This window comes from Balearica regulorum, chromosome 1, assembly GCF_011004875.1.
Source record: "Balearica regulorum gibbericeps isolate bBalReg1 chromosome 1, bBalReg1.pri, whole genome shotgun sequence".
Classification (NCBI taxonomy): domain Eukaryota; kingdom Metazoa; phylum Chordata; class Aves; order Gruiformes; family Gruidae; genus Balearica; species Balearica regulorum.
Genome location: NC_046184.1, coordinates 67551784 through 67780150, shown reverse-complemented (window position 1 = coordinate 67780150; position 228367 = coordinate 67551784). Strand labels below are relative to the sequence as shown.

Here is a 228367-nt window from a genome sequence, read left to right as displayed (position 1 = left end):
TCATCTCACCATCAAGAAGCTGGGATTTGGCCCAGAGCTGATGATGTAGTATAGTACTGTTCTTTACTTAGAAGTAAGAGAAGCATTATTATCAAGCTTCTGTCATCACTGTCTCACCTGGGGCCCCTTTAATGCGTCATACTCCTGCACAGTTAGATTAATGGTGTAGTTCCTTCAAGACAGACAGAGGGGGTTTCTCTAAAATGCAGCTCCTCTGTCTGTTTCTGCTGAGATATGGGTTTGAAAAGCACGTTACTAAGTAAAACCCTGTTTATTTTGCCCTATCTTATACATATTTTCATCTCTGTGCAATCAGTGTCAAGACAATAAGTCTGGTGATAATGAATAGCCACATACTGTGTGCTGTAATTTCAGCTCTTTTTAGGGAGTTTTAATCTCTTCCCGATTTCCATCTGCCTCCTATTCTAACAAAGGCCGTATTGCTCTTCAGAGCTACCTATGCACTGGTTATGTGGGATGCGAGTGTTTGAAGTAGCACCATTCTGAGGAAATTTCCGTTTCAGGCATAGGCTGAGGATGGGGTTACCGACTGGCTGTGGACCCTTCTAGGACACATGAACTTAAAGGGCAAAAGGGATCATCTTCTTTCACTCCCATGTGATAAGCCCAACTGGTTGAACCGCATTGGAATTGTAGAGGTGTTCAGTATCTAAACAAAGTCCCGAGGGTGCCCTTCTGCAATTTGTCTCCAGCCCTCCACGGGTGTTGTCGAGTCAGCTAGCACGGGCAGCAAGCTAATTTATCCCAGGTGAAGTGCTCAGCCTCCATTTTCTCCCCCTTTCTCTTACATTCCTCTCCTTAACTAGTACTGGTCTACTGTTTTCAGTAGATGCAAATTGCTTGTAAAAATGTATATATCAAATTTGTTATCTTAGAAAGAAGTTGTCCCTGATGGTCTAGCAGCCTCTCAGTGGCAGCATTATTTGGCAGATGTCCAGGAAAGAACTTCATGTCGCTAGCTACGCTTTCACACTTGACTGTAACGTACTGTCACCTTTATACGGAAACTTAAGCGCTGATCATGAGACCCCTACCCGTAAATCTATCAGTTACAACAACCATCTCTAGACCACAGCAATTCATCGGGTGTGCTCTGGGTATCTGCAGCGACTTCAAGGTAACAATTTCATGAATGTTCATAGGATCATTGGTTAAGCAAGGAGAAGAATAATGTTTTTAGAAGAATGAAATAATAAAATCTAGTGCAGGGAATCCAGCACTAGTCCACCTCTCCTGCTACAGAAGTCCTCCTTCTCTTACTTAACTTCCTCCTGTGTGAACTCCAGGTTTCCTCAACTAATTCCTGACAAACAGCCTTGCTCTGGATTTGCATCCTATGCCCTACATTCTTTGGATTTTTCTTATCGATGTTATGGTTGAGATTTTTCACCTTTTTGCTTCTTTTTATCACATTCCTTTGCTCTTGCACCCAGCTCCTCCTGGTTAACTGGTTCTCCGCCTCTGTCTGCCTTTCCATCCTGCCATCCCACCTTAGGTGTCATCACCACCTGCCCTCTCCTCTGCAAAGCCTCCGTCAGTGGAGACCTTTAAGAACAGGTTAGACACACACTTACCAGAAATAGCATAAGTACAGTTCATCTTGCCTTCAGGCAGGAAACCAATTACAGGACTTACTGAGGCCCCTTCCAGACCTGCATCTTTCTGATTCTATTATCCTTTGCATTAGTGGGAGAGCAGTAATGGAGCCACACTTCTTGGCACAAATGTTTCCAAGCAATTGTTACCTTGGACTCTTGGTCTTGCAGCTGGAGCTCCCCTTTTGGCTGCCTGCTGGGTAGCACGGGCTGCCGCTAGTGCCAGGGCTCAGGCTTGCCATTTCAGCTTTAGTGATGACTTAAACATCTGAGCTTCTTCTCTCCATAAAGTTATCAAATTACTTTCATTTTCAGTCATTCTACGTTTTCCAAGTACAACAACTGTAGATACTTATTATAATAGGGGTCTTTCACTTGAACTTCTCTGTTAGTCATCAGCTATACCCTTCCACTTTATTTTAGATCTTTTGAGGCAAACATCACCCTTGTGCACTAAAACCATGCAACCCCCGCAGAGATCAATTGGACTGCGGATATGTAACTGAGAATAGTTTCATTCTTTTTATCGTGTTGCGTGGGGGTTTTTTTCCTCATTGTCGTGCCATTCTGATTGCATTTGTCTTTTCTGGTAATTCTGCAGGTAACGTAGGCAGCATACAATGCTCCACAGTACATCCTGCAACCATTTTGAGTATAACTACTCTTCCAATCAGCAGATGAATTTGCTGTCAGGTGTGCAGGTAGGATATCCCAGTTAAGGAATCCAGTCCTTCCAAAATTATTAATTTTCACTTGTATTAAATTCCTTGGTAAATAGGTTTATAAAGAGTAAAAAAAAAAAAAAATTGCTTTACTGCATGTAAAAACATTCAAGAGTGAATACCCCATTATACCCATCCAGCTGCAAATTGCTGTTATCTGTTCAGAATAATTAGCCCATTATACATCCTCTTAAAACCTGATCCCAGCCCATCCTCTTGGAGCCTGAAGTATAAAGCCATCCATTAACTTCCTTAGGCTTTGGATCAGCCCACAAAAACAGCTTAGTGTTCCAGCATCCTTCGCAATAGGGTTGCTCATTATCAGCTATCAGCTTTTGTGCTAAGAGTTCCACACCGAGTACAAAAAAAGAAGCCAAAGGGTTTGCCTGTGGTTTTCTATTATTTTAAGCGCTCTGGACTGAACTTACATCAATATTGTTATTGGTGTACTTAAAATAATAGTCAAAAGAATAGACGACTGGAAAAAGGTGAGGTGGTTTGGGAAGGAGGAGGAAATGCTGATGCTGCTGGAAAAACATTTTTTTTAAAGAAAAACAACAGTGTTTCAGTGAGGCAGGTTTTACAACAAGCATCACTGACTTTTATGGAGTTGGTCCTAAATTGTACTAAAAGAACTGAGAGTAGAAATTTTATAGAGGTAGTAAACAGTTAAAGTCTATAAAATATTTCAAACAACATGTATCCTTGAAACAATCAGGAGAAGTTTTCAGAACTCTGGTACAGACAGTCCAAAGCTCAAGAGGCTTTCAGGCTTGCGTAACCCTCTGAAGTAAGTCCGCGCAACTCACTGGGCAGAGGACTCACAAAAGGCATTTTCAACATGAAAAGTCTGACTGCTGTACATTTCCTTAGAAAATTAGGTTGTCTCTGTGCTGTTGGCCGGTCTTTATTCACCTTTAAAGTGGCAACTTGATATGTTCTTGTGGGTCATAGCAATTAAATTATTTTCTTTTTGCCTATTCCTTGAAAGCACTTCTGGCTAGCCTTTAGTCTGAGAGGGAATTTGTAAGTGTAAAATATGATTTGGTTTTTTGGTTGTACTCTATTTTGTTTCCTTATGTACCTTTTCTGTGGTTCAGTTTTCTAATTGTTTTTATTATCCATTGGATCTCTGTTATGCTAGAATACAGGAGCACCTCAGATAGACAGATACATTTAGGCAGGGACAAAAAAAGTGAGAATAAAATCTTGTGATGTGAATGGAATTTCTCTTTTTCTCCCCATCACTTCCAAAGAAAAGCTAATTGTTGTAACACCCTGCCTCCACACATGAGACAGCACACAGCAGGCTGCCCATATCAGCGAAGATGCTCCTCCATCTCCCAGTGCTGCTGGTAGCACCGTCCCTCTCTGGGTAAGAAGTTCCCCTTCATGTCTACTTTAGGGCTACTGAAAGATAAATTGCAACTTTCTTCTTTAGGCAGGGGCTGGCAGAAGGACACACTGTCCTTCTCCCTTGCTGCTGCTCATAGGAGGGCATGCTGGCCCTCTAAGAAGCCGGCAGAAGCAGCTGGTCCAGCTCTGTAATGAGACATGTGCAGGTGCTGGGAATTTGCCTGAGGGCATGGCTCCCAGATGAGACATGCAAACAGGGAGGTGTAGATGCGATGTTTGGGTAGGGGATGGACGCAGAGACCCGTCCAACAGTTCAACACAAAGGCAGCCCTTCCCTTGGTCTGAAGCACGACAGGGATTTTTCCTATTCGACGGGTTGAATTGTTCCTTTCCTTTGATTCATTATGGGGAAAAAAGCTTAAATTGAGATGCTTTCAGGCGAGTGCCCGTGGTGTTCATTATCATAAGCCGGCAGGAGGCAAGGCTATCCTGTGATGGTAAAGAGCAGGAACTTTCCTCCATCAGCATCTCTCCAACCAAGCTGCTTGTAAAGCTATTCTGCTTTCTTCCCTCCCTTCTCTCCTCCCTGACTGAGGGATGCACGCTGCCAGCAGCCCTCAGTGATGAGGGAAAACATCTGCCTGGGATGTTTCAAATCAGGGAACAGGTAGTGAAGGCTCAGAGCCTCTGTCTGCAGGTGATCAGGATAAAATACCTGTTTCTAAGGATTCTGTTTTCATTCAGATGGCTGGTGTTATCTGACAGGAAAAAATTCTAAACTAGTTTTCAAGGAAGAAGAACTGCTCCTGAAACAGTAATTCTACTATAAAGAGAGGGGGAAAAAAGTAAGTCAAGATGAAGTTTGAGAGTTATAAATAGTGGATTTTGGAAGTCCTGCTTCAGGCACCCATAAGCACGAAGGTTACCTTATCACACTAACTCATAATCCCAAATACGGTTTGCGTTTGCTATGGATTATAATCTAGGAAAAAACTATGATTCTCCTTTGCCTATTTAGGTCATGGTGACCTTGTAACTCCTACACGATGGGCAGTCACAGATGCCTGATATAATCAGGTATCATGTTCAGCATTTCCACAAGACTGGTGATGTTTGTGAGAAATACTTTTGTTATCATATTTCTTGGCTTCCACAGTCCAGGCTTTTTTGTAAAAACAAAACAAAACAAACCGCCCTTCGTATTAGTTAATGGGCATGTAAAAAAATAAAACTATTTTCCTTTGGGAGCAATTTTTTATAGCATAATGATAGATTTCGCTAGGAAAAAATTCTGTTTATTTCAAAACAAACTGTTAGCATTCTAAGTAATTTCCATGGGTTTCTATCTATTATAATCTAATCAGAACTATTTTTAGAACACCGGTGAATAATAATATTAAACAGCACTGATCTCTGAGACAATTTGAGACTCCCAGTTGAGTTTCTGCTAGAGAAGCGTATCATAAGAAGCACCGTCACAAATTTGCCTCTTTGTTACAGAGGCTGCCAGACAGATCAAGGACTTAGAGGGCCTGCCATTTGAAGTCTCTTCAGTTTGAAGATGTACTGTCAGGGATCAGTATGGAGAAGGCTTTTGTTCTGCTGCTGCAGTAAGTGTTTGTAGATGAAAGGAGAACGCCTGTGCCTGGGCCATCAACCTGACACTTTTCAAGACATGAAATGCACTTAGAACTGGGCATGGGATGGTGGACTGAAAAATAACATATATTTATTTTCCCTTTGCTTACTAGCTTGAGGAGCATCCCAGTCACGTTGTAAAGGAATACCGATACATAATTAATCTACTGGAATGGAGGATTTACAGCATAAAGAGCAAACATTTGAAGTTGCACAAGCATGGCAGCAGAATGAAAAGTTCTGGGGCTACATTACAGTCACTGGGGATGTTTCTGTTACTTTCAGTGTGTTCCAATCAAGTCCTTAAAATTTCTGGAGCACAGGTATTTGGTCACTTGTCACTAAGATCCATGTCAAAGAACCATCACCCTAGTAGACTTTTTAAAACATGAACATAGGTATGATGTTGTCTCTTACTCTTTGAGCAACCCCTTCTGATCCCAGATGAAATACACTGGGTAAGACAGCGGAAAGGGGAAGTATTTTTAAAGGCACAGAGATTATTTTCGGTTTTTAATGTCTTTGACGCCTTTTACTTATGCAATAGAAAATGCTTTTTAAATGCAGGTTTTTTTGTAACACTGAAAAATTGAGTATGAAAAGAGGAGAAAGAATGGCTTACTGTAAGCCTTCAGCTTACGTTGTTAGATTCTCAACACTCCTGGCCTTTACCCATCATCCATAGCCCACATATATTCCTGCCAAGGAGTGAATGAGTTGGTCCTATATCCTCTGTCCGAAGATCTCCAAGCACCTAATGACATCCACCACCTGATTATTTGCTGTATACACAAAGAGCTTTTTGCTCACCATTACAGTTCAGCCACCTCAGGATGAAAGACAGCGTTTTAGGCAGAAAGCATATATTACCTGAGGGATCTAAGCATAAAGTACTGAATATCATGTTCTTAATAAAACTAAGAGGGAATTTTAGACAGAAATTAATTAATTACCCATCAAGGATGTTATGTGGATAAGAGAGATTTACATAGAAAGTGATACAGGATTTTAACTGACACAATTAGTTAAGTCCTTGGTTTTACTTCTGAGCCAAAAACCACCACCATATAAAACACTCTGCCTGCTAAACAACATGTTGGAGATTGGCTCAGAGGAAAGTACTGCCAACACTGTTTTCTAATATTTTTGGGGAGAAGAGGGACTAACACCCTGTGCATTTTGAGTACCTCGTAAGAAGAATTTGTGCCTGGAGAAACAGACATAATAAATGACCATCCTGATGTAATCCCACTGGTAGGTGTCTGCCGCAACATCTCTGCGTTCTGCCAGGGTATCTGAGTTGGTTACGGAAGCAAGGCTGGTATCAAAAGTAGCACCTTTCTCCCCTCTCTTCTGTCTTGGCAGACCCCTGCTTCATGGCTCAACCAGGATGGACACACTGTCACTTGGAAATACCTATAGTTTTATTCATGCACACGCAGGGAAGGGTTGGATCTTGCACCTGTTGCTTCATTTCAATGTGATTTAGTGGGTGCAGCAGAAGAATCACTGGAGTAGATTCTGGCATCATTTGTACCAGCGTTAATTTGAGGTAAGTTTCTGACATCAAGATCGACTTCAAATATACTGCGGTATAAAGGAGAACAAAACATAACTCTACAGTACTAAATTTACTGTTGCTGCCTGCATGACTATCAATGCTTTAAGAAGTGTTTCAAAACATTTATAATCCCAAAAGATTAATTTAGCAATGGTGCGCCCTTACAAATTGCACGTTGATTTCTGATGGGATACACAGTAGAATGCTGCTGATGCTCTCTGGTTGTTTTACTTCCATTCATTCGCTTCCCTTACCTGCAGCCTGGTCTTCAGTGGCGATAGTGAATGAATGACTTCAAGATGGGAGAAAACAATTCCCTGCAACCTCCATAATCCATGAAGATACCTCGGGCCTTTTAAACAGATGACTTTGTGAGTAGCTTGCTATAGCTTGGCTGTAGTAGCGAGGTCTCAGGTTCAAGCCCAAAATAATGCAGGTGATTACACAAAGCCTTGGCTTCCCTGTTCACGCAGGGCTTGGCTGTGCAGGTTGAAGAGCAGATGGGCCGTTTGGTCACATTACTCATTCAACTAAAGCTCAGCACTTTGTTTAATGCTTTGCTGTTTAAGATCGGAGTGGCCAGCACTCTGCAGATTTGAACCTGTTCTTCCTACCATATCAAAGGAATCTGGATACTGGGGCAGATTTGGATCTCCCACCAGTTTTAACTGGTATAAACTATGTGATAACTGGTATGAACTATCTGTAATAACTATGTTACTTAAGATCTCCAAGCTCCTAATATGAGCACTGAGTTAGCCTGTAGTGAAAGAGCATCACAGCCCATAATACTGTGAAACCAGTAAGTAATACAGTGATGGGAATATTATAAAAGTGATTGGAAACCCAGAATTTGTACAAAATCTGTGGCCAATGTTGTATCAGTCATTATACAAGCTAATACTGAGCATAGCGCAATGATCCTGTTAAGAAGGAACTGTAAGAAAAGTACTTATCCGAGGAAGGATTTATAACTTGATTTCCCAATGGTAATCAGAAACAGTCCTGTAGAAATAAAAGCAGTTATACTGGTGTAAAAGCCCAGAATTCAGACTACGGGGCAAAAGAAGATCATGTGTTGTTTAGTGAATCCCTGCAATCTAATTTTTTTTTTTTTTGCCATATTCCCTCATCTCACAAGCACATCTGGTGTTTTAGGAACATTGTATTCAATAGTGGTAAAAGGACACTGCGGCCAAGAATAACAAATGAAAAATGAAAACACTGGGGCCTAATGCTGATCTCATATGGGTGTAAATCAGAGGGATTCCAGCAAAGCCTTTGGAACCACACCAGTGAAATACTTGTGTCTGATTCAGAATAAAAACTGTAGAGAGCAGTGATTTTCATCAAGTAAGACTCATTGTCAGGCCTGAAGTTCTCCCATTCCACTGGGAAATTTTTGCTGCAAAAAATCTTTGAAAGGACTTCTCACAAGTATCACAAATGCTGAGGAAGTGACAAAGCTAAAGCAAAAATGCTTTAGTAGCTCTTGTGTCTGTACCACATAATGTAAAATACCCGTCAAACCAGATTAAGCACAGATTTTTGATTTGCAATTTGCAGCACGAAAAGGGAGTTTGACAGCATATAAATATATATTTTGCACGTAGTTACTGGATTAGGACATGGTTGCTCCTAAGCCCTTTAAAGACAGACAAAGTCTTTCCACTGACTGCAGGGTGGGTTGTCCTCAGTAACATGACCTTTTGAATAATATACATTAATGCACTTTGTATTTCTCCTCTTGTCCTGAGGCATTGCCATAACCACAGTACTTGTAACACTTGGCAATTTAACTAAATAGACTGTCTTTAAAATGTAAACAGATCTCAGCTGCTTGTTGACAAAATTGTTTGAAGACACCGGACATTAAAACCTCTTAGTCCCCATTTGTTGCAGGGAGATCCTAGCAGGGAGGATCAACGTATCTGTAAATGTCTGTACAGAAACCATTTTTGAGCCTGAAAATTCTGTTTTCCCTTAGAACCCTGCAGCAAGAAAGCAAAAGGACATTCAAGACACAGATCCAATAACTGCATTACATTTCCTAATCCCACCTTCCACCATAAAAATCAATTATTTTGTCTTGTTGCTGTGCAGTTCTCAGAGGTAAATCACATTGAACTAGAACCGTCATAAAAACATGGGTCGTCTTCTTCCCGGAGACATGATGCCAAAACATCAGTAAATTTTGTATGATTGCCAGGTGCTGCTGTTTTAATTTCATCCCACTGTACTTGTATTTTTACCTCCTTAAATAACTTCCCTCCTGCCTCCCGTTTTAAGTATTGGTGGAATCTCCCCCTCCCCTGCTGTCTCCCTTCAGGGCTGCTGTAAAGCTAACTGTAGACAAGAGGACTTTCTGTGGATTTAAAGGGGCTTTGTAGGAGGTACTGACTAGCTATCCTCCAGAGGCTTTGCTTTTAAAACATTTCTTTGCAAATTATGCCTTTCACTGTCTTGCAGCCACTGCTGCTTGAGCTGTCTGCAGTTCATCAATACTCGGGGACAAAGCAGCCGACTGAGAATGATGCTCCAGGTCCTGCCATACAAAATCTCTCCCTATTTTTTCTCCACTGTCGTTTAGGTGAAGATGCCCTTTTAATGTCCACTTTGCCAAAAGTCAGTATGCTGCTTGCTTTGTAAACAGAGGAATAACCTACTCAGGCTTGCCCCTTGTTTGACTTTGTATTCAATGAACATCAAGCCAAACAGCGGCTAGAATGCCTGACCTTAAAGACTGAAGTTCAGTAAGAAACATTAAGATCTTGAGGCAAAGGGTTTCATATTACTGGCTCCCCTGTCTTTCATTGATTAGAGGTTTTACAACTGATAGCGGGTTTCAAGGTTTATTTGGAAACTTTGTCAGGAGGGCAAAGATGGAGGAAGGGAGAGAGTAAGCAAGCCGGAGGGTTTCTTTTATATTTAGTGTGTGGCATTAAGATGAGAATAAACAAAGGTGGCAGAAGGGAATGCCATTAACACACCAGTTCCAGATCTACCCCTTGGCTTACCAGTGGGTCAGTTCTCTGCAGTGGTAGGTGGGGAGATGGGGGTGGACACTGGCAGGAGGGAGGGTACAAAAGAGGGAATTTGGGAGTTGTTCATTGTAGAAGATTTGTTCGCTTTCTGCAAAATGTATTCAACTCCAGCCGAAGCAAATGGGAGCGATCCAAATATTCTGAATTAGTCTGTATGAGTAATCCATGACTGTGTTTGAGCTTCAAATTCAAGGTCCTTGGGAAAATGTCGTACAGGTGAAATGCCAGGTAGGGAACTTTGCAACATTTGTTCACAGCATGCAAAATGTGCCCATGACAAGATCTGCTGCCAGGGTCAGGCTCAGGAAAGCCTCGTGCAAGCAGAGAGGGACACCAGGAAAAGTACCAATACAGAAAGGGGCAAGAAGGGGAGATCTTATTTTGCCCGGTTCCCACGGGCCAGATTCAGAGACTTCCAGAAGAAAAGCAAAGGAGCATGTAAGAGGGAGTCTTAATGAGATGAGCTTTCCCAGCTTTACCCTGGAAAACGGCTTTCAAAGCTGCCAGGCACAGCAAGGCTGGGAAACACAGCTGAGGCCAAAGTCAGATATGGACCAAGGCCGTAAACGCTGAAGTCAGTAGAAATATCCACAAGGAAATTTAGATAGCACCAAGTTTCACGTTGAGAAGTATCACGGAAGAATGATACTGGAGGACTCAGGAAAAAAGTATGTATTGTGACTCTCTAAAAGACCATGCAACGTTAACAAGAATCATGTAATGGGGGGGTGTGCCTATGTGTGCGTGTGAGCACGCACGTGTGTGCCTCCTGACCCACTGGTGTTGGAAAAGCTTTTAAGTATCAGTCTGTCTTGAACTAATGAGACGAAAAGAGAGCATGAAGCAACCTGTAATTTCTGTAGGCTGTGGCTGAGGTGTTAAAGAGAGGGGGTGTATACTGGAATGCACATAACCCTTTTCTAACCTCTCACGCCTTCCCCTGTAGAAGATAAGGATTGACACAGGAGTTATTTGTCCACTCGAGCTGTCAAAGAGCTCAAGGAACTGCCAGTCAGGCTGCTGTCTGACTGAGCTCCCTGTTTCTTAAGCAATATCTTCTCCTGCCAGGCCTGTGGTTAATTAATGTTCTTAATCTACCTTTCCAGTGTAAGTTTTTGACTAAGGAAGACAAAATCCAACAGTCTAGCACCCAGGAAAGAGTGTTTAGGCTCTGAGACAAAGCAAGTCTGGGCTGGGAACATGAGCCAGTTACATGAGCTTCAGGAGGTGACCTTGAACTCCTTACAGCCTGATCCACCTTTACTCTATTCTCACTCTGACTGTGGCTTACCACAACATTTTAAAAAGTTGAAGAGTGCTAAAAGAATCTCTCTCGTCTAGCATCCATCCTGGCCTTCTAGTGGGAAGTAGTGATTTTTTTTCTCAAGGACAGACAGAAAACTTGCACTTAGTCAGACCCCACAAAAATTACAGTCTGTACTCCAGACTCCCATTATCAATCCAAATATGCAGAAGATTATTCCTCTATTATTTCTCTCACTTGCACCCCTATGACCATTTTCACCTGTGCTAATACAGACTGCCAACAGTTCAAAACTCTCCAATAATTCAACAGGGAGGAGTTCAGAGAGCAACAAGAGCACTCAGAGATCCATGAAATATAACCTATGAGGAAACCACAAAGGAATTTTTGTTTTCTTAAATATAGAGAAGACTGAACAGAGACATGATAACAGTCCTCAAAAATGTAAACGACTGCAGCAAAAAGGAAGGAAATAATCTCTTCTCTCCCACGTGGAGAGGATAAGATAACAGGCTAAAGTTGCAGCAGGGACATTTTTTTATTAGATATTAGCAAAACCATTTCTAGCTGTTAGGATGGTGTTACTGAAGCACTGGGATAGACTGCCTTTGAAATCTCCACATCTAGAACAGTTTTGAAGCAGGCTGGAGCAACATCTGTGCTAACGGGACAGGTACCACTGATCCGCTGTGCTCTTGGAGCAGGAGAAGGAATTGGTGACTCCTTAAAATCCCTTCTAGCCTTGCTTTCATATAATTGAATGAATCATTGGATAAATACATGTTCATTTATCAGCCTCTGGGAGAATTTTAGAAGTGTTACTTGCATCTTTGTGTTCTTTGTCTCCAGAGCCTTCCTTAAGATTATGACTCTTTCAAACACTAGGCTATGCTCTGTGGTTATCTCCTATAAAAGCTGAAGCTACTCCTGCCAACCAGGAGCTATAACCCTACCATTAATTGCAAGACAACAGGATTAATGCTCCTAAAGAAATTAAAACAAATGGGCCTTTGGCTACCTTGTCACTTGCCTTCACTTTTGCAGCAGCATGCACTACAGCATTGCTGAGATTTGCTCTTCAAAGACAACCACCAGTGAAACACAGAAAATAGGACAAGAATGGTTAGCAGGGTCAGTCTCTGGCTGTCACAGGCAGCCATATCAGGTAATCAGGTAAACTCAGCAAACCTGCATCTCCCATCCGCTTCGGTTGCTTGTCCTTGCTTCTTTCACTGGCTGGCTTCTCCAGGACATCAGCACTTAGGCAGCCAAGAACCTTCCTCTAATTTCTAACCTAGCATTTTTTCTTGGCTAGTTTATTAATTAGTTCCTGTGCTAATGCTGCATTTCCATCTCCCTAGAGTTTTCCATTTTGGTGGATTTGTAGTTGGCATCAGTATCCCTCTTGGTTTTCATTCTGTAAGGCTAGACAAACCAAGTTCTTTTCATATCCTCTCAGAGAGTCAGGTGAATGCACCCATAATAGAGCAGTAGCACACTTCTTTCATGATGTAGTGACAAGGTGGCCCAAAATTACAGGGTGGAGAAAGGGTGTCTCAAAATTAAAACCAAACCACTTTTGCAACACAAAATCAAGGCCTGGGAAGGGTTAAGAAGAGAAGTTGCCTTGTTATTTGCTCTGTTAGAAGTGCTGTCGTCCTACAGAAACTCTTGTGGTCTTGGTTATGGTTGTCCCTTGAGTATCACAACAAATCTGAGAGTGGTGGGGAAAAGCAATTCTTGCATCAGTCTTCACACAGCATGGCCTACTTTCTGCTGCCAGCAGCCTCTACCGGCTAGTGCTGAAGCCCAGGAATTGCAGCTTTTCGTCCCATGTCCCCTTTGCAGAGGCCGGCCCCACTGGTGGCACCAGCACTGCGACGCTGTGGTTACGCATTCAGCAGCAATGCTGCTTGAACTGGCTTGTCCCCACCCTTCTCCACTCCCAGCTGCTTTTTCCATTTCCCACCGGGCGCCCTCCTTACTGCCAGCGTGAGTGTTTGTGCAGTTATGTGCGGAACCAGGTCAGGGATCTAATCCCAGCCAAAAAAATAGCCTGCAAATGTATTTTTTTTTTTTCCCAGCTGGAAGACGTTCTTCTGTCTGGTTTCTTGGGTGGCTGCACAAGCACTTTGGCTGGCATAAGAGAGGGAAGAGGATGGGGGTGGAAATAAGTAACTTCGCCATGCCTGCTCCTCCCAAGTGAATGTTGCTGATCCATGGAGCCGCCCTCCACTCAGCTAGCGTGGGCTGATCTTGCAAGGAAAATCACGTACTTGTTCCTTGTCATGCCCCAGATGCTTCCCACCCTCCTTTCAAGGAACACTGCTCTTTCCCCATCCGTCTCTAGTATGCGTTACCAGAAAGACTCTCTAAATCAATCAACATCCATTAGAACAGCCAGGTTTGGGGCTCTCACACTTGTGTTATAAAAAAAGACTGGAAGAGAGTTCGGGAGCCGTTGAGCCTAAAACTGGTGAACGCTGCCACTCATGTCATACAATGCCTTTTAGAAGTTGGGCTGCACTTTCTATGCCTTAATCTTTGGACCATTACAATGGTGCATTCTTGCATCATAATTAACAGTTACTAGAAAGTTTGAAAAATGTAGTTCTTTGTCATTGCATTTAGTAACAAGTAAATCTTAGTTCTGTGTTCACTGAAGCATTCCTTTCTTGGGCAGCTATTACAATGCAAGTTAAAATAAACCCGCTCCCCTTTCTTCTCATGTTTTTTGGCTCTGCGCTTTGCTTATTAATGACATAGACAAATAATGTACAAGAGAAATTTTATTATTTGAAGTTTTCTCATTCTAATGTGTTTGGCTTCAGACACTTCAAGAGAGGCTGATGCAGCCATTACTACTAATACGCTTTGCAGAAAGACTCTTCATGTTATCCTGGGAGAGGGCATTGGGAACCTGGTTTGATTGAAGTGTCTACAAGGACACAAGGGTTACTGTAAGTTTTAACTGATTTCTGTAGGTATTTTGAGGACATAGTGCAAGATTATTACTCTTTGCAATACCTCTCTGGACAGTGCGTAAAAAAAAAAAGCCTCTAGCATAGCAGTTAGATATACTAAGAAAAAATAGTTTTAAAAAGGCACATTGCTATATATCACACAGTCTTGTCTGAAATTTGTACGCTGGTGATATTTGTTTATCTACAAAATAAAATGATAGATATTTCATTCCTGTCTGACCACTAGAAGATATTTTGGACTTGTTTTTATGCTTATAGCACATATAGGAACTCAAAAAACTTTGGCCAGGTTTCATGGGTTGTTTGCTGGAAGCATGTTCACAAAGGACCTGCACAACATGAAGTCCTTTTAACTCCCAGGAGTGCCTCAACAAACACAGCGAACACCTACCCAGTGTAAATTATGTATTAATAAACAATGTTTATTTATAAACTGATCAACCATAACATCTTTTTATAGACTATGCTAAGAAAAGTAAATTAAAACAGGTAATTATCTATATTAATGTCTGTACATTAGTATACTTAGAGGGAGTTTTTAGTTAACATACAGATTCCCATCAGGAGAGCAAGTCAATAGCAGCAGCAGATGGCCACATTTTGGCTTAAATGTGCCTTACCTTTTAAAAAAAAAAAAAAAAAAAAAGGGGGAAAAAAGCAAAAGCCAACAGGTGCTGAAGAGCAGCAATGAGTAGCCTCTTTCCACTCACCTCCGTTTCACTGTAGGATTCAAACAGTGATTCAAACAGGATTCAAACAGTGATTCAAACAGGATTCAATCACTTCAGTGATAACAAGATACAGGGATCTTAATTTTCATTCAAAAGTAGGAACCATGAGGGTGGCTTACTTGTAGAAGCAGCCTCATGGTTCCTGATGGGCTTTCAGCCTCAGGCCAAACCCTAAAGATGAAATGAGCTGTATCCTAACCTTGCTTTCATGTGTGACATTAGGCTGGTCCCTAAACACATCTCGCTGCTTCAGCTCATACATCTGTAAGTTAAAAAAAAAAAAAAAAAAAGCTGTTTGAGAGGAATGCATTGAGAGATCGCGAGGTCCAGTAACAATATTTACAGTTATGCAAGCTAAATTCATCAGCACTTTGAAATGAACTTGCAGTACTAAGCTCTTGTATTTTCAATGCAAAATGAGGCCTTTTGCTGGGAAGCATCAATACAACAAACTGTCTACTGACAGACTTGTCAGCACTTTTAGTCAGGCTAGAGTACTGGGGCATGCATTTGGCTAAACTGTTCAAACAGAATATATTACTTACCATAAATTTTCTATGCTACTGTAACTACAGAAATTGTCCTTCAAAAGCCAAAGATGCCTACCTGATCGGCAGGTAGTACAGAGTAGCAGAGTTTCTCTAAAATCTAGAGAATTACACTGATATTTCTGCCTGAGGATTCCTCCTAATAACAACAACATATTTTTCTGCACTGTGACTTGATTCTGGCTGCATATGTTTCCATTCCAGTGTCATTCATAGTTGCTTTTAACTCAAGTAAAAAGCAAGATTTGATTTCAGCTATGACCAGACGTATCAAATTCAACTAAAAAAAAGTGTGGGGGAGGGGAAAGGAAGGGCATTTTGACTAGGGAGAAAAATGAGAAGAGACTATAAAGAGAGGAAAGCGCAAATTTAATCTGAGATGTAACAATATCTTTGCAGCAGTACCAGCAGCAGCAGCAGCTAGCAGGCACAACTTTCTGGACTTAGTGTCTTCAACCATTAGCTTTTCATCCGTACGCTCTGCTGTGCGCTGATGAGAGAGGGAGAGATGGGGATCGCTGCTGCGGCTGCACAGCCCATGCCAGGAACCTCTTGGTACACTGGCTGCATCACCGCGTCCCAGCCCAAGTGAGCTCATGAGGCTCAGCTGGCCTCGGAGAGGTAGCACAGACACGTAATGAACACAACTGTCATGGAAAGTCTAAGAGGGATGCTTGTTCCACGGACTGCCCAGACAATGAAGAATTGGCGTGCCACCCCCTCTCTCGCCCCCCAGCTGATGCCAAGGCAGGCGGCCGGCCGCCGGTAGATGAATAGCAGGTCTGTTCCAGCAGCTGTGCGTCCTGGTCCAGCGAAGAGAGAGTCTCCGGGAGCACAGAGTGCCCCGCTCTGTGCGCAGTCTGCAGAAGAAGAGACCTGGGGGCAAAAGGATGGCCTCGGAAGGGGAGAACATCAATCTTCAAGTGAGTCCATCTCAGGGAAGTACCCGTGGGAGGGAGAAGCGGGAGGAAAGATCCCTGGTTTGGGGGAAATAGCCGCTGCTCCTGTCGTTCGCTCCTCAGCTTTGGCAGCCAATTTCCCTTGAAAACTCGGTGCTGCTTTTTTTCCTCTGTTCTTCCTTGAAGAAAAGCTAGTGGCAGGATTTCTGCCCTGTTCTGCCAGGAGACTTTTTCCAAAAGAGTGAGGGTAAGAAGAGGGGTATTAGTAAAAAGAGCTGCTTTTTGGGGGAAGGAGGGGCAGCAGGGGCAGAAGGTAGCCGTCAGCTCTCAGAAGGAGGCAGCACATACTTTACAAGCTGCAAAAATCGGAGCCGTTCCTCATCTCACAAAGCCTTTCTCTGTTTGGCAGAAAATGCTCCCAATCTGGAGACGAGGAAAAGAAATAAATACAGCAAATGCTGAGGGAGCACAGAGGCCAGGGTTTCCTACATAGGGTTTATAGAGAAACAAAACTTCGTCGTGAAGCTCTTTCAGTTCTCTGTGTTCCTCTTCTGAGTGTTTGTGTTTTTTAAGAAGGGTGTTTCTTGTGCTCAGCATGTGTTCTAGGAAAGGGCAACTACCCAAGGGTTTGGAAAAAGAAACTATTAGAGATGAAATGGAATCAAAACCCCAGATCACAAACACCCAGCAAACTTCAGAAGTTCAAGTCCAGATCCACACTTCAGACAGCTCTGGAGAAGGGGAGAATCCGAAGCATTGCTCCGGGGTGCAGCTTCCAGCCCTGGCAAGGGCGGCAACAGGGTCCAAATTTTGCAGCTGATTTTTCTGTCTGTACTGGTCTTGACCATCCTCAGACCTGAAAATGGGGAAGTCCATCTGAGGTCTCAATTTTTATTTCTTTGGCCTATGTCAAAGAAACGAAAATGGAAAGGGGTTGGCTCTTGGAAATAATCAGGACAATTATCCTTAACTGGAAAGAAGGACTGAGACTCTTTGATCCTGCAGAACATAACTCCACTGAGATATGAGGTGCAGAGCAGTTTTTTAAGACCTGGGAGCAGTTATGCTCAGACAAGAGACACAATAACTGAGGAAGATACACAGGTAGCTGTGACAGTTGGTGGAAATGCACTTTATTTAGGACTGATGAAGAGAGAGGTTAGGCTTTCCTACAACTAGATAATAAGGGGGAAAATATAGAAATCAGTAAGCCAGGAATTAAGGGCAAAGGGCAAAGAGGACAAGAAAATTATGTTAAATAAAAGGTCAAATTAATCCATGTATATTAAGTCATTCCACCCATTGGAAAGTTGCAGGTCTATCGTGGATTTGAAGCCTAGGTTTCATAGATGAAAAAATCAGCTTCACCAATTAAAATGCTCATAAACTTCTGAAAAATCTGGGGTTTAGGTTTTTCACTTTCAACCCATCTTGAGGTTGAGTGAAGAGCCAAAAGGGATACTCAGCATCTTCAGTCTTTACAATACACAAATAAATAAGCCCAGAAGGTCGAAAGTTCCTTGAGTTACAAAATTGAAAAGAGCGTACCTATGTGTTTCTAGAGCAGGAAGGTGTGGAGTGTTTCCATCCACTTCCACTCAGGTTGCCACAAGAAAAATCATGCTACTGAGATTTTTCTTTGTGACACCTTACAGGGATTTCATTAAGGCACCAGACAGGACAAAATATGGGTGAATGCACACAGACCCCTGCTTGCTTCTGACCAGGAAATACACAGTGCTAGCAGGGGAGGGAAAGAGCATTACATACGATCACATAGCTGAGACAAGCAGTGGGTCCTGGCAATGATGTGACTTGACAAGTGGGAGATGAGGGAAGGGGTGATCAGTGGTGGAGAAAAAAAAAAAAGAAGTCTTTCAGTTGAAAGTACATTTAAAAGCCTCTTTTGAGTCCTTGCTCTGCGTTCGATGTGCAGAGCAGGTGTCGTCTTGGAAGTTTCCAGCTGTGGGTTTATGAAGAGCTTGTGGGAATGTGCACTGCAGGCTGTGGGGTGGTAACGCATGACTCACTTCTCCTCAAAGAGCTCCTGGATGGAGTAGCAGGAACAGTCATAAAAGTTAGCTATGATACAAGACAGAAATAGGAAGTTTTATTTGTAGAGAGAAGGTCCTGTACCTGAAGCAGCTGCACAGTACCTACCTACATTTCTTATACAACATTTACATAGCCAGGCTTGACAGATAACATGAGAATGCAATCAATATGAGCCTCTGGCCTAGCATAGGAGAGAGCTAGAAGACGCAATTGAGATTTAAGAAGGCTCTAAGGGGAACCAATCAGCCCCCAACGTTTTTGCTCATCCTAAACCATGAGAACAGGAGCTTACTCAGAAAAATTAAAAGTCTCCATAACAGGAGACACTGCCTCACCCAGTGTGTCATCAGCTTGTGGAATTTGCCGTCTCCTGGAGCGGGTCAGAAGGTCAAATATTGGAGCAAGCATTGAGAGATCGCGAGGTCCAGTAACAATATTTACAGTTATGCAAGCTAAAAAAGGTAATTTCAAATCCCATAAGCCAATAGCAGGATAAAAATAAATACCCCTTTCAGTTCCCTACAGGCAATGGAACAATTGCTGACCAGCCTGCAAGTGGTAACTTGCGTTAGAGAAGTTATACACCAACTGTCCATAAGTGAGACCTAGGACTGCTTTTTAGCAGCAAGAAGTATCTCCCATTAATCCACTTTCTCCCTCACAAAAATTCTCTTGTTCTGTGTGTTTCAAAGGAGTCTTTTTTCCAGTTCCGACTTCTAGGAAGACTAACAAAACCTCAAACTGTGTACAGAGAGATGCTAAAAGGAAATGGTGCTGAAATGGGAAAAAAAAGCCACAAGGCTGTAGAGCAGCCTCACCAGATCTATGCCAGCCAGCCAAGTGCTAAGACAAAAGATAAAACTTGAATTAAAATCTTCTAATTAAAAAGCTTAATTTGAATGATGCATTTTTCTTCCCAGACATCTCCATCCGTGGCTTCCAAGTGAAACTTTCACCTTCCCCTACTAAGCATCTGCTATTGACAAGAGACCAGGAAGGCAGAGCAGTAACCTGATGAGATATAACAGAGTATATCCTGAGGTAGCTGGGATCAGAAAAACACATGGGGGATAGAAACAAGTAAAACAACCCAACAAGATCCCATCGCCAATTTCTTTTTACTTCAGGAAACAAAGGTTTATAAATTAGAAGTATGGCTTTGATAGTCACACTCTGGCTGATTTATCTGCACTTCTTTATGCTATTATTCCCCCTGGCTGTCGCCTCCAACCCTTCCATAGAGATTTGCAGGGGAGAAAGAGGGGGAGGGAGACATACAGGATGGTTCTTTTCAGCAGCAAAAGACCCATTAAATCTGTTTAGTTGTGTACCTCGGCTGCTGCAGTTCCCGATCTGGCATCTTAACACAACCCTGTTTCATCAGTGATTTAAGCTAATGTACCAGACTTTGAATGGGAGTGACTGAGACGACATCCGCTCCACCACTCCCACCACAGCAGCAGTAACCAGGGGAAAGTCTGTGGACAGCTGAAATCAGTAACACTCACACATTATTGCCACGGCTAACTCTGTCAGAGCCCCAGATGAATATTGCCGAACAGAGCAAAGATTGGGGGCTGATACTAAATGGCTCCAGAGTTTTATTAGGTTTGTATTTTTATATTTTCTTATTCATGATGGGTGTTATGTTCTACATAAATGGGTGTTTAAGGGATGTGCTCCGGATGAACGTCATCCATATTCATGTTTCAAAAGAGGCTATATTATTGTATGTTGTGTCTTTCTTTTTATAGTTTCTTACTCTTTGGTTCAAAAAATTTACAATCCTCTGGGACGAGAAGCAGAAATAATACCTCACCATTTAGGGAATCATTCATACATCAAAAGTTTAAAGAGTAAACAGATAAAATATCATTCTAGAAAACAGACCCTACGCTGAAATTTTTTGGCAGAAGCTGTTTGGTGAATACTTTGAATGTAAAACACATCTGTGGAAACAAAGACAGGCTTACAAGCAACTTGTGAGGAAAAAAGATTTTAAATAATTGGATAATTTACTTCTAGTGCTCAGTTTTTGACCAGATCTCCAGCAGGAAGATTTTAGGCAGATAAACAGAGTTAGCTGTAGGCATGACCACGCAGACTTTTCCAAAATGCCCACGAAACAAATGGAAAGTCCCACTTACCACTGTAAATCCCGTCTCCCACACACCACTTTCAGTCTAGGCCTGATGAGGAGATGCAAGGAGCATGTTCACAACTGGGTTAGACTTTTGGGTTTGTGTTTTTCTGTGGCTCTAACGTGTATCATGAGGCTGCAATGTGCTTACAAGTTCTTGGCTTGGGCACGTATTTGCAGGCTTCTGCACCAACAGCCAGCTTATGCTTTCTAGTGCCACAGGACCTTTACTCTCCTTCAGTGATTTCCTAGAATGGTGGCAATGTAACGTCACCATCCGGGCAGTGTCCCTGTCCCAGTGGACTTCAGTAGCATTAGCTGGGTTCTGTAATTCAGGCTCGGATAATGACAGTCTGCATTGAGAGAGAGAGAAAATCACAAGTGCTTCAGAAAGAGCCATTCCTGTGACGTCCCTGTGCATCTCAGCCATCAAGAGTTTGAGGAACTTATCTCACCGTGTTTTTAACTAAACCAACCCAATTACTACAACCCCTCAAACAGGATCCCACTCCCCACTTCCAGGGGTGCACTCCACCACCTGTGCCATTCATTTGATCCTGGGAAAGCTGGTTCAGAGAGCTAAACTCGGAGAAAACGAACCACTTTTTGGCAGGGTGAGTGTTCTGGTTTGCTGTCCTGTGCAGGGCAGGATCCCAGGAGGATCAGACAAGTGCCAAAACCTGGGAGGCATAGGACTGCGTGGCTAGGAGAGTGGCAGCCACCCCTCGCTTCAGATCAAGGTCCAAGTCTGAGTGTAGCCAGCAGTAGAAGCAGGGAAGGCCCCAATGGTAGCGATGATTGCTCACTGGTGGATGTCACTCAGTCAGACTGCAAGATTTCAGACTGCTACTTGAGAGTAAAGCCTTTCTAGGGCTAGGTAGAGGGTTAGGCAGAGATTCACCGTGCTTTAGTCAGTCAAAAGACAGGTGTGAAATAGCATACCACGCAGACCTGTAAGTCTGTGTAGCATTAACCATGCTGGTCCCAGAAACCAGTAACACTCATGCTAGAAGACAGACAGCACAATGCCAACACACGGAGACTTTTTCTTACAGCCAGTACTAATCAGTGCTTTGTTCTATAGTAGGATGTGGCATTTCTCCTCTCCCCTATACATTCCTCCCACCTGCTCTACCTGGACATGGCCACCCTTCCCACTTAGGGCGAACGTTCATTCATACCCTTCCCAAACATGGGGATGGTATTTTCTCATCTTGAGAAACTGGACCCCGGGTTTTAGGGTATCTGGGAGAAATGAGGCACATGTGGAGTGAAATATATCCTTGGAGTTATGCCATGGAAATCAGTGGCAGTATACCAGAGGCTGATCTGGTCCCTTGCACTGCACTTTGTTGAGGGGTAGTGAAAGAGGAGTAGCAACCTCTTTCTGAGAGAGGGAGCCTGGTCCCATGCCGTGCACTGGGCAGGCCATGTCCATCATGAAACCCTGCATGTGAAGGCAGAGACGGGAAAGGGGGCAAAGGGGCTGTTGATAGAGAGCATATCAAATAGTGAATTGGCCTGGCTGACCCATCTGTCAGTAAATCTGCTCTCACTGAAACAATAGGTGTGTAGAGCCCTCCCACAGAAGAGTACAAGGGACTGTCATTAAATAGGATTCTTCTGCTGGATTTAGGGTTAGGGTAGGATTACAATAACCCTCCAGCAGAAAGAAAAAGGCAATGGTGTGCTGTTAGAACAGTCATTTCCTCTGATGTAACTAAAAAGTTGTCCACCAGTGCTATAAACTACAGAAAGGAGGCTGTGCTGCCAGAGGACACTGACTGCAGAGTGCTCAGAGCCCAGGCCCACAGTGGCAGAGGGCGAAGCTGCCACATGAGCGGTGCCACCTCTTTATCCTCACAGGAATGAGGGATGCCCAGAGCTCCCTGGGCTCCATGAGAGGCTCTGCCTGCAGTTGCACATAGGTCCACAGCGATAATGCATGCCTGTCTACAACATGTGGCCCTAGTCATAAGAGTTTCACTCAGAGCTGGAGCTGCCATAACAGTAAATTATGGGACATTTTCTCCCACTGCCTTATAGGGTTGGTTCATCGCAGACTGGAGTGCACAGCACCTTGCCTCCATGTCTGATAACCACAGCAGAGCTGCAGCTCAGGTCACAGCTAGAAACGGTCAAAGTTGTGAGGGAGGGGAAATGGGGTGTGTAAAAGTAATCTGAGGAAGCCCAGACATTTCTGAAGAGGAGACTGGAGGGAGAGAAGGAGGGAGTCACTTGTGTCAGGGGGTGCTGCCACCTCTCCTGAAGTAAGGGGAGAGGACTCCAGAGGTTGGCAGCTCCAATAGCTTATTAACAGATTTATGTGCCTACTTTATAAAACTCGTACAACTGAAGCAGGGGGAGCAGAAAGGCACCAAGGCCCAGGAGGCATGGGGTCTCCCTGCAGGAGGTGGGAGGGGGGTGAAGCAGCACAGCACCTGGGGTGCCAAGATGGTGCCTGTGCAGCACCTGGGGCCAAGGGGACACTCAGGGCTTCACATGGTAGGGGCCTTGTGCCCCACTGACAGCGGTAGCAAGTCGGTGTGGCTGCACCCCATCTGGAGGACAATCCTGCCACCCCCCCCCCCCATGCTGCATTGCCAGCCTGGCCTGGCCTGCTCGCAGCACCCACACATCAGCTGCCAGCAAGACCCCTTTCCTCTCATTCCACCGTCTTTCCCTCAGCCACAGCCTTTAGGGGCACCATCTCTTGCCACATACCTGTTTCACACATTGAGATACAGATAGATCTCGCCCACGCTTGCACCTTGTCTATTTGAGCACCCAAAGAGTGGGTTTTATTTAGTGAGTAATCATAAACCTGGTTATGGTGGTGGTAACATACGGTTCTCCTAGCCTGTCAATGGCAAAACCTCCCACTGAGACATCTCTGTGAGTGCGAGTCCTCTGCAACGAGAAGTACCTGTGAAACTACAGCTAAATTGATTTTCATGTCTTTTGTCAAAAGTTGCCTCCCTCAGCTCTCAGCTTCATCCAGCCCATGTCTGAGAGCTGAACCATGCACTTACTTCTCTGTTCACCCTCAGCTGACAAACAAGTACAGCACCTCTGCTCTTTTAGGCACTAAAAATGGAAGCCTTCAGCCCAAGTTACCATTTCTCAGCCCTTCCTGAAAAATATGTATTTAGTTGTTATGTTTCTCTTCTGAGAACCAAAAATGGGCAATGCCACATGCATACAATAACCACACAGAGAATTGTGAGCTTCTCCAAGCACAAAAGAGCACACAGGCATTTTCACTGCTGTTTCCCCATCCCTAGCTTGTGAGTCAAATGTTTATAAAACTCTCACTGAGAAAAAGCAATACAAGAATACTGTAATCTAGACTGCCCCAGGTATGTAAACACGTAACAGAAACATTGGAATTGGACACCAGAACGATGGAAGAGCCCATGTGCAGATGCTGCAAGATTCACATCACTAGTTATCATACACCTTGACACACTCCTTTGAACCAGGCAGGTTATAATTCCTTGTCAAATTACATGAATCAGATGTGTAACTCTATAATTACAGCTGTGAAAACCATTATACCCAAGATCTTAGAACTTTCTATCCAAAATAACCCTTGGGGAAGAAATTTCTCATGAAGCTGCTTGGGTCAAGGTTCAGAGAGTGCTGGAAATTCTGGGGGAATCCTGTAAGCAGGTTTAGAGAAATGAGAACAAGAAAATGAGATGATGTACTGGTTTGTGGATTTTTCAAGCTCTTTTTTTTTCCTTTAGGTTTTACATTTTTGCAAATATTCATGTAAATTAGCAGGAGTTTTCTCTTTGCACTCACACAACTCCAAATAATATTTGGGGGATTAAAAAAAATTCACCACAGACCTTAGTTGCGTGAGAAAAATAACTGCTCCTACCAATCCTACCTTACAAGAGCCAAGGGGCAACCAACCATTCTTCTGTGACCTATGTTTTACCAAGTGAATGTTTCTGCAGAAAATAACAACAATACTCCATACTCTCACAGGACTTGTGTGAGAACCAACTTCTCTTGTCCCTAGTTCTCCAAGCATTTTGTAAATGTCAATGAATTTAATTTCACAATCCCCACATGGAGCAAGAGGTGTTTTCCTGCCTATTTTACAGATATTAAGTCAAGGCAGAGATGGTTAAGTGACCACTGATGTGCCCAAGGACACACAAGTAGAAAGTGACAGAAGGAGGAAGGAAAGACTCAGCATCTCTGTTTGAATGGGTGGATTGCCATGCTCTACTTCTCACTAGCTGAATTCTTAATCTTCATTATTTTTTGAAGAAATTGCTAAAGTTCGTTTTACTTAGTTATCAGAGACCACTTTGCTACTTCATACAATGTAAAGTAAAACATTAATAGAAGCTGTCAATAAGAGACCAAACACAATTCCCTGCTGAATGGAACTTCAACATCAGTTGGCAGCACATTTTGTTGACGCGCTTTCAAAAGTCCAGGCACACAGCTGTGTTTGCGCCTCTTACTTGGTGGAGTCATGCTCAACCATGTTGGTGTAGGAAGCAAACCCCAAAGCCAAAGTGAAGCAAGCTAAATTATATTAAACATAAATTCTGACTCAGAATGACCATACAGGTTCTTGATGCAACTATTCTGCTTTAAATTTGCACCTGTTTTTAGCTGATTCAAGACGAAATGTTCCTGCATGTCCCTGTGTGACTCCAGGCTGTGGCCACACATTTTTTGCTGACTAGAGCTGAAGTGCTGAAGGGGAAAGGTTCATCCTCGCCACCACCATCAATTATTATTGCTCTTTCGATGCAACTGCTCCAAGTAATCACTCTATCAAGACTGTCTGGGCTAGGAAGCCTCCATTAATTTAACCCAGATCATTGTGAAATAACTTGTTTAGGGAATATGCAATTATGTCTTCTAAGGCAGAATTAAGTCCCCTGTCTTCACAAGTCTGGACAGAGACAGAAATAGCAGGTCCCTTAGGTCGTCATCCATCTTATTGCAATATGAAAATTGATTGCATTCTTGGATATTTCTTGGCTGGTCATGTTATCTGGGATGATCAGAAGATCATGAGATACACATTCCGGGCTCTTCTTAAGTTAGAAGTAAAGAATAAGGAAAGCAGATACAAACACAAATACAACAAAATATACTCCTGCATAACATGAGCACCTGTTTTTTTCATCTTTTTCCCGTGGTGGTACCTTGACTGGCAATCCACACTGATCAGAGAGGCATCCAGCAAAGGATTAATATGCTACAAGAAAATGTAGTATGCTGCTGTTTTCCTGCCTTTTAACAGAAAGAGATTTGAACTCCATCTTCATCTTCATGTGCTAGATTCTTGGGAGCCAATTCTGGACCAATTCCTTAGTCAGCCCCCATTTTTTGGCATGTGGCTGTGAAAAAGTTGCTGAAGGGAGTTGTGTCAAAGGGCTTTTACTTTGCTCTTAATGGCTCCACGTACAGTCTGAAGGAATCTGAAGCGCTCACAAAATGTGGTTTCCCCTCTGGTGTTTGCTGTTCAGCTGGCTCAGCAGCTCAACCATTTAAAACCATTGTGAGTGGATTTAGCACTTGTGAAATAATGCTGGCCTATTCAGATCTGGAGAGGGATGGGCAAAGTCCACCAGCACAATACAAGCCCCTCTTCCCTCCTCCTCATACAAGGTACCAGGGTGCAACAGAGTTCGAGAGAGAAAAACTACTCATATCCAGGTGCAGCTACATAGTTCTTGGGAGAAAGAGATATGGGCCTACCTAAACATAAAACCTAACACACAGTCAGAAGAGGCAGCATCTTCAGCATCTCAGAAAAAGAAAAAAAACAACAAAAACCCCCCAAAACACCCACCCCCAACCATACCAAAAAACCTACTAAAGTGCAGAAAGCAAATCGTGAAGGAGCAGAGAGGAAGGGGAAAAAAAAAAAAGAGGAGTGAAGCCCCAGAAGGGAGCTCCAGCGGGGGGTGGTCCACAAAATGATAGATTATGAATGCTAGTAAACCAAATGGGGGGAACAGATACAGAGAACTGGGAGTCCTGGAGGTGTCTCTCCCCAGACACCAGAGAAGAAGGGGTTCCCCACTTCATCCTAGCCTGAGCTACTAAGTATAGCAAGAGGTGTGTTTCATCTCTGAGCTGATCTAATGCTCAATTACTCTGCTGAGACCATGAAAAAAAGGAGATAACTGAAGCCACCTCTGATGTGGACAGTGTTGCAGCCACGCTGCAGATCTGTATCTTTATGCAGAGATTTGAACTCGGGATCAGGCTCAGACAGGCAACTGAAGAGCAGATGGCAACAGGTCTTGGTGGCTACTAATTAGGTTAGCTTTTGGTTAGCCACATTCAGCTGAGTAGCCCTCTGATTCATTTCCACCCCCTTCCGCGCTACCTTCAGCCGCAAGCCTCCAGGCATCACCCTGAGTTACTGAACTAGGGCACTCTTATGGTGTTCGCTTTTTTGGACCATGACAAAATGGCAGTTCTCTTATGAATCCCCAGGTGGGGGAACGGGCTCAGGGTTCGGATGCGGGCCGGCACGGTAGTGAACTCAGGTGTTTACTGCCAGGGTGGGGCAGGGTTGTTTTAAAGCTCTTCCTGTTGCTTCACTCGCACAACGTACAAACAGGGACGTTATCTCTCCTGTGGGAGCAACTGACTCAGATGCTTGGCCAGCTGCAGGGAAAGGTGTCCCTGTAGCTGCCAAGAGCAAAGAATAGCTAAAAAATAAAAAGATGCATCGCTCTGTGGCTGCAAAAGATAACAATACATTCCTCTCTATTCTGATCCAAAAGCAATTCTTTTTCTTCCTTTGTTCCCCTCCCTGTTTTTTCCTATCTGATGAGAAATTTTTTCTCAGCTAGGAGCCCAATCTGTTATTGGTGTGCCTAATGTAATTTTTCATATCACTCCCATTTTTTTTACTTTACATATTATCAAATGACTTATGAAAAGTAAAGTTCAGCCAACTAAACCTCAAAGGAGTTATGCAAGAGCAAGTTGCACTGAGCTTTACCGTGAGCCCTGTACAATTAACCATGCACGTCCAAGGACTTGATAAATCTGTTTATGAAGTACATTGTGGGTATACACTGTTGCAGGTCTGGCTGGAGCAGTCTGAAAGGATACCGTTCCCAGTAGCTATCCTTTGATCAGAAGACATTGTCTCTGGCAGTATCCTTGACCTCTCTGAGAAATAAGGGACAGTATCTGGCTGAGTAACTCCTCTAGCTGTATCAGGCATTTCCATACATATGGTACATCTGTACCCTGCACACGACAAAGTACTTCTTCATTTGTTATCATCTGCTCAGTGGGCATAATCGTAAGGCTGATTCAGCAGAAAGGAGAGCAATACTTGTGGGGAGTTTCTCTTAGGACCAGCAAAATACACAGGCTATGCAAAGGCTGTGATTTAGTGATCACAATCTCTGTATGGAAAGATCTATGTCCTTTGCAGGCCCTCATCTCCTCCTGGTGCATTGTGAAGGGCAGGTCGGACTCTGTGACTCCTCTTGCTTGTGCTATAGATAATATTCTGTGGGCCCAAAACTGTGGGAATATTGTATGTTACCAAGCAGAATTCAGTTTGCCTTTTGCCCAAGGCACCTGTATTACATACACAATCAACGCTAACATGTTGATACCTGTGAGCAGAGGGAAATTCACATTCTGTACTCAGATGCTGCAGGAGCTGAGGTTTGAGGAGGATATATGAAATTAAGGGAGGGAGGGCAGGGAAGGGGAGGAAAGACTTCGCAGCTACATTCAAAAGTAATACTTGTAGCTGACTGAAGGCCTTCAAGATGGAAGATCGAAGAGATATATTTCGAGGCAGTATTTCTTCAGAAGGTAGATTATGAAGTAAAACATCTTCAAAAGATGTTCAAAAACCAAAAGCAAGACTGTTTGGTGCCAGGGTCAAGAACTGAGGTGAACAATTGTAATGATTTCATTAAATATTTATCTTCCTGTCAGGTAGGGTTAAATGTAGATTAAGAGTCACTGGTCATGATAATCATATTAATAGGTAGAAAGAAGTTTCTTTTGCCCATCTTCTCCGGTCATGTCAGCAGCAGCATCAAACAGAGTATCAGGGTGCCCAAATAGGATATGAAAAACTGTGAATAAGAAAAAAGGGGCAGACTGGCATTTGGTTTTGGGTTGGGTTTTTGTTTTGTTTTGTTCTGTTTGGTTGGGGTTTTTTTATTTCAGAAAAAAAGACTGTAGTGAATCCACAGAAAGGCACCACAAAACCCCTTCATAGGTCTACTACACAACACACTGACAATAAAGCTGAGCTGCTCCAATGACAGTGAGCTCTGCTGGGGGAGGCAGAAACCAGTAAAGGAAAAGTGTGATCAAAAGGGAGTAAACTATAGGGATAAACTCCTCCATCACTTTGTGCTAGGTATGTGTGAATGTTTTAACGCACAACTAAAATGAAGCTAATATGAGCTACTTCTCTGAACCCATGCCATCTAACGACCATTACAACCACCATGGCCTCCAAATACACATTCATCCAGTGCCTACTCTGCCCCACATGGTCCTTCCCCCCGCCCCCCCTTTCCCTAACTCTTCCATCCCTCCTCAAACATTCAGGAGTTCATATGGACACAGGTTTTTGGCTACCCCCTTATAAGAATCCAGCTCTGGTGCAAAACGCATACTGAGTGAACCCCACTTGAAATCCAGGGTGTTTGTTCTGCATCAGTGGTTCCCACTTCTTTTGTCCCTCGGCCATCTTCAAGTGAGAAACTACAGGATAAACACCAGATACAGTGACAAAGGAATCATAAGAAACTTCAGTCCCTCCAAAATTTTTTTTCCCCACTCCAGAAACTTACATGTTTGGTGGCTGAATGTTTCAGAAGACAACGATATTTGCAGAATTGGGGCATTCAATTGTCAGAGAAATGGTTATTCTGCTTTAATCTCCTCCCATTCCTATTCTGGCCCAGAGGCATTTGCTTCCCCAATACAGTCTCCTAGCAAGGCCTCATTTGCTATACCCCTTCCCAAAGGTCTCTCAAAGCAATATCTACCCAGGAGATCTCTGAAAAACACAATTGTCACTAAGGGGATTTGGGCCTCCCTTTAATTTCTGCCACGCTGTACTAGAGCTCCTCATTATAAAGTTAGCTCTTAAAGGTTCTTTGTCTCTGCAGGGTTGAAAGTTGCTGACTGAATGTCTGGGTCCAATTTTCCACCAGTCTTCCTTTAACTGGCCATTCTCAGCTATGCAAAGTGTTTGCATAATGCTACAAGATCGTTCACATCAATTTTATTTAACATTTTGAACCTGTTTTGCAAAGGAGTTAATGAGAAAACAAAACACAACCTGAATAATAAGTCACCAGAAAAAAAGTACTAGCCTAATCTTTTAATAGAGAGCCTGAATAGCAGTTCTTTTCACAGAGGGAAGAGGACTGACATTTTTTCTAATCTGAGAATGTAATTCCCAGGGACAGTGTATGAGAAAACAGCAGTAATCTACAGAACACCCAGGAACAGTTGTTGAAAGATTCCCAGGGTGTTAATTTTGGCAGGACATCAGGTTCCAGTAAAACCCACTGAAAACACTAGACTAACAACAACAACAATAATATTTTACACAGATGAACTGTCTTTCATCTAAGCGTCACAAAAGGCTTCTGCAAATGGGGAACGAGCTCCTTGAGGAGGGGTAAATGAAACTGATGCTCTGCAGATGTTGCCACTGATTCAGAAGATAGGTTATTGTGTACAGAGTGTTAGAGGGTACAGAAAGAAAAGAGTTAACATGTATAGGCACGCTTAGGAGCATTCTTTGTAGTGAACTTGCATAGACATAGTAACCTATTTTTTAATGTTTTCAGTAAATCAACTGCTGACATTCCACATGCACAATTTGAGCACCCGTACACAAATCGGGTAACCAAAGATCACATTGTGCAAATACACAAAGTACTAGGTGAGTTCATGCACAGCTACTTGATTCTAATGTGAAATTCTATATACTATGCTTGCAATTCCTGCTTGGCACGCTCTTCTAAGCTTTCTGAGACCAGTCTGGGACTTGAAAAATATATATACCTGTATACAACTATATGAAAAGTTAATGATGTAAATAAGAGATCAGTGTAGGCCATTTGTGAACTGCTAGAAATTTTGGATCCAAACCCACACTTTGCACTGTTGGCCTGTCTCTGCGGGGAAACAATTCTACAATGGGGCTACCTTTCACAAAGTCCAACGTGCTGCATCGCTCTGGGCCATGTATGAATCTCAGCCTATACTTTGTATACCATACTATGAAGATGTTGCTAGCGGTGTTACAGTGGCAAAATTTCCAGTGGAAATACAGCTTCTACTGCATTATTAACAGTTTTTATGGCTTAATTGGATCGCTTACGACTTTTTGGCACAAGTATACCATCAACTGTTGCTGCATGGACCTTAGATAAGTGACCTTAAGAGGACAACGTATATTGAGATAAATGGTTCCTTTCCTCGGGGTCTCTCAGCATATTTCACGTGAGGATTACATCTTGCTCTTTGTAGCCATTTAGAGTCAACATCACCCTTATTTCCCAGCCCAGCACTCTCATCAGACAGCAAAAGCTGTAGAGAAGTCATTGTCTGCCTCTAACACAGACACACACAAAATTCCTACTCACTGTTTACATGAAGGAAATTATGCGAAACAAGTCATGTTTCCTCTGTGTCATAAGGGTTACAACAATAGCAACGAAGGTTTTGTCATGACATCTCCAGTCTAAGGTAATGACTAACAAACAGAAAGATTAGATATCAGGATGATCTAATAGCCTGCTGCTCCCAAAAGGGGGAGGTCCTGCTCCTCTTCAGCCCACCACCCTTTGCTCCCTCCTTATCTCCTGCTCTCAGAGACACATCCCATCTTGCCCTTGTGCTGGCATTTCACAAATCCTTCTCACAAACAATTCAGTTCATTAAAGTTGGAGAAAATAGTCTATTTTTTTATTATTATTTTTTATTTTGCTTGGCTTAATAAGCTAAATTGGCTCAGAACAGGGTTTTATGAAAGCAAGAGTGCAAGATAGCACAAGACTCATAGCAGGATTGCTCTGGACTCTTAGATCACCATAGCTACAAGGTGTAACCCCCAGATTTATGCAGAAGATACTCTCTTGCTGATAGTTTCACTTATTCATATAGATAACCGTAGCTGCTTTCTGAGATAATTCGGTCAAGTCAGAAAGAGGATTAGCAGAATAATTGGTGTAATTCAGAAGTTGTATTCGGCTACAAATGCAGAAGAGAGAATAATTCCGGCCTCTTAGAGCTGTACCATACAATACCACAAAAGAATGAAGAGAGGCAATTAGAACTGATGACACACAACTGGAATAGCTTTTATGGGCTGAACATACCATGATGGCAAGGCATCACAGCCACTAAGAGCTGCGTAATGCTTTACTCACTATCAGATATACCCACACGTCTTCCCTGTGGCTTGAAACAGCATCTATCGCTAGGCTAAAACATACAGAAACACACCAAGTGCCATGAGTCACTGCAGACTTCGAGTCCATTTCTCTGTCCGGTTTTGCTTGCCCTGGAGGGCACCTTGTCAGAATCCTTAAAGCAGCTTCAACGCCACCCTCACTGGTGTGTCTTCACCCCCCCACAAATGCATGTGCATTTGTTCCTTTCAACACTCGGTTTCTGCACAGAGATGACAGATGTCTATGTCTAACTGCTATCATCTGGACACAGGTTAAAAGTTTACAAATTGGTCTGAGCAGTTGTATTTGGCAGCTAAGTTCTGAGAAAGTGAACTGTTCTCATCTTTCCAGATTTTGGTTTTGAACAACCCCATAGTTATGGTCAGAGATTAGAGAGATTTTTGCGGTGTCAAAAGAATGGTTTGGAATTTCTGATCCAGCCATCTGCCCTCAAAACTTAGCAGATGACTCAGTAGCACTCACCTCCATTTGTTACTGAGCTAAAACTTTTATCTCCTCAGCTTCTTGTAAAGTTCCAATCTATCTTTTCAGAAGCAGAGCCTGTTCTAATATGAAAGAACAAACAATGTGGGAAGTGCAACTCAGAATTCAAGTTTTCAAAAGCGCTCATGTTAAATTCCGGCTGAGCTAATATGCACGTATGCACAGAGGCATTTGCACGCATAAATCACAGCTTGCTTACATCTGGCACACGCAAAGAGCACGCTGCTTGGCACACTGTTTAAATGTGCTTCAACTACTGGACTGCATTCAGGTCTGCAGACAATTTTGAAAAAGTTTCTTTATAGTCAGGAGATGCAAAACCTTACAGAGCATTTTGCAGATATTCTGACATATCTAAAGTGCTTACTGTTGCCTGCTGTTTCCTAATGAAGTTTCTGTAGCCTTGCATCCACAGGATTATCCAGATAGGTGCTTTTTCATTCTTGGGAAGTTGAAAAGCTATCTCCATATCCCAGATGTTATTTTTTTTTTACCCTGCACAAATTAGAAGCAGTACTTATGAGCAATCACCGTTCCTAAACTCACTGCATAGCTTGACCAAGCCCCAGTTTCAAGTAAAGCAGCTATCTAAAGCAGCAAGTAGTTATACCGTCTCACCCAGATTGAATAGTTTATTGCAGTCTCACAGAAGCTGCTCACCGTTTTGCTTGCATATTCAGCCCCAACTATAGAAGATATGGCCAGAGAAGTCCAAGTTAAAAATATCAAACCAGTGCCACACCTAGATCGCTCTTACCACCTTGTACCAGATTAAGCGCACATCAAGTCAATTTTCCAGAGTGGTTTGTGAAAACCCATTAGTCAGTACAGCATCGATCACAGTTCCTTAAACTCTACCTGTTTTCCCATGCAAGTGGGTCAGATTCCTTCTAGGTCCTAAATTATAGCTTTTGCAAAGGGAATATTTCTTTTAACCTGGAAAGTTACAATCTGCTCTGAACTGCTTTTGAGTTATGCAAGTCCAGATCTGTACTTCTTTCATAATTGTCTACCATGGTAACAAATAGGACAGCACCATGTCTGGTCCCTCAAGCTCTGTACTTGTGCCAAAGATAACCAGTTATACTGGCATAATTAATTTTGATGCATTAATAACACAACAGTTTTTGTCTTTACCAGCCAGCATATTTGCCAGTAAGATTTGGCAAACATAATTTAGCAAAGTTCTTTCTTCTGCTAAGAGGGAGAACAATCTCCCAGTTTAAAGAACAGGGGAGGGATCCTCATTTAGGGATTAATCATCACTTTATAACTCCTGCGAAATTCACACTCCAGGCTCCGATTTAGTTATACACAATAACTGTGGCTTGCTAATTAAGAACAACATGGGTATTAGCCTTTCTTCTTTTAGTTTCTTAAATTGCTGATTTAAAACTTCTCTCAGTGTGAGAGGTATTTCTAAATATCTGAAGTGTGAAATAGCAAGGACATTTGTATCTCCAGCCAAACCCACAGAGGTTGGAAAGGCATGATTTACATCCAATACCTCAACCTATAACCTGGAGGACATCTGGAACTCTGCAACACCAACCTCTGCTCTACAAAAGGGGGACTCCTCTCCCGTGGCTACAAAGCAGATTCACCTTCTGACTCTTTGTTGTCACTGCCTCCTATGACTTATAGGAGACAAAGCTAGAAATACTCCAAAGACATGTGAAGTTGACATGTATAAAGTCTTTCTGTATTCATTTGAAATCTTGTCTTGGTCCGTCACTGGAGTACCTCACATGCAGGTTTTCCCAAAGATCCTGAGACACTCTATTTATTGTGAACTGAGATGAAAAGAAAATAGTTTATCCATCTTATTTAAGAAAGAAAAAAAATACTTCAGTTTTGAATTCCAAGGTAGATTTCAATGAGTCCTACTTATTTATCAGTCCAAATAAAGCTACGCTTATGGTAGAAGATAATCTACAAGGTTAAGTCCACCATATCTGCTGGATATTGGTCTGGTCCCTTACAAGTGGGGTTTGATAGTGCTTCTGAATGGCTGGGGTCACGGAATGATAGCTCATCTTAGCTTAAGACAACGTTTCTTATGATCACATATTATTAAGAAAGATGCAATTAAGTTTGACTTCAGTATTCTGTAGAAAATTTTTGTTTTCCTGATTCCTTTAACTCTGAACTGGATTTGTTAGCAGTTCTGAATTAAGAAATTTGATGCCAACTTTGATTCAGTTGCGTCAATAGCCTTGACTTTTTGTTGGCTTCACTTTGTTCACTCCTTTAAGCTACCAAGACTTGATAATCCCTTTGTAGCTGCAGAATTTCTTTCTTTTAAAAAAAAAAAAAAAAAAGGATTAAAAGCACACAAGATCACTTGCTGTACCAAATCAAAGCTTTCAAGAATATATGGCAGCATGGAAAAGGTGCAGAGATGTGAGAAGAGATGAATGAGAACCCTGGAGGTAGTGGCAGAATGCAGCATGGGCACAGGAGGACAGCAGCAGTAGGGGCAGGCCTGGAGGCAGACATTAGGCAAATTAGGCACATCAACCATGTCCCCATCATAAGGGGTTCCACAGTGAACCACGTGACCCTTTTCCTATTGACTTTGATGAGGGGATTCTGAAGGTAGATAGTTAAATCATTTCAGCTAGGGCACCTTCAATAGGCAGTAAATCTTCACACTAGAACAGTCTGCTCTTTCTGTTTCCTCGATGTCAAGACGCAGTAGAACGTTGACTGAAAACTCGTTCTAAAGATGATTGTGGTACGTAGGGGTGATGGGGGAAAATGGTGGTGGGGCAGCATCTATACTATATTACTCTGACCTTTCAACACATCTTCAAGGCAAGCACACTGCATAACCTCATGCTGCAAACGGGGCAGCAGAAGCAGTTGGGGTGGCGGGGTGGTGCTTTGGAATGGAAAGAAGTGAATAGAATGAAAAATCATTTGTACTGGATGCTATTAGATTTCATTATGGTCTGCTTTTCTATGAGATTCTGGATTCCCAAAGGAAAAGAATTGCCAGGAAGGTCCTTTCTGTGCATTTTCCAGGTAGCTGCAATAATTTCTTTCACATGGAGATGTCATTTCCACAATGCAATGATTTCTCAGTCAGTTCAAGGATGTATTCCAGAGAGTACAGACTTGCAAGCTGTCCAGAAACACTAGGTAGTCCAAATGGGGCTGCTTGTTCATTTAACTGTCAAATATATAGCTGATGTAAGAAGTGCTTTCTCTGTTTTCCTCTCCATTTCTAGATGTACTCCAAGGGATTAAATGCAGTCTTAAAAGCACTTATGATCTGTTTGCAGTAGTAGCCATCTCTTACCCTAGCTGTAACTGGAAAATCTCAGACCCACTGCAGTGATTTTGCTAACATTCCAGGGACCTGACTGTTCACATGGACAGGGTATTTTTGATAGCAAGTCCTTCATTCTTCATCCTGTAGACCCAGTTTGTCCACAGAGGCTGACATCATTTGACCACAAAATACAAGATACTAACCACTTGAGCTTTTGCCAGAGTAGAATTTGATAGCTGAGCACCAATTAAAATTTCTTTTGGAATCAGTGTCCACTGTATATGCTATTATTCACCAGTGGCACGCATTCAATGTCTCAATGCAATCAGCCAGTAGGTTTGTTTTTTTTTTTCCTATGGATATATTTGCCAAGATGAAAAACCAGAAAAAAATTAAACCATTTCCAGTGTGTTTCCAACTGCTGAACTATGTTTTCTGAACCACATTGTTGAGTCATGATCTAAACTTAATGAATATTCTCCTGGGCAGCTGCTATTCAAACAGTGATTCTCCATTTTCTTTTTCGATTATGATCTATAAATCATTGAACATTAACATTATCAAGTGGGGCTACACATAAACACAATCTGGGTTCAGTACTAAGCATGTTACAATTGGAAGTTATCTCTTCCTCTCTCCAGGTTTAAAAATCTAGTCTGGAATGATTTTATAGTCTTCTTTGGAATGAAAAATACTCTTGAGACAAAAAATGTCCATCCTTTCCAAGTCTTGCTGGTCTTGCTCTTGCTGGTTTGACAACTGTGACATCTGCCTATTTCACATGAAAGTTTTGATTTGGGTTCCCCCTACCCTCCCTGTCCTAGGCAGCTAAGTATTCTGAAAGAGCTGCTGATGAAATATTGAACAAGCGTTGTTAACATTTACTTGGAGCAATACAACGGCTTAGCCATAAGTTTTAGTCAGAAAAAAAATCTTGATAGGTAATTATTTTCCACTGGAAAAAAAGACAGTTCTAATAAATCTTTTCAAAACTGTGTTGATTAAATGAAAAATTTGTGAAAGTTTTCCACCTAAATATTTCAGATGAAACATTTCATTTTTTCATTTTGAAATAGCTCTTGATTTTGGATTTGATTGTCCCGGTATTTTATGTTACAAAACACTTAAAATATCATTGGATTAGTTAAAACATTTTCTCTCAACATAATATAGATTTTCTTTTTCCCTTTGACTTTTCTTTCCCAGACAATTTTGAAACAGTTAGCACCATCCTTCCAGATCAAAACAAAATAAACTGAATGTAACCAAGTAATCAGTGCATATTACGCACTCTCCTCTGGATCCAAGCCACACAAGATCTGGATCAGTTACAGCTTTCTGCTGAAAAGCTTGGCTCTTCACCTCAGGCTGCAGGGACTCACATGCTCAGCTTTGGATGTTCTTTAGTTAAGACTTCAGTGTCAAAGCATTGGCTATCACAACAGTATCTATACTCACTGGATTCTGTAATCCTAGTGCTGTAAAACCCACTGAGTGTGTGGTCTTAGCAAACACAGAGCAAATTCCAAACTCTGTAGCAAGATATCTTGAACAAACACTTTGTGCTTATAATACACTGATTAATAAAATGGGAGATTTCAGGTTTTATGAGACTGTTGCGTGGAGAACCGAGATTTTCTGCATAAAATGTTTCCTTGATCTTGGAAACAGAGGAAGAACAGAAAGCAGTCAGTTATCTGCTATGTATTTATTGGTTATATATAACTCTTGGTTGAGATGCAAGTTTTCTCCAGCTGAATACAACAATCTGAGCTGTGCTACAAGAAATTCAATGATGGTTGCTAGTGCACGTAATTGAGGTTGTTACAGGTAAACCCTGAGAAGAGTTGGAAATCTACTAGCCAAAACCAGCTAGTACTTACACTGTTCCAGCATATACCAAGAATCAACTCCTTTCTAATCTGTTCTGAAAAGGTTGACCTATTCATGCATTACTTCAGGTGGCTTTGGGGTAGAAGAGCGAAGCAGAGGATTGTTTTGCTCATTATATAAATTATTATGCTCATGGAGCCACACACATGACATCTCCTTGGTACTCTTGGTTATTCACATACTTGAAAGATCCTGCAGAAGGTCATGCAATGCTGAGGCCAAGGGCTGGACATAACAACACCTTCAGGTGCTGTTCCATAGCTGTCTTCTGTCAAAGTAACTATGACAGGGAAAGACAAAGCAGGAAGATCCTTCAGATAGTCCGGTACCCATCCAGCTTGTCATGCAACTGCAATAGTATTAGTACAGTTCTATAGCCTTTTCAAGGGACATAAATCTATTTAAGCCTTGCATAAACCTACTGAGCAACCATTTACATCTTTGGGATTTCATTAAAGCTAGGTGAATCAAGTCAATAAAAAAAAAAAAAACTTTTGATGTCAGGACATAACCAGATCCAAATGATACACAGCCTTCACTGTCTATTTAACTCTACAATCTATTGTCTTTTCAAGTCATGCTAGATTATTTATAGAGAGGAAAATAATAAAAGATACAGATATATGTGAGAGATTTTAGAACGTGTGCTATTCTCTGGCAGGAAGCTAAGCAAAAGCAGAGAAGTGACTTCAAGGAAAATGCAGCTTCCTTAAAAAAATAAAATTCAGTACTAAGAGAAATGTACTTTATCATCATCACATGGCAAGGTCCTTATGAGCACCCTTGGTTTTGGAATCTCTTAAACTTACATTCTTTTGGCATCAATATCCTGATCCCACAGAGCTGTTTGAACAAAGTTGTTACACAGGATACTTGATTAAGTTAAAAAATTGACTAAGTCTAACTTTACCCCCAGTGTAATAGATTGATAGAATAACAGCTATATCAGCACCAAACCTGACTCAAGTTCACCAGTGTACAGCTATACTTTTCAAAAGTTTAGGAAGAGTAATAGATACTCATGAGTCCTTGGGGATCACTGAATTATTCAGTGTCACCTTCTGTGCAAGGCTGATGTTGTATCACTTTGCTGCTTCTGTACAGAGTCCAGTAACTGCTATGTGACAAGAGCATATAAGGTGTCACATCTTGATTTGAAGGTTTCAAGAGCTAGAGAATTTACTCCCTCTCTTGGCAAGATATCTCACTGTCTTCATTTCTAATTTAAACTTAGCTCAATTCAGCTTCCTGTTATAGGGTTTTTTGTATGCTTTCTCCAGTAATAATACAAAGTTGGTTTAGTACCAGCTAGTCTCTGTGCTACTTATTAAGTCTGAATCAAGTCTTCTTTCAAGCAGGACAGCTGGATCTCTTTCAGTTTCCCTTTGGAAGGCATTTTTTAATATTTTCATAACTTGTATGACTCTTTTCCTGTGCACTTTCCAGATTTTATGGGTTTCTCAGCTGTGAGAGTTTCTCATGTTATTCTGATATTAAACTAATGAATCTTATGAACACAGCCCTGCTCCTGTCATCACTGTAGAACTACCATGTCCCGCAGTAAGCTCGTGTTCAGCTCTATTTCCATTAGGACCCTTAAATCCATTTCCGAATCGCTGCCTTCCAGTTGTATCGTTCTTAATGCTCATAAGCTGTACCTCACTTGTAGTGTATCTAGCTATTAATAAAAAAAAATAGATATGAAACTGATTACAGTTACTTTTATCTATTATTTCATGCCAAATCAATGCAAATTGGCCTGAAAAAACTACCTGGCATGTGACCATGTTGATTAGAATCAAGTTACCCATACCGGTTCAGCAGAGGCGGGTTTCACTTTGTGACACACAAAGTTAAATGATCTTTTCTTGCCTTCCGTATCCCCACAAATAAAAATGAATAGATTTTTGTTAAAAAAATATTAGTCTTACATGCTCCCTTAGCCATATTTGTAGCCTCATTGCCCACATGCCTTCTATCACAGGCTACCTCTCACATAGTCTATTCTACAGGCTTTTATAGCAATTATTTTAAGCCAGCTTTGGGCTCAAGAAATGACACAGATAAAAAACACTGAACTGTCTCAGCAACAGTCAATATGTTGATGCCTGTTTGGATGGTTCCAGCTCTAGCACTCAACATCTGTGCCAAATCCAGCTACAGCACCAACTAATTCTGGCCACCAGAGCACATCACTGGGGCCGATAAAGGGCTGTAAAGGGCAATAAATCTGGCAGGGTATCACATAACACAATGGATATTTTCAAATAATATTTTCTGAAATAAAAAATAATGCAAAAAAATTCCAAACCTCACTTTATACTGGGCACAATACGTTATATTCCCTTTCTACCTCTACTAGCTGAATCCTGTCTTAAGCTTTCTCAATATTCGCCCTCTACTATTAAACAAGCTGGGCCAGAATTATCTAGGTCATCTTGCTTTGTCTTTCTTTAACTCTCCTCTAGACTCAAAAGTTTCCTTTTTGCTCAAAGACTTATTATAAATTAGCATGAGAAAGCTACGCATCTCACACAACTCTCTGGCTTATCTGGTGCTACCTAGGCATGCTGAGTTTTATTTTATGGTTGCTATTTATCATCTTTCATAGTTACTCGGGAGGGTTGGAAGGTACTGCTGCATTCCCAGGATGCACAATTACATCATCCTACTTCCTTCGAAACACAAAAGAGAACTATTGAGTATTACTGCCTTTCCTGGATCATTAAGACTTTCACCATCTTCTGCTAGTGAGCTGCACTATTGTTAGGAATTATTTTATTGCTATTATCCCTTAAAATGCCTTACTGTCCTTAGGCTGCAAGGTAGAGGTTTCCTTTGCTCATTCTCAAGTCTTCTCCCTCGTTATATTTCCACAGTTTCTAATTTACATAATTGCTACCTCTTTCCTCTCCTCTTCCTCATTTATTTGATATATTTTTAATAGCTGCCTTTACTTCCTCACTTAATAAGGAGGTACCACTAACCAAAGATATCCTTATTCACAATTATGAAATTGTGGGGTTTAGACATCTAGTAAGTTTTCCTAGAATAATTTCCAGTTTTCATTCACATTTTTCTGTCTAAGTGTCACTACTTCTGTCCAAATTTCTCTTCCCAACCACTTACTTTCATCATTTTCCTGGTTGCTTTGGGAAGTAAGCTGTTTGGGAACACCAAATGCAGGACTAAACAGAGATATAGTAAACAGAACAGAAAGTAAATCTTGTATCTTTGCTTGGGCAGGTTAGAAGCATGATAGAAAGCTCTTGTTTTAACATCCTAACAAGAAAAGAGGAGATTATTTTCAATGTTGCTTCAGAATATGCTGGGACTAGGGTTCAGTTCCTGTTCTAATTACTTAGTCATTACTAGGAGTTACTAGCCTTGCCCTGGCAGTCTCTTTTCTAGGAATTAACTAGCTCCACTCAGCTTGAAAATTATTGGAAATCTGTTAGGCACTACTACCAAAGAAATGAGAGGCTACTGGGAAAATTACATTAGAAAGACTAGAAGTTCAAAGAAGCACTAAAATACTGAGTACTTACTCCTTTTAGAAGCTTGTGCTATATTAACAGTAATGATGATTAGATGTGCTGCTAGTGAGCTCTGTTGGATTGGGGAGTCCTAGGGGAAAACACTAAGGCATAGCATTAGCTTGCCAGATGTTTTTTTTTGGAGTACCTTGATGAAGGATCCAAAATGTGTAGGGTATACCCAAAAAACTAAGAACAGATGGATGAAGTTGTCTAGTTGATACTTTTTCTTCCTATTAGATGCTGCTGTTTGAGAATTATAGGGAAGCAAAGAGCAAGTGTTCACGATGTTTCAGAGGTTTACTGGGACTGAAAGGGCTAATGATTATGAGATTAGAGTCTTGATAATAATCAAGTGTTGATTTAGCAAAGATGTGGTATGAATATAAAGCTAATTCTTGGTAGACTTTTTGTTGTCTGTTATCATACTTACCTCAAACAAAAAAAAGGAGCATGTAACCATGTATAAACACAACTACCAAACAGCTTTTTTTGGTTTTGTTTGTTTGTTTGTTTTTTCTTAAGTCAGATCTACTGCAATAGCTGGGGGGGGGGGAAGGAGAAAAAAGTAAAAATTTTTGGGAAAATAGCCTTCCTAATAAACATTATACAATCTTTTCTACAACATTATAGCTACATACTTGATTTTAGTACTGCTATTTGTGAAGAAAATAAAATCGTTATAGCAGAAACAGGTAAAAATGGCTGGCAGCAGGAAAAAAATAAATATATAGTAGGGAGAAACCAGGGCTTTGAGGTACACAGAAGTCAGGGGTCTGTCAGAAGGAAAATAACAGTTGTTGACCTTAAGAAAAAGACTGATTCATCCCAGGCATGTCTGCAGTTATACTGTTATTTCAGGCAATATAACTGATGCAAGGGCCGAGTTTTGTGTTTTATATATACTATTACAGGGGAAGTAATTCCAGTAGAGGAATAAAAAACAGTGGATTTTTTCCCCACCAAATCAGCCTCCTCATATTAGCTCATTTTTAAGTTTAAAATCTTGACTATGAAGACGGTCAGAAATTTCTGATTTTACTGCCTTCCTTAGCTGGCAAAAATTAACATAAAGGATTAGTCTCAACTTTCCAGGTTAAAATAAAACCTATAGTGTACTATCTCCACTGGAGTTCAATTTAGTTATCTTGAAAAAGTGGTGATGAAATAATACTGCAACTATTTCTCAATTACAGTGAAACCAAGAAAGTTTTATGAAAAAAAAAAGCTTAACTGGGGCAGAGAATAGAACTAGCTACTAAATATTTTACTACACAAAAAGATCTGGAACATACACAATTTGGTGCAGCAGATTTAGTTTTCTGTGCTATTGGCAATTCTTTTTTAAAAGTAGGGGGTTTTTTGTTTGTTTTTAAGAAACATTAGTAAGTGGCATATGTGGAGATTATACACTGAAGCTTGAAAAGCACTGTGCTTTCTAGTGGTAGTGTTTCACATCCTACGTACATTGTTTTTCAACATATAACAGAAGATTTGTCAAATTGGAATGGCCGTCTTTAGTCTTATGTTTACATTTCTCTATAGTTGAATGCTAAATTAGAGCTATCATGTCATCATTTTCTAAGACACTGTTGCTTCACTTCCCTCCCTCCCTGTTGCTTTACACATTCCTTCTAATCATGGGAAATTTACTTTGAAAATAAGTATTTGATTTTTACGTTGCTGGGAAAGGCTCTCTTCTACTTCAGAAATATAGTTCTTATATACCAAAAAACCCAAGAACAGGTACTGTAGATGACTACACAACACTTGTTCTCTACCTAGACTAATATAGATTTATCCTTACCTAACCTTTGACATCCTTTTTTAAAAACACACTTTTGAAACCTCTGAGAAAGAAAAAGTCTCTGTGATGGTGGTCTAACATTGCAATAGGTTGCTCAGAGAGGTTTTGGACACTCCATCCATTTAACACTTTAGTGATACAACCCCGAGCAACCTCATGTATCTTAACAATTGGCCTAGCTTTGAGCAGAGAGTTGGACCTCTTTGCACTCTTGTGCTAGGATCCAGCACTCCGGATCAACTGGTGGTGATGCCCCGAGTGGCTGAAGCTCAGCAAGGTCAGGACTAACAGCAGAGTGCAATGAGAGCTCATGTGGAAGGCAGTGCTGATGGGCGCTGATGCTGAAAGCGTCAAATATGTATGCTGGTGCTTTGAGTGGAGGCTTGTTCTTCCATAAGACTGGCCACAAAGGCATCTTTCCCTTGATAGAAATGCTGTTTTTCAGTATGTGAAATAATTATGAGATGAATATGAATTGAAAGTGCACTTCCTCTTGACCTACTTCCCAGGCAGGGAAGCACAGCTTGATGCCCTCCTGTTTGGAAAGGTAAAATTATCTCTCCACATTCCCTAGGCTCTGCATAAGCCTCCATTGTTTGGTACCAACCACATGGCTAATTATCATACCTACTATGCAGTCTCTTTTAATGATTTCCTTCCATCTCTTGTCAACACCCAGGCTGACTAACCAAACTGGTTTCTTTGGAGAAAAGTGTACCTGTTTACCCTGTCAATAAATACAGCTCTTTTTTTTTGTTGTTTGTACTGGGAAGGTAAACATTCGGAATGATAGTGTAAGCTGTCTTTGGGAAAGTGGCTGATCGTTCTGAGGTGCTCCAGGACCATGTGCATCTGAATCGTGCCTCATTAATCGAGTAGACCTTTCTTTATTCACAAGGTTGCAGGATGCATCTTTTTTCTTCACTACAAAATCAATTACATGTTCCATTAATGCTGGTGGAGTCTGTCTGGGGCCCTAAGCCTTCACATATAAGTCCCACAGCAGCTCAAGGCTTAGAACAGGACAGTAATGCCACTTCTGTGACAATCTCCTTGCATGAAGAACATAAGCTCCAGAACTAGTGCTTTTGATACTTGGACCTTCCTGTTCCTTCAGAGAGGTCTGTGGCTCTCATTCTGTAAGAAATGTCTGTAAGAAACTAGAGAGGATGCCCCAGCACAGCTCTGACTGGCATTTCAAAACCACCAATTGTGCTGGCACTCTGAGAACTGCTGAGAGGCTTTGTTGGGTTTGGTCTTGGGAGTCCTTGGATTGACAGGCAATGATTATTGCAGGCCATTTCCTCCTCCTGCTGAGTCAAAAGTAACTACTTGAAAAGGGAGAAGCTGCTGGGATTTTCTGGCCTGGATAGGCTTCCCATAAGAAAAACAAAACAAAACACCACATATAAAAAATAAATCTGTTTGATGATACATTGAGGTCATGATTTTCTAGGTAATTATTATAACTGATGTTTTGCTGTAGTAGAGTATTACTGTGTCCAGGGTGTGAGAGCAAGCACCAAAGGTATAAAGGAGAAAAAGCTCAGCAATACCGCAGGCAGCAGGCTGTGGAGATTCCTAAATTAGCACTGAGCCAAGTCAGTAAGTCTGTGCAGCCCCACACAGCATCACGCAGCTGTACCGAGTTGGACCGGGAGCAGTAGAGAGCAGGGTGTTGCTAGATGATTGCTCAGTTAATCCATCATCTGAATAAACTACCCATAGGTAAGCAAGAGATGGTGTGTAAATTGCCAGAACAAAATCTCGATTCCAACTGCACAGGCAGAAGTTCGTAGATCAGTGTGAAGAAAATTTACGCTAGTGAAGAATCTGATCACGGATTCTGGTTTTTTCCCCACATATACGACACAAAGGTATGCCTTTTGTTGCAAGCTTCACCCAGGATGAATTGTGAATCAGTGTACATGAATCACCTGCCAAACCCTCCAGTGCGTCAGTGATAAGAGACTACAAATTCAAAACTGCAGGTGCCACATGAGCAGCTAGAGACAATGACCATTCCTGAATTTCTTCCTGGCTGTGGTTTGCATTTTTCATCTCACTTTCCATATTAAGATATGGTGCATCTGAGTGATGCAACCTTTATGACAGATCTGGGTGTCCATCTGAGTTGTCTTGGCTCGTCAGCAATGCTAATTTCATTCTGTTTGAGCACCCATAGTTGCTGCTATAATCTTAGACATCACTAACTAAACTTCCTGTAACCACCAGGTGTGTCCAGTCACCAAGTTACAGTTCTAGATTTGTCTAATGTCATGGGATTTGGGGGTTTTGGTTTTTTTGTTTGAGTTGTGTGGGGTTTTTTTAATGTACTGATGTAACACTCTTCCCCCAGATGACAGTTCTGTTGTCAGCAAGCATACTTAACAGAGAAACTCTGATTAGATTAATTCACAGGAATCTGTTTCAAAGGCAGTGTTTTGGTTGTCAAAGCAAGCACAGCTTCCATTGAATTGGGCTCTGATTTTCTTAATTTATTTCTGCCAGCCTAGTTAAATGCATTTTTCTGAATTAATTAATTACACTAGGAAGACTGCCTCAAATGCACCTTAACACAGCTAGACTTGCAGAAATGCTGAGAGTTTGCCAAATCCAAAGTCTATAGGAGTTATTAATCAGTGCCCTTGGACGGAAACCCACACCCCGGCACTGCCCACTGAATGCCTGCTCCTGTTTCCCCCGGGAGGTCAGTGGAAGCTTGCGTCCCCGCAGCTTTCAGTAGGAACATAGCTGGCCATCGAGTCAGGTACATGTCAAACAGGTGCCTGGCTGAAGCTGGTTGCTGTCAAAAGGCCATTCCACAGCCATTTGCTTAAATGTTGCTTTGGCTTCCCTGATGCAAAACACTTCCTGTGACACTTTAGATACATCAGCATAATGAAGCTCAGAGTTTATTTCCATCTACCTCCTTTCAAGTGACTAGAAAGACCTCAGACAGTGTAATTTTCGGAGAGCAGTATTTTGCTGTACTGTTGCCTTGAACAGCTGCCTAAGCAAAGTATTGTGGCTGAGAAGTTCCCACTGGTTATACTAGAAGTTCCAGCCCTGTTAGGCTCGTTAAAAGGAACAGCACTTAGCTTAAAAGTTAGGAGAGACCACTATTACTTTTGAAGTGGAGGATTTATAAATCAGTTATTGCTTCCATGAGTCTGAGACAGAATGCTGGACTGGATAGGTAACAACAAGAAGGTCTGATGTGCCCTACCGCTGTGATCGGAGACAAACCCATTCAGGACACCTCGTCTCCACTAGCTAGGCAGGGATCAGCAATCTGATCTTCCTCCCTACACACGCGTGTTGTTCGCAGAGCCCTCTCACAAGCACGGCCTTAGCCACATGAGCTTTCTTGGTAGCCCATGAATGCTTACTAACTCATTTTATTCAATCATCTAGAAAGCCCTCAATGCTTTTGGAAGCACCGAACCCCATTCTCTGGGATGCTTAAACAGTCTATTTTAGAGATACTGTTCCCTAAATTTTGTTGTCTATGTCTTGGGGTAGGAAAGTGATGGTGTATGTTCCTTCTCCTGCCAGATTTGAGACAGGTAGACCTTCACCATTCAAGGATATACTGGAACACTCCCTTCAGAGCATGACTGCTCTAAATCATTGTTTTAAAAACTGAAACAGGAAAATGAAGTCTATGCTTCCTTGCATTCTGCGCTCTATCAGCAAGTGGGGTTGGACGGGATTTAGGTCAAGGCCAATTTTATTTATGAAACGCTATCGAATCTGACCTTTAGTATCACTTTTACATAAAACTGAACAGCCACAGCAACAGCTGTATGAGGAACCAAGCCCCAAACTTAATACTTCTCCAAGCTCTACTGCAGTGTCCTTCCTGTGGTGCAAGGAAATTTAAGACTTCAGGAGGGTACTATTGACATTCAGGGTACATAGTGTTAAAGCAGAAAATATAGTTTTAACTGAAGAGAATTTTTATTGGAAGAATGTGTGTCAGGTGGTTGGTATTCAGTATTCAAAAGAATACAATCTAGGGCTACAGTGACCATTAAAAATATATATATCAAATTTAATAAGAGCCAGTTTTACATGCATGACCAACTTCTGAAGTAGCTCTTTTTACAGAGCTCCCCTCCTGAGCTTTGTTGTAAACATTAGTCACTATAATCTTCCAGTCACAACTTAATCCAGGGTCTGTCTTGTGTATTATTTTAACACAACATAAAAGCACAAAAAAAAGAACTCTAAACCAGATGATTAATAGAGGGAAAAGGAGGGAGAGCGCACTCTGCAGTTGCTGCATATTTCTTTTACTGTGTGGATTCCTACAGCACTGTATTTTGAATAAGTTGTATCAGGCATCTTTAAAACCCAAATAATTATATTTTCTGAACTCTTTGACCTTAGACTTCAATCCCTATTTTGCAGCTGGTCAGAGATTTTTTCCAAATTATACAACGCACTTTTGCGACACTTCGTAACCTAGGACCCTATCTAGGTAGCATATAACCCCTTTCAGTCATCATTATATCTAAATTCATAATCTACTGGGAAAAAATTGCTGGCATATTAGCAGAGACCTAGGACAAGCAATTGCACTGCAAAAATTCTTGCTATCATCTTAGTAGTGGAGGAACCCTTTGCATTTACAACTGAGCACCACCTGCTGGTTCTCTCACCTAATTTGGCTATTTCTCCTGCCGCCCTCCTCCCAGTAAATCCTGAAAGCAGATCCTAGATTTTAGGAAGACATACTGATGTTGATGTTACAGCTGGGTGCTGTAACATGGGACCTGAGATTTCAAAGCTGAGCTGCTGAACTCCCTGAGACAGGCAGGTGGAGGCAGCTGTGATGCCACAGCTGGAGCACCCACCAGAGGGAGACAAAGCTCTGCGGCCCCCTAACATGGAGGGCAGTGGGGCCACAGCCCTCCCCACTGCGTCCACTTCCCACTCGGTCTCAGAGACCGACACAAAGCAAGCAACTCCCAAATAAAAAGCAAAACCAGCAGAGGTCCTTTCCTTTTCTGTTGAATTCTTGCGTGCCTCACCCTCCTCATTTTAATTGACTTCTGAAACTTATGATTTCACCTTAATCTCTCCAGCATCCCCTAGTAATGAAGTGCAAGTTGCTGATTTTCTCACCTAGTTCCTCTGTTGTGCCAGTGACCTGGTGATCTCAGTTTAACATTAACTACTTAACCCAGTTTGCCAAGAGGAATAGGCCTGTACCTACTATTATGAAAAAAAATTAAAATCTGATCCTGGCACTTCAATTCTGCTACTTTGGTCTTATAAGGTATCTTAATAAGGATGTTTTTAGAGCCACACTTTTGGAGTATAATTTAACATTATGAACTTAAGGTGAGACAGCCAAAGAGAAATGTTTTAATTGTTTAACTTTCATTGAACTCATTGGAAGTTGGACAGGGAAATTCCAGTACCATTTTTCAGAAATGGGAGATATTACTGACCACCAGCTGTTTCACTTCTGATCAACAGTAATTCACAATTTACGTTTAACATACTGATATACCAACGGCCATTTCTGTAGTACACTATCACTGCCCTGAATTTAGTATGGCTAGCTGTTACAGCACCATCAAGCTGCACAGAAAGATGGAAAGAAAAAGGAAAAACAACCTCATCCTATGAATCCTTCTGTCAACATAGCAAGCTATAAACCCAAACAACAGGATCACCCCACCCTTGAAATTCCTCCAGGAAGACAAGGGAAAGCCAAACCTAATATTTCTAATTACCAAGGAAAACCTTCCGCTCCATAACCACCTTAAACCTCCTCCCTGAGCTTTACTGTACATCCTAAGGCAGGGCCTTGGCCCAGCTTTCAATTAAATTATTAATAGGAACAATAGAGTCAAAGTTTCCCAACTCAGATGCCTCAAGTTGTTAAACCCATCCAAAGCAACACAGCATTAGATTCGCTGATTTCAGATTTTCCTCCCATACCCAGGGTTTTGCAAGGATGTTCTGTTGGATCTTTCCTTTGCTCTGAATGTAGGAAGGGCTGCCTTGGTGACCCAGTTATCCGTGTCCCTGGGCCCCAGCGCTCTCTAGTGACAGCACCTTGGCTGGAAGTGCTGGGTCCCCTGCAAAAGCTGAGCCTCTGCAGGGGCTTAATTACAGAGCTTGGACCCTCTGCATGACATTGTTTGAAGTCTCATTAGGTCTGTGGGGTTTGGAAAAATATGCACCAGGTAAAAACAAGAGGAAAAAAAATTGCTCCTTGCAATCTTTTTGCTGCTCCCAACTTCTTCATTCTCTCCCACTGTCAGGGTCAGCCTGCTGAAGCAGCTGCCCCCAGGGACTTTCATGAGACATGAGAGACAGAGCCTGGTGCTGCTGCCTTTCTGCAAGGGGACTCATCACATGTGCTGGTACACGAGCTTGGCTGGGGAAGCTGCATCTTGCAGAGGGCTGGTTTCTTCCAGAAGAAAGTTCCACAAACACTAGCTGCAGCAGCTGGCATAATTGCTTAGCTTGGTTGCTTCCAATTTACTGCATAGGGACTGTAAATTGCATACTCCAGTAAAAAGGGCATGGCTGGGACATGCTTCCCCACTTGGGGATGGTGTGGGAAGACAGCTGCCCATTTGCCCTGTGCCAGCAGTTGGTCCCTTGACCATCAGAAGGCTCTAGAAGAGGGGGAAGAGCACCCAGAGCACACACCACAGGGCTATGCAGGTGAAAGAGGGTGAGTAACTTGGCAAGGATCAGGGAGAAGGGTGTCTGGGGGCCTTTAAGGAGGCCAGCAGGTTTATACACAACAGGTAGTCAGTGGAAGTTGCTGGGAGGGAAACCAAGACTGAAGAAATAGATTCACTGTGCAAAGACACTTTGTTTTAAAAGCTAATATGTCTCACCCAATGATTTCTCTAATTAAAGAATTACCTTTTTTTTAGCTTAATAGACTGTTCCCCTAACTCCAGTTTTACAGACTTGAGGCTTTTTTTTTTTTTTTTTTGGCCTTTTGATGTGAGGCGATTCTACTTCAAGGTTCTGGCTGCTTCAGGTTTCTGTCACATACGGCCAAAAAAACAGGTTCTGGCACAAAACTCACCCTGACCCCATGTGGATTTTCCTGTTGGTTCAGATTCATGTAACTTCAGCTAACAGCAGCAAGACTGCAGAGAAGCCCAAGCATTTTCTTTGCAATATCATCCCCAAAACAATGTCTGCATCTCCCCAAAAGACACTAGATGTGCCAATGAAAGAGGAAAATTGGAGAGGAAGAGCCAAAAGGTGGGATTATTTGGTTCCAACAGCAGGCAAGGACTCAGCAAGCTGCAGTATGAAGAAAGGGAGGTAATGCTGACATCTGTCAGAAAACTAGATCAAATTCTGGGTTCCTTCTGTTGCAGGCTGCCTGCGTGCTCCTAGGCAAGTTTATCTGTGTCTGTCATAACAGGACACCAACATGTGATGAGGTGTCTGGGTGCCACCGAATCAGAAAATAATAGCATCCCCTTCTTGTGGGACATTTTCCCTGCTTCTGCAGTTGAAGTATTTCCTTCAAAACACCTCTCGAACATATGAGCTCACTTTTCTTAGCTACCTTTTGAGGACGCCTAAACAGCAGACATCTCCAATGGTCCATAGGATACAGGTGAAAAACAGCTGTCTTCCCTAGTGGGAATTCATTTCAAGTACCTTCTTGATTCAGTCTTGCTTCATACTGGCCCTTTTTGAAGCAATGCATGCCTAAACAACTGCTTAATGTTTTGCCACTGAAAGGAGAAATTAATTGAGTATGGATTCACTGGCTTAAATTTAAGTAGCTTGAATATACACCTTAAAGGGCTGCTGTAGCAAGTGTAAGAGAAAGAAATACCCTATATTAAGTACTTTAGAAGTCAGTTATGTTCATATCTTGTCATGAAAACATAGTGCTTCTAGTTAGTAGTAGCCATCCCTAACTGCTGTCCTATAGGTGAAGCTCTGTAGTGAAAGCAAGAGACTCAAAGGCAGGACACCAGTCTCATTCTGTACTCTGCCACCCTTCACTGATCTGTGATCATGCCTTTTGGCTCCTCAGCTGGTTCACTTATTAAAACTGAGTAATAGTTACATGTGTAAGCGCTCTGCACAAGCTAACAATCAATCCTATTAAAATTCAGTTAAAAAGGTAGAAGGTTCCTCGAAGTTTATCTCTAATACAGTTTGGATAAGATGCTCTGACTGAGATCAGAGCTCCATTGTGCTAGTTAGCGTACACACACACACACACACAAGGAGGCATTTTCTTGTGCTGGAAAGCTCTTAACATACGAGAATTGAAATAGTTTTATCCTCATTTTTACCAAGAATCCAAAAACAGAAATCATGCAACAGCTTAGAGCCAAGCTCAGACCTCTCCAACTCCTAGAAGTGCCTTTATCCACACAGTCCCATTTTTGTCCATTTTGGCCACAGCAGCAGCGAAACCCTCTAAAACATAGCTAAATGACTTGCCATAATCAATCCAAGCACAGCAGCAATAGCCTCAGTCAGACAATAACTAAACCACAAGCAGCAACGCTTAGTGTATTCGCCCCACACAAAGCAATACTAAACCCACAGCAAACAAACACGACAGCTCTCCAGTCAGGCTCAGAGAGATGCCGTGGCTGTGCTCAGCGGTACTGGGAGGTCCTCCCATGCACGCTGCTGAGAACACAGCCATGCTCCTTTCAAGCACGGCATCTCGTGTCCTCTCCAGATGACCCATCGCCCCAACCCTGGCGAGGCAGCAGCAGCCTTCCTTGGCACAGCAGGCTCCCAAGCCAGAGGCAGCCCTGCAAGCTGGAGCTTAATGGAAGGGCGTTAACGCTAATTGAATCTGAACAGCCATAGCCATGCATCACTTTGCATTTTCTCATGTTAAAATGCAACAGCCATTTGTTAGAGCACTCTAATGTGTTTAAAAAATCTTTCCAGCGACAGCTGATGTTGTTTCTAAGCTGACATTCCCAAGCAGGTTAGCACAGACCAGCTCTGCAGGCTACCCTGAAGTCCTTTGCTAGCCACAAGTATCTGCCCTTGTAACCCCAGTTACTGCCTCACTAGTTTCTGTATTCAATACCTAGTTTGGCCAGCCTTGGAAAAGAAAACAAAAAAACCCCAACCCAAACCAAACCAAACTCATACAAATAATTGGGATTAAGGGTTTACAAAAGTTTAGATCAGCAACAGCACCTTTTTTTTTTTTTTTTAAACATCTGATGGCATGAGGCCAGATGCTCAGCTGCAAACTGACACAACTCAGAGCGTGCCAGTTCTGAACAAAATCTGTAGATTCAGCTTTTTTAGATCCAGAGATTGGCTCAATTTCCTGGGAGAGAAGGACACTAATCCTGGCAGTTTTTGGAGGAAGAGAGTACTATGCACCCAGGTGAGACTAAATCAGCAGGGTCTGTTTGGAGATGGTGGTGAGCACTGCAACAGGAGACAGACGCTGACCCGCAGGACAAAGACATTGTGAGTGTTAGTACACATGAAACCAGAAAGAATGCTTTGTGGATGAAAGACCTTATAAATAATAGAGGGACCAAAACCCCTGAGTTTTGCTGTTTATGGATGTGATTTCATCAGCTCTGTTGAAACCCTCAGTCGCGTTCTCCACTCTTTCCACCCAGATTCTCACAGCTTCCTTTCTGTGGAGAGCCCCAAGCACTCAGAAAGTGACCAAGGGCACATACGCGTCCAAATCTGCAGATGAACCTGAACTTCAGTGCCTTAGAGTGAAGTTTACCTGGGAAATACTGCAAGATGCAAAGCCCCCCTGGGAATAAGAAAATCATCTACCTAATTTCATCAGCTTCAGTGCATGATGAATTCAGTCCACGTGTATTACATGCACAACAGAGGCACGCACTGCACTTCTACAGGAGATCTTAGCCATCTCTCCCCTTACATATCACCTATGTGAGCATTCTCATTATTTTACGGACAGGGAAACTAAGATCCAGGGAGAGCAAGTAGGATGCCCTAATCCACACAACAAATGACAAATTAATCTTGGGTTTCCTCACATGAAAATCAACATCAGACCAGGGCTAGGATGGCTCTGGGTACAGAGTTGCAGGTCACTGGGTGAACAGAGCACAAGGGACAGTTGCTATATGCATGTCCCATTCTAATTTTATTTTTTTTTTTACCCTACACAACTGCTACAAACCACAGTTAGAGGGGAGTTGGACCTTTGGTCTGATCCAGTACAGCTGTTAATATGTTTTAGAAATCAACCTGACCCCTCGGCATTGGATGCAAACACCCTTAGACTTGGAAGAAGTTGAAATTTAGGACCTTGCTTTAGGAATGTTTTGTATTAAAATGATTTATATGAACACATTCACTCTTTGGATCTGGCAGCAGCCTGCAATCAGGCCCAGCTTTTCTTAATATTTTGGGCCATAAGCCATCCAGCTTAGGGATTTATTCATCTTAACGTGTTTAGCTTTGTAAGCACAATGCAGTAGTTACTGTTGTGCCTCCCGGCTGCTCTTCCATTTTTTATAAACTCATTTTCTCTGCTAACCTACTTTTAATTTTTTCTTGTAAAGCTGTTTTTTAGTCTTCCCTTGCTCCCCCATTCTCCCCCCAACGCTGGGATAAAACTGCTCTGGGTGCTAAACACTAGTGACTTGAATAGCCTCCAGCTTCTATATCCTGGCTTTGGAAATAATTGTTCCCACTAATCCTTTTGAGTGCACTCCCAATTCCATACATTCAAAGAGCTGCCCCCTCCACCGTACATACACACCCAATTGCTTCTGTTCAACAATCAGAGATCATGCATCAGCACATTGTAATTGCTGGTGCCAAGCAGTTCTTGAGCCCCCAAACCCACTAACTGCTTCTGAGCTATGGATGGAGGGTCCTCCATCAGTATCACTGCCCTTCCCACTTTGTCCTCATCCCAGCTACCTGGAAAAGAAAAATTATGTTCTATTCCAGCTCAGGCCTGCAGCCTGCCAGTCGATTCCTGGATCCCTTCAATTCAGTATCATAAATACACTTAACGAGGGAGTTTAATATAGATTTGGCAAGACAGTTATTTGAGCGATACATAATTTATGTTGCCCTGTAGCATAGGAAGCCGTGAGTGGCATCTGAGAGTGAACAGATTCAAGAAACTCACCATACAGCAGAGTGCCAAAGGGGAAAAAGAGTGGGGGAGAAAAAAGGAGACAGCAGCCCAAGGAAGGCGGTGAATTAAAGAGCAGAAGAGCTTGATAGCAGGAAAAAGCATGACAGAAAGACAAGGTGAAAAGCACAGGGTGAGAAAAGAATGGAGGAGAGAATAGAAGAGGAGGATGACAGGAGAGAGGAAGAGCTGAACAGAAAATGCAGAGAGGGTCTGCAGGATGAATAAGAGGCAAGAAGAAGCGTGGAAAGGGAGACACGGAGAGCAGAGCACACACACTTGCTGTGACAAGCAGGTCTCTGCAGGCTGCGAGTGCCGCAGCCAGCCGGGAAGCAGAACCGACTGCCGTGCCAGCCAGAGGGCAAGGGCGAGGAGAGACGCCCCGGCTCTCATGGGGCTCTGCTACCTCGTGACTCACCCCACCCCTCTGCTCCCCCCTGCCAGCCACAAACGGGGGACTGCCCGGCTTCCCTACCCGCTTCCGACACTTCAGCTCTACGTGGTGTTAGGTTTTGCTGTTAAGTCTCCTGCTCCTGCGCAGCCTCATCTCAGGGAGTTGCACTGAGAATATGAGGCCAGCCGTTCAGCTGGGTAAACAAGAGGCTCTGCTGGCAGTCTCACCCAGCTGCACTTTCATCCCTTTATCAGTAGCAGTGTCCTACTTAGGCACCCCTTAGCTCAAGGACGAGGGTCCCAAGTGCTGCACCACAGTGACATCTCTCCCCAAGAGCGCTCACCAAGTTTGCTCGTGGGTGTGAGATGAGACACAGAAGGTGGATAAAGCAAATGGAGAGTGGGAGTTTGGTGAGACTAGAGAACACAAACACTGCTTAGCAAGCACACGGGATCTGTGCCTGCCATTTGCCTAGGCTTCTACTTCTAAAGAGGTGCTGGCCCTCAGCTCCTGGAAGTTACTTTGTGGTTGGAGAGCTCCCATCCAAACAGTTGGTGTCAGCAAGTCCTCTGTTACTGAGCGGTGACCTGTCACAGAAGTGGAGGAACACCTCAGAGAAAGATCTCCATCAGGACCACTCCCATGCACAGGGAGAGCCCAAGATACCAGGAAAGCATCCCTGATTTGTTTTCTGGGATTTATCCAATATGAATTGAAGGCAACACAACCATTTGGCTCTGAACAGGACCCCTAGTGAGCAGAACAGATGGCTACATTAAAAAGAAAAAACCCTAAGCACAACAACTGGACTAGCTTCCACAGAGGCTGAAGAGGGGGACTGGCCCCGAACACTCAGTTTTCGTTTTGCCTGCAGCATCCATGACGAGGTTTACTATTACTTTTGTTTGTGGAACGCAGCCAAGATGCTTGCTGTTGTGCCAAATCAGAGAAAAACAGCCTTTGCCTTACAGAGTTTGTAATATAGTTGGTATTGACCAAAACGTTCCCTGCGCGTCCCTTCTCTTGCACACGTGTAGCTGTGCACAAACGTGCTTTCACACCTGCAAGCTAACATGTCCGGCTCTGCGAGGAAAGCCCGACCCACGGGGCGGGCAGGCGTCTGGTAATCGCGGCTGTTCCCGGTGCTGCCACTGACACCATCTGTGCATAGGCACGGCACGTAGGCCAAAAATACTAAAATGGGCTCCTTTCATCCCAAGTGAAATGGTCAGGAGCTGCAGGGAGCGAGCTTCTCTGGAAAAGCAGGGTAGCTAATAACTATGCACTTAAAGTAGGAGTATTGATGGAGAGCAGGGCCTTTAATCTCTCCCCTTTCTGCCCGTAGAAAGGGAACTGTGCTCCTCTCCTGCCCTGCAAGATGACAACTCTCTGCGTGCTTTAACCTTCATCAACTGATGTTTACAAAGTACTTCTAAAGCTGCCAACTGGCAAATACTGTGGAAAAATACACTGGATTTTCCCTGGTGCCTGACGCTCTGTGTGTGCGTGGCTGGCTATTTATCAGCCGGGATCCCCGCGGCGGGCATCTCCGCACCTACCCTCCGCGTGCGCGGCCTGCATTCATGTCTCTGTTTTCTTTGGCATCCTCCAGCATTTCCCTCAGAACTAATGGCCAATAATACAGTTTCTGCTCAGACATCCCCCTCTGCCAGAGCGCTCCCATGAAGAGGATTATCGTTCCCATACTTGTGAGCCTCATGCTGTCCCACTATCTCTTTCAGGCTGTTCTCCCCTGGGGATAGGGTCACAAAACCCACAAAGCACAGAGATTTGCAATTAGATCTGCTCCCTATTGGTTTTTTTCCTGCCCTGAAAAATATAAGAAGAGAAAGCTACAGGTTTTGTAGAAATCGTCTAAGTAGCTTTAAGAAAGTTCTGTGCTCCCCTCAGCCACAAAATCTGCAAGCTTTGGAAAGAAATATTTAAACAAATCTCCTCCAAAAGTTTTCAGAAGAAAGTAGCTATTTCTTGTAAAAATAAACACATAATAAAAAGCAAAGAATTTCCCTTGAAAACTAATTTCAGTGGAAACTTTTCAGGTAGCCCCAGTGAGCTGTGGAGCTCAGGATGCCCTCTGGTGCCAGAGCCAGGTTTCACAGGCCCTGGGACCTGCCAGCTCCCTACAGCAAAACCAGAGATCAAGTTTAAAAAGAGGGGGGGAAAAAAAAAAAATCCCATGCTGGTGCTGATATTAATGCATCCTTCCATAAGAACTCCTACAAAAATTAAAAAATATCAAAGAAATGAGAGTTAAATATTTATTTGTGTGAGAGCTTTGAGTAAGAATAAAGCCTCTGACTTATAAAATGTAGCTACTGAGCGAGGCACCCATCTATCTGTATTGCTGTGCCACGTTTACACAAAACGAAGCAGAAAGGGGATTTGCCTGAGATCACACTGAAGCCAGCAGAGCCTTTGCGGGGAAAGAGGCTGTCTCATATGGAAAGCCAAAACATCTGGAAATTGGAATCGGGAGCCAAACTTCAGCACCAGTTCAGCCAGTGTGATTGTGTGACGGACTGGACTTTTTCGAGTCCTAAATTCCCTACCCTTGAAAAGTGGGCTATAATGATACATCCCCATCTTGGGTAAGTGCTGCATACTGGTAAGTGCTGTTTTCCAGCAGACATTCTGGCTCTACAACAACGCTTGCACAATAAAGTTGGTATCTGACTGCCAGATCCAGGTTTCTTCTCCTTGATGGAAAACAAAAAAAGGCAGCGATCCCCACTCTCAGAAGGGGAACACTTTCAAAGTAACTAGTAAGACACCAGGTCTAGCCTGATGACATAAATCACTTGGATGACCTCTGATGTATGTCCTGTAACTTGACTTAGAGCTCTCTTTACCCAAAGAGAATAATTTAATCTCCCCAGTGATCCCACACAACCCCCCACAGCTGACTGGGCAATCCTGCTTGCAAAGAAACCTGAGCTGCTTGTGAATCAGCTCCTAAAACACAACAGTACGCAGGACTGAACTTGAAGACAAAAGAAAAGCAGAAAGGGTCCCATTTTGAAAAGCTGTAAATGCATTGTGACAGCTCAAAAAAAAAAAAAAAAAATCAGAAGGACTCCCACATCATAAGGACTCAAATGTGACATCATAATACTGGTCGATTGTTTAGCTCCATAAGTGAAAGCTTATTGTCCAGCTTTCATCATCCAGTAACCTTTTGGCTACCTTTGTGTATCTACTAAGCCTCAGCTGTCAGGTCTTTGAAACAGCAATTACAATTTTTCATTGCTCGCGTTTCCCAGATCCAGTGACTCTGCGTGAGCGAGCAGTGGCTTTCCCTGCCTGTGGTATCATGTCCCAGACAGGGGAACATGTCACTGCGCTCATCCAGACGAGAAACGCCCATGTGCAAGCACTCCATTTTCATGGCCTGATCATCTGGGACAGAGAGCTCAGCACATTGCAACTCTGCCCCCTTTCACGCTCCAGGTAGAGAAGCGTGGGAGCAGCTCAAAAGGAGGATGTATTTTCATTCAAGAAGAGCTCCTGACTTATTTTGTTTGTCTCCACACCAGGACTAGGAACAGATGTCTCAGCCTTCTTGTACCAGTCACTCATTTAACAAAAGCTCTGTCTTGTTTGTACAGTGCCCTTGTTCTCGCCCCCTTAACTCATCATTACACAGAGATAAACTATGAATGCCCAGCCTTGTGACTCTGCAGGGCAGAGGGCTGACTCTTCAGGAATAAAAAAGAAAAACACAAGAAAAGGGTCAAATATCAAACCTTGCACCACTTGGTATGGGTATACCTCTGTTGCAACAGGACCATGTGCTTTTAAGCCAGCTGAGAGGGGGCAGTACCTAAATCTAGGGTTTTTTAAGACATATTCCCCAGGATCAGACCTTTTGCTGGCCTCCTTTCCCTGAGACGCAAGATACCTCTGCTCTGCCCCAGACAGTCCTGTTCAAAAAGTCCTGAATCCCTACGCGCTGCCTTGAAGTCCTTACCAGCTTTCTAGACTTCTTCTATCTATCTTCCACTATCTTTTAATTTCTACCTTCTACAGCAAGAATTACAGGCTTTGCAAAGGAGCCTCTTAACAACAGTAACTTTACTCTTAGAAACCACAAAAATTACAAGCTTTAAGCTATCAGCATAATAATAAAAAAATCCCCCAAAGCACTTTCCTACCCCAGGCCAGCCCCTTCTTAGGGATCATGGTTCACCAACAGTTCAAACTGGACACGGTCATTCCTGGCAGTTTTTACTACATATCTTTCTCACATAATGGTGATTGCTGGCACAGGCCACAACCACCTTCCAAAATCCAGCCCCAATTTCAGTATCAGACACACAATCACATGCAGAGCCCTCCCAGGATCACTGGCTTAGCTCCCACCCCAGCACAGAAAAAGCCACTCTTACTCAGGGATGCAGAGAGACCAGAGACAGCAGCACAAAGCACTAACCATAACCTTTCTCTGGAAAGCATGGAGGAAACATCACATTTTGTACTTTAGCTGGTACAAAAAGACCAAAACAGGACTTACTATTTGGTGTAGGCACAGTCCTACTTCCAGCGTGCATCTGGAGAAATCTCTTCCACCACTCTGAGCAAAAGAGGTCACCTCAGGCTTGCACCTGGCCCTTACCTCCAGATTTAAAGGGTTATCCATCAGAGAGCGCTGAGGGCAAGGTTGCTGGTCTTTACTACAGCAGACAGGAGGCTGATTACCCAGAACTGAAGCCTGTCTGCTACATGGAAGTGTTTTTTTCTTTCTTTTTAAGTAATAAGATCATAGCCTGCTACAGATATATCCAAATCTTTTGTAATTCTTGCCTTTGCTGGTGGTTTATTACCAGCTGATGACACTCTGTGTGAATTGAAAACTATTGTCCCCTTTTCTATCTTTTTTTTTTCCATCACTTGGATCAAGACAGCTAACAGAGGAACTCGCATAACAAGACAGACAGTGAAAAGGTGGATGGCTAAAAGCAGCCAAATGACCCACAGCTTGTAATTAGGTTAAGGGCAACCAGGTGATTTACCCCTTGTAAATACCTGTTTCTTTCCACTGAAGAAAATGTGCCTGAATGATCAGTTAAAGTTAGGTGTGATGGATCCCACCCCTTGTCTCGGTGTGTTTCAGTGCCTGACATTTTGAAGAAATAGCGTCTGTTGTTTCAGAAACAAAAATGTGGATGTTCCCATCTGCTCCAGCCTCTTGTCTAAGACAGTAGCCAGGAAAAAGCATTCAGAGGAGATGTAAAGGCCAGCCACTGACAGTTCTTTGAACACTTGACCCAAAGAGATCTCTCTCAATCCCCTGTAAGTTCAAGGCTTGTCCGTGCCCTGAAGGAAGAGAATTTAATATTCCTTGCAAAATCCCTGGTTCTGGGTAATCTACATTATTGTAACTCTGGACAAGCTTGTTTTCCACAAAAATACCCAGTATTTTTCTAACCTTGCTGAGCTCTTGATCACTGCAAGTATCTTGTGCCTATTAATATCATGAGGTGACTGTGAGGGGAAACTGGGTGCTCTCAACATGTTTAAAACACGCAACTTTGACTCTTTTCAGGCCTTCTAGATACACCCCGTGGGGAGGCAGCAGCCCATTCGACTTGGACACATCTGTTGGCTTAGCAATTGTACCAGTTCATGCGGTTTCTCCTGTCTCCCCAGGGCGTGAATCCTCATCTCCGGATTAACGGGCCGATGAACATCAATCACTACGCGACAAAGAAGAGCGTGGCAGAGAGCATGCTGGACGTGGCGCTGTTCATGGCGAACGTCACGCAGCTCAAAGCGGTGCTGGAGCAAGGGTCATCCTTCCAGTACTACACCACCCTCATCGTGCTCATCAGCATCTCCCTCTTCTTCCAGGTGATCATCGGGATTCTCCTCATCATCACTGGTAAGGTGGCCACCGAGGCACATGCACCCTTGCAGGGTACTGCAGGAGCAGGACACCCCATGGCTTGGCAGTCATGGGGGTGGGAAGGGAGAAGCCTCCTTCCCCAAATTGTTCCCCCTGGCACCAACCAGGGCTGTGGAAGGGCTGGAGGCAGCTTGACACAGGCAGTGGGGAGGTCTGTGTTGCTGCTTTTCAAAGTCGGGATTGGGTTGGTTTTTTCTCTTGCGTAACGGCTCTGATCACTGCTTTTCCTTCATTTCCCCACTGCTGAATCGCTGTCGTAGGGAACGAGCTGGGTTTTGGGCCACTTGCTGCCCATTCTGTAACATGTCCCTTCATGCAGCTTCTGCAGATACCACATTTTAGCTCTTTCACCTCACTCAAGCTGGGGCCTAATGGAACAATTTAGGCAGAGGTTTTCCCTATGTTAACCTCGTATCTAACCAATTCCACAGTTGTCCTAGTGCCATACAGACAGTACAGTTAACACCAGCATTTCAGACAGGCTTGCCCAGTGCTCCGTCCAGTACAGGAGTTGCTATATTTCAGCCTCCAACACATGCCCAGTATTACAAGTCTGCAGAACGCTGCCTTTTCCTGTATATCCTACGTGGGTTTTTATGTGGGACACAGGATCAGAGGCTACGGGAAATCCTGTGGCGTGTTCCTTCCCCTGCCCCACATGCCACAGACTTTCCCGGTGGCAGCCGCGGTGGCTGGAGCCAGCTGTGAGGAGAAGGGGGACAGGGGACCACAACTGAGCCACAAGGCATGGCTTGTTGGCCAGACAGCCCCATTAACCAGGGTGTTCCCGTATCTGAACTGATCAATGCCCATCAGCTAGTGCTGATCCCATTCACATACCCAGATATCTCTTGGTCTGGAGGCGAAGAGGGGGTTGATAGCCATGTCAGCACATACGTGAGATCTGGGTGTCAAGGAGGAACTGGCCTCCCAATCCCCAGTACAACGTTGCTGACCTTGTCCCCCATGTCACCCAGGCTTCCTTTGCCATGTCCTATGGCCATGTAGTGGGGGGTCACATGGCACATGCCTGGCTAGCATGCAGCAGTAATTTGGCTATTTAGGATTGGCCCATTGGAGGGCCATGGCTTGCAGGGGCTGGGGGACAAAGCTACAAATCTCCCTTTCTTTTTGCATTGTATCGCACAGCTCGTTTGAACCTGAATGATGTCGCAAAGCAACCCCGCCTGAATATACTCAACAATGCTGCCACAGCTCTCATCTTCATCACTGTCATCCTCAACATCTTCATCACGGCCTTTGGGGTGCAGAAGACTGGCCTCTACCCTACCAGGAATTTTCGACCTTATTAAGTCATGGGACAATGGAGTCAGCTAAGAAAGGGGTGAGTTCCTATCACTGCCAGCCCCTGGAAGGGCTCTCCAGCTCAGAAAACATCATTGCATATGGAGAAGCAGAAATCAAAGCTGCACAGATTAACAAATTAACATGCCTTTCCAGAGGCATGTTGTTGTTCCACGGGCATCCAGGGCTGGATTTGTTCCAGGCAGGAACAAATTCCCTCAGAGGAGGAGGTTTTCCTTGCTTGGTCTTTTAAAGCAAGAACACCAAACATCCCAACTGCTGGGATTCAGCAGCAGCAAGTGGTTTTCAGAAAAGTGCAAACCTCACGCTAGATACAGATAGCAGTTGTGCATGGGAGCTAAATTTGGGGAAGAAAACTAGGTGCATTCTGGGAGGTATCCAAAGATGGCAGCGTTACCCAAGCAGAAGAAAAGGAAGGTGCTGGGGAGGTGGGGGGTGAAAGAGCTCTTCACAACAGCCAATGTGGTTTGGCAGGGGCTGTTTTAAGAATTTAACTCTCAAGAGAGAGTCTTGTGAATAAGAGTCCAACCAAATGCTGGCGTTCCCATGTCAGGTCAGATGAGGGAATGACATGTTCTTAGGTCAAAAGTGCTTTAGGTCAAGAAGCAGAGTTCACATCTCTTGTGTACATGACCTGCAACATGTAAACATAGTTTAAATGCAACATAACAGGGCAACAGCCAGCAAGAAAGCTTGACAGACACACAATACGATGAGGGAGGATGCAAAGGCCAAAAGCCTCTTTAAAAACACTGTCGGCTTGGAATCTAGAAGGGTGCAGGCGCTGAAGAGCGGCACCCCACACCCGCAGAGGTGGCCATGGTGCCCAGTGACCCCATACACCGTGACGGCTCCTCTCTGCCTGTGCAGCACAGAGGAGCCTGCTGTGACCTTACCGGCATTTCTTGTCTTCCCTGCAGGATCTTTTCCCAGCGGACTGGTGGGGAAAGCTCTCCTCTGCGTTTTTACTGACCTCAGCAGCAGCCCATTGATGAAACCAGAGAACTGGGTTAAACTTTCAAAACTGCGTGCGTTTCGTGCCATACCGGCCCCTTACCATAACGCTTTTGCAATTCTGAAGGGGTGAAATCTTCCGTTGCCTTTTGAAGCTACAGCAAACTCTGCTAGAGAAAGCTGCAGGACCAGCAGCAGGTACACAATTTCAAAGTGCGATTCTGTAAATCTCATCTCTTATTTTAGTTGCCTGCTTCACATATTCCAGATTGGGTCATTTTGTAGAGAAGACTGAACAATTTACTTTGTAAGCTAAATAAACAAAAAAAAAGTCCAGCTTTTTTGTCTTGAGCATAATTTGCTATACTTAAAGCAATGCTGTCTAGTAGTTTATCTCCCAAACATTGGAATGGATTTCTCAAAATAAAAAAGAAGATATTCTCATGGGAGGATATGAAAGTGTGTGTATGTCAATGTAGCTAAAACCAGTTCAAATGTTTTCCTAGTTGTTTAAAAATAAAATTAAATGTGAAACGGTTAAGAAAACAATCAGATATTTCCAGCATTAAGAAAATTAACAATGACAGAAAATAGATATTATGGTCTGATATCATTGCCAGGGGCCTATCCGTAATGGTACCAGAGTAGCCTGACAATATTCAGTAGAAAATGAAGAAACATTATACATAAAAAGACACTCTAGGCTTATTGCCACAATGAGAAATGACAGGTGCATAGTGTATTACTTTATTGAAAAGTCACCATTATAATTTAAGGTGTTATCATTAATATAAATGTTTTTAAATAATATAATTTTTATATTGACAATGCTGGGAATTCTCTTGTACTAGAACAATTTGTTTCCTTTAAAAAAAGTCTTTGAATTAATGATTTTTCAGATTTTTTTGGAAAGAGTGAAGATTTTTGAGACTAAACTTTGTAACCCTGTAGTCATACTAAAAATGCGTACCTTAATAACCTGGTATAAATAACCTATTTAAATAATGACATGCTTTTCTCATTATTAAATGATTTTTTCATTGTACAGCAGAATCAGAGTTCAATATGGATTTTTCTCTTTGCATATTCTTCCCACTGCTGGGAAAGAAATGTCACAAAAATGTCCACCTATTAGTCCTCAGGAGGTACTGGGGGTGACTGACACTTTAAAAATGAGATATGGGCAGATTTGATTTGTACTCTATATTTACCTTACAGAACTGAATTTCTGTTTAAGTCACAGGGGTGTTTTTCTGGAGAGCGCATGGATGATCTTGCCCATGATGGCTGGTGGGGTAGGGCTATGGGCCAGCACCAGCTGGTACCTGCAAATGACAGTGGCTTTTTTGCAGCTGAAGGAAGGTTGTATAGAAAGAGTAGGGTGGGAAATGACAGTTATGTATTTACCAGAATGTAAATTAGCAAAGCTGAACACAGTCCGGGATCTGTTTGGTGAAACAGGTAAAGACTCGTCTTCCACTTTGTCCAGGGGATGGCAGGTCTGGAGCGACACCGAGTGCTGCTTATCTCGGTCCTTGGTCTCTCCTAAGACCAACAGCAAAGAGGGGTGATTGTTTCGGGGAAGCCTCTGTTACCCCGGTCTCCTCTAGAAAAAGGCTTCACAGTAGGGGCAGAAAAACTAGTTTCAGCCAATGCAAAACCACCAGCTAAGGGCTTTCAGCCACTACTGGCCAGCTGGGTTCATGAAAAAGTAAAAAATTATGCATCCCATGTGCAGCTGTGAGTAACACACGGACAGAAACGAGTTCTTGTAGGAAGACGGTGTATTTATAAAACGTGGAGGAGAATCAGTATATCCCCCAGCTCTAACAGAGAGGTGGCCCAGGAGTTGTCTTGAAGGCACAGAGCCACTTTAAGGCAGATAATTCATAGGTACAGTTCAGATTTTTAACACAAGGCATCGGTATCTAAAAATAATCAACTTCAAACATTTGTAGGCAATAAGAAGAGGCGAGATGTTCATATCGGGCAAACATTAAAGACAATGACAAAACAAGTCACATTATAATTTTCACACAATACATTTCTCTCAGAATGAAAGCCAGCCCTTCTTCATTCCCTTGGCTGGTCTGCAAAACAAGCCCCAGCCCCACAATTCAGTCCTGAAGACGGAGTTGGCGTTTGTGGGCAGAGCCACCTTGCCGTGCACCCTGCGCCTGGGGGCCCGGGGTCCCCAGCCTGGCCACATCCTGCCACAGGGAAGGTCTCTTCTGCAGCATGGCCCATCACCTCCCCAGCTGTCCCCGGCTGGAGAGCTGCCGGCGCAGCTCCCTCCTGCCTGCCTGATGCACGGGAAATCCCGTGCAACCGATTTCCTCCTACCATCGAGGCAGGACGCAGCCAGGATGCACATGAAGGCCAGAAACACGGGGTAAACTTCACAGCAAACTCAGGCACAGCTTCCTAAAAACTTCCTTGTGACAGAAATGAGATCGACTGTCAGGGGACTCAGCTTCCCGGCTGTGGTGAAGCCAGGTTCCCTCTTGCTCTCTGGAAGTTGTGCTGGACCCAGAGACGAGCCCTCCTAGCAATGGCAGTGCACACCGTGCAACACTAGTCACGGGGCAAACCACCTGCTGATCAGGGACCGCGATGGCCTGGCCACCGCCCTGGATGACCACGTCCTTTCACTGCATGGCTGCGGGACCTCCTGCTCCTGCTGTGCTCCCTGCTCTCCCCCTCATCAGGACTCTGGGGAGAAAAACCGCAGGTTGTTTTGAAAGAGGGGCAGCAGCCTCAGAGCAAAGACTGGCACTGCTCCTGCAAAATTTGTTGCTGGCCAGCAGGCCAGGGATAGTGTGGCCTCTTCTCTCCCTACAACCCACAGCGGTCTCTGAGTGTGTGGGCTGGAAGACAGCTTTTGTCCCCATGGGCTGTCTCCAAGCTCCTCCATGGAGGCTGCCAATGAGTGCCAATTAGTATTAATCACATTTACTACCACAATGCTTATATACCAACTAAGAATCCCCACTGTGCTATAGCAAGGGAAGAACGTTTGTGACTGCAACTTTGACAGTGGGGATACTGGCCATCAGGAAACTGGGCTGAAACCCACTAACTCCTTACATCTCCACCACGGAGTCCTCATGAGGTAAAAAGTTCTGCTTGCCACTGGCCTAGGTTACAAGGTGTGAAAGAAGGAGCACAGTCACAGCTAAAGCATGGGAGCGAAATCCTCAAATTCTGCTGGCAGTGCTGGGGTGAGGGCTGCACCCTACTTTCCAGTCCACTCTTTGCTGACTGTCCTCTCTGGTGAGGAAGAGGGGTTACTCATATCATTTAAGCCAAGTGAGTTACCTTCTGGATGCACCTAACCCTTACCAGTGTCTGCAGATGAATGCCAGGGGCTAACTTTAGGTGCTGCAGACCACAGCTAAGCCAGATGCGAAAGCACCCTTCCTCCCTGTGCATGACATAAGGGCCGCCACCGAATCCATCAGCTCTCCATCTGCAAAACAGGCATGATGCCGTTCTCTGCTTGATGGGGCCAAACAGCTGGGTCCTGCTAACACCTCGCCACGTCCCGAGGCTCACCCTCCCCGCCAGCCTCTCCCCATTCCACAGGGATTGCGTGACAAAGCCAGCCCGGACAGGCTGCGGAGGTGCAGTCCTGGAGCCTGGAGAGCAGCTCACCTGCACACTCGCAGGGTTGTGCCTGTGTCTGAATGAAGCACAGGCTCTGACATGCACCGAGAGCACGACTGACACTGCACATTCCAGGCAGAAACAGAGCTTATTGCAACATTTCATCACAGGGCTCTGGCCTCCTAAACTCCTACAATACATTTTTAAAAAAATAATAGTGTTGACTGTTGACTGCCTCTTCCCTCTCACCCCAACTGCAGTGTTTCATTTCTTAGTCTCTACATGGGTAAAGTACTTCCCTCAATAAAAAGACTGCTCTGGCCTGGGCAGAAGGCTAAGGCTGCCTCTTTTGAGATATTCAGTGCCTGCATTCTGGCAAAGGCTCCGTGGACTCAGAGACACAGCCGTCTCTTGTCTACGTCTCACCTTAGCTGCACGCTGCGCAGGGAAACGTTCTGAAATCTGGCTGACTTTTTTTGACTCCATCAGTCACAAAACCTGGACTGAGGCAAGCAGATGATTTGACAAGATTTCTATCTCACCTTCCAGAACTTGCATGTTCAGTTTTCTACTGCAATAGTGGAACTTGACGGACTTGTCAAACACCACAGAATTAATAATAAATGAATGCCTATTCCAAATTGGCATCCACTCCATCAGCATAAAAAGCAAACAGCTCTAGTGCCATGTCAGCACTGCTTGCAGCCTGCATACCTCCATTACTCACTTCTCAACAACTCCCCACAGAGCTGGGTGCCACGAGCCGCATCCTATGTCACGCTCTTCCCTGAAGCTTGAGACCAGCAGCAGCCTTTTCAGCACGGCATGGGGACACCGAAGCTCCAGTGTAGAGCACTGAGTGTGCTGGGATTTCTGGGTTTCTACAGTCTTGTAAAATGGTTAGAGGGGTAAAAAGTCTTGCCTTACGCTAATGAGAGTTTCAGGGGATGAGAACTCCCTGTAGCATCAGGCCAGCTGTAGATGGGGGCTCTTTCCACAGTCCTTGGATCAATGCCAGCATGGGTCTGCCCATCCTTTCAGTTACTCAACCCTCTTCTGTCCTTGCTGTTCTTTGCACCCAGTGCGCATGCCAAGGCCTGAAGCCTCCTCCTCCGTACCAGGCCAGAGCTCCCAGGGCTGTTCCAGAGATGAAGCACCAATAGCTGTGCTGGTTCTTCAACCAAGAAGCTGGCTCTTTACATAAAAGTCAAACTATGACAAGACATAACTGTGAGGCCATAACTTATTAAATTAACCTTTAGATGCTGCATAAATGTACAGGATTTAGAGAGCAGAATACTCTGTCTTCTCTTTTTCTGACAAAATCACAATATCTCAACTAATAAAATATTGCCACTTCTTCCCTGCTAGGGTTTCCCTGATATCGTTAAGGACAAACACACATGTCTGTCAGATAAGGCTGCAAAGTTCCTCCTGAGATGCCCTCCTAGCCTCTTTGTATAACCCCTCCACCATCCTCAGGCAGTGGATCAATAACTTAGGTGGAGTTGTAACATCAGCCCCTGCCACCTTGCCCAGCTGCAGGCAAACATGGCTCTCATAAGGGCATTATACTTGCATCTCATCCATGGCCCATAATCTGCTGAATATGAGCAGTTTTTCATAACAACTAAAGTGAAAAGCACAGAGAAACATCTAAGCACCAGCAGCCTAAAGTGCCTATCAGCTCCTCTGCATCCAGATTTCCTTGGGTCAGCACATGGGCATGTGGACACAATAGGGTTGAGAGAACATACTTTGGTCCCCTATCCAAAAGCATGGATATTGAAGAGATGGGGAAGGAAGGGAAATAGGGAGGGTTGGGTTTTTTTTTCTTTTTTTCAGTCAAGTATTGAAAGAGAATCTGCATTACTCTAAATAAACCATTCTGGGCTTAGCTGGGATTTGTGTGTGTTTGGTTTGCACCATGCAAGACTCAATGGAAAATATGGCACCTCTCCCACTGTACCATCCGCCAGACAGCATGGCAGGATATAAGAGTCCTTCACTTGTTGACATCTCCCCCGCACGCCTTCCCAGCAAGACACGGATCCCACGTCTTGGATACGACGACTCACAAGAGAAGCTCCTGCTCCCCTAGTGTGACCGTCCCTTCCTCGGCTGTGCCATCCCATCGAAGGGCTCTGGAGGCAGAGGAAGAGTGTGTGTGCTCGGCTGTGTGCCTCAATAAAGTGCACGTCGAGATGAGACGGTGGACAGTGCTGCTGAGCAGCTTTGGGGTTGAAGGCTACCGTGTCTTCAGCTGGCGCCGGTTCCACATGCCCCTCTTTGAGTGAAACCAGTGGAAAAAGTTTCTCAGGGAGAGACGTTCCACTTCCAGCCCGGCCTGCAAGATCCTGGCAGAAAGGAGAAGGGTAGATTTAGGGAAACCTGGATCGCAGAGATACTGCGGGGGCTCAGCCCCAAGAAATCCCTTTTAAGTTGTGTTGCTGTCAAGAGACCGCAGTCAAATTGAAGACTGCAGGATAACTCGGGGGTATCTCATTTCCATTAGCAGGCATCTGACGACACTCACTGAGTGTTTATGCACCCTTGAGAGCAGGACTGGTCAGGAGCAGCCTGCACACGCCAGGCTAGGAGGAAAGACAGTTGGCAACATGGGATTGCTCAGGATGCTAGTCTTTTCTGCAGTCATCTGACAGAAAAGACAGGACAGGCCCCAAACTTAGAACTACAAACCCAGAGGCCTAGGATTTGTAGAGCAGAGATGCCTCATCATAAACTTCTCAGAAATTGTAACTGTACCTCATGATCTTTAAATGTCTCTCTGACAGTTGTGCTTCTGGGCAATTGCTATATGTAGTATGCAAAGTCTGAGGGACCCAAACTGGACCCAATGGGCACTGCGCTGCTTGAAGAGGGCAAAGTCTTCACAATCACCAGTGCCTGATCTGCAGTGTGGCTGGAAGGCACTGGGAAACGGCTCCTCTCTCATCAGTGACTGTAGCAGTGTATTTTGGGTCCACTTGCCTACTGGGTTTGAGGTCAGGACATGCTCAAAGACTCTCCCTCACTGACCGAGCTTATGGTGTCATTAGTCACCTCAGTCTCCTCAGATTCCCAGTCCCCTGGTCATTGGTCCTCCAGTAGCTACTGGGTCTCCCCTCCTGAGCACAACAATGATGCAATGGATGCCTACCTGTCCAGGAGTTCCCAGTCCTCTCCTCCCCAGCGGTCCCGAAACTCTTTCGTGTTCATGCCTCCGATCTTGTCCAGGTCAGACTTGTATATGCCCAGGAGACCAAACCCATTCACCTCCCAGTAGCCTGAGGACAGCACAAAAGAAGCACAGGTATGTTGGTGCTTTGAACCATTGATGACTCCAGCAGGGGTGCTGGAGTGAGACTCAAGCTACTTTTAGCACAATGTTGACACCAGAGTCAACTCAGCACGAGCCGGCCATATTAAAGCTTTGGGAAGTGAGAAAGGCTTGTGGACAGAGGGCATGGGCTGTCCTATGAACTTGTTAGCAGAGCCTCTCACATCTCCTATCTGGCAGCATAGTGCCTAATGTACCTGGACTGTCCCAGCTTCAAAGGATTGTCCCTGTGCCTGGATGGCTCAGGATGGCCACCTCTGTCTAAAGGAAATCCTACGTTCAGATGATCCACGCCACTTTCCCCCCCCTGACTTGGGTTAGTTTCCCTCACCCCTGGGCTACCAGCTCTCCTCAGGACAGGCTGTGCCCTCTAAGAAAAGAGAGAAATGGACAGAAAGAACTAAAGGAGACGTTTTCCAAGGTTCTCAAATCCATAGAGAGGCCTAGGAGATGACCAGGAGAAACATCACATAAAGGGCTCTGCTGCCTCTTTGATCTCTAATTCCAGGTACCTGACACCGTTAAACCCCATCCTATGACTAAGGCACTCTAACTGAGTGGCCCTAAAAGTACCTTAAGCTCCAGACCTCGACAGCACTAGAGGAACAAATCTAGAAGTGGCAGGCACCTCCTTTTTTCCTCATTCCCCAAGGTCTGAGCCAAAGTGGGTCCACTCCTTACCATCAGGCCGCTGTGGGGACATGCCGCAGTGCAGCCTCATGACCATGGGTGCAAAAGCCATCTTGCCTTCCACGCAGTGCTTCCGGATTGAATCAATGATTCCAGCTGGGAAGTGGATGTGGAGGTCACACAGGAAAATGATGCTGTGAGGGTCCTGGAACCAACCACACCGGTTGGGAAAAAATAGGTTGACTTTAAGTAAGGGGCAGGAAGACAGAGATATGGGAGTGAATTAAAGAGCCATTCATTGCTACATCAGAAACCAAGACCTTAGGGGCTGGCAAAATGGCCACTGAGTGGTTGTTCAATGATGGGTGTGAAATACTATGACTACGACCTGGCAGAAAGCTGCTCACAAAGCTGCTACTGCTGATTTCCCTCCTGATAGTCCCAGCGGGTGGACCAAGAACCAAATGGACCGCAGACTCCTCAGAATAAAGGGTGATACCCTTACTCTGGAAGGACAGGAAACACATCTACATTTGGTTAGGTCTGCCAGGCTATTCCCTTGTCTAAAACCAGTGTGTTTGGTATGAAAGGCAGAGGTAGCACCAGACACATACTAGAAACTTCCCTGTCGACCCCAAAGCCCCCCAGGCTTACCGTCACAAGGTCTATCCCCGCCTGCAGCCCAGCAGAACGCTCGAAATTCCCTGTCAGCTTCAAGTACTGATAGCTGGGGATCAGATGGGAAAGAGAAGTTCAGTGCGTGCATGCGGGCGAGCACAGAAAGCACCGCTAGCAGTGGTACACCGCAGGCGCCATGCTGTGGAGCTGCCCTTGCCCCCGTGCACCCTCTCAAGGAGAAGGAAAGCCTTTGCTGGGTGAAAGTACAAGCTCAGCGCTGCTCCAGGTCCTAGCATGCCCTGAGGGTCTTCCCCCTTGTGCAGCAAGGACAGGGCAGGCCCTACTAGAAGTCTTTTGAGCTCTAGTCCAGCTCTATCCTAGGACTAGACCTATTACTGGGAACTCCTGGCACGTAAATGAAATGACCAGCCAAGGCTGGTTCAGGTCAGAGTAGAGTAAGCCAGACAGTTATTCCAGCAAGCGGGGTCCCCAGAAGTCTCCACGCTCTCTGTCCCATTTCTCACAGCTTTCTTGTCATCTCTGTTGTCCCCCTGCCCCATCACTGCAAGATCTGCTTTCTCTTCTCTCTTGCAAACTTCAACAAAAGCCAGGAGAAGAGACATGTATCTGGATGGATGACTACAACAGATATTGCCTTACAGTTTTGTAACACTATTGTATGCAGTATATGTGTATGTACATTATAACAACAATAAACTCATGTATATGTGCCAGGTCTGGATGGATGTTATCTTTGGGTTTCCAGCTGCAGGAGGCTGTGGCTGGTCAATACACAGAGATTGGCAGACGTGCTGTGTTTGCAGGCATATGTACGTGAACAGTTTTTTGTGACCAAGCAGTACTCTCACCGGTGCAAGGTAGACCTTTTCAGAGCCTTCTCTACATCCATGTCATCGCTGCTGTAGTCTGTGATGATGATGTTGAAGTACGGATCCTTAGTGACTCGGAACAGCTCTTCCATGTCGGAGATGAACTGCAGCACCCAACGTGCCTGGTTTTTTACTGGTTGTATTGCAAGAGGGAGAGAATCAAAGCAAAATGGATTTCAAAGATGGTGTGGCTTCTCAACAGGCAAGGCTTCTTGCCTCCTCTCAAATCCTGCTAACGTTGCAGGGATGAGCAACGTCATGGGGAAGCAGGTCCCCCTTACCTGGCACCACAAAGTGAACCATGGCACGGTGGTTCCAGGAAAAGCCCTGGGGCCAGCACAGCTCTGGCTCGTTTGCCACAGCCATCAGGTGCCGCCGGCGACCCCACGCCAGGTTCCTCATCTTCCTCTCCTCCTCCTCATCGCTGCCAACGCCCTGCCAGCCCCGCGCAAAGACGTACTCGGAGAAGCGGACGAGCCGCTCTCCCTGCTCCAGCAGCTCCAGCTCCAGCAGGTAGCGGCTGCCCCGCATACGGTCCTGGCGTTTCTCCACGTTCGTGACACGCTGCAGCTGGAAACGCCTGCGGGAGAGACAGCTGGGGTAGGCATGGCTCCCGTACATCAGCCCCTCTCCCACCTCCAGCCCATTCAGCTCTGCCAGGCTCTTTCCTCCTGGCTAGCACAAACCTTTTTGTCCCCAGCTTCCCCCCGCTTTGCTGCACCACTTCCAAAGTCCCATGGGAAGGTTTAGCACCTGTTTCCTAAATCCACAAGCATGTGGGATTAGATCTGGGATTCCAGCCAAGAGAAAATAGTTGGCAAGGGAAATGAAATAAAGGTGACACAGAAAATAACAAATGTGTCTGGATGATTGTAGGGCTGGTAATAGTGTGTGTATTCAACACCTCCTACAATGATCTTGGCACAAGGAATATGTTTGGGCTAGTGAAATTGGCTGATGACAGCTTATCAGCCAATAACATGGAGTAGGACTGAGCAATCATACAGTAAAAACTGGGGTGAGCTGTAGGTTCAGAATGGTCAAAACAGGATGAAATGCCAAGTTGTGTCCTTTCAGATCATAACAAGAGTTTCTGCTGTAAAATGGATACTCATCAGTTAAAAATGCTCAGAAAAGCTGGCATGTACTCATCAGCTACACTGTGACTGTGACTGATGTGGCCCTGAAAAAACAAGAGATGTTAAGATGTAGCATGAGACCTACTTCCAGCAGGGACTGGGAACCAGTAACACCCATTCTATAAAACATCTAGGATACTGGTCATTTATGTACAGGAAAATTAACCAAAACTGAAACCAGCATGGAGAAGGGCAGATAGGAAAATTATGGAACTAGAGGTCAACTCATCAGAAGGGTCAGGAGTTGGATTGTTTAGCTTATAGAGGGTCAGAAGAGGTACATCTGTTTGCCAGAAAGGCAATCAAGATGGTAAGTCTTGAGAAGAAAAAGAACCATATCAAGACCATGTAAAAACAGAGGACCAGCAAAAGCTGATCTCCAGTGGGTCATCAAAGAAGTGAGGAGCTGAAACATCTTCCCAAATTGGTACTAGGATCTAGAGATCTAGCTAGTTTTAAGATGGAGGTGCACATATTCAGATAACAGCATAGGTTACTTTGTTGTGTCTGAGGTCAGTGTACTGACCCACGTTATCTGACAGGTCCCTTCTGGTTCTATATCCTAAGTGATTCACAAGCTGAGGTGTGGCAGACATCAAACCACAAGCACAAGGAACTCCAGTCCTACTTTGTATCAGCAGGGTTTCTTAATCTCCAGCTGGTAAAATGTTCCTGTGTGCTCTCCATACCTGCACTGCACAAGGAGGAAGCCAGCAAAAGGCCAGTGATGCCAGTTGGATGGAAACCTCCAATCTTTCACATTTACAGCCACCAGCTGTTGGAGGGCAATATTCAACCCCCAGACACGGTCTGGTGTCCAGTAATTCCCATTTCTCAGTCAAAAGAGATATCTGGAGCCTAAGTTTTTACATAGATTCCTTGCCTAAGTCTTATTTCCCACATCTAGTTTATCCTCTGATTTCCACTAGCTCCTCACACGACAGGTATTCCCTGTGCAGTGTGGTACACCAGCTCCGGGACATTGGCCCTTGGTTTTTACACTGTGCCTTACCCTTTACTCCTCTGGTTGAGCTTCTTCAGGAAGACACGTGTGACTTCCAGGGCCTCCCTTTCTCTTAGCAGCAAGTTTCCTGACGTGTTGCATTTCAGGTCGATCCAGTCTGTGCGCAGCATATGGAAGTCCAGGTTGCTTGTGCTGAAGGTCTGTTCCCAGTTCACCGCCTGGTCAAACACTGGTACATAATCAAAATCCTCCTCACCTTCCTCCTCAGGGTCCCCATCCACCTCTTCCTCTTCCTCTTCTGCTGCCACAGGTCCAGATTTGCCCTTCACAGGAGATGCCACCTGTGCCTCTCCCTCACCCATGTCCCCACCGTTGGCAGCCTTGTGCTCAGCAATGTAGGACTCCACTTGGTTCAGCCACTGCGGCAGCCTGGGCTGCTGGCTGGAGCTGGCAGCACCCACAGCGCGTCTGCCGGCTTTGCCAGAGACTGGGACAGCTTTCCCAGCTGGCACGGTGTCCGCTGGCTGCAGTCCGTCCTTAGCGGCACTGAGGTCTCCTCGAGCTCTCATCCCTTTGGGAATCAGGACCCCTGAGTCCCTGGGGCCGCTGAGAGGCTGCTCCCTTCGAGATACGGTCCTAGAAGGAGGGTTCACCTTTTTGACGAGCGCTCTCCCCTGGATGGCCCTGGCGTGCTGCGGAGGGCTCTTGGAGTTGTCTTTGATGCCAGCTTTTAAACGGGGTCTTTTCATTACTGGGTCCCTCTCTAGGCCAGCCTGGCTGAAGCTTTGGTTGGCAGAGGCCAGCGTCGCTGATTTGACACCAGACCTCTTTGTCCCTCTCCTCTGTAGCCCCTCTTCTATGTCACCACCCATCACTGAGAGAAGCCGACGACGTTCCCGGAGGGAATAGTCCTCGTGAACATTATCGTTGCCCACCATGCTGCTGGGAGCGTTGCCTGCCGGCTCTGCCCTCCCCGTGCCAGGGCGCTTGTGGGGGCTGGTACTCTCCACATCCTGCTCCATGTACTGCAGGTCATCCAGGTTCCTCTCCTGGGAGCCTGCAGGAGTAATCACAGTTACACCTCTGGCATCGCCCTGCTGTCTTCCCTGTCCTGACCCAGGCACCCACCCCACCGGGGGCAGCTACTTCTTGCCTCATCTCAGCATTGTCTCTCCTGCTCAGAGGGACAGGGATGCTCTCACACATGGGAGCTGTGCTCTTGCTGGTACCAACCTCCTCAACACCTATCAGCCAGCATTGCGGAAGGCTGTGGAGGGGTCTGGCTTTGCCTTTAGCTGTCGATCTGGCCACAGCTTTGCAGGGCAGGTGTGAGCATAGGCTGCCATGCTGCACACCTTTGGTTCTGTTGCTTCTGCCCACGTTTCTGCTGGAATTGCACCTCAGCTATGCTGCAGGCCTGACAGTTAGTTGTCATGTTGTTCACTACAGCCCACTGTCTGGTGATCTCCCAACCTGCCTTTAAGAGAAATGAAAGTGGCAGCAAAAAATCTCCTCCCAGCCACAGCTCTCTGGCAGGGAAGGGCTGTGACTTCCTTGGCATGGAAAGTCAACAGCTTCTCTCAGGTGATGCTGGAAGATCACAAACAAAAATGACAGATAAAAGGATTCTCCAGGCTCCGATGTTAGGGTCCCTACCTGGCTGCTCTGTCTTTTCTCCAGAGTCCAGGCTCTTCTCCGGCCGGTCCACTTTCATGTACTTGTAGAATCCAAATCTGCAGAGCAAAAGGAAAAACACAAGTTTAGTGAAAGTTACGTTGCTCCCTCCAAATAATTATAGCCGCTGCTTCAGAGGTGATGGTCCATTACTCTGATTACATCTACCCAGCATCTCTAGATCCTCCTTTCCTATCATCATCACCATCTTTCATATCTTTGAGCAATCAGATCTTACTCCGCACTGTCAAGGACGTCAATTTTCCTCACTTATCATCCCAGTCTCTCAGGCATTTCCCATAAGCATAGGAGGAAATCCCAATTTAAGTACTCTGAAACAATTCTTCAGACTCCCTTAAACTGCTCCTTAAAGCTCACTTATGATGTAGTGCTCACAAATGCAAGTCATCATGCTGCAAAAGTGGCTCAGGTAGGTAATTGCAATGATCTCCCTCCCTCTTTCCTCTCATACCACCACTGTCTGTATGCTGTCCTCACATGCCTGTGCTTCAAGCTTTTGGGAGGGATCTCCAAGATTGTTTCCCATCCTTGATGCAAAGCAAAATGGGCCCCCAGTTCCCAAATCCTGTCACAATACAAATGAATCGTCAAAGCAATAAACCTGCATGGCACATTCCAGCCCATGGCAGCCACCTTCTCCATCGTTCACTATGAACTCCAGTCCCACGAGTTCCCTCCCAAACCTACAATATGATCTGTTGTTTCAGCCCTCGAAATAGTCCTGTAGGGAGGAAGAAGATCCTGAGCACAGGGAGGTCACCATCAGTTATCTCACCGGAAAAGTGACTCTCCTTATGCTACAAAAAAGTTCTCCTGAACAGAGGAGAGTCCTCACGCAAGGTGTCTGCCTGTTGCAGGGGGGGAGCATGCGAGTGGCGGTTCCCTTGCAGGGCCACCACTGGGAGCTGGACTTCAGTGAAGATTAACGACATGCATTTCTTCCCCCAGAGAGATGCCTGGTGATGAGTGTGGTTTGGCTATCGTGGCGACAGCCATCAGGAGGCTCCAGCTGCTGGCAGGCAAAGTTTGCTAGAAATACACTCCCTGATGTAGTGGAACAAACGTGCTCTGACCCAGCTAGTGGGTTAATAGAGCAAGAAAAGCAGCAGCAGTTTCCCCTTGAGACCTGAACATATTTTCTTTTAGAGGGAGCATAAGTTATTGAAAGAAACTATAAAGGCTTAAATGTTTTGCAAGTCTTAGGGGATCTTTAAGAATTAAGAGAGTTCTACAGAAGTGAGTATGCAATTCCACCCCAATTCCAGCCTGCAAACCACCTCCTCCCTCCCTGCTAGTAAACTCACATTTGCAGCATCCTACCTTTCCAAGTAATAAGGGTTTTCCTGATAGAAGCATTTGTTATCTTTCTCCATGTGGCTCAGGCGGCTGTAATCATTTGGGTAAACAAAGGATAAGTGAACCTGGGAAGAAGGGAGGAAAATAAAGTAAACCCCTCAATAAATGCCAGATATCAGTCACAAGGTGACCCAGACACAGTTATGAGGTGACCACCCCTTTTGAGAGGGAGCAGGGGTTGCTCAATATTTGCCTCTCCAAGGCACCATGTAGCAGGCTGTGAGAACAGAAAACAGCAGGAAGCCTGCTGGGATGTGTGCAGGGGTGTGCCTTTTTATCTCTCTCTCAGCATCTGTCTGTCCACCTCCGTAACTGTTTATGTCCTATAACAGAGAAAGAACCGGCTGGGAGAGAGGTGGGCAAGTCCTCCTGAAGAGATGCAGGGGATCACAGGAGCCCAGAAAGCCTGTGGAGAGACCCCCGGGCAAGGCTGAGGGAGCTGGGACCACCCAGGATGTGAGTCCCTTGGGGAGTGTAGGCTTGCACTGGCATCCAGGAAGGGCAAACCATGCTGGTGACCTGATCCTGGCAGATCTGAGAGGCTGCTCTGCTCTGAAGGGGATTAATCCCTGCTATGTTGCATGTCCCACAAAGGTGAGCTCCTCCTCAAGACCTGTTTTAAGTCTGTCAGGGGCCTTAATCCATGCAGACTACAGTTCACGCCACGGAGAATAAAATCCTTGGCTATTATGAGGCTCGGTGTGAAGGCAAGCTCAGCACTTTGGCTTGAGGTTTGAGGGGCTCTGTAAGACACGCACACACTTGTACCCCAGTGAGAGCTGTGAGCAGTGCGTAGCACCCATCTCCCTTCTCTTGGTGTTGCCCTTTGGCATGTACTGAGATGCTCAGACCTGAACAGTAGATGGTCAAATTTGCCCAGGAGCTTCAGATTGGTGGAGAGGCCCCGTGATTAATGGGATCTCCTGCCTTCCTCCTTGTGTTCTCCTGGACAAGTACTCACTCAAAGAATAAAACTTACAAATTGGAGTCCCTGGTAGCGCTGCAGAGGAAATCCATTCACCAGGTAGCTGGGCTTGTAGGAGCAGTCTGGCAAGGCTCGGCGTACACGAGACTTGCTGAGCAGAGGCACTGAGAAGAAGAAACACGTAGCCAAGCATTGCTGGATGAATCCTGCTGCAACCAATGCATCAGCTTGCTTACTTCTGTGCCTTGTTTCTATTTATCTATGTGAAATACTAACAGATACATAAAACAACCTACCTTGCACAGCTCATCTCTTTACATTGTTCTATGGCACTTACACTAAAATATTAGGCCCAGGGACATCGTGTGAGCTGGACATCAAGAAAGAGGAGCTGGGTTTAGTCTGTGCTTTGTCTCCTACAGCGACTGATATTGTGTGCTGCCCCCCCCCCCCCCCGCCGCCCCTTCTGCACCAATGAGAAAAAAAGTGTGGCCTTTGATAACCATGGCATAGGAGGACAATCTTTCTCAGCTGTGCTACTGCACGTGCTGTGACAGGCTGCAGCTACCTCCTCAACTGCTTTGCAAGTCTTACCTTTGTAAAGAGTGTCCCGGGGGTCAGGCTTCAACATGTCAGCCGGGTGTGCCTTGCTGCCTGCGCTGTCAGCAGGACGGCTCGTGTGACTGGCCAATGTCTGCGGGATATGCCCAACCTCATCCATCTTTAAAAGCGTCTCGTCTAGAAACCAGAGAGAGAACGGAAGCAGGAGGAAGGGCTGATCTGTCCCTTGTCTCAAAGAGCGTCCTTCCCCAGTGTCAGCCCTTTCTAAATGGCATTGCATGCACGGCACTAACGCTGTCTCTGGCATCAGCACCATGCCTAAATGGTGCTGATCAGGAGCTTCACTGCAAAGACACCATGGGAAGGAAAGGCTTTGACTCAGAAAGCTGGAAATACAGAAGCTGTGGGGTAAGAACATGGCTATCACTGAAAGCAAACACACAGAGTGATGAGTAACGGAGGAAAATGACCTCTTGCCTCGGATACACCAGCAGTAGTGTGCTGAAGAAGCCCCGCGCTGGCAGGAATTACTGGACACTTCTGAATTATTAGCATTAAATTTCTTTTAAAAGGAGACAGAAAAGATGAATGGGAGGAGAAACCTGAGGAGCAGAGCTTTCTCCTGTGCTGGAAAAGGAGCAGGACCCTGGGGCAAGGCCTTCAGCAGCCAAGGAAGATGGTGCTCCAGCAGGGGAATGGAGACCCACAGCAAGCCAGGAGCAATGGGAAGCTTAAACTGAAGACTGGGTATTGGTTAAGTTTTCTCTTGGGTATTGCTTTCAGAGGATTTCATGTCTCCAGGGTTTTACTCTGAGGTAAGGGGAACTGAATCAATACCCAGGAGGGAAAGACAACATGCTGCCAAGAGCACTGGGGTTCGTGTCAGTAACTTTTGGGTATTGAACAACATGGGAACCCAGAAGGAATGGGATAACGATACAGCCAAAGGTTCATATGAAAGAAGGAAACACTGTATGGGCAGAAGGTGCCAGTTAAAGATAAGACTGCAGCACTGTGCCCAACCACAAAGGGATCTTCTGGGTTGTGAGTCTTCCCTATAACAGGGAAATATTAAGAAGAAAAAAGCAGAAGGAAAAAGGATGGGGACAGAAAACCTAAGTGAAAGCCTAGTCTTGGCCAAATGGCCAGTTTCAGAAAATACAGCAGCAGGTTGCAATCCAAGACACAGCAAACATGTCTCAATTACATCAGGGAGTCTTCCGTGGTCAAAAGTGTTGGCATGGAAAAAAGCCCAGAGATGTTGGAAGGCAAGAGTGGTAGATACAGAAAGGGGGAATGCTGGCAGAGGAAAGCGATGCTGACAAAGCTAATTAAAGGTAAACAGGACTAAGGAGCTCCTTAACTGATAAAGGCATCACTTGATGTGCTAAGAAGGATTCACAAAACAGAAGGGACCGGGCTGATGTGCTTGCTGCAACCCAGCAGCAACTTGAAGACACTTGAGGCTGACATAGAAGAAAGCAGCATCCCCCAATATCACTAGTGTATTCCATTGTGTCCAGCACCCAGAGTGAAATCTCCTGGAAGTGCTACAGCAGCCGCTTCCCCCTGGTCCAGCTGCCAGCACACCTGAAATGGCTCCCATGACATGGGACCTACGTTCCCCCTAGCTCTCTGCACAATGGGTGGGCAACCTCCATCCCATGTTACTCTCACACCTGGAACAGTTTCCCTCACCCTTGCAGACTGTTTTCTCTATCCTTCCTCACTGACTATAGATTTCCCTCAAATAATGTTCCAATCCTACTTCCAATTCTCCTGTATTTAATAATGAGTCACACTCTCATCCAGAGGTCTCTCTCCTGACCTGTCTCCACTTCTTTCTTGTAATGATCTGTACACATGGTGTTTGCCTGGCTAGACTATGATTCATGGTGAAACACCAATGATACGTTTAGGAAGAATGGGGAGGTACTCAGGGAAATCTGTGGTGAAGATACTTACTAGCAAAAAGGGAGAGGTATTGGGAGTCAATGACTTTGAACTTCGCTTCTGGGTCATTCAGTCTCCACTGGAACAGAGAAACACATTAAAACGATGCTTATGGAGTAAAGCAAGCCTGAACTACAAGAAAAGGCACAAGATGTTTTTTCACCAGATGGTCTCGCAGCTTCCTCCTTCTCCTTACTATGACCGAATTTACCTAGCAGCAAAAGACTGGGAATGAGCTGAGATCCCCCAGGACACATCCAAAGCAGGAAAGGACAAAGAGCTGCAACAGAGACCAGAGAGAGCAGAACTATCCCAAGCAAGCAAAGCGTCCTGACATGTGGCCAGGACTATCCCACATAGAAGTAGGTAAGGGCTCTGGAAGGGATTAGATGCATCTCATGCAAAGAGGAGCTGGGGCCTAGGAAAGGAGGGAAATCATTCCTGAGCTCTGCGGGAATGCATATACCGCATGGCCATTTGCACAGACTCACTGCTACTTCCACATGGTCTGTTCCTCTGTCATCCTGCTTGTGCAGCACCTCAAAATAGTACCTGCCTGCAGCTGACAACCTGTGAAGAACAACGTGTCTGTCACCAAGAGCATTAAGGAACATTTCTTAGCTTGTCAGCAGACAATGAGTGGAGAGCAACCGCACCCACAAAACAACCTAATTCTCAGGGTGAGCAGGGTTAGGACTGCCAAGAAAATCCAGATGCTGACAGCGAGATAGGTAGCTTCCCTTGTGCACCTGGAATGCTCCAGACCCTTCTCAGTTAATTCTGAATAACTCCCTTTCAGTCTTGCCTGCTGGGTTTTGGCCTCTGGGAAACCCGGCCAGTTCCAAGGCAGGAAGCTTGGGATACAGTTCATATAGAGGAGTCTGGATTTGCTGGTGGCTGCTTCCTCAAGGGAAGAAAAATTCAGTGTTGGATTCCTGCAGTAAATCAGCAAAGCAACTGGCACAGGTGTGGATGTGTCACTTCAGCTTTGGTGATACCCCAGAGTAATCCCTGTCTCTATATCGCTAAATCCTTCAGAACAAGCCTGGGTTCTTTTTCCTTGTCCTTGTGATTTCCTGGCCATGTGCAGAGGTGGCTAGGAGTGAGGGGCTCTGCTCACTCACCTCACCATCTTTGACTGTTGACTCTGAAATTTCCCAAACTCCCCTGGTGCAGTCCACTCCTTCCCTGTCTGTGAAGAGACAGAAAATACTCTAGTTAAAATGAGTTTCTTCCCAGTTACTGTACTGGAGCAATGGAGAGAGAAAATTGAGCTACTCCTCCTAGTAAGTTGTCTGTGAGATCCACAACCTGTAGACAGATTTAAGTCCCTAAATTATGAGCCTGGGGCTCTCAACACCAGTGCCAATATGTAACTGGCTTAAGGTATGTTGTGTAGCACCTGTCTGGCTTCTGTGGTGGTGGCAATGGTGTCTGTAGTTGGGCAGGAGAAGAAACTTGGCTAGTCCAGGGATGTATGTAAGACAGGAATGTCTCCATCCCCACAGAAACATTAAAGCCTTGATGGAGCCATGCAGCATGCACTGTACCTTGCCTACACTGGCCAGCAGCTGGAGACCAGAGGTCTTTTCATCTGGACTCAGCCAGAATTCAGCATTGTCATCCGCAGCAATGGCAAACTGAAACTCACCTGTCGAGAGATGGAAGGAGTAAGTAGGGCTCTGGGGTCAGGGCTTGTGCACAGAATGGATTCTGCTCCTCTAAAATGCTGTCTTCACCCTTTTTTCTGGTGAAACCATACCATCCCTTTTGATATTACCCTCCCCCACCTTTGAACCTCTCTGAATTCTCTAACTCTGCTCCGATTGAAAACAAAACATTACAAATGCAACTGGTTCACTATCCCTCCGGCATTGGCTTCACCTAACATCTACCCTGAAAAGCTAAGAAGTCCATGCAAAGCTTCCCTGCCTCCCCTTTTGTTTCCAGAGCAAATTTTTTGTGTGAGAAGCTGCATTTAGATGGAGGAACGTGCACGTGGAGGCAGGAAAGGAGACAGAGGTGCTTGAGCCTTGCTGTTCTGGCTGGGGTTACAGGGATGGCAGTCAAGAGCCAGGGGACCAGGAGACGTGAGTGAGTGCTAGCAGGCTGCTCCAGGCAGAAGCATGCAGCTGGTGAATACAGCTGTCAGCTGCTGTCAGATGGTATTCATGCACGTGGGGAGCAGCAGGAACGTAAATGATGTCATGTACAGTCCTGTGCATGTGAGGGAGGGAGGCAAGAAAAGCTCAGGGAGTGCTTGTGCCCACGTACACTCCACGGCGCTGTGCATTCACAACAGCACTGTTTTGAATCCAGCACTTCCCATTTGCTTTCTTCTGCGCTTTTCCTTTCCACCTTACAGGGGAGACAGATGTGTTTCACTCATGCCAAGGCCACGGCCAGTCACACGCAGCCAGCTGGGCCACCCATGTGAGGGATCTCATGTTGGCCCTGCTGGGGTGAGGGCACCAGTGGTTCAGCACCAGGAGGGGAGGGAGCAGCAGGGGAGAAGAGATGCGAGCAGTGGCACAGTATCCTCAGAGCCCTCACCATCAGTGAAAGGATGCAGGTAGCCAAATATCCGGAGACCGTAGTTGGTCCATTTTGGGGACACTGCCAGCTTCTTCAGTGTAGTTCGTGTCTGAAGTGGAAGAAGATAAAAATAACAGAGCAGGAGCAGGAGGACAGAGGAGATGATGGAGAGGGATGGGGACGGAATGCACAGGGAGCAGTGGTCATCCAGCTGGGAAGCAGAGCTGGGAAGCATGGGACAGAGGGTGTCAAGGTCTTACTCACGTGGGGGAAGAGGGGAAAGTGCAAGTTTTTCCTGAGCTGCTCAGTGGAGCTGCCGCACCAGTCCTCGAACACGTGCAGATTGGCCTGGCCCTGGAACTGGGAGTAGAAGCGAAACACCATGAATATCCGCGTCCCTCCCCTGCATCCCTCCCTGTCCTGCCAACCTTGACCATGGACCCCGGCACTGGACAGCTTGTGAGAGCAAAGTAAGATGCCGCTGCTGCGAGGGGCTGGTCTCCGGGAGACTTGGGTCCAGACCTCTGTGTCTCATCAGCTGAGGGTTTGGGGTTGGGCCAGGTGACACTCTGAACAGCACCAGGGAACTGTGATAATGCCTGGGACAGCTCAGTTAAGTGCCCGGGGTTCACTCCATTTTGTTCCATTGAGGAGATGTTTACCCAGAGGGCTGTGCTCTGAGGCCATGGTGTGGGACATGCACACGTGGCAGCAGCCCCCCACAATCCAGCAAAGAGAACATAGAGACTTAAGTCCTTCAGGAAGGCATTTTGGGCTTCCTCACCATTTCAGGGCTGTTTTCCTGACCTGAGGAAAAGGGGACACCCTACGGAGGGGAGATGGTAGATGCCCTTCTCAAAACACATCTGCAAGGTGAAGCTCATGGAGGATGGTGAGAATGGGCAGACAGAGGCTCTGCAGGCTGGGGAGCAGCAGCGCAGCTGAGTCATTGGGCAGTGTGGCCTCTGCATGCCCGCAGAGACACAGAAACGCTGGGGGGAGTGGGGGTCCCCTCCGGGACAGCGTAGGAGGGTATGCAGCGTGGTTACAGGTGGCTGTCCCCACTACCCAGCCGGCCCCACCAGGAGAGGCTGTGGGTGCCCAACCTGGAGCACAGCTTTGCTGGGAAAAGCTTGCTGGCCACTGTGGAATTTCAGCGATACGCTCCTCAAGCCATTCAGAAGGGAGGAGCTGGCTGCCCCCCACCAAAGTCCGAGCTCTCTGCCTGCAACCAGTGGAGCTGGATGCTGAAACGCTCCTCGGAGGATCGACATATAACAGCGGAGAATAAATAAGCTGGAGACTGTAGAAGCTACCTTAGATGGGGAAATGCTGAAGAAAGGAATAGGTTGCCTTGGGACCGGGGAGGTTTTGCCGTGGCTGTCTTGCCTATATAAGGGCTGTGTGAGCAGGGCTGGGGAAACCGCCTGAACAGCACCCAAATGTCTACAGATGGCAGCAAATTCTTAGTTTTGGCTGGGGAGTCTCTAGCAGGGTTGAAGCAGCACAGTGGCAGAGGACCCAACCCCTCTGTGCACTCCTGGCAGAGAAACTGCTTCATGGAGTTATTTTTCCCAGGATACCGGGTTGGGGTTTCGTTTTGCAATAAACCGTGGCTTGAAGGAAGGACACGGAGCTGACTTGGCCTGGCACCAGCTTATGCAGCAGTGCTCCTCGCGAGCTGTGCACTTTAGTCATGCACGTGAAAACCATGTCTGTGTGCCAGGCAAAACACATTCACAACCACTGCTGTTCTTGAGTGGTCTCTCGTCAGCCCTCTCTCACTGGTGTCCGCACTGCCAGGGCTTGACTGATGTCTGCAAGCCCATGCTGTCCCCCACTATTATCTCCTCTTCTTTCCTCCTCTGCTGACATCCCTCAGACTGGATTCTGCCCATCAGGCAAGAGAAAAAGCAGCGAGACAAAGTGGATGTAATTCCCCAGAGTGATGATGCACAAAATCAGAGAGGAACTACACAGAGGGCTCGGGGTGATGGATGCAGCCAAGAGAAACCTGGGACTCCGCAGGGACTTGTGATACAAATAAATCACTGCAAACATGACAAACACTGAACTGTACAAAATTGCTGGGCAGTCCCATGCCCCGTGGCCAAATCCAGGTTCACACCCAAGGGTCTTACACTATTTTTCTCAGCCAAATCAAAAAACAACAATTGCTGTTTCTTGTGGAACACGAAGTGAGGTGAACAGGCTAGGCTCCCACAGCGAGTCACTGCCAGAAACTGTGTCTTCTGCCAGTCAGGTTGCTGCTAGCCACGAGCAATGCTGGTTTTTCTTCTTAAAAAATGGTTTGCACACTGCAGATAGCAGGCTCAGATCTCTATCAAACATAGCACAACACTCCCACACTGTGGAGAGGCTGGTGCTGCAGTCCCCTCCTGGCAAAGACAGACCGTGGGGATGCTCCCAAGGCTTGGGACTGCAATGGAGCTGGGCTGGCTTTGGCAAGGGGTAGCCCAAACGCCAAAACAGATCTTTGTGAGGTAAGTCCCAGAAGAGCGGCTAGACTTGCTCAAATGTTTGCAGAAGAAACTTGGACCACTCTCACTCTAATACAATACTTCACTGCAGAGTTTGGCAGTATTAGGGAGAGGGCAGTGTACTAAAAAAATAAGGCAGACACCACTGTACTATGCGCTCCATCGGTGCTGTAAGAGATGGTCCCTGAGATTTCTAGCCTGACACCCTGTCTCCAAAGTCTTTACAAAGCCATCTGAGAGGAGATTCTGGCAGGAACTAAAGAGATCGCTTCGCTTTCCTGCATTCGCAGTTATTAGAAATAATTAACTGGTAAATAATAAGCATTTATTGCATGCAGTTTCAGAGTCTTTTCTAAAGCAACAGATTTTCTCCTGAGCTACAGCAGCCTAACTTACTCTCTGCTTCCTCTGAAAGGGAAAAGAAGAACATTATTGACAGATAAGTGCTGGCTGCTCAGAGCACTGCTCTGGGACTGAAAACTGAGCTAGGCTTTAATTTTAGGCCCCCAGGAGTCATCAGTGCAGCAGCTGTTTTGAAACCCTATCACCTCTGCCCCTCCAACTTAACTCATGGCTGCCCAATTCAGGCAGCTGACAAATTCCTCCGTTTGCTATTTGGGTCTCCTCTGCAACATGCAGTAAAAATCTCCTGCTTGGGGCTTTTGCAGAGTGCAGCAACAGATAAACGGCACCGTCATTCCCAATTCATGCACACAGCTCCTGAGAAATGTCAATGGAATTTCTAAAACATGGCTACTGAGTTTGACTTCCCATCTTGGAACTACCTGGCCCTGGTTTTCAAAGGGCTGGAAATTTAGGACCTGGTAAGCGACAAGTTAAGTTTCCCTTCTCCCTTTAAAAACATCTGCTTTGAAAATTTTGGATAGATTGATTTGACCAGAACCAGGAATAGAAGCCAAGAGTCTGGGCTTTCAATAGGAGCTGGTATTACATGGTCTGCACCTTCCCTTTTAGAGGGCTCCTCCGGGCCCTCAGCTTCCTCCCTGTCCCAACCCCACCTCCCAGTTGCTTATCTCCACCCTGCTGAAATAGTAGCATTGCAAGCACCCACGTCGGATCCAAAACGGGCACAGGTCGTGCACCAAGGGCACCGTCAGCACACGCACAAGAGCTGTTCTTCCCGAGGAGGTCTAGGCAGGCTGATACCCTCCTGTGCACGACACCACGGGCACAAAGCAACTGCGCTGCCTGGGGGAAGGGAGAGCTGAACCTTAACAAGTGCAGGGGGGCAAGAGCTGGGACATGCCCTTGCTTCTCCGCAGCTTCGGGAGTGTGGCTGGGCTCCGAGCCCCAGTGCTGACCCTTCCCGCTGATCGTGCTGAATTAATGTCTGCCTGCAGCCCTGGCTTTGTGTTAAGAGACTTTGGTATTTCCGCTTCCTTCTAGTGAGCAATTTTAGATTATCAGCCCTTCCTAGGAAAACAGACCGTAAAGGAGGATCAGGCACACAGAAAGCACAGACCTCTCTTCCTAGCCCAAATGCTATCATGTGGCACCACGTGCCCAGCGGCTCCCGGAGAGCAAGGAGCCCCAGGGAAGGAAGGCAAAGCAGCAGCAGAGGCTGAGGCAAGCAGCAAAGCTGGGAGGATTGCAGCAGCGGAGATATGACCTGCTGCACTGTATGTAACTGGTTCAGGGCGGAGAAGAACCGTCTTTCCTAATTTAATCCCAGGTGGCTGTGGCATCATGGAGGCAAATCAGCTGCGTAGCTGCGTGCAGCCCAGGGAATGCGCAGAGCCAGGAATGATAAACGGGGCACAGAGAGGGCCTGAGCCAGGGAAGAAAGGCGACATTGTGCTGCCAACTGGAAACTCCTGAGTTCATAAGACTCTTCTGTCTCCGCAGGGCAGCCGCGGCCCCTCCTCCTGCCTGGCCCAGCTCCCCTGACTGGGTGACATTCAGCAGCCAGCAGCTGGGCTTCGCTGCAAGCTCCGCGGTGCCGGGCACTTGTGGGAATCCATCAAGACAAGTTAGCAACAAAGCCCCCCTGTCCCATGAGCCCTGACAGGCACGAGCGAGCAAGCAAGGGACGTGGGCAGGGACAGAGCGAGCAGCAATAGCTTTGTCTTTTAGTCCTCTAAGGAACAGATGCTTCCTCTTAGGGCAGGTTTGGTAGCAGGAGGACGCCCTAGCACAACACCACCCTGGTTTCATGCAGCACCTATGCATCTATACAGGCACTGCCTGCAAGGGGCCATGCCCCTGGACATCCCTCACACCTCCTTCCTCAGAACGAAGTCCTGAGTCTGCGCAGACATGAAGGGGTAGGCGCACATTTTAAATGCCCCCCCAGTGCTGCCCAGACCTTTCTCCGCTCAGAGCTGAACAGAGGCTTTTGCAGAGGTAAATGAGAACAATCAGGCTAACCAGGCCCATTTCTGAAAATCCTTCCCCCACACCTACAGCAGTGCCAAATGGTGACGCTCATGGTCCCACAGCACAGGTTTACCCTCATGATAGCCAGGCACCTTTCCGAATTAATGAAACAAAACACCCCACATCTCTCCAGCCTGAGGAGGCAGTGGGTGTTGCTAGGAGCTGGAAGACTTTGCTCTGGTGCCTGGAAGGGACAGTGAGGGTAGGGAACACATGCACGGGCACCCTGAGGAACCCAGGGGTGAGGCTGAACCCTGCTTTCCCCCATACACGGGGTATAACTTCATTAGAGGTTTCCTACACACACACACTTTCCCACAATATTATCCAAGGCTGAAGACTTAAACTGCCAATTTGATCTGAAACTGAAAGAGGAAAATTGAAACCTGCCCCTTTTTGGCCATGCTGGCTGCCAGCTCACCCTGCAACCATGTTAATTATTTATGTTTGTGAGGAATATACCTCTCTATTCAAACAAAGCCCAGCTCCCCGACCTGTGGGAGGCAACCTGCCACCCCTCACCCCAGGAATCAGGCTGCAATTAAGTTCTTAGAGATGCTGTGGGGAGGGCACAATGGGATCATAGACCCTGGGTAATTAATTTGGGCAGTTACAGAAAAACTTAATCCCCAGGTCAGGATAAATTTCAGCTGCTGGTTTAGAGGACAGCAAGCAGCTCTATACAGAGCTGTGCCTGTGGATACCTCTCAATCTCCTGTAGCTGGTGACTGCTGGCCTGTGCTTGCAGTCAGGGTGGCTCTGCTGACCCTCTGTGTACAGGGCAGCAAGGGCAGGAAATTTTGCCTTATAGAGACAAAGAAAAACCTGGTGAAGGAGGCGGGTGCTTCACAGGAGCAGCAGTAGAAAGCAGGGCTGATGGGGGAGAACAGCAGGGTGTGTGAGTGAGTGGGGCAAGGCCACCCAAACCAGCTCCCTAGTCTGTTATCTGTACGTCCCGGGACTCAAAGTCTTCTCATGGCACATCTGCTGCACAACACCCGACACAGGACATGGCTGGGGACTCGGGCACCCTCATACTCCCCACACAGCTGGTCTGACCTGCTACCTGGCAGAGCTTTCCTCCCCAACAGGGAGCAGTGCAGAACAAGGCTGGAGGCACACAGCACCTTTCCAGGCATGGGGCCATCCTGCACAGCACACCTCAAGTCCTACCCCTTCCCCTTGGCCAGAACACCTCTCCGCTCACTCCCCCCTTGGCAGCACCACACTGGGGCGGCAGGTTTTCAGGCTGGTGGGTGCCCTGCCCAGCGTGATGGCATGCAAGGGCGTGAAGTCATCCCACCAGCAACACAGAGGGCTTTGCAGATCGGCCCTGTGCTAAACACATACCTTCACCCAAGCCACAGCACGTACCCCACCAGCTGCATTTCTAACCCAGTAAAGGCTCATTGCACACCACAGCCTGCAGGTTTCAAGACTAACACGCTTTTGAGAAATCACCAGGGAGGGAATCAGAGACATTGGGCAAAGCCTCAGAGAAGCTGGGGGATACCACGCAGAGCCCGTATTGCCCGGTGCTGTGGGAGAGGGGAGCAGTAAATGCTCCGTGTCATCTCTGTGCACAGCAGCAGTCCTGGCCCTGACATCCCACTGGTTCATCACCAGCAGCTGCTCATCCGGGAGGCAGCCCTGCCAGCAAGCTGCCTGCAAGGCCCCACGGCCGGAGGAGCCCCCAGGCTCCAGCTGGGACGTGCACTCACCAGAGCCAATGCAGCAGAACAGATCAATGGTCTGGTCTGGTTCTGGGCACTGGAGGGTGACTGGTGCTGGCTGCTCCCAGGAAAGGTTTAGCTCATGCTGCAGGGACCTAAAATGCTCAGTTCGATGGCTGGAGGGAGGCACTTTCCCTCATTTCGTGCCCCGAGCACAGGGAGAGCAGCCTGCTTCCTCCCCAGGGGAGCCACAGAGGCCCCTCTAATTTGTGCAGGTCTCTAATCACCTTGAGGAATTTAGTGAGCTGACTCCATTAGCTAAATGCCCCCTGGCTGGTGTCCCTCATTATCAGCAGGCTGCATTGCTCCCTTATCTGAAGAGGAATGGTGAGATAAGGGAACACGGGAGGAAAGAGTAAATGAGGCATGAAGGAAACAAAGGGAATGTTTACCCCAGTCTTCAAGGGTCACCAGAGAAGGTCTCTGTTCATCAGAAGTGTCAGTGAAGTGGAGAAATCTCTAGTATGACACACAGGGGTTGGACAGCAAACAAATACCAGAGCAAGAGCAGAGCCTGATACTTTTGCGTGCCACAGTTGCGTATTTGCTTGTTGAATGCTTGGCCCTACACACTCCCAGCCCTGAATGGAAGGTAGCGGGCTGCCTGCTCTCAGGGAATTGTGGGTGGGTGCTTGGTGTCTTGACGGCTGGTGGAGACACCAAATTATCAGGAATCTGGATAGTCCTGTCTTTCCAGATGATTACTCAGGTCTGTAAGTGTCATTAAGCCAGGAGGAGGTGATAGGGAATGGACTTCTAGTGAAGCAAATGAATTTCCAGGCAGAGGTCCCTGCCTTCCATTCTCGCTGCACAGGTCTCTAGCTACAGCTCTGTCATGCAAAACGATGGAGAAAGACACCCACCTCTGGCATCCATGGGACACGGTTGTCCACAGCTGCATAATTCGATTTATTCCTGCCACCTCTTTCCAGCTCTTGGTTCTGAAATACAAGTAGAGGAAAGTCAAAATAACCTGATAAATGACCTGGCACTGACACCTGCACAAGAGGGCTCAAATCTGGTCACAAGGGCATGTGAAAAAAAAAGCAAGTTCCCAAGCTCCCTTTCCAAAGGACAGGCCAGCTATCATGGCGATAGTGGGGTGAAAATGTTCCCTGGGTTTTTTGACACCAAATTTCCATTTTAAGCTACTGAGGGGAAAGGACACCAGCCCAGCACTTTATAACCATTTTCTACTACAGAGTTAAAACTTAGGTCATTCTCCCTTTTTTTTTTTCCCCAGCTGCTTCCATCTTGCTCAGTGCTACCTTCCTGTGCCACATACCTAGCCAGTTTCAGCCCACCGCTGCGGCTTAGCACATCTAAAATAACTTAAATGACTACAGTGGAGTCATTGTACATTCACATTGCTGTGAGTCAGCTCAGACTTTGCCCTGTGGCATGCTCACTTTCCTGCGAGAAGAGAGAGCTATCTCTTGGGGCCAGCATCAGACAGGAAGGTCTGCCCTTTTAAATGCTCAGAAGACATGCCGAGCCTCCTCACCTGGTGTCCCAGCTTCTGTGGATAATAAAACTGAAGGCTTGGGTCCCCACCCGGGACATTTGTGTCTGCCAGAGCCTTAGCCAGCTCCCTCCAGCTTTCGTATCCTACGCAGAGGAAACAGAAAGAGATGTCAGAGTACAGGCTAAAAAAAAAAAAAAAAAAAAAAGCCGCAGCAGTTACTAGAATAAACTGGTCCTTTACAAGACTGAGAGACCTCTAACACTCTGGAACGGTCCAGCAGAGACCAGGAGTTGTTTACATTCCTCAGAGCTGGCAGACTGAGATGGAAAGAGGAATTGCCTTTGTCTTCCTTAAAAGCTCTTCCCACCTTATTAATTTGTTGTATTAAAGATTCATCATAGTTCTAAAATACACGTCAGAGATTTCATTAATCACCACAGGACTGGGAACCTCTTTGTAGAGCCCTCAGATAATCCTATTGGTCAAACTAAAGAACATTTTTTTTTTTTTTTAAACTAGAAATCCCAAAGAAAAATAAGACAATAACCAGATTACTAATTAGTTTAACCATGAAAAGAATATTATTCTGAATATATACCTATTTGCACAATAAAAGCTTTCAATCTTCTTTTCTTGAAGGAAATGATGGCAAAGAATGCACCTGATGTGACATTCAGCTGTAATGCCTAAAATATTAGCAGTGATGCAGTTAAGGACGTCGCTAGTTAAATGAAGTCAGCTTCCAGGTTCAAAGCAACTTCATTTGATGCCCTCTCCCCTCCCAGTCTGCTTGATCCAGGAGCCAGGATCAATTTTGGTTTCCTTCTACAACTCCATTGACCTCCTGGGCCTAGGAGGGACAAAGATGAGCAGATGCAGCATAACCTCGTAGCTCTCTGTAACCACCGTCCGTATCGCTAATGAGACATTGCTGATGAGCAGAGCTCACATCTCCCAGCAGTGTTACAGTGGCTCACACCATGTGGTTTTCAGATCTGCTAAACACTTTGGCATTGAGTCAGCAACTAACCAACCTGCCAGCAGCTCAGCGCTGCGCCCGCACTGCACGATAGCTTAATTGTAAAGAGCGCAAGTGCCAAAATCTCCACAGGCACTTGCTTCTCCCAGGCTGGTGGCGGGCCAGCTCAATATCGACATAGCAGGGAGCGGAGCCAGGCTCTCTGCCCATTTTCTTTAAAAATGGAAATCATCCCCAAAGCTCTAGGAGGTCCGGAGAAGTTGGCTGCCTTGGTACATAAAGGGAACCATCCCGCCAGCTTCAAACCTGAGCACTGAGATGAATGGTCTGAGCCCTCTGCACTGCTCCTGCTGCCAGAAGTGGCAGGGACATGCTCTGAGGGGGGAGCACAGCCCGCTGCTGGGGAAACCTCCACTGTTTCGGAGCCAGCATACCCATATCTTCACCTTACGCACCCATCTGCACCCTGCCCACCCAATCCAGCAGCACAGGAGACTCACTGTGGCTTAAGTACGAGCATGCTCCATCAGTTTGTTTTGGAGGGGGCATTTATAAGCCACATGACTTAGATCCTAACTCCAAAACATCTCTGAGGTATGAAGAGACAGAGGCAAACCCAAAACCCCCCTCCCTGGCTGTGCTAAGCTCTTGGGCTGTTATTGCACCTACAAACACTGTAGGTTACAAAACTCTGTCTCTACTTGCTCCCGAATCTGGGTGCCTGCAGGGTCTGGCAGAGGTGAGGAGAAAGTGAAGATGTTGAAGCTGCCTCCTATGATGTGGTGAAAAAAGGGCACAATTAATGAAAAGAACGTGCAAAAAATGTGGAAAATGTGAAAGTAAGTAGTCAGAGATGCATCTGAGAGACAAGACTCAGAGGCAACTAGGGTGTCATGCTTCCCTGACATCACTGTTGGCTTAGAAGCCTGGGTTTCTGTCCTGGTTTCAGCTGAGAGGATTGATTTTTCTTCATAGTAGCTAGTGTGGGGATACGTTTTGGATTTGTGCTGGACACAGCATTGATAATATAGAGATGTTTTTGTTCTATGGACTTATTGTTGAGCAGTGTTTACACGGGGCCAAGGCCTTTTCTGCTTCTTGCACTGCCCTGCCAGCGGGATGGCTGGGGGTGGACAAGAAGTTGGGAGGAGACACAGACAGGACAGGTGACCCAAACTGACCAAAGGGGTATTCCATACTATATGACGTCATGCTCAGTTTATAAGGAGCTTGGGGGAAGAGAGAGGGGGGGCGGCGGCGTTCGGAGCAATGGCGTTTGTCTTCCCAAGTAACCGTTACGCGTGACGGAGCCCTGCTTTCCTGGAGATGGCTGAACACCTGCCTGCCCATGGGAAGTGGTGAATGAATTCCTTGCTTTGCTTTGCTTGTGCACGTGGCTTTTGCTTTACCTATTAAACTGTCTTTATCTCAACCCACGAGTTTTCTCACTTTAACTCTTCCAATTCTCTCCCCCATCCCGATGGGGGGGAGTGAACGAGCTGCTGCGTGGTACTCAGCTGCCAGCTGGGGTAAAACCACGACAGTCTTTTTGGCGCCCAACGTGGGGCTCGAAGGGTTCGAGATAATGACAGATTTGATCAGAATGTGCTAGATTGAATTTATAGCTGCTATTAGCTATTTAGTATTAGCTGTTTAGCTATTAATTGTCAGGCTCCTGTGCTTGCCATGGGGCTTGCTTGCCTTACTATCTATTAGAGTCTAGTGCTCGTTAGTGGCTGCTTTGTGCTTTCGCTGCTCGCTGTACTGCTGTACTTCTTATCATTTTACTGTGCTGTGCCTGGGAACATTTTGATAACAGCAATGGCGATGCGCCTGGGCTGGCAAGTGGCCAGGGCATCGCTGCTGTTTTTGTGCTGCTGTCCTGGACAGGCTGGAACTCCTGTGTGCACTCGAGTCGAAGGGACTGTGACTTGTGGATGATTCCACGTCGGAGCAGGACACCCCAAAGCGTCTGTGGCTGTGGTTGCATCTGTGCCGCAGCAGGTATATCTCGAAGTGTCTGGGGCCGTGGTTGCGTCTGTGCCGCAGCAGGTATATCTCGAAGTGTCTGGGGCCGTGGTTGCATCCATACTGCAGCAGGTATATCTCGAAGTGTCTGGGGCCGTGGTTGCGTCTGTGCCGCAGCAGGTATACCTCTGGAAGGACTGTGAGTCAAGGATAAGTCCATGCTGGAGAAGGTACACCTCGGAGCATCTGTGGCAAGGATAAGTCCATGCTACAGCAGGTACACCTTGGAGCATCAGTGGCTGTGCATGGGTCATGCTGGAACATTTCAAAGTGTGTGGCCATGGACGAGCCCATGATAGGGCAGGTTTATTTCTGAGAGGACTGAAGCGACTGTGACTGTGGGCAAGGCCACGCTGGAGCAAGTGTATCTATGAAGGCATTGTGGCTCATGGAGAAGGCCACGTTGGAACAGGTGCACCTCGAAGCGACTGTGGCTGTGGATAAGTCTATGCCACAGCAGGTGTACCCCTGGAGAAACTGTGGCTCATGGATAAGGCTCCGCTTGGAGCAGGTAGACCCCTAAGGGACTGCAGTCTGAGGATAAGTTCAAGCCGGAGCAGGGGCAAGGGGAGGTGTTCATTGCAATGGTAAACTTGATGGTCTGACTCGAAGGGACCAGGGGTGGAGATTGTAATGGAAATACCTTTAAATTGTTGTAACCCATGATTTGAGTTGCATGTTACAGGAATTACTGTAGCAGAAATCACCTGAACCAATGGAGAACAAGCCTTACTGGAGGCAGCGCAAGTGCAGCAGTGGGCCTGACCTGAGCTGGTTTTGGTGCGCAGTAACTCCACGTCAACCACCTCTCCTGTCCTGAGTGACCACCATGGTGGATGGAGCCCAAGGTTGTGGACCAAGTGAACCCAATGGACATTTTGCAGACATTTATGGACATTTTAAAAGGGTGGTCCACAGACTAAGGGAATGATATCAGCATATTATATCAAGGGATGAGAAGGGTGGTGGTGCTTAATGAGGATGTATTGAATTGTGTGGGACCTGAGCATGACGTAAATAGTATGGAATAAGGGGTGGATAATGTCCTGGTTTCAGCTGAGAGGATTGATTTTTCTTCATAGTAGCTAGTGTGGGGATACGTTTTGGATTTGTGCTGGACACAGCATTGATAATATAGAGATGTTTTTGTTCTATGGACTTATTGTTGAGCAGTGTTTACACGGGGCCAAGGCCTTTTCTGCTTCTTGCACTGCCCTGCCAGCGGGATGGCTGGGGGTGGACAAGAAGTTGGGAGGAGACACAGACAGGACAGGTGACCCAAACTGACCAAAGGGGTATTCCATACTATATGACGTCATGCTCAGTTTATAAGGAGCTTGGGGGAAGAGAGAGGGGGGGCGGCGGCGTTCGGAGCAATGGCGTTTGTCTTCCCAAGTAACCGTTACGCGTGACGGAGCCCTGCTTTCCTGGAGATGGCTGAACACCTGCCTGCCCATGGGAAGTGGTGAATGAATTCCTTGCTTTGCTTTGCTTGTGCACGTGGCTTTTGCTTTACCTATTAAACTGTCTTTATCTCAACCCACGAGTTTTCTCACTTTAACTCTTCCAATTCTCTCCCCCATCCCGATGGGGGGGAGTGAACGAGCTGCTGCGTGGTACTCAGCTGCCAGCTGGGGTAAAACCACGACAGTTTCATTCAGGCCCTGTTAGATGCTGAACTGCCACAAATTTCTGATCTAGGTCTTCCCACCCCCAGATTCTGATCTGAAGCTACAGGTTTGCGTCTATGACTAAAAGCGTCAACATCAATATTTATCTTGTACCAAAGACTTTTTCGTCAGACACTCTGGCTGAGTAATGTACTGATTAATGCAGCTAAGCGTATCTCGTGCTTCAGGGACTGACTGTCATGGGAAAGAAGGAGAAATTCCTTCACATAAAATAAAGTATAACTGGTGAGCTTCAACCTCTTTCAGAGGAACGGGACAAGAACCACTGTTTCTGAGTGTCCTGCAGCTGGGCACATGGCCCACTTGCAATGGCGAAATGGACTTTGTAGTTCGCATGAAACTCAGCACTCGCTGCTTCGAGGTCTCATTGTACTACTGGGAGAGGGAACAACACTTTTTTCAGAGGAGAGACCCAGAAGAGTGGGACTGGCTAAATTAGAGAGCAACCAAGTAAAACAGGAATAAAATAAATGCAGCAAAAGTTGGTTCACTCCTGGACATTAACCGAGGGAGGACACCAAAAGAAGCATTTTTTTCTTTTGTGAAAGAAAAAGATCATTTGGTTTCGTTGTTAAACTCGGGACTTCACTGCTCTGCGGAATAAGCTCAGGACGAAGTGTCAGGAACTCGCCTCTCCAGGGAAGAGGATGCTGGCCACTGCAGCCAGCCGCTCCACCGCGGCGACTCTGGAGCTCATCTGCACTTCGAATCCTGCACAGGGCTGGCACGGAGCCCGCCTCACAGCAAACACAGAAGCCCGACTGCACACAAGTGCCAATGGCTGACATTTCTCTGACCCTTGGAAAAGAGAGGAAAGTGGGGGTGATTCTCTGTGTTGTACAAATATTTACCTAACACTTACATCAGCCAAACAGGGAGGAGACAAAACAGTTAGGAAAAAATCTGGAGGTATTGATTTCCTTGTTGGGTAATTTGTACCTTGGCAGGCTAATTCCCCAACGTGGTAGGAAATGCTTTTCAGAAAATAATAGGATAAACGCTCCCCTCAGAGAAAGTTCTTGGCACTCCAGTTCCTACTCAAAAGATTGGATTTTCCCTGGGGATCTCCATGGGGCACCCTTGGAGAAGGGCCTGGCTTTGCCCATGCTTCCCTTGCTAGGAGGAGGGAGGGAGCTATAGAAAAGAGACATAGCTCCTCCAGCTTCCTGCAGCCAGGATACCTGCTGAGGCCAACTGCTGACCAAGGTTTTTTCCCCAGCACAAGCCACAGAATTCAAGACATCGCCTTGCGGGTATCCCTTCCTGCATGACAGCTGAGAGCAGAGCCCTGTGGCTACGACCACTTCTCTGTATCAAGAACACCAGAGTGTGGTGGTTCTACCACAGGTTCAGCCTGTCCTCGAGCTCTCCCCATGAGCACTGCTCAGCAGCCTAGCTGGCTGGAGCACTTTCTTAATGGCTATTTAAAGTCAACAAGAATACGCCTGGAAAAAAGCAGTAGGCAGGAACTAAAATACTTCAGCAAACACTTCAGTGTTACTAAGAGGGAATGCCAAAACTATTAGCTTTGATGGTTTTGCACCAGCCCCTCTACAAAACTGGTTCTGGTTAGGATGGGAAAAGACAAAAGAACTGTAAGGGCAGGAATCAAAGGCTTGGGAAGAGCCTGTTTCACAGCCAGGTAAATAGCTGAAGATTTTGGGCCAGGTTTTGTCACCATTAGCCTGTCAGACACACGTACCAGCCCCCTCCTGGCCTTTCTCTCTTCTGGGCATCACTTCCCAAAGCACATTGGTTTTTGGATTCCAAGGCTATTTTTTCACCCCAAACACCTCCAAGGAAGGCAACCCTGATGCAGGCACAGCTTGTGAGAAACAGCAGCCAGCCTTGCTGCCATGTACTCCCCCTCCTTGGCATCAGGACCAGCCTCCCCACAGCCACAAGGGAAGGTTCAGGGCAGTGGTTCACCCGAAATCCAGCCCAGAGGAAAGAAAGGCACATGGCTTTCTGGTGGGCCAGCTTGCCCAACCGAGCTGGCTGGTGGCCACACAAGCACCACAGCAGACCCCACGGAGGGCGATGCTGCTGTAGCCAGAGTACAGCAGCATCCACGCTTCCAGCGGCTTGCAATTATACCACGCACAGTGTGACATCAGACCCGACCCTTCACCATCCCTGCCTGTGATGGTGCGGCTGGCACCAGAGCATGGTGAAGGGGGAGATTTGTATGATTTTGTGTCAAAAGAGACCTGATGAGCAAGATGTTCTCAAAGGCACCGTGGAGGGGCAGAAGGGCAGACAGATTCATGGCAATGACAGGGGTGTTGCGCAGAGCGCACCCAAACTGTGTTTTTTATCCTCTCTCCAACCTCCAGAACATTTTCCCTATGTCTACAACCAAACCAACCTCCTTTCTACAAGCACGGATTCACATTTCTTTCTACTTTTGTGCACTGGTGGTCCAAGGTTCAAGCTTCAAAGGGATCAGCCACTGCCCAGAAATGTGATGGTGGTTCTTCTTCAGAGAAAGGGGTCCTTTTTCTCCCTGTTCCCATCAGACAAGCTGGCAGCTGACTGCTGAGGTCCCAAATGCCCATTGGAGCTGAGCCTCAGCTGCCCCTCTGGATTTGAGATGGGAAGCCCTCAGGGCTTGAGCTTGCTTCTGGAAATAGAGACAGGTAGACACAAAGAAAAGGAAAAGAGGCTGAAGAGGAGGCTGAGACACATGCTGCAGCCTACAGCAGAAACTCTTGCAAGAGGCAGTCGATCTGGAGCCAGTTGCCTGCAGAGCCAGCGGACCAACCATTAAGGGACAGAAAAGCTGTAACAAGAGGAAATAACATGAAGATGTCTCTTGCCTTGGGTCCAGTCAGGGCCCAGGGCCATGTCTGTCTCTTCTCAGCTATGCTTTTTACTGCTCTCAGGTTAAAAGTCAGTGGAGGAAGATGCAGGAACAGCAAGTGAAGATGAGATCACATTCAGCAGTTATGATTCTGCCAGAGCAATGCACTTGAAGTCCAGCTCAAGAGAAAAAAAAATTTAAAAAAAATTTAAAAAGCAGATAGTCGCAGCCAGAGATAACAGATGGTAGTACCCAGGGAGCTATAAGGCCTCAGGGTCCATGACCACAGCTGCTCTGTCTGTTTGGAGATTAGATCCATCAAGCCACTGTCGTGCCCCAGCCAACACTCGACGATTCAATTAGCCTGTGAAGGTACCTGGCAATTGTGCAAGGCGGAAATCCCAGACCCACTCAGGTGATCAGCTTCCCCTCTGAAGGATGAGATTTGATTACTCTGCTGTTGTTAGTGCTGCTTACATAGCTGCAAATGCTATTAACGCCCACATGCTATCCAGCCCTTTTGTAACCCTGCTAAATGATTTCACTCAGCAGCCTCTGGAAACAGCAGGTTCACAGGCTGGTTTGCACAAAAAGCATTTTCCTTCTGATCCAAAACCATCCTCCTCCTCTTTCGTTGCAGGGACAGGGCAAGAAAAAACTGGCAGGTATGAAGCAGGGTTTTGTTCTTCATTACCTGTAGCACCCACAGACCCCTCAGAATGGCATGATGTTTTAACCCTCTCTTGAACGGTCTTATTTCTCCTCTTATCCTAGCTGAATTTTTTCAACTTGCTGTTATCCCGCAGGACTTCAATGCAATTTGAGGCCTTTCCCAGGAATGCAGGTGCAGTACCCAATACCCCCAAATATTCCCATTAGGTGCCTTGCAAACATAACAGTCCAAAAGATGCTGGGGAAGGTTGCTTGAAACGTGACATAAAAGCTCAAGTCAGGGAGCTATTTGCAGTTTCTCACAGGCATATGCATCAAGCCTTCTGCCCTGAACACGCAACTCGACTCTGCCTCCCGCCCCAATTACTCTCATTTAGATCATACCCCACTCACATAGGTAGAGCACAGGGAGTGCCTTCACCCCGCCACATGACGCTGGGTATCACAGGCAGTGAGGCTCTGGTCCAGCAACCAAATACCAGATCAGAGGGACAAGCTGCCACGCTGTGCTGTGCACCCCAGGCAGCATGGTCTCGTGGCTGCAGCCTCATAGCGGCCATCTCCTTGTCACCTGGCCAAGGCAGCGCTGCATCATGCTCTGGGGATTTAGAGCATTTTGCATGCCTTTCATGCACCCTGACCAGACCAAAGCCCTAGCCCTACTGCTAGTGCCACGCTGCAGGGGAAGCAACACCCGCCTCCTGGTCTTCTTCACGCACATGTATGCAGCCCCACAACTCCAAGCGTACAAAGCATAAAGATGAGGTGTAAACTGACCTCCTAAAAGCAGATATGTGGGGGGAAGGATAAAGTGAAAAGGAACAGCCAATGGTTTCTGGCTGTAGGGGTGAGTGAAGGTTAGGTCAAGTCATGAATCACAGACAGGGGGCCAGAGAAACTACCAAAAAAACCATTCAAGGGTAGAGCTGGGCGCCAAGAGAGTCTCTCTGGTTACTTATTTAAGTCAATAAAAGGCATAGGCAGAAAAGAGTGACCTTCTTGCCCTCAGATCAAGATCAGAACAACACTCTTGGAGTTAAAAGGATTCAAGAAGTTAGGAAACTTGGTATTACAGAGGAAGCCCTGCAAACCTTTCCAGTTCTGGTTAGTGCAAAACCCTGCACGTACGATTGCTCACTTCCTCCAGGGATAAATCACAAGTTAGAGACTGTGTGTGCAGACATAAAATACTCCATTCTTCCTCCAGTTACAACTCTGATTCACTGCTTTGTGAAACTGCATGGCTTTGCTGTCTGTGAGTTCGCAAACTCTGCCAATGGGCTGCAGAACAGAAAGAACATGAAGTATGACGGAGGAAAAGGCAGAACACTGCACTCAGGAAAGAGAAAAAAATGAGCAGATGTAACTACCCTGGGCACTCAGTCTCACTTCCAGACTCACTCACCAAATAATAGCTTGCTGCTGTTGCCCTCTAGGTATATGAAATGTATTTCACACAGGAAGACTGGGGCACTAACCTGTTCTGTGGAAGATAACATTCAAATCTTGCTTCTGCCACTAAAATTTTCCATTGCCCTAGTTAAATCATTAAATCCTCCTGTGCTGCAAGATTATCTGGCAAATATCGCCTGCCTCCTGAAAGCTCTGCGAGGATATGCATGTGGAGATGCATTGCTGGATTTGAGTGAGAAAGCCCATGATGTTGCTGCCAGTTGCACTATACTTCAAAATTATGGGGCTGAGCTCATAAGTCAGCTCCAGAAATGCCTCTGTTTCAACCTAGCATGTGCTGGAGTGAAACAATTTCAAACTATTGCTTATCTGCATTTGCCAAGCTGAAGGCAGAGGAAGTTCAGGAGCTGATGCCAGCGTGGAAGGGCGGCTACGACCTGCAGCCAGCTGAGGTGTCCGGCCACAGAGGCCCAGCTTTGGCTGCGCAGCTGTAATCCCCTGCCCAGGGCCATTACAGCCAAGAGGGGCCCTGAGCAATGCAGACATGTCCTCTCCTGACCATCCCCACATCTCCGACCATGCAACTTAATCCCTCCTCACCTTCCCCTCTTCTGCACTAAGGAGACATTAAGGATTAGATTGGTGAAAGGGAAAGACCAAGGCATTTTGTTTTTCAGCGGAAGAAGGTAACATTGACTTAAATGAAGCCTGAGAAGAAGAGCATGTACTGCTGCTTTGAGGAACATACGATAAAGACCATGACTTTGGCACTGCTAACTTCCACAGCAAAGAGGGGGAGAAATGCTTTCTATTCTGCTACTCTTTTGCAGGTCATCTTAACCACAAAAAACACATGTAGAAGCTTTTAAGTAATAAAATATGTTTTCAACATTATGGTCGTAATAGCTGTGCAGTTAAAATCATTAACTGCTGGCAAGTTCAACTCTTTAATTTACAGAACGCGTGGCAGTTGCCTTGCAATTACACTGTGCTTTTCCCCGAGATGTTGCGCTGCACACGGGCTGACTCTGCATCTGCCTCCTTGTAAGATACTGCCATCAAAAGCAAACAGTCTTGTGCTTTTTACATTCTTCATGCACAGCTATAGATTTCTCAAAACAGCCACAGCCGGTGTTAAAAAAAGCTGCTTCCAGCCATACCAAGATTAAGGCTATTTGAGTAATTCACATCATGGTATCGCACTTATCAAGCCAGGCTTTTGCCAGTCATTGTCTTTCAAACATGGGATTTGCATCAAACCATTTACTGATGGGAGATCAAGATGTTTGGCTTGCTTGAACTACAATACTTACAGTGCTTGAAAAAAATTGGCAGGTTGCCAGAAGAGCACAGAATCAGGTGTTTTGATACAAGTCTAAGTTTTTATTTTTATTCCTGCTTTTAAGATCAAAATAATGTGCTAGTTCGTGGACTCCAGTTTCATGCTTTTCTTTTTTTTTTCCTCCCCTGTTTTTTTCAGTAAACGGTAACATCTGACATTATTTTTGGAACAAAAATACCTTTAATCCTGGAACATCTACGTGGTTTTCTACCAATTCACTCCCAGTGACCGCATCCTCAACTGCTGACTCACACTCTGCAGCTCTGCATATAGTCTGCCTTTTTTTTTTTTTTTTTAATAAAAATAATAGCAACAACTTACAAAATTTCCTATCTGGCCCTCAAGGTGACTAGCATGAAAAGCAGATGTTCCACCTGGTTATGATCACTGAAAGTGGTATTCCTGGCACTCTCCCCTTCGTCTGGAGGCACTGGCGAAGCCATGCCCTTAGAGACACGAAAGGCAATGAAGGCCTGTTCTACTGCGGTAACAAGTTAATTAAAGCTAATGTTTGCATCCATATATCACTAGCTCAGTGCAGCAAATCATATGCACTGCACTCGGAGACACACCTGGGAACTTCCTGCTCACGTTTATTCGTACGTACAGCACCTTTGTTAACAGCAATAAGGAAGGACTTCTTGCAAAAAGCAGCATGTTTCTAAAGGCTTTCAACCATGAACCGATCTGTTGCTTTGATGTCCACGGTATCTGAATAAATGCAACGAATAAGAAGCAACATATGTGTGAGGCTTCCCTGCCCTGAGCACAGGGAGGTCCCTGCAAAAATAAATAAATTAAAAAAATGGCAATTCTATGCTCAGCAGTCTTTGCCATCTGTTTTCCTTTTTGTAACAAGACTGTGCCCAAGAAAGTTCAACAAGGTTATCCATGCAGCTTTCAGAAAGCTTTGGTAAGTGCATTTTTCTCAACTGATCCAAACACTGCAGCACACAGGCTGCTCAAAGAGCTTTCCAAGAGATTTTTTTTTTATACAGGAGCTGTCTAGGATGTGAAGCTGAACATCAACTGTGCACTAGACGTGCAAGTCAGCATTTGTTACTGCTTTACTGAACAGAGCTAATGCATTATTTCTTTTATCTTCCATGGGGATTTTCCTAAAGACTCAACAGCTTGCCACATCCATGCAGACGTAGCATTCCCAAAATATCTGCCTGCAACTTGATTTTCAGTCAAGTTCTGTGGAACTTTGCGCTGTAGAAAATGTCATCCACTGCTTCCATGAAAAAAAGTCCCACACCTTATTTATTTCTCTACTTGCCATTTTTATTTGCCATTTTGCTCAAAGCTGCTGTGGCCATTTTCTTCTCCTGAATTCACCTCAAAGCCAGTAATCCACTCCTGCTGAAATGTATTGTTTCCGTGGTCTCTGTCAGCATTGCGACAAAATTATTACCCTACGCTATCAGTTTCAGTGGTGACTGGAGGCAGTCTAGGGACGAGACTAAAGGAAGAGAGGAATTAAGATAAAGAACAGGCTGGACAAACATTCACCAGAAATGGTACAGGTAGGGTTGACGCAACCTCAAGGCAAGGAAGTGAGCTAAACTGACACTCTTGAAGGCCACTCCAGAAATATCTCATGATTTGTTTAAATTATTTTCATTTGCCTACGTTCTTGAGAGTAGCAGAATGACTGGTCATCCCAGGGCTCTGCTGCAAGGGATGCCCTGCTCTGATACCAAACAAAGCCCTGAAGACAGAGACACCCCTAAATGTGGGACAACACAACAGTTATCTGACAGCTATGCTGAGGAGGAAACAAAAGCAGGCATACTGATAAATATCAAAAACAGAGAAATATAACAAGTCTTCTAAGGAACAAAGAGGAACGGACAGTGCAGCGGTTGAGGTACTGCTTTGGAATTGCTTTCTAGGTATGTCAGATTAGAAATGATTTGATGATTGAATTTTGAGTCAGATGAAGTCCTTCTATTAATGTTAATGGGTTTTGGATGAGGCTCTAAAACTACTCCAAGAATTTCAGGAACTTGGATGTAATCCCTGTGCACAAGTTTACTTTCACAATTCTGATTCAAAATTCAAAACTACAGCTTCTGGTTCAGGTTTACACAGGATCAAATGATTAAAATGGTAGCAAAAAGCAACTGGAATTTCAGGATATTCTTCAAGAACGTCTGAAATTTCTCATCAGATGCTGACAACACCAAATCTACACCCAAAGCTTCATTTGACCTCTAACCCTAAATGCCAGCCCTCATCTCTCTTTGCAGAGGAACTGTGCACGTGCCTCTCAACCCAACACCACCACCTTTATTTATTATCTATTATTTGCTTTATTTAGCAAAAGTGCTATTTGTAACACTGATTTCCTCTGAAGCATCATCAAGTATCAACTGCTAGTGCAGGCAGACAAACACACAAGATGGACTAACAGTTTGATATGTTACAGAAAATCCTACATACCTATCTCTTAAAAACCATATCAAACCTCAGAGTACTAAGGGGGCAAGAACATGCTCGAGCTCCTCCACAACACAGGCTCAAAATTCACGTGGACAGAACAAGCCACCAGTCCTCCCTTCGGGCATCCTGCTTCCAAGCAAATATACGCCATGCAATGGGAAGGGCTGCAGAGCACAGACACTTGCTTCTGGGCCGGCTTTATTTACACAACATGGGTTGCTATGGGGAAGAATTGGGGTTGTGTAAATTCTCTTTATAGAGCTCTTACCCAATGACATAATTCCAAAATACCAACTTCTGAAATACTGTTTCTCCTCTTTCTTGACTAATCCCACGTCAGCGTCCTGCTTTGGGTCTCAAACCAGCCTGCGCAACACACTTGACAAAAATGCCTAAGAAAGTGGGAACCAGGAGGAGTTCACAGAAACCACTCTGTCCCAGAGAGAACAAATCTGGAGCCACTCGCAAACTGAGATGCAGCAGAACTTTTCGGAGCCCAGACTGCAGGGGCCAGCCAAACGCTGCTGTGGGGCCCCCGTTCTCCGCAAGCGATCCCTGCCTCCAGCAGGCATTCCTCAGGGCTGCCAGGAGGTCACCCTTCACCCAGGACGGGTTAGTCGCCTTGGAGCTGGGCCAGCGTGCCTTACAGAGCTATCCTGTTTCAGTGGAATATTTAACCGTGCTACAGCTTTCTACCATAGCATTAAAATCGTCCCACCAACTACTTAAGGTGGCTTGTGAGACTGATCACAAAATTATTGTTTTTCTTTCCAATGCGGTGGAAATTTCCGTAAGTCAAGTTAGAGCGGTTTCTACTGCCCAGCACTCGTCCTGCAAGTGCCTAATGAACTTAGGGGCAAATGAAACCCTAACGACTGTCCAATCCACCTCTTGTGTAATTCAGTACAGGAAACTCACACAGTAATTCCTGCACTGGCTCCAGAATAAATATCCAATGAAAATGCCATCTGATGTTGGTTATTTACACGCTGACCTAAGATTTCATCCAAACTCTGTTCCCAGCCTCTTGGCTAAGTTTTACTGACCTTTTCCACAGGCTCCTGGTGTGATTCCTACTGAGCTCCACTGACTGTTCAATTTCATTCCCTTTCCATGATGGTATGAGCATACTGCCTTATACAACTTAACCACATGTATCAAAATACCCGTTTCTGGCACATTCTGCCAAAACTGAAGGCGAGTGAAAGCAGCCGGCCTCTCTGCTGCATTTTGCCAAAGGCCTAGTTGTTCATCATCTGTCCTTTCTGTGCCTCTGACCCCAGTAACTCACAAAGCTCCAGGTTTTACATTGCTAGGAGAGCATCAGACCTCAGCTGTGGTGCCCTGAAACACTACAGTACAGTTCATACGTGATACACTGTTTCATGGGAAAAGTTCCTAATGTGGTGTCTCTGGGGCTGGAGATGAGGACTGTGTGTGCCTTGTGACTTCCCAGGCTCCACAAATAGCCCAGAACAGTCCATTCTTGATTACTCTTTTAATGTATTTTTTTCTGCGTGCTAATACAAAAACACAGAATTGCTGAGGTTGGAAGGCACCTCTGGAAATCATCTAGTCTGAACTCCTGCTCAGAGCAGGGTCATCATCACCTAGAGCAGGTTGTGCAGGGCCACGTCCAGTCAGGTGTTGAGTATCTCCACAGACAGAGACTCCACAACTTCTCTGGGCAACTTGTTCCAATGTCTGACCATCTTTACAGTAAAAAAAGTTTTTCTTATGTTTAAACGGATGTCCGGGTTTTTGGCTGGGATAGTGTTATTTTTCACAAGAAGCTGGGAGGGGACACAGCCAGGACAGATGACCCAAACTAGCCAAAGGGATATTCCACACCATAAAGTCATACTCAGCATATAAGGGAGGAGCTGGCTGGGGAGGAAGAGTCGCTGCTCGGGGGATGGGCCGGGCATTGGGCTTCAGCAGTGAGCAAATTGCATTGTGTATCACCTACTCTGTATATTCTAAGTACTGTTCTTATTTTCCTCTTCCTTTGCTGTCCCAGTAAACTGTCCTTGTCCCAACCCAAGAGTTTTACCTTTTTTCTTCCCATTCTCATTCTCCTCCCCATTCCACCAGGGGGGCAGGGGTGAGCAAGCGGCCGTGTGGTGCTCAGCTACTGGCTGGGGCGAAACCACGACAGTCCTTTTTGCTGCCCAATGTGGGGCCCGAAGGGTTGAGATAATGACAGATCTGACCAGAGCATGTTGAGACAAAATTGCTATATGTATTTATTATATTAAACAGTCACTGGTCACAATGGTGTTTTGTTTGGCCACTGGCTGTGGTATGTAAACCCTTACTTGCTATATGTATTCCTTGCAGAGCTGCTTATCACCTCTGGAGAGGGATCAGGATTCTCATTTTGCTGTACTGTGTAATATCAACTTATGATACAACATCATCACTGGTCATGAGGTTAAGCTGGTATTTGTATGTACCATGGCTGTCATGCCCGTACCTTGGACAACATCTCTCAGAATTGATTAATAATCACACCCAGTCTATGGGGAAGGCAGGCGGGATACCTTCTCCCACTCTTTCAGCTCCCCTTTTCCCTTCAGGCTAGTTACAACAGCTTTTGAGAATTTTGAATACCCTTGGGATGTTCAAACCAGCATGCTCCTATTGCTATATCTCCTCAATGTGTTCCAAGTCTTGTTTGGGTTACAAAAAATTGTTTTAAGAATACCACCCAGAGATCTCCCTGAGGCTGGATAGTTATTGGTGGCATGGCATGGCATGTGGGAGAATACAGGCAGGTACCTAGAGAACTTCTCACCTCCAGTGGGTTGGAACTTCAGTCCCAAACAACTACAAGACCCTGATGAAGTGATAGAATATTTAGAAGGAAAATGCTGTGGCTGTTCCAAAGAGGCACAACTTACCGCACTGTGCTGTGCCCTGGCCAGTATCTACCAAACACTGCTCGATATGAGGCAGCACCCTCAGGGGGAAGAGAGGGAAAACAGACTGACAGGCACTGCGGCTACTCAAACCCTGGTGACAGGCACTGCAGCTGAACTAAAAGAACAGCCACCCATGCCAGTATCAGTTGCCCTTATACAGAAGAAGAAATACACCAAAAAATCAATTTGCTTAGTAAGGGATGACGATGAACCAGGACCACCACGAGAACAGGAGGAAGAGGGAGAAACAGAGATCATCCCCCGATCCCTGGCCCTGAGTGAACTGCAAGACATACAAAAAGATTTCAGTCGCCATCCAGGTGAGCACATTGTTACCTGGCTGCTCTGATGCTGGGATAACAGGGCCAGTAGCCTGGAATTAGAGGGGAGGGAAGCCAAGCAGCTGGGATCCCTGTCTACGAAAGGGGGCATTGACAAACCCTCAGCCTCTGGAGGTCACTTCTGTCAGGCATGAGGGAAAGGTATCCCTTCAGTGAAGATGTATCATCCAGGCAAGTGCACCACCGTGGAGAGAGGTATCCAGTACTTGAGGGAATTAGTCGTGCAGGAGGTGGTTTATTATGACCTAGTAACGTGCAGTTACCCACAGATCCTGATGAAGTCCAACGTACCTGACCCATGTGGTGGAAGTTTGTACGGAGCGCACCATTGTTGTACACCAACTCATTGGCAGTAATGGACTGGAAAGGCGAAGAGGCACCAGTGGTGGATGAAGCAGCTGGCTGACTCCAGCAATACAAAGAAAGTCTCTCTTCCTCCCTTGTCTTGGCTGTGGAGAAACTGTCCCTGAAAGTCCAGCAACTCGAAGAAAATATATCCTATTCCCCACCTGTATGGACTAGTATCTCAGCTGTTAGGACTAAGTGTTCCTCTGCTCAAGAGAAAGGAAATTGAGGGTACACACCACAAGGCACCCTGTGGTTTTACCTACGTGACCATGGAGAGAACACGAGGAAGTGGGATGGAAAACCTACCTCAACCCTAGAGGCACGAGTACATGAGTTGCAAGGAAAAACAATCACAAAAGGGGATCCTTCCAGGAAAAATGCTGCTCCAGTTTCCAGTGGGCAGTTCCCCAGACCAAGCGGAAGGCCTGATCGTTCTTATGATCTTCTTGAAGGAACTTCTAAGTCATTTTTACAAGCAGTGAGTAACAAATACTATAACCAGGATTAAAGGGCCCTGCCTCCAGCCAGGCGGAGGAAAGGGACAACTGGATTTATTGGACTGTATGGATCTGGTGGCCTGGCACATCAAACCCACAAGAGTATAAGGCTCTAGTAGTCACCGGTGCACAGTGTACCATAATGTCATTGAGTTATAAAGGGGCAGAACCCATCTGTATTTCTGGAGTGACAGGAGGATCCCAACAGCTGACTGTACTGGAGGCCAAAGTGAGTCTAGCTGGGAATGACTGGAAAAAGCACCCCAGTGTGATTAGCCCAGAGGCTCCATGCATCCTGGGCATAGACTACCTGAAGAGAGGGTATCTCAAGGACCCAAAAGGGTACCAGTGGGCTTTTGGCATAGCTGCCTTGGAGACAGAGGAAATTAAACAGCTGTCTACCTTGCCTGGTCTCTTGGAGGACCCTTCTGCTGTAGGGTTGCTGAGAGTCAAAGAACAACAGGTGCCAATTGCTACCACAATGGTGCACCAATGGCAATAATGCATCAGCTGAGACTCCCTGACTCCCATCCATAAGCTGATTCATCAACTGGAGAGCCAAGGAGTGATCAGCAGAACTTGCTTGCCCTTTAACAGTCCTGCCTGACAGTAGACTATCGTGGCCTGAAGTCACACGCCAACGAGTGCTGCCGTGCCAGACATGCTAGAACTTCAATATGAATTGTAGTCAAAGGCAACCAAGTGGTATGCCACAACTGATATTGTTAATACATTTTTCTCAATTCCTTTGGCAGCAGAGTGCAGGCCCCAGTTTGCTTTCACTTGGAAGGGTGGCCAGTGCACCTGGAATCGACTGCCCAAGTGGTTAAAGCCTCTCTGGTATGGAGGACAATGGCTGAAATATAAATATGGGGACGTCTGGTGGATTGATTACATCACAAGGCAAGCGACATGTGCTTACAAGTGTGGAAGCAACCACCGGATGGCTGGAAACATATCCCGTGCCCCATACCACCACCTGGAACACTATCTTGGGCCTTGAAAAGCAAGTCCTGTGGTGACATGGCACCCCAGAAAGAATTGAGTCAGACAACGGGACTCATTTCTGAAACAACCTCATAGGCACCTGGGCCATAGAGCATGGCATCGAGTGGGTGTATCACATCCCCTGTCATGCACCAGCCTCCGGGAAAATCGAACAATACAATGGACTGCTAAAGACTACACTGAGAGCGACGGGTGGTGGGACCCTCAAACACTGGGATACACATTTAGCAAAGGCCACCTGGTTAGTCAACACTAGGGGGTCCACTAATCGAGCTGGCCCTGCCCAATCAAAACTTCCACGTACTGTAGAAAAGGATGAAGTCCTGTGCATGAAGAATAGGTTGGGGAAGACAGCCTGGGTTAGCCCTGCTTCAGGCAAAGGAAAACCAATCCATGGGATTACTTTTGCTTAAGGATCTGGGTGCGCTTGGTGGGTGATGCAGAAGGATGGGGAATTCCAATGTGCACCTCAAGGGGATTTGATTTTGGGTAGAATAGCCAATAAATTAAATTGTATGATGTTAATTGCAAAATAAACCTGCCATTGTATGTCATCACTACTACAATTGCTATATGCTGTATCAATGGTATTACAGTAAGCATCACCCAAATTAATGAAGGATGAACTTTGATGAAACTGAGCAAAGATGGAACTAGAACTGGCTTCAGCAACTGACACCCAGCAAACTCCTCAAAATCATCATGTTCAACGCACGGACCATGAGCATGGGCTGCACCAGATACACCAGCCACGAGCTCCGGATGCAGCATGCAACAATCCAACATCACACACCATCTCTCCTGCCCTGAGAGACTGTTAGGACAGATGAAGCCCAAAGTCATGGATTAAATCAACTCAATGGATGTTTTAGAGAGATGGCCCATAGACTAAGGGAATTATATCTGCGCATATATATATGTGTGTGTGTGTATATATATCAAAGGCAGGAAAAGTGGTGGTGATTAATTGGAAAGTAGGATCTGGGCATGATGCAGATGGTATAGAATCTGGGGAGGATAACGTCCTGATTAATTTTCACAGGAAGCTGGGAGAGGACACAGCCAGGACAGCTGACACAAACTAGCCAAAGGGGTATTCCATACCATGACATCATGTTCAGCATGTAAGGGGGGAGCTGGCCAGGGAGTAGGGGGTGCTGCTAAGGACAGACTGGGCATCACGCTCCAGTGGTGAGCAAATTGCATTGTGTAGCACCCACTTTGTATATTCTAAGTATTGTTGTGGTTATTTTCCTCTTCCTTTGCTGTCCTACTCAACTGTCCTTATCCCAACCCATGAGTTTTACCTTTATCTTTCCATTCTCCTCGCCATCCCATGAGGGGCAAAGGGGTGAGTGAGCAGCTGCATGGCGCTCAGCTGCCAGCTGGGGCTAAACCACGGCAACAGAATTTCCTCTGGCTTGGTTTGTGCCCAGTGCCTCCTGTCCTTTCCCTAGGTGCCGCTGAGAAGAGTCGGTCTCCTTATTCCTTACTCCCTCCCATCAGGTATCCATGTGTATAAATAAGATCTCTCTGAGCCTTCTCCTCTCCAGGCTGAACAGCCCCAGCCCTCTCAGCCTCTTCCTGTATGTCAGATGCTCCAGTCCTGTAATCATCTTCATGGTCCTTAGCAGGACTCACTCTAGCATGTCTGTGTCTCCCATCTGTGGAGCCCAGAACTGGACACAGTGCTACAGATGTCTCACATGGGCTGAGCAGAGTGGAAGGATCATCTCCCTCAATCTGACCTCATGCAGCCCAGGAGGCTGTTGGTCTTTGCTGCAAGGGCACATTGCTGGCTCATGTTCAATTTGTTGTCCACCAGGATCCCAAGGTCCTTTCTTGCAAAGCTGCCTGTACTGGGACATGGGGTTGTTATTCTGCTCCCTGTCTCCCACGGGACTCTCTGCAGCAAGTCCCTGAACACGGCAAAGTCTGCTCTCCTGAAGTCTAGGGCTATTATTTGCCTTGTTCCATGTTAACTTCAGTCTGTTCACCACATGAGGCAAAAAACATTTGTGAAAGAAGTTTTAAACCAGCCATTTAAATACTTTGATAACTCTGAAGCCCAAAAGTACCTGTAAGTACCTTTAAAGCAGAAGTCCCAAGGGAAAGTGCTGGGATTTGAGCCAAACCACACATGTGCCTTCTTAGAGCCCAACCTAAAATGGTAATACAATTAACTACTTCAGAGTTAGCAAAATCACTGTGAGCCTTCCTCTGTCTTTCTGTGCTCTCCACCTCCCCATTAGAAATTCACTTTCTCCACAGTTTCAAGGCTGCAATTAAAAATCTTTGTGATCCTGAAAAATGAGAATGGAGGGATGAAAGAGAAGCAATTGAATGCTAGAAGGAATAATGAGAGGTCTTGTGAGCTAAGTTTATTATTTGTGTCCCTATTGTATTAATGAGATACCAATTTTTTCAATCAAATAAAGCAACCACAGAATAATATCCAGGCTACCATATCAGCATTTCACAAGATTTAGAAAACTTGGAGCAGAATGTAAATCCTGTTTGCTGCAGGATGTTAGGGCTTTGTCTGCTATATTTTATAATACATGTAACTGCCACTGTTAGACACGCTCTTCCACTCACAGAACTGATGCCAAAATGATGCAATGGGATTGTCAGCAGCCTATTGTTTGGGAGCTTATCCATCCAAAAAGGTCCTGCTGTGATGCAATATGCTAAACTGGCAAACAAATAAAATTGCTCACCTCTGCCAGGTTCATTTCTTTGCTGCTCTGCCCTGGGTCTCAGCAACAGTTAAGCCAGGAGGAAGACCTGGTGTAGTGCACGAAATGGAGACAGCACTATTTCAGAATGGCCCAACAAGGCTGTCTTACACCTTCGCTCCTTCAGCTGACACTAACAGTGACGCTCGTACAACATATATCACACATTTGATTTTTACCTGCTTTTAAGGATCTGGGTTGCTTGATTGAATTTTATCATGCCTTTTTTGCAATACTGATTGAAATATTAGGTGTTCATTCAGCACTGGTTTTGACAGCTCATCACTGCAAATATGGGGCTTTCACCCTGTCTGAAAAGCAGCTGTGTTGATGTTTGAAAATTCAGTAATCCTAACAGCAGCACCAATGATGTAGCAGGACAAACATTGTGAAGAGTAAATAGGGAATAAGTACAAGCCATTACTGCACCGGTGTCAGTAGGGATGCATTAGCCCACGAATGGGACTTCATTCACACAGTTGGTGAAATTCAGGCAAGTCCCGGATGCTGGCGTGCTCTCCTTGACTGTTTTTTGGTCACCGTTTGATGGTGAGAATAACACAAATCTGCTTGCTTCCCAGGAGTACCGGGGAGCTTGGTTATCTCACTTTCTAAAACACCAAAAATTACAAGGATGGAGAATCTGATTCACGGGGTCTGTGCACTCAGGCTCACACGGACTTGTTACAGAAATGCTGCTTGTCCTATGAGAAAAATTAGGCCCCTTGGCACTCTGATCCTCATTAGAAATAAGAAAAAACACTTTCTAGTGAAGAAACAAAATCTCATCTAGGAACTTCTGCATCTCCAGCTCTGAAGCTGGCAACATAAGCCTCACTGGATTTAAGTTCAAATGCTTATAACTTTGCATAATTGGGAAATGGCAGAGTAACATTTTTTATGCATCTTTGCATATGATCAAAAGCATGATTGTCACAAAACCAGATGAGACACACAGCATGTCGCAGACCCCTGGTGGAATCTGGTCGCTAAAGTATTCAGCTGCTGTAAGCAACCATTGCGGAGGGACGCCCTTTATGAACATCTCTAACTATTTTGGGCCATCTCAAATGAAAGAAGAGTTTAATTAGCATCTTTATCCTTGCTACAGACTATTAAAGAAAGTTTCAAAAAACATGTAGAGCATGTATAATTTTCCACCAAATTCTATGGAAATTTTTAGGATGCTTCTAAATTTGAACCTCATAGCTAGCCCTAGAAACTCCTACAGGTCATCTTCATAAAACCTGAGTTCACTTATGCTAGCAATGTGCTAGGGTCTCTGTATAGGTAAGCTCTCACCCAGCAACAGCTCAAATGACAGGAAGACACCCCCCCAGGCATAACACTATCTTAAAATCATCATAACACTATCTTAAAATCATAACACTATCTGGAAACATCACAGAAAAGGAAAAAAACCCTATCCCATGGGGTTTTTTTCTACCAACTCTGCAATAAGATGACTGTCCAGTTTCTCTCATCCCTTCTCAAACTGGCCTCCCCAGGCTTTTTATTTGCTTACTTTCCCCCTGTCATTCCCTTGCCCTGTCAGACTCTCCCAGTCTCTGACAGTTTTTGGGTAGCACCTAGACCTTCCCATCTCCCAGTGACCCTCATGAGACTCCTCCTTCAAGTTCTCTCGTGTTTCCTGGTGAGCTCTGTCTCTTCTTTCATCAGCTGCCTGCAAGTCCTGCCCCAGTCTTATAGCACTGGAAAGAAACACAACCCGATAGCATTAATAAATGATAGCAAGTCCCTTCTCTCCCTTTCATCTCCTCTTCTCTGGCTGTAAGCAATCCACCTTGCTGCTGAGGCAATGAGCAAGCCCCAGCCTGGGCCAGGCTGTAGAGCTGCCACATTAAGCTCCAGGGCTGACTCCAGGCCAGGCTGCCATCTGAGCAGGTTGGTGAGCGAGCCAAGACGTTGCTCTCCTCAGCTGCCCCAGCCTCCTGCCGGCACCTTGGCTGGAGAAGACCCAATGGGTCCATCTTGAGGGACAACAAGGGCTCCCATCCAGCCCAGCACCCCCTGGGGGACACCTTCACTGAGGGGGCTTCCCCAGCAGCCTCCCATGCCATCAGAGTTTGAGGCACCACCATATTTCGTCTGGAGGCTGTGGACAGCTGGTGCCGCCATCGTAGCCCCTGAGAAATCAGCCACCGCTTCCTGGTCCTTCCCTGCTAGGTGCCCAAGGCTCTTCTCATGAAAACCCATTAGATTTCCTGACTCATCATCCCTCGCCCTAGGGTAAAGCTAAGAAAACAAGCAATGGCAAGATAAAGAATAACTGTCATATGAGAAAAAATTATAAGCTATTCTTCCTGCCCAGGACTTCCCCATCTCAGACATAATGAAAGCACCAAGGAAACCATTCCAGCAGAATCCCAGAGCCCCAGCAAGGGCTAGATACGGCAGACACCAAATGGCCCTGCTGACTCCTGACCTACTACAAGGGCTGGAGGGAACCCTTAGTGCTAACATCCTTATGGTGTAGAGTCACATTTCTTACAGCAAAGGAAGACCTTTCCCCTCCCCAGTCTGACCAGATGTAGGACTGAACTCAAATGGATTTGTGGGAGCAGGATTTGAGGAGACTCCAGTACTTGTGAATCTGAGATGGAAGACTAAATCCCTAGTGAAATGCCAACTGCTGCAACACCACGAGCAAGGCAGGAGATGCAGCAGAACATACTTGCTCAGCGTCCCAATGTGCAGGTTTTAATCGGGACCCATGACACACCCAAATGCAATTACAGTCAAAGAGGTGATATAGGACAGCATTTCAGTATCCCGTATTTTCTCTCTTTAAGTAGCTTGCTCCAGTTTGCTCAGTTTTTAAATCAAAAGGATGTTTTTTAACTGATGGTGCTGCAAACCACAAGCTGAAAAAACAAGCCAGGTTATTTTTTGCTCTTTAAAAAAAACCACCACCCACCAGGGATCTTGCCCAATGGTCAAAACTGCCCAGCTGCTCATTTGTGTGCACAGCTGTATACAATTTGTACAGAGCTGTACGGCTATAGGAGTGGAAGGAACAGAGCAAAAACAAGTTGCCACAACCAACAACATTAAAAAGATTCTTTTTAACCACTCATCTTCCTAGTAATTAAGGTAGCTTTCTCCCAGTTTTCTGGGCAATTGAACCACCACCCTGGAAGAATCAACCTCAACATATTTTCAGCCCGTGTTTTTGTTTACTCAGAGAGGGCCAATTTTTAATTCACTTCTTACAAGCATTCACAACAGGCGTGGATTATCAAAGAGCTAGCCTTAGCCAAATCAGGGGTGAGGGGGTGGGAGGGAGCAATGCCCCAACTGTTGCTAAACATCATCAAATGCATGTGAGGAGATTTTGATCTGCTCCTGGAAGTTCCACAAGGAAACACACAAAGTGAAATAAATATGGTAGATTATTTATTGCAATTTCTTCACTCAACTCTAAGAGCTTCTGCCAGAAATACAGTTCCCGTGCACGGAACAGAAACCGCAGAGGCCCGCCTAGGGCTACTCAGCACGCAGATGCGGTCTAAACTTACTGAATGCTGCTGGTTTCAATTAGGGACCAGAGCTGGTGCTTTAATTCCATCTTTAAAAAAAAGGTCTCTCTGAAAAGGCACAGCGTACTCACAGTACCTCCCTGTGCAGGAAATAAAAGCCTTACGTAGGAATTTAGTAATTAGCAGATCAGACCATTGGTTCATCCCATCAGATAATCTACCTTTGGCCAGTGGCCAACATCTAATGTTTAAAAGGCAGAAGAAAACAACCTTCAAAAATACCTGTAAAGTAATACAGCTAAAGAGGAGAAAAAATAAATGTCCTCATGACCTATGCAAATAGTCAGCTTATGCCCTGCAGCGCAAATTGTGATTACTCTTCTCTTACCATGCGTAGTTGAAAGTGTTACTATTAGTCATAAAATTATCCAACCCTTAAAAAGTATAAATAAAAAATCTAGCCACACTACTTGCATCATTGGCTCCTGCAGCACTGAAATAACTATGCTGAAATTACCCAGCACATACATGATAAACTTATGTTACAAATAATGCTTTTTAATTTAATGGTGTAATTTCCTTATGCTATGGGGCTGAAGGAAACCAAGAGACTGATGTCATTTCTAAAGCCACTTGGAATTCTCCTGTAGGCCCAGCTTTAACCTTTCTCTCTCCATAGGGATTAAAAAAAGAAAAAAAGTGGATACGTAGATATAGATATCTTACACAAGTAAGTCTCTTCTGCCTCAGCCACCTTTGCTTTTCCTTCCCCTTGGTCCTTCTCATACCTCATGATATCCCTGAGCACTGAGGCACACAGAGCTAGCACTCTGCTCCAGACAGAGATGTATCTGGGTTCAAGGGAACGTCAGAGCTCAGTCATGCCTGTTTATGTCCTCTTCCATATTTAAAACAAAGCTGCTCTGGACCACATTGCCTTCAACCCAGTGGGAGCCCTTCCACTGGCTCCTGTGGGCTTAGATCCAGCCCTTGGCCCTCACTCACGTTTTGATTAGCTGCAGCAAGCAAGGCAGACAGCTTTGTTGCTTAGCCAATTTTTATCATGCAGCTCAGTGAGTAACCCTGGGTCGCTCACCCTCCTGAGTAGCACCCTGCGTGACAATTTTTGAAAGAGGTTTGCTTGGATTTTTCAGTTTCAGGTAAGTGGTGTCTGGTTTCACTGTGGCCTTTCCAGACAACTCCAGTAACTCAGAGGGATCCAGTTATGCAGATGAAGGATGTGTTGATTTGACCATATCAAATCTCATAGTAGCCTGAATTTAATTAGCTCCTTATGGGCTGGTTTTGATCTCAGAAACGCCGTGGTAAATCTGGAGTAACTCTCCCGAGGAGCAGAGTTTTAAGAACAGTGTTTGGCCCCTGCGGTGAAGTTATGACCTTGTTTTACGCTCCTACAAAGGCTGATCAGTAGACAGCCATGACAGCAGCTCCGGGCAAAACCAGGCTTCCAGGGCCCAGCTTTCAAACCCAGGTGCCCCAAACCCAGCAAGTTCGTCCATGTCAAGCGAGGCACTTCTTGCAGTCAGGACCTTGCTGTGGCATCCTATGCTCCCCCTCTGTAGGAACTCTTGGGGATAAGACCAGCCTGCCTAAAGCCAATCCCAGGGGAAACCCCGGCATTTCAGCCCGGCTTGACAACAGCACAAAGGACAGGAGGGTAAAGGGTGTCCCGCTGTAGAGTAGCTGAAGCTGGGCGCAGCCAAGGGCTGTTACTCCTCCTGGGTTCAGTTCAGTGCTAGCACATGCATGAGGATCTCAGTGGAGGTTCATCTCCTCAAATCAGAGCTGTGTTTGGCCCGCAGCCTTACAGGACCCATGAGCACCTCCCTGCACCTTCGTGTCCTTGCAGCGCACAACACTGCCAAATGCTGCTGCTACGTGGATATCTTCCTGCCACTCCAGTGCTGTCTTCATACAGATATCCAAACGTGGGCTGCTTGACTGTTACCATGTCCTTGTGCACCACAAATAGTCTGGCTGAGGCACGGGCCTGCTGAAGGTCTGGAAACTACATGAGGTTCTTGGAAGCAACCGATGGCATTTGGCCACTCATATAGGAAATACACTTGTACAAACATGCTTGCAGACAGTTCCTCATCAGTTCCCCATCCCAAAAGGGGTGCCAGGGGTTAGTTCATCCACTTTGGGGACGGTGTTGACTTGCTGGCTCTGACTATCCCCACCCAGCTGCCCCAGTCCTAGTCGTTTCCATTACCCACTAATCCTGACCGCTCTGCAGTTGTTTCTTTGGATGCTTATCTGTAACTCTAATCCTAGCTCAAGCTTTTTCCCACTGATCCCTGGCCTCCCTGTGTCTTGCTCCCTGTGCAACTCTTCCAGGAGACACAGTCTGAGCACAGCATCCTTCTCCTCTGTGACTTCCGTATCAGCGCTACTAGCCATTTCACTTGTTTGAGACCTGTATCACCTACAGCTCTTTCCCCCAAACCATGCAACAGCATCAGTCTGAAGTATCTGAATACAGGCTCATTCAAAGTAACCAGCACTGAAATGCTCCTACTAGGCCTCCATTGTGGACAGGCATGATTTTTGCAGGTTTGATGGTCTGTGCTAGCAGCAGCCAAGTGTACCCTGGGGGAAGAAGAGCACTCCATTTTGCTTTAATGGCCACCTCCCCTTCACACAAGGCACTCAAGAATCAGCTGCAATAAGCTGCATCTTGCTCTACGTGAGGTCAGTAGGAATTTTGCCACTGATCTCCAGAGAAAAAAATCATTTGGCTTCTACCTTATTGCTGAAGGATACAAATAGATGCCTGCAAATACATAAATATTATGGTTTATGCTGGCACCCAGTCCAGCTGTAACCCTTTCTCATACCACAGTTTAGCCTCCCTCTGTCTATACTTGAGTCCTTCTTGATTATCCAGTTTCTTACTCCACTGTTGCCAGATCCCCAAGCAAAACACACAGTATTGTTACCTAAGTCCCTGTAGCCCTTTGCCCAGCAGCATGGTGGCACAGGTAATGATTAGCTCAGGTACATGGTGGGGTACCTCAGAGTTACTGTTGCTTACTGCCACCAGTAGCCCATAGCTGCAGGAGGAGGTTTGTAGGAGTCACCCCAAAGCTAAGAAGCCCAGAAGACCTGACAGAGCCAGCATCTGCCCTCGAATGGACTAGATGGATTAAAGCAACCACGTGCACATGACCAGGAGGAAGCATCCTAAATTGTGGCACTGCCCATGTGAATGTTATTTGTGACAGGAGTAGCTCAACTCCATGTGCATCTGGCCCAGGAGGCAGCTCTGTCCAAGACAAGTTGGGTGGGAACAGTGGCAGAACCAAACTGGGGACTGGATAAGAGCAGGTGACAGTGCTCTTGTGGGAACAAGGTCTATCATTCACTTGCACTTCTCTCTGGGTCATTAGGAGACCTAGGTAGGGCCCCAGAGACCAGCAGCAACCCACTCTGAGCCGGGGGGGTGGCTAGGGTCTGGATTCATCCCCCTAATTTCCCCTTTTCCACTCATAGTCAGCATCACCCACTTCATATCCAGTTCCCTTGGCCATGACCTCTCAGCTTCCTCTCTGAAGCACCTCCTGCACCACAACGAAAGGCAAAAGGGTTTTGACATCATGCATTTTGATAGATTCACAAGCACCCCTGCTTCTTTTTATCCTCAGTTCCTAAAGCTAAATTTCTGAGACGAGGCAGAGGAAGTCCATGAGCTAGAGCTGGGGGAGGGTGGAAAGGCTCCCTGTGACACCCTGCTCTTGGGAAGCCAGTGCAGCCTTCCCTGGTGAGTGGAGAGGCAGCACTTGGTAGCTGAGACCAAGTCCCTGTACAGACCTTCACATCAAACCTTCCTGCAGGAGAGTTACCAAGTCACTGATGGGCTGCGCCGGAACAGGAAATCTGGCCAACGCCACAGAGCATGTGGGCTGCCAAGGAGACCCTCTGCACAAGTTCCCCTTAGATGTGGACAAGGCAGACCTGGCCCTCTCACATGTGTCACTGAGACAGGACACAATTTAGTTGTGAAGTTTTATATAGAAAAACAGGGAGAATTTGTTACAGGGTTGAAATTTCAAGATCCCTACAGACTGTCTTGGTGCTGCTTGTGTGCTGCTGTGCCCTCTTAACCTTGAAGAAGGTCCTGCAGTGACCAGACAACTCGTAATAATATCTGTTATCTTGGCTAATGGGAGCAGAAACAAGATTCTCAAAAATTAAGAATGATTTCTCAGAATTTTAAACTTTTTTTTTTTTCCAGCAACAATACTCTTTTTATCTTAATGATCTACAAGTGACAACCCTTTGCTCCAAGATCTCTACCTCTTAAGATATAATAGTTTCTTTGTGTTTTCTTCATGAAGGTGTCTAACACCTTCAGGTACTTGCACACCTGCCAGCATTTGAAAACTGAAGAAATGTATGGTGAGAGAAGCAGGAAGATCTTGCAGCTTTGATTAAGCAAAATGAGATTAAGAAAGCCTTTGTAAAGCAACTGAAGAACAGGATGCTAGAAAAGAACATGGGTACACTCCCTGATTGACTACACTCTCTAAATATATACCTATCACCAGGTATAGTTCTGGTCTGCAGAGGTGCATATATGGTACAGAAAGCCCCAAGGTGGGAAGAGCAAGGAACGCTGCAGGCCAAGGTGAGGAAAAGCTGCATGAAAGCTCTGAGTGAGCAGCACCAAGTAGCTGAGGGGGACCCAAAAAAAAAAAAAACCAAACCTGCAAATGACTGTATATTGCCAATACATTGCTTGCATTCTGCTGTGCTCTCCTTAGGGGCACAGAGGCTCCCGTCCTCTTCCAGCTCTGCTCCTTCAGCCCAGTTAGCTCACTGCAGCCCAAACACATGTACGTGGGAACACGCACATGCACTGGTAGCCATGAACACAGTGGGGAAAGGGCAGGGGCTAGAGAGAGGGGCCTGTGAAGGAGGAGGAGAGGGGGCAGGTGCGCAACAGCAGAGGGGACTGCTGCTCTGCCTTCCAATGCACTGGCAGAGCAGTGCTGGGGGAGGTTGCCATTCCACTCCACAGTCCATTGACCAAGTTGGTGAGGAGCTGGTATGGAATGGTGTCAGAATTTGAAATGGAAATACACAGTTGCAACCCTAGAAAGGAAACTTGCAAGTGTCATGGCCACGTCATGTCTTATTTATTCCAGGATCTGACCTACCACATTTGTGAACATTGCTCTCCACCTTAAAGGAACCCAGAAGGGAAAAACAGTGTAATATATAGCAAGCTGTGCAGTCCCAGGAGCTTGGCAGGAGAGAGCAAGGCTTTCAAGGTCATGAAAACATGCAGGGCAACACTATGAAAGAGCACTAAGTAGGCGAGGTCAGCAACATGCAGGTACTTGCATGCTGGGGTGCACAGGTATGTATGAAGAGGAGTGAATACGTAGGGAGCTCATCTACATGCCCAGAGAGCAGAGACCAGTGTGCAGCTGTGAGACAAGGTGAATGGACAGCCTTGGAGATGCAGGGATGGAGCCTTTCAGTGGGAGGACAGATGTTTTGCTGGGAAAAGCAGAGCTATGCAGGGTTTTGGGTGTGCCTCCATGCAGGTGTGGGTAGGGAAGGCAGGTGGTGAGAAAAACTGGTGCATTAGCATGTAAGAGTGAGTATATGCTGCAAGTACTGACCCCCACACTGGGGTTATCCAGGTGCTGCTGACTTCCCTTGGGCAGGGAGCAGGTACAGAAATTGCAGCGCACATCCATGACGTGCCCATATATGAACAATGATTCCTTAGGACACTTGTACATGGGAGACAGCAGCACCTATTAGACAAATATTACTTACTTAAGTCTCTCACCTCTGGCACTTTCACTGCACAAGTATCCTACAGAGAGAGGATCCTTGGGCTGTCACTGTGCATGAGGGAAGACAAGAGAGACGGTGTTGACAAGGGACCAACACTAGAGAGGAAACTCATTTTAACAGTGCCTGAAAACACTTGCTCCTCTGATGGCAAGTGCAGAACACAGCCTGCATCACTCAGAGTGTTTTAACACAGCATCCAAGTCTGTGATGTCACGAATCCCAAGCTGGGTCTTAACATTAATGTAGTGTAATAAAGTGTCCCACGCTCCAGCTGTATACAAAGGAAAGCACTGCAGCCCACAAGCCTATTATGCAGAACAGTAAAGTTGGTGTGGCAGACATGCCTCTGATCTACAAAACAATGCACTGAGCATTGTCAGCAGGTCCTTTAAGAGCAGCAGCACGCTGCTTAGCTGCTAAAACCTCCACCTCACCTCCACTTCACAGCATGGCCACCTCAGGCTCAGAGGGAGGAGGGAAGAGCTACAACTAGATGTTCATTACAGATGAGGTCCATGCAGGCCACCTTAGGTCAACGAAGTGCATGTAAAATTACCCTAGCACTAGCCCAGCTGTCTGCCATACAATAGAGCTCAGCATCAAATTCCCTGGCCACCTGAAACAATGCAAAATGAAGTGCAAGTGCTGCAATTCTTCTGCCGTGAAATAGTTGTTCTTAACCTGGAGCAGACAGGTTTGGTTAGATGTGCTTAGCAAACATGAGGTGCCTTTGGAGCACAGGACACTTAAAAGGCACTATTGTGAGACTATCTTAGTGCACAACGCAAGATTAGGTTAGACCTTTGTTTTCTTGAGAGATTCGATTGCTAGTTTTTGGACTGGGGACTGATTTGGTAGTACTTGGAGTACACAGAGAGCCTCTATATGTAGAAAATGCTACACATGGAAATGCCTTTAGAACCTGAGATACACACACCTGCAGAGAGTAAAGTTACAGCCATTTCTTCTCAAAGCTACAGGTCCAGACAGTACTATCACATATATTTTAAATAATAATAACTTTTTTGAAAAATGGGGATTATTTACAAAAGAATGCAAAGAAATGCACACAGGGATTTGTATGGTTTCATTTAAGCCATATAGTGAGATGACAAATCCCAAGCACCCACAACAGACACAGCTCGTAAAATCCAAAAGCATGAAAGAAGAATCTTAGCCTACATGCCTGCAACTGTATAAATGTATCCACTACATTCATGAGAAAGAGCACCGATGCTTCTGCCTTGTCCTCAGAGTAGAGCACCTCACTGGAACTGCTGAGGTGGCCAGGGCAGGACAAGGGCTGTCCTGAGCATTTGCTACCAGCACAAGAGGTGGCTCAAATCCTTTCCTCCCCCTTATCACCACTTTCTCTCTTATTCTTACTCTTTTTTTTTTTTTTTGTTCTTTTACTTGAACATGCCTGCTCTGGGAGACCCCTCAAAGCACAGCTTGGTTCAAGGACCAGCCCGGTATCATTCACCTGAGCTGTTCTCCCCCAGAAGCCTCAACCCTGGCCAAGCCATATGAGAAGCAGCACTCTCCTGAAAAAAAACCTTTCCAAGAACTAAAACCTTAAGCTGCCTTTGCACTGTATCACTCCACAATAGAGAAACACACCCAGATATAACACCATGGCATATAGGGGTCCTGCTCAGCTTGGTAACGAATCACCCTGGGGAAAGAGTGGCAGGTCACCTCACTCGAACCGTTCCAGTTTCAGGGTCTGAGAAGAATTACAAGCAGTCTTCAGACCTGCAGAGCCCACAAAAGGAATCTCTGTGGATTTTAGCAGCTTGACTTTGAGGTCTCAGCAGAGCTTGCAAATGCCCAGCTCTGCAGAGGGGAGGCAGCAGAATATTGCAATGGCGCATTTTAAATAGACTGGCTGCAGAAGTAAGTTTAGCACAGGAACATGGGGGCACCCTCCAAGTCATACTCCAGCCCTCCTTCCCTTGCCAAAGGGCTGGCAATGCATGCTGCCTCAGCTTCAGGGGAACACCAGCCTCTTCCAAATGCCTTTCTAGGGTGGTGGGGGAGCCTTGCTGCTGCATGGCACCTAAAGCACTTACTGTCATGTAGCATCTTCCCAGCAGCTCTGCAGGGCCTCGGGCAGGGATGCTGACAGCCTGCCTGGCATGGACAGAGGAGCCCAGCGCTGCAGCTGGAAGACAGACTCTTCCTGGATAGCCTCAGACAGCAAAGGCAGGCCATTGCAAGTGGCTGTCTGGTTAGAAATTAGTATTTTTGCCAGTAGTCAATGCTAGAATAGACTTCGGCAAAGGGAAGAGAAGACGGAAGAACAATTCCCCCCCCCCCCCCAGTAAGTGATGACTATTAAGAGCAAGGAGGTCCCTCTCATTGTTACTAACAAGTGCAGGAAAAAGCCACTTTTCCATCACAGAACAGCACTCAGCTGAGAAAAGACAAGTCCATCCTCTCAGGCTTGTGAACTGAAGTGACACAACTGGCTTAAACCCCCGGCCCCAGCAGTGCCAGTGCCCCGCAGGGTCACTCCAGCCCCAGCCCTCATGCGTTCCCGGTGCCAGCACAGAGAGCCAGGAGCTGCCAGGAGTACGGGCTGCCAGCGTCAGGAAGAAATCTTGTACTAGAGGACTTGCCAGATTCATGGGAAGGGGAAAAAGGAGGACACAGCCACCTTCTCCCCTAGCCTCCCAATAAGTCCGCAGCTGGCGGTGCTTGCTTCACCTTGCTGGGTTTCAGGCAAATAAACCCTTCCCAGCAAAAACAGCAGCCCTGAGCTGGTCTGACATAGAGCACCATTCCTCTTGCAGCTGCAGGAGGCATATTTTCCCATATATTTTATATTTTATCTTTCTTTACCCATGCTAAAAATACCTTGATGTCCTTCACATAGAGACTCCTCATTCTACCTCCGGCAGGAAAAAGGAAAAGGAAGCTGGGGACTCACTTGAAAGTTTTGTTTCCTTTACTTCACCAGAATGAAACCGCAGAGCGGTACTCACAGGAGGGAGGCACCTGTGCCTGGAGCTGAGACAAGAGCAAGGATGGACCCTGCCAGTACCACATCCCCTCCAGGTTCCTGGAGCGCTCTCCTTCCCGTACACCTAACGTAATGGAGACCTGGCAGAGGACTAGCACGCATCCTCTGTACACACCTCCAGACACAAATAGAGAGGCCACTTTCCAAGTTAGCTGGTTGAATGCATAAGACACAGCTAGTATAGCCATCCCAGCTGCTCTCACTACTCTGCTCTTTGCAGGAAAAGGGGAATTTCACCTCCCTTTCAGCAGAAACAGTTGTCAGGCAGACTATGAACATGCTCTCCAGGTTTTTTTTTTTTTCCTTCTTCCTACAGTTGGCCCAGCTTTCCCCATGAGCAGTGCCTACCAACCCTTGCTGAAAAAAACAGAAATCTCAATGCAAACCTTGTTTACATTTACTCTGACCTTTATTAGGTTGTCAAGGAGGGCTCATTTTGCTTCACCACACCCATGGTGTCCCTCAGACTGCCTCCTCCTGAGCTGTCAGGACCGATAACATACAAAACCCACGGCAGCTCTCGCTGCCGTTGTACTGCCCTTGCGCATACTGTAGATGGGACTTTCCAAAGGCCACGGATAAAAGGAACAGGGTTTAAGAACCAATTCCCCACCTCAGCTGCATCCTTCCACCCGTTTCTTGGTCTGGACTGTGCAATGCAGGCAAGTGCAATGAATGGGAAAGGTCAGAGGTGAGACCTGTACTCTGGGGACCCACGCGAGTTCCTGCCACTGCGTTACACATGTTAGCAAAGTTAGTTCTCAAAAGATAGGGTAGCGGCATGCCTGGGGCAGCCAAACGAGCAGCACTGTACCAGCAGGGCAGGCTGGGTCTGACAGAATAGTCAATAATGAAACAGCAGGCTTTCCCTTTGCACTGAAGTGATTTGGAGCCCAATTAATGCTTTTCCAATCACTGACATTAAGTGTTTCAAAAGGATAAAAAACAATTATCATCGATGTCTTTGCTGTAGAGGGTAACTGAGGCACAGGCTGCTGAAGCAGCTCATTCTGAAGCCGCGGCTGCTCAGCAGCAGAGACAGGGATGGCGTGCATCCCTGTTCACCCAGATTTGTGCTGTAACCACCAGACCACAGCCCCTCCTGGAGCCTGCCCTGCTGGGAGCCCACTCTATTACAGAGAGTGAACAAGGGCTCATTTAGGGTGGGCAGCTATGGGGGCAGTGGAGTCTTCAGCAGCTTGTTCTGGCAGGGTGGGAGTGGTGAATGCACACTAGTTTTCTTATGGCAGCCAAACCCCACATCTGCCCAGAAAACCTCTCCCTAAACGGGGAGACGCCTGCAGCTCTGAAGACATCCAGGAGCAAGAATTGGCCTCCCTGACTGTTTATATGATATTCAAAGGGAGACCAAGAAGGAAACAGAGCTCTAAGAATCAGGATTTCCTACTGTGTCCCGAGACCATCCTGGCAATGCCCTACTCTCCCCACAGCTTCAGCATCCCCCTAAGCACTCCCCGGTGGGGCATCTCCACCCCTTGCAACGAGACCCCCGAGAAGCCAGCAGGAATGTCGGGTGCTCTGCGTGGAGAGATTTAAGACCATTTTCCTCTCCCCCTCGCCAGGCTCAGCTGGGTCAGACACAGCATTTGGCAAGAGAAGAGCTCCCTGCTAATTTTAGCCTCCAGCTCTCCACCCAGGCAGCAGCAGCTCAACCGCTATGGAAAGCTGGGCAGCACCGAGGTGAGGGCTGGGAGATGCTGCCTTCAAACAGCCCACACGACCGCGTGCTGCCAGCTAAATATAAGCTGGTGGTGGGTGGGGGGAGCCACGCTGGCTTGGACTGAAACAAATCCCTCCCTATTGCCCAGAGATGGAGCAAGGCGACCTGCTCCCGGGATCCGGGCAGTGCTCGCTGGACTCACTTTCTGCCCAGAGGGATCATTTAGGCTGCAAACTCACAATAGGATCCCATGTGTTTTACATATTTTTGGACAGATCTGGAGCTGGTGTACCTCGGACCCCAGCACACCATGCTGAGCAAACACCACTTTGCAAACACCGCTTGTACGAGAGCCTGGTCCGGTTCCTTCCTGTAATGGTCCCTTCTCCATCATGCTGCCTACTACAAAATGGTTACCCTGGGGTGGGGATGCCCTCACCGCTGAGGCTGATAGCTGTAACATCACAGCCTCTGCTGTGGGAGTTGGTGCTTGGGAGGAGAGTCGAGCGGGGAGAGTTTTCCCTTGCGCCTGGACGCAAACTTGCACTGGTGTCAGCAAACAACATTTGTCCCTCCATTTAAGAGAAAACCCCCAAAAGGGTATAGAAAGAAAGACAGAAAGGCAGCCCTGAGAATTATGAAAGGAGCATAGGTAGCATGAACCTCAGCAAATCCAGAGAGTTTCTGGATTAAATGGTACCCAACCATGGACCATAGGACTATGCACAAACCAAGTATCTTATCTTTGCTTTTTCACTGTACCTAGAGAAAAGAGACTTCGCCTTCCTCGTAAATAAAGAGGGATGTGTGAAAAATTCCTGACTACATTAGCAAATCCTTCTTCAACAGAAACAACTGGCAAAGTGCTGAGTGTTTGCTAGACACCCAGGACAAAACAGGTAACCACACTCTGCAAATCAAGCGGAGCAGCTGCAGCACTAAGCACAATGCTCTACACAGGGAAACCAGATGTCTTGGCAGACACCATCTATAGTAAAAAGCCACCGTGGTACTGATTTTCAAGGCACCAAACACCCTTATGACACCAAATATGTTCTTAACCACCTCAGCAGAGCTGCTCATGGTCCCCACCAGCTTCTGTAATTATTATTCCTGCATTTTCCTCTACCCCTTTTAAAACTCTCAATGGCTTACTCTGTGCCCTCTGGCTCCTTTCTACATCTCCTCTCTTTTTGATCTCTGCACCCGAGACTGTCAATTCCCACCTCTCTGCTCCACTGAAATCCCAAGTATTTGCTTCTAATTTAGCCTTCAGTTCTTTCCCCCTCACAATTTTTTGGTGGTCACTGGCATTTTCTGATCACTCTGCTTCAACACTCATCTCACTATGCCCCATTTTTGGCCATTTCTTACTTTTGTTAAATAATCCCTGTCGTCTGTATTCCCAAATCCTGCCTCTTCTCTCCTGCTTGTCTTGTCTTGCACTTTTCTTTCTTCCTCTACTTCTGCATGAGCTGCAAGACTTGCTAAAATATTCCTTTCCCCTCCTTGATATGCCTATGTCAGATATCTAAATCAAACACAGAGTTACAAGAAAAAGGTGAAAACAGAATTTACAAAGGATCTAAGTTTAGGAAAAACCCCAACTAATCAAGCTATTTGGAAAGCACGGCTTTTGGGACAAAGCACTCGAGAGAGAGTACTGGAAGACCCAGAGTTAATTGGCAAAGCAATTACAATTTGTGAAGCAAAGGAAATCAGCTGCATGGCTAGAGCTGATGGAATGCAGACAGTAATCAGACAGTACAGACAAACTGAAATAATACTAGCCAGACTAAGGCCGGGGGACAGTAGGAGTTCAAAGTGGGAGCACATCCTCCCCTGCCCCACCAGCACACACAAAAGACCCTCTTCCCCACTGCAGCAAGCAGTGCGAGTCAGTAAGACACACCTGGAAACACCTTGCAACACCTGCAAGGAATGGTGGCATGTTCAGAAGAACTGCAAGTGCAGAGCATGACTATAGGGCAGCGGCAGCTTTAGCATCATCAGTTCTTCAGAGGAGCAGCAGGGATGAAGATGAGGCCTCAGCAAGAGGGTAAAGGAACACAAAAGGCAGAGGCATTTATTAGCTGGAGACAAGGCGCAGGTGAGCAGCAGCATGCCAGCAACACAGAAACTGCCAATGGATGAAAAGGCACTGGCAGGAAAAGCGAATTAAATTCAGACTGAATGCCGATGATCTTAGCTCCACCACTGAGCAGGTGAACAACACAGACAAATAAATACACATGATCAGCTACAGCCAGTTACTACAGGGGAAAGGAAAACACCCATTACCAAGGTTAAAGTCTGTCAAACCACGGTCTCGCAAAGGGCGTCCAATTCCCTGAACAGGCAGGAGATCAAAGCAGCAGAGACAGAATTAGAATACATCTATCCAAGGATAAATAAGCTCCCAATATAGCACAACCTGGAGCAGTACAACTGGCCTTCAACTCACACACCTTACAAACCTCTTCCTGCCCTAAGGAAGCGGCTGCAAAAGAGCTGGACTGGGAGTGGCCCTGGGAATTGGTGATGGAGCTGGAGCAGCCCAGGCGCCTGGGCAGGAAGAAATGAAGCAACTGCTGCCATGCTCCTCCTCCCACAAACCTGATTGCTTAGGCCCTGAAGAATTAAACACCTTTTTATAAAGGTGGTTTTGCCCCTGCCTGTGAGGGGAGAGGAGAATGATGGCTGATACCACACCACTTCTGGGCTTGCGGTGCTCGCAGCTGGTGGTCTGGCCAGCGCGTGGAGACAAACCAAGCGTCAACTTGGCAAAATCTTCTTCCACAGACCACCATTCAGGCTGTGTTTAGAAGCTCTTTCTAGGACCCCTATGAACCTAGATCCATGCAGATGTTTACTCAGGGCAGGGGGACAGTCCTAGAGGATCATCACCCAAGGCTTGGGAAAAGCTAGACCGGCTAAGTTTAAGCGAAAGGGTCTACATAACCTCTGTGGCAAAAACAAAACAAAACAAAAACAAAAACAACCAAAAAACCCCCAAAACAAACAAACAAACAAACAAAACCTCCAAAAAAAACCACAAAACGTTGAAAGGTGAAGTGGTTGGCAACAGTAACACTGAGGCTGCTGCCAGGGTCCCTGTCTCAAAATCAGTGGGAAGGGACACAACAATTCTTGGAATAGTGAATTATATCAGACAAATTATAAATGCTTGAAAAAAAGTCTTTCAGAGCTAAAGCATCCTACAGGCAAAAGGCTTGAGTTTCAGCTGAGAAATTGAAAAAGAAATCATGCAGGCTTAGTGTTTTGAGAATAAGCAGTAATTCAGCGATCCACAGCTGACACATCGGTTGGTTTTGCTGTACAAGCCTGTTTTACAAACTGAATATAAGCCTAGGAAAGAGATGGCGATTGCATACACTCACTAGCACAGGCCACAAAAATGCAGGGGAACCAACCACAGCGACACATTATACCATTACCTGTGTCACAAACTCATAGAATGCTTTGGGTGGGAAGGGACCTTTAAAGATCACTTAGTCCAATCCCCCTGCCATCGGCAGGGACACCTTTCACTAGATCAGGTTGCTCTAAGTCCCATCCAACATAGCCTTGAATGTTTCCAGGGTTGGAGCACCCACAGTGTCCCTGGGCAGGCTGTTCCAGTGCCTCACCACCCTCACGTCCAGAGGCAGTTCCCTCCACCTGCCCTGGTGTGCCTGGCCCCTCACCACCTCAAAGGCCCTGGGTTGGGTCCGCACCCCACCCACCCATGTCCTTCCTGGGCTGGGGAGACCAGGAGGGGACAGAGGAGTTCAGATGCAGTTGCCAAAGTACCAAATAAGAAAGAAGGAAAGCATTTTTCTGTTCTTTTCCTTGTTTTATTGTTGGGTTTGTTTAATTGCTCACTGCCAATCTTGAAAAGAACTCCTAATGAAGCAGCTAGAAGGCACCTTCACACTGAAGGCCAGCACTTCTTCCTAGCAAAACTGCAGTCTCCTGCTTCTCCACAGAACAGCTGCCTCTCTAACTTCTTTGCTTGATCCATTGCTATTCTTTGGGCACTGCTACAGAGGGTCTGGCTTTATCTTCAACCACCCATCACGCAGCCTTGTCATCCTCAGACTGAAGAAACCCCACCTCTAGGTCCCAGGAACCTTGGTGGTTCTCTGAGGGACTCCTATTGTCCCAGTGCAGCAGCCTGGCAGAAGCCAGGTTGTATCATCCCCTTTTCTTGGGTCTCAGAGAAAGAGATTACACTCCTTCAGGGGTGGTAGAAAAGAAGGGCTCACACAACCCGTGGCAATCAACAAAATAATTGTTGATGGTGGGAGATGGAATGGGTGAGCCCACAAGATGGCCAGGCATAGAGGCTGGGCCTCCCAGCTAATGGTGAGCACGGAGGCTGAACCAATGGTAGGGTGCTGGCCAGGCACTCCTGTGACACCATGGAGAGGAGCCCTGACACAGTGTAGTGGTGCCAGCTGAGCCATGCTGGAGGTGGATCTACTTGCATTGGTTCTTATTGATCTTCAGGTGGATCCACTTCCATGGGCTCCACACCATCAAACACAAGCAATGGCCATCACTACCATGTGGCTGGTGGCGTTCCCCTTCTGATGCTGCCTCCTTTTCCTCCACATCTCCCGCAACTGCGTATCTGTATTCCCATGCAAAAGTGGGCAGCCGCTTGCCTTGCTGCTGTGAGACCTCTTCCTTCCAATTGTTCTTGGAACCAGAGGGCCTTGAAGCTCAGCAAATTGTGGGCCAGCAGTCAGGATCCCTGTATTTATAGGGCCCAGAACAGAAGGCAGTGAGGTGGCTTGTAACATCAGGAGGCCACTGTGGTGGCGATGCACGTGGCCAAAGGTGGCTGTTCTGGGAGTTGAGGGGCCTGTGGCCTGAAAGATGCCCTACTGTGGGAGAATGAGGAGCGTTGCGGGCCCCTAAGGGATCCTTTCCTGGGGATCGCTCCCCTGTGCCACTGTGCTGCCCCTCAGGCACAGGGATTGCTCTCCACCTCCCCTCACGTGCTCTGGGCTCCAGCCCCCTCCTCATCCCGTGTCTGGAGTCCTGTGGACAAGACGGTGGCCACAGTGTTCCAGGAGGGTCGGGGGTCCTCAGTGACACACCCCCCCCCACCACCAACCCAGCTCCCTGCAAGCAACTCTGCCCCTCACACTTAACAGTTGCTGGAGGGGAACGAAGCATCTGGACATCTTGTTGGCAGGAAGGGAGGCGCAGCCAGCCTGCGCAAGGTCTCCCAGTGCTCCGTCAAGTCATTGTTGATTGTAAAGTGTTGCGTGGGTCCTTCTTTCCCAGCCCTGCCCCTGGAGCATGGAGGGGTGCCATCTCCTCAACAATGAGCCTTGAGGGAGAGGGCCCAGCCTCCCTCAGGCCACTGTGCTGGCACAATGCAAGGAGTCTGTCTGAGGCCACCAAGGGAGGTCCGTGGGGCCTGGAGGTGGCAGAGTTTCTTTCCACTTCAAGGTTCACCTTTGCTCTATTCTCTAGCTTTAAGAGCAAACCTCACTGCCTTTTTTTTTTTTTTTTACACTAATAAGAAAGGAGCAACATATGACCTTGGAAAGACTTTAATAATGCACTCATTCTTAACACCTTGGCTTGGGTATTATTTTGAATTTCTAAATAGATGGAACTACTTTCTCCTATTGCTAGGAGAGTACAGACTATGGGTCATAATTGCTGTTCACAATATTTCCTCTGAAATGGGCATGCATTGATGTTTTCAAGACATGGCAATTGCAAGATGAGTCATCTTATACTTACTCCTTATGTTAGGCAGACAATTTATTTTCAAGGTACACGTCTGGAAATTATCGTTCATTCAGGTTTGATAGGAAAACTTGGTTTTGGCAGATAGTTGGTTTTGTTTTGCATTTTTGATTGAAAACAAATGAAACCCTCCCAACTGGCCTGCTTACAACAAAACATGGACTGTGGCAGCTAATGCTGAGTGAGCTGCCGCAGCAGGTAATTGAGACTATTAGTACAGGGTGGTCTGGACAGGATATTCTCTGCCCATTATGAATCTTGTTCTGCAGCTTAGATGGGGTTAATAGCACCCAGACATGACTACTGCAATTTTACAGAAAACAACATTACAAAATTTAAATAAAGCTAATTTAGGAATTGAAGTATTTACGAGAAGGGCTGGAGATACCTTAACTAGGCTCAAATGAACGGCAGCACCGAGGAAGCTGTCGGAGTTGCCAACACCAAATATACGGGCCAAGTCAAACAGCCCACGCTAATGACATGGAAATAAGTGGCCTCTTCAAGCAAGGCAAAAACAGATTTATTTAGAATGGCAGGAAAAAATACACATATCATTAATGTAGATTATCCTCACTTCAAGAGAGCTCTACTAGGCAATTCTGCAACCTAACAGGTGATGATGCAAATCAAATATTTTTACTGGTAAATGGGATATAACAGTATGTGACAATTAACTACTGTTTAGTGTGCATGAATTTACACAGTTTCAGTGAAACACAGGCTTCCATATAAGCCTACTCATTTCTAATATTCACAGTCCAGAGGGCTAGCAGAAAAGAAAGTTAAAAAGATAAAACATGCCTGTTACGGAAGGCCCCATAGTCAAGTCTCTGATCCGTATTCAGTGTTTTTAATTACCAAGTAGCACTGACTGTCAACTGCTCATATTTGGCTCAAGCAGGGAAAAAACCCAAGAATACTCAGACTGTCTGAAATCAACATCAAGGTCATTGAGATGGAAACCAGGAAAGAAGAAAACCCCCACGGATGATGCAAAGGCCTAGGACTTACTGTTTGCATCTCTGATGGAAAACAGTGACACAGAAAACCAACAATAACACAAGATACAATAATTTTGCCACATAAGGGTATCAGACCTACAATGTAAAGTAACAGGTGACAGCTTTTACAACTTTTAGTAACAACGGAGATAAGAAGCCACATTGACCTCTTTTCCCCTCAAAAAAAAAATCTCAAATGGGAAATAATCACAGAATGCTGAAATCACTAAGCCTTCAGAAATGATAAAAGCAGAATTAGTGACATTTTGAGATGGGCACTGATGCTTCAGGGGGACTCAGAGGTCTACCTGACAATCTTTGGATTGTCTGAAATGATCCAACATCTCAAAGACTAACTGAATCTCATTATTCTGTGTAGCTGATTTAAATTCTTTATTATGCCAACATGAATTATTGTTCTGAAGTGTCTTTGGAGAAGGCTGAGCCCCAGACCATCTTAGCATCTCAAAGCATAGGGGACTCTCTCCAGATCAGGAATATCAAAGCCTTTGTGCTTTGGCACGGGAAAGCCTTCTCAGGAAAACAGAAGTACAGAGGAGCTCTGGTCAAGATCCCAGTGTATTTTGGTTTGGCTGATTACACACACAGACTATGAATTTCTAACATCATGAAAACCATAAGTATCTAAGGACCAGGTTCACATCTGTTTCCATCCAAGGCACTACACGAATTTTTCTTAAATCTCACACCACATCTAAATAAGACAGCTTAGTTCCTTTTCTGGAAAGTCCTACCCAGCTATTACTGCAAGCCTGAAAAAAAGCAATTGAATTGGGAAGTGACTGGGAATAGGAACATCAATGCATGGTGAGAACAAATAGGAAAGGGAAACTCCAAGTACAACAAAATTTATAACCCCATCAATTCTTCATGTTATCATCATAAATGCTGGAGGAAGAACCCCATCATCACACCATTCCCCACTGCCACAACCTACAAGACAACCTCTGTCTTCAGGGAAACATCCTGCCTTTTACCATACTGCAGATGTTAGTAATTCCAAACCATCAGATGAAAGACAATGTCCGTCATCTCTCCCAGCACCACTCGTCCTTCATATCTGCCTGGACTTGCAGGTGAGAGAAGGCAGAGCCATCACATTACTATACCATACACAGAAATACATCTCCAGAATACAACACCATTCCTCTGCCAACCCCACAGCGTGGAGGAGATGCACAGGAGAGCACCGCTCCGTGAGATCCGAGTCATCCTAAGCCAGTCTCAAGACAAGAAGGTGTGGTGCGGGAATACATGCTGTGTTGGCACACCACTACACAAATCTGTCACAGGTAACATTTACATGAAGGGATGGTGCAAGAGTTTATTTATAATGATAATATGTAATGTTTGCAAATGATTTGGGGATCTTCTTGGGGCCAGACAAACTGTAGGCCAGGTTCCAAGAAAACAAACACTTATAACTCTCACTCAGTACACATGGACCCAGGCACTCGGTGCTGCTCCACAGAAAAGTTATTTAAGAGTCAAATCCCTATGTGACTTCAAAAGGCCAAGTTCACAAATTACCTGCAGTATATGCCCCAGCAGCAGTGAAAAGATACAGTGGCCCAGGACAAGTATGGCATGGCTAGCAAGAGGTCCAGGTGTCCCCTGGCTGCTGTGTCAATGAACTTCACCACCAAGCTAGAGTACGATCCAAATTGCTCTCAGTGGCCCTGGCTTCTCTGAGTCTGTGATACCAGTCTGCGCTGTGAGTATGGGCCTGGGGATATTGACTCACTTTACATACACCAGTGCAGAGCAAAATGTAACAGCACTTCTGATCATCCTCCAGGGAGACTGGACTGACCACCTGGAAGTGAAAAATCTGCCCCACCTGCAGTGCCCATCCTTCCCCCACAGCCAGGGCAGCCCACAATGTGCTTTGAGGAACAGTGTTGCTTGGCACAGGCCCTTGTGAATGAAGGTCTCACTAGTGTCTTCAAAAGCACAGAAATACCATATGCATTGTTCATGGTATAGATGTTCCCCTGCTGCCAACACGCTTCTTCAGTCAGGATGAGGTGCTTTGGGGATGATAGCTAGTTTAACTTTTCCTCTGTGTTAAGAGTTTCCACAGAGAGGAAACAGATACTTCAACCACCACTGGAGAGCCACGTGGTCCAATCTCTCCCCACGGGCCTCGGTAACCTTCTATGCAATTAGCTATGCAAAAGAGCAATACCATGCACGTTCAGGCAAGTCACTTTGTGTGTGAGCAATTGCAAAAGTCAGCCCGCGTGCATGTAAATGAACCTGCATATGTAGGTGTACTCACCTTTACACATAGGTGCTTCTGAGGGTACGTGGGCAGGGAGGCTAGAGAAGGAAGTCAATGCGTTACATTAAATGAGCAACTTCAGCTTTCTGCCAGCCACTTTTCTCATGCAAACACATACACCTGCCCATTCACACAAACACTTGGGTCAGTTTTCAAGCAACTCACACTGCTTTGTAGCAACCTGGATGCCTGAAGATCAGAAAGCCTACAATGGTGGAGGGGCAAGAAACCAATTTTCTGGGGAAGGAAAGGGACAAGATGTACACACTGGGGAGGTGGAAGTCTTACTACAACAACTTTTTTATTCGCACATCTCCATAGTTTCTTCTGAACCCCTCCTACTTCCCACTTCAGAGAGTGGGACTGCATGCTACTGAGTTAGAAAAGCAGCAGTCATACAATAGAAGCGAGACAGAAACCACTTGTCACAGTCCAAGACAGGAAGATAACACACTCCGTTTTATTTACACACAACAATAAAATGTGGAGGAACAGGGGTAGATTGAAGCAGCCGGTAGAGGCAGGTCAAAGAAGGGACTCCTGATCCCTTGTTCCTATAAGCTACACCTCTCAGCAATCTAATCTAATCCTGCACACCCTGCTTGTGCCTGACTCAGTGTGACACTCACACCTGCAATAAAGGAAATTACTGCAAGTGATGTAGTCTCCTGAGATACCACGGTCTTTGCAGCAGAAAAAGAGAGTCTGCACAGCAACGGCTGGGAATGACCTCACCTCCAAGTTTCTTCAGGGATCAGGACTCACTTTTACTATGTTGACACAAGGTTTTAAAGCAAAGGGGGATCGTTGCACATCCTCATTGCCTACAAGCATGGCTCGCTGACGCCAGCCTTGCTGCCTCAGAGTCAGACCTTTCTGCATGGGTGGGCAAGACGAGACAAAGAAGAGAAACAGAGGTAGCAGGAGCAGGTCCCTGATCCACCAGCCTTCCCATCCAAAGAGAATTGCAGCAGCTCTGGGAAGAGGCAGCACCTTGGGGTGGGGTTCTTCCTCGAGCAAGATCCATCCCTGCCCTTGCCCCTTGCAGCTGTGCTGCCAAGCCAACAGCACTAGAGCAATAAAGGCACGGTGCAGGACTTGCTCTCCAGACCTGGCTGCTCTGGGCTGTACTGGTATTTTTTCCCTCCCCAACACCTCATTCACCCTTGAAATAAGAAAGTTTCCCATCTCCAGCATTCACTTGCGGGAGCAAAGTGTGCTGTGTAACACCTTGTAAAGACAAGAAAAACATTTCTATTGGAGAGCACACAGAGCTTAGTGCCTGTCAGCAGCAGGAGTAAACAGTCTGTCTCCAGCTCCTCGGGTTTCTTGGTAGGGAGGCAGTGTCCTGCCTGTTACAACTTGTTTTGGATGACAACAGGCCACATTTCATGTGAGGAGAGCTGTACCCATCTTCAACTCACATCAGCCTGCTTGTTTTTCTTCACTCATCTGTAAACATGTTTAAGATTCCTATAAATACCTATTGAGCAACAGAGAGAGGGGAAAAGAAAGACGCGCCCCACAACAACAGGAACAGAAACACCCTCCTGCCCATGAGAGAGTGGAGTCCCTGCCAATGAGACTCTCTGGGAAGAATACGTAGGAATACCTTGATGCAGTCACATCACAAGAAAAAAAATGATATTTTTTTTAACACCCAACTGTTCATTTCAGCATCATCTTCAAAGGAAAGCTATCACTCATGAAAGCCCATACTATCATCCATCCCTGTCCAGCCCATCCCAAACTTCCCTGACAGTGAGAAAAGGGCCCAGATCAACTTAGGCACGCATGAATCCCACAATACCCATGGGGTACGAATCCTGCACCTCAGCCTGGTCCCTCAACCTTCAACTTTAACATGGCAGCAAAATTAATCTCATGGCCAGACCCTCCCCCAGCATACAGTGATGCTACGCCACGGAAGCCAGTGGGCACTGATGGTTATGGCATATTCTCCTAGACCCTTTATTCTCTTTCATCCAAACTTATTTATACTTTGTTACATAGCAAAGCTGCATATACATCAAGGGAGGACAGTCAGGGCCTCAATTTTTAATCATCACTTATTCATATGCCCATACCCAGGCTGTCTGATGTTTGCTTCCTCCACCACACACTGATCTGGTGGGGAAAGGAGCATGAAGCTGGGGAGGATGTGCTATGCCTGAAAACCTGCTCTAAGGCACTGACCCGGGAGCAGGGACAGCGCAGGGGCATCACAGCAGCTTGTGTTCCACCCCATGCACAGCTGAGAGGAAAAGGAGTATTTTCTGTGACTCCTTACAGCCTTGCAAGAGGAGGGCTCACCTCTCTGGAAAGAGAAAACATACTTGGCTTTCAATACACAAGCTGTTCTGCAATGCCTTTTAGGGAGATAAGAAAGTCTGTTACAGACATAGGAGATGGAAACAGTGATCTCCTGTAGATCTCCTTCCAAGCCCAGAGGCTCTTCAGCTTTCTGGCCCCAATGGAGGGACCCTCTTAGACTTTTGCCCAGAAAAATTACCCAATAAACAGCCTTTGTATTTTATCAGCAATAACTGGGGAGACTGTTGCATCAGATAAGTTGAGGTGGAAGCTCTGGGTTGATCCCTAGTGTGGCTTACAGTAGGGTTTCCACCTGGGACATGCAACAGAAAACAATACAGAAACAAAAGCGCAAAAGAATTAATTGATCTGAGAGTCACTCCCTCCTACACCAGCTCCCTGGGATCTCTGGCAAGAGTCGCCACGTGGAGTCACAAATGCAGCCGCCCCAGTCCCCAGAGAAGGAAACATTACTTAGTTTTAACAGCCAAAAGAAAACAAACACTATTTGTCTTTCACTTCAACTTCTGATTTCTCTTAAAACAAAGCAGTCTTTTAGAGGTACTAGGGCAAGAGGAAGGGTGGGGAGGGTCACAGATTAACCTTCCTCCTGTTAGCAGGTTCCAGGATCCTGGCCACGAAGCCAGGCAAACATGACGCCAAGTGCCCAGCACACCCACAGAGCCTCAGCTCTCCGGGCACAGCCGCTCTCCCTCCATGATGCTGCAGAGCCTGTGGGGAGCTGCCTGCTGGAGGGTTTCACCCTCCCACCCTTTCCAGCAGCATTTAAATGCCCTCCACATGCAATGAGCGGCAACATGGCTGGTGGATTTGGGAGAATCTTAGCTTTTATATAATTGAACTTTAATATAATGTAATTAATTTTCCTCATATTCTGTTTTAGTTGGTAGTGACCATAGCCATGCACTGTTTCCAGTTTCAGTCTTAAACCAGAATGACTTTTATAACAAAGATGTAAAAATAACCCTACCTAAAAGCAAAAAGGAAGAACCCAACTCCGAAGAAAAGTTGTTCGCTCCTGCGCATCTCTTCTCATGCTCTCTGCTTGTTTCTCCCAACCCCTCCCTCTCCCTTTGCATCGCTGGTAGCGAAAGGACCGTCAGCTGTACGGCTCCAAGCACCTGACTCAGCCCCTCTCTCCTTATTACCACTATTTTAAATATCTCTGAGTGGTTTGTTTTCTCCCTTGCCACGCTGCACAAGTCCTCTACAGCCTTCTCTAAGGATCTTTGGGGGGTATTAGCAAAGTGGTGTACAGCAAAAGGCTTGGCTACATTGCGTGAAAGATGGAACATAAAGTAGACTCGTAGTGCAACCCATCTTCTCACGTCCCAACTGATGCCACCAGGCACAAAAAGCAGATTATAACTACAGGATTTATCCTAGCCAAAGAAATCAGATCTCTTACACTGTTGGAACAACAAATAGGTGGTTTTAGCCTTAACATCACATATAATATGGAACAAATGGACAAGCTGAAGTCCTGTAATGTGGGAGCTCCTTCATGGAGTTCCTTGCACAGCCACAGTCTAAAGCTTTAAGACTGAAACCAAGCCTGCTTCGTGCGAGTAAGAATCGGGGGTTTGTAACATGTAATGAAGGGACCGAGATGCTGAAAAGTATTAATAGTTAAATGCTCACATGTATTTGGAAAACTGCTATCAAATTAGATTGGCACCAAGCACTGATATTATTTTGAAAGCAGCAGCAACAACATCAGAAGCTTTTACAAAACCTTGGACTATTCAAAACTTTCTTGTAACTGTAAAAAAGAATAGAAGCATAAAAACCCACATGACACCGATAGAAGTAACTTACTCTACTTTGGAAAAAAAAGAAGGTAACCGCACCTGGTATCAGTCCTGCTGTGCTCCTAAAAGTTAGCACAGAATGAACCCTTTACTAGGCGAGTGGTGCGCATCTCCAGGGTATGCATTCCCTCTTCCTTTGCATACACTTCTCTCATCAAAGCAATATTCAAAGCATTTTTGCTGCCTTCCAGGTTAGCACCAGAGCACCAAGAACAAGAGCCACCCCAAAGCCGTGACTCCGGGCTCTGCAGTTCCAGTGAGGTCACGTTTTGACAGGTCTCCTGACAGGAGGGCGAGAGCCGGCAGGCCAAAGGCGGAAAAACAAGACCCCCCAACTCTCATCTCCTTCCTGGGGGACAAAACCCACCTCCGTCCCCTAGAGCTCCCCAGGCAGCAGCGGCTCCCCGCTCGCCGGCAGCGGGCTGCGCTCACCGCCTCTTCCCCGGCCGGCCTGGAACCAGGGGCACTGCACCAGGCTCCCGAGCGGGACGGAGCGCCCGGGATAGCCCAGCACCGCGCCGGGCTGCGCGGGCTGGGACGGGACGGGACGAGACGAGACCCTCCCGCCCTGCCTTCCCTTTCCTTCCCCGCAAGCGCCCCTTGGGTAACTCACTGCGGTCCAGAGGAGCTCCACCGCCGGCCGCCGCGGCCACCAGCTCCAGGTAGGCGGCCCAGAGTCCCAGGGCCAGCGCGCCCAGGGCCAGCAGCAGCCGCAGTAGCCGCCGTCGCCGCCGCAGCCGCGCCAGCAGCCGGCCCCGCATGGCGCCGCTCAGGGCGCCCAGCTCCCGCCGCTGCCCCGGGGCATGCTCCCGCCACCGCGCCGCACCGGCACGGCCCGGCGCCGCTGCCTCGGACCCCCCCCTCCTCCGCGGGGCGGGCCCAGGTGCGGGGCGGTGCCGCGCCCCCGCGGGGGCAGCTCCCGGGCGGGCTCTGCCGCCGGCCCCCGCACCTGCCTCCGCCCCGCGGGAGGCCGAGCCGGGGGCTCAGCGGCGGCGGGGCTGCCCCCGTCATCGTTGCCCCTCGGCCGCTGTAGGAGCTGGTGGGCGCCGGGGCCCGAGCCCCGAGCAATGGCCGCCTGGGCCGCGGGTCGGTGGATCCCTCCAGTGAGAGGATGGGAGACGACTCCTCTGCGCGGAGAGAAGCAGGACAAGAGTGGAGAGATTCACATCCACAGTTACCCACAGCTGAAAGCCATTTTAAAGTGGCTTTCACCTGGTGCAACAAGCATATTTACTTTGAAGTGCTTTGCTCAGTCAGGAGGAACAGGGCTCACGAAGTCTCCAAATCCGATTTCTGAAGCAGCTGACTAGATGTGATGTTACACTACTCACACCCACCCAAGGGAGGACGCTGGAGGCCCACAGGAAGACCAGGACCTTCCTTGGGTGTGTGTAGTGTTTCATTTCACATCTCACATGCTTTTGAAGTGACTCTCCTGGCTGTCGTCGTCGCCCCCCCCCCCCCAAAACTGTTGGTTTGGTTCACGTTACCAAGCGGTCTCAGCGGATGCAAACTGGAATCCTCCTGGGTGAAACTACAATGGAAGATGCCCTCTGGGACACATGTAATGCATCTAGCTGGGGAGCTAGTCCAGAATAACCCCTTTCCAAACATGCATGGTATGGGTGTTGGGTCACTGGCACCCACCATTTCCCGCCACACCTCTGCTCCTGTACAGATACAGGAAGAGAAGCCCTCAGGCTGAAGTTAATTTTTAAAATGCACACAACAACGATAGACCTTTTCTTGAGGGTCCAGCTTCCTTTCACAGCAGCCTTCTGAAGCGGGAGGCAGAGCAAAAGGACACTTGCCACTATTCAGCCTTAGAAAATGTGCCAAAGGCCTTTTAAATGGCATGGAGGGCCATGGAAGAGTGGTGTGAGTCCCAGCAGTGACAGGCTGACAGCGGCAGAGTGCTGGCACCCCAAGCATTGCGGTAGCTGGGGTCAGAAGCCACTTCCTTTAGCCTTTGTAATCCCCAGCACTGAGTGCTGAACACTGTGTTCCCAGTGTCCAGGCAGCACCTAGGGACCCCGCTATTACCTGTCACGCATTGGGATGGACAGATGGACAATAGGTTTCCTTTTTCTGAATGTCTCACAAAAGTTTCAGAGCAGTTTCCCTTCAGCTCTGTGTTGGAGAGATTGCTCTTGTTTCAGGAAAGCACATTCAGAGAGTTTTATACCTCGTTGTGAAGAGACCTGTCATTTCTCAAGATGGAAACAAATCCTGTGGTGGGGGAAGCTGGTGAGCAGCTCTGCCCTCGGGCTCCCCAGCCTCCCTGGGGACAAGGTCCTTTCTGCAGCTTTTGAGGATGCAACGCTTGCGTTCCTCCTTCCTACCTTGCCAGCGGCTGTGGATGCACGTGGCACGGATCAAAGTTTGAATTGTGGTGCTGCTTTCTCCAGTGCAAACCGAAAGGGTTGCCAGTACCCAGCCACCACCGGTGTCCATACAATGAAAAAACTTGAAGCCGTGCGCCAGTTTAACCTTTGCAAGGCCCAAGTCTCACATAAGGGCATGACACTCACCGTTGAAGTTTTTTGGTTGTGTGTTGGTTTGGGTTTTTTTCCAGCATAACAGAAACAAACCAAGTTTTTCTTATTTGTTAAAAAAAAAAAAAAAAGAGAGAAAATACTAGGAAAAATGTGTGATAAATACTGATCTAAATTAAAGTTTATTTACTATTTCAAGAATGAGAATTGAATGATATATTCTTAGCAGAAAGCTGTCTGCGTTTCTTAAATGAACAACCTTAAATGTGAAAAGTAACGACTGCACTTTGTTGCATGTTAAAATAAGCAAGCACATTTTTCTCTTGTGAACATGGCACTAAAATGGAGGGGAGGGGAAAGTGAAATTATAGGCTAACAGTGGTATTGATGACTTGAAACAAAATATTTTTCCTGATAGAACTGTGCTGTAATGAAGATACAGAAAAGCTCTTGTCTCTGTAGAAAAAGCTTAAGGAAATAAGTGTGGCATGTTGATGTCTATCTGTTACAATATAGCTATGATGGAACAATATTAAGGAAGAAAATTAATCTGGATGTGTAATAAAGAGTAAATGAGGAATCTGAATAGCCCTACACTGTACTTAAAGTAACTTACTTTGGACCATTTATTCTTTGCAGAAAGCACTGATGCCCAGGAGTAAAATTATCACTTACAGTGCTGTTTTTTAAAAGCACCCCAGAAAAATGTTTTTATCCAAAGTCTACCAGCAGCCCCATATTCCTGATGCCTCAAGCACCCCAAGTCACACAAGTGGTGCCCAGACCTCCACGTCTCTCATCTTCACCGAGTGCAGTATGGTAGCGGTGGAAACCACAGCTTGGAATAATCCCACATGCTGGGGTCAACCCCGCTGGGGAAAGAAACTGCAAGCGAGCTGGAAGCAGGTGATGCAGGAGTAGGGTCTGTGACGTATTTGGATGACTGAGACAGGGAGCTGATGCTCCTGCAATCAGCCTGACCGACCATCCTTGAACATGGGACAGATGGCTGCAGTGCATCCCTTCGGGATACACCTCTCCTAGCCCAGCCTGGATACCCGCTTCAAAGAAACTGATGATTTGCCGGATGAGCCAACTGGAGTATTTTTTGCTTTGTTTGGGCTTTTGTTTGTTTTCTATTTTGGCTACGTTTCCTCATGATAAAAGCAGCCTTTGATACAAGTGGAGCACTTAACGACACGCATCTCCTGTTCCTCCCGGCTCCCCTCTCTAGCTCCGTCTCTGTGCATCCCTGCCTCTTCTTGTTATGCTTTTACTTCTAGTTATCTAACAAGGGTTTCTCTGTTCTGTAAATTACTTCTAGCTCTGTGCCAACATCCTTTCTCTGTAGGCTCCCCAAAGGTTCAATTATCCGCCGCTTGCTCCTTCCCTTCTTTCTTCTTGTGTAATTTTCATTTTAACATTAATTACCAGCTCCACACCAAGGATACCCAACTGTCCCTAGCTTTCACCCTGGTGGCTCCACACCCCTCTTCCTGACCTCAGCCATGCTCTGAAGCACAAACAATGACTTCATCTCAACATTCATAATCAAAATGGCTCAAAAGCAGAAATGTTTCTGAGAGGAAAAGGCAGTCTCTGAAGATACAGGTCCCCATTATTTCCCTTTTTGGCTCCTCAGGAATGGACTGGGCTCTAAAAGGCATTACTGGTGGAGCTAGCCCAGTAAAATCCCTGTCAATGCTACAGTTTCACATCACAGTAAGAGAATCAGCGCGGTCCTGCAATTAAGAAACTATTGGCAAAAGGACCTTCTTGCCCAGTTAAGTTGTACTGATATGGTGGGGTTTGCTAACAGTTATATTAATTGGCCACGTGATTTTTACCAATAGTTACGCTACCAACTTTTGCATGAACTGGCCTGAGCTGGGTTTGAGACTTGCTTTCACTCTTCGGGCGGCTGTGCTCCCTCAGTTCCAACTTTGACAGCAGCATCGCAGTCACACCACTGCTCTCCTGCAACTTACCCCTTGGGGTGGAAAGCCTCCTTTGTGCTTCTATCTGTTCACGGCATAATTCTTCATAGGTCTCAAGCCCTACCTGTTGAGATAAAATTACATAGACATAGCCTGCCTTTCCTTTTCAGCTGTAAAGGGGACAGTTTTTTTACATGAACTTTACCCAGTGCCTCCAGGAGCCCCCATTTATTGCAGGCCCTGCCCCATGAATTGGCCTGAATTGCTTTCTGCGCATCAGAACAATCTCTCAATATCTAGAGCAGATGCTTGCACTTCCAGAAAAAAGCTTTTATATACTTTAAGCTGAGAACTTTCAAAAGACTTTTCAGGCTTTAGATGTTTACCATAATGAAAGATATATCTACATCTTTAGTCAGATTTGCAAACATGGATTTCCAAAATGAACAGTCTTGCCTAAATTTCCTCCTTCTTTGTCTTAAAAGTACCTGTACTTATTTTATATTTTAAATGACTGTGCTCATCATCCTTATGTTTCAAGAAGTTCCAAAGATGTGCCACAGTTATTTCATTAGGGACGCTACAGAACACAAAGCTCAGCAGCTTTCCCTATGATGACACCAAGTAGACTTCCATCCACCCAAGCTAGTACTGAAGAGGAAAAAAAAAATGTTTTACTGGACACTTAGGAGTGACTCACTACTGAGAGAAATGTTATAGCGAAAGAAAGGCAATTTAATCTCTGAATCAATACGGGAGAATCCAGCATATCCTCGACATGTTTCACCAGGGTAAATCCAAAGATTCTTATTCAAATCACTCCCATTTCAACAATGAAATCCTTCATGCCCATGTAGTTAATCATTGTCTTGCTTTAACATTGAAACACTTCTGTGTTGAAAGCCTCTCTGGGTTTTCTGAATAAAAACAAATAATCCATATTTACGCACTTGTAATCTGTCCACAATCCAACAGCATTGCAATTCTTAAAACATGCAATTTAGTCACTATAAGCGAATAATCAACCCCATTGAGGGTCTGTTTATAAAGCTGTATTTTTGGACCTTACTTGAAGGGCAGCCGCTCTAACTCATAGTCCAAGATGCCCTTTCTCCAAACAGTTCATTTGGTGCTAAATGGCAAATATCTCAAGTCCACCCCACTCAAATACTTCAGCCATAGCAGAAACATTTCCTGCTGGTGGGCTAAATTCTGGTTACATCCAAAGGTCTGTTTCAGACAGAAAGTCCTAAAATTTTGATGCAACATAAGAATTGAAACAAACTTTGTTCTTTGTGTCCAAACCCCGTGAATACAGCAGCCAAAAGGAGTCATCGCAGCTTTCACCTCTCGTGCCTTCTACGCTGTATTCGGATATGTATTGGTACATAATCCCACTCCACATGCTAAAAAATGTGTATACTTCTACAGCTAGTCTTGAAAATTTAAGAATAACTGTTTAGGAGGTAAAGGGGATATTTCTTACAATTCAAAGCAACTTGTGAATATAAAAGCAAAATGTTGTGGAAAAATTGGAAAGAAAAATCTTAAAATGTCCCTTATATACAAATGAGCTATGATGCCACTTTGGGGACAAATGAGACATCTTTATTAGGATTTTGACTCAGCAGGCACAAATACATTCAAGTGTAGCAGAATTAAATGTGTTTGTGAGCTGTAATTAAAAGTCTGAATGACATAGCTTTTCACAAATACATAGGGATGTTGTTCCCAGCTAGTCTCAAAAAAGTATCTAATTATCAAAGAATTACTTCCTGGCCTACATACAGCCATTACAATTCCAGAATATTAGGCTGCCCACAGTCCATCCATACTGGTAAAATGTGTGTTTCTGAATTGATACTACTGCTTATGTAAGCAATTTAAATACAGCATACAAGTATATACTATACTATTATTTATTCTGACAGCTATCAGAATTGTGGCCGCTGTTCATCTGCCTTTCTAAGCACAGTCACAGTGTCAATTAATTTGGGAATTACTGCAAGTTGTGCTATAGGAAGATCATGAGGGTTTTTTTTAATTTTGTTTTGGTTTTTTTACCTTAAGTAACCTTGCTGTGCAGGGTGAGCTGACACAGCATATATTCCTATAAATAAGGCAACTGCGTGAGTGCTGAAAAAGTCCTACAAATATTGCATATAAATAAATCATAGGTTTAAAGTCAGAAGGAACCATTAAATGACTTCCTGTTAGTTCACGTCATTATATTTCATTAAGTTGCAATGTGTCAAACCCAGTAACTTATTAAAACAAGCTACCTTCTCCAGAGGTGCAATTGTTTTTTGACTTGAAGATAGAGATGGAGAATTTGTTACCTCCACAGTTTGTTATAATGAGGGGAAAAAGAGTGCAATCTTCCTGTTAAAAATGTGTGGGTTTTTTTTTAATTAACTTCAGATTCATGCTACTGGTTCTTGCTCAGCCTTTCTCTGCTGGGATAAAGAAGCGCCTTTGGTAGTTTTTCCATCTTCAAGATACATGTATATTAATCAGTCTTCTTAATGTAATACAATATGAGCTCTTGCACAACTTTTTCTCTTCTGCTGAATCATCTGTGGTTCTGTGCCTTACCCAATATTTCAACATCCTTTCTGAAATGTATGCATGCCTTCCTTACCTAAATAAGGCTACACAACAATAAAGTTTTCCCATACTTCTCATTTTTCTCCTATTTATGCAAGAAACATTTTAGCATCTTGGCTCACAATAAGAACATTTATCCAGTTCTAACCTTAAATCCTCTGTAGGATAGTCTCCAGATTCCTAGAATCAGCCATTTTGGATATCTTTCAAATTCTGTGCTCCTACATATATAACCTGGCATTTAGTGGTACTGAAATGATACAAGTCACATATTACTAACTTAAATTAGCAAAAAAAAGCTAATCTTTGTAGTAAATGCCGTTTTTTGTTTTCTACCCAAAAATTATGGAAGGAAATTGACTAATATAGGTCTTGGAACTTTTCCCAGGAAACCCTTTTGGAAACGCCAATAATTCTTTACTGACATCTTAAAGGGTAGTTGTTGGTGGCAGAATGCACTTGGCTTTTTAAAGCAGTTCTTGGCTTGAAGGTTCACATTTGTTTTGGCAACACAAAGCAACATTTCACATGATCACATGTCATCACAAAGAAAGAACATGTACAATACTTTGTATTTCCTGCCCTTGGACAAATATCCAAGCTTCCAAATAAAATGGATTTACAGATCAGCACTACTGTAATTTCCCCCCTCCCCCTCGAATAGGAAGGATTCATAGACTAGTGGCAAATTAACAAAAAAGTTCACGCTGCACCTTGATTTTGACACACACCAGCAGATATATAAGGAATGTTGTCATCTTATTCTGTTCAGTCTTTCAAGTAATAAGGAATAATGGTAAGAAAGACAGGAAATTAAACCTCTATATCCTTCTTCCCCCACCGTTCTCCCCCAATATTTCCTCCTAGTCTTACAAACCTGAATGTCGAAGCCTACAGTCTTTATCCAGACACGCTTCATGGCTTTCAAGTGAGGAAAATGTAATTTCATAGGCAACTCTTTAGCTTGGAAGAGTTGAAAATAAACAGAAACCCATTTATTTCTATGGGTTCAAGAGTCCATTTTGCTAGCTTCCCATTGGCTGAATCTAAGTGCTAAATTCACTGAATGCCATTCACAGCCACTAAGTGCTGAATAAGTGGCTAATACTTCATTACATAGCAGCCTTGCAGGACCTGTGATAACTCTGATATCTCCAAACCAGTAGCATGTTATTTCACACACAAACTCATTTTAATTAGCTAGACTTAGGAGAAAGTACCAGTCAACTAAGAGCGAGACTAAATGATGGATAGCCTTATTTAATAACCTTCCTTAACTGTCCACGTAGCATCGGCACCCAAGTTGTTCATGAATCAGTTTCTGAACCAGTTCAGCATTTTCAGCTAAACATACTTTAAGATAGCCTCCTGTAAGTTGTAGTTGAGCATCTAGGTAACGACTGTCAGCCACCCACACTCAACTTTGTTTGTGATGAATTTGACCTCAAGAACACATACAAAATAAAAGCCACTGTACAGGACCATAAGGGATAGCAAGCTTGTCACAAAAAGGATATACAATTGAAGTAGGCCTTGACTACTTAATGGAATTTCCCCTCCCGCTTTAGGTGGTGCTATAAAAACAATTAACTCCAAATCTTGACAGCACGCAAATAGCTTTTGCATATTTACCTCTCCCAAACACTAAATGAGCATCTCCATGGCCACTACCATGTCCAAAAGAAACTGCCTGCTTTCACACACTAAGTTCTTTTCAACAGGAAAGGAAGAGCTGGCAGCCTTCTTTTTTCTGTCACGTTTAACAAGGTAGGAAAGATACAGTAGGAAACAGAGGCACTGAAATCCCTTTCCCAACACAGATCTGCTCTCAGTCTACGAGGTGGACAAGATCTGCTGATGCTACAGTAAAAGCATGAGTACCCACAATTGTAAGTTGGGCTGAAGCCATGTTGTAACCCTCTTCATGATTTCATCTGTTTTCTAGAATTGCAATGTCCTGATGGCTGGTATGAAGATAATAATCAAACAGCTGGAGTTATATTTATCACGTAGCAACCTAAGGCACCTGCTCTTCCACCTCAATTTCAGTTACAATTCAATAGCAACCACTGCTGTGCCAAAAGTTGACCAGGATGTGTTGGTACATAACCATGATATTGTTTAAAGCCACAAAGGTAGGTAATATGGTTGTTAAGGAAGATACTAGTGCCTTTAGTTATGGACTTCCTCTGTGTGTTAGGATAAACTGGGAAGAAGGGGATGAGAAAAATGACACTCAATACAGTGTAGTATTTCCCTCCTCCCAAGCACTCGAAACAAGTGTAGCTGTTGCTGGTTCTTACAGATGAGTTGTATAACAGGTTATCTTTTCCCATCACATTAAATCAGTCAGGTTTGTCCCAATTAAGTTAGAATCAAGCAAAGGGAAGCCATTTTAAAACAGTTATACTGTCAAGGGGAGAGTCAGATGTAATACACTTTAGTACGTACTTTCTATATGTGGTCTTTGTTAAAAAAACAATTTCCAGTTACATCCTGAAGTGCCTAAGCACCAAAACAGTAATCACTGAAACCATTTTAAAAGCTGCTTCTCACATAGGAAAAGGTCATTCAAACAATTCAGATCTTGAACTAGATCGTCCCATGATTATTAATTTCATATGTAGTTTATAAAATGCTCCAAATAAAGCTGAAGACCAGTATACTGACCCCTATCACAGATAAGAAGGTACGATAAAGTCATAAGTATATTCCTGATATGGAATCATGTCATCATGTACTTTCTCTGTCAGTCTTACCAGGTGCCATCTCTCAGCTGAAACAGCAATATAATCTGGCACATTAGGAATGGCTCATCTACAACATTATGATGTTAACTGCAGATTTCCTCAAGCCTTCTGTCATTGGATGCCAAGAAACAGACAGGCAGGAACCTGAAGACTATTCCAGCCTAACAATGTCCCAATTCCTAAAACTAGGATGCCAGCTAATACCTCAGCTTCAGCAGACCCGTAGTTCATTCTCTAAACCATAGATTTTTGCTTTTAAGTTTTTTAGTTCTCCTTGAATTTTACGGGTTAGTCTGTTTCCTTGGCGGACCTCATGTAGAATTGCAAGATCCTGGTCTGGTCCAATATTCAGAGTCACCTAAAAAGGAATAGAAAAATACATTAAGAAAACAAGAGTTGTACAGAGTACAATTTAGAGAGTATTTTGATGAGGATATGAGAGAGACAACTCTAAAGGAGACCCTTTGTAGCTAGCAAAGAGGATGCTTAAGCTAATGTCACTGGACTAATGCATATCACCAACAGAAACGTGCTCCAGAACCAAAAATAAAGAACAAAGCTTTCGTACATCATGGTGTTATGTTACTAATGAGAAAGAAAACTGGATAGAATATAGTCAAGTTTACCCATAACCTGTTGATTCCTTTCTACTTCCTGTATTATTTAGAGACTCACACAAAGAGGCAAGTTAAAATATTTATCAACCAACTTTTACCTAGTTCTAAGTACCTCACCTGATACTATGACATTTTGTGATCTTTTGCTACTAGTACTAGAGGTGGTTTACCTGCTGTGGCCAGCCTGCTGCCTTCTGAACTGTGTGCGATTCAAGAGCAGTTCAAGTGCAACGCCTAGTCTCAGGCCATGCCATATGGCCCATACTGAGCTGAACAAAGGCTGCTGGGTAATCAGAATTCCTGATGGCAAGCTAGCCAGGGCTGCCATTTCCTGTCACCCTGGAACTGGATAGCGTGCCAACCCAGTCACTTTCAACAGCAGAGCAGCCCAGCCTTGGAAGCTGCTCTCAAAGCTCCCCCTTTTCTCTCCTTTAGGGCATCTCATTGTCATCACTTAGTTCTTGGTCAAAGGTTTTAATATGCAAATCAGGAAATTTAGTCATCTGTAGTCAATTTGACTTCAAGTGATGAGAAGGATTTAAAGACCACTCTGGAGACTTCTAGCAAGTATTTTGTTCCTCTGCCCTCTTGTGGTTAAAGTGTAAAGAATTTAAGAATACAATTAAGAGCACACCCACAGTAACAAAACACACAGGTCTGCAGTAAAGGTATCATAGGCAATTTCCCCCCCATTCACATATGCTGTTGAATCCATAAAGAATAAAGTTTAAAAATCCACAGCCCAAGGAAAAGAAAAAAAATAATTGAAGCCTTTAGTGAAGACAAATGCATTAGTCTAAGTAAACTGAACTGTGCGCCAAAACTACAGAAAACAAGTAAATCGGTGGCACTGCCAGACTCCTGACAGTCAGTTGGACAAAAGCTATGGCTAGATCATCCTCTCAAGCGCGTCTTAGATAAATATCTCATCCTAAACTCCAAGCAACATCAAGGCTGTGACTTCCCCTCTAGGCTGTTCTGATGTTCATCTACAGATCTGGAAGCTACTACAGAGTACACAGCTTCAACTTCCAGCCATTGGTTCCTGCAGTGATTTTTGCAGAGTTACAAATGAGATATTAGCAAAGGAATAAATAGAATATTCACAATACTTAAGTCAATGACCTACCTCTTACTGGAACAAAACCAAACACTATGGCCCCGAGAGAGAAAACCAATCATCATTTTCTTTGCAGGATGTACTTCTGAAACAAACTACTTCACTGCAATTTTGAGACAGCTAAGTGAGCTACAGGTATCGGATAAGAACTTTCAGAGTTGCAACAAAACTACACAGCTCATGTATAATCAGGACAGTTCCTGGCAAGCTTGATGCCTGACTGATTAACAAAGAAAAATCTTTTTTTGCTTCATAAAATACATAAGAGGACAAGTTTTGTCAAATATTAATATCTAAAGGAACACTTAGAAAAGAAATTATTTCCTTAACTCTAGGGAAATATTGCATTTAAGTACTGAGAATACACCTCTATAGGGTAAGCCCGTAACAGTCTGCCTCAGAAATGCTTAGCTATTACCTTAAACAGCTGCTTCTCTACATCTTTCAGCTTCTGCCGAAGCTGTTTAATGTCATTCTTGAAGCCTTCCACTTCCATATTACGACGTTTTTCCAAGGCCTCATATCGCTGAGTCATCAGCTTCAGGCGCTTCCCCATCTTTTCTGAGCGTTCCTATGGAGATGAAAACTCAATAGAGTACACAGAATAGAGGCTGCAAGATCATCACATAGCTAGCAGATGATTACAGACTAATTACCTTAAAGAGTTCTCTGCCAACATCTCCCTCCTCACGAATCCTAGCCAGCTCACCTTCCAGGGTGACACACTGCTCTCTATACATGTTTGATAGGTGCTGTTCCTGCATTAGCTGTTCTTGCAGTGACTAGGACATAGGAGGAACAGAATCAATTCAAAATTCAGTGTTCACGAAATTTTCCCCACTCTGGAAAAGTAAAGTGTGATGGACTGACAATATAACAGACAAATAAAAATGAACAACTGGAGATACAGCTAATGAAATAACTAGGTAAGGACAATATTCTAACACCACTTCCATTATTAAAACCTTTTAATTACGTTATCAGTTCTGTGTGACTGCTCATCATCAATTAAAGAACTCTCTCCTCTTCCCCTTAAAAATAATATTCAGCTAATGCTGTAATTCCCCTTTTCACAACTGCTTGCCCAGTACTACATTTCAGAGGCATCTGCATTTGGTGACAGAAGAAAACAATTCCCTATTGCCTGTTTACTTTCCAATTCCTTATTGCCTGTTTACCCACTTCATATCTCCCAGCTTCAGACTGGAAGAAAACTCCTGACTATTGTAGAAGAGCTGGGGGACATGGTTTGAAAGGACTTATTCTCCCCCGAGAGCAGCAAGGAAGATACAGACAACACATTCCAAGTCCTCTATCTGAGAGCATTTACACTAAAAGAAAGGTATGTGCAACAAGCAGGTTAAGAACTGTTGGCCCACATATCACATGGCTTGCAGAAGTAGGGATTTGTTCTGGGCATAAAAGAAACGGACAGTGAAGTGCTACCATAAATCCTAACTATACATTTTATCTGAAATTTGCAAGCAATGCTGATTTTGAGGCAGGGTTGGGTTTTTTTTTACATTACTGCCAACAAAAACCTAACTTATGGCAAGCCAGTACAGCTTTGAAGTAGCTGCTAGCTACTGCCTATCTTTGCAAAGCCCAGATGCTTGCAATTTTCTAGTCAAAAAATTGTTAAAGAGCCTCTACCTATGCTACAAAAAAAAAATTACCTTTATTTCTCTGCTGTGGAGTTTCCAAGCTCCATCATCTGCTCGAAGCATCTTCTTGGTATGTCTCTGCTTCTTCTCTCTTCCTGGCTCTGTGCTGACAATAAGCTGATCCAGATCTTCGTCCAGTTTCCTTAACAGACTGTCCTTCTCTACCATCCATGCTTTCTCATTGGCTCGGGCATCAAACTTGAGCTGGAGAAAGTCACGGGTACTCTCATATAAGAGATTTTGGGTCTTATGGAGTCTGTAAAAAGGGAACTCAATTAACTTCTTTCCTAGTTCCTACCTTAATTTCCTCAGTCATCATTGCAAGTTGGAAGAAGCATGGAAAAGACAGGTGCTTTCCTAGCGAGTTTAGCTCTTCTCATCTAATGAAAGAAGTGATATTCTTCCAATGTGAAACAGGATTTTTAATATGTAGATTACTCCATTCATCTTCTTCCACACACACTACCAGATGGCTGCATAATTTGCTTTTCTGCCTGCTGCAGGAAGCAACATACTGAAAGCCAAAATATTTCTATTGTTCCCCTCTCTTCTCATCCCATGACTACATCATGGTCATTCTCTCGCACTCACTTATCTGTTATAGTTTTGATCTTGTCCTGGTCCCTCTGATGCTGGACCTGGGTTTCCTCCATATGAATGCGCCTGTCCTCTAGCAGTGCCTCAACCTGTTCCTTGGATAATCGTGTCTGTTCTTCTATCTGAGCTTGCAGGGCCTCCACCTGAATAAGCAAACAAAGACACTACTGAATAAGACCTCACCGCAGCTCTGCTCCTGTCCTTACAAGTCTCTCTCAAATTCCAAGATTCAGATCAAAGACTCTACCTGATAATACCTTTAAGAGTTCTAATTTCTCAATTTTTTATTTTTGTTTTAATGTTAAGTATTTCAAATAACTAAAACATTTTAAGAAAAAGGCATGTCATAGGCAAGACAGGCATATTATAAGCAGCAACAATAGACTGAAGATATTGGAAAGATTTAATTTGCACACAGAATGTGACAAACCCTGAGGAATACGCAGAGACACTTGTGTACCTATGCTACCATCTTCCAATGAAATGGTGATATAAAAATACCTAAATTCTAGGAAGGCAGCAAGTCCACATATCTTGAACAAAAGAAATTACTCAACCAGAATGAATCATTAAATGTAAACAAGATAATGAGCAAAGGAGAGGGATACAAAGAATTTTGATCTAGGGCACGTAGTCAGGGAGACAAATTGGAACAAGTAATTGAAAAATGTGCATCTGGCCTATGTGTAAGAAACTATCTAAAAAAACTTGGCATGTATTTAGATCGTTTATTTTTATCACAATTTTGTATGATGCTTTTGTTCCAGAATAAACGTTGTTTAGTCAGCTAACTGGCCACTAGGTCAGTCACCACTGCCCTTGAACAAAACCGAAAAAAATTTAAAAAAAAAAAATCTATTTGCTGTACAAATTTGTTCTTTAATTTGCTTTTTGTGACTCATCCTTCCTCATGCTTTACATATAGCTTCTGGTATTGTCCCCAATTCATGATTCTGTACATTTTATCTTTCATCCTGTCATGGTATCTACACCCTATCTTTCACCAAAGTCTAGCAAAGGGAACATTTCATTATACTAGTGCATCTTATCAGGGCTGCCTAATTCTATCTCAGACACATTGCTTTAGTCAGACTTCCACAAAATGCCCAACTCTGCAGATCTTTTGTGGGTTTAATGTAAATTCATATTCAAATTATGGGAGATAACATCAATTACACATTCTATATTTAAGGGTAACACATTCCAGTTTACATTACTGTAACATCTGCTTATGTAAAGCTTCCAGAATCAGATCCAAGTTCTTAAATCTAAGCCTACATTCATGGCAAAGAAACAGCTAAGTAAACTGATAGAAAGTGGGAATTCATAGTAAGATGTGGGGACTGATAAAATTGGTACGTCTACATCTTATCTAAGCCGACAGCATATTTGTCTATCATAATTTCCTGGACAGCCAAGAATTATGTCCATTGGTTAGCAAATGTTTTTACCTGAAGTAGAAGTGTTTGATTATCTCTCTGATATCTCTCAGGACATTCTGGTTTCTCTCCTTTTGCTGCTGGTTTTGAAGTGCTCCTCTTGGTGCCTACTGCAGAAATTTAACAGAAGCAGAAAAGGGTTTTCCAATCTACCTGCAGTACCTTTCCAAGCATGAAATACTGTATGTTCTGGCAGGTCAAGAAGAACAGGAAAAAGCTTGCCACTGCTACAGTCACTAGGACTTCTAGGAGAGCTAGCTGGAAGAAAAGGGTTTCAGAACTTACAGGGATTGCATACCTTTATCTCACACTATCATACCACAATATTTAGGCAACCTATTACTTTTCTTGGCATATATAGAGAGCAAACTTAACAAATTTTCTTAAATGATGAATAGGCAGATGACACAGCTGCACAAGCATCAGGCCTTGAATGACTTTTAAGCTTATTTGCTAATTCCAGTCAATTTGGAAGAGGCGGTTCTTTCAAAAGAGAAAAATCATTAAATAGGCATACGCACCCACACTACTGTCTACACTAAAGGCAGCACCTCACACCTTGGAACGGCTGCGGCTAAGGGTGCCTGTCCAGTTGGCACCTGCATAGCTCCAGAACAGTCATTCAACAGTCATACCAGCCTCTTCCTTATTGAGCAGATGATGGACCTGAGAGCCAGCTCAGGTTATTTTAAAACATTTTGAAGGCAAACCAAGAGTACTGCATATATATGCATGTACACATGGATGCATTTAGGGAACTTAATGGAGGTATACCAAAGTATTCACAGTAAGGAATTATTTTGGGATACCGGACACAAACACACAGAGAAACAAGTACCAATATCTGAGCTGCTGTTAATCGGCTTGGTGGAGTACCTGTTCTAGAAGTATCATCTCGTTCGTGTGACTCTCTGGATTTAACTGGCCTTTGCAGAACAGTAACCTATAGAAACAAGATTAGATATCTGCGCTGAACATCCGACTTCTTCAAAGTTGCAATGGTGAAGAACAAATCTTGAAGAGTAAAATGATATATCCAAAAGAACAGCATTACCTTACTTCTACCACAAGACAAGGAAGACATTCACAAGCGTAATGTCCATGTTGAAAAGTTCCCTTTATCATGGCTGAGTTTTGCCATTTCTGCCTCTATTTTTTTTTCACTGAAACAACTGGAAAGTAATCCTGCCTTTGCTGGCTTCATTAGGATGAATATCAGCACCCTCAGCAGGAAAAGAAGCATTTTGGGGACAGAGAGGAGAAGAGGAAGGTGAAGATGAAGATTATATTATTTCCTTCTTGCCTTAGCAAGACAGAGAAACATGAAGCTTGATTTATCAGCACATTCACTCAAGCTATCAACAAGCCTGGGATAAAAGCTAACTGATAAAACTATTGAAACAACTGTTGAACTGAAACCCACTTAAAAACACGAGGCCATGAGGGAGCAGGTTATAACTCCAATGCTTATCTTGGGGTTGATGCTATACAATAGGCCTAATTTTAGAGCTTCCCTGTATCAGGGAATTTTAAAGTTTCTGCAAGACTTTTTAACTGCTTGAGTAGTGCAGAGCAACCACAAGCAATGGAGCTTATTTCAGCCTTTTTCTGCACCTTACTCCAAGATAAATCCTCTATTCCATCATAGTCTCTATACGTCCAAATCATTCATGATTCATTTAAGTAGGTTCAACTACCCTGCCTTTCATGTGCACTGCTGTTTAATCGATTTGACATTATTTCTGAAATATGCAATACAATATTGGCTAGAGGGGATGGCTCTTCTGCAGTCTCCTGCCCAGGAAACTGCTGCAGCAACCTCAACACTGCATTATTCTTTCCTGAAGCCCTAAGAGATAGGCTCTCTGAGACAGGTGATCTTCAGACACCGCACCTGCTAATTTTCTGCACTTCCTTTTTTTCCTTTTTCTCTTCCTGGTGTTCTCTCCAACTTCCCAACGACCATTTGCCACATGGCTTCAGACTCCTGTCTGACATTTAGGATGCTGATCTGGAGGTATGTTTTGAAGGTAGAAGGAGACTGACACTAAGAGGACATACTTCCAGTGTGCTTGTTCCTACTTATCTGTCAGCAGTTATACTAAAACCTGATGTTGCTACAGAGCTACAGATCCCTCCTGCTTTGGGCTCATTTAGCAACTTTTGACTTGCTGGACAGATCTGGCTTGTGGTCGGCCTCTGGGGTACAGATCTTCATGTTACAATCAAAAGCAAAGTTCTACAGAAAAATGGAACTTACCTTATGTGGAGGCTCCTTGTGAAAATACGTAACTTCTCCTTTGTCTGTTCCCAGTAAAGCCAGGAGATGCTGAATTTTTTTTCTATCCTCCAATTCCCTGGAATTCAAAGTAAGTGGTCAGCACATTGCTATTTTTAAGTACATCAAGACATTGTGACACTGTCCTAGTTTCCTTGTTAATGCTTACAAATTTTCTAAACTGTTGCAGTTCTTGAGAATACTGCTTTAAAAACAAACTCCTAAAGACATTATGGATGTTGCTGATATAAGACCACCACCACCACCAATTCCGCTGGCATTGGGGAGCATTCCTCCTTTCAAATATGACAATACTACATAGACCGATACAGTAATAGACGATGGTGGCAAAGAACTTGCATTCCGGAGTTATGAACTACATAAATCCCTTCAGATACTTCATTCAACAGATTGTCAGTGTCCATTGTTTTTAAAGCAAACTACATTAAGGGCTGTATCAGACTTTTTGTCACACTCAAGTGCCAAAGCAGACCAACACACGTTTTGACTTAAGTTCTTAAAACTTAAGTTCTTAAAAAAGAAAACTTCACAACAACTTAAAACAGAAAACTTGATATTATCACCCACAAGTGTTCTGAAGAAGGTTGGGAACTCCTTTGCCACTGGGAGCCAGTCTGGTACAGGAGGTTATATTCCAGTTCACCAACTAAACAGCATTAAAAAGGAGTGGCTGTCAACATGATCTCATAGAATAAGGGGAAACTATTTACTTTGGTCTGTATTTTCTATTTCAGCTTAAGTGTTTTTAGGGCTGAGGAAGGAAGTTTTGCCAGGCAGGTGCAAGTTTTGTGTATTGGGTTTCTGTGGTGAGGTTTTGGTAGCGGGGGGCTACAGGAGTGGCTTCTGTGAGAAGATGCCAGAAGCTTCCCTCACGTCTGATTGAGCCAACGCCAGCCGGCTCCAAGACAGACCCACCGCTGGCCAAGGCTGAGCCCCTCAGCGTCAGTGGTAGCACCTCTGGGAGGAAAAAAACCTGCACAACACCAGCAGCAGCTGGAGGAGAGGAGTGAGAAGATGTGAGAGGAACAACCCTGCAGACACCAAGGTCAATGCAGAAGGAGGGGGAGGAGGTACTCCAGACACTGGAGCAGAGATTCCCCTGCAGCCCACAGAGGTTGATGGTGGAGCACATATCCACCTGTAGCCCATGGAGGACCCCATGCCAGAGTAGGTGGACACACCTGAAGGAGGCTGTGACCCTGTGGGAAGCCTGTCCTGGAGCAGGCTCCTGGCAGGACCTGTGGCCTCGTGGAGAAAGGAGCCCATGCTGGAACAGGTTTGCTGGCAGGACTTGTGACCCCATGGGGGACCCATGCTGGAGCAGTCTGTTCCTGAAGGTCTGCACCCCATGGAAGGGACCCACGCTGGAGCAGCTTGTGAAGAACTGCAGCCCATGGGAGGGACTTATGTTGGAGAAGTTTGTGGAGGACTGTCTCCCATGGGAGGAGCCCCATGCTGGAGCAGGGGAAGATTGTGAGGAGTCCTCCCCCAGAGGAAGAAGGAGAGGCAGAGACGACATGTGATGAACTGACAGCAACTCCCATTCCCCATCCCCCTGTGCCACTGGGAAGGAGGATGTAGAGAAAATCAGGAGTAAGGTTGAGCCTTAGAAGGGAGGTGTGGTGGGAAGGTGTTTTAAGATTTAGTTTTTATTTCTCATTATCCTACTCTGATTTGATTGGTAATAAATTAATTTCCCCAAGTTGAGCATGTTTTGCCCATGACAGTAATTGGTGAGTGATCTCCCTATCCTTATCTTGACCCACAAGCCTTTTGTCATGTTTTTTCTTCCCCTGTTCAGCTGAGGAGAGGAGTGATAGAGCAGCTTTGGTGGGCACCTGGCATCCAGCCAGGGTCAACCTATCACAGCCTTCCGAGATCAGAACCTCCACATTCAAACTAGCAACTAACAATTCAACTCTGAATGTATGTTCAACTTCTGCTCTTCATTCTACTACCAGAATGGGAGGAATAATAAGCAGAAACATATTTAGCAGCCCAACAGATTGCATTCCACCTCCAAGACTGATTTCATAGGAGCCCTCCCTGGGAAGTGTGGCACAGTTTCTTCTGTGAAGACTCCAGATCTGAATGAGAACTAGAACATAATGCATGCAATTGCTACTGCCGGTGACCCAGCCCACCATGTAAGACTGCACACCTGATTTTCAGCCGGTCATTTTCTGAGTAAAGACGGAGGACATGTTCCCTCTCCTGGAAGAGGTAGACTTGCATATCACTCAAAGCCTTTTGCAGCTCTGCAATCTCCTCTTCTCGCTGACGTACTTCCCATTGCAATTTGTGCTAGGTAGAGAGAATGAGGTAGTTGAAATGATATAGAGCATTGGGCAAACTTCAAACTGCTTGTGCCCTGAGCCTGTAAGTGGTATAGAGCAACTGCCAGTTCAAGTGAATTGTTTTATTCTCTTGCAAAATTTGACCAGATGAGGGCAGTATTGGAAAAATTAAAAAAGTTTCAACAGGGAGCTCAGAGCCCTAAGAATTATTGTCATTATTAATGACAGTCAAATAAGTCCTAAGCTAGGGTCTCCGGTTTGGCAGTCAGAGTGGCACAGGTATGTGGAATCTGATGTCAACAAAAGCCTAGTAAAGCCTCCGACACAGCACTTATTCTTTAAAAAAAAATTACTGAAGAATAAACATTAAAATATCTGTATGGTTTAGTAGTGAGAAATCTGGCTAGTTAGTAAGTTCATTAATGATTTTCTACCTGGTGTGGAAAACTAACAAACCCTTCAGAAAACCATTCCTGTAAGAGAGAAGGCATTTTGGAACCTGCCGCTCTTTTTCCTGTATGTTGCATGAAAGTAATTTGTAAGCCACATACTTCTCAAGGGCTTTCAGGCTGCTTCAAGCATGGCCAGTACTTCAGGACTCAATGACCTCAGAAATGATCATTCTATTTATTTCCAAAGGGTCATTCACAATTACAAAGATGACTACTATGCTATAAGGCATACCAGAAGTTACAGGCATTCTGTAAGATTTCTTCCTGTTAAAAGGCCAAGGTTTTTAGGTTTAAGAGTTTCTTTTAAATTTACATTTATTTGCCGTGTAGTACTACTGCTTAATAACCTATGACCAAGCTTATGAATTCCATTGCAGTAAATACAAATTATATAGGTATCTCAAAGCTCATTAGATTTGGACAAAAGAGTACTCATTCTTCACTATGAGAAACAAGGGAAAGAAGTTGGACAATATGGGAACTGAACATCTAAACTCAGGCTTTAATTCTGAAAAAAAAACCCAGAAACAAACAACCCACTGTGAAGATACAACAAAACTATAATAAATTAAGAATAGAAGAATATCCTACAGGCATGTTTCCCTTTGCTTTGACAGAGGACAGACAGCTAGATTTTATAATCTAGTTATTTCTATATTTATAATCTAGATTTCTAGAAGAAATCTACTTATTTCTTCTTAGCTCAGTTCTATCACATTACCAGTAAAACTTAAGACCATCTGTGCTGAGTTTTCAACTGAAGAAAAATACTAAGTTTGTGTAAGGATATGTGGTCTGTCATCATTCAAAAGTTTTTTTCCTAACCTGCTCATCATATGTTTCTTTGTATCTCTCCAGCCTTTTTGCCAAATCCTCATGTTCCTCATCAAACTCAGCAATCTTCTTGCGGTAGTATTCCAGCAGCTCACGGGAGGGACGGAGAAAGGCCAAGCGCTCATTGATTGAAGGGAGAGGAGTAAAGTTCTCCTGACTTGGAGACTGGGAATTAGCATATCTGGATGAGACATTGGGGGTTGCCCGCCTGGACAGAAACAGTTTCTAATGACATGTAAGCTTCAGACAATAACATTAAAAAAACCTTTCTAAAATCATTAAAAATAGATTTTTCAATTTTAACACAGATTAGCTTGTCTGTGGTCTGGGCATTAACAGGAGATCACAACATTTAGGAGAACCAAAAGCTTTGATATAGAACAGCTTGCAGGCTTACTATATTGTGGAGATGGGCTCAACTGATGGAAAAGGGAGAAAGAAAAATGTTATGGAAGGAAAATCTCATGGGTTGTTTGGGAAGGGTGACCGTTAAAGGAAGAGGAGGCAAGAAAAGGAGAGAACAAAGGCAACAAAAAGCTCATTGTTGTGTAATTAGAAGTATCAGCCACTGTATGATAAATAAGAAGATATAGTCTGTGACAGAATCACTATCTGATATCCTGAGAGAAAAACACTTTCTAAACAGAGACTGCTGAGTAAAGACAATAATTCAGGTTAACTGATGTACCAGCCACCATGATGTAAGGCATAGGTGTAGGAATCTACATGCTTTCCTTTCTGGTCTACTTGATGTTACTATCCACATGAGTCATCTGCCCTTGATAGTGAAATAAAAGCTTCCAAGTTCTTGAATCTTGTGTTGAGGTACTAGATGGAAAGCATGTCAATATTACATAAACCAAATGAAGAATATGTATATGTAATTACATATCTGATTTTTATTTTAAGCAATGTTTACTGCATTCAAACATTTAATCTGCTCAAACAAGCACCAAGTTCACTAATAGAGCTGTACACAGAATTCAAAATTATCTTGGAAAATGTTCATTATTTATGTTGACCTGAAAAACGGGTAGTTTTTAACGAAACCATGAGTAACAGAATTAAAGCTAAGAAGCGTCTTTACTAAAGATCTGCTTAACAAAAAGTCTGGAATCTGGTTCTGGAGCCAATGCCAGAACTTTGATCACTGAGGCAGCAGTGACCTTATGGACTGCTGCTCACCAAAGCTGCTAGGTGAGAGAACCCAATGTACTACATCCATGAAAACATGCCAACCTCCTTAACTACTGACACTGTAGGAAAGTATTAAATATGCAGTACTATGATTATTTCATGTAGGAACCTTCCCACCACTATGCCTAGAAATGCCTTAAACAACACACTTGGAAAGATAAGTAACAGCAACAGAAGAAAACAGATAACATAGGCACAAGGTGAATACTTTATTACTGAACTAAAGAACAGTAGAAATGGAAAGGTGTAGAGATAAAGAAGCACAGTGGGTACAAGAGCATACAAAACGGGGCCTTACGTTAAGCCTTGCTACCGGACAGAAAGGGAGGAGCTCTGGGGCAGATCCCGCAGAGCCGTTTCGTCGCGGGGTGACTAGGGCTGCAGCCCCCACACTACCTTCTGGAGCGAGGGGAGGTCCCCGGAGAACAGTCCGTTGCGCTCATGGCGCCGCTGCGGAAGGGCCAGGCTCACGGCGGGTAGGGGACAGAAGCTTCGAGCCGGGGTTCAGCCGGGCCGCCCTGCGGCCCCAGGTACCCCGGGAGGCTGGCGGAGGTGCCCGGCGGAACCACGAGCTAGGGCGCGTTGCAGGCCCTAGCCGCACGGAAAAACTCCCGGGGAAGAGCCCTGCCAAACTAGCCAGAGACGAGCTCCCGAGACAGCGTGGTAGGGGGCCGGCACCACCCGCACAGGGCGGCCGCCACCTCACAGCCCTCTACCACAGAAGGCCCCCAACGGCAAAATAACCGCCACAACTGACCCTCCACAACTTAAACAGCAAGGCAACCTGCCGCTCGCTGCCTCCTCCTCCAATCACAGGCAGCCTTCCATGCTGCGCCGAGCGTCTCGACCAATCAGTCCTCACGACACGGGCGACAAGAATCCCGCGCCGGCGCCTCTGGGAGTTGTAGTCTTTGTGTCAGCGGCGAGGTGGGGCACTGCGCGTGCGCGGCCGGCAGGGCGGGCGGGGCGAGCCCCGGGGGCGGGGCGGTGGGGGCCGCAGCTCGGCCTACCCACCGGGGCGGGGGGGGGGGGGGCGGTTATTTGGGGAAGGAAGAGGGCGCCTTCGCTTGGTCACCCTGTACTTGTGGTGGCAGGGCTTAGGGCTGTGGGCAAATAAATGCAACCTGCAGCGGGGACTCGTTTCATCAACGGTGGGGGAAAAAAAACCCAACCAAAAAACCAACGGCCCCAAACATCCATTTTTCTTTGAAACGGAACTGAAGGAAACACAGGGGTTGTGAAACAGTCACTGGTTCAAATTCCGGCTGAATATCCAATCACATGTAGTTTTTTAGATCGTCCAGATGCTTTTTAGCCTCTTCATCCCCACATTTATCTCCCCATACCCAGCAGCGCTTAGTATTCTTCTCACAATTTATGCAATACACTGTTTCCTAATTTAGTTAACAAAGTGTGCTGGGAAAAAACCTGTATGCTAACAAGCCAGCTGGTTTGCTTAACCATTTCTTTAACGAAATGGACTTTCTGTATGAAAAAAAAAAAAAAATCTAGGCTTACTTAACAAAACTATGAGGTTCTTCTTCAAATCAATTTTCTCAATAAACAGAGAAAAGAGGAGGGTAGATAATTTTCTGGGCAAAGTCCAGAAGAAAGGCTGCTGTTACCCTTGGTTAGACTCGCTGCTCTCTTCACCTCTCATAAAGCTGTTGAATATATTGTACAAGGGGCTGAAATCTTCTCTCGGGGAAGTGATAAATACTTCCAGATGACCAAGAAGAACAAAGATTGACCTGGGGTATGCAAGTCCCAGTGTGGCCCAGCCTCCAAACCAGAGCGGGGAGCTGAGAAAAGTGTAAAATTCTGTTTCATAAAGAATTATCTTGCAGAACTGATAAAATTGAAAAAAAAAGAAAAAAACAAACCCAAAACCTAAAGCAAAGACACCCCTCACAGGTTATTTGGGATTTTTAGCTTTTTACACTGTTAAGAAAACCTGCACCCTTCCCAGCAGCACCTTCCAGAGCCCTCCACTAGCTCAAACATATTAACACAAAACCAAAACAACCTTGAACGGTCTAGAAGGAAATCAGCAAAAGATTGGTTCTCAAAACAAAGCTTTTGCATGGATTAGGTGCTTTCTAGCATGGAGTTTTTCCCCCTCTAGTACTCCTGGCTAAATCACTGCTTATCTTGGAAACTGGGTACCTTGGCAATTCTGCTGTTGGGAATAAATACACATTTCCTCAAAAGAATCTGGTATGGCTCATCAGAAGAGAGACACAACCAAATAATAAAAGAAAAAAAAAAGTGGCAGGAGTATGTAAAAATACCATTTCTAGATACTGGTAAGGAAACATCTGCACTCCACATGCTTTAACAGTCATAAAAATATCAAGAATCCGTGTCAGGAACCCTCTGGAAAATATAAGACAACATTGCAACAACACGATAACCATTGGTAAATTCAATTAATGTTTTAAAAGATCAGAGTGCTCTTATCTAACATTTTTGTCAAAATTAACCATTCATATTAGAGCCATTTGTTTTCTGTATGTACAATGTGGGCGACATGTCTTTAATGTGGCAGGGAAGTGATGAAGATAAATTTATTAGTCTGTCTAAAGGGGATCTTGTAAGCCTCATGGTAATGGGAGGAGGAAATTAACTTTTTCTGAGACTGAAATAGTATACCAGGACCAAGGCTGGAATAAACGGTAAGAATAAAGTGAGATGTGGAGTATGAACACTGAAGGCAAGGTTCTGGTTAAAAAAAAAACCAAAAACAAAAACCAAACGTAATTCTTTTTTGAAGAGTATGTTGTAGTGGATAGGTAAAAGAAGTATCAAGCGAGTTGGAACTTCAGAGTACCTGACTTTGTAAATAAAACATTCTGTACTGGGAGGAGTAAATCAGCAGAGTATCTATATACATAACCCAAAGGTTGGGGGTTGATTGTGGAATATTTGTTACAACCTTGTAACTAATTACTGACCAGACTTCTGAGACCTTAATGGAGCAGCAGTGAGAGGGACACACTGGGTGGGAGATAGCGGAACTGCCAACAGAAACCTAGGCTGACTGGCGTTAGCACTGGTTAATGGAGACTAAACTCAAGAGTGGCCGGCACAGCTGCCTGCTCAGCTCGCAAGCGCAGGCCTTCACGGGAGACACCCAGGAGACGCCCTCGGTGCCGGCCGTGGGGCCCCCCCGCGGCCCCGCCCTGAGCGCCGGGGCGCTGACGGCTCGTTTTCTGCAAAAGTTAAAAAACAGAAGAATCCGCGTAAGACGCTGGGCACCAGCTGCCGGCAGACACGGTCCGAGGGCTCGGCCGGCCGTTCCCGAGCAGCCCGGCTTCCCGGCACCGCGGGCCCTGAGGGGACGGCAGGCCGCCCCCTCCCCCTCCCCCTGCCCAACGGCCGCCGCGGGGCGGGGCCTGCGCGAGAGGGCGGGGCCTGCGCGAGAGGGCGGGGCTCCCAACCCTCTTCCTGACGTCCGGCTCAGACAATGGGCGAAAAGGCCCTTCAGCACCGGAAGTGAATGTCTCGAGTTTCGTCGCACATTCCTCCGCGGCGGAAGTGAAGCCGGCCCCGCCCTCCTCGACCCCCCCCCCTCCCCCGGACCCCCTCCTCCCTCAGCCGAGCCGTTGGGTGTCCTGAGGGGCGGCGGGAGGAGCGGTTTCGCTCTCGGATCTGTCGAAGGAGTGTCGCCGGGAGCGGCGGGCCCTGGAAGGCGGCCGGTTCCTCGGCGCTGGGAGCCGCCTCGCCAGAAGAGTGGCTGAGGGACTACTTTTTGGATCGGAAGGCAACAGCGTCTTATATTTCCGGGGGAGGGCTCAAAGCCAGACGCGTAACTTCCGGCGAGCTGGAACGCGAGCGAGAGGGGCTCGGCGCGGGGGGAGGCAGCCCCGGGGGACGGGACAACAACACTCGGCAGGAGCCGCCCCCGCCGCCCCGCACGGCCGCCCCGCGCCCCCGCTCCACACAGACCCCACGCCCCCTCCCCGCGGCCGTCCTGCCCGGCAGCCGCCGCCGGAGGATGCGCCTCGGCCACCGGCCCAGCCCCGCCGGCCGCCCCTGAGGGCCCCCCTCCTGCCGCCCCCCGCCGCACCTCTCCGCCCTGCCCCGCCGCGGCTCTCGGTGCGCTCCCCCCCGTCGGCGGCGCTCTCCCTCTGCGGCCATGTCGGGGGGTGGTGGGTCGCGCTATGCGGCCGAGTTCGTGCCCCCGCCTGAGTGCCCGGTGTTTGAGCCCAGCTGGGAGGAGTTCAGCGACCCGCTCGGCTTCATCGGCCGCATCCGCGGCCTGGCCGAGAAAACCGGTATCTGCAAGATCCGGCCCCCCAAGGTACTGCCCGTCTGGGGCCTGGGGTGGGGGCAGGGCGGGGGACCGGGAGGGGCTCGCCGTGTGCCTTGGCCTCTCCGGGCTGCGCCGGGAGGTCTGAGCGGGCCCGGGGTCTCGGTGGCAGAGCGGTGGACGTGGGGAGCCGGGGAGCCCCTTCCCCCCTCGCCCGGTGCTCGCTTGAGGTGTCGTGTGTCGCCTTCCATAGGCCTCGGTGTCCGTGCCAGGGACACTGGGGAACCTGTACAATCTTTGACCTCAGAGCTGGGTTTGTAGAGGTTGCTTTGGAGCAGGTGAGAAGCAAGTAATGCATGGCGGTATCCAGGACTTCACGCTCTTTTTACTTTAGAAAAAAAAAAAAAAAGCACCCCACGGTCTACCTGTGAAAACTGCAAAGGCATTGTAGACGAAATCAGGCGTTTGCTCTTGTGGGGAGGGGGGGAGAAAGGGGAAGGGTATTTCTTTTTAATGGGTCATTGTTTATAAACATAATCTTTAAACTGTTAATAGAAGTGCGGCCAACCTGTTTGTTTGTGCAGAGGAATTCTGTTTATGTATAGCAGTTTAGAAGGGAGAAGCTTAATCTTTCCGATGCCTTGGTCATTATTTTATGATGACCTGCTCTGTGACCTGGTAAACCGTTTGGATGAGGCCATCAGGCAATTTGGCAAAAGGCAGTTAGGTCACTTAATAATTAAAGTACAAATAAACTCTAAATGTAACTGTAAAATAAGAGAGTTGAAAATAGAGAGAGAAGAGAAAACCTGAAAAGAAAGCGTGTAACTGAGAACAACTTGGAGACGGGTTGCTGATTGGATTTCATGATCTTTTCTCTCCTTCTGACCTGTCTGGGTTACTGGAATCTGTTTAGTTGGTTTAATGACATGATGAAAACTTGACCTCCAAGGGGCTGCCCTTTCTAAAATAAGCAGAATGGCTGAGGTTGAGAGGCCACAAGAAACTGATCCAGATCCTGTTCATTGAGAATAACTAGAACTTTCCTGGCCACTGAACGCATTTGTGTTTCTCCATGATTGCCTAGCTGTTTGCATTGCAGGGTTTTGCAGGATGCATGCGTCAGGTTGATTTGCAACCTCCAATAAGGACCAAATCAGAGACTTTATACTAACCTTACTGATTTATTATTCTTTTCCATTATTAGAAGCTGTAAATATTTTACGATTGTGCTTGAGGCCTTGATATGCAGCAGCAGTGCAAATAATAAATATTTAGTGTGGCTTGTCCACCTGGAATGGGCTGTCCTTACTCTGTTGTATTTACTGCCAGGTAGACAATCTATTATAACCTAAACTGTCTTTAAAAGTACTGAAAAGCTGAATTATACTTGTTTGGATGTTGTAACACAGTTTTCAGAGATGGGGCTGGGAGACACTTGTGATTGAACCAACTGCTGACTATTGAGAAAGTAATTATTTAAGGCTGCATTTCTGTTAAAGAATTGGACTCCTGACTGGTGGTCTTACCTTTATTGAAATGAACCTAGACAAACATGAAAAAAGTTAGATGTGTAACAATGTGCTTTATTTGGTGTTTGTTGCTGTTGATGGTGAGAGTTTTGCAATGTGCAGGATATATGGAACTTTTAAAAGTAAATAAATAACCAACAAACTACAGGGTATCTCTCATATTTAAACTCAGTATGAGGTAATGCATACTGAAATACTTTGAACCTTATTTTTGTTCGTATTTTTAATTCTGTGAGGATCTCTTTCTTTGAACTAAAATATTGTGGGAAGAGCATTATTTTAAAAGCACAAGAATGTCGTAAAATTAGAAGATGATATCACCAGTTGTACTGAGAAACTCATTTACTGTTGGGAGCTTATTTACTCAGACATTGTTAGGGTCTTCTGTTTTGTGCATTTTTTGAGAAGTTTCTTGAAGCAATAAAATGTCTTTCTCTGTTTAGGACTGGCAGCCTCCATTTGCATGTGAAGTACAAAGTTTTCGTTTCACTCCACGAATTCAGCGCCTGAATGAACTGGAGGTGAGCTTTTCCACTGTTGATATAATTTTGTGTTTGCACTGAAAGCAGTAGGTCTCCTTGCTTGAGATTTGCATCTTGGCAGGTTTCTGGATGGGGGAGACTTTAGAAACCCATAGACCACATCCATGTTTATACTTGGCAATGGCAGAGTTCATATAAAATAACTCTCCATGGCTTTGAGAAAAGTCTGGTTTTTATTTTATTACCCAAAATAACCACAAGAGTTTTTCATGTTCAACTGGAAATGTCTAAAAGGAATGCCAAGTACCATGTTGTGTAGTAAGAGCAGCCAGTGTCTCGCCTTCAGAGCTGCACAGGCAATGAATTTTTTTTTTCCTTAAAATATTTACTGCTGTTCTGAAGCCTCTGGTTACCTTATACTGTCTCGATAATGCCTTTCAAGGCCTAAAATGAACTGATTTTTTTATGGACTGCTTACAGTTGGTTAATTTTATGATTCAAAAATGTATGGGAGCTTTCTTGAAAGTGGTATGAGTTCCATTCTGTCCTGGTTTTTCCTTTTCTCTACAACATTTCTCAAAGCCTTGCTCTGTTCATATACCAAAATGTTATGTATCATTTGGCTTGTAAATGGGTGTCCTTATGGAAAGTGATTTGAGTACTCCAAAAATACTCAGGGAGGAGGCCTTTCTGCATGGTTAAGGCATATATAAAAACTGTTTCTAACTCTCCCTAGCCCCCCCCCCCCCCCCCCCCCCCAATGTGTATTTTAATAATTGCGCTTGTGTTTTTACCTGAAATGCCGATTTTCTGTAAGCATGCATTTTGGTTTCAAACCAAGAAATTGTTAGGTAGGAGTTTAGTTTATAGGATCTTAAAAGCAGAGAGTAAAGCAGATACAATTTCCCATTTGTGAAGGTCTGTCTTTTTATCAATACTTATATTTCTAGGGCATTTTTTTACATGACTAAGAAATACCTTGCTTGCCAAGTAGCGCTTTGAAAATGTAAACACTATAAAAAGTTGTCATGTTTTTTCTCAGAACTGCAAGGTATTGTCACGCTTGCTTTGTGACATACGTATTTGTCTTCCTTTATTGATTGCAGGCAATGACAAGAGTGAAGCTGGACTTCTTGGATCAGTTAGCAAAATTTTGGGAACTCCAAGGATCCAATTTAAAAATCCCTGTGGTGGAGAGAAAAATACTGGATCTCTATGGTCTGAGCAAGGTGAGTAAGCAATTGTAGGCCTTGGTCAGACAGGGACCTCATTTTTCATTCAAGCTCAAGAAGCAGCAAAGCAACAGGGAGGGCTTGTTTTACAGCATTAATCTCATTAATGCAGAGATTAAATGGAAGTGTGGGAAAAAGAAATATAGTGAAAGAAAATTTCTAAATTGAGTGGTTATGGCAGACATGTCAAGCACAGTTAAATTAGTTGGCTCTGGTTGGATTCTGTACAGCCTGTATTCATTACCTTGTACAGAGCTTGAACATCCTGATGTCAGCTGACCATTTGCTTTTTAGTTCTCCTTTTTTACATGTGGTAGAGCTGCAGGAGTTGGAGGTGGTTTTTGGGAAGGCAGCAGTATACTTGCATGCAGTTCAGCTCCTGACATGGCAATTCTGTAATGAATTGTTGTAATTGCTCCCTCCTTTCTCCCAATAGAGATTCTCCACATGACATAAACGTGCATCTTTGAGAATTTGTAATGTCAACTTCTGGAATAATTATTTTAATTTCCAAAACAGGCTAGGCTTAAGGCTGGCTAGCCTTATTATTGTAGCCTACTATTGTAGTTATATTTGGTGTGTTGTTTTTCAGAGTTTGCACACAAGTTAAATCTCTGTTGAAATTTGCTTTTGCACTGGCAAAATACATGTGCCATTATAAACTTACCTGCTAAGGATGGATTGTTAATATAAATAGGTAGATATCTCCTTGGAGGGTAAGGAATTAAGATACAATAGTTCTAGGTTGGAGCATCAGTGTCCATTCCCCATCAAGATTTCTTTCTCTTAGGTAAGTAAAAATATAAAGATCTGAATAGATTTTATTGTTAAGGGAAGAAATCATAGTCTTTTGGAGAGTCTGGAATTGCTGATAAAATGCAGAGACAAGTTGATGAAATGTCTTTTGGTATTTGTTGGTTGGTTTTTTTTCTTTTCACGTCTATAGTGGTTTGCTGGGATATGCAGAATATCATAGTGGTACTGGGAAATACCTGGGTCACTGTTCAGCTTGAACATTTCAGTTGACCGCAGATATGAAGGTCTAAGCTTAGTGGCTTCTCTAGCCATTGTTCATGTACAGGTATTTTCAAGTACTTTGCTGTATATATGAGGGAAAATAATGATGAATAGTATTGTTTTATCTAAGCGTAGCTATCTCTGATTGTAGGAGGAATCAGAATTAACTAATTTATTTGTCACTGTCACAATTAGACTTTTGAATTTACCTCAGCCTTAAAAGTAAACAATAAATTTCACTTCAGTAACAAAATGTTTTTGCATTGATGTTTCTAAGAGTCTGCGACACATTAAGCACGAGATTTGGTCCTCATGTGTAAAGAAATGTAATGCAAAACTACACTGTTGTAGAAATGCTATTAGTCTTACAATAATATAAATGAAGTTACAATCCATTTGGGTTTTAAGCTACTTGGCAATGAAACTGTAAAGGGAATGGAGGCAGTGGAAAGGTGGCCAGTGTTTCTGAGGAAGCAACTCATATGCTGTTATGATCATTGCTTGGAGGCAAATGGTCTGTAATTTTCTGTTCTATGTACATGTTAGTTATACATAAGCAGTGATAATTCTATATGTGAATTACTAGACTCCAACCAATTGAAGTCAGGTGTAAAAACTGGACTGAGTTAATTGGAAGATAAATTCAGTTTTCCTCTTTTTACAGTAGTCTCTCTTCCATTCAGGGTTTTGTGAGAGTTTCTATAGCTCCGAAGTTGTGAGCTCCAATGCTCCCTTCTACCTGGGCTCTGTTAGAATGGACTTCACTTCTGACCAGACTTGCGTTTTGCATCAGAGTAGAAGTCTGGTGCGAGTTAACTCTTCAGTTTGTTCTGATGTTGGGGTTTGTATTCTTTCCAACATGTCATAAATCTTAACTGTTGGACTCCTGTCTAGGACAGTACGCAATTTACATTTACTAGGAAAATTGCCATGTTAAATGTATTAAGTAATGAGGATAAGTGCTTAGTTATTAAAGTACTAGTCCTTCGGGAAACAAAAACTAAATTCAGGATTCTGTCACTTTTTAATGGAACCTTTTAACATTTGGTTGGTTTATTTGATTCTTAGTTTATGCAAGGTGGTGAGAGCTGCTCAGAACCCTTAACTTTTTTATTTATGCGTTTCAGATTGTTGCCAGCAAAGGAGGCTTTGAAGTAGTCACTAAAGAGAAGAAGTGGTCTAAAGTGGCAAGTCGGCTTGGCTACCTGCCAGGAAAAGGCACAGGGTCGTTACTCAAGTCTCATTATGAACGGATCTTATACCCCTATGAGCTCTTCCAATCTGGGGTCAGCCTTATGGTGAGACGCTTCTCTCTCACAATACGAAGAGGGGACCCAAACTGCATGTAGAGTGCTACTTGTTACTGCATACAAAACTAGGACATAGAGTCCATGCTTTTAGAAGCTTTAGATATGTAAACAAACCTAGGTTTACCCTCATTCTTACTGGTGACAGAATAGTGCTAGAAGTTGCAATGTGACCTTGTGTAGTTATTTTCTGATAGCTCTTTCTTTATAGGACTGAGGCCAATCCTGTTGGGAAGGAAAACAGGGCAAAAGGTGATATGATTAATTGGAAAGATGTCTTTCTCTCTTGATAAAGCTGGCAGTTGAGATTCAGTTTCCTTATTTGAAGGGTGCATGGATTAATTGGCCTCTTGTCTAAATGGTGTGTGTAATGCTGTGTGATTTCACTCATTCTGTTTCTTAGCAAACAGAACGATTCACAGACTGTGGAATGATTAGCACTGCCTGATCAATCAACCTGGTGTTCTGTGCTCTGATCTTGTAGGGCATCCAAAAGCCGAACTTGGACCTTAAGGAAAAAGTGGAGGCTGAGGACCTCAGCTCAGATGCACAGGCTTCCCCAAAGCAGGCTTCCAGAATGAACGTTGTGCTGAAGAGAACCAGGCGTGTCAAATCCCAGGTACCCCTGTTAATTGGCTCTTATGGACAGAGAACGCTTATTCCTTCCACCAGCACAGCAGCGTTGGCAGTGCAGTAGCCTTTGTCTGGCTGTGGGAGCCTGCTCAAAAGCACCACCAGGAAGCAGACTTTGTTTAAATAAAATCCAGAAAAGGATGTCTCTCTGAGGCGTGGCTTGCTTACAGTAGATGTACTGTTTGTCTGAAAACTTTTAAAAAATGCTCTTTGTTTATTGACAGGTGGCCTAGGTACCTTTGTAGTGAATATATCTTTGAAAACTAAACAGGTAAAAAGCCATTTGTGAAATGATGTTGAAGCTTCTGCTTGTGCAAAGTTTGAAAAGTTTTTCAAAACTTTTTCAAATATGCCCTTCAGTTACATGAATGCAAATATGTGTAGATAAGTCTTTGTTAATTGTGGAAATTGCATTTGGAAATAATTATCTCAAGCTGTATACACTTTTTCTGAAGAAATTAAATGGGTATGTGGGGAGATGCTCAGTGATGGCTGGAACTGTACAGGATTTCCACAGTTTTTCGACTGAAAAGCAGTTTCTCTTCTCCAGGATTAGTGGTGTTATACGAACTTCTGGTATTCTACTATGTGATATTAAATCCTGGGAGTACCCTCCAGTAAATCTCAATTCAAACTGAATCACCACCATTTTAAATGCTGTATCATTAGAAATAATCGTGGAGGCTTGTCCTGATGGCTCCACTGTTTCTATTGCACTGTATAAAGCAGGCCTTCACCATTTGGCAAAAACCTCTGTTGCAGGCAGCATCCTGAGGCTCTTCACAGTAGGTCTAGTGGCTTCCTGCTGGCCAGGCAGCGGAACGTGGGCAAAAGCTGGATTTAGATCCAAGAAACTTACTACTCGCTTGATGCCATTCTAGACTTATTTTAAGCACTGCAGTGTTTTTTCAAATGCATCTTTCTTGTCACTGAGATATTTAAGTATCCTTTATAAACTTCCATCTTTTTCTCTAATGCCATGATTGATTTAGATTAAATTGTCTTTTTTCATCTGTTTTCTCAACTTACTGAAGCTGACTTGATATTATTTGTCGTAGCCATGTAACAATGCATCTCACAAGCAGTCCCAGGCTGTGATCTTACCAGATCTCTCAAATCATGTGTTGTTAGTGAGCTATCCAGAAAAACTGAGAATGCTGCAGGAACCGAAGCAGTCATTCATTGTGTAATTCTACTCTGGATTTGAGCAAATCTTGTGGGATAATGCCAGTATGACCTTTTTATCATACATGATATAAAAGTGTCACTATGTTATTAGGATCCTGTGGGATCTTTTCTCCTGCTGATTTCAGTAGAGTAATGGTACTTCTCATTTCTCCTTACTGGAAAAAATGATTCTGTGGTGATCCTGGCACAGTATAGCTGCTTCATGTCATTTAAAGGGGCTACATTTCAGAAATGAGAGAGGTGGTTTTACTTGGATCATCTGCAAAAAGTAAATACATATGTGCCTTTTATTAGGCTTCTGGCCATGCTGTCTTCTAAGCATTACAGTTATTAAAATGGCTGAAATGACTTCTTTAATGCAGGAAAAACTCAACCTACTTGCATAGCTAGGAGAACTACTTTTTGGCTCTGTTGGAAGCTACGTGTAACTCTTAAGTCGAGTCTGGAACTGTATTCAGAAACAGAGATTTGTCCTTAGTACCCTCAAATGGTAGAAGTGTAAATATCTGGGGAATGCTGAGAAATTGTTCCAGATTTCAGTGTACCTCCTTGTTGTAAACAGGACTCTGTGTGAAGTGATTACCAGGAATTGTACCAGAGATTGTCTAGATAGTCTTCAGAGTAATATGAAAGTAATGTAAAAACCTGCTGAATAAATGTCATTCTGCTCTAGCTGAAACTTCTGAATGATTTGTGTGTACTGTGCTTAGTCGTCCAATGCCTGAGTAGTGAGCATGGATAACTACACTGACCTCTGCATCTCAGTAGATTTCTTCCAAGTGCTAAAAGTACTTTCCAAAATGATCTACATCATCTTCTTGCAGGTAGCTTACCTAAGAACGGGTGATGAATAAAAAAGCATAAAGATAGTAATCAGAAATTACTGAAATAAACAAAGATCCTCAGCAGTAGAAGGGGATGGCAGACCTTCAAAAAGCAGATTTTTGAATTTTTAGAGAAAGTGGAAAATTAAAGAGAATAGAGAATGAGAATTCTCCTTTGTGAAAGATGAGTTGGGAATCTTTGGACACTACAATCAAGTGTCAGTCGAATACATTGTCTCTGAATAGGAAGAGGATAATTTGGTGATGAGAGATTCTGCCCAAAAAGTAAACTTCATGCTTCATCGTCTTTCCCTTTTCTCTGAAGAAAGCTATCACAAATCAAAAAAACAGAGAAGGGCAACTGAATTAGTAAAAGCTTATAAAGAAAAAGACAACAAAAAGTAGAGTGAATTCTGATTAGGAAAAGAGAATATCCTTAAGGAAAGGTTAAATTTGGGACAGTTCTTTCTTAGAAAAGTCTGTCTTCACAGAAGATGTGTTAGAGTGTATTTTAACTGGCAAAGGATTTGTCTAGTGAAGTTATGTCATGATGATTTCTGGTAGAGAAATACATTACTGGAAAAAAAGGTAATGAAATACTATCTTTTCAAAGGATGTTAACATCCAGAGAATTTTCTGAAAAATCTAACCCAAGTCTAAGTAGTATATCTGCTTTCAGGTTTCTTTTACAAATTTGATTGATTGCAGAATAACAAAATTAATAAAATAAGCTTACCTTTTTTAAAATTTCCTTCTATGAGAATAATTGTGTGAAACAAAAGAACTCTGGGAGATGCTGACAAATGCCCCAAATATGTAAATATTTTGATTCTTGGTTGTAACTATTCTGCTTTTGTGCAGAGGAGGGGTGGGGATGCAAATGTTTCAAAGTTGATAAGAGTAGGACAACAGAAAAAGATAGTGTATGTATCCAGTGTAACTGGATCATGTCATTAGGATTTGCCCATGTACAAGAAAGGCCTTTGTGTTGTACTTTAGTTGAGAAGGTAAAAAAACCAAAAATATATCTGCATCCTTCAGGAAAACAAGGAGCTGAGAATACAATCACAGTTTAATCAAGTTCATCTCAATTATATGGAAAAAAGTATAATGCAAAGGTGTGATAAAGTTTTGTGTTGTTAGCAGTGAGAAAATGGCAAGAAATGCAATATTTCTTCTATGCATTCACAGTTTTGAGTCTGGTGTTTTCATACAGTCTTAAAGTACACCACAGAAAGACTACTTATTGAGGCTTGCTGAATGCTTTGGGTATTCACACCTTAAACTGTCAATATCCTGGCAGTGTTCAGAAGGTTATATAGGAATCTGATTTTAAAAAAAACATCTGCGTATCAATATGCAACCTGTTCTTTTTGAAAACTGTGTAGCTTTCTGACCTGAGCATGAATGAATTGCATCCACTTGGGTTTAGAGGAATCCAAGTAAATCTGGGCGATGGAGTTACGAAAATATATTTAGGCAATGCATTTTTAAACAAAGCTATAAAACTGAAGAGAGGTTGCTGCATGTTAATGATTTAATTTTAGTAAATACAATAGTAAAATTATTTTTCAGGTATCATTGAGAAAATTATCCTGGGTGACAATAGCGGGAAAGAGAAATTGTGGACATCATTCATAAATGTTGCTGAAATGATGGGAAATTGTACTGTGCTGAGAAATGTGATGCGAGTTGATTCTGTCAGGTTCTGTTAGTTGAGAGAATGGATGAACTGTTAATGAATTTGAAATGGGAACTGAGGGACTATGAAGCCTCCAGGTGGTAGGCTTTCCGGTGCAGCAAAAAAAGTCAGTGTGTCTATATTGCTTGTTAGCCAAAAAGTGAGGAATTTATGGGGAAAAAAATGCCAGTTCACAGTGAGCTTACAAAGTTAGTAACATATATTTGAAGTGAAAATAATTTAATAGCAACATAAGATTCATAAATGTTCAAAATTAGAATATCAAAATAGTTTGGAAAACTGTCGGTTAGCGTACTGCATACACAGTTCAGTGGGAACAGGGATTCTAAATATCACCAAAAATTCCTTAGAGTAATAATGCCTAGGAAACAATATCTCTTCTAATGTGTTCTGGAAGCAGGAAAAACAACTGATTTAGACTGGATAAATGGAAATTGTCATCTTTCTTTTAGCTTTATTGCAAGTGTATTTTAACTTGGGGTTTTTTTTGTTTGTTTGTTGATTAAAAACTGAATGCAAGGGAGCTTATTTCATGCATGATATATCAGGCTATAAATCTGTGGAAAATAATAGGTGAAGCATCTCCAGGAAGTTACTTGAATATAACCTTGTTGGAATTAGATTTGCTGAGGTCTTTTAAGATGAGTGAATTTCAGGAGGAAGATTGCAAATGAGAATTTAGTGGCCTTCTATATCAGCTTAGAAGGGGTTTTCAAAATATAAGGAGGCAACATAAAGGAAAATACCAAGGTGATTGCATTGCAGATAAAAACAGAAAATGGAGGTTCTTTTTGCTCTTAGGTTAGTGGCAATGATGTGGGAAAATGAGGTAGGTGAGTAACGGGAAACAGGAAGAAGTTCAGTTGAACAGAACACTTCAGGAAACAGCACTGGCAGGGGGACGGAGTTGTCTCCTAATGGGTCTTTTCATTTCTGATTCTGAGGTTGCAAGGGTACTGTGAGTAGTTGTGATTCAAGAGTTATAACATTTCATCACAAATAAATCCAGGAGCAGCCAAGCTTAAGGAATTAGAGTAGGTTGGAACTCATTAGTGTCATGTGTATGTGTCTACTCAAGGAAGCAGATAAAAAATCCTGTTGAAACAGTGTAGTTGTTAACATCCAAGCACTTGACTAAACTATGGTGACTTTGGAAAATACTGCTGTGGCATTCTTCTGATTTATTTTTGCTAAATGTCAAACCTAGTTCTCTTATTTGCAGTATACATGACTTTGTAGTTTATCTGTAATCCTAAATGGGAAATAATTTGGAAAGTTGGGACAAAAATGCTGTCTTTTATTCCATATGCATTTGTTCATTGGCTTTAGGAACAGAAAAGTGTGTCTTTTCATGCCTTTGTTTCTTTTGATAAGCTGATGTTGTGAGAAAGTGGAATGTAAACAAATTATGAAGAGACCTGGAGGGGAAATACTGATGGTTTGTGCTGATACGGTCTTTGTTTTTATTTTTAGGCGGAGGCAGGAGAAATGAGTAGAAATACTGAACTGAAGAAGCTGCAGATCTTTGGAGCTGGACCCAAGATGATGGGACTGGCATTGGGAACAAAGGATAAAGAGGGTAATTAAATCTTGGGCTCATCGCTCTGTAAAGTAATGAGGCTGTTAAATCTTTCTGCGTGTCTCTAGAGACAACATCAAGAAGTAAGCAAATCATTATAACTGGAAAAAGAAAGCTAAGTATTCTAGGCTTTCATTCATGAGAGAGATTTACAGGGTGCTTCTTGTAACTTGGCATAATTTCACCTCTATGTGTTATATAGTAACAATAACAGTTAAGCAGCTGTTGCATGAACTGAGTGACTGGAAAACAGGATTTGACAGTACTGAAGCTGATCCTGCCAGCTAAGTGCACAAATTATGAGTGTAATTCACTCTGTTTTGTGAAGGAATTGAGATCACATGTGAGGATAAACAAAATAAATATGTTTTCCTAATCCCTGTCTATTTTAGATTGGCCAGGTATAACAAAGCATTTTTGCTTTCTTTGGACTGTCAGATAGTTTCTGATACAAAAGGCAGGGTACCACGGTGGACATCTGTGTTGGTTTTGCAAGTTAAGTCTATCTTGACGTGATATTAATAACATTTATTTTACTTCAAGATGAGGTGACACGAAGACGCAAGGGAACCAGATCAGAAGCATTTGGAATGCAGATGAGGCAGCGCAAAGGAACTCTTTCTGTCAACTTTGTAAGTTTGATTCCTTTGCTGTGATTTCTGATAAGAAGAAATTCATTGATTAACTAAGATTTTTTTTTTAACACCCCTCCACCCACTCACAAATAGATGAATGGATCTATAATGGCAGCAGTTATGGGAAGAATGAACAGTATTTTGAAAAATAATCTGTGCTGTAGGTTTCTGGTTTAATCTTTTGGACAGGAAGAGTGTTTCAACATGAAGGTACTTGCTGGTCATGGGTTTGAGGGCTTGCTTTGCCACACGCTTCTTGCATCCCTTCAGTAGCTCACTTTCTATTTGAGCTCCCCTTTGTAGAACAATTATAATACTACTTCTCTTCCTTAAAAGATGTTTCGAGGTGCTCCACTACTTCAGGAGTTTGGTTTTTTAGCAATTCTGGCTTTAATGTCTTTTCTGTTTTGAGTTTAAAGTAGTCGTTATACAAGTCTATACAAGTGAAACCCCTAAGGGAAAAAATGAAATGTTTAGCACACTTGATGTTTGACCGTGGAAAAGCAGTGTATAGTTCGTAGTGTCTTTCATAGCGCATGACTTTTTACTTTTAAAATGTCCTATTTTAGCATGTGTACACAACCATGAATGAAGATGCATGCTTTTAATGTCTTAAAAATTAGACTCTTCAGTAATAATTCAGCTATTCTTTTTTTCTTAGCCTGAGCACACTTACAAGACCTTATTTTAAATTTTAAGCATAGAAGGCCACGGCAACTGAAAGCCTCTAGTGATCATATTTTTATATGTGGAAATGCCTCCTGGGGGAAAAAAAAAGTGGGAGAAATTGGATATTTAAAAAACAGATCATTGTGCCATTGCGGCTAATACAGAATTTATGTGACACTTTTTAAATTGTAGTAGTACTACTGAGTATACGGTGTTCTTAGGCTGTGTGTTGTGACCATTTTGTTTAAGTATGCTTTAATTTAAAAATATTTTGTCTAGTCTCTGTTTCTTTGTAGAAAACTGTATTTGTTTACTCTTTCCATTTACTCCTATTTATAAGAGAAAATGAAAATACTGTAGCAGCAGAACTTCTATTTTGGAACTGCATTCCTGTAACTGTAATCTTGTGAAATTCTGTGACTTAGTACCATTTGGTTCCACATGTTTTTTTATACTTGAATGAGAAATCTTCAAGGCAGGCAGTCTTTGAGGTGCACAGGTGATACATTAGCCTTAAATAACTTTTGTCTAAAAAATACCGTGCTGCAGATTTGTTTACACTTCTCCCTTATTTATTTATCGTTTTATGAAATGTGAAATTTCATCGATGTGAAATGCTAACTGAAATAACATATACCTTTCTATTTTTATTCTCTCTCCCTGATAAATATAGTTATATATTATCATACTCTTACTGTGTTGTGTTACGTGGCTAGGAGGCTTATTTGTGGGTATTGTGTAATCACAGATCTGCTTGTTGTGAATATGTATTTCAATGCAGTCTTTGTATTTGACAAATTGTCGCTTGGACTGACGTAAAAAAGATTGCATATGTTAATATGAATTAGGAGAGAAGAAGGTATTATCAGTGATAGGTAACTATTCACTATCACAGAATAGCTGCTTCTTACAAATGGCATTTTCATGCGTTTTTAGCTTTGGGGAGAGAACCTGAAAATGTCTGCTAAGGTACCCTCCCTCCGTTTTATATACTTGCAATGAAAGCAACTAGTTTGGTGTTTTAGACAGACAGGATATTCCATGAGGGTGAGTGCGTGAATTTTTATAAAAAGGGGAAAATCATATGTCTCTTAATAGAACTGCATTATTTTTGAAAATTGTTTCTTAAGAAATCTGAGCAATCTTTAGTACATTATTGCATAGCTAGGAAGTTGCATACTTAACTAGACTTGTGTAACCAAAATGGGGTTGACATCAAGTATTTAACACAACTGTGCAAACCTAATCAGCTGAAAAGCACGTGGTTTTGTGATGTCTTGATGAGAATAACAACTCCCCAGAAAACACCCCCACTAGTTCTGGTGTTATTTTGAGCTTAATGAAGGAAATACACATCGCCTGAGTTGCCCAGTGACTGACAGGAGTTGTAGCAGAAATTTAGAGCAAGTGTTATTCATGAAGTTCATGTTGTTGTTAAAAATTTATACATAAGATAATTTTTAGCTGTGATAAAGTAATACACAGTTTCTTCATTTAGATTGTTACAGATCTTCAGTACTGTATTAAATGTTTATATTAAATTAAAAGTCCTTTGGAAGCAACAGCAAAAAAATTTGAAACGTATTGATACTGTTTTCTCTTTGGTCCCTGAGAATATCTCCCAGTGAGTGTTGTTCTTGTAGAGAGATTATCTTGGACAGACACCTGCAAAAATTGTTTGCTATTGTATTGGGATTAATACTCTGTTATCATTTGGAGTTTTTTATCCTTTATGTTGGAAAGAATGAGAACGAACTCGGTACCTTTACATGCAGTTTTCTTCCCTTCCCCTTGGATTTTTAGATTGAAATCTGTAGGTTTGTGGGTTTTCTTACCTCTTCTTTTCCATTACAAAGATAATCACCGTACTGTTGCAAGTGATGGCATGTATGTTTCTGAAATAGTTTTTGGACAGATTCCTCAGCTGTGTGCTCTTTGTAGGGATTTAATTTGAATTGTTTCCCATGAGAGAGGCCCAAAGAGAGGAAGAGCATGAAGTTCTAAAAACTGTAACCTACTCTTTTGCCTCAGAGTAATGTAAATGAGATGCTACTTTTGAGTTATATAGAAAACATTTGTCCACCTGAATGGGATAGTTATTTTGCAGTGCCCTAAGTCCCCCTGCTTCCCACGTATTACTGCTTTGAGAAATTGAAGCATGATCGTTCATTATCAATGCATCTTGAAAACGAGAGGGGACTGCGTTGATGTTCATATATCGGACTTTAGGATTACATCCTTTGTCCCTTTGTTTAAGGAAGGCAGGTTCTGGATAAGGAAACTTTTTGTAACTTCTTTTTTTCTCCACAGGTTGATCTCTATGTTTGCTTATTCTGTGGCAGAGGAAATAATGAGGACAAACTGCTACTGTGTGATGGATGTGATGACAGCTATCACACTTTTTGCTTGATTCCTCCTTTACCTGATGTGCCCAAAGGTGACTGGAGGTGTCCAAAGTGCGTTGCCGAGGTACAGTTCAAGAACTACTCAAACTTTGTATGTATACTTGTATTCCTGGAAAGATCAGAAGAGCAGCAGTTCAGCTCAGTGCTGTTCCATCTGGGTAGAAGCTGTAGTTTTGTTTGGAATATTGTCAAGATGAGCTGTGAATCTCCAGCTGTTCTGGGTTGATGAGCCATAAGGAGAGAGAAATGTTCCTCCTAGAGCTTGGGCATAACATTTGTTTATTATACAGCCATCTGACAGCTAAAACTTTGGCCTTTGTATACTAAGAGCTGAAACTCAATTTGATAAGCTGGTAGTGGGAAATTAGGGTGAGAAGTAGGGTTGTGATAGATGTTACATCATAACGATGAGACATTTTGTAAACTATGAAGTAATCAAAGTATGTGATTTGGGCATAACAGGGAGCTTTGATTATTGAGAAGTCATTTTGGTGGTGTTCAGAATAGCTTGTAGCAGAAAGTGAAAGAACTAAAACAAAAATTTGTAGCTATTTTAGATTTGGGTTAGGCTAAAAAAGGAACTGTTGAGGCTCCAAAAGTGGAAGCTAGTTGAATTTCATTGTTCAAAAAAGAAGAGCTACCATGTTGCAAGAGATGACTGATCGACAGCTTAAAGGTAGCGAACATCATTTGATTGGCTTGGTATTTGTCTTAAGAAAACAAATTTTGCAAGCTTAGGAAATTTGTAGATGTAGGATTCAGAGGAAGAAAGCTTACTGTTTCTAAATCTGTAATTTTATGACTGGCTTTAACTTTTTAAAAGGTGTTTTTTCCAAAAGGGGTAGTTGCACACACATGTGTATGTGCCCATTTCCCCCCACACCCTTCCCGCTGTGGGCTTCTGCTGTTTTCTTTATGGTGGTGTAATAGTGGTTGTGCAGCCACATAATGAGGTGGATCAGCTTGTTGCTCTCTAACACTTCATGAAGAGAGATTAGATTGTCAGATGAACTGAGACAAATGCTGTTGTGAGAGAAGTGGAAATTTATAGTTACAGGCAAGGGAAAAGCTGCAACTAACCCTTTGGGCTGCTGCTCACAGGGTGGATTAAGCTGTTTGTTTATTGTTACCTTAAGAGATAGCAATAAAGGAGTATTAGCAAACTACAGTAATCCATTGTGGAGGTAATTTAGAGAATATGGTAGTAAATACAGTGACTGCAGTCATTTAGGAATGTGGCAACTCAGAAGAAATTTCAGTACTACTACTACTATAAGCAGGGATATGTTATTCCCAAGGAAAAAATGTAGGGACACAATCAGAAAAGTTAAGGTGCCAGATAAGTTGTTACTAGCAAATGATGCAGAAAGTACTTGAAAAATTCTGGAAATATATTGAAAGAAAGAGGAAAAAGGGAGAAAACATAGCTGTTATGTAACAGAGAGTAAACAACAGCAGAAAGATGTTTGAAATGCTCAGTAATGCTTTTTGCCTCAGTTTTTACTTTAAATGTTAATTGTGCACAGATGCTTAATGTAATGTTAACAGCAGGGTGCTGGAACAGAAGCTAGGAAGAACAGGGTAAGGACTCTTTATATATATTCAGGTCAATATTGACAGTGTTTACAGATGTTGTAGATTCTTTGTTGCAGGCTCCATTTAAGAACTACTGTGATAAATGTTGGGCATAGTCTAAGGATGGTTCCTCTTGAAGAAAAAGAAACTACTGATCTCTTGAATTTCTTTCTAGTCCTGTTTCTTTATGACTGTCAGATAAATCTGCCATGTTTGTGTTCAAATATGTCTTGGATATACAAACGCTGTGTCAGAAACACAGAGGCTGAAAAGGACACTGTAGAAATGGGTGAGGAGCATATCGGAAATGTGAACTAGTATTTTTTGCACTCTTGGGATGGATGGGGATAGAACAGTGGAAGACTTGAAGGTTATCTGTCAGATGGACCATGTCTGTTGTTAGCTGTGCTGCATTGTTTTAATTTCCTTCTTCCTCTTTCCTTCTATGTACTTTCGCAGTGCCAAATCAGTTGATGATTTGCTGACTTGATAAGACTGAAGCACTTGCAGGGTTTGTTCCTGTGCGGTTATTCTGCAGGTGCTTGAACCCAGTCTAAGAAATGCCTTACGGTGGTCAAAGCTGTGTCTGACAGCAGTAGATGGTGAAACTTAGTTTTGGACAGGAAAGCAGAAGTGCGTAGCATTGGGGTTTACCATGTTAGATTAGCTTCTGTACAATTAATTCTGTTCTGTTTCCGTTGTGGTAGGACTTCCTCAGCTGAGAAAAGCACTCAAAACTGATAGCTTACTGTGTTTGGTAAGGACTCAGATGGACACTAGGGGTTTTTTGCTTAAAACGTAACTGTGTCATAGTCTGCTGCAGGGAACAATATTTTTATGTTCTGTCTCCTAGGAATGCAACAAACCCCGTGAGGCCTTTGGATTTGAACAAGCTGTCAGGGAGTATACTCTCCAGAGCTTTGGTGAAATGGCTGATAACTTCAAGTCTGATTATTTCAACATGCCGGTCCATGTGAGTTTCAACTTTTGTTGCGATTCCTTGCAGGGGACAAAGAGAAGAGGTTTCAATTGATCCTGAATTTTTGTGAAGGCATCTTAGCTTTGTTTAAAGAGGTACCATAAGCTTCAAACATGTAAACAAATGAATTAGTTTTCTGGCATCTGGTCTCATTTCAATTTCATTTCACCATTTTTCTGTGATGGATAGATCACTTTATTGCTTGTTAGGATATATCTTATTGGCCGTACTCTAGTTAAGTTCGTGCCCTTTTTGATTAATTGTACCGAGTATCTTGTTCTTGTTTGGCAAAGGAGTCTTTTTCCTGCCCTTCCTCTGGCTTTTGTCTTCATTCAGTTTGTTCAGAGGATAAATCATTGTTTTCCTCCCTATTACAGTCTTTTCTTGTAGACAAGTCAACAGGCTGAGTCTGTCTCATAATCAGAGGGTTTTTTGTTCTGCATCTCGGCAGCATTTTTAAAACTGACATTTGTGCTTTGGCACACTTCCATGATTCCACTGTCCTGTAGACTGCATGTAGCACCAAGTTCCTTCTCCTCTCAGGGTTCTTTGGTAATTAATGGGCATTCTTGCTAAAACTTCTATCTTTTAAGGACTCACATTTATGATATGACTTTGGGACATGGAGCAAAGCTAGGAGCAAAGCTTCTTTTACAAATAATAACCCCATCTTTTTTGTTCATTCCATCCCTTATGATGTGGCATCCTATTTCTGTTACAGCCACTGCTAAGGAATACAGACCAAACTATGACTTTGAAGAGATGAAACAGAGAGGGAGTGGCCTTGTGTTTGAAAATTCATGGGGGATTAGTAATGATTTATTGCTTGAATGATAACTTTTATGTTGGATCTTATCTGCACATACCCTAACATCTTTTCTGCTTTCAGATGGTTCCCACTGAGCTCGTAGAAAAAGAATTCTGGCGATTGGTGAGCAGCATAGAAGAAGATGTCATTGTGGAATATGGGGCTGATATCTCATCCAAGGACTTTGGAAGTGGCTTCCCAGTGAAGGATGGCCGGCGAAAACTGATGCCAGAGGAGGAGGTGAGGAACAGGATATGCGAACTGACTCCATTCTTTACTCTGCATAAGATTTCACATTATGCAGGTCGGAAATCAGCGTGGATTTTTTTTCATTAAGAAATTGCTTAAGGCTTTTGCATACACTTAACCTTCCTTTTCAGCAGGGCATGACTGATATTTTAGGTTCTTTTACAGATCTGGTTGCTGATAGCTAAGCTGCTCTTCGTGATTTAAGTGTCATCTGTTTTGTATCACTTAACCTTAGCAGGCAAAGATGTGTGAGTTGTTACCGTATGTCTGAGTATGAGGCTGATAAGATTATTTTTTTTTCTTTCTTGTTCGAACCTTTTTTGTTACGGAGTTAGCTACAGAAACATGATTCTAACCTTCTTAGGAGGTTCATAATAGGTAAAACAAACTAATTGGATTTAGCTTGTTTCTCTGACTGTGCATGGTGTAAGAATGAAAAGATGTAGATACAGCATCTTGTTACAGAAAAATTTATAAAGAACATCTGGTAAGTATATTACCTATTTTTCTTCAGACCTTACTGTAACATATAAATTTTCTGACTGCTTATATGTTTACATTCAAAGGAAACGAGAGTAAAGGTGTGGTTTTGTGATGACACAGCCCCAAATCAATTTATACTGCTCACTATTGTCTTCCACCCATACCTGCACCTTCCTACCTGTACCACTATGCAGTGATTGTGTAGGTGCTTAGTGAGTCAGAACTGATTGTTTATCTATTTGTATGAAAGTAATAATTTAAAAAATATTTTCTAGCCAGATGACTTAAGTCATCTGACTCAACTGCATAGTCTTTATAGTGTCAGAGCAAAGGAAACAGCAGGAATGTCTGGCTGAGCTGAAGCAGTGGCCAGTCCTTTCGGCAACTGTAGGATATGCCTAAAATGACTGTGAATCTGTGCTAGCAGCTTTTTTTTAAGGTGGAAAGTAGACTGAAAAGTAGTGAGTTTTTAAGGCAGTCTATTTCGATTCTCATTTTTTGTACAAACTGTGTATTTGAAAGTAAAGGTGGGATTGCTTAACTGGTGATGCTGCCTGCTCAGAAATGAGTGTGTAGGAATTTCTTCTCTTGAGAAAACTTTCTAAAGTAATACATAAAGATCATCAAGATAAACTGCAGTGCAATAAAGCAAGTCTTAAAAAAGCTGAAATAATAACATAAGATTCACTGCGTTGTTTACAATCTTAAGTTATCCTATTTTATTGAAGACTTTTATCTTTTGTTCTTCTACTAGTGTTGCTGGTATTTTGTTCCACCAGGAAAGCATGAAACCTATAAACTTGGGGGGAAAAGATCAAAACCTAAGATATAAACCTTGATCCAAAGAAGATGGGCTATGTATGTTGAAATACTAGGACTAGCCTTAAATCTTAGTCTGATTAATTGCCAAGGTAATTAAGGAATTATTTCCTAGGTTCAGTGCTTCATTGTTGCACAATATTACCCACTGTCTACTATAGAAATGGATAGACTCATCTCTTCCTTTGTACTTTCTTTTTCTGGAGTTAGTGTCCTTATATTCTTCTAACTTACTCAGAATTTTCTCCTTTTTTGGCAGGATTATGCGCTTTCTGGTTGGAACTTGAATAACATGCCAATTCTAGAACAATCAGTCCTTGCTCACATCAATGCAGATATCTCTGGCATGAAGGTGCCTTGGCTGTATGTAGGGATGTGCTTCTCCTCATTTTGCTGGCATATTGAAGATCACTGGAGCTATTCCATCAACTACCTGCATTGGTATGGGCTCTCCTTTGTGCATTTACCTTACGCTGCCCTGTTTGCTGTTAGCAAATTTGTAGTTCTACTTGAAAACGCCTACGCATGCTGTTGATGTTTTTAACCAAAAAGCTAAATGGGATGAGTGGACCGTATTCTTAGCTGAGGCTGATTAAAAGCAAATACAGATACCGTTTAAGGCACTTCAGTGTTTTTCATTAACTGATTAAATATTCTTGTGGTGCCAAAAATCCAGTGTCACTGTAAAATCATGCTTTAAAGGCTCACATCTTTTCTAAGAAATCTTTTGGTTTTGAACTGAGTTACAGGTCAGTGGTTCACTGCTTTGTGATTTGAAGTTGGTATGCCACCCGTGGTGCAAATGGAGGCTGCTGCCTCAGGGCTTACACAGGCATCTTCAGCAGCAGACCTATACACAGAAACACTCCTATTCAAGAGAAGAGAAATTTGAAAGTAATTCTGTCTTTCAGAACAATCCTAGAAGTGTTCTGGTGTTCAGCTTTTGTGTTTGAAAAGAAGAATTGTGACAGATTAACTATTTGCATTGCAGTCTTCCCAGTTCATCAGGCTCAGTCACAGTGGATGGAGCAGGGGGGGAAGGAGGGGGAAGCTGTGGGAAGCACCTCTTCAGAATAGAAAGTTTGTTGTACCTCTGGTAAGGGTGAATTGATAGCCTTTAGACTGATTGCACATTTCTGGAGAAACATCTTTGCTAGTAAGCTCTGATCCACAGGCTGGGGGGGGGGGGTAATTTTGTTTCGAGTTCAGTTATTGTCCTCAGCATACTATCAACTGGGTCAGTATGGGAGGGTTTTGTGTCAGCTGGTGAATTCCAGCAGCTCAGATGCAGAACAGTAACTAACTGGGGGTTACTACCTGTGTCCTACCAGCAGGTGTCACTGAAGCCTGTAGGAAACACCTGCAGAAAATGCTGCACTGTGCCTCATCTAACTTTTGGGATGGTTGGTGGCAAGATAACTAATGCAGTTAAATAGTGCTACGTAAACGGTTTCAGATACTTCAACAGACTACTGGTTGTACTTAAGAAAATAAAATTTAAAAATAAACCTCAACACTATAGATACTAGATCATTACAGTTTATTTTGGTTAAAACAAGACTGGAAGGACTGGAATAATGTGTTCTCAAGTAATTTTCTGTTTCGTTTTAGTCTTGCTGATCTCTTTCTTCCCTAATACTTAACTAATTCATGTTATTAGGCATTTTTTGTCTTAAGAATCTAGTGGACCAGTGGTTTGCAGTAATTGGCTATGTGTATTAGAAGGATTGCTTATAGTTCATTGCACTGTTTGGTGTTTTCTTCTTTCCACTTCTGCTTAGCTGGTATTCTATTCACTTGGTTTCAGAAATAGGACTACTCGAAGCCTAATCGAGTGGAGCAGTACCGTAATTCTCTCTTCTCTTAAACATTAGCTGTGATGGCCAAGGTTTTATTTGTTAAACTTACTTTCCTCTTCCTAAAGGAAAATAATTGCTCATTTTATCCCTTTAGAGCATGGTAAATGACAATTATCTTCCACTTCAGGCTTGTCATGGCAAATCTGCTGTCAGGTATGTTCAGAATTGTGTTGCAGTGTAAATGATTTTTCAGATTAGAATGATACTTCCTGAAGAAGATGGTTGTTGATTAAATAAATTTTTGGTGTCTATATGCAAAATATTTGGCTTGTGTGGACAGTGGTGCTAGATTTAAGGTAGATTTGCAGTTGGGAGGCACCATTGCTTTCCGTCAAGTAATGTGTTTATTACTGTGGTTGTGTTCTGTTAGGGGAGAGCCGAAGACATGGTATGGTGTGCCCTCTCATGCAGCAGAACAGCTAGAGGATGTGATGAAGGAATTGGCTCCTGAGCTATTTGAATCTCAGCCTGATCTCCTGCATCAGCTGGTCACTATTATGAACCCGAATGTGCTGATGGAACATGGTGTACCAGTGAGTAGCACATGAGCATTTTTTTTTACAAAAGTACTCCTATGCGCTTTTTTTCATTCTGTGCCAGTTTTGTGTAACAATGGTTTGGCATAACTCTGAAGATTTTTTTTATAGTGGACATTTACATATTCAATTCATTAGTTATGGGATGTTTTTAAAGCTATTTTCTAGAATCTCCTCTAGACTCACCATGAAATTTAAATTATCTTGTATCAGAAGTGAGTGTGCCAAGCCCAAGCTTCTTACATAAAATATCTTATAGAACAAGTGTACATTGTATGTAATTTAATTTTTAATTAAAAAAAAGCCTACCCTGCCATAGCACCAAGTTTGTCTGTGAAATGCTTTTAATATCTTTTGACAGTAAAATACTTGTCTTATGTTCAGCAGAAATCTCAGCATTACAAAATACTTTTTTGACCAAATGTAATTGACTGCAGATGTTTAAGCAGCAGTCACTATCATTTGCTTTTGTCTTAGGATAAATTGCTTCCCTGGCAAATACCCCAACAAAGCAAACCATAAACTGTTTCCAGAAGCTTTTGCACTTTGTGGTGCGATGGATTAAATGATGATAGAGAAACATCCCTTTTGGGATTCATAAAGAGAATTTTCAAGTGTTGGCTTATGTATTCAGCTTTTTTGAGTAAGCTTGTAAATTGAGGATTTGCTTTAAGAAGGCAGACCCAATCCTTACCACTTTTGGAGTAGCTACGTTGCCTGTGGTGTTCTATAGGTAAAGAAGGTGGTGTTCAGATGTCTTGTAATTATATGTTTTAAACTCTGTTGCAAGTTTCATATTTTTTCTTTTTTTTTTTTTTTTCCTTTATCCTCACTTGTATTAGGTATACAGGACCAATCAGTGTGCTGGCGAGTTTGTTGTGACCTTTCCTCGTGCCTATCACTCTGGATTTAACCAGGGATATAACTTTGCTGAAGCTGTGAACTTCTGCACTGCTGACTGGGTCTGTTCTTTTGTATATGTTTGCTATGTCTCTGCTAGGTCACCTTTGCAAGGATAGTGTTAGTACCTCTCTTATCTGAAGAGGAGTCTTTTATGTTACATAGCATGTTTTATGTTTATAGCTCCTGGTACAACAATTAAAGACTGATGTGAGTTCCCATTAAACAAAATCATTTTGATGAGCACGTAATTTTAAGCAGTTTTGAACTGAAACTATGGCATGTGGTCTTCCTTTTTAAAGATTGAGCTAATCAAAAAGTGACATCTCATGGTACCTTTAGCTAGTATTTCTTTGTCTCTTTCTGAATTTGATATAGATTAATGTACTGTCTTGAGCTGCTGTTGTCATTTGAATGTTGGAGGTAGGCATATAACAGTCTTTTGTTCTCCTTTTGTGCCAGCTCATTGCACCTTTAAATCACATCAGTTCTAATAGCCATGCCACACCTGAGCATAGTTTATGTGGATTCTTCAGTAAGTTGTCAAAAGTGTGTACTATCACTATCCAGGGTTTACAATTGGAAGTTACGATCTCATCTGTAGTTTATCTATCTCTGACTTCTTTTTTGTTACCTTCAAATAGCAATTTTAGTACTTAATCAAAGAATTTTATTCATTTGTCAGAGAAGTTCTCTGCAGGATTGACAATGTGTCAGTGGTGTTCTTTTCTCCTGTGCTCATGATGTAATCTTTGTACAGCCTCTGTGAAAAACTGCTAAACTCACACCAGGCATGTGAAATTTCCTTTGCTTATGCAAAATTTAACTAGAAATCTGCATAGCAAATTCATCTAGTGTTTTGGTTGGTTTTTTTTTTTCTTTAAAAGGTACAAAATGAGTAACGCCAATTTTGGTTAACTCTAGGCATCTTGTGTTAAATGTCTATGTCCGAGCATAATAATATCCAGAGGGCAGCACATTCACCTTGGCACAGACCAGATGACTTCTTTTTGGTGCCAGTTTCTTTCCAGTAAAGTAAAATTAAAGAGCTTAGGACAACTCTTAAACTTGTGTCTGAAAGTTAGGCACGCAAGGTTATGACAGATGCCCCCCCCCCAGCTTGGATATCCTCTTTGTCCTTATCTGTGACGTGATTTGTTATAATTGGCTCTGTCCCATAAGATACAACTCTCTTAGCCTCAGTCTTTTTCCCAGGTTTTGTCAAAGGAAAGAAAATGGGAGCTAAGAAATCATCTTGACATGTCTTTTCCCAAAATGATAATGTTGGGTTTTTTTGTAGCTTCCCATTGGGCGTCAGTGTGTGAGTCATTACCGAAGGCTAGGACGTCATTGTGTTTTCTCCCATGAAGAGCTGATCTTCAAGATGGCTGCAGATCCAGAGTGCTTGGATGTTGGGCTGGCTGCCATGGTCTGCAAGGAGATGACTCTAATGATAGAGGAAGAGACACGGTTAAGGGAGTCTGTTGTACAGATGGTGAGTAATAAAAGACAACTCTTACTTTGCTTGCAAAAGAATTTTTGCTTTCCCCTCTCCCCCACCTGGATTAGAGTTTTTAGCAAATGTCTAATTTTTTTTTTTTGTTAGGGCGTGTTGATGTCTGAAGAAGAGGTGTTTGAACTGGTTCCAGATGATGAGCGTCAGTGCACAGCTTGCAGAACCACGTGCTTCTTGTCAGCTCTTACGTGTTCCTGTAATCCTGAGCGTCTGGTATGCTTATACCATCCATCTGATTTATGTCCGTGTCCCATGCAGAAGAAGTGTCTAAGGTACGCAGGATTTTTTTCCTCCCACTTTTCTTCCCTATCCAGTAGTTTGCTGGAGGCCAGTGACCAAATACAACATTTGGCCACACTTCTCTCTTCCTTTATTCAAGGAGTATTTTTATCCTCTTTCCTTGTTTCTTGGTTCCAAGGCAGCAGGTATTATACATGTTCTGTCTTTCTGGCCTTGTAGCTGGAAAAACTCAATATAAGCAATATCCTGGCTTTTGTATGAACATTAATATTCTTTCTGTCTTTTCCTTCCATATCTCCAGGTACCGGTACCCACTAGAAGACCTTCCTTCTTTGCTCTACGGAGTGAAAGTTAGGGCACAGTCTTACGACACTTGGGTCAGTAGAGTTACGGAGGCTCTGTCTGCCAATCTCAACCACAAGAAAGGTCAGACTTCTATTGTTCATAGTAGGATGTCCTGAAACTCCTGCATTTGTTCTGTGTTCTCATTTAATGAAACACTGTGTATTGTTCAGTGGAAAAAAAAAAAATGAGCTAATCTGAGAGTGTAATGCAACTCATCATTGTGCATTTCAAATTGAACTAGCCTGTTGGAACCTTGATGGAAGGCCTTTGAAGCAGTCTAAAATCTCTTTTTGTTTTGCATACAAATTATTTATGTACTGTTATTACAGATGTGATCGAGCTGAGAGTAATGTTGGAGGATGCTGAAGACAGGAAATATCCAGAGAATGATCTTTTCCGCAGGCTCAGAGATGCTGTGAAAGAAGCGGAGACCTGTGCTTCAGTAGCACAGCTGCTTCTGAGCAAAAAGCAAAAACACAGGTAGAACAGGCATTTTTTTCAACAGTTTCCATCTGTCCGTTTTGTTACTTGATTGGACCTGGAAATGCAAGAACCCTGAGGTCTCCCTGCCTCCTAACTTCTGTCCATATTTGCTGCTCTTAGTGCTGTGACTCATTGAGACATAGAGGAGGCAGATAGTGTGACACAAAGGGCCAAAAAAGTGGACTTGGTTGGAATGTCTTAAACGTTCTCCTTTGGAGAAGTTTTATTTGATTGCTGATCAGGTATTTCTCTGAATGTGTGGGAAGGTTGTAGGGAACGACAACTAGAGGAAATAATGTAATGAAAGTCTTGACATGAATGTTTCTATTTTAGGTGGTAAAGTAGGCTAAGTACATAGCTTAAAGTTATGGAAGGAAAATCTATTAAAACATTGGATTGCGAAGCAAAATGCTTGATAAGTAGGAAATACCAATTATGGTTGATGAGGCAAGCATAGTTCTATTTTCTGGTACAGCCTTTCTCAAAATTATTTATAATTTTGCCAGCTGTTCTCAAGTTGCAGAATGTGTTGTGATGCTAGTGGAGTTACTGGAAGATGCAAAGGAAACATGTCTTGCCAGCATTGACTGGGACAAAAGGATCTTGGGGAGCAGAGCAGTACAGAGAGCAAAAACAGTGCATAGTCTGAGCCAGTCTTCTACTTCTTGGGAAGGACCGTGGGGGGCAGTGATGTGTGGCTACAAAGTAGTGGCGTGCCTGTGGCTGCCTCAGTGTTGCTCTGTCCCCTGGCCCTGCCCAGCAATCTGCTGGATGTGTCCCCTTGTTCTGCTGTAATGAGCCTTCAGCAGCGTGTTCTTCCTTCTCTCCTATGCATTCTGTGTGCTGAATGAAAGTCCCATAGAAAGTAATTTGATCAGGTGACTGTAATTCTTGTGCCAGTGGTTGTACGGTAAACTTTTATAGCTTGAATTTCCTCTGTTGAGTATAAGATACAGCTTTGTAGTTTGTTGAGGTGTTGGGGTTTTTTTTGCATGTGTAGTTTTTGTGTGTAACTTCAGAATTCTCAAGGCAGAGAGTAAAAAGTAAATAATTTGTTAATTATAATACCCAACTTTGCTACACAGAACATAATGCATATCATAATTGCTTGAATTTGAACACTGAAATGTTAGGTACACCACAGATCCAAGTATAATAACTGATGTAATTGGAAAGCTATTATAAAATAGGGAAGCATTTTTGCTGTATTTGAAAGGGAAAGAAGGCTCTCCTGTTTGCTTTTTATTGCTTGTAGGATCCCACTACCACAGGGGTATGGTCTCTTAGAACTCTGCTGTGGGTGAGGGAAGCAATCCTACAGGGGTTGCATCACCCTGTTCCTAGTGAAGTTTAATTATTTTGGTAGCTCTCAGCTGTTCCTGGTTTGTTGCTGCTTCCTTCCCCTCCTGCTCTTGGAGTGTGTCAGCCTTTTCTCAACAGAGTTGAGTTCATTTAATTATTTGGTGGATTTCCAGCACTATCCCAAGAAACACATGGGGTAGAAAGATTTGACAACTTTCAATGGTGTGTCTGATCTAAAGCTGAAAGGAATTCCATGGGGGGGAATGTATATACATGTGAGGGCTGTTGTATGCTAAATAGCAATATGTTATGAAGTTGAGGTTTGAGAAAGATTTTGAAACCTCTTTGAACAGTGTTAGGAAACTTAAAGGTCACGTTCAGCTGCTTCTTGAACGTTTATGTTCATATTTAATACATTGAGAAGAACCACATTTACACGAAGGATAAGGTTATTAAAAAAGCCAATTAAAAATGAGTTCTCAAACAGAACAATTTGACAGGGATTAAAGCAGCAATAACCTCATGGCCAAATGTAATAAAAGAAAATCTATCCCCTATGCATCTGTTTATATATAAACCTGAAAAACAGGTAACACGTAGCTGTCCAGTATTCCAATCCTATACCTCTCCCCACTGTTGAAAGTTGTGAGTTTCCATAGGCAGGGGTGGTTGTATCTTTTTGTGCAGCATCTTGTGCTGTGGCAGTCCATGGTTGGTACTAGGGACAGAATGCCAGTACGATCTTGGGGAGAGCGACGGTATCCCTTGGAATGCCGCACCCCATTTGCTCTCGCACAAGATTGGAGGCAGCAGATCCAGTGCAGCCACTGCTCCTCGCTGTCGTAGCTAGTCAAAGCCTGCAGTGTTCTTCCCCCTCCAGTTTTACATAGTGTGTAATTATATTTGATCATTAATCCAAATTTTACTTTTACAATTATATTTGAGTCCATAGGTTGAAAGATTGAATTTTGGTTTTCTTTAATGTTTCTATACTAATAAAAATTAGATTGATTAACAGGGAACAACTCTTCAGTGTTTGAAGTCTGTCCTGCTTGTGAAATTGCTGTGCCTGTCGGTGATATGTATACCAAAAGTTTAATTTGTGCAGTGTGTCACTTAAGTCTTTTACTACATTTAGCGAGCTTGTGATATGTGCTGCAAGTGATATGTAATGGAAATGTCTTTGCAGCACACGTCCTACTCAGTAGCAGTCTTTCCCTGTTGCAGTGCCAGTTTCAACAGTTCTCTGGCTACAAGAGAGAGTGCGCTCTAGAAAATAAGACTTCTTTTCAGAGCTTGTTGCTGTTACATACCTGAGACTTCTTGTCAGTGCCTGTCTTGGCAGTCAACTTCTTGAGCTGCTTAAAGCAAGCTTTTTGGGGCTGTGTTCTTTTACCTGTTTGGAACAAACCCAATTTGAAAATCAGCTACACATTTCTACCTCTGAAGAGCAGGGTAAATTATCTTGAAAATGCTTAGAGGAATTACACTAAATTTAGTTTCAAAGATTATGGAATTCTTGTGGAGTTTGGTTTTGGGGTTTTTTTTTAGTTCTCAAGTGATGGAATTTATTTTTTTTAACTTCTAAGTAATCTTGATAGCTTTCTGCCACTGGGAATAAATCCAAGGATTGTCATCTCTCTCATGTAATATTTTTTAATTATGTCCATTCATACAGCAGACAGAGCCAAGATAGTGGAAGGACACGGACCAAGCTAACTATGGAGGAGCTTAAAGCATTTGTACAGCAGTTGTTTAGCCTGCCCTGTGTTATTAGCCAGGCCCGACAAGTAAAGGTAGGTTTGCACCTGTTCCTCGGATATATCGTGTCATGCTTTTTGCTTTGTTCTGTTTTGTTTGTGGTTTGGTTTTGGGGTGGGGTAGGGTTTTTTTGTTTTGTTTTAACAGGCAATATTGCCCGATATAAAGGGTGAAAGGCTATTGTTTTTTTGGTTTTGTTATGAATCAGTCCTGCACTGGCAGAGATTAATTGAATGGAGTGTTTCATTTCTAGCTTCTAATATAAAGCAAGTAGCTGCTTTGCAATGTATCAGTAGCCTCAAGAAAGGAAGTAAAATACTCTGGAATTACATCTAGCTCAGTGTCTCCGTGCTTTACTGGGTAATCTTGCTGTTGTCATTGAAGTTTTGCTGATGACATGTTGCTGTCTGTCCATACTGGAATGATAATATGTATTTCCTGCTCATTTGCAAGCATGTTTCTAAGTGGGCAATGATGGCATTTGTACTTCTGTGCTGGTGTAGCCATAGCAGCTGAATATGTATGACTCAGTTTGGTAGTCTAATCGTGGATATCTAGTGGCCTGTGAGATGCTCTAAAGTATTCCACCTGGCCTCCGTTGCCATTCTAGAAGAATACCGTAGCGCTCTCGTCTGGCAGTCTCAGTGTGGGGTATTGCACATGGTGGTCAGCGTTCAGGAACCCGAACAGAGCACTTCACTTACTATGTGTATGTTTGTTAAGGTGTCTGTTGCAGTGGGCATGGTCAGATGTGGTGGTCTCACTGTAACTAAATCAAGATGAAAGATCCTCCCCACCTGTCACTTCCAGGCAGCCCAGTTTTATCTCTCTGAACCAGTTACTCTTATTCCAGCATCTTTAATGTTATCTATAGTGATGGAATTTCTAGTTAAATCCTACCCTTTTTATGTTTTGGTAGAAACTTTTGAAGGTTATATTGCTGTGCTGCTTCAGGGGAGAGGGAAAGCAGTACTACATTGACAGTGGTTCAGTAAATACTTCTCAGCCTTGCTTTCCAGGTTACAGCCCCCTTAATCTGTATGCATGGCTGCATTTCTTGTCCTTTATATATATCTTTGCACCTGTCTTTGAATGAATCTAGACTAATAAGTAATCCAGATCAGACTGATTCCCTTGGCTGCTATTATCATTTATCATTCTGGCAGTCTGTATCATAGCAAGTGTTTTCAGCAGTAATTTTAATTTGTTTCTGTGTCACTGATGATGAAATGTTAAATAGTGTTTCGTCTACTAAGAAACTTCTGGAAAGCTCCTTCAAGAAACATCCTAGTAAATAAAGATTTTTCACCTTGAGAAATGGTTCTTTAGGTGTATGTTAACCATTTATTAACCGACATACTCTCTGTTGATACAATTTTAAGAAGAATGTTCTATAGTGCTAGATTAAGGTCCTGAAGTTCTAAACCTTACCATATGTGCAGCTACCCCTACATAACCAAACATAGAATACTTACTGTTGTTTGAGAAGGCCTCTTTTTCCATAAGTGTGTCCTTGTGTCGGCTATGCCCTCCTTCGTTCATGAATTCTGTATTAACTTTTCCATGGTAGTTCATTGTTGATATCATGGAAAGACTATATTGGGCTTTCATCTTGTCTTTGATATTGGTATGTTGTTGCTGCAAAGAGATACCTTCAGAAAACTATGAAACTCCAGGATACAGATTTTCCAGGCCTGTTGATTCTTAATCTTTATCCTTCAAAGATGTTCTTTAATATGTTTCCCAGCAGCTAATAGAGCTCATCCTCATATGATAGGAATATTTAACTATGTTTCTTTCCAAATACAAACCAGAAATATTTGCTGATACTTATTCATGAAATTTTATCATCTGTTAATAGACCTACAAAGTTGTTCTCAAAGGAGTGTTTTGTTTCTAGTGTATTTAAAACCTGCTTCTAATTAAGACATAATTTGTGGATGACAGAGCTGAGGGTGTGCAATAAACGTAACAGTTTTAATTCATATTTTCATCTAAACATTTTCACCCAGCTAGTGTCTCTTCCCCGCCCCCCCCCCCCCCCCCCCCCCCCCCCCCCCCCAGCCTGAGAAGACTGGTTCTTTTAAAGTACTGTCTGCATCTGTATGTTCTTGAAGCTTCAACATAATCACTAACCAATAAAATAAATACTATCATTTTGCTGGTTATGAACCATAGTCTCTTCATTTCTGAATGAAGTCAGATAATGATCATTTGTGCCTAAGTAGTCACTAACTTTCAGCATGACATTTGAATGCAATTATCCATCATAATGAATTGCAAAATAATTGTCATGTTGGATGATGAGTATTTTCTAACACAAAAGGCATTATAATTATTAAACTGTAATAATTTACTGTTGTCGCTATGAAGCATTCAGCATATGTTCCCTAAATCAAAATCCTTATAATGTGGATCTTGTTCTTTTTTTTTGTAAATGCCTTTTGGTTTCCAGACAGTCATGAAAAGCAGCATCAGACAAAAAGGGCGATAAGCTCAGGGTTAGGAAATGCAGGTTTTGCTCCTCATTGTGCCGTTGACTTGCTATCAGAAATACCTGTCTTTTTTGTAAGAGACTCAGGAGTGAATCAATTGAGTATACTGGTTGAATGTCCTTGAATTAATCTCCTGCAGAGATTCGTTTCTGTTTGCTTTCTTTGATTTTTTTCATTGTAGTGCCAAAACATGAGGATGAGGACAACTGCAGCAGTGCAGTTGGATTTCTGTGAAATTGTCTCCTTTCATGACAGGGTTTTGCATTTTCATTTTTTTTCCTTTTGGAGATAAAACCCAGATGGGTTTTAAGTAGTGGACCTGCTTTAGGAAACAGTAATTTAAAGCCTGACCATTGTTATTTTAATGATGTTTTGGTATTCATGTCCTCATGCAACTCTGGCTTGTTCTTTTTCCACAGCATATTGTGTTGTGTATTACCATCATAACTGTAATGCCCCTGACACTAGATTGAAAGGACAAGCTGTTTGCAGAAGTCCCCTTTCCCCCCCACTATTTTAAAAATAATGTTGATTGGACAGTATTTAATATTCTGTTTTGTTGGCAGCTGTAGTTAGTTGCAGTTGTACTATTTTAGGTGCAGAGTTTCATCTACCTAATATGCATAGGGTATGAAACATTAGGCCAAATGAGTTTAGATGGTCTGTTACTTAATGTGTCAGACCTGATGGCTTGTGACAAACTAGCTGGCAGTGTGTGTAGAAGCTCTGACTTACTATGTGATGATCACATACAAATTCACAGCTGACTGATCCCTCAGTCAACTTTCCCTTTTGATTCTATGGGTGGTTTTTCCTAATTGACTTGTACTGTATGTTACTTCAGAATCTGCTTGATGATGTGGAAGAATTTCATGAGCGTGCTCAAGAAGCTATGATGGATGAGATCCCAGACTCTTCCAAGCTGCAGGAGTTGATAGACATGGGTTCTGGCCTTTATGTAGAACTTCCTGAACTGCCAAGGCTGAAGCAAGAACTGCAGCAGGCACGGTGGCTGGATGAGGTGAGGTCCACCCTCTTGGATCCCCAGAGGGTGACCCTAGACGTGATGAAGAAGCTGATTGACTCGGGTGTGGGCTTGGCACCGCACCATGCTGTAGAGAAAGCCATGGCTGAGCTGCAGGAGCTACTTACAGTCTCGGAGAGGTGGGAGGAGAAGGCCAAGGTCTGCCTGCAGGCCAGGTGAGTATTCCTTTGCAAACTGTTCTTAGAGGTCACGTGCTTCAGGGATTCTCAGCCCCTGTTGAGGAGTGTGGTGAAAAGTAGGGGCTTTGCAGCTGTAGTGCTTTTTTTTTGACCTCACGGCAGTTTGATTGCTTAAGAGTTGGATTTGAGGCTGTTGATGAGTTGTGGAAGAGTTGATTCCCTGTCGTGTTGCACAGTGGCAGGAGGCTGTGAATTGCCGCTGTCTTTGCTATTCGTCCCTCTCAACAAACAACACTGAGTGTGCTACACAAGACAACTTCCTCGATGTTAAGGAGTTCTGATGCTGTGCCCTTTTGAACTGGATTGTGCGAAGTCCATCAGCTTTCTCACTTCTCCTGTTGTTTGGTAGCCAGTAGCACCCTCCAAGAATAGAGCCATGGTACCCTACACTGCAGTGTAGTGATGAAGTTGCAACACCAGCCTGTCAAATTTCTGTCTTTGGTTGACTGGCATTTTGAGAGAAGGCTGGAATTGGGTTTTTCTTACTCTAGACCACGCCAAAGTATGATGGCTCTGGAGGGCATCGTGAATGAAGCAAAGAACATCCCTGCTTACCTGCCCAATGTGCTGGCACTGAAAGAAGCCCTGCAGCGGGCTAGAGACTGGACAGCCAAAGTGGAAGCCATTCAGGTAGGGGTTACAGCAGGGACTGGAATCTTCTGCTTGCATCCCTTTATTTAGACATCTTCTTTATTCCTAGCCCCTCTACCCAGAAAGGTGACCCAAAGAGAAACCTTACTATAGCTGTTAAATGTGCTTACCGTAGCTCGTGTGCTTGAATTTCTTTTTGTGCTGCTGTTTCTCCATTGGCTATCCAACTTCTATTTCCCTTCCTTTTATGCGTTTCATGGGGGATGTAAAAGCTGGCAAATTCATTATGATACAAATGGCCTCTGAAAAGGCCTTACTTGGTATTGAAACTGTTCTGCATACTGTCACTGGAAATACTTAGCTGCAACAGAAGACATTCAGATTTGGAGCCGGCTATTGAAATGGGGTATTTTGACAGGGTTTTTTTCTCCCCACAATGGTGTAAGATTTAATGGTGCTGATGGTTGAAATTTTGGTACCTGAAATTGATGAAGTTATGACATTGTTAGTTCAGTAGTCCCCTCTTCTATTGCTCTACCCACATAACTTGATCCAAAAAGGACATGGCTTCTGTGATATTTCTAGGTGTTGATCTCTGGACTGCAACTGCTGTTCTTGTATCAGGTATTTATTTATTGGGAACTGAAGTGAGAATCCTAACTGATTTCACATCAGACCCTGTACAACTCTCAGATATTGTAGCTTGCTGTTAAGCAGGCAGCATTTAAGACAACCATCTAGAAATGAAGTGTTACCTTACTCCATAAGCCAGCTGGCCATGTCAGAATGGCTGTTAAAATAAAAACTGTATGAGTTTTTAAAATATCAGTAAGATTGAAACCCTACTCGCCTTTCCTTTCCTATGGAACTCTATTTTAGTCAGTGACAAAATAGGGTATGGCTTGAAATTAAGCTGCCCATTCGTATAATGGTGGAATCGTTGGCTTAGAAAAACTTCTTTTCCACCAGAACGGGAGCAACTATGCCTACCTGGAGCAACTGGAGAGCTTGTCTGCCAAAGGCCGCCCAATACCAGTGCGTCTTGATGCCCTGCCACAGCTGGAGTCACAGGTAGCTGCAGCACGTGCCTGGAGAGAGCGCACAGGAAGGACCTTCCTGAAGAAGAACTCAAGCTACAGTCTGTTACAGGTGAGCAACGGACACTTCTCTGTTAGCCTTCAGAAACTGATCTTGATGGCCCTCTGTGGTCTGGAGGTAACAGCTGGTTCAGTTACAGTAGATTACAGTTCCTTTTGGGAATAAAATATAATAAAAAAAACCTTCAGCTGTTCTCAGGTGGAAAGAATGAAAAATGTAAAAAGTCTGTTTGACTGGTCTTGTTTTATGTAGAGACAACCTCAACTGTTACTTTTGAAGAAGCAGATTAAAACTCTCCTTTTTGGAAGGGAAAGAAAAGGATTTCTCTTTGTGTGTAAGTGTAGAAATGTAGTCCTATAGAAATAGATGCTGTCTTTAATTGATGAATATTTTAACTTGTTCCACTGCTTAAATTCTAAGAAAATAGATTAGATATTTTTGTAAGCTGTTTAACTATAAGAAAAATGAAGTTGGCTACTGTTTATTTCACTTCAATGAATGCCATCAATGGCTTTGTTTTAACAAAAATCATTCATGTGTTTGAAGATTTATCATATCTGCTTGACAGGCTTCCCTTTTCTAGGGAAAACAATTCCAGTTCTTTCAATGTTTTCTTGTAGGCTGTATTTTTCATTCTCTTATCTTGTTGCTATTCTCTGCGATTTGTCTTCGCTTTTAGTATGATGTCCAAAACCAGACAGAATCCTCTCACTGTGGCTTCCTTAGTGCCATGTGAAGTGCAGTAATTACATCTTATGTCTCAAAGGGGATACTGTGGTTTAATGTTTCCCAATGGGATCTATCCCCATTGCAACATCATCGCACTGATTTCTGTTCAGTTTATGATGTGCCATAGGTCCAACTTTTTTTTCTGTGTTTTTCTGCCTAACTGGTTATTTACTGTGTTCTGGTTTTGCATTTGACTGTTTTCCTAACTATATAAATTTGAACTTTTCTATATTGAATTTAATTTGCTAGATTTTATATTTAAGTATGCCTTCCAACTAATCAAGATTACTTAAAATTTAATCCTTAAAAGTGCTTTGCAACCTCTCGTGTTTTATATTAAAAGGCTTATAGCATATTTTTAGTTTTGTTTCAGCCACCAAATTGCTGATGTAAATATGAAATGATGGCAGATCTTTAAGACTTGCAATTGATGAAAGCATTTGAACTGAATGTTAAACTAATCTCTAACTGGATACAGTATTTCAGTTAGCTATGTGCATGATAGCTTAATCTGAACAGATTTTGTAATTTAATTATGAAAACACAGTGGCCTTCAAGTTGACCTGACACATCACTGTGGTGTTGATTCCATTCAAATTCCATACATATGAAATACTTGTATCTTTTTCTGTTTATTTCTCTTCTTCCTAGCATTAATTGACAGATATCAAAGATGTTAGAATGCTGAGTATTTTTTGCGCTCTGGTGACTCTGTTGTAATACCTTTATTAGATGTTCTCATATATGTCCCTGAAATCATAACATTATAGGTTAGAACTTTTTTCTGTTCTTGGCATCCTTGGCTCTGACAGTGTAAGTTTTCTTGGTGGTTACAGGTTCTGAGCCCTCGGACTGATATTGGAGTTTATGGGAGCAGTAAGAATAGGCGGAAGAGGGCAAAGGAGTTGATGGAGAAGGAAAAGGAGAAAGATCTTGACTTGGAATCCTTAAGTGAACTGGAGGATGGGCTGGAGGAGGCCAGGGACACTGCAGCTGTGGTAAGGAGCAATGAAAGGTAGTGTCTCCTGATACGTGGGTTTAATCTAATCTGTCGCTAATCTGTAGAAATCTTATGGAAAAACTGGTTAATGAATCACACTGAAATGAATATCTCATAATACAATGTTTGACACAAGAATATAGTTGAGCTTTAATTGCAGTGAAAGTAGAGGGAAGCACAGTTCAGAGCATAAGCACTGGTATTTAATATGTATTGAGCTATACGTAAGACTTAAACACTCAACATTTAATGAACAACATCAGATCAAAATAATGTGGAATGAGGTGCACCTCTACCTTAAACAGGACCAAGACGTCTTTCATTAGGTTCATTTTGAGGGTAGTCTGTACACGCTTGGCCATAGAAACTGCCCTGGGAGGAATGTTATATTTGATTCCTTCTTGTTAGGAAGATACTGATGCAGCTTATCAGAGGAATTTGCTGTCATCTGGCTGCCCCTTCTCCAGGAACAAAGAAAATAGATGCAAGCTCATTAATGTGGCTTATACACAGTCCATTTTACCTTAGTATGTTTTGTTATAGTTACTTGAAAGGAGACACTGAGGACATGCGAGTTGCTTCAGGAAGATACGGGGTTGCTCAGGCGCTCCTGGTGCTGCGTCAACATTGAAACAATGCTCAGCTGCGTTGTCTCAGTAGACAAGTGGATGGAACTGATTCTGACTTCTTTCCTGGAGTCAAAACCTGTTCTTCTAGTGGCCTTTCGACAGATTTAATATTATCTACAGAAACTTTGTAAATACGGAGAAGATTATCTAGTGTTTACATAGAATCTCTGTCAAAAGGACTTAAGGGAGTAATGAGTAATTGCGGAGGAGGTATTTTAGCTAATGTTGTAATTAGATCACACAATTCCTAAATTTTAGGCTAGTTTAACTAGGAAGATACCTTGGTTTTTTAATTTTTTTTCTTGTCCTATGTTGCTAATAAAATGTGATTTCTTATCTGTGAAGGTCATGAATTGTTTTTGGTTTTGGGTAGGTGGCTATATTCAAGGAGCGGGAACAGAAGGAGATTGAAGCCATGCATGCTCTCAGGGCAGCTAACCTTGCCAAGATGACTATGGTGGATCGGATTGAAGAAGTCAAATTCTGTATCTGCCGCAAAACAGCTAGTGGATTCATGCTACAGTGTGAGCTGTGCAAAGACTGGTTTCACAGTGGCTGCGTGCCCCTTCCCAAAACAAGTTCTCAGAAGAAGGGCTCTAGTTGGCAGGCCAAAGAAGTGAAGTTTCTGTGTCCACTTTGCATGCGTTCTCGAAGGCCACGGCTTGAGACAATACTGTCTCTGCTGGTGTCCCTGCAGAAGCTGCCTGTACGGCTGCCGGAAGGGGAGGCATTGCAGTGCTTGACAGAACGTGCCATGAGCTGGCAGGACCGAGCACGGCAGGCTTTGGCCACTGATGAGTTGTCCTCTGCTTTGGCTAAGCTTTCTGTGCTCAGCCAGCGAATGGTGGAGCAGGCAGCACGGGAGAAAACAGAGAAAATAATCAGTGCAGAGCTACAGAAAGCAGCAGCTAACCCAGACCTGCAGGTAGGGATGTGGATATCTTGCTCCTTACTGTGCTTGTTCTTCAATGTGTTGAAATGCCTTATCTTTCTTGGAGAAGCCTGGGGGGGAGAGGGGAGGGCAATTAAAATATGAGAATTAGACGTACCGAATTTATCAAGTTCAGTGCTCCTCAGTCTCAGTTTATGGCTGGCTTCAGTCAGTTACACGCTGCTCCAGGAACAGGTCTGTTGCTTTGTGCTCACTGTCAATAGTAACTGCTGAAGGTGCTTGTAGGAAATGCCGGTTCAGATATAACAGCTGGCAGAGGGCCTGAAGATGTGTAAAGCAGTGGCTACTTTACTGTTCAAATGCCATTTCCCTCTTGACAAGAATCAAAGGTCTCAGTATTTATAATTTCTCATGGATTGTCGTTCTTGAGCATTTGATGTCTTGTTAGTAAATTTCAGGGAGGACTATAGGCAAACACTGGTACTTTTAGGGCTGATTTCTTCATCTTGAGATGGAGACCAGTAATCAGATGAAGTTGTGGTGAAGAAGTTTATACAACCATAGGCTATAATTTGGTAGCACTGAGCAGCAGCATCTAGATCTTTCTAGTCACTATTATTCAAAAACATGGAAATAAAATCTAATAGAACCTTTTTCCTTGGGTATTTCCCTCTCTTTCTTCACATCTGGCGTAACTAGGCTTTTCTGTGACTGTCCAGTTATCCTCAGGCCAAAAGAACCACTGTGCTCTTTGTTAGTAACTCAGACTTTTTTATAGGCTTTTCTGGAAATTTTATTGTTGCATTCCTATATTCCATTTTTCTTTTAGGGACACCTGACTAATTTCCAGCAATCAGCCTTTAACAGAGTGATAGGGAGCGTGTCCTCATCCCCACGGCAGACTTTGGATTACGATGATGAAGAGACAGACTCTGATGAAGACATCAGGGAGACGTATGGCTATGACATAAAGGTAAGTAATCGAATATGGCTTGTCTGTGTGGAATTAATCCAGAACACCTGTTTCTTATTAATTCAATTTATTTCAGAATATTTTTCATATCTCAAGGTCTCTGTTCATTCTGCCCGGGCTCCTGTTGCAGAAGTACTACTTCTTGATTTTATCTGAACGTCTCGGCTCTGGACTATTGGGAAGTTTTGTAATATTTTTAGTCAAAATTTCCAAATGTCCTGTGATTGAGTTTCAAAAGGTGCTATTTATTGCTAAGGAAAAAGATACACCTCTCAAGGGATTTGTATTTATAATACCTTGGAAGATGAACCTTGTCTTTATGCCCCATGCAGAGATACCATGATTCATAAATATAAGCGTCTATATGGAGAACTTTTCAACAGTTTTTGCCACAGCAAAAAATTAGTCTTTGAAAACTGCATGCCATGTAAGAAGTTTCCTGATGCCAGGGCTTCTTTCACATTTTCATACCTTTGTAATCCTTTAACCCTCATATAAAGGAGGTGCATCTGTTCAATTTTGGACGTGTGGAAATATTCAGGACTATGTGTCTGGATCATGTTGTAAAATTAGTGTCTGGATTCAGTTTGGAAATTGTAACTGCAGTTAGAATTTAGAAATATTTTAACTAGAGAAGAACTGTCATGAGAAAAGGTAATCGTATAGAGCCAAGTGTTTTCAGTGTGATGTAGTTCACTTCAGAACTTCTGAAATGTCCTTTTGATATATGTAGAGACAAAAGCAACGCCACTGTTTCTTGTGCAGTGGTTTCTTTTTAGCAAAAGTGTCATATCCACCTTAACAGATGCTAACTTAGAAGACAGTGTGGTCATGTAAATTCTTCTAAGGCAGAATTTCTGGTTTATAAAGGGGCAGCAAATTTTCCAGATATGATTTGCCTTAATCTCCTGTCTTTAGTATTTTGTTTCTAAGCAGCTTTATGCAAATACACACATTTGTTTTATAGTCCCATGTGAAATGCCAACAAGAGTACATTGCAATGGGATGCCGTAGCTTTTAATTAAATTAGTTTTATTTTAAAAAAAATCCAAACTGTTCATTGCATCAGGAGTCATAGTAAAGCATTTCTGAAAGACGTGGCATTTTCTGAGGCTGTGATAAAGCATGCATCAAGAAAGATGGCATATGCTTGTCTGGATCTGAGGTTTTTTGCAGGATTGTTGTTTAATTTGTTTAATGATTCTGTTGTCATGATTTCAGAACCTGTTACTTACCCTTTTGATTTGGATGTCCATCACTATATGTAATTGTAAAAATCTGCGGAAGCAAAGCTGATAGAAACCAGAAATGTCTTCTGTTAGGTCAACTAACGTGGTTGGAATAGCAGACAAATTTTCAGGCAACCAAATTCTTCAGGTCTGAAGTAGAAGCAGCAAAGTTCAAAAGATACAGCAAAGTTGCTTAGAGTTTAATTATTTTTATACTCTTGACTTTCAAGGGTTGGTGGTTTGGTTTTTTTTCCAGTTTGTCATCTACAAACATTTTCCAGTGGAGTGATGTGCCTAAAAAAAAAAAAGTATATAGATTATGATGCATCATAACTGGCTCTTAATAACTTCTTGTGGACCCTGTAGAAGTAATCCTTGGATACCTAAGGGTCTGTAGACTATATTTCACAAACCAATGTCTCAGATATCTCAAGTACAACAATGGCTACAAAAACAGATGTAAAAAGGCCTGTTTAATTATATTGTGCCTCTTCTAGTTAAAAGATGATTCTTGCCAGCAAATACTTCATTAGGAGTACAATAGCTAGGCTTGTTTTAAGACTTACTCCAAGCAGAGTGATTCACTGGTCAAATTTACTGCAAATTTTCTTCACCTTTAATTGCCTTCATTTTTGCCTCATGTATTTTTTTTTCTCATTTCTTTGCACCTTTGTTGCCTATAGCCACCAAATGGTTATATCTTTTTATTAATTTCCCTATTGGCCCTGAACTTTCTTTAAGCTAGTATAATGTGATATCCAGAACAAGATATAGTGCTAGATAGAACCTTTACTATAGAGGGAGACATATCTTCCTCTTTCCAAATATACTTATTCTACCTTTTCATCTGGGCAGTTTAAATCTGAATTTCCCACTTCTGGTTCTGTACTGATATCATTAGTATGCACTTCACTTCCTTTTAAACATGTAACTGAAAGCCAGAGAAAGATTACAGTTCTTAAATTCCCTTTTTATGTCATGAAATGACAGTGTCTGGGTGGTACAATTTCCTGAGTTGGCCATTTTGGGACCCACACAGCTAATCTTCAGGTAAATATTGTCAATAACTGCTCTATGGCCTTCCTCTTCTTTTAAGCCAGCTTCTTGTTTATTGTTTTCTGAAAGATTTCAGTCTTACAGGGCATGCCAAGTATGTTTAACTTGTTGCCAGTTTCATCAAAAATGTGATGGGGTAGTTAAGTTCTGGAAAGTGCTGTGGATATAGACAACTGGTTGGGGAGATTATCCTTATTATTTTTGCCTGAAGGGGTAAGGAGGAAGAGGGGAGAAGTGAGTACTGGTAGACATCAGGGAGTCTACACAGATGGGCTTGTGTCTTCTCTGGATTCTCTGTCTAATGTAATGCAAACAAAGCTTCTCCCACTGCCAAGAGATTCCTCATCTCTTTTCTTTTATTGGATCCACCTGCATCTGAAGGCATGTGTCCCATTTCAGTGTGGTGCATCTAAAAATCAAGCAGCTGTCCTACACAACGCATTGAGCGCAAGCCAGTGCCATCATTATTCTGTCGATGGAAATATTCACAACAGTTTCAAGTATTACAGCCTTCTTCCTTTTGGTGTTTGGTTTTATCTTAAAATGGTTCAAGACTACCATAAAAGTTCTGATCCCAGGACAACATTTGATTGTTTGCCATTATGTGATCATCCATCTGTTTATAATTTGTTGCTGTGCCGGAGCACACCCTATTTTTTCCTCACCTGTAAGGTCTTTAATCGTTTCTTTCTATAGTAACCATTATTTACTCAGCATACCCCTTCTTTATTAACGATAACAGTCTTTATGGTCTTGCAGTCACATTTTTCAAACAAAAAGATTATGTAGGCTGAGTCAGCTTCTTGTCATTACGTTTACTTCTGAGGATTACACTTGAGTGACTGCTTAGTGAGGAGACCTGTCAAATGTTTCTCACAAGCTGGCTAAAAAATCTATTGACCTATCTCCAGAGAGACATCCAGTATTTAAGTAGGGATGTAACTTGTACCTTTCACATATGGTCTTGGTGTCTCTGGTGGGGTGCTTCAAAGTAGGATTTTAGAAACAGCAGACTGGCCGGTCTTAGTAGAATTTACTTTGAAGTAGGTATTTTCTGGATCTAGATCTTGCATGTTTTCTGTGGGTCTTTTTTAGGACAATGCCAGCGTAAAATCTTCTAGCAGCTTGGAGCCCAATTTGTTTTGTGATGAGGAAATCCCCATTAAATCAGAAGAAGTGGTGACACACATGTGGACTGCTCCCTCATTCTGTGCTGAACATGCGTATTCATCTGCTTCTAAAAGCTGCTCTCAAGGTATTTGCTTTTCTATGCGTTGAGATAAAACTGAATAGATAGCTGGGACGAGCAGTCAGTAAGGAGAGGAGCTGCTCTGTGTTAGTTGTGGAGGGTATGTTGTCTATAAGAAGGTACAGTAGAGTTACATTGCAGTTGTTTCCTGATGTCTGATGTATAAACCTGTGCGAAGGGCTTTTGCTTGAGATTGTCTCCCTCCTTAGAGTGTTGTGGTAAAAAGTATGTAATTTCTTTTTGGGTTTGATCTCTTCCTTTTATGTGACTTGCCTCCTGTCTGAAAGGTTCTAGCACTCCAAGGAAGCAGCCTCGGAAGAGTCCGCTGGTACCTCGCAGTTTGGAGCCCCCTGTATTGGAGCTGTCACCTGGAGCAAAAGCTCAGCTAGAAGATCTAATGATGGTAGGAGATCTACTAGAGGTATCCCTGGATGAGACTCAGCACATCTGGCGGATTTTACAGGCTACTCATCCACCCTCTGAGGACAGGTTCCTTCATGTCATGGAGGTATGGAACTTGAAGAAATATTCTGGTATTAAAAAAACCCCCCACATTATTTTGGGCTTTTTTAAAAAGTACAATCTTGGGTAGTTGAGTGCTTAGTTACTTGACATATTTGGATTTCAACCGGGGAATAGCAGATTCCAGAAAAATAACAGAATAAGAGATCCAAAAATTCAGTTCTTGATCACTCATGCCATTGCACTGTCCTCCACAATTAACCATATTTAGAAGAGTTTTTTCAGGCAGTTCCATAAGCAAATCTTTTTTTAGAAAAGATAAGGTTAGGGAAGGAAATGCTGTTCTTCATTATGCTTGGAACCAGAACCGATCTGCAAAAGAATTACAAGAAACATTTAGGAAGATGGAAAGTCTACACTAGCTTATATAACTTGATGCTTGTATGTTGCTGAACTTTTGTTGTTACTGGGAAAAGAACACTGCTTTTCTAATAAAACATGGTTTGGTAATGCAGGTGATAAGATTCCTATTCTTTCTCAGAATAACATAGATATAGTAATTTTTTTATTAATATTCTGTGAAGATGTACTGGTGTCTCTGCTCAGCTGACAGTGAATGAGGCAGGCTTGTCTGCTGATTCTGAGGTCTAGTTCAAATCATTCATGCAGTGGCTAAGTGGTGTGTGCAACTGAGGGGTGTGTACTGGAAGAGAAGGTAAACACTAGTGTTGAAGAGCTGTACTGGAACCCATCCTTTATCATCTGTCAGCTGAAGATGGGGATCAGTTTGACCATACGTAGTTATGGAGTATATGATTGTTTTTTGAGTTACTGAACAGCACAGGAAATACATTGAAGATGGTTCGTTCTTGGCTTTTGGTAGCGTACACTAAGGTAAGATGGAAGGTTACATGCTGTGAACAGCAAGGTTAGATGGACCTATGAATCAGTTATCTCATTTTCTGAGTGCCATCCATATACAATGGATAAGTCAAGGTGTTTCCAAACTGCCATCAGTTAGGACAGTAGTATAAAGCAGACCCTGCCTCCAAAGCAGTACAGCTTTGCCATGTTTTGACCCCAGTACTTCACTTTGTAAGCTTAATGGTCTTTTAATGTAATAGTTTTGGCATGGAACTGATGAAGAGCAATTTGAATGCCAGCAGATAGCAATTTATAAATAGTATGCCAGACTGTTAGATTAATAGTTAAGTACAACTCTTTTTTGGGGGGGTGGGGAGGTTACAACATTTTCTGGTTAACCCTCATGAATACTTGTTTGACCAGAACTATCCATTTTGAATTCAATACTTTTCTATGTCTATTTATGTGCAAAATAGGTAGATTTTGTAAAATAATCTTCAGAGATTTGTTTTTGAATGGAGTAGCTATATTAGGTAATGTACAGTAAACAGAGTCTTTCTTTACTGGCTTATAGTATGTCCTTAATATATTAATAATTATTAAGGTTAAAGTATGTAGCTGGATTAACTGAAATTGAGTCAGTTCTGTTTGTACAAAAGAGCTATACATGTGAATCTTTCAAATATAAATAGGACTTGTCACTGTGGATGCTACCTGCAGTGACAGAGTTTGCCAATTTTAAGTCTCACTTCTGAACTGAATCTGCTATTTAGGAGTTGTTAATGACACCAGGATATTTACAATGTGTGCCAGTTTGGGAGCTATTCAAATAATGGATCTGTTACTTTCTTCTCTTGCTTGAGTTGATGATACATTTTAAGAATTCACAAATTGCTCTTTCTTAATCTCCAGAATAGCAATTGCTTTCTCTCAAAAATAATTACAGGCAAGACTGACCTAGGATGAAAAATAAGCAAGAGCATCTAACAAATGATTAATCTTCTCAACTTTTATTAAAAAGCAATGTGAGAAAGGAGTTGTAATTATTGCTTATTCTGCCTCCTTACCCTTGTTGATGATTTACTTTTTCCAATGGACATTATTGATTCACTGTACTTTGATGCAGTAGATACCACTTATGATGTTTTTCTAGTATGGTGAAAATAAAGTTGAGCCCCTTTTGGTGTAGAATTTGTAACAGTATGTTGTTGAATAGGTTTCTTCATCCCATGCCAGGGTAATGGTGGAGGTAAAGACATTTCAAACCACAGGTTTGCTCTATATGGAAACTTGCATGTGAAAAAAAAAATGTCTTTTTACCCTTTCTATGAAGGATGACAGCATGGATGAGAAACCACTGAAAATGAGAGGGAGAGACTCTTCTGAGAGGAAGCGGAAACGAAAGCTGGAGAGAGCAGAGCAGTTCTTTGGAGATATGAAGCAAAAATCTAAAGAGTTGAAAAAACTGGAAAAGCCCAAGAAGAAGAAGCTAAAACTCACCATGGATAAGACAAAGGAGCTGAACAAGCTGGCAAAGAAACTGGCTAAGGAAGAGGAACGGAAGAAAAAACGAGAGAAGGCAGTTGTGACAAAGGTGGAACTAACAAAGGAGAGCACAGAGAAAAAAAGAGAGAAGAAAGTTCTAGATATTCCTTCTAAGTACGACTGGTCAGGAGCGGAGGAGTCGGATGATGAGAACGCTGTATGTGCTGCACAGAACTGCCAGAGGCCCTGCAAAGACAAAGTGAGTTTTAGCTTAGTTCTACTGTGGGCAATTCTATGTGAAGTCAAAAACCCCAGTGCAATTTAATAATTGGGTTGAACAGCATGAATGAACAAAAGAAGTGGTGTGATTGGAAATGAGAGAGGATCGAGTAGTACTTGGGCCGGTACACAGGTGCAGTAGATAAAACTACAGAACTTCCTTATTCTCTTAGGTACTTTAAAACAGGAGAAGATGGAGAATTGGAAAAGGTACTCTCTCTTGGTTGGGGAGTTTTACCTCTTTCAAGCTGTGTTAATTTTTTTGCCGGCTGTGCAACACACATTGTCTGATTCAAAGATTCAATGCTGTGACTCAGCTAGAAATGTTCCTGACTTCATTGTGTTTCTGAGCAGAAGTGGGCGATGTTTGGTACTCCTAAATGAAGTAAATTGTCTCTATTTCTTGCATGCAGTCTGTGAACAGTGATCTTGCAGGCTGAGGTATTGACAAACTGCAGTGCTGCACTTTTCTCATTGGAGATAAACAATCGGTGATGTTTAAACCTAGTTGGATTATTACAAAAGAAACTTGATCTGCCTCTGTCTATGGTATTGCCTGTTCTGATTGTCAGCTTTTAACGTGGACTAATTGATGGTCAAAAATTTTTTTTTTCCTGGAATGTGTATTTTCTGCCTTTTAGAAAGAAGAAAAAAAACCCATTCCCAATAATAACTATAAGATTGAAACTATACTGCACTGGCTTGCAAAAGAGAGAGAGTAGGAACAAATGCCAAGAACTTCTTGTTTTGCAAAGTTGAAACATGGAATTCAAATGCATTCATTTGAATGCTTGAAAAAGACCAGTTTTGAAGTCTTAATCTTAGACCAAGGTTAGAAATTACACTGGAAGATGAATTGCTCAAAAAATGATACAGTCTTTGTACCACCATTCTGTTTACTTCACAGATGATAATTAGGTTATATTAGTACATTTTTACAGAAATTTAGATTGCGGAGGGAGAAGAGTGCCTTTAAGTTCATATTATAAAGAAGGTCCTACAAAATTCATGGAACTTCCATAAATGAAACTGAATAAAATTCCTGATTGTGTAATCAAAGCTTTTAATGGAATGACTGCCCTTCTGCAAGGTTGGACATCTTTTTGTACATTCAACAGGTGAATGCCATATAAAGTAAAAAATGGCAGATACAGGAAAGTAATGACTGAGGCTTCAGCTGTTAGTGTCCATTACTAGTCACTTTTAAAAATTTGTTCAGGAATAGTTTTCCTACAAACTAAAGTAAAATCTTGAGGTGATCATGTTTCTTCATTTTAGGTAGGTTACCACTACTGTTATTTTTCTAATATATTTTTATTTTTACATTCCTCTGTAAGGTGAAAGCAGAACTACAACAGTAAGAATTTTTATAGCTGTACCAGTGCATGCCATTAAAATTAAGAATCTGTGTTCGTTATTCTGCTGATCTCAGTTTCTGGCCACTGACTCAAATTAACATGTACTTTTACTCAGGGAGTTACAGAAATCTAATAGTGAATCTTTCTTCCTTCTTAAGTTCTAATTTCCTTTTCATGAATTTCCTAATTGTTCTAATTCAAGTTCAGCGCAAAGTTTGAAATGTTGTAGCCTAAATATTCTTGACAGTTCGGAGGTACAGTCTGCATGCATTTTTTTGGCATTCGGTGGCCAGCTGTATACCTAATACCTACCTGGCTGGTAGAAAAGTATTAAAGCTGCTGATGTCATATGGCTTTTTTGTAGCCAAAAGCAGTAAAAAGTCCTTCTGTTTTCTGTAATTTTTAAGTTGCAAAAGGTTGATGATGCAGTCTAAGGGGATGTATATAATTTAGGATGCGTATTTGTAGAATCTCATCTATGCTGAAGTAACTGTCCCTGAGCAAGCTCCTATTTTAAATGTGTTCTAGTCTGTGTCTTTCATTTGAGGAGAGCCAAGTGCCATACTCCTCTGTAGTAGTACTGTGAAGGTCTAAGGATGGGCAAGGCTTCTTGGAAGAGTGTTGTTATCTATTAAACTGAAGCAGCTTGTTAAACGAAGCTCTATAGGGCATTAAGTTGTGCCCAAAAGCTTTTGTGTTCTAGGTACATCAAGTGGGTTCAATAGAAAGTATTTTCTTCATGGAAACTATGCCTATCTGTCTTTCCTTCTAATGTGCAACATGTCACTGATCTGATCTCTTGCAGGTGGACTGGGTGCAGTGTGATGGTGGCTGCGATGAGTGGTTTCATCAAGTTTGTGTTGGTGTCTCTCCAGAAATGGCTGAGAATGAGGATTACATCTGTATAAACTGTGCAAAGAAGCCAATGCAGGGACCAAGTAGCCCTGCTCATGCACCACCTCCTCCTTTCTTATTGAGCTACAAACTACCAATGGAAGATCTTAAGGAGACAAGTTAGCAACTACTCGATGTCTGGAACTTACTGGGAAACGGACCACTGAAACCCAGAATGAGAGGGTTTGAAGCTAATGTAGCCACTGAGCTTCACTTCCAAGGATGTACAGACCTGCAGCAGAGTTGGTCCCTTCCTTACAGCTGGCTTCCTTCGTACAATGGGGACGTCAATGCAGTGATACCAACTCATCTATGCAGACATCGCCTGATTAGGAGCTCCAGCCAGTGTGTTTTGACTTGAGTACTTCCATCTTTGAGTGTGGCTGTTGCTCTTAGAGACTGAGCAAACCAGAGGCTGTTAGATTAGACACTTCAGGGTGTTAGAAGTACATGTTGGCAGTGGAGCTGGCCTGGAATTGGTGGGCATAGGCAGGAGCTTTTAGGCCTACCAGGTTACCCTAAGGAGGTGACTTTGGAAGTTATCTTTTGCCTCCCCTTGCCAACCCAGTGAGTAGGGCAATGTCTTGGGAGAGTTAAGTTGCCTCCATATCCAGGCAGCTAACACTACACTATAAGGACGGGAGCAAGTGGATGAATTTCTTTTCATTTCTCTTTTGTAGCTAAAGGGCAGAGGAGCTCATGATCTCAGAAATCAGCAAAGGTTCTGTTTACCAAAAAAGAAACCCAACTCTACTCCACTAGGCAAAATTTTTTCCTTAGTGGGGAATAGCTGATCTTCCTGTCCTGAGGAGGGCCAGAAAGCATTCATGAAGATGTCTAGCTAGACCAGAGCTTGGGAAAAGCAGAGTGCTTCCCTTTCTACAGGGGTGCTCTCTCCTGTTCTAGGCTTTGCTTAGAATTCTGCACTCCTGCACATTAAAGTTGTCTCACGCAGGATGGAGCTGGCAAGGAGGTACAGCACCCAGGGCACCAGCTTCTGTGATCTGTACCCAGGGATGGGAAGGAAAGAAGACAGCCCACTTACCTCAGAGGTTACACTGACATGTGCTTCTGTGAAAAATTTCACTCACAACTATTTCCAGTATCACCAGGCTACGGGCATGGCCTCAAGCGATACGAGCAAGCAGTCTGCAGATACTGTTCGCAGTGCAAATCCCCCTCCCTGCTGGCTTTGCTGGATGTGTACCAGCATACAATCAGCAACAGTTCTTGTTTGAAGTTGCCCCTGGCTTTGCCAGAGGACCAGAGGGCTTGGGGTCATCCTGGGTGACAGTTGTTTTAGTAAATCCATTTTTAAAGAAGGACTTGTTTTTACTTTTTTCTAAATGTCTCAGACTACTGACTTGTTCTATAAATAGATTATTTTTCTTTGATTTTTTTATACTTACCACTGTTAACCAGCAGCACAGACAGAGGTTCACAAAGCAAAAACCTGCCCGTGGGCTTGGGTTTTTTTACTCCATTCCTTCCTTGTAGTACAAGGAATTAGCAGTTACCTTCCCCATTCTAGCCTGACCAGCTGCCTGTGTTTAAATAGGTAAATACATTTCATGTGCTACCTTTGTGTTTGGGTTTGTTCCTATTAGTGGGGCATCTGGGCCTTAACGACTCCAATGGATGCTGGCTTTGTGTATGTGAATGTCTGAAGCCAGCCACTGGGCTGTCTTGTCCCCCTCTCCACTCGCTCCCTATTGTGTTTCCATTCTTCTGCAGTTCTAGGAGTGTTGTAAGTAGTGTCCAGTCTTACTAGGAGCTGGATTGGGATTTAAAGAAATATTGACAAAAACAAAAGTCTTCTGTCTTGGCTGTTCTGTGTCCCTTCTTTTGTTCTCTAATATTTGGAAGTTTATTTATCTGGCAGAATTATCCATCAAAAAAAAAATTCACCTCAGGTAGACGAACTTGATCAGTTTGTTTTATTTGTGCCTGCTACCTGGGAAGAGGAAGATGTGCAAAAGAAAAAGAACTAAGGTGGAGGGCAGAAGATACAGGGTCTTGAGAGCTTTTGACTGCACAAATTTGGCACAAACTTCTAATTCCTACTCCTTAAAGACTAATATGGTTTTAAGAGCAAGTTGTGGTTAAGCATGTGGCTGAACGGGCACCCTAGCAAACTTAAGAGTATTATTTGTTTATTTATGAAGGAGTCTGTGGTATAGCTTAGACTATACCCTCTTTTTGCCTCCAGTTACATTTTTTTCTTCTCAATGTATGCTTAGTTTTGGTAAACTGGTTTAAACAGATGTTACTTTCCTTCAAGCTTTAACTGATGGTACTACATAAATGTTTCCCTATATGGAGTGGATAGGCTATCTGTCACAAATGTTTAATCGTTCCAAAAGTAGACTAGTACAAGATTTCTTAAAGAATCCCAGTGTTCTGTATTTCTTCTTGACTCCTAGAATCCGTGACACAACAGGGAAGATATGGTTAGCATGTCCTGTTAACCACTGAGCATATCCTCTTAATCATTCCTACATTCTCTGTTGCGATAAAATCATTGTTATATGTAATGACCATCAACTGGAAAAGAGAACTTTTAGTAAATCTGCATTGAATGTGTCTGAGTAGAAGGTGTGGTGGAGAATGTTAATAGTAGCAGTAGTTACAACGAGGTGGAAACAAACAGCTATCTGTGCAATGGTCAATCATTCTGCTTGTAACCAGCATAGAAGAGTAAACAACAGAAAGAAATGTGCAAATAATGTGCAAAAGGTCACATTTTTAGTAGCTGGTTTTCATATTATCACATGGAGAGGCTTTTTATTACGCTGTTGAAAGGAGGTTGCCACACTTTTTCTAGTTACGGATCTCTCATCTGCTTTCGAGTAAGGGGTTCATAAACCGAAGACCATTAGCTTTACATCTTATTGTTTAAACTTATTTTTTAAGAGCATAATTCCTCTCAAAGGATTGCTGATAGTATGAACTTATGAATAAATGTTAACTTTTGGAAAAAAAATCTGTAGATATGTAGTTAGTGGTTGAAAAACCTAAAACTACAGCTGTGGTATTGTCTCCAGAACTTAGGGGTCTGAATTTTTATAAAAACATATGCAAAGCAGCAAGCCAAAGTTAAGCTAAGGAAATAATTTTCATACATGTCTGCTACAGCTGTAGGAAAAATCTCATGCTTTGGGGACAAAATGCCAGTATACAGAAAGTCTTAGCTCATGTATCTAGAAAGGTACATATCTTAATGCCATATTCTATAAAGGGTATTAGCCACTGTTCATGTTACTTCTTTTCATGTGTCTGACACAAAAGGTCAAAGAAATGACCTGAGCTGTTGTGAGGAACTAAAAATGACCAGGACTTGGGTTGTATATGTTATCCAAACCATGCAGTTTCAAGCTTATTTTTTTTTAAGAACTAGGGCTTGGAATTCTGGGGCTTTACTTGTGTAGAGATAAATGTCACTCCTGAACTTCAGTACCATTGCTTTTAGGAGTCATGCTTTTGACAGATCATCTGTACCCGGATGCTTGTGCAGCCTGGACTATTGGATGATGAGGCCTTAAGGTAAAATTGATGATGATATGAAAATTATCTTAAGGGATTGGAATACAGTCACACAGCATAAGTTAAAGAGATATCTGTGTGTTTTGTTAGTCACACTGTGAAGCTTGCATTGATCTTTTCAGGTTTTGGAATTGTAGAGTAATTTAGGTTGGGGGGACTTCTGGAGGTCAATATGGGTCAACCTCCTCACCAAAGCAAGGCTGACTTTGAAAGGAGGGCAAGTTTTTCAGGGCTATGCCCAATCATGTTTTGAGTATTTCCAGAGATGGGCATTCAACAACTTCTCTGGCTTCCTGTTCTGGTTTTGTACTATCTTCAGTGCAAAGTTTTGTGTGCTATACAGTCAGCTGCTCACTTGCTGTAGCTTGCCTGTTGCCTCTTGAAGAGTCTGGCTCCATATTTTCTGTAACCATCTGTTAGGTAGTTGAAGGCTGCAGGTCCTGCAGCCTTAATTTCCAAGCTGAACAAAACCCAGCTCAGCCTCCCTTGAGCCATGTCATGTACTGCAGCCTTCTAACAATCTTGGTGGTCCTCAGCTGGACTTATTTCAGGTTTGTCAGTGTCTGTGTACTGAGGAGCCCAGAACTGGATATTTTACTCCAGCTGCAGCTTCAGGTGTTGACTACAGCGGAAAAATAACTTCCTTTAACCTGCTGGCCGTGGTCTTACTGTGCGGCCTGGTACTGGGTTAGCCTTTATGTCTGCAAGGGGGCACACTGCTGACTCCTATTCAATGTGTCCACTGTTAGCCCCAGGTCCCTTGATTTATTATTTCTCAGGTGCAGGACTGATGAATGTAACAAATTTTCTATCAGCACATCACTTCAGCCAGTCAAGATCCAACTGAATGGGAGCCCTCTCCCATGTTTTGGGTTGTCCTGTTCCCATCCTCCTCCCATCATTCAGTTTGGTGTCATTTGCAAGCTTGATGACGGTGCCATCACCCAGGTGGCTAAGACATAAACCAGTATTGTCTCCAGTACCAACCCCTGTGGTACTCCACTTGCAGCTGGCCACCTCCTAGATTTCAAATCATTGACTAAAGTCTGAGCACAGCAGTCCACCTCATTTTTCACCTCCATTGTAGATTGTCCATCCGCTCTCTGTGTTTTTGCTGTACGTCAGGGTAAACAACCACTGCTCTCCTTTCATCCATAGGACTCATCACAGATCGCAGCCAGATTGGGCTAGTGCTGTAGTGGTGACTATTACCGGTCACTTTATCCCTCATGGGCCTGAACGTGGTTTTAAGGAAGATTTGTTCCATAATCTTCCCAGGGACCAGAGCGAGACTGGCTGCCCTGTAGTTGCCTGCATCCTCCTTGTTTCTCCTCTTCACTGAATGGGCGTGTGAGGTGGTTTAGGCCCAGCCGGCAGCTGAGCACCATGCCCCGCTTGCTCACCCCTCCCCTGGCAGGACGGGGAGGAGAACGAAAAGACAAAGGCAAAGCCTCGAGGGTTGGGGTAAGGGCAGGTTACTGGGACAGCAAGGGAGAGGGAAACAGTCAACAACAGTGCTGATAACAGGTAGTAACAATGGGTGATAACAGAGAACAATTTACCGATCCGAGGACCAACCTCAGCCATGCTGGACCTGCCCCTGCCCGACTGGCCCCCTTTTATGGTGAGCATGACGGCACATGGTATGGAATAGCCCCCGGCCAGCTTGGCTCACCTGTCCTGGTTCCTTGGGAAATTAACTCTGTCCTTGCCAGAACCAGGACAGCATGACATGCAGAACATTGCAATCCATTAAGAAAATGATCTTCCATGCAGACATTTCCCAGGGGTTCCTTCATTGTTCTGGCAAATAAGATTCAAAGAATAAAACCCAACCTATTTGAATTGGTGTTTGTAAGATGCATGGAAAACTCTAAATGGCAGAATCGAGCTGCTTCTTACCTGAACTCCACGTGGGTTGGTGAGCAGTGACATCAGTTCCATACATCTAGATACAAGTCCAAGCTGGTCTGGTTGAAGTCAATGTTTTTGATGCATAGTCCTTTTCTACACAGTTCTTCACACTGGAAGAAAAGCATATTACGAATCAGCATGAACGGGGTCATCTGATCTAGAAGAAATGAAACAGTCTGCAGCCTTGTTCATTCACCAGCAGGCTGTTTACTAGGCAGCTGTCCAAGGACAGCTATCACCTTTATTTGGTGTTCTTCTAACAACAGTTACTAGAAGTGCAACACTGAGTTGTAGCAAAGTAAAGCAAGAACTATTCAGATACTCATCAACTGCATATCAGACATGCCTTGCTGTCATTCTAGGTATGTGTTGCATACCTTTAAAAATAATGACTGATTGAAAGAAACGCTGTATGTTAACAGTCATTTTGTATGTTTGTGGTGGGTCGACCCTGGCTGGGGGCCAGGTGCCCACCAGAGCTGCTCTATCACTCCCCTCCTTCTCTAGACAGGGGAGAAAAGGTATAACTAAAAAAAAACTTCTGGGTCGAGATAAGGACAGGGAGAGGTCATTCTCTAATTATCATCATGAGCAAAACAGATGGAACTTAGAGAGGGAATTCATCTTATTTATTACTAAGCAAAACAGAGCAGAGGAATGAGAAATAAAACCAAATCTTAAAACACCTCCCCCCACCCCTCCCATCTTCCTGGGCTCAACTTCACTCCTGGCTTCAACCTCCGCCCCCCCCAGCGGCAGAGGGGGACGGGGAGTGGGGGTTACAGTCAGTTCATCACACGGTGTTTCTGCTGCTTCTTCATCCTCAGGGGGAGGACTCCTCTCGTCGTTCCCCCGCTCCAGCGTGGGGTCCCTCTCATGGGAGACAGTCCTTCACGGCCTTCTCCAACATGAGTCTCCTCCACGGGGTGCAGACCTTCAGGAACAGACTGCTCCAGCGTGGGTCCCCCACGGGGTCACAAGTCCTGTCAGCAAACCTGCTCTGGCGTGGGCTCCTCTCTCCACGGATCCACAGGTCCTGCCAGGAGTTTGCTCCAGCGCGGGCTTCCCACGGGGCCACAGCCTCCTTCAGGTGTCTCCACCTGCTCTGGTGTGGGGTCCTCCACGGGCTGCAGGTGGAATCTCTACACCCCCTCATCCTCCCTCCATGGGCTGCAGGGGGACAGCCTGCTTCACCATGGTCTTCACCACGGGCTGCAGGGGAATCTTGCTCCGGCGCCTGGAGCACCTCCTCCCCCTCCTTCTGCACTGACCTTGGTGTCTGCAGATGTTCTTACATCTTCTCACTCCTCTCTCTGGCTGCAAAAGTGCTCTCTAACTGTTTTTTTCTCTTTCTTAAATATGTTATCACAGAGGCGCTGATTGGCTTGGCCTTGGCCAGCAGTGGGTCCGTCTTGGAGCCGGCTGGCATTGGCTCTGTCAGACACAGGGGAAGCTTCTAGCAGCTTCTCACAGAAGCCACCCCTGTAGCCCCCCTGCTACCAAAACCTTGCTACGCAAAACCAACACAATGTTGGAAATGAAAGATCTTAAAAAGGGTGGAAAAAGTTTCTTAAAATTGTTCTCCCCGAAATCACTGTTAATTGCCCCTGTAAGAAGCTGAGAACTGTGGTCTGCTAAAATTAAGCTTTGAGGCTTCCTTGAGTTAGATGCAAATGAAAAGCAGGGAACTCCTTCAAATCCCCTCCAGCTGTGGCCACTAAGAATGTGTTTGGTCAGCCTGCCTGAATCAAACAGGAACTCTGCTTGCAGCACCAAGTCAGGGGGAGATGCAATAAATCCAGCCCTTATCGAAATTCTAGCCGCGCTGGCTTTGGGAGGGTGATAAATGCGTAGGACAGCTGGAAGCTGCACAGCAAGATACTGAGAGCATTGAGCCTTATGTAATGAGATGACTCGGTACAAATGCATGTTAAATTGGAAGGTAAAGGCAATGGAAGTAGGAAGGGTTTATTGAAAAACAAATATTTATAAGGAGACATGCTCTGAATGCCTTTGAAACAAAAGCCCTGCTGCAATGAGTAGTTTCAATCCTAGATGGGGCATTGTGTCTAAATTGGAGGCTTTTCAAAAGCCAATTTTTGGCAGTGACTCCCCATCCCCCTCAAAAAAGTAATTTAAAGGAACTGCTGTGGGTGTTAATATCCAAGGAGCACTGCCATCTTTGAAAATGCAGGTCCTGACACTGCTGATGTAACTAGCCAGCCCAGCATCTGCTTCTAATGGATGGGCGACGTACCAAATGGAACTGCTGCATCCGTTTCCAGGTTGATGCAGTCCATGCTCGATCTTGCAGCAACTCGGTCACCCGCCAGGCACTGGGCACGCTGCATTTCTCCTCAAAGGAATAAGGTGTTTGCTACAGCTGTTGTATGATAATAGCAGTGGAGCCTACACAAATCCAAATTATGAATTTGAGAAATAGCTCAGACTGTACTGGGATATGACTAGCGCATTCTGTTTACTTCTGTCAGCTAATGGTTTAACTCTTCCTTTATACAGCTGGAAATCTCGTTAGCCAGGTCTTATGTGGGTCCCTGCAATGGCATTATCAGAGCAAAATACTATAAAGATCAAAATCTAGACATTAGTAGTGTATTGATAGCGTTGCATTCCATTATTTCCTTACCAGCTTTCCTGATAGTCTCTTCAGGAGGAGAGGAGGAGGCAGGAGATAGATGCTTGTGCCTAGAAACATTCTTGGGAGACACAATGGCTGCACACCAGTGTCTGGGAATACTTGGTAAGGAAGTGGAATCATCTGGTAGCAACCCTACCTAATGCTGATGAACCCCCAGGTGAGTGCATGGTGCTTCTGCTCTTCACCTGTTGCTAGAAGGTGGTGATCTGCTGGTGCAGCTGTAAACCATCATCTAGGTTTGTATCCATACTGGTAAAGTTTAAAGACAGCTGGGTTGCTTGCTTTCTGAGTTTTACCTTGTCAGTCCTGGCTATTTTTTTTTTCTTTTTTTTTTCCCCCCCCACAATTACTGTTGTATGGAAGAAGTTTGTGGAGTAGCTTGCCAGAGAGAACCCAGAGTCTCTGCCCTGAGGGGTGGGCAGACTTCCCTGATTGTGAAGGAGGGAAGAAGCTGACATAGTCCGGCACTGATGCCCTAAGCCCTGGACTCGCTGTGTCTACGGGGAATGTAGGTGCAGAAGAAAATGTATCATAAGTGGTTTTCAGAAGAATTAAGGAGTTTAAGAGAGTGCTTCCCACGATGTTTATGATGCTTTAGTGGCCTTTCATATCTCCACTATTTTTGCAAACTACATTTGTCAGAAGGGAATGGATGACAGGTTATGAATTAGTAAGGATGCAATACAGTGCTCAGAAAGGATCCTGCCCTGTTCCTGAATGTGCATGTGTGCGCAGGGAATTGACGGCTGGAGCACTGATTTCCCTAGCTTCTGGTAGGAATGCACTTGGAATGGCCACACCCCAGGATTTAGGGGTGTTAGAGTATACACAAAACTGAACAAATAACAAATAATGGAAGAGAGTACACAGCAACAGAAAAGCTATTCACAACTTAAAGGTGGTTTCTTTTTTCTTGCTGAGTAAGGCAATTCTAGGAAGCCGATGGGTCAGATTCCTGTTTGGAGCAGAAAGCAGACACTTCTTTTTTTTAACTCCTGTCTACAGAGTGCGCAGAGTGCTGCTGCACAAGCAACACCTGAGATTTCTGCAAAAAGAAACTTGCTTTGCTTTGTCCTAAGAAACAGCTGTTCTAAGTCCCTGTTTCTCTTTCTGCTGTGGTGATCACAGAGAAACACAATTGCTTCATGTGCTTTTTGCTTTCCTCCCTTGGGCCTTCCCATTACACCTTGGGAAATCCCTGCTCCGAGGGAAGTGAGGCCAAAGAAAATCAGGACAGATTCCCTTTGCAGGCTCTTTTTGCTCCTCCTCAGCTGCTTTCCCTTCCCAGCTGGGGACATCTCACCTCCCACCCTTCTTAGGCTGCCTGTCTACTTCCAGAGAAGCTGTGAGACTGCAAACTGCCTCTCCAGAGCTTTTCCTACCTTGCAGCTCGGTATTTCCTTACCCTGCTGCAGGGAAGCGTGGACCTGGCATTCCCCACCTCCAAGCCAGACCATCCTCCACGCAGGTGAGCACCTTGCTGCTCTTCTGTCAGCCCTGGCTGATCCTCCAGCTTCTCCACCAGCCAGATGCTGGAAGCAGAGAGGTTCTGCGGCTCAGCCTTCCAGGCTGCCTGCGGCTGAGCTTGGGAACAGTGCAGAGGCATGAGTATCTTCAGACTACTTTTGACAGTGGCTGTGAGCTATTACCTGTGCTGTTGCAGTCAAGGGGCTGCGTGGGGCGTCGCTTGGGTTCCTCACTGCGGCTGCACGGTCAAAGTCCGGCTTTATCTCTCCAGTAAGTTGCTGCCTCCTGAAGTCCCATTAGCCTCTGTCTTTCCTCCTCAGGGAGCAGAGTGCTACATCCATGTCGATCAGCATTGTTAGGACCAAATTTGGACTGCAATAAAAAAGGGCTGTTTTCTGGTTTGCTCTGGTGTAAATCCATAGCTCCTGTTCTGGCAGTAGGGTGTATGCTGGTACTGCTACACAGTTCAAACATTGCTGTAGGAAACTTGTAGGGTAAATAAGAATATCAAAGACCAGTCTTATTTTCCCCCTAGATCCCAGTGATGGTGAATGGCAAGATTAAAGGTTTCATTGGCTCCATATTTTTAATTATTTCCCCCATCTGGACACATCACCATGGATGCTTGCATTTTTTTCTCTGATGAAAATTTCACATCTGGGCTGTGACTGACTTAATGAAACCACATTTCCAGCACTCATCAGCTGATTGGCAAGCAGTACCTGACCCTCTGCCTTAGCTTGTAGTGCCCAGGAGTGAAGTGTCTTCTATCAAAAAAAGCAGTGATGCTCTGAGCCTGTCTGGCTGAGAGGAAGTAATTAATTAATGTTCGTGATGGAAATACCTTGTGTTTGTATTTCTGACCTCTCGATCAGGTCAGCCCCTGTGTGTTTTACTTCAGGTGGGCATCAGTATTTGAATTCATGGTAGCAAGAAGGTAACATGCTTGGAATCTGATATTCAAAACTGACAAAGAATGAAGCATGTGAGCAACAGCAGCACCCCTTTCGTTCCCTCTGGAGAAGGCTGCTCCCAAGCAGTGCCAAGAAGCTACCTTCTCCATTTAGCACGTGTGTGGGGGTTGACCCAGCCGGACCCAATACACATGTGGGTTTGCTAATACCTCTGTGTGTAGTGCCTGGGCACCAACCCCCTGCTCCGCTACCATTCCTCCTCTTGACTGGTGGAAGGGTTAGCTTTCTTCAGACATCAGCTGGATCTAATTTGAGGCTTAGCTTTTTCATCTCCAGCACTCATCAATAGAAAAATAAGATTGGCTTAAGTTGTCAAAACTCACAAATGACTCTTTACCTAAATTTTTGAGGAAAAAATGTCTAAGCATAAAGAAAGAGACTCAGTGCTATGATATGTTGCAACTGACCACTGGAACAGGAATGACTTGTAGACAGGAGATCAGCCTTGGAGTGAAGCTTGCTTCAGGCAGAATCCCATCCGTCTGGGCAGATGTCTAAAGGCTCTACGTCTTGCTCATGTTACGTCTCAAATCCCCACCAAACACCGAGCCAGTTCAGAAGATGAGTCGTAGGGTGCACGTTTCCAGTGTGTGAGCTCCCTTTTTCCCTCTCTGCAGAGGTAACCGCACTCTGTGTCTGCATACGCCACCTTGCAGGACCTCAGCCTCGGCCAAGGGGAAGGTTAGAGAAGACAAGCAGCACAGGTCCCTCCACTTCCTCCTGCCCTGCCTCGGGCTGGCAGCGACCGCAGCAGCAAAACAAGAGACGCAAACCGCTTCTGATGAGCAGCAGCTGGGAGCTGACACACTCTGCGGGAATCACAGTGAAACTCTGCAGATCCTTGTGGGGTGCTGGGACCAGGCAGCATTTCAGGGGTAGGCTCTGGACTCCCAGTGGTGCTTCTCCAAGTGCAGCATCCCTGCGCGCTGCGCTGGCCCAGGAGCTCAGCCAGGGCACTCCGTGTGCTGAGATAAGAGCTGCCTGGGATGTTTTGAAGAGGTAATGCCTCTTGGCAATGCAGGAGCTTTCTAAAAATCTGCTGTATTTCTGATTTTTGGAGGCTGGAAAAACTGAACCCGTGTTTTATTTCTTATTGACCTTTTTTGAAATGCCAAAATTTTTTGCTTTGTCATCTCTTACTTAGAAAACTTATTTCTGAGAAACTTTTTAAAACTTTCTGTCATTCTGTTCACCAATTGCTGGCTATTGGATTTTCTCCCAGAATGGAAACTTTGTATTCAGAGTAGTTACCAGCCCAGTAGGTCTCTTGAATTAAGAACTGGTTTTTGTTTTTTGTTTTTTTTAGAGTATGTAAATAAGCATGAACAGATGCTCTGAGAACCTTGCCTACACCTTGCCTGTTTAAACCAGATTATGAGTTTTCTGTGCAAGAATCAGTTAAACAGGTGCCACCCTGTCTCACCTCTGAGAAAAGCTTTTGCCTTTCATGATAGAACATCCCCCTTCTGGGCAGACAGGGCGCAGGGGCATCTAAAATCCCAGTCCTATAAATGGCTTTGATTTAATTCTTTCTGCAGACAGTCTGTTTCAGATTTTATAATCTTCACCTCAGAGGAGTAAGGTGTGCAGAGCATAAGGAAAGAGCATCATCCCGATGGTCCCAATATACAGGTCCTTCTCTACCCCCCAGTCTACCTTCTACCTAATGAATCTGCTGATCTCGTACTTCTCACTTATGGGCCACTTAAGCAATACTGCTATCATTACTAGCCTGAAATTATGATTTCCTTTTGTATATGGTTCTTGATATGAAAATGCCCTCTAATTAGCTCCTTGGCTGCAAAAACAAACCAGTGAGTGTTATTTTCTTGATGCAAACTATCACTTTTCACATCAGGAGGTCAATGACTAGTCTTCAAAAGCACGGTGATTCCTGCCCTCTCCCTAAAATGTTCTCAGGCTCTGTTCCCACAGTTACTTTGCCAGGGTTTGTTCAGGCTGTTCAGTCGCTGGCAACATGGAACTAGGGCAGAGCCCTGAGGAACTGGTGGTACCTGATGGAGTTGGAGGGAAAGTACAAGGAGATGCTAAAAAGATTGAAGTCTCAGGCTCAAGAGTCTTTGCTTGCTACTCAACTCTTATAATATAAGCGTATATATAGGCATCTATACGTACGTGCTTATAACTGCATAACCTTGTGGTGCTTTCATTTTTGCCCACAAATGAAACGGGGCAATTCTGAATTCCGAGCAGAAAAAATGCCATTCCTTGCTCATGTGTGCAAAGGGCCAGAGTGTTTAACAGAGACAAGCTACTCCGCAGAAGTCAAAGCACGGGTAAGGTGCAAAGCACTGCAGATCTGTCTGCCTGGGCACCCCTGCTGCGCTTGTGCTTGTGGGTGCAATACAAATGCCTGTGCGTTCCTGCCTTAGTCTTGGTTTTGCTGTTCCAGACAGGCCACTGCACACCCAGAAGCACTGCTCTTCCATCCTGGTCTGGCAGGAAACCGCTGGCACTGGACACAGCCGAGACAGCGGCGATGGGAATCGACAGCTCTGTTGCCGCCCCTCTGTTAGGCGGCCAGGAATTCATGTTACAGCCAAAGCAGGTTTGCGGGCACAGCCCTTTTGGTCTCAACTTCTCTCCCCCTCTGCTCTACCACTTTTGATGAGAGGTGCATAGAGACGGACTCATCAACACACTGTCAGCCTACATACCAAGCGCAGTGCCAGCATCACCCTTAGCTTTCTGTGTGCAGAGGAGCAGAGGGTACAGCAGCAATATCTGCAGGAGACGGTTCTCCAGCGCTGTGAGTGTGCTGTCTGTGCTGTCCTGCATTCAGGCTGGCCCCTGAGCTCTGTCTACCACAGGAGAGTCATCCGTTTATCTCCTGTATGCAGAGCACGGTGTCCACAGACACACGTATCTTGCACCACAAACAGCCTGGGCACAGTAGTGAGGCCTCTGCTGCTCTGCAGGCATCCGGTGGGGACAGAGTTTTTCTCACCTCTGGAGTCTGGTCTTTTGGGTCGTTATTTGGAAGCAGGTATTTGCTAGGGAAGCTGCGTCTGAATGAGGCTGTCCAAATGGCTATAGTAGGATCTTCTGTCACTGCAGGAACTGCAGGCTCTTGCAATGGCTTTTGGCTTCTGCTACTGTAGTTTCAAAATATATGTGCTTTTCTGGGAGGGAGCTTAGTGGCTCAAGCAGGAGTCAATCCTTTGTGCTTACCTTGGCTTCCTTCTCCACTGAGCGGTCTCCGAGTTCTTGTAATGTGCCAGCCAGTGTCAGCCTCTATTTATCCTCTTTCCATGCATATTTGTGACAATTTTTCTTGCTACAGCAATGGTCACTTAAGCTGAATAACATTTTCAGGCTGAAAAGGCTAGCAGCAGGGTGGTTATCAGATAGAGGAAATGCATCGTATTTGCTCTGGCCTTTGGTTCCCAGATAATATAACGGCAAATTGTGTTCCTGGAAGCTGGGAGGTGGCTTGCAAGATTACATGGCCCCAAAACACATGGAGGCAGTTTGTCACATGTGACAGAGGAGCAGAGGGGGAGGTGGAAGTGGGGAGCATAGCTGCTCTCCGTGCTCAGCAAAACTCAGATGTGGCTGATGGTTTCTTCATGTTGGGAATGCTGCAGCAGCAATCGTGCCCTGGCTGCTCTCTTAAAAGTGCTTTGGTGGGTTAGGAGCATAAGTTCATTTAAAAGTCACTGCTACCTGCAGAGCAGTAAGATTGTGCATGTCTCCCGGTAACCTCTTCCCTCTCCTCTTTCCTCCCTTATCATTCCTCTAAGTGGGTGCCTTTGAATCCCTCCTCCTTTTAGGTTTGAACTGCTTCTCGAGGTGGCTGGGTGCTTTCAAGGAGAGAAATCTAATTAATGCTCATTCCCTACTCAGCTGGATGTAGACACGAGGCAAGAGCAGACCTGGGAGTAGGTCCTGTGGTTCCTACTGGAGCGCACAGGTCCAGCACTCCTGTGTGTGGCTTGTGCAGGATGAGACAGGCTGGGGCCAGTTCTTGTGCACATCTGACCCAGAAAATGTTGAAGTACCTCGTTATCTCCAGAGGAAGCTCGTTCCAGGCTTGCTTTGTTCATTTCCCTGGGAGTGCAGCCTCAGCTGCTGGTGGAAGTCTGGGACCCAGCTGAGG

At 44.2% G+C, this 228367-nt stretch overlaps 4 protein-coding genes across 6 annotated transcripts; 2 read left to right on the top strand and 2 right to left on the bottom strand.

Moving 5' to 3' along the window:
• The first annotated feature begins 16142 nt into the window (after positions 1–16142).
• NINJ2 (ninjurin 2) lies at positions 16143–63802 on the top strand. Of its 2 annotated transcripts, XM_075742890.1 has the most exons (5): positions 16263–16387; positions 30401–30495; positions 60224–60455; positions 61629–61824; positions 62726–63733. In XM_075742890.1, the coding sequence occupies exons 3-4, from the start codon at positions 60257–60259 to the stop codon at positions 61790–61792; spliced, it is 363 nt and encodes a 120-aa protein (XP_075599005.1). In that variant the 5' UTR covers positions 16263–16387; positions 30401–30495; positions 60224–60256; the 3' UTR covers positions 61793–61824; positions 62726–63733. The 2 variants fall into 2 exon arrangements, with proteins under 2 accessions (XP_010297281.2, XP_075599005.1); XM_010298979.2 differs by lacking the exon at positions 30401–30495 and having other exon boundaries at positions 16143–16387; positions 62726–63802.
• Positions 63803–68190: 4388 nt separating this feature from the next.
• Positions 68191–140459, bottom strand: B4GALNT3 (beta-1,4-N-acetyl-galactosaminyltransferase 3). Its single transcript, XM_075756576.1, has 20 exons — positions 140180–140459; positions 91107–91210; positions 90466–90543; positions 83236–83331; positions 82990–83080; positions 81987–82087; positions 81561–81628; positions 80928–81006; positions 80449–80515; positions 78517–78660; positions 77977–78086; positions 76962–77062; positions 75603–75679; positions 73995–75003; positions 72125–72423; positions 71823–71976; positions 70990–71062; positions 70387–70540; positions 69526–69652; positions 68191–68722 (listed from the first exon to the last, which is right to left on the bottom strand). The coding sequence occupies exons 1-20, from the start codon at positions 140325–140327 to the stop codon at positions 68614–68616; spliced, it is 3189 nt and encodes a 1062-aa protein (XP_075612691.1). The 5' UTR covers positions 140328–140459; the 3' UTR covers positions 68191–68613.
• Positions 140460–148352: 7893 nt separating this feature from the next.
• Positions 148353–162735, bottom strand: CCDC77 (coiled-coil domain containing 77). Its single transcript, XM_075756564.1, has 11 exons — positions 162268–162735; positions 160666–160882; positions 159253–159395; positions 157053–157149; positions 155669–155735; positions 154805–154902; positions 153348–153496; positions 152769–153012; positions 151749–151874; positions 151511–151663; positions 148353–149713 (listed from the first exon to the last, which is right to left on the bottom strand). Exons 1-11 carry the CDS (start codon positions 162312–162314, stop codon positions 149567–149569), a joined length of 1488 nt encoding a protein of 495 aa, XP_075612679.1. The 5' UTR covers positions 162315–162735; the 3' UTR covers positions 148353–149566.
• Positions 162736–165461: 2726 nt separating this feature from the next.
• KDM5A (lysine demethylase 5A) lies at positions 165462–216258 on the top strand. Of its 2 annotated transcripts, none has more exons than XM_075756552.1 (28): positions 165462–166174; positions 168099–168176; positions 169244–169366; positions 171514–171684; positions 172178–172312; positions 177514–177619; positions 178163–178251; positions 181234–181392; positions 183757–183876; positions 184772–184930; positions 186501–186682; positions 188471–188633; positions 189479–189598; positions 190837–191031; positions 191143–191324; positions 191594–191718; positions 191967–192117; positions 195104–195218; positions 198523–198878; positions 199394–199532; positions 200463–200642; positions 202157–202318; positions 203323–203874; positions 204671–204814; positions 208195–208354; positions 208636–208856; positions 211008–211418; positions 213602–216258. In XM_075756552.1, the coding sequence occupies exons 1-28, from the start codon at positions 166010–166012 to the stop codon at positions 213812–213814; spliced, it is 5076 nt and encodes a 1691-aa protein (XP_075612667.1). In that variant the 5' UTR covers positions 165462–166009; the 3' UTR covers positions 213815–216258. The 2 variants fall into 2 exon arrangements, with proteins under 2 accessions (XP_075612667.1, XP_075612657.1); XM_075756542.1 differs by having other exon boundaries at positions 165463–166174; positions 195101–195218.
• The last annotated feature ends 12109 nt before the right edge of the window (positions 216259–228367 follow it).

Coding starts and splice junctions, on each gene's coding strand:
- B4GALNT3 (XM_075756576.1), bottom strand. CDS start 140,327: ATGCGGGGCCGGCTGCTGGCGCGGCTGCGGCGGCGACGGCGGCTACTG. Junction 77,063..77,976: donor GCTACCAGGGACTCCAATTT/GTAAGTTTTATT, acceptor CCTTCTTCCCAG/GTTCACTTATCCTTTGTTTA. Junction 71,063..71,822: donor AAAAGGTCTACCTTGCACCG/GTGAGAGTACTG, acceptor TCTGATCCCCAG/CTATCAGTACTTGAAGCTGA.
- NINJ2 (XM_010298979.2), top strand. CDS start 16,355: ATGGCCTCGGAAGGGGAGAACATCAATCTTCAA. Junction 16,388..60,223: donor GGGAGAACATCAATCTTCAA/GTGAGTCCATCT, acceptor CTGTCTCCCCAG/GGCGTGAATCCTCATCTCCG. Junction 60,456..61,628: donor GATTCTCCTCATCATCACTG/GTAAGGTGGCCA, acceptor TGTATCGCACAG/CTCGTTTGAACCTGAATGAT.
- KDM5A (XM_075756542.1), top strand. CDS start 166,010: ATGTCGGGGGGTGGTGGGTCGCGCTATGCGGCCGAGTTCGTGCCCCCG. Junction 169,367..171,513: donor ATCTCTATGGTCTGAGCAAG/GTGAGTAAGCAA, acceptor TATGCGTTTCAG/ATTGTTGCCAGCAAAGGAGG. Junction 183,877..184,771: donor ATTTCAACATGCCGGTCCAT/GTGAGTTTCAAC, acceptor TTCTGCTTTCAG/ATGGTTCCCACTGAGCTCGT.
- CCDC77 (XM_075756564.1), bottom strand. CDS start 162,314: ATGAGCGCAACGGACTGTTCTCCGGGGACCTCCCCTCGCTCCAGAAG. Junction 159,396..160,665: donor AAGAAACATATGATGAGCAG/GTTAGGAAAAAA, acceptor CTCTCTACCTAG/CACAAATTGCAATGGGAAGT. Junction 153,013..153,347: donor ATCAAAACTATAACAGATAA/GTGAGTGCGAGA, acceptor CCCTTTTTACAG/ACTCCATAAGACCCAAAATC.